General features: G+C 39.8%; 13 protein-coding genes and 3 long non-coding RNA genes across 30 annotated transcripts; 12 read left to right on the top strand and 4 right to left on the bottom strand.

The window, feature by feature from the left end:
- Nucleotides 1-4,996: 4,996 nt before the first annotated feature.
- On the top strand, nucleotides 4,997-50,680 carry LOC108032718 (uncharacterized). 2 transcript variants are annotated; one of them, XM_017106699.3, is made up of 8 exons: nucleotides 4,997-5,659; nucleotides 19,137-19,473; nucleotides 41,302-41,513; nucleotides 43,150-43,285; nucleotides 43,505-43,638; nucleotides 46,139-46,261; nucleotides 46,346-46,535; nucleotides 48,043-50,680. In XM_017106699.3, the coding sequence occupies exons 2-8, from the start codon at nucleotides 19,320-19,322 to the stop codon at nucleotides 48,690-48,692; spliced, it is 1,599 nt and encodes a 532-aa protein (XP_016962188.1). In that variant the 5' UTR covers nucleotides 4,997-5,659; nucleotides 19,137-19,319; the 3' UTR covers nucleotides 48,693-50,680. The 2 variants fall into 2 exon arrangements, with proteins under 2 accessions (XP_016962188.1, XP_050741084.1); XM_050885127.1 differs by lacking the exons at nucleotides 4,997-5,659; nucleotides 19,137-19,473; nucleotides 41,302-41,513; nucleotides 43,150-43,285 and having other exon boundaries at nucleotides 43,543-43,630.
- Nucleotides 7,490-8,201, bottom strand: LOC108032719 (small cysteine and glycine repeat-containing protein 2). Its single transcript, XM_017106700.3, has one exon. It carries the CDS (start codon nucleotides 7,950-7,952, stop codon nucleotides 7,563-7,565), a length of 390 nt encoding a protein of 129 aa, XP_016962189.1. The 5' UTR covers nucleotides 7,953-8,201; the 3' UTR covers nucleotides 7,490-7,562.
- On the top strand, nucleotides 9,136-9,466 carry LOC108032722 (male-specific sperm protein Mst87F). Its single transcript, XM_017106703.3, has one exon. The coding sequence runs from the start codon at nucleotides 9,305-9,307 to the stop codon at nucleotides 9,461-9,463; it is 159 nt and encodes a 52-aa protein (XP_016962192.1). The 5' UTR covers nucleotides 9,136-9,304; the 3' UTR covers nucleotides 9,464-9,466.
- On the top strand, nucleotides 9,468-10,171 carry LOC108032720 (uncharacterized). Its single transcript, XM_017106701.3, has 2 exons — nucleotides 9,468-9,630; nucleotides 9,788-10,171. Exon 2 carries the CDS (start codon nucleotides 9,810-9,812, stop codon nucleotides 10,053-10,055), a length of 246 nt encoding a protein of 81 aa, XP_016962190.2. The 5' UTR covers nucleotides 9,468-9,630; nucleotides 9,788-9,809; the 3' UTR covers nucleotides 10,056-10,171.
- LOC108032721 (male-specific sperm protein Mst84Dc) lies at nucleotides 10,446-11,003 on the bottom strand. Its single transcript, XM_017106702.3, has 2 exons — nucleotides 10,837-11,003; nucleotides 10,446-10,785 (listed from the first exon to the last, which is right to left on the bottom strand). The coding sequence occupies exon 2, from the start codon at nucleotides 10,770-10,772 to the stop codon at nucleotides 10,584-10,586; it is 189 nt and encodes a 62-aa protein (XP_016962191.1). The 5' UTR covers nucleotides 10,773-10,785; nucleotides 10,837-11,003; the 3' UTR covers nucleotides 10,446-10,583.
- A 547-nt stretch (nucleotides 50,681-51,227) lies between the features above and the next one.
- On the top strand, nucleotides 51,228-53,307 carry LOC108032700 (uncharacterized). The gene is made up of 3 exons (XM_017106679.3): nucleotides 51,228-51,698; nucleotides 52,226-52,395; nucleotides 53,159-53,307. The coding sequence occupies exon 2, from the start codon at nucleotides 52,237-52,239 to the stop codon at nucleotides 52,369-52,371; it is 135 nt and encodes a 44-aa protein (XP_016962168.1). The 5' UTR covers nucleotides 51,228-51,698; nucleotides 52,226-52,236; the 3' UTR covers nucleotides 52,372-52,395; nucleotides 53,159-53,307.
- Nucleotides 53,308-53,371: 64 nt separating this feature from the next.
- Nucleotides 53,372-58,811, top strand: LOC108032699 (protein bicaudal C). The gene is made up of 9 exons (XM_017106678.3): nucleotides 53,372-53,689; nucleotides 53,747-53,796; nucleotides 54,365-54,434; nucleotides 54,498-54,577; nucleotides 54,644-54,970; nucleotides 55,510-55,635; nucleotides 55,698-56,079; nucleotides 56,171-57,334; nucleotides 58,047-58,811. The coding sequence occupies exons 1-9, from the start codon at nucleotides 53,383-53,385 to the stop codon at nucleotides 58,292-58,294; spliced, it is 2,754 nt and encodes a 917-aa protein (XP_016962167.1). The 5' UTR covers nucleotides 53,372-53,382; the 3' UTR covers nucleotides 58,295-58,811.
- A 1,559-nt stretch (nucleotides 58,812-60,370) lies between these two features.
- On the top strand, nucleotides 60,371-93,136 carry LOC108032798 (uncharacterized). 2 transcript variants are annotated; one of them, XR_007763501.1, is made up of 9 exons: nucleotides 60,371-61,022; nucleotides 66,744-66,830; nucleotides 86,341-86,549; nucleotides 87,826-87,961; nucleotides 89,320-89,453; nucleotides 90,961-91,083; nucleotides 91,148-91,343; nucleotides 91,888-92,560; nucleotides 92,641-93,136. XR_007763501.1 is itself a non-coding variant. In XM_017106805.2 (8 exons), the coding sequence occupies exons 2-8, from the start codon at nucleotides 66,767-66,769 to the stop codon at nucleotides 92,313-92,315; spliced, it is 1,290 nt and encodes a 429-aa protein (XP_016962294.1). In that variant the 5' UTR covers nucleotides 60,371-61,022; nucleotides 66,744-66,766; the 3' UTR covers nucleotides 92,316-93,136. The 2 variants fall into 2 exon arrangements, 1 of the variants encoding a protein (XP_016962294.1); XM_017106805.2 differs by having other exon boundaries at nucleotides 91,888-93,136.
- Nucleotides 93,137-107,334: 14,198 nt separating this feature from the next.
- LOC108032338 (uncharacterized) lies at nucleotides 107,335-108,337 on the top strand. The gene has a single exon (XM_017106148.3). The coding sequence runs from the start codon at nucleotides 107,420-107,422 to the stop codon at nucleotides 108,320-108,322; it is 903 nt and encodes a 300-aa protein (XP_016961637.2). The 5' UTR covers nucleotides 107,335-107,419; the 3' UTR covers nucleotides 108,323-108,337.
- Nucleotides 108,338-110,023: 1,686 nt separating this feature from the next.
- Nucleotides 110,024-112,117, top strand: LOC122818843 (uncharacterized). 2 transcript variants are annotated; one of them, XM_050884934.1, is made up of 7 exons: nucleotides 110,024-110,385; nucleotides 110,544-110,645; nucleotides 110,930-110,999; nucleotides 111,120-111,223; nucleotides 111,416-111,481; nucleotides 111,552-111,726; nucleotides 111,796-112,117. In XM_050884934.1, the coding sequence occupies exons 1-7, from the start codon at nucleotides 110,086-110,088 to the stop codon at nucleotides 111,945-111,947; spliced, it is 969 nt and encodes a 322-aa protein (XP_050740891.1). In that variant the 5' UTR covers nucleotides 110,024-110,085; the 3' UTR covers nucleotides 111,948-112,117. The 2 variants fall into 2 exon arrangements, with proteins under 2 accessions (XP_050740891.1, XP_043950287.2); XM_044094352.2 differs by having other exon boundaries at nucleotides 111,087-111,223.
- Nucleotide 112,118: 1 nt separating this feature from the next.
- Nucleotides 112,119-112,759, bottom strand: LOC127010634 (uncharacterized). The gene is made up of 2 exons (XR_007763360.1): nucleotides 112,432-112,759; nucleotides 112,119-112,365 (listed from the first exon to the last, which is right to left on the bottom strand). It is a non-coding gene; the product is annotated as an uncharacterized LOC127010634 (long non-coding RNA).
- Nucleotides 112,760-156,135: 43,376 nt separating this feature from the next.
- On the top strand, nucleotides 156,136-157,038 carry LOC108032462 (protein CDV3 homolog). Its single transcript, XM_017106288.3, is given in 2 exon segments — nucleotides 156,136-156,262; nucleotides 156,265-157,038. Coding segments are annotated over 2 exon segments (720 nt in total). The 5' UTR covers nucleotides 156,136-156,210; the 3' UTR covers nucleotides 156,933-157,038.
- A 774-nt stretch (nucleotides 157,039-157,812) lies between these two features.
- On the bottom strand, nucleotides 157,813-159,113 carry LOC108032480 (uncharacterized). Its single transcript, XR_001768618.3, has 2 exons — nucleotides 158,296-159,113; nucleotides 157,813-158,241 (listed from the first exon to the last, which is right to left on the bottom strand). It is a non-coding gene; the product is annotated as an uncharacterized LOC108032480 (long non-coding RNA).
- A 21,441-nt stretch (nucleotides 159,114-180,554) lies between these two features.
- On the top strand, nucleotides 180,555-203,696 carry LOC108032544 (voltage-dependent calcium channel type D subunit alpha-1). 12 transcript variants are annotated; one of them, XM_017106422.3, is made up of 34 exons: nucleotides 180,555-180,662; nucleotides 181,696-182,074; nucleotides 182,724-183,489; nucleotides 184,443-185,743; nucleotides 185,805-186,030; nucleotides 186,216-186,321; nucleotides 186,571-186,710; nucleotides 186,934-187,040; nucleotides 187,434-187,586; nucleotides 188,024-188,205; nucleotides 188,278-188,797; nucleotides 188,971-189,196; nucleotides 189,255-189,465; nucleotides 189,525-189,734; nucleotides 189,793-189,911; nucleotides 190,008-190,066; nucleotides 191,011-191,128; nucleotides 191,543-191,672; nucleotides 191,822-191,988; nucleotides 192,080-192,167; nucleotides 192,765-192,872; nucleotides 194,618-194,725; nucleotides 195,565-195,617; nucleotides 195,672-195,818; nucleotides 195,885-196,356; nucleotides 196,420-196,503; nucleotides 196,561-196,626; nucleotides 196,684-196,872; nucleotides 196,940-197,188; nucleotides 197,249-197,908; nucleotides 198,303-198,727; nucleotides 199,233-199,273; nucleotides 202,119-202,249; nucleotides 202,412-203,696. In XM_017106422.3, exons 2-34 carry the CDS (start codon nucleotides 182,065-182,067, stop codon nucleotides 202,934-202,936), a joined length of 8,097 nt encoding a protein of 2,698 aa, XP_016961911.1. In that variant the 5' UTR covers nucleotides 180,555-180,662; nucleotides 181,696-182,064; the 3' UTR covers nucleotides 202,937-203,696. The 12 variants fall into 12 exon arrangements, 10 of the variants coding, with proteins under 10 accessions (XP_016961911.1, XP_050740777.1, XP_043950494.1 ...); XM_050884820.1 differs by lacking the exon at nucleotides 192,765-192,872; XM_044094559.2 differs by lacking the exon at nucleotides 194,618-194,725.
- A 21,101-nt stretch (nucleotides 203,697-224,797) lies between these two features.
- On the top strand, nucleotides 224,798-225,584 carry LOC127010706 (uncharacterized). The gene is made up of 3 exons (XR_007763470.1): nucleotides 224,798-224,933; nucleotides 224,997-225,258; nucleotides 225,323-225,584. It is a non-coding gene; the product is annotated as an uncharacterized LOC127010706 (long non-coding RNA).
- A 1,421-nt stretch (nucleotides 225,585-227,005) lies between these two features.
- LOC108032429 (uncharacterized) lies at nucleotides 227,006-229,058 on the top strand. The gene is made up of 3 exons (XM_017106251.3): nucleotides 227,006-227,555; nucleotides 227,614-228,546; nucleotides 228,873-229,058. Exons 1-3 carry the CDS (start codon nucleotides 227,097-227,099, stop codon nucleotides 228,990-228,992), a joined length of 1,512 nt encoding a protein of 503 aa, XP_016961740.1. The 5' UTR covers nucleotides 227,006-227,096; the 3' UTR covers nucleotides 228,993-229,058.
- Nucleotides 229,059-243,793: the final 14,735 nt, after the last annotated feature.

Genomic DNA, 243,793 nt, shown 5'->3' with positions numbered 1-243,793 from the left:
TAAGTCCGTTTTGTGTTTTGCTCGTCCTGGGTCCTGCGTCCTTCGCCCCAACAGCACATTATGCAAGTTATTTTCGCAACCTTGTGGAAAATATGAAATCAGCGAAATATATTTATGACTTATTTTGTCCACAGGACAAAGGACCCGCCCACAAGAAAAACACAGAAACCACGAGAAGGCCAGAACACAAGTAAATGAATGTTGGTGGAGTATAGCTAAGTAAAACCAGAAGTGAAATAAATAACAGAAAATACATTGGGCTAATAAGACCAAGTGGTAAATATTAAAATAAAAAAATGTTATTTTTCTTATTTATTTTATAAAAACTATTTTTAATTTTCACAAATAGTTTTGGCTTATATTTTTCTTATATAAAATTGTATTTTCATTTTTCACACTTACTTTTTATTGTAAGCTCAGCGAGTATTACTGGAATTAAAAAAGCCCTAGATCATCTTCAGCGTCCACTTGAAAATTGTGTCAGTTGATAATGGTTTCCCCTTATAAACTTTTTGGCAAACTAGACGATATCTGCCCATGTTTACATACGACCATTTTACAATAGGTTTTGATACCCTTATCTAATTGACTTCCATTGTTTGTACATAAAAGAAAATATATATTTAATTTTTTTAAAAAAGGAACACTTATTTCTACTTTATAATTGCATATTTGATACTTAAAAATTTGACTTGTAAGAAATATAGTTTTAAATTATATTATATCCCCATTTTTTGAAAGGGAATCGGGCTGTTTTATTTCAGTTTTTGATTGTTTATTTAGTCTCTCTATGAGTGGGGTGCCTGGATATACATTTTTTTCCATCATTTACTGATAGACATTTGTTTTTGCCCCCTCGGCTGTGGTGGTTTTTCGCTGCTTCAGAGGCTGCCATATAGTTTAAAGTGTTGTAAATATTTGTGTTACAACAATGTTTGCAATTGGTTTGAAATTCGCAACCATTTTTTATGAAGCTTACGCCACTTTTTTCCGCCCTTCGTAGATGGAATGATTTAGGTTTTTTCCCTCGGTTTATTTATTATTTTATAGCTGGATTGTGACGTGGATTTAGTGGGCGATATTTTGTTTAGCCCGTTAAACAAATATTTGACGAAAAGCGCGACTGAATCGTACAAAAGTAATTGCTCACAATGGCACATGGAATATTTACGAATCGAGATGTCAAGCTTAAAGTTAGAGCACTCGTAGTTTAATTTCATTGGACGCTGTGCAGCAGAAGGAGACTCCTTGGCCCGGCCTAATTGAATTTGGACTAATCCAATAGATTAAGAAGCAGCAGCAGCAGCCAGAGCTGCTCCGCAGTTGCTTGTAATGCAATGCAGGAACAATAACAAAATTATGCCGGCCAACAGAAGGAGCCGCTGACAGGGCCGGGAACATCCTAAGAGATTCGCAGGATGACCTCAAAAGTGCAAGGCGAGTTGGGAAAACAGCCGACACTTTGTCCCCGAGAAGTGGCTTAGTTTCCCCATCTTGTTTGCTGTATTTTTTCATTACACGAATTTAATTAGCTGCGAAAGAGACTCGCTTTGCCATGGCGAATTTAAATCATGCATAAATTAGCAAATTCTCCACTCTTCCGTTCACATCCGCATTTGCTTAGCCGCACTCCAGGCGCCATAACTAATTATATGTTGACATGACATTTATTTGACTTGCATAAATTAGTCAATTAGTTGATGAACGTTAATTAAGTTCTTGCGAAAGCACCAGGAAAGGTGTTAGGCGGCGGGCTAGAGGCAAACTCGGCTTATTGAAGCCAGGAAATACAATTCCTAGAACACATTAATTAGTATTAGAAAGGCACAACGCGCTACAAATTATTTTTAAAGTTTAACAAGGCATTTTGCGTTCACAAAGAAGTGTTATAACTTCTCTAAATTAATATTTAAGTCATTAAACTGAATTCTTTGAACTTGTCGCTCATAATATTTCAACAGGAAACGAATTCACCTTTTCCACTTTATTCACAGTCAAGTCAAGCCTCCCACTTGACCATTTGGCAGGGGCTGCTGCTGCTCCTTGGCCCGATTCCTGTCAGCAGCTGGACGAATCCTTGAAGCGCAAAAAAGTGAGTAGGAGGTCCTGGGAAGAACTTGATGGCAGTAGATGTGCTCACCGTACATTTTATCGCCTGCACTCAACGAAAAGGTGAATGACGATGGACGCACCAAATTTTCGACACATTGTGGCTTCCATCTTTGTATGTGAGCCAGTGTGGGATGGACTGTGTCGAGGGCGAGTTGCACATGGCGTATACGCAATAAAAGAGCGACACTCAACGCCGTGGTCGAATGAGGGGCTTCCCCCGACCCGATGCTTGTCATCATTAGATTAGAGTGCAGCAAGCCCAGCGGAAGAGAGAATGAGAGATGGACGAGAGACTGGGAGCAGTGTGCACTTGGAAAAATTCGTTGTAAGTAAATCATTTTAATTATAATAATCAATAAATCATAAACTTATATATAAGGAGCGTTGAAATTGATACAACAAATTTAATGTTTTATATTTGTTTATCAGTTTTCAATAGTTATTTTAATACTTTCAATGCATCAGTACCAATATTCACATAAATATTTTTTTTCACTTTTTAAGATTTAATATATTAAAAAACTAAAAATTTAAATTGATAAATTTCATGTTTTTATATTTGTTTATAAGTTATTAACATTTATTTACTTACATATAATATTTCATTTTTAAATATAACGAATTAATCAAACTTTTGAAGATATATATAAACCCGCTTAAAAATACATGTTGAAAGTAGACATAAGAAATAAAACACGTTGTTTTTTCTTTCGTGAATGATCTTAAAAAATCTATACTTTAAGTTTATTACTTTTGATCTTGAAACACCACTCTGGATGATACTCTTAAGCCAAACCTTTTGTTCTTAAGTTTGGATTCCAGAATAATTGATTTATGTTAATTGCAAAAACATTTTACTCCCAAGCTGTTTCTTTCAGTGTGCTCAATTCATGCACACATCGAGGCGGAGAGACAAAAATTAAACTATGGGGCGTTGCCTTGTTAGGATGTGCGTTAAATTGTAAAACACGAGAGGGGGCATGCGGTGGGAAGTTTTTCAGGGCAGGGCAGGGGTCGCGGGGCTGGGGTCCTGCCAAAGGACTGCGCCCAGCTGGCCAGTGCTATCCTGCCAGTCATGCTGTGGCCAGTTCTCGTTTATTTTGCGTATTAGACGCTGCTATTTTGTGCTTATTGTCGCCATGCCCCTCTGTCTCTCCCTCTTTCTAGCCCTCTCTATCCGCCCCTCTCTGTCTGGCATCCATGTCCTGGCGTGTCCTGTTATTTTTCGCTTGTTTGGTTTCTTCGGTGTGCCATTGTCAGCTCATTTGTAATTTTTGGCACAACGATTTCAAATTAAGCAACCGGAAATGAGCTGACATTTTGTATTCTGTTTCGCTCGCATTCGCTGGCTGGCAGCTTAACGGCACTTTTGCGGTTGTTCGTCAGGATCTGTATCTGTATCTGTATCTATATTTGGATCGGGATCGGAATTGCAATCGGGATCAGGAGACATAGGGGCTTCGTCCTGGCCGTCCTCGTTATCCTTTCCGGACACCGAGCTCGCCCACTTCTGCCTCTCCACTAGTCTTGTCTATTATGACAATATTAATATTTACATTTTATAGTTATTGTCTAGCCGGAGCATTTCCCACACAGTATATACACGTCGTGTGTATATCAATCCATGTTCTCATGCATCCTTTCTGTTTTGTTTGCCACCACTACTGCTTGTCATGTTTGCTGCCTCGTATGCATTTGGTATTTTCTTGTTTATTGCTTTATGTTTCAACCGCTGCTGTTCCCCAGCTTGCTCCCCGTCCCACAGATATATCTCCATGGATACTGCATCTTGTCAATATGGTTTCCCGTCTGCATGTTGTGCATTAGTTCCGTTCGTTGTTGACCACTTTGGTCGCTGTCTCCTAAGGTTCACGCTTTAGTCTTCGCTGCTCCGGAATGCTGAACTCCAAGTTAAAGCTATGTTTATTTATTACAGAACTTATGATATATAAATGCATGACCACTTTTAAGATTTCTCTGTTCTTGAAACGAAATAAAATTGTATATTTTAGGCGGTGACTAGATAATTTACTTTTAATAGAACATCTCTTAATTCAATAAAATTTAAGAAAATTAATTAAAACTACTTAAACAATTATAGATTATAACTCAGAGCTTATGATTTATAAATGTACGATAATTTTAAGGCTTTTCCTGTTCTTGAAACTAAATAATGGGGTATTTGATAGGCTGCGATAAGATAATTTACCCAAAATTGAAGCTCTCCAATTTAAGATTTTCTATTTAAGTTAAGCAAAATGTGTTTAATTTACTTAAAGCATCAAATTATATTATAAGTATTAAAAGCTTGAATGTGAATTTAACTATTATTATTTTAAGTTTAAGCTATTGTTTTAATACATTATGGTATAAGTAGATTTAATCCCAAAAAAACAGCTGTGTTTAATATAAATTACTAAAAATAATAAAACAAACAAAACTTTTCAAATAATTTCTGTAATGTTAAATGTTCTTATAATCCTGACACAATCCTTCAACTTCTCTGTTAGGGATAAAAATCCCTTGCCATCTCTGTTAAACGAAAACAACCCGCTTTTCGAATTTGAAAGCTTTCTCGTCAACAGGAAATTTAAGCCAGTTCTCTCATCCGCTCTTGGCGGTATTTTTTGCGCTGCTCTCTGGGAATTCCCTGGCCAAAACAAGGACTTCGGCTCGGCTTTCGTCAAGTGCTCTGCTCCACAGCCTTGTTCTCACTGGCAGGACACGATTACATCCGAATCCCTGCGATTCCAGCTCCTGGCTAACAGCATCGGCATCGGGTCCTTCAGCAGCAGCTGCTGTTGTTGGGATTCCGATTCCGAATCCGTCGAGGGCCGACAGCTTCCTGCCGCTGATGCTTCAGTTACGTTGATAATGTCAAATCGTTTGGTTCGCTCTGCTGTCGCCAAATTCCACTGCCCCCGAGTACAAGCACAACAAAGCTGCCAAATACGAGGGCCAGCGAGGCAATAAATTCAAATAAAATCCCCATCACAACAAAGCATAAACAACAGCTTAACAAGACATCCAATAATAAAAATATCATCCAAGTGCAAAGGAAATAGCAACTCGGTGGACAAACAAATGCCGGCTAAAAAAGTGTCAGAATGTGTGAAAATTAATATTTCACCAGAGATTTGAGGGCTGCCAAAACAAGAAAAAAACTGAAAACAGGACAAACTTTTCGCAAACTTTTATTTGTACGCGAGAATTATGAAAAATATGTGAGAAATGTGCAAAACCCACGGAAAAATACTCTAGTAGGGGCGAAGAGCATAGGTCAAGCCCTATCCTCCAGTGCGAGATATTTTCCACTCGGTCTTGAAATCCCCTGACGTTGCGCTTTCTGCAAACCCGGTGAACCACCCACCGCCCACCGAGTGCCATGTGTATGTGCGGAGGAAAAAGCCATGTGAATCTGTGAGAGAAGCCGTGTAACGTGCTAAAATAAGTTAATTTATTGCCGGCACAACAACAATCACAACACACACAAGGACAACAACTGCCGGCAGTCATAACATTTGCCCTGTTCACCGGTTACCCAAAGGTGAGTTACTTTCGGTTGAGAGTTCCGACTAGGTGATGACGATATCTATATCTATATCTGTGCCTGTGATTCTACCTCGCATTTTACTGGGGCCCTTAAAACGTAATATACGGTCTTGGAGTCGATGGTTGTTAGGGAATTTGTGCACATGCGGCAGGATTTTTGAATAAACTACTTTGTTTGTGTCTATCGATGTTATCTGTATTAAGAATTAGGAAAAGTAGAAGTGTGATTTGAACTACTTATCTGGGCTACCATTTTTGTTTATATCGGATTTTTTCTTAGTCTTTTTAATAAGTTTCCAAAAATCTACTAAGTATTATTTACTGGATTTCTTAAAAATACTTATTTAAATGTCTTAAATTCTTATAATATAATTTAAATTTTCATAACTAGCCAATTATAGTGTTTCGATTAATAAAAAAAAACAATAATTTGTTTGCTAAAAACTAAAATTTTGTTTAATGCAAGGACGATATATTTGGCTACATTGACTTAGATAGATTTTTCAACTTTTTACTACGAATTTTGGGTTTAGTAGGAGTGTAGGTGTAATAGGGAAATTGGTTTTATTTATTGGTTATCCGCAAAATTGTAAATTTAAATTTTTACGTTAAAAAAAAAACATTTAAATGCTTTCATCACATGATTAAAAAACTTTTTCCTTTGTTTAAAAAGTTTTCAGGCTAAATTTATATTCAAATTTCAATGTCTTTCAAAATGTTTTTAAGTGATGTAAGACTGAAGTTAATCTTCCGTAATGCAATATTTTGGATAAGCTATAATTCAAATTTTGATAAACTATAGATTGAACGATATTAAACTATCATATAGGATTGTTATTTTTATTTTAATCAAACTATAGACTTTTTCAATTCCGTCGGAATGTCTTTCTAAAATGAATCGAAACCGAAAATCAAATATATCGAAAACGCTCCTTTAGCTTTTAGTTTATTTTCCAATCTAAGCGGAATTTACGCAATTAAAAATATTTTCTGCCAGCAGTGAAAATCTGTTTGAACCAGTTAGAACAGCTTTTGTGAGCTCCAGCTCGTATACAAAACTGAATGGAAAGTCTTTTAAATGTTTTTTTTCGTTTAGTGTAAAACATATTAGTTTGTTTCCTTAGTTTATATTAAACAATATTTGATGGTTATGATTCCAAATATAAACACATTCCGGTTAGGCTTAGACCATAAATCTGTGCGGTTTTCGTGCGATATCCTAAACATTTTCACACCTGGCCAATTTATTAGTTTGCGAACCAAATAAAATGGAGGTTTAATTAAAAATCTAATTTATGGTGAGAAGTGGCTCAATTTATTTCCAACTACGCCAGGTTCCAAGCGAAAATATTTTGTTGGCTCTTCCCCGCGAAACGTTGTCAAAAAGTTGTTTCAATTGACCTGTCTTCGCTATTCAAGCGTGGCTAAAAAATACAACCGAATGGCTGAACAAAAACTGTCAGATCCATGACCTACATAAGTATGTCGTGTAACCAAATAGATTGGAAGGTTTTCGCACGCATATTTTGTTTTTCCCTGGCATTTTTTTTGGCCACCGCCACTGCCCCCGCATTTTCATCGTATGCAAAACCAAAACAAGCAGCTTTCAGATTTTACCCATTTTTCCATTGTTTTTCTAGCCTCTCCAATGGCAACTTTTCCCTGCCCATTTCCTTTTTTCGATTTTTTTGCGGGCCAGCTAACAAAAGTTCGAATGTTAAATGATTTTCATGGCGCAAACTTTGGCAACCCTGAAACTGGACCTCGGTCATTTGTTAGCCTGTCAGAAAGGCAAAAAAAAAGAAGCAGAAAATGCACAAATAACTCTGGCTGACGCGTGAATTTATTGCATTCACAAGTATGAAAAGTTCCATCAAAAGTGCAACAACAGGGTACTGCTAGTACAGGGGTCCGAAACAGCCCCACTCCCAGCAGTTTTGGCATTTGTTCGGCACATAATAGAAGGGCGGGGCGCAGGAGCCGCTGCATCCGCAGTTGCAGGTGCACTTCATGCAGGGCAGCAGGGGACCCACGGGTCCGCAGGTCAGGCGGTACGAGACCACGGCACAGGGCGGCGGGCCACAGCATCCGCCGCAGGATGGGCCGCAGGATCCTCCGCAGGATCCACTGCAGCATCCACCTCCGCAGCCAGATCCGCAGCCACCGCCACATCCTCCTCCACAACCACCTCCGCAGCCAGATCCGCAGCAACCTCCTCCGCCGCAGGGCTTAAGACCGGACCCGCAGGGTCCACACGGCGTCCGACATCGTGGCGCCGCACAACTCATCCCAAAAAGTACTAAGTCCTCTGCCACCTGTTGCTAAGTACTTGCCGTTAAAAAAAGTGCTAAATACTCCGGGGCAATGATGGTTGACCGCTCACAGCTCCAGGCGCCTATTTAGCACCTTTTTTCTCCGCCAATAGTTGCAAAACCACTTGGAAAATTTTGCAATTGTTGAATAAAAATTCTTGCAGTTTCGTTGAGTATTTCTAAAAAAAAAATGGCATGTAGGGCATGGATATCGGTATAGTTTTAATGAACATGTTTGGTAAATTGTGCTTTCAATACTTTAGAAATCCCGTACTGTGCAATGCAGGCCAGTTTTATTTTAATCTAAAACTTTTTCCAACTAAATCTAGAAAGTTTTCTTCAACTGTTATCCCAGCTCCTCTAATACCCCACCTAATTTCCGTTGAAACAATTGCATTAGTCATAAAATTATATTTGTCTTGTGGTCCCATTTTAAATGCCACATATGCCACTAAGAATACCCAACCGGAACCTCCACTCGCAGTCGCTTCTGCTCTCCTCCGAGTGCTATTTGCACAGTTGACCATGCGTGGGTTTGTCTATTGGATCCTCTCATCCAGGCAAGCCCCCTTGCAGACCCTCTGGTCCGTCGGGGGCTAATGTAATTGATTGTCTCCGCCTGGTTGATTTGGAGGTGGAATGGACTGTCGTGGTGGCTATCGTGGAGCGACAAAAAGTTTCATCACGGTTCGTTATCCGCGGAATAGATATTTGCATGTCCAACAGTGCAGTTGCAAATGTGTTGTAGAATTAATGGAATTGAGAAATAATATCTCTAACAGGCACTGTTTGACAAAAAAAAGTAGTTAAGTTTAGTTAATAAAATATAATCAGATCTAAATGTTTTAAGGCATCATTAAAAAAAATAAATCATGGGGATCAGATACAAAATTCAAGCGTCTAGCAAAATTGGAGATATCTAAGATTATAATCTAATCTAAAGTAACATTATTTTAATAAATTTCATCTTTTAAATCGAAATTAAAAATAGTGAGTGCTTTAAGGACCCATAGTTATGTCCAGTTATTTCCCCCTTGCGTTCCATGGTGCCACCCCTTTTTCCGATTCCGATTTAGCCAGCTTCCTTTTTGGGCCAGATTTTCGAAGCGTAGAAAGCCCCGAGGGCGGCGTCGATGAGATTGTCAACAGCTGCCAGAGCGAAAAATCGCCTCTGGTCCCCGTACAGGCAGTCAACTTCAGTTCGCTTTCCACTTCAGTACCAAACACTCGGTTTTGTGTCCGCTCCATCGGCAATAACTAACCCGAAAAAAACTGAAAATAGTAGACAAAAAGGAGTAGAAATTTGAAAGAACCCCGAGCAACTCAAGATGTGTGGTGGCTGGGCCTGTTGTTCCTATAACCTCGCCTGTTGCAATCCGCGGCTGTCGACCCTGCGATTCACCGGGCGCTGTTTCACACCCACGGCCTGCGGTCCATGTGACGACTGCTCCGTCTACGGCTGCTGCGGCGGCTGCTGCGGATGCTAGGTCAGCGCCTCCGATCTGGAGTGGTCACAGAATCGAGTGGAGAGCCCCACTGTTCATGGGTCCCACTTTCACAGAGTGGGCCTTGAAAACTTCAGACTGTCAGCCGAGAGCAAGCCCCATTCAGTCCTTGTCCAATCGTTGTCGGAACAACATCTACTTCCAGCGGGGTAAGTTTTTTTTTTTTAATTATTTTTACTAGTTACTTCTCTTACATTTCTTCAAAATTACCATTAAATTCCATTAATATAAATATGTGTTATTAAGACATTTGTGGACTTGCAACACTTTAAAGGAGTTTCATTATATTAACACTACACCCCATAGTTCCTCCTGTCATATCCTAACCATGTGCGGTGGCTGGGCCTGTGCCTCCTATGATCTGGCCTGCAACAATCCACCTCTGTCCACAGTGCGTTTCACCGGCCGAGACTTTATACCCACGCCCTGCGGTCCCTGCGATAAGTGTTATGTCCTTGATACCAGCCGCAAGAAGAACTCCAACAACTGCTACGTACCACACATCCTGTCCCCACTTGAGGCACAACTTTGTACGCAGGATGGTAGCCAGAAAAAAAAGGAAGATGAGAAGTAACATGGGGATAGCTAAATCAAAAGTGTTTATTGGCAATGCAGAATTAAATCCAAATAGTGAAGTTGAAATCAGTAGGACACAATAAAATTGGAAAATCGGACTGATTGAACTATAAATCGAGACCAACTTTTATTCGGGAGTGAAAGATGTTTTTAAAAAGCTTTATGTAGTTTATTTTTGGGGAATATTTTTGTGCAGGAAATCTGACGTTTCCTTTCGAGATTTTTGGGGCGATTTACAAAAATGTTTAATTTTTAATGGCTGGAAGATATAGATTGGAAACCCTCGATAAAGCATTTCTGAAGCTAAAAGAATCACCGCTAGCCGATATTCTCCAAATATACTCCAAAATAGTGTATAGTTTTTGTAACCCACAAGAGCCCCAATGAATTTTTACTTTAAAGACACTAATTTATTGATTTGCTTAGACCTTTGTACATAAGGTAGCAAGGCTCAAACCAAAAGAACAAAAAAATTCCACGTCCTTCTACGTGGTTTTTTATAGACTCCTCCGCATCCCAGGGGTCTTCAGTAGAAGGGTCCGAAGCAGCCCCACTCGCCGGCGCAACAGCACCTGTTCGGTGGGCAAGTCCAGGGACCACAGGGCGGATTGGGGCCGCAGCAGCAGTTTTGGTAGTTCATGGCAGGCAGAGCGGGTCCAACGGGTCCGTAGGCCAAGGCATAGGATACCGATCCACAGGCTCCTTGGCAACACATCTTAATGGGCTAACTACGCGGGAAATAAAATAGAAATGGATCACTCAAAGTAAACAAAACTCACAGTTCGGTTTCGTAGAGATACGCGTAAGAAAAGATTTCCAATTTCCAATTTTATTTTAAACACGGAATTTTTTTGAACTTTTGGCAGTACTGGTGGAAGCGTACGAGCTGTTTACAAAACAAGTGACTAGACTGGAATGGGCTGACTTCGGAAAAGGGAGCACGAGCCCAGGGAATTCCTTCTCAGGGCCCACTTGATGTGGAGAAATTTAAAACCAGTCAGAAAGGCAGAAGGGAAATCAAAGTGGGCTAGAGAAACGGCCTTAAAAATCGATCAAAGTCAAGTTGTTGTGGATGCTGCGCTCCTCCTGGCGAGGCTCACAAATTTCACACATCAATGATTTAACATCGGAGCGACAAATAAAAAAAAATTGAATTTCTCTAACGACAAAACAGCAGCGCAACAGATTCGCCCCTCTGGCAAAAATAAGAAATCATTGAAACATGTCTAAAAAAAATATAAAAAAAACGACAACTCTGGGGAGAATAACACCAGCAAAATGTCGGTGATGGGTGAAGAAATGCCGAAAGGATTTTCCACAGGACCCGCTCTAAACTGGGGCAACGGCGATGTCGAGGCAGACACGAAAGTCTATTAGACTCAACGAAGCAACCTTAACGTTATTTTCCAGCTTCCTTCGCCATTTTCGGGGGGTTAATGCTGGGGCATGTGTGTGCGGGACAGGATATAGGATATACAGACTGTGCAGGACCTCGTGTGCGTCTGCGGGCGTTGTGATTCACAAAAGCTGACAAGCTCATCGATCCCTGAACATTAGCTAAACATAAATTACACAGATGACTGCACAACAATTGAGGCGTTTATTATAATGTGTGTTCACACTTGAGGCTTTCAAAAGATGCACTCACAGCACACAGATGGAGGAGGCCGGGGCGAGAGTGGATCGGAAAGTGGAGGAAGATTTAAATTTGTTTAAATGGAGTAGTAAATCGATTATCCAATGTATTGAAAAATGTCTAGAGGCTATTGTTTTAGCTGATTTAATAGGGGTTCCCATAGAAAAGGATTAGAAAATATTTAAGAGCTTGTAAAATATATAAAACCTTAGCTATTCTAAAATATTGTATAAATAAAATACTCGTAGCTCGCATTTAACTGGTTCTGAACCTTTTTTCTTAGAAATACCTTTCCTCCAAAAGTCCGTTCTGTTTTTATTGACAATGAATCTTCTGCTGTTTGGCTTTCTATTTGCGCCCATAATTTATTCATTCAACTTCTTTAAAAAGCAATTTACATCGATTTACCTAACAACCCGCTGTTGGAGTAAAATAAAACCACAGACCTCCCAGAAAGTTGAAAACTATTGCGCAGCTCATTTCTATGTAGGGAAAAAAGGGAGACCCTGCTTCGAGACTGCAATTGAGGTTCTCCAACTTCGCCGAATCGAAACCCAACACCCCACTTAAGATAATCTCATTGGTAGGATGCCAAAAACTTGTCCCCCACTCACAAGCACACAGCGTATAAAAATGTCACCACAAGGGAAAAAAAGGAAACACCAAGAAAAGAAAAACAGCAGGGTAAACAAGAGAGGCTTCAACTAAAAAGGTATTTCCTTTTAAATCAAATACAAAAATTTCTGCTGGGATTCCAATGCCACTGCCTCTGGGCCTCCCCGTCTTTTTTCTCTTCCTTTTTTGTCCAAGTGGACACGATGGGCACTTCATTTCACTCCAAAAACATATTGAGCCGGGCCACTTGAGTGTGCGCCAAGAGATAAGCGCAATTATATGGCTTCCACTCCCTGAATCCGGACATAAATGGGGGACCGCAGAGACCTCAGGACATCGGACATCGGACTTCGGTCTCCGGACCTCGGACAACCGCCCAGGGTAAACTGTATAAATTAGGTAAAAAGAGAACTTAACGTTACTTATGTGACACGGCCTTCATTGAGACAAATGTGGGGTCTTTGAGTGCATGGTGTTTTTGCCTTTCGAGCGCTTTAAATTTATTTGCCACGGATACTGGGGTGCTGGGATGCAAGGTATACAAAAGATGATGTGAATTTCCCCTGAACTCTGGCATCTCACATTCTCTCCCTGGTCTAGTGCTCGTTATGGGCAATTTCTGCTCAAACTGCTTTCTGGGTGCTTTTGTTTTACTTTCTTGCTTTTGGCTTTTTTGCTGACCGCATGCTGAGTGCGGCTCTTCTATTTTGTGTGGGCCTCCATCTGAAGTGCCTTTGTGGGCGATCTCAAAAGAGCCAACTTGTCAAGCATCGGTTTTCGGGGAAACGCTCACAAGTGACCATTGAAAAGTTTACACTACGAAGTTGTCAATATGTAGGAAATATCCTTGAGTGCTGCTTATTACAAGTTGGCTGAAGTTTCTCATTGGGGAATTCATTCCGCTTTGCGGGTACAGAAGGCAGTATTATTGGATTTCAAGAATGTTAAGTGGACTTTGTTTTTCGACTTAGAAATAAGGATGTAATTGATTCCCAAAATTTATAAAAAATATCTTTGTGTGCTTCAACAAAAAGGCATTTATTTATTTTAAGACAGCAGAAAAAGATGGCATTACCTATGCCAAATTTGGAAAAGCCAAAAGTCAGTCTGATTGGACTACTTTGCTAGACAAAGCAATCCATTTTTTGATCTTGTTGAATATGATGTTCTGCTATATTTTTACCCATCTCGCATAACGGCTTTCGATTCCGTTCTTTATAAGAATTAAATATACTCTACCTTTGGTAATATATTATGTTAATATATGGTATATTTAACATTACATTAATATCATCACAGCTGTTACATGATATTAAATAAAAAAAAAACTTGTTTATAATATGAATGAATTTATTTTTTTCTGGTATGGCTCCACCAAATAAACCTTTTGGGATTTTCTTCACCTAATAAAATATATATTAATATTTTAAATATGCATCACAGCTGTTATATGATATTAAATATGGTTTATAATAATATATATAATATGGTTTATAATATATACTAAGTGCTAGTACAGAGCATTCAGGACTCAAGCAGTCGCTCAAGCTCTCGAGTTTTTTTAGCTTTTCGCTTTCCATTTGAAGTACAAAATATTTTCGTTTATTTACCCAACGCCGCCTGCTCCTCCGCCGGTCGTCTCTTTGGCACCGTTGTCGTCTGCAGGATACTCCCGGCTCCACTCCTTCGACCGGCTGCCTTTTGGTAAGTTCTGCTGGGTCTGGGAGCCAGTATTCAGTGCTTTTTGTGTGCTATGCGCTATTTCTTTTCTAAGCGCCTTGCCATGCGGCGTCAAACGTCGGGCGCCAATCCTCATGTGCGTGGGTGCGTATGAGTGATTCTTTTTCTTTTCGCCCCCAGAAAACCTCGCCACCCCTCCTGGTTCATTCGGTTTTTCTTCGTTTTTCGTTTGGTAAATGCTGCGAAACATAAAACATCAAATGTAAATTGAAAGTCGTTCGTGTGTGAAACTGAATGTGTCATCAGTTGAAGCGTTTATCATTTTTTTTTTTACTGCTTTTCGTATTCGTTTTTAGCTTCATCGACCCCTCAGTGCGTTGTCGGGGGGGGAAAAGATGAGGGTTTTCTTTAAGAAGTTTAGATTTTATTTGCCGGCGTGTCAAGTTGCCTTTAAACGTTCTCCCGGCTAAGTTGTTTGCCTGCCAGGAAATGTGCGGAAAATCCCAAGGGAGTGGAAAATCTTTTATTTCCGTCCCCAAGACATGACATCGAATTTCCCATACTGCAAGTTAAAAATATGAATATCAATGGAAGCAAGGTATGTGAATTGAAACCAATGGAAAGGTATTATAATTCACATTTACAATTGAGTAATTGAAGTTTAATATTTCTGGCCATTTTGCAGAAAACACAAAGCATCTTTTAGTTCCATTATTCAAAATTTTTCTTTGTTTTTAATGGGATGAATTGAGTTTTTCTTCCAGTTGGCTGTTTAAATGTTTTAATGGTGACCTAAATTCAGCATCATGCGATTTTAATAGCCAAGTTTTTCAGATTTAATCGTCTGATTTTCCAATTTATATGCATCAAGTATCAAGAGAGAAAACTAATTTGGCAAAATGCACCCTTAGAGAAAAAGCATCCAAACAATTATGGCTCTTTTCGAAACTAGAGCCTTTATTGTTATTTATTTTTTGTTGTTCGCTTGTCTGCTTATTTGCAAATTATTTGGAAATTAATTGAAAGCCATGAAACGTAGAACACATTTTATTTGTAACTCGAACTTGGCCCTCTTTCCTTGCCATTTTTCGTATTTGCCATGCAAATGTCAAGCTCAAATAACACAATGGATGGGAAAATGGTGGTGCAACAACGACAGCTGCCAACTGGAGCTGTGGTTGCCCTTAGTCAAGTTGTCGCCTTTTCCCCTTTTTGTTGCGACTACTGGGTTGGTTGGCTGGTGGCACTAACTTCATGTCAATCCTTTTGTGGCTTTGCCGGTCGTTTAATTTGAATTTAAAATGTTATCCCGCCAAATGCAATAGACACACAGCCCACAGCCGACGCCCCCTGAAAACCCGGCACTCATTTTCCACTTATTTACAATTACCACATTTTATTATATCCCTACTCCCCCTGCCAGCCAGCTAGCACTTAACCATTTTATTTATACCCCTGTTTATATTTGTCACACTTTTGTCTTGCCCCAGCCACCCACTTTTCGCCCCCCATGGACCGCTTTTAACTGCATTTTTGTGTGTGTCTGTCAAATCCCGCTGCCATCTTCTCCCCAAACCCCAAGCCCCGAACCAAAATCCCCTCCGCTCGCCAGACCTTGCAGATTTCGATTGTATTTTTGTTTATTTTGTTGCAATTTTAATTACTTTAATGAAAGTTTTAATTGCGAAATAGCAAAAACGCACCGAGCTACAGAGACAGCAAGTGAAAAGAAGCACACAAAGGCAGGGACATGGGCGAAGGGGGTCGTAATGAGTTTTTGCGGTCTAAGAAAGGTTGGCAGCTGCACGGCAACGATGACGTGAGCACAGGCAACCAGGTAAATTTCTATGCAAGGTGAAATTCGGGGGAAAGGGTTACGAAAACAATGAATGCTGCGCTTAATTAACCCATTGGGATCAAGGCCTGAGCTATAATCATCGGAGATTTTCTACATCAGCGGTGTTTTACTTTAATCCATGCCATTGTATGGTTTCATAATCACAAACTATCAATTTATTAGTCAAGCAGGAAAAAAAGGAAAATTTGTATTAATTATTATGCGGTATTGGCATCATTTTTCAGTGCTGCCCATTTTGTACTATCCGCAATATTTTAAGAGTATTTTACTTAACTTTTTCTATGAACATTTCAATAGAGACATAAAAAATCAAATAAACATATGTATTATATATTATTGTAAAACAATGTATACTTTAAAGAAAAATCATCTATTATCTAAGCAGGAAAAACAGAAAAATTTGTATTTATTATTATGCGGTATTGGATGCATTTTCCAGTGCTGCCCGTAATATGTTTTTCACGTTTTTACTATCACCAATGTTTTATTATAGAAGTATATTTTAACTTTTTTCTATGATCATTTTAATATAGATGTGAAAAACGAAATAAAAATAACAGTAAAAAAAACTCTTTTAGCCGTATGACTTGAAATCATCCTGTTTCGATAAACATTGCTCTATTAAATAAATCAGAGATTTAGCTACTTGATCAGCAGTCAACATTTTCTGCTTGGCGCATATTGCCACAACGGTAATCTGATGGAAACACTTTGATCTGCCCGTAATTGCAGTTGGTGGTTTTATTCATTCAAACACAGAGTGGGTGGCATTTGCATACTATATGGATGCACATGCATGCTCCACTTGACCCACAAAACTAGACTGGCAAATCGGCACAAAAATGTTTGTCATACCGAGTCTCTCGTTTGCAACTTCACTTCCTCGCCCGAGCCGAAGTTGAAATAAATTGTGCAAACAATTCGAATACCACAAGGTATCAAGGCAAATGAAATAAGTGAGCCGTAACAAGGGAGTAGGGATACAAAAAATAAAGGAAAATGAAAATAGAATGGAAATCAGCAGGGCCAATGAACTGCATGAGATGCAAAAACTGAAAAGATAGAATAGGAAAGCAATATGGAAGACTTTTTATTTACAATACATTACACATTGCATAATGGAATCGGTGACTTACAAAGAAAATCCAAGAAACGGATTCGTTTTGCATGTTTGCTAAGATGGGAAATCAGGGATTACTCACGCAGTAAAATCGTAGGATGTCTACCTTATCCTAGGATATTTAATATTTAAGTATGATCTACATAGAAAAAGCAAACAATTCAACATATTTAAATATATTATTTAAATTAGTAAATTTAAAAGAAGTGTTTTAAATTAGAATTATAAGTATCATTTCACTTAGAATAATACCCCTACATATTTGGTATATAATTTATTTATAAATAAAACAATTGTGCAAGCTAAGATACAAAATTTGAATGACTAGGTTGGAAAGCATATCCTACAGAAAGTTTTTTACTTTTTACGAAATAATAGTTTAAAACAAATTTTTAGTTCAGTTGCTTTCACGTTTGGTTTTTCAGTTTTTCCTTACTTTTCCCGTAGCATCGTTAAAAGCATTCGCTGTCGGTTGGGGCCCATAAAATGCATTAATGCTTTGCATGCTGTGCCCAAACTGGCGAGTCCAAGCTTAAAAATATACATACACAATTATGTACGTATGCTTTTATGTGTTTTCAGAAGGGAGCAAAGAAAAAGATACGCAAAATTGCATTTTTGGCAACAAGCTTTTAATTGCATTTTGTATGTGCTCATTACCTTAAATGCAGCGTCTCTACCCTAAAAATGTTTTTTCGAATGTTTTGGCATTGGAAGCATTTTAAAAGCCCAACTTGGCAACTCAATTCTAAAAGGAAAGCTAAATAAAGGAAAAGGCAATGTCAGTTACTGACTTATAGGAGTATCTTTACAAGGAACTTTCCAAAGAAATTTAGTAAACTATTCTTTTTTTCAAACTCATAGGTCTAATTATTATTTTATTCTTATCAATAGATAAAATACACTTATATATTTTAAATCCCTCATTTAAGGGTATTAAGAAAAGGCTAAATTTATTGAAAGGGCCAACATGGGTGTGAGTGTATTTGTGTCACTTTTGTTTCAAAAGAGTGTAAAACTGGCAGAACTAAAGGAAAATGGCCAAAAGCAAAGCCGCTGACGAAAAAAGCCGAAAAGGGAAAAGAAGTTTTTACGACGTATACAGGCAAATGGAATGGAGCTCATGTGGGTGTATTTAAATGGCAGTGGGTATGTGAGTGTGTGGGTTTTATTTAAATGGAAAATAATTAAAATGCGGATTGAAGTTTCGCTTGGTTTTCTTTTTTGGCAAAGTGGAAAGACAATTAGGAAATGCTCGTTTAAGCAGAGGAAGAGAGCATCACAATTGTATAAATAAAAGTCCTATAAGTACAGGACAAATAAAAACAAGTTGTTAAACCAAGTTTATATACCTATTATTTCAAATTGAAGACATTACCATCAAATTAGAAATATATCTTTTAACTTTAATCAATATGTATTGATTTATGGTTTGAAAAAACATGTTAAGGCCAACACCATTTCTCTAACTATATCCTCCTTTTTTTACGATGCGATTCAAGCTATTTAACGAATTTTCCATCTGGCCACTTTTTCTCTCACTTTCTTTCCTTATATTTTTTCTGCGAATTAAGTTTTTGCCCCTGCTCTTAATGCTATTATTTTTTCATTTGCTCAGTGCAACACACCCACGGATTAGTGTTCAAATGAAATCGATTTCAGAGTGTGTGTTTGTTCTGCGTGTCTGTTTGAGGCGATTTTTAATTAAAGTACTGCAGTTAATTGCATTAATCACTGTATTTGCCAAGAGCGTTGGGGCATATACGTGGTGCTGAATGCCATCGAATAGAACTGGTTTCAAACGCAACGCTTAATGAATTATTTAAATGAATTTTGCTGAATTATTCAATGGGCAATCAAAAAGCAATGAAATTTAGCCATGTTTTTGTTTTGCCATTCAAACTGCTGTAATTCAATATTAATGGGAATTCTTTTCCTAAAAAGGTGAATTTTGCAATTTAATATTTATATCGAAAATGACAATAATTATTAATATTAAGCAGAAATAGTAAAAACGATAGAGTTACATTTACAAAATACGTATGCTTATGTAGAGATTTAAGAAATAGTTCTTAAATTCGTGTTTAGTTGGGATTTCAATTTTGCCATTTTAATTTTATTGCCCATAAATCCATACTTATCTTAAACTCAAACTTCCTTATTCTTGCAGCTGGGTATTTGCCTCTGAGTAAACCATATCCACAAAACTCAGAAATAGGTCAAATTCAATTGACATTTATTGGCCAATATATATTTACAAGGCCCTAACGGAAGCGACGGAAGATCGAGAAAGGAAAAAAAGCAAAGAAGGACGCACATCCCCTACAGAAAAATAGTTAAAATATCTATTTCAATGCCGACGACGACGACTATGGCGACCCATCACATGCAAATGGCCAACAAGTGGAGGGCGAAGAAGGACTGCGGATTCCAGGGGCATGGATCCTTCAGTGGGCGTGGCTGCGTTTGTTGGATATCTCTGGTGCTGCTCCTCGTCCTGGTGCCTGGTAAGTGAATTATAAAGTGAGCGAGTCCAAATCACAGCTAAGTCAAGTGACACAAAGTCGAGGGACGACAAAAACTTTGATGAGATATTTCAAAAAGTTGGGCAAAGCCTGCCAAATATAAATGACAGTCGTCGAGGCTGACAGACGAGAGTCCTAGATGAGTGCCCGACTTTGGCGATAATTAATTTTTAAGCCGCGCAAAATGAAGCGAGGACAAGTGGCCGAAGTGGGTGGGAAAAATGTGGGTGGTGGGCCCGGGAAGGCAGGCTTAATGGAGCGGCAAGGACAGCGGAAGACGAAATCAATCGTTCGTAAAATAAACAAATCTTATTTTTCCGCAAACATTATTTCTCATCAGCCGGGGCGGAGGCGAAAGCACATTCAGCAAACGGCAATAAAAACAACAAATCCGCGATGACAACAACGTTTTTCATAAATACGCGCATTCATCTGCATGAAACGATGGCCAGAAAAAGAAGAGCCCAGGAAGCAGTTAAACAATTCGAGGGTGGCTTATAGTTTTCCAAAAAAGAGAAGAGACTTCCAAAAAAACAGTATATTTTTATAGCCATAAAGAATGGAAATATTGAATAAATACATTAAAATAATAAGCTTTCATTTTTCAAAAATATGTACAATTGTTTATGCATTTTATGAGCTACAAAAACTTTATTCTTTAAATTCTAAGCAAAACAATTTAAGTCGTTACTTAGCATTTTTTAAATTTTAAAAATCTAGCATAAACAATCTCCGATTGAATTTAAATAGGCTTTCCCAAAATGAAAAATGAAGATAGGTTGCCAGGCTACCAATTCCATAAGCCACCCAATTTTTGTACTCAGCGGATTCAACTCATTGAGCTTTCTTTTCCTCTCAAATGCTGCCACCCAACCGCAACAAGACCAAAATGATGATATTGCAAAAGGAACTACGATACTAAATATCCAACCAATGCTTCTGACTGCCATTTTGCCTGGCCTTATTTATGTATTCTTTTTGTCTGGCCAAAAGGCGCGAGCAGGACAATGTGTAAACAAGCAAAACAAAAAGGCAACTTAGGGCCAAGAGCAGCGGAAAAGGATATATAAATAGAGATATATACAGGGGGCGAAAGCAATTGCTGCCTAGAGACGGGGAATATATATATTTCATAATTTTTTGCGTGATGAAGTCGTATTTGTTGGGATTAAATGAGATTTTCTTGCAATTACCGAATGCGTGGTTAGGGCCAAGTTTTATTTATTTTCCCCTCATTTTCCTTTTCCAGTACTCTGCGGAATTACAATTTCAGTTGGCCAGCAGCTTAGCCGAAAAACATTGCCTGGTCCTGGTTATTGATTCGAAACTTTTTCCGATTGCGGCAAAGTTGCCTTTTCAATTTCGGCACAGATCGATCGATACTTTCTAATTTATGCTAAACGCACACACAAAAGGGGCTGTCGAAGGGAAAGTGCTTACCGTGACCATCCTTTTGAGGGCCAAACAATAAACAATGCACTGCATCGTCGTATGTGGGGATTAAGTGGAAAACTCATCGACCCCCCGCAGCGCCCAACCCCCAAAAAAGGGAAACTATTCCATTCAAGTTTGGTCCAGCGATGAGAAAAACATGCAACATGTTGAGGGGCCCTCCTTGCAGAACAATGCCCGAAATTGGCTATATCCCCCAATAGGTTTGGCTGGAAAAAGTTTCTTCTCTGCGGCCAGCTCCAATCACAATGGAAGGGCAAGAGCGGCGGAGCCTGGGCTGTAGATACGTTTTCAATTTTCCGCAATGCACAAAGTCAGTTAACATTCTTCAACGGCATCATCATTACCGACATCCTCGCATATCACACATACGCCCTGGTGTGCCTGAACTTTATCAGCCTTTCGCTGGCAGGCCTTCTGTTTAGCATCTCAGCTGCACTGGCAAAAAACCATCTAAATTTGTATCCCTTATAAAAATATTAATAGAATAAAAACTTAGCTAGGAAAGTGTTTTGATCAGCAGAGAAAATATTATATCATTTCCATATTTTTGGTGATCATTATAACCATTTTCTTTGAGTGCACCAACCCTGCATGTGAGCCCGCACAGGAACTCCCTCCTACACTCCACTTTGCATATCACATGAACTTGCACTTTGAATTTTTTGTTTGTGCTATTTCGGCAGCAGGTGGATGTAGGAATTAAGGCTCCGGGAGAGGATGGCTGGCAGGAGGAGGATATGGAGGACCAAAGTTGAGGGGCTCTGGCGCTGAGTCGTCTTTGTCTAGCAGACATTTGCCGTTTACTGTCCTGACATTCCAGCTTGGCTGCAATGCAGGCAGGCGACTGACGTGCCTTTTGTCAGCATCCTGCAGTTGCGTGAAAAGTGCGGCCCATGTCAGCCAGTTTGTCAGTCCGCCGAGCAGCAGAAGGTAAAAATATTTTCGTAATCCGATGGCTAATGCGGTGTGACTACGCCAAAATATGGAATTACCAAGAGTTCTCTCCTTAGTTGGTATTTACATTACATTATTTTCGATTTTTACTGGCAGGCCTTTTGTTTAAAAACATTAAAAAACTGCATGAACAATTTGATTATAAATTTAAACAAATGAATACTAATTTCCCTAGCTTAAACATCATTTTAAAAAACTGTAATTTAATTACTCAGTAATTTATTTTCCTTACCAGCTGCTGATTAAATCAATGAAAACATAAATCGATTGTCCAGCATCTCAAATTATCATACATTAAACAGCTCTATAAATACATTTCATTTTCGCTTCTCTCCTAAAATTGGAAACAATGGAAATGTATCTCATTTTCATTGCCCATTACATCCGTGCAAATTAAATACGCTTGCACGTCACAATGGAATCCAACCGAATGGTATATTGCAATTGAAAATTAATATGCCGGATCTGTTTTGTAATCCCATAATGTATATCAACTTGAAAGTGGCCTACGCACGTTAAAGCCGGCTGAGCTGCACTTAAAAGTGTGTTATTATAAAAAAAATTGCATATAAATTGCACAAAAAATAAAAAAATACTCATAAAATTGCCTTAAAATGCAATTTAATACATACTATTTGTACGACGGGGACGGTGTGGCATAAAAGATTATGAAATATCATCAGAACGATGTGAAAAACTGGCTTAAAATGCCATATATGCGATGTATGTATCGCATACAAGTGCAACAAATTTGTTGACAAAAACCGGACGGGCAACAACAATGAGGCCCCAACAAGATGGTCAATGTACCCGTAGAATTTTATTCTTTTCTGTTTTTTTTTCCATGTTTTTTTGGGTATGAAATATGAGTCAAGTTTTCAATGCATGCCGGATGCATTCATTATGCCGTTGACGAGAGGCTTCCAGAGTGGGCGGAAGTGAGATGGGCGGCTGGAGTGATCGAGAGCGACAAACGCACATGTATGCCATTATGAAGTTCCTTTGGTTTTTTTTTACATTTATGACAAATGCATTGCACTCACAAAGCTCACACACACTCGGGCCCAGACGCAATCTTTATGATCTCATGCATATGTATGCGTTTATAAATGCCACGATACTGTCGACGAGAGAGAGAGGGCAGTATGTTATAAAGCGGAAGCTCTATTTTCGACAAAATGGCGGTCGTTTTCTGACAGCACGGACTGTCAAAAATGGGTCCATAATTATGTTTCTGAAAGCCTATCATAACTATGAGGGTACTTGCAACAAAGACCGGCAAATTGTAATTTATTCTGCCAACACCTTGTTTATATTGGTTAAAATATTAAATAACATAAAACCATGTTGTGCTTGGATAAATAAAAAAGGGTTTAGCCAACTTTGATCATTTTTAACAGCTTTAAATCAATTTTAATGAACAGATGCCAATATACTAGCCCGTTCATAAAAATTCGCCCATAAAAAATGCATTGCATTCATCAGGCTTCGGGGGAAAAGGCCTGGGAAAAAAGGGTGATTGAGAAAAAATGCGGAGTGGAAAATGAAAAAATGAAAGAAAAGGTGTTGGGCATGCCAAGTCACGGGGTGCGGCGCTTGGCAGAATGGCGTTTGCTAATTTTCTAAGACATCGATTCGAAAAGAGCGATGAAAGTACGTGTGACAATGCTGACCCCCCTTTCTTCTTCACTTTCATCATTTGCCACCCGGCCACGCAGCGTTTTTTGCGCTGATTTTTGGCACGCACACATTTTGCATACTGATCAGCAATCAGTGGCAACAATTCTTCGAACTTTCTTGAGGGCCCGGGGCCAACTAGGAAGTGTCGGGCGCAAATTAAAATTCCACTTTGGCATTTGGGGAATTCAATTATTTTTCCTCGCCCCCAGGGAAGCCGCCACTCCCACTGCCGCACCCACCCACTGGGCATGCAAGTTGACAGTTTGTCTTGTTGTTCGGCTCCTCCATTTTGACCACCAATAACTGGGTGGATGGGGCCATCGGAGTATCCGGCAAATAAATACCGAGGCATCGCTTACACATGCCCAGATTTATTGCCTCCCACTCTCTCACTCTGATGCCAATTGTCAGGCAATGCAATCAGCGTGTTTATTGATTTGGAAAATTAAATATTTTCCTTGATTTCCCCAGTGCGGCGCTGGTGAATGCAAAAGAGGAAAAGTCGCGACCCTCCCTCTCCTATATTGCCATAAATAACGCAATCCGATCTGCCGCTGTGCCTTGCTTATTTTATGAATGTTCCGGATGCCCTTAGAAAGCATTTTAATTAGTTTAAATTCTGTGAAAAAACTACATGGGATCACAACTTTCGGGGCATAGACGAGCTGTTCTGTGAGCCAGCTGGATGTGTGTGGCATGGTAGCATTCACCGCATTGTTGTCGCTTCCGTGTGGCATTCCGCTAAAAGCAAAAACATGTCGGCACTCGGCGGAGGAGAGGCGAAAAAATATTGTTGGAATTTCGCTTGCTTAACGGAAATGTATAAATTGCATTTTGCGCCATCGCAAAAGCGCCTTAATGCGTAAAACGGCGGCAGGAGTTGAGTGTGCCGGTCGGGCTGAAACTAAAGCAGATGCATCTGGAAGAATGTTGTGCTAAATTTTAACACACGCACTCATACTCGAAAATAAATAGTGCACCTGCAGGATACACGAACGGGCGACAAAAGTGTCGTCTTCAGTTACAGAAGCGAATAATAGTTATACCTAAGTGCAGATAATATATCTTGTTGTGTTCCTACTAACATTTTGAATTAAAGACCAAAAAAATAAAATATTTCAAATAGTAGATTGTTCAGAAGAAAAGTACTAAGGATAAAAAAAAATATAACATAATATAATATATATTAATATAATCTAAATAAATAAAATAGTGTCAGAAAACAATGTTTATGAAGGTCCTAAAACGGGAAGCTGAATTTCTAGTCTCCCGCCTCGTTGGCTTAAATTCATTATGGACATAACTTCTCACCCAATGAGCTTTCCATTTTAATATCGGTTGTCAGGTGGTTAACTCCGCACACCCGCAAGCACACACACTCTGTGCCACCACAGAAAGGGCAAAAATGGTGGAAATAAAAGAAGGAAAAAAAAGATTGAAAGTGTTAAGAGCATTTTAGCTCTTCGTCTCGCCTGGCACACAATTCACAGACATTTTTCACCACCATTCTCTGGCGTCTTTTTCGGCGAGGAAAAAGCACTTTACACTAATGCACCTGAAAATTTAAAACATGTCATAACATAAACATTTATCATCGCGACAGGAACCGGAAGTTGAATTTCGCACTTAACTTGCTGATATATTTAAGTGCTTCTAACACAAACTAGATTTCTTCCAAGGTATAAATCTAAGTTAGTTAAGAACTTTGCTCATCCGTTTAGTTTAATGTAACTCAAGAAAGTTCCATAAACAATGAAGTCCCTTGGCAGCATTTAAATTAATAAAATGGTCTTTTCCCGTTTGATAAGTTTACCTAATGAATCAAATATATTTTCCAGAATCAAGTCTCAACAATGTAAAATAGAAGTGTAAATAAATCATTCATTTACCTAATGCCAAGAAGAGAGTCTCGCAAAATGCTTTCAATTTTAAGCTAATTGATTTTGTTAGCAAATAATAAACACTTCACCCCACCCCCAGTTGCTACTTAATTAATTAGAAAAAAGTAGTCTAAGTGGCCCCCTAAAACGCTCTTGTCTGGGCCTTCTTCGGCTGGCAAATGTGTGTGTGTAGGGAAATTTTTAATTTATTTCAATTTCACTTTTAATTGAGGCACTAATCTAGGCAATTTGTACTCTTACACGCCATTAGGCAGGGCATGAAACGAGAAATTAGCCGAGATCCCGAAACCAAGGCGATAATTAAAATACACTTCCCGGAAAATACTTTAAAGTATATTAAATCAGTTTGTTTTACTAAATTGATAGTAACTAACATTTTTTATAAATCATAATGCAATAAAAATAAATCCCAAAGGACAATATTTTTTGTGAAACAAAACAAACAAAGCTTTAATCCAGCTGAGTAACCTTAGGCCGGTAAAAGCTTTACTTTCTCGAGATCACAAGGATGATAAAAAACGGGCAACGCCTTGCTCCATCGCCTTCCTGAGCTGCCGGGGTGTTCTGAGCCATAAAATGCCCACGGAATATTTATTTGCTTTCATTTATTTTCAATAATTTCGAAACGAAATTTCCATTACATTAGTTTCGGTTGTTGTTTTTTCCCTGCTGCCTCCCTTATGATGTTCTTTATGCCTTTGCACGAAAACAAACAAATTTTTGGGGCGATTTCGAAGGCCAGGCCGCCGCCCCATCGACAAATTCTTGCTTTGATTACTAAACTAAATTTCAACCCCCTGGAAAAGTTGCTACAAATATAAAATAAATGCCATCGGTCTGTGGAGCCGAAAACTTTTCTCATTTCTACTTTCGATACACAGCATTCAGCCACGGATGCTGGCTGTTGGATTCTCTTCGAGATATTTTCCTTGGGGTTTGCGGATACTTTTCGATACTTTTCTCTGCTAGCCACCACAAATCCATGTGACATTTGGCACTTGCCCTTCGTCCTGTCTCTGGCGAACAAATTTACACATCTTTTGAGTTGTTTTCGGGTTTCTTTCTGGGTCTCCTGTTTTTTTTCTTTCGCGACTGCTCCACTCTGAGCTGCTTTTGTCGTACAGCTTCCGTTTCCTGTTCATTTGTTCACATTTGGCATGTCAGATGCGAAAATTTTTTTAATAAAACTGTCAACAGTTGATGTAGATTAAGAAATTATGGCAGTTCGCAGAAAGTTTTCCTTGGCAATGTTCGGTTTTGTATTTGGGTGGGGCGGAAAATCAATCAGCAACAAAGTTCTTGGGGCAACGAACTAATGATGTGAGTGCACTGGGGGAAATATCGGAATAGATATCTATAATTAATTTTATAAATATAACAGAACTTCATACAAGTTTTTTCACTACAAAAATAATTTTTCATGATTTAATAAATTATTAATATTTAATTTTGGGACCACACATTTAAAACTGTTATCATACCAATTATCCTTCCCTAACGCTTACAATGACATACATTCCGACAATGTTTTCAACCTTCTGTTGGTCTTTTCTTCTAGGGCGCCCATTTGGGCTCGAATATGACCAATCCATAGGCCACTTATTGCATTTTGATGGGAATCCGATTTGGATTTCCCCCAGCTCAGAGCAGACCATCTTTATTGCCTCTATTCAGCTGCCAAGACTCAGGATATGCCTTGACCAGTTTCAGTTGCCATTCCAGAAATCCAGCTGCCAGTCGACACTGGTCTTCCTCCACTCCCATTTTGCAGGCGATTGCATCAGGATCTTGCATAACTGCATTTTAAAATCACTATGAATGGCCCATTGGCCCGGAACACTTTGCTTAGCCTTCGTTATGGCCCTTTCTGGCCTGTAAAGGGAAGTTTATAAGGTAAACGCTGCAGGTAGGGGATTCGTTTTGCGGCTAACACGGCCAGTAGGAGTAATATTCATTTCCAATTAGGCTACTTTGCAGCAGCTTCATTAGGGTTCTCCGTTTGAGATGCTCAACCGTAAATTACTTAAATATTTATCGCTATGAAATGTTAACGTCGTCTGAAGGCATTAAATTAAAACGTACATTGCTATCAGTAAAATTCTCTTTAGCTTCTGAAAGCCTATCGATGTACTAATCCCGTGGAGTATGACATCTCTGAGTATTGAAATTTTCCGTTTCATTCTGCTACTGATGATTTCCCCTACTAATCAACCCAATGAGATACGTCCAACAATGTTCCTAATGCGAAAATAAAGTCTCGTTTCGAGGGCTTCGCTACTCGCAGATAATAGATAACCGCTAGACGAATCAGTTAAAGCAGGGGATTCTGGCCCTTATCAAAACCGAATTACAAATCCCCGGCGAGAAAAAATGGATGAGAGGATGGAGGGGGCCAAAACCCCAGGGGATAAGCCCCGGAACAACAATGGGATGATTGAAGGGGGCAGAGTCTTTTATCAACTGAATGTGCCATAATAAATGCGAACAAGACAAATGTGTGGAGACCAAGACGTCGACTTCTTGTCTTGTTCTCCGCGTTGACTTTAAGTTGGACAAGACACTGGAAATCTCAGTCACTCGAAAATAATCGGGGGGCCAGCAAATAAAACAAGCCCAGCTAACCAAAACCAACTAATCGGGGAAAGGACCGTCTTACTGCTGTTGTTGCTCGGCTATTGATAAGCATCGAATTCATTAATTTATATGTTCGATGAGTATCAGGCGGGGAATCGCACAAGCAGAAAGGAGTTCGCCTCCTTCGTCAGGATGGCTTTGTAATGTGAAACTAAGTGATTTGAGCCGGACATGTGTGCGATTGTATCCCGTATCCCGTGCGTGTTTGTATCTCAGAACGTGTCTGTATATCTTCATTACAAATCCTAGCTGGCTTTCGCATTGTGGATCTCGAATGAAATGTTCTGCCTGTCCTCTAAAGCTATGAGCCGAAGCCCCTGCCCAGAATCGCACAGTAGGTCAGGAGCGGCTTAAACATTAGCCAAAGTTAATGCTATTTTAATAAGCCATGCAGTTAATTTAAGAGGTTGTTTTCCCAAGACTTGTCACCTTATACAAAAATCTAATGGATGTTTTATTTATTAAGCACGCGACAATCGAGTTCTTCCAAAACGAGAATTCTTTAGAACTCTCTTTTAGGAACTAACAAGCTACAATAGACTATTTTAAAACCACAAATTCTTTCGGCCTTTTTTTTACTAACTTAATTCGAATTCTTCAGAACTTGCTTTTATTTATTTTTTGAAATATATAATTTTAGTTTTTACTGTGTCTTTTTCGATACTCAACCCACTGTGCCACCTCCGCATAGCAAGAACTGCCGTTGCCAGTTGGCTTTCCTTTGGGGGACTTGTAGCTTGACTTAAGTAGTAATTTCAATCAATTTGGCCAGGGCACCGCACAGAGACACACACTCAGCCACGCAAACAAAGAAAGAAGGAAAGCTCATGCCCAGGCACAGAGAACAATAAAATCTCAACTTAAATATGTCACAGCAATTAATACAAAAGCAGACCGAAAGCCAAAACCCAAGCCAAATACAGACACCAGTCAGAAATGCCAGATACAAACATGGGACAATAACTGGGACTTGTGTCGAAAGGTCTTCGCAAACGAAAGTGAACCCCCACACAGAAGGCTCTGTGGCCAATTTCAACTTACATGTGGTTCTGGCTTTGCAACCGGTCGAATGCTTAATGCAAAGCAGGACCAGGCCAATTCCTCATCTTCAAAAGGTGGAATTCAGGACTATTTTGCATTTGACAGCTCATTTGCGGACTGTTTCTTTGAAATTTACGATTTGGGCTTTTGATCAATGCGAAAATTGTCAACTCAGCCCCGGGGTCGGATGATATATGGCCAATCGATGATCCAAGTCAAACAAAACCAAAAACATTTACACAATTAGAAACAACCCTGGCTAGCTGGCGAATAAATCACCAAATATTTGCATATATCAACGAGAGAGAGAATGAGACCGGGCTTGTTATAAATCAAATCGTTACAATCAATTAAAATGCTAGAAACAAGGACATTCAAGTTTTTGTGGCTGCTGCTGTAAATGTTCGAGCATCCTTTGAAGGAGGCAAGTTTGACATGACCTAGAACTGTTTTTGGGGTATCACAATACAAAATTAAAGTGGATTTGTTGCAGGCCGCAAAGCAAACTGCATCATAAAATATTATAACGATTTTCTAAAAGTCGGTTATAAGCAGAAAGATACGTTTATTTATATGGTGTAGAGGAATAAATAGTAAACAATTATATGGAATCAGTTTTGTTCATGTCTTTTGTTTCAACATTTTCTTAGAAAATCGTTTGCGAATAGTATATGATATTTTTAAGCAAGTATTTTTGCCATTTCCACTGCTAATGTCAAACAATCAGACCGACCCCAGACCAATCAATACTCCCAAAAGCTCCATTTGAGTGGCATAAACAAAATGTACGGAATGCGAGACCTTCGGGTTTTCAATTCCCATTCACTTTCCCTTTCCAGTTGGCTTTCACATAAATTTCCTTAGATTATAGTGCCCACAGATCCGAAGATGCCAGCATGTCAAGCAGCAACGATGATGCTAAGGTGCTGGAAAATGGCAGCCGGCAACTGGAATTGCACACGGAAAACTTGGGAACCTGGCATTGGGTGGGCGGAGGTGGGGGCGTGGCTGCCCGGCAACATTGTTTTGTAATTTATTTTGTTTCAGACAGTTTTTCCACAGCGAGTTGCATGGGGGCCCGGACCGAAATCAACTTGCTACTTATGCGTCGTCATTGCATAAACAAGGCACTCTACGGCAGCAGGTTTTCCGGTCTGGTTTTCTCTGGGTTTTTCCCTCACTGAGAAATTGCAACATTACGTGCCCCAGGAGCCACGTCCACTTCTCATGCAAAGCATGCACAATTCTCCTGAGCTCTGGACTAAAGATAAATTGATATTTTGGGGCTCTCTCTGGTATCCCGATATTTACCTAGGCTCCCCCTCCGAACTCCTTTTTTCTTTTGGTTAGGCAATACGCAAATGGTAAAACTGTCCATTACCAGAAAAGAAATAAAAATGAAGGGAGAAGCGGGGGGAAACAATAAGGTGAACGGGATGCAGCAAAAAGTTGAAATCCTTTATTGTCCATTGTCGGCCATGGAGTTCTCTATCAGAATGCCTTAATTAAGAACGCTCGGAGTCTGGCCAAAGAGTCAGACTTCATTTCGATTTTTAACAGCGCAGCTGTTACCAAAAACCCAACGATTCCATTCGCCTGAAAAACCCCAACCCAGCCAACCCACCTCGTCCTGTCGGGGGATAAAAAAAATGGAAACCAACAATTTGCAGTTTACATTTAACAGCAGATCGAGGGGCGGTGGGGGCGGTTCATGGGACACGTTATTGGAAAAGCAGTGAAAATTGGTTTGTTTGACGGCCCGATGTCTGGCGAAACAACACACCTATATATACACACTCCCAGCGAAACGTATTTTGTATATATATCGCATATAGTTACCATCATTGTCGAAAACTCTCAGATAGCAGAAGAAATTACTTCGCTACGGAACAAAAACTTTTCCGTCCGGGAAAAAATATACACAAAATGATAAGGGCCCAGCAACCGATAGACAGTCAATCAGGACCTTTATATTGAGTTTGATACACGTTTTTTGCTGCTCATAATAATTTCTGGTGATTTAAGATATCCCATCCATAACACTGTCACTGGAAGGGTAAACAAAAATCTAAAAATAAAAAAATTAATAAGTACCTTGGCAACATTTTACTTGTTATTTATAAAGTGTTATGGGTGAACTTTGAAAGAGTTTTAAATATTTTAGCGCCTTGAGCATAAAAAATACAATATATTCAGTCACTTTGTCTAAAGCTGTTAAAAATGGCGTTGTAATCATATTTTTTTAGGCTTAAACTCCATATCGCTAGCTTACCTAAATAATATACTAATCTCTCAAAAGTACTGTGCTCATGTTACAACAGCATTTACAAACATTTTGAATCATTGAAGCATTCATGGAAAACCACTCGAAATGTAAACTCACTATGCACATACGGAGGAAATCGTTTTTCGCAGCAAATATTTACAAGAAATACGAATTTTAATTTATGCAACAATCGACGAGACGAATCGGTCTGGATGGAATTCCGAGGGGGTTCAGAGGGCCAAACAAATCGATCCATCAACTGCAGTTGCAGCTGGCCATAGAAGATTGCTGTCGAAAACAAAAAGTGTGTTTGTATCTATGCATTTTGCATGCGGGCTTTCAGCAACTGTTGTCCACCAGGTAGTTGACACATCCCACTCACACTCGGCCATTGTACCACAGATACTCGGGAGCCCAGCAAACCATTTATGTTTATATTTGGCACATTGCACACTTGTCATCCGCCTCTCCAAAATTCCCACACGCAAATAAATCCAAAGGGGAGAGCCAACAATCCTTTTTTTGGATGACAACAAATAGTGTTGGGACATCCGGGAAGGACCAAACATCTGCCAAAAATTAGTAGTAGGCACCATGCAGAGTCTTTCGAAAGGCTATTAGATATTGGATCCCGAATAAGAAGTAAGATACCTCTATGAGTTTATATTTAATCTGTCTAAAACTCTTCATCAAACGTTTCCTTTTTGGGGAGGGTCAAAATTTTAATTTATTTAATCTTTCCTTTTCTTGTGGGTTTAAGAACGGGGACCCAAAACTTCAGTTCCAAATTTCATAACTTGTTTTATTAAAATGCAATTTGGACGTTGAATTTGTGATAAAAGTCTCTAAAACCTGCATTTAACATTTTTATTTAAGCGACAGTCATAAAATGGACTAACCATTTTCATGTTTGATTTCTTCGTAATGCACATGGATTTCAGAATGAGAACCCAAATCTGCACTTTTGTAGTCCATAACTTGAGTTGCGTATATTCTGCATTTGCACTTTATTCAAAGCTAGAGTCAAATTTTTAGCCCATTTTCATGTTTGATTTTTCGGTAATTCCAATGGATTTCGGAATGGTGACCCAATTATGCACTTCCATAATCCATAACTTGAGTTGTTGTAGTCCGATTTGAACGTGGGATACCTTGTTTAATTTGTGGTAAAATTCTCTTAAATTCTGCGTTTAACATTTTCTTCTAATCGAGAGTCAAATTTTTGGCCCATTTTCATGTTTGATTTTTCGGTAATTCCAATGGATTTCGGAATGGTGACCCAATTATGCAATTCCATAATCCATAACTTGAGTTGTTGTAGTCCGATTTGCACGTGGGATACCTTGTTTAATTTGTGGTAAAATTCTCTTAAATTCTGCGTTTAACATTTTCTTCTAAACGAGAGTCAAATTTTTGGCCCATTTTCATGTTTGATTTTTCGGTAATTCCAATGGATTTCGGAACGGGAACCCAAATCTGCACTTCCATATTCCATTACTTGAGTTGTTGTAGTCCGATTTGCACGTGGGATACCTTTTTTAATTTGTGGTAAAATTCTCTTAAATTCTGTACTTAACATTTTCTTCTAAACGAGAGTCAAATTTTTAGCCCATTTTCATGTTTGATTTTTCGGTACTTCCTTTGGATTTCGGAACGGGAACCCAAATCTGCACTTCCATATTCCATAACTTGAGTTGTTGTAGTCCGATTTACACGTGGGATCCCTTGTTTAATTTGTGGTAAAATTCTCTTAAATTCTGCGTTTAACATTTTCTTCTAAACGAGAGTCAAATTTTTGGCCCATTTTCATGTTTGATTTTTCGGTAATTCCAATGGATTTCGGAATGGTGACCCAATTATGCAATTCCATAATCCATAACTTGAGTTGTTGTAGTCCGATTTGCACGTGGGATACCTTGTTTAATTTGTGGTAAAATTCTCTTAAATTCTGCGTTTAACATTTTCTTCTAAACGAGAGTCAAATTTTTGGCCCATTTTCATGTTTGATTTTTCGGTAATTCCAATGGATTTCGGAACGGGAACCCAAATCTGCACTTCCATATTCCATTACTTGAGTTGTTGTAGTCCGATTTGAACGTGGGATACCTTGTTTAATTTGTGGTAAAATTCTCTTAAATTCTGCGTTTAACATTTTCTTCTAATCGAGAGTCAAATTTTTGGCCCATTTTCATGTTTGATTTTTCGGTAATTCCAATGGATTTCGGAATGGTGACCCAATTATGCAATTCCATAATCCATAACTTGAGTTGTTGTAGTCCGATTTGCACGTGGGATACCTTGTTTAATTTGTGGTAAAATTCTCTTAAATTCTGCGTTTAACATTTTCTTCTAAACGAGAGTCAAATTTTTGGCCCATTTTCATGTTTGATTTTTCGGTAATTCCAATGGATTTCGGAACGGGAACCCAAATCTGCACTTCCATATTCCATTACTTGAGTTGTTGTAGTCCGATTTGCACGTGGGATACCTTTTTTAATTTGTGGTAAAATTCTCTTAAATTCTGTACTTAACATTTTCTTCTAAACGAGAGTCAAATTTTTAGCCCATTTTCATGTTTGATTTTTCGGTACTTCCTTTGGATTTCGGAACGGGAACCCAAATCTGCACTTCCATATTCCATAACTTGAGTTGTTGTAGTCCGATTTACACGTGGGATCCCTTGTTTAATTTGTGGTAAAATTCTCTTAAATTCTGCGTTTAACATTTTCTTCTAAACGAGAGTCAAATTTTTGGCCCATTTTCATGTTTGATTTTTCGGTAATTCCAATGGATTTCGGAATGGTGACCCAATTATGCAATTCCATAATCCATAACTTGAGTTGTTGTAGTCCGATTTGCACGTGGGATACCTTGTTTAATTTGTGGTAAAATTCTCTTAAATTCTGCGTTTAACATTTTCTTCTAAACGAGAGTCAAATTTTTGGCCCATTTTCATGTTTGATTTTTCGGTAATTCCAATGGATTTCGGAACGGGAACCCAAATCTGCACTTCCATATTCCATTACTTGAGTTGTTGTAGTCCGATTTGCACGTGGGATACCTTTTTTAATTTGTGGTAAAATTCTCTTAAATTCTGTACTTAACATTTTCTTCTAAACGAGAGTCAAATTTTTAGCCCATTTTCATGTTTGATTTTTCGGTACTTCCTTTGGATTTCGGAACGGGAACCCAAATCTGCACTTCCATATTCCATAACTTGAGTTGTTGTAGTCCGATTTACACGTGGGATCCCTTGTTTAATTTGTGGTAAAATTCTCTTAAATTCTGCGTTTAACATTTTCTTCTAAACGAGAGTCAAATTTTTGGCCCATTTTCATGTTTGATTTTTCGGTAATTCCAATGGATTTCGGAACGGGAACCCAAATCTGCACTTCCATATTCCATAACTTGAGTTGTTGTAGTCCGATTTGCACGTGGGATACCTTGTTTACTTTGTGGTAAAATTCTCTTAAATTCTGCATTTAACATTTTCTTTTAATCGAGAGTCAAATTTTTAGCCTATTTTCATGTTTGATTTTTCGGTAATTCCAATGGATTTCGGAACGGGAACCCAAATCTGCACTTCCATATTCCATGACTTGAGTTGTTGTAGTCCGATTTGCACGTGGGATACCTTGTTTACTTTGTGGTAAAATTCTCTTAAATTCTGCACTTAACATTTTCTTCTAAACAAGAGTCAAATTTTTAGCCCATTTTTATGTTTGATTTTTCGGTAATTTCAATGGATTTCAGAATGGGAACCCGAATCTGCACTTCTATAGTCCATAACTTGAGTTGTTGGAGTCCTATTTACACGTGGGATACCTCGATGAGCTTATGACAAATGAGGCTAAAACTTTTAAACCGTTTTCATGTTCGATTATTGCAAAATCCTTACAGTTTTCAGAATAGGAACCGAAAACTTCACTTCTAAATTTCATAACATGAGTAATTGTATCCCGATTTTGGAAACTTCTACGGACTTGTGTTTGAATACCCTAAAATCCTAGACTGAAACTTTACTTTTTGAAAAAGGTCAAAATCAGTGGCTTTCAAAATGGGAACCCAAAACCGTTTTCTAGGTTTTATAACTTGAATTATTGTATTTCGATTTTGACGATTTGAATACCTCTATAAGTTGGTGGTTGAATTCTCTAATAATCTTCAATAAAATCTTTTAAAAAAAGTTAATAAAGCGCTGATGATTGTGGATGTGAAAGCCAGCTTAAATCGTAAAATACCTATAGATTAGGTAAAAAGAAACATCTAAGCCCATTAACAGCTACGTATCTTGTGCTCAGAAAGCCAAGAACTGTTCTGGGCAAAATCAGAGCAACCTAAAGCTAAAAGCAAACGTTTGCGATGGTATTGAAAGCGAAGGAAAGCCGCCCATTTCTAGCCATCCCGCCCTCTGTCATCTCATTGCATATCAATGGAAGTGAGTTTTTACGAAAAGTTCTTTTTGACCGAAGAAGCGCCGTTTGACGAGCGGGGTCAAACGAGGGCTTTGTTCGTTTCCATGTGCGATGATGCTTTTGGCGGCGCTTTGGCGGTTGCCTCTGAGTACACACTCGGCCCTGTGCGGACACTCATGCAAAACTCCAGTGAAAGCATCGCCTTGCTGTGCCTAACCTTTGTGAGGGCCCAACCTCCACATCCTCGTCAGGACCGCTAGGAATGACTTGTCAAAAGGGGAAGACCCAATGGGCTATCAGTTTTCCTTGTGCTGTTCATTTTTGGAATAAATATTTAAAACATATTTTATTCGTAATTTTTCATTTAAATAAACAAGTGAGTATTATAGAGGTGCTATAAGCTGTAACTTAGATAAAATTAATTGTATGGCTTTATAATTAAAGTTCTTTTTTATTTTTAAAATAATTATGCGTGAAAAATATAAGGAATAAGATAATATATATATAAATACTTAGCAACAACAGTTGCTAACCAAACTGAACACACAATAGAGAAAGATAAGCTGAGCTCTGAATTATTATGAAATATATGCATGTATTTTTTAAATTATCCCAATTAAGTCTTTATTTTGAATCTTGTGACGAAGTCTTTATCAAATATTTAAGCCTGTATTTTCAATGGCAATTCGATATATTCAATTTGAAGTGGGGCACAATGCACGACGAAAAAACATGACATCGAACAAGTGTCATGCTAAAAATTGCACAGATTTTCATTTAACATAATTCCCGAAAAGCGCAAAAAAACTCGCCAAACCAGAGTGGCGAAACACCAAACAAAACACATACAAAAGTGGGAGTCTGCCGCCATTGTCGCGGCTCCCATTCAATACAATAATAATAAAATTTGTATGCAAAATAGGCGTTGAGTGTTGAATGCATGCAAAGATTGCAGGCGAAAACCACGGGCGAATTGTGGTGCTCAGTGGTGCAGGGTGGTGCAGGGTGGAGGCATCGGGGAGTGGCTCGATTTACATATACAAATATGCAGGAGGAGTGGCTATTGTTGTTGCCCCCTACGATGGCTGGCTCGTGTTGAAAAATCGTAATCAAAAATTGCGCAATAATTTGCATGTTTATTTAATAGCCCCAGCGCATAGAGCGCCCAAATGACCCTCCGCCGGGCCAAACCCGCCCTGCAAAAAAACCACACACACACACAGGACAGGACGGAGGGTCCTTTGCCCATGAGAGGAGCAGGCATTGCAGTGACAAACATTTTGGTAAATGCCCAAAACTGCGAAACTCTGCATTTGGTTTTCGCTTTTTACTGCTTGTGGCCACCCTCATTTCTAGGCTTTTGGCCCCCTTTTTGCGCTGCCATTGAGTATCTCATAATGTGAGTAATTTTTTTTAACTTCCATCCTAATGAAATTGTCTGCGGGCCGAGCTTTGTTCGCGCTCTTTGCGTTTGTTTTTGTCACAGGCCGCAAAATTTTATGACACTCCGAAAACAAAACACAACCCGAAACCAAAACAGAAAACCAACCAAAGAGAAAACCCAAATTAGCGGACAATTTTAGAGATAGAGGTTTTTGTTTGGGTGTTTCCAATTCGAGTTTTAAATAAATGCTGAACAAGCAACACTCATTTCGTGTGTGTGCCCAAATGAATGGAAAGCCATATAAAATACATGAATCAGAATTATTAAATTTAAACTCACTGCTGGAACTGAATGGAAAAATATTTTGTGCAATAAATATATTATATTAAATGCAAGTACGGCATTACTTAGGCAAAACAAGTTTACTGGCATTTATAATACAACTTCCTTGTCTGAGCTTTAATTTTAAGCCAGCCTGAAGCCGAAAATAAAGCTTAGCCAATATTGAAGCAGATTTATACCTTCATTCCTACAAAAACGATGGCCCAGTAGGCAAACATAGGAGTATATGACTTCGCACATAAACACATTCACATTGGCAACACAAACAGGGCACAATATTTTGACTGTTTCGTAATTTATTTGACATATTTATGGGGTTCATAAATACAGATACATATAGAAATGCGTTTATTTCTATTTGGCGATTTTTTAGTTTTTATGGCAAGCAATGAAGCTGCAAACAACAAACAACGCGAGCAACAAAGTCGGCATCAAAAATGTATTTATACGTGCAAGTTTGGACTACTTCCAAAGCCAGGGAGCGTGTTACACAACAAAAACAAATAGTTTCATCCCTTTTCGCTGCAGTTGCTGCCCTGCCTGGTCAAAGTTGCAATAGCAGAGCATAAAACATTTTTTATGTAATGATTTCTTCTTTTTTAGCCCCCCGTTTTCTGGCTTATTTTTCGTTTTGGTTGCTCCTTTCGGTGGGTCAGCTGCCTGAACTATTGACAGCTGATGATAAAAAATTGTTTGAAAAATAAACCAAGAGCCTGGAAAAACAGAGAACGGGAAAACTGTGGGGGAAAGCAGGGACTAGAAAGGATTTTGGAGCTGGCAGGAAAAATGGCCAGTTAGATGTGGCTTATAAAAAAGAAACTAAAACGCATTACTTTTGGGACTTGACTTTGGCAAGTGGGGGGTGCCAAATGATATAGTAGCTGGAGTTGGAGAGGACTGCAATTTTTAAAATGAATTCGTGAACAACCTCCGACAATCGGTTTCTATTAAAGTTGTAATTAGGTATAGAAATCACCCTTCGTTTTGACGTATTTTGAGTTAAAACTCAATAAGAAAACTCAGAGAAATTGTATATTACTTTAGAAATACCAGGTGTTACATTAAAGCCCCTAACATCATATTCCTCACTAGACCACATCTTATACCATACTGGCTTGGGTCTATGAAGGTGAAAGTCTTACCACCTCGTCGCTTAAGTCCTTCAGCCCATCCATTCCATTTGGGTGCACCCCCCACGCTTCCATTCGCGAATTAAACATTTTTCGCCTTTACACTTTTAATTTATGTATTTACTTTTCTGGTTTATTTGCCTTTCTTTATGCCAGCCGGCAACTTGGTTTCCCAACGACCCGGGCCCTGTGTGCCTACCACCTGCGGCATTTTCACTCGCCGAGACTCTTATTGAAATTCCAAAGTTGAAATGACTGCAAAGTGAGGAGATGGATGTAGCAGGACGAGGTCCTTTCCCGGCAATGGCTACAGTGTTGACAGCCATGTCAGCTACAATGCCCATCGTCGTCATCGGTTGCCGTTTTCCCGCTTTCCCGCTTACCCGCCAAGCTTTTCCTTTTTTCTGGCCGAGTTCTGTGGTCGCGTCTCGGTCTGGAGTCTGCTTTGAGTCTGCCCGCCATATCGCCATATATATGTAGAATAATACATTTTCGGGGGCTTCGCCTAAGTGTGAGAAGCACTTACAAGCCAACTTAGAGGAGACCTTACTTCGCCAGGGTGCTTTCCCTTTCCCAGTTGTTTGTTTTGTCTGGCACTTTGTTTTGCTGCTTAACTTTTGATCAGCTTTTAATATAACTTAATGTGCCCAAATTAAATGCATTTCGTCTGTAAAGTTTTATTGCAAATAATGTGCATAAAAATTGCGGTCAATGGCTGGATGAACAGAATACGCGAACATAAATTTGTAAACATTTTTGCAATAAGCCGCTGTAAGCCAGCACAACTAAAACTACTTATTGTGGCTGCAGCTGGGCTTAGCGATTTATTTAGCCAAATTAATGTAGTGTTTTTTAATGCTAAGTAATATCAATGCGGATTAATAATGGCATAGAGGAAATTGAGAAATTATTAAACAAACGCGTTTCATAATTTTAGTGAATTTAAATACTTTCGGGGAGAAAACAACTTGTTACTACCGAATGGTTGAATAAGCGGCTTAGAGGAGTCAGAACAGCAATACAGACAAAAGAAAGAAAACAAAATAAGGCGAAGTATATGCTAAAGTATAAAAAGGCACACAATGGAACATAACAATATGTATGATAAAGCATGTCAAGCTGTAGCATCCCAGGACGCCCAACTTTTGTTGGCGTCCCTCCAGTTAAATGGTGAACCATTAAAAGTGGACATTTGTAAACATAAACTGACAGATAAACACCCAGAGCAGACGCAGAACTTTCTCCCACCCAGGGGAGAAGGGAGCAGGGAAAGTGAATGATACGAAGAGTTGCCCCTGCAATTTTCATTGGTTTATACGGCACAGCCACACGAATATATCAGGGGAAAGGTAGGAACCCGACCCACACACACCCAGGCATCCCAACCAGGGAAAGCAGTTAAAATACTTAACAAACGTAGATTGTAAAAGTTTTTTATAACAAAATAAACTGGCGGGGAAAGCTGTTGTTCTTGCTGTCGTTCTTGGGGGCGGAGATTGAGTGGATTGGGCATCTCTGGGTATCGGGGAATCTGGGGATCTGGGAATCGGGCGGTGGTCAGTGCTAAACAACAATGTGCAGCTGAAGGACAATTTTGTGCGCCCTGCGATAAATGCAGCCACATCAAGTGCGGGTCGAAAGGTCGGAGGGCTGGCCGGTCGAAGGGCGCAACAAAATGCTCGCTCGTTATGTGGGTCAATATGGGAAACAAAAGCATTGTGCACCGGTGGAAGCAGAAAAAACAAACCGGAGGCAACGGAACAAAGAACCACATGCACTGCTAAAAGTTTTTAATTAATGTTGCAAACAGCTTCTTGATTACTATTTAATAAACAATAACTACTATTTAATAACTAATTAAATAGTAACTTTTATTTTTATTAAAATCTTTGAAAATTAGAATTTAATATACAGGAAATACAAAGCAGATCTTATGGCAATTTTAATAGAATAGTACGAATTTTGTTATATATTTTTTTACTTTCTTTTTAAGATATATTTATTAATTTCCCTCCAAGTTTGACAGTTTTGAGCTAACATAATTTATATTTAATTTTTTGTTCCCTATATTTAAATCAAAAAAAGTTTAGGACCGAATTCTTTTCAGTTATTTTATTTTTCACCCAACCCTTAACCAGAGTAGCCAAATGATAGGGACGAGGAAAAAAGAAAGCAAATCGGGAAATCGGTGGTTGGATGGGGTTCCACTTTGTTTGCAACATTTTGTGTTGTCATTCGAAACATCGAACGGAAAGCAGTGGTCGGGTCAGCTGGTCACTCGCTTATCAAAGGAAGGGTTGGCATAGTAGTTAGCATCCAATCGGAGACCTAAGGACGGGGGAACGGTCAGCTTTCCACTAACCTTTCTGGTTTGTCTATCCCCCTTTTAGTTGTGCTTAAAAATGGCTTTTGTCGATGACAAATGTCCATAAAAGGGCAATGGCATGGACAGGTTACAAATAAAGTGTTTATTACTTACAATTCTAAAATTCATAAGGAGTAAGGCCAATTAAGCATTTTATCGTACGTAAAAAAAAGCACTTTATATTTATGAGCCCCCTTGGATTCACGCACATTTCACTAACCCCCAAACTCATTTTATTTGCAGATTTTATTGTGGCACTCAAGGATGTGTCGGTAATGATACCACAGGCGGTGAAACGTGGCAGCAACGCGCTGTTCACGTGTAATTACGATATGGAAAACGATACTCTATATTCGGTGAAATGGTATAAGGGCAAGCGTGAGTTTTATCGCTACACGCCCAAGGAGAACCCGGCGATGAAGGTCTTTGCCATGACAAGTGGTCTCAATGTCGAGGTAAGTACAAGTACGGCGGTGCCCAGACTTGTATATGCATGTGGATGTGGATGTGGATGTGGATATGGATAATTCCCTTAACTCCATTTCCATGTCCCCATAACGCGCACATGTTACTGCAGTTGCGTGTAAATTATATCCATAATGGCTGATTGCGAGGACCCCGAACCCGGCAGAATTCGTTCTCATAACGACATTTGCCGGCTTATTTGCCCCACTGCCCATGGTAATTATGCCAGTCCATCCGGAGACGGATCCGGATCCGTTAAGAGTTGTTGGGCGTGGCCAATTAGTCGCTCCTGCGATTGACTTGCGGCTCATTAAAAAACAATATATACAGATTGCATAAGGCCGTTGGGAAAAACTGACACCTGCCAACACAACACGAAGTTCTAAATACTCTTCAGAAATTCTTGTATTCAAATATATAATTTTATTTCAAAATATTAAAAAGGGGAAATAATGTGAATATATATATATATACCAGAAAAAAAAGTTATAGTAATTCTTAACATATTTACATTTTCAAATGAATCTTTTTAAAAAATAAAATATTTAAAAAACATTTCGAAACTATTTTATTCTCACACTTAATGTTTAAAAGTATATGGTTGTACCCAGGGTATTATGGCCACCTTTAATTATTACGGCGGAATACACAAGGGCCAATTAGGTATCAGTGGCAACAAATTGGGTTAAACACTCGCACGAACTTCAGCCATTGATCCTCTGGAAGTACCAATGACCTTTTCGCCGCACACCACTGTCATTTAATTTTGTCCTCTTCACTGCTCTTATGCGACATTTATTTATGCTGCAAATTATGCACAGTATTAAATGCAATTTATTAAATTTGATTTTTATTAACTGAATTGCTTTATGAGGTTTTCTCGTTTTCCCTCCAAGAGATTACTTTTCAGCAGCGTTGTAATCAAAATAAAACACCCATTTTCATTCCAAGGGCTTAAGCGCGCACAAATTGTGGGTTAATTCGAGACTCAAGTTTTGTGGATCAAGTTTAATATAATAATGTAATAAGGCTCAGCGAAGGTCTATTACCTAAATTGGCAAATTGATCAGGTTAAAATAATAACCTTTAAGTTTAAATATTACTATTGGAACTTCTGCTTTCGTCTTCCTTCAAGTGTTAGCTTTATCCAAAATGAGTCAAGTTGCCAATGAAGGAGCCCTTCAGGTGGTTCAAGCGATGCTTCTTGCTCTCGTATTTTTAGAGGCTTAAGGGTCCACGAAAAAGATGGAAACAAGGATTACACTTGTGATTAAAAAGAAAGCAGCTACCTCAAAGTGCAGTTGCTTTGAGTCAAAGAAAACCCTAATCAAATGAAGATGACCCCTTCAGCTTTAAAATCAACCCTTCACCTTTGTGCCCTCAATTTGCAGTCGCTTTCCATCGGGCAATCTGCCATCGCCAACTGCTGCGCATTTCGTCGTTATGCAGAAGAACGAAGACAACATTTTTATATTTTTCCCCAGCTCATTTTTCACCTTCCACTCCCGGCCATATTCAATTTCTATGCACCGCGTCCAGCCAATTTTGTACCAACTAATTTTTATTACGTTTTTCATTTCCCCGCCGGTCTGCTGACTTTCTCCGTTCGCTTTCTCCGCTCTGCAGCGCAACCTTTCGAATCAGAGCCACGTAGTCCTGCAGTCGGTGCCGCTGAATATTTCGGGAAAATTTACATGCGAAATATCCGTGGAGGCGCCCACTTTCCAAACGGCCATGGTGTCCGGCGAAATGGAGGTGGTCGGTAAGTAAAAAAGAAAGGAAAATCCAGAAATCAAAAAAATATATACCTTATACAGCGTTGAGAACTGCAATGGGCTAATGGAAGGGCGAGCCGGCGGTCGAGGCTGGCAAATTAATTAGAACAAATCTATTTGAGCCGGCCGCCGACTTGGTCCTTTTCGGCTAATTTTACATTTCCCTGCCGTGGCTAACGACCCACTTTTTGGCCCACTTTTTGCAGAGCTGCCGGAAGAGCACACTGTGGTTACCGGGATACAGGCACGTTATCGCATCGGCGATTTGGTCGACGGCAATTGCTCAATTAAATACTCGAAACCGGCTGCTAATTTGACATGGACTATTAATGGTATTGTGGTAAGTTTTGGTTTCGTTTACCACTGTTATCGGCACCCGGACACACCCTCCCACTCCGCCCTTCAATTAGCAGGCATTCGGAGGTCTTTGATCGCCTTCTATGGATGGGCGCCAGTTTTTCAATTAGTCATTGGTTAGGAGGGGCTCGAACTTCGTTCCGGGTCTGAATGCACTTTGAGTGGCGAGCAGCGGCTGGCTAATGCAAGTTTATTGGGTACATTTCCTAATTAAATAGCGTTTTCAAAGCTCTTAGAATTTTTAATGATTAATCATTGTGATTTGGAATAGATTTTTTCAGTAAAAAAATATTGCCTTTTAAAAAATTATTATTGATTTGTAGATTTTAAATTAAATTTCGCTTATATTTGGATTAATAATAATCTTATACAACCTAATCAAAATTCCGGTACTTCCAAAATCTAACGTAGTTCGGAAAACTTTTATTTGCTGTTGATTGTCTTAAAAAGTAATTCCTGCTTTTCTTCTGAAACCAAAAGACAATGCAATTTCATTGGTACATTTAAATTGCATTTTCAACCAGTTTTAATAGTCCGAAAATGGATTGCATAGAAGAACACAGAGATTTTCCAGCAAATCGCTCGAAAACATTTGCTTTTATTCGAACAGTTTCAAATTGAACAACATTAAATAGTCAACTCTTTAATTGCCTCCTCGCGTTTGATCAATCGAGTTGTTTAAAAAAAAAGGGAAACACAAGGTAAAACGTGGCCATTGGTTTTGCAATTTTTTGCGTTTAGTGTGCGATTTTTCATCGCTCGTCTGTTGCATACTTTTTGGCACCTGTGCGTGCGGCGTTTCCATTTCGCAGGCCCATCTTTTGGCATTTATATTTGCCTAGAATCCGCTTTTTCTCTCGCTCCTTCGGTTATATACATTTTTTGATATGCCGTCAGTTTTTATGCCATTTCGCTTTTGGCCAGGAAGGCGGCAGCAGGATGGGCTGGCCCGGGCTGAGCTGGGCTGGTCTGGATGTTTTATGGCCGCAACCACAGCAGTCGACTGTCGACTCCAACAGAAGGTCATACTGGCACAGTGCCTCCTGCCAGTTTGCGCCCAGCTGCTGTCATGGCTCCCCTCTCCGCATGATTGCACAGGTGTGATGCGGGGCGGCAAGGACGAGGCAGCCTGACAGGTCCTGGCATTTTGCGTTCGGTTCGGTTTTTCAAGAAACGTTTAGGTTGTCAGCTAGTTTTTCTCTGCGGCGTTTTTATGGCGGCCCAGAACATTACGGCCTTTCTTCTGCCAGACTTTCGGCTGGTGCTATTGTTATTGTTTCCCCAATCCAGACAGAGGGTTACCTGGTGGCAGCTGGAGTATAGTAAATGGGTTGTCAAAGTCACGGGGGCCCCTACAAGTCATATTTCAAAACTGCGCCCCTAGAAAGTGTGTTTTTCTATGTTAGAGATCAAGTTGTAAGTTGGCTGCGCTTAGTCAGTGCTTAGCTCTAAAGTAAATGAAGTCGGTTTCATGAGACGACAGATATAAATCTTGGTAATGTAAGTTTAATTGTATCACAGCATTTTAAGCCTTAAAGACTTCTACATTGAGTGCCATGAAAACTAGCAAAATATATATATCCGGTGAATAGTCAGCTGGTTTGGATTTTATCGAAGCCATAAATGAAATATATAAAAAACAAAAGCACCCACTTACACAAAGTTATTTAATCAAAATGTATGTGCTCGCCAATTAAAAAGCTTTAGTAATTCCATCCTTATATTAGTTAAAATCAATATAGAAATATTTTCGAATATTTTCTGCTTTAATCCGGGCAGAGAATAAATAAAATGCAATGTGAATAGGTAAAGTTTCGGATTTAATCGCCATCAAAACAAGCAATTCAACAAAAAACATATTTATAAATATACCAAAATAAAGCAGAAAGAAACTAACACAAACAGCACTTGAGTGTTGCCTACAGTGAGTGTGGCTGTGGGTCCTGGTGTGGGTGTGGTGCCACTTGATCTTTTAGCTAACGAGCGCATTTCAACAGGAGCACCACTCACCCACGCCGCCCCCCACCTCCCACAGCCATCATGTGTGCTGTCAGCTGTGGGTGGTTGGGTGGTTTTGGGTGGGGCGGGCCAGGGCAACGTATCTGCCAGGCACTTCAAACTAAACTCACCGCAAACAAAGTGGCCTCGTCTTCTCGACACAGCTCACCCATGTCCTTTGGATCCTGCCCCTGCCCCCGCTCCTGCGGCCCACTCTGGCCATCATCATCGCCATCATCTGCTCTAGTTAATCACTCAAGCGTAAATCTATTCATCATTCATAAGTTATAAATTTGCCTCGGCCGCTCTGGCGTGGTCGCCTTTATTTTTGGGGTGCAAAAGTGTCAGAGCCTGGGGGGAATAGTTTTCGCTTTCATATTGCAGGCCCACTTCATCGAGAGGAAAGGATTGCTGGATATTTACAAATTGATTTCGCTGCAAATTCGAGTTGCCACTTGACATCGTCCCCAATTCGTTTCTTGTAGGTGCCTCCGCATCACATAAAGACCTATCAGACGGAGAGGCGGGAGAACAGCACACTGGAGTCGGTGACGAGTGCCATACATTTCATGGTCACCAATCAGCACTTCCTCAAGAGCCAGATGAGGGTAAGCACACCATACCAAAAACCATCCGCACCAGTTGAGATTCTAATAAAGCCCCCGTCTGTTTCGCCCATTTCCCGTTGTTAGCTCAAGTGCACGGCCAATATCTTTGACATCTTCAAGGAGGAAATGGAGAACATCATCGAGGAGGACCGGCCCAGGATAATGGCCTCGGGCAGATCGTATGACATCAACAACTATCCCCTGGAGGAGCACACGAATGGCGAGCGGGGCGGCTACGAGGATCACAACGAGTCCTATTTGACTTACTACTCGGGTGAGTACCTTCTTTGGGTGGAACACAAATCTTAATCTCAACCACTCCACTTGCATATTACAGTAGGTGGACTTCCACAAAAGGGGTTTTGCCAATTTGATGAATATAATATCATTTATAATTCATTTTATAAATTTTCGTATTATTTATCAAGAAACTTTAAGGTTACTTCCCTTATATAAATTAAACCTTTTTATTGCTTTCCTAAGGCCAATCTAACAATTACTCTTTTGTTATCTTAGAGATAGATATTCAGTTCAGTAGCTTAACGAATCAGAAAGATCTAACTGCCATTCGATTCGTTTTAAGTGATTCCATCTGAGGAAATGGCAAAGCCTTCGACAAACAACCCAGATGGTCGGAATCCCACTCAGTTCGGCCCACTGCATCCTGTCGATGTCCCGGGCACACAATGTAAATTATGTAAATAAAATTGTGCAGCATAAACACTCCTCCAGTCTGCTAACAACCAGGAGCAAGTAGCAAGGAGCAGGCTTATCGAATCAGATGGCGGGCAAATCAAATTGCTATAAACTAAGTTTAGACATGAAAGATTGTCGCGGAATTGCGGCAGACTGTGCAGGACGGAATCGTGATTGGGGCCTCTGGCAAAACTGTGGGGGAACCGTTCTATATCCTTTTTTTTGCCCCATGTTCCTTTTGCGGTTTTTTTCCCTTTTGCCACTTACTAGCGACAACATTTACTTAACACCGAGTAACGACAACACCAGGAATAACAAGTGTGTAAACGCATTGAGCTGAAAATTGTATTTAAAATTGAGTTCACTGGCTTACCGATGGAAGGAGCTGGGGAACGGCAACATTAAGCCAGCGAAATATCCACGTATGCAACAATATTTTGGCCACAGCGCCCAGGGGAGACCCTCGGAACGGAAGTTTGCAAGCCACCCTCGTTATTAAGTTGAAGGAACGAGAAGATTGCATATTCCGATTCCTTGCTTGCATTCCGCGCTGAACTTTATGCAAATGCCCTGTTGACACACCCACTCACATAGGAAAACCAGTCTGGATGCATATCTTTTCTATTTTTTGGCTGGAAAACTGAATTCCTCAGCTGCTTTCATAGTTCGTTAAAATATCTATAATGGAATAGGAAAGGGTTAAGAGAAAAGTACATTTTTAGTAAATGCTTTTAAGCCAGTTTAGTTTGAATCTGTCAAAATATATTATAACATAATTTTAAAACATTTTATTTTGAACAAATTACAATATGTTTCTAGTAAATATATATTAAATATATTTCTCTAAATTAACAGAAAAATATTTCCACAAATTTTAAGTTACTTAAAGTTTTTAAAAATGACAGAATTAAAGAGTTCCAAGAGTTTTTCTTTAAAAAATCTTTATGTACGTTTAGGGCACCTTTAGGTATCTGTTAACTCTTTAATTTTCACATTGACACCAATGGCGAAACATGGGCGCCCCTTAATGGCATTGTACCTCTTTCACCTACCCAAGCTCACCTGTCTAATCTTTCCATTTCCAGCGGATAACGCGGCATCGGGAGCCTCGACAGCTGCACCTGAAATCTTCTGGCAATTCTGGCCATCGCAGCTGGCAAAGCCGCCCATCAACAGGCAGTTGGCGGGGGCGTGGCACTGGCTCTGCGGGGGCGGAGGGGCGGCGGCCCTTCTGCTTGTGCCGCTGCTCCTGGGGCCGCTAACCCATCAAATTATCAACTGTCAATACACAAAGCCGGCGACTGGCAAGGTGCAGCAGCAGCAGCAACAGCAGCAGCAACATCGCAGCAGCAACATCGATGTGACGCGTTCAAAAGCGGCAGCATCCGCCTCCGCGCCCAGCGTCAAATGCTTTTATAATTGTCAAATGGCTACGGCGGTGCCAACTCAGAGCCGCGACGGTGATGATGATGGTGATGCGAATATTGGCAGCACAACTGCAGTAGCAACAGCCACTGCTGATGTCGCAGATGTTGCTGGAGGAGTTGCTGCCAGTGCGAGTTGCAGCATTAAGCGGCTGTCAGCGACACTTGTGGACGGCCAGGGTGCAGGGGGCGTGGCCAGTTGGCCGGATCAACGATTATTGATGACTCGGCGGCGGCAAAAGCGGCAAAAGTGCCAAAAGAAATCGCAGGCGATGGATGCCATGATGCAGTCGCCCTGCTGCGCGTGCTGATGCCGAATTGATGATGAAATCCATTTCCGAAAGTAGCTTAAGGTGCTCGCCACCGTGCAGAAATGAAGGAGAAACGAGGCCCCTTTCCCTTTCCCCTCCGAACTGTTGAAGGGCATAATTAATATGCATGCGAACTCGTATTGATTGCATGAGCCAGCTGCATAAATCGATCTGGTCGTAGGTCTTAAGTGTTATTCGCATAAGGTCAGGGAAGTGCTGAAATGTGGCGTATTTAATTATTGAGAGAAAAGCCGGCGGGCAGATACGAAGTCGATGAGTAAAAACAGGAAATAATTTAGTGTTAAGTCGGGGAAAATAAAACATATGGTGAAACCAATAAAATAGCGGATACCCTGTACGTTGCAATCACAGAACCATATTGCTTACTTACGTCTTCTTTTTCATGAGCACACTTTACGCTTAAAATATTACATATTATTAAAATGTAATAAAATCTTTATTAAATAATCAAATTTTCTTTTTTTTCCACCGAATAAAAATAACACAAATTAACTGACAATAATAACCCCTACCCTAAGTTTATTTCAAGACTCTCTTATTTTCTCATCGATATTTCTGTGCAAACTTTTACTGTTAATTAAAGGAGATTACAAAAACCTTTCATTAAGAGCAACCTAAATAATCGCTGAAAGAGATACACAAAATGCACAGTTAATCCTTGGATTTGCGTACAGGGTGAAAAAATGCATGTACTTAGTCAGTGAAATGCGAAAAGTACTCAGAATGCTTGCCATGTTCGTTCAACTCCTTATGTTGTATCTAAGCATTATACATACTCACAAGCAAAAAGAAATCAAAAGATATACACAAATGTGAACAGTGTACAGCAAGCTGAACTTTAGACTGCACTTGAGCTTAGCTTTCGGGTACCGTAGTGCATTTTAAAGTGGGTTTTTCAAAGCTAAACATTGTAAACAACTCAAGCTAGAGCAAAAGAAATAAATGATTTGTCTTATTCTTGGCACAAAGACAATGCGTTAACTCAATGTGTAAATATAAAAAACTCAATAGAAAATAAAACTTCATATAAAATAACACCCACTGTACAGAAAGGAACTTTTTACGGTTGTGGAAATGAAAAGCAAAATTAATTATTATAGCAATCGTTTATTTGTAGAAAACACAGAATACATAGATCAAGCAAAAACGAAAATGAACATTTAATTTGAACTCTAATTTTGGCAATATAAAATCTCGAAAAAAAACAATCGATTATTTAACAATTTTTGGCCAACAAAAATCCAGCGGTAAATAGTTCCTTTACCTTAAAACTAAATCATTGTAATCCAGGTAATCTTAACCGAAAAGGAAAAGAAAAATGTAAATGAGAAAAATTATAAGAAATTGTGTTTCGGATATAAACTTAATGAATGTTGAATAATTTATTAATCTAACTAAATTAAAAATATGTCTTAAAATATGTAAATAGAAAATAAAGAACATAAATTGGTGTAAATGTTGAAAACAAAAATAAAAACCTAAACTAATTAATGCATGCGCCAAGATTTCTGTAATCAAATCGTGTTGTGAAAGTTGTCTTCCCTAATTTATGCCCATTACATAATTAGACATTGGAAGAAAGTTTTAATTTTAATTTTCTTTTCAGTATGGTTTCAATTAAGGCCGTTACGTAATAAGAGATGAAAAAGAATGTAAAAAACTAGTTTTATGTATATAGAAGAGAGACAAAAACCATTTTGATGTTACTGAATAATATTACAAATATTAACCAAGGGATATGAGAATAGATTAAGGAACAGAGCATGTTTCTAGCTGCTAGGGACGAAGATAAGTCATAGAATTGTAATGAGAATCAAAAACGCAAGCGAATGCATTTTGCATTTAATATAATATATTCATATCCACAATAAATAATCGAAAGTGTGTAAAGCCAGAATAAATGTAATAATAAGCTCTAAGAAAACAAAATAGTGATGTAAAAACACGCAGCAAGGAAATAAAGTAACCCTCTAATCAATAAAGAATTAAAACGTGTTTTAATGATCTTAAAGGGGTGATATTTGGATACAACATTTTGAAGTTAGAATCAGCAACTTTTTAAATATTTATTTTTATTTAAGGAAGTTTTATTTCAAAAATCTTAAAGGAATAGAAAATATTAAAACCTTCTGTAATAATAAAGAGAGGATGATATGGCTAGTAACATCTTAATTATAGTTATACGTATTTCTTTCCTGGAAAATTGTATCCCTTATTATTTCTAGGAAAATTAACCTCAGGAGTGAACTTATGACGCTCACTGTATCTACATTTTTCTGAAGCGCCACCTGGAGAGCTTGGAAGGTTTTCAAAGCTCTACTTTAGGTAAAGGCGCCACAGATAAAAAGCTGACGTAGGACCCCCATTGTTCAGCTGACTGGGAGCTTTCCAAGGTTGTTTATGCACTGGATGGATGTGCAGATAAATTCTCCGTAGAACCCATAGCTTTCGGATCTGAAGGTCAGTTGGGACTTGGACCCACAGGCCGAGCTTAGTTTGATAGTCAGCGCGCTTTAACGACGACAACTGCACGGCGCGCCTTCATTAATAATACATATTTTTCTGAACTAAAATAAAAAATAAAAAAACTTAATTAAAATAATATTACCATCGAACGCGCAGTGCACGATTTTCTGACAACAATTCAGTTTCGCTTTTCATTCGATTTCCATTGCATTTTCCCTTTGTGTTTTCCACACACGTGGTGTTTTCTGTTGCTCGCACCTCGGTAGTGGTTATTTTTTTTGGGTTACATTGAAAAAAGTACATCGACTGCCAGCCGAATCCCCATTCGAACCTTAATTTGACCAATTGACGGAAAATTAATTGCGCACAAAATTAACTAGCAAGCGAATTTATATTTTTTTTTACGTGAAACGAGCGATTGTTATTTGTCAAAACGATTTTACAACTGATTGTGTTTAAGTAAATTAACCCGAGATATATCTATGTGTTTGTGCTACGATCCGAAATTCCGATATTGCGGTAAGTGGTGTGATTTTTGGCGGGCATAAAGTAGGTTTCCGCTTCTGCCGTATTTCTCTCCCGATTTTTCTGGCGCCAAAATGAATGAAAACGGTTGGCAACATTTTCGACCTAACATGGCAACATTTCCATCCAAACCTCTGTTAGGGGGTCTCCACATGGAACACGTTGGAAATTCTGGAACACCTCTCCGACTTTGTTTTGTTTTTGCGCTCTCTGCGCTTTGGGGGATCTCTTAGTCCGGGACGGGAGCGGTTCATTGACCCAGCAACAACAATATTCGCCAGATCTTCCCCTCCGCAGCGATGTGCGGAGTTCATCCGCTCTACAGTTAGGAATAATTCTGGTGGGACAGCCGGCAAAGTCGAGCGGCGAGATGGGGCGCCGCGTTCAGTTGCCTTCGAGCCGTACTTAGAAGTGGTAGAGCCCCAGGAATCCCGAAACTCGACACTCTGACGAAACCCCCCAGACAGACCCCTCGCAATCCCTCCCAGCTATATACTGATATATAGGTCTATATTGCGCAGATCACCCTTAAATGCCTTTCGTCCAGAGATTCCAACAAATACGTAACTTTGTTATGAACGTCTGCCTCGTCGAGGCCATCCAATTCGTCCAGGACCTCACGCATGCCCTCTGCCTGGATCTGCACGGCCTGTTCAACCTCAAGTAGAGACTCCCGAGCCACATCCCAGCGGTAAGTAGCGCCATTGGCCGTGGGCCAGAGAAAGTGAAAGTGCGGGAGAAATTACGGTTATCGGGCTTGCGGGAGAAAGGGGAAAGTGCAAACCTCATGGCAGCAGCACTCCATTTTGAGAGGTTATGTCAAGGGAAAGGAAAAGAAAGGAAGTTTTAAAATTAAATAAAATATTATAAATGGCAATGTTGCCAGCATATTGATTTCCAATTAATAAAAACATTTTAATTTTTCGTTTCATATAACCACTAACACAAACCAACTTTATTTGTTTTTATATCAATAGTTAAAGAATTAAAATGCTAGGTATCAAAATCAGTTTAAAGTTAAAACTTTGTGCAGTTATGTTTTTTGGGTTTCTAGATAATGTTCCTTCAATTCTAAACAGCTTATTTTACAAAATAAAAAATACTGAAAAAGGATTTCGTTCAGTTCAAAGAAAAATAGATCTTTGGCTTATTTATATCATTAGAAAATTATGAAATCTTCAATTTTTTTCTCTTTCTTCACTGGTAGGCTAATAAAAAAAATAAGAAGAGCAAAAACGAGTAACTAAAAAAATAATTTATTTTAAAACACGAAGCTTAGGTCTAAAATAAAAGAGTTAAAACTAAGATTCAACTCATAAGGTTATAATATCAGAGCGTTAAGAAACATTACATAACATGCTTGCCTACTTAGTTTCATTGCTAAACTGCACTTTCATACTAAGCTCAACTTGCACCGCAACGATTCCTTCATCTATATCATATTTCATCGGCAGCTCATCCCATCAATCACCAAGATACACTACCACCTCCACCAATACACCACAAGCATCTCACTACGCTGACCAATAAACGCCTCGACAACCCCTAACTGAGACGGACGTTTTGCTTGGTTTTTAAAACTAAACGACCCTTCGGTACCCGCACCTGTTGACCTTTCACCCTGCCACATTCCTCGACCCCCAAGCCGACCCACTGACCCATTCACTCACCTCCCACCATGCTGTCCTGCGCCTCTTTCAACAAACTTATGTATCCAACGGCCGCAGATGTGGCCAAGTCGCCGATGGCGGGCTTGGAGGTGGATGCCGGGTCCATGGGATCGCTGGCCAGTCTCCAGGCCCTGCCCTCGACCACGTCGGCGGGCAGTGGAGCCCCCAGCGAGACCCAGAGCGAGATCTCCTCGGTGGACAGCGATTGGAGTGACATACGCGCCATCGCCATGAAGTTGGGCGTTCAAAACCCTGACGATCTGCACACCGAGCGTTTCAAGGTTGATCGCCAGAAGCTGGAGCAGCTGATAAAGGGTAAGGCTCGTCCTTGGGTATTTTTTCGACCTTTAACCTCTTGTATACTTCCCACAGCGGACAGCTCCATCGAGGGAATGAATGGAGCCGAGTATTTCTTTCATGACGTAAGTAGTTTAACATCGAATTATAACTTATAAATTTGACCTTTTACATGATAAAAAATAAGATACTTATTTTCAACTTATAATTATTTAAAAAATGTAAAAAAACAATTTAACAAAATACTCAAGCAGAAAATATAAAATTATTATTCATTTAAATGAGATCTTAATCTCTTACCACCATTCATTATATATAAATAATCTAATAAGGTTAAAGAAATTATATTTAATATTATATTTTATTTATTTTTAATTCTCTTATTAATTTCTTAGTCATAGGAAGCGAATATAATATATAATATGCTCCTGCTATCACTTATTTTAAGGCCTAGATTGCCATGCCTTATACATTTTAAGCAGAAAATAATATGTTTTCGATTCACTAGGGTCTTAAGTTATTTACTCTTTGAGCAAAATTTTTAAGTTAAATGATCCATGTCTTTGTTTGGCAACCTACCATTAAATTTAAGTGCACCACGCAGCTAGTTTTAAGAGACTGTTAGACCGCCGAAAGCCCTGCTGACTTGGTATATAAATATCGCCATACATCCAATACATATTATTTTACTAGATCATGAACACGACGGATACGTATGTGAGCTGGCCTTGCAGACTCAAAATTGGTGCCAAGAGCAAGAAGGGTGAGGTTTTCCTTGTCCCTACCATATCATATATTACTTGAATAATATACATTTCAATTAAAGATCCGCATGTGCGAATTGTGGGCAAGGTGGAGCAAGTGCAGCGGGCCAAGGAGCGCATCCTGAGCAGTCTTGACTCGAGGGTGGGTTCTACTTTTTCGTTGTTCATGTTCGGATCCGATCTGATACCATATCCTTTTCTCGAGCAGGGCACCCGGGTGATCATGAAAATGGACGTCAGCTACACGGACCACTCGTACATCATCGGACGAGGTGGCAACAACATTAAGCGCATCATGGACGACACCCACACCCACATCCACTTCCCCGACTCGAACCGCTCCAATCCCACGGAGAAGTCCAACCAGGTGTCGCTGTGCGGCAGCCTGGAGGGCGTGGAGCGGGCCCGGGCCCTCGTCCGGCTCTCCACCCCGCTGCTCATCTCCTTCGAGATGCCCGTGATGGGACCCAGCAAGCCGCAGCCCGACCACGAGACACCCTACATCAAGATGATCGAGACCAAGTTCAATGTGCAGGTGAGTGATGCTGCAACTGATCTTGATTTAATATTATTTCCAAATTAAGCTGTTGGGAAAAATAAACTGCATAATGATTTAAAAGTAAAATCGTTCTTATAATCTGTGGTGATTTTGAGGATATGTATTCTAGTGTTTTGGAGAGTTTGCATTTTGGGTTTCTATATTTTAAGGATCCTACATTTTGTGGACTACCAATATTCAAATTTTTTTTTGAACGAATGATTTGCTTACTTTATATCAAATTAAGGTTCAATAGAAATAAAATCGGATGAATAATTATTAAAAGTTGATATTTTATTTTTTTTAACTAATTTTGTAAATTATAGTTAGGTTTAAATATTCTGGTACAGTGTACCAACAGCAAAAAAAAAATGGTAAGGGTGCAGCTATCTTATTTTAAAACTATTTTATATTCGTTTTATTTATTTTCAATTTATTTTCTTATCTTGATTGCACCACATTGATAAAAATACCTTGTATACCTTCCAAACTATATTGAAATTATTCCATATCTCCCCTTTTTTCGACCCATCCAGGTTATATTCTCCACGCGTCCCAAGCTGCACACCTCCTTGGTGTTGGTCAAAGGATCCGAGAAGGAGTCGGCTCAGGTGCGAGATGCCACCCAGCTGCTGATCAACTTCGCCTGCGAAAGCATTGCCGTAAGTTCAGGGGGAAAACTCTTTATATAGCGATCAGATCACCGATTCCCCTGCCCTCGCAGAGCCAAATCCTGGTGAACGTGCAGATGGAGATCTCGCCGCAGCACCACGAGATCGTGAAGGGCAAGAACAACGTGAACCTGCTCAGCATCATGGAGCGCACCCAGACCAAGATCATCTTCCCCGACCTGAGCGACATGAACGTGAAGCCGCTGAAGAAGTCGCAGGTCACGATTAGCGGACGCATCGACGACGTCTACTTGGCGCGACAACAATTGCTTGGCAATTTGCCCGTAGCATTGATTTTTGACTTTCCGGACAACCAGAACGATGCCTCCGAGATAATGAGCCTCAACACCAAGTACGGCGTCTACATCACCCTGCGCCAGAAGCAGCGGCAGAGCACGCTGGCCATTGTGGTCAAGGGAGTGGAGAAGTTTATAGGTGAGATTGGCCAAAAACCCCTTGAAAAAGATATAATGTACATTTTGAAACAACATTTACTTCGTTTATCGTTTACCTCACCCATCCGTAGACAAAATCTACGAGGCCCGCCAGGAGATCCTGCGCCTGGCCACGCCGTTCGTGAAGCCCGAGCTGCCCGACTTCTACTTCATGCCCAAGGACAAGGACCTCAACCTGGCCTACCGCACCCAGTTGACCGCCCTGCTGGCGGGCTACGTGGACAGCCCGAAGACTCCGTCCCTGCTGCCGCCCGCTCTCTCTGGCCAGCTGACGCCCTATGCCAACAACAACCACCTGCTGCTGAACGCCAATGGCCTGGCCACGCCCACCGGGATATGTGCGCCCACGCAGAAGTACATGCAGTTGCACAACAGCTTCCAGCAGAGTCAAGGTCGCACGGTGGTGGGTGGCACTGGCCAGAACAACAACTATCTACAGGTTCCCGGGGCAGTGGCGCCTCTGAAGCCGCCCACTGTTTCGCCGCGGAACAGCTGCAGCCAGAACACGAGTGGCTACCAGAGCTTCAGCAGCAGCACCACCTCGCTGGAGCAGTCGTATCCGCCGTACGCCCAGCTGCCGGGCGCCGTGTCCTCCACGTCCTCCTCGACGGCAGGAGGTGCCAATAGGGCGCACTACTCGCCGGACTCCACCTACGGCAGTGAGGGTGGAGGTGGGTGCGGCGGTGGCGGTGGTGCTGGGGCCCGGCTGGGTCGCCGCCTCAGCGATGGAGTGCTCCTGGGACTGGGCAACTCCAGCGGTGGCGCAGGGTCGTCCTCGGGCGGCGGAGCCCACCTCCTGCCCGGCAGTGCCGAGAGCTACCGCAGCCTGCACTACGACCTTGGAGGCGGCGGCAACAAGCACTCCAGCGGCCACCGCGCCTTCGACTTCGACATGAAACGGGCCCTGGGCTACAAGGCCATGGAGCGCACTCCGGTGGCGGGGGAGTTGCGCACACCCACGCCCGCCTGGATGGGCATGGGCCTGAGCAGCACCTCGCCCGCCCCAGCCCCCACCCCGCTGGACAACGGGGATGGAAATGGGGGCGGCGGTGGTGTGGGTGGTGGCGGTGGAGCCGCTGGCGGCTGGCGACTCCCGCCAGGACTGGGCTCGCCCTACGGGCTGAGTGCCACCACAGGTCTCCTGGACGCCACGCCGGTCAACCGTCGGCTGCAGCTCGCCCAGCACAAGGACATCCAGACTCTGCTCACCAGCTTGGGCCTGGAGCATTACATCAGTGAGTAGTTCCCGCCGATTGCCCATGTTTTTACCAACTGTACGAAGTCCTATAAGTTTTTTATAAAGCCATCTTATATATGTTTCCTTGGAAGGAGAGTTTTTTATTCCACACACTTGGAAGACACAAATTTTGTATCTTTTTAAATGAAAGTTCATTTGCATAGTAAGTAGCGTAGTAGTAGTGTGAGGGAAGATCGTGATATGTTTTTTAAATCTTATTTATGAAAGGGGTTTTTGTGTTTTCATCAACCTAAGTCGGAACTTACATTTCATTCTTAGTTAAATATATGTTTAAATGAAGGTTTCCTACATACTTAATCTATAATCTATCTATCTATCTACAATCACCTTATATTTATGATGCTGGTTATAGAATTTCCGTATAAAAAATATCTTGATATTTTAATAAATCGTATTAGTTTTTTTAAGGTCATTCTTTAGCCTTGCATTTAGGAATTGTGTTGTTGACAAGTTGGAAATTAAAAAGATGAAATGTAGAATAGAAGATACTTTTAGCCTATTTAAATTAAATTAACTCGTGAATTTTCCGCAACAACAAAACAGAATAATTAATACTATAAATTAACTTTTCTTTTCTTGTATGCATCCTCTTTTATATTATAGTGGGAAATGTAATACTTAACTATTTATGTATAATCTTAATTCATCTTTTGCGCCACTGAATCTGTATCTTGTACTTATCCTTGCAGAAATTTTCGTGCTGAACGAAATCGACCTGGAGGTGTTCACCACGCTGACCGAGGACAACCTGATGGAGCTGGGTATCGCGGCGTTTGGAGCTCGCAAGAAGCTGCTGACGGCCATTCACACGCTGCTGGCCAACGAGGCGGCCTGCAGCACAATGCCCAGCAGCAGCTCCTCGCAGAACTCCTCGTCGCCGCGATTCTCCGGCAGCGCGGCCCCGGGCGCTGAGCGCCGTCCCTCCAACCAGTGGTGATCCGCCCCTGAGGTCCCACATCCTCATTTTTCTTTCTTTTTTCTGCATGCCCCCACTTATTTGGTAGTCGTTAGAGATCGGGAGCGTCGGAACGGAAACAGTATAGGAAGAACAGGAACCGGAAGAGAGCGGCAAACTCGCAGGGCCGAAGAAAAGCAGCTTTTCCCGAAAACCCACAGCCTTGACCTTGACTTATACTCGCATTTGTACTCAAATTCCAAGTAGCAGAGCTGCGCACGGGAAAGTTTTCGCCCAGTTTGCCCCTAGATCGTAGTAGCCCTCGTTTTAAGCGATTAATTTATTTCGAAATTATTTATATAGAAAAGAGAGAAAGCCCCCGCCTAGCAAAAATATTGTGAATTATTTATGAAATCTAACCAAAACGAAATCACGTATTGTAAGAAATGAATTTATGTCAATTAACTGAAAAAAGGAAACCACAGCATGTATACAGTGATAAGCTAAACAGTCACGCCACACATTTGATATGAATAAATAGATGTCTATGAAAAACTAAGTGATCTTGGAGGGTCTTATTAATTAGGGCGATGATTTGTATGATATTTTAATACATATGAAATATTTTCTATCACATTTCTATCAGTTTTTTATCTCAAACAAGATTTTTATTGGCTGAACCACCACACTGAACTCCAGTTTTAGACCTCCCAGAATGGAGGCTAATGGCTTTATTGTCTCCAGTTGTCTGCATAATTTGTATTGCATTATTCTTGGCCTCAAAGGCGTGCCAAGGAAAACTTGCAGGACAATAAAATCGAATGTGTATCCTCCTCACACGGAGTAAAGGCATGGCCAGGGGGGGCGTGGTCGGGCTAATGAACTGGAAATGTTGTGCTCCAGTTGCCGGTTGTTGCTGCCGTGTTGCGGTCATCAGCATAATTGCAAATTTTTATGATTATGGCATTTTGGGCGCAGAGTGCTTCTGCCAATGGCAACTAATTTCTCGGTCTCCGTCTGGGTGTCATTTTCGCTGGGGATATGTTCCACTTAGCAGCTTCGAGTGGGCTTTTGTCGGAAGAACTTTTGGCAAGCGATTTGATTTACAATTATGCTGGATTTGAATCGGGATCAGGATTTGGAGTCGCTGACCAGTCGGAGAGGCGCCAGTTGTGGCGACTGCTGGCCGTTTTCGCTATTTAGGTCTCATTTGAGAGTACCAAGTACTATATATATAAACAGGTCTTGGGATAATCATATTTTGCATGTGAAAATAATACTCTGTAATACATTACTTTAAAATATTAATTAAATAATATTGTGTTAAATTGCAGGACCTAGGCTACCCCAAAAGTTTTACCAATGTATTTGCGCAACGTCTGGTTTTTATAGTAAATTTCAAAATTAGAGGGGAAATAGTGGTGAGTTGGTCAAGCAGTGTGTCAAGCAGTATTCAAGCAGTTTAAGGGGAGTAAACTGATGTGCAATTAAAGCAGTGTTAAATTTAAACCCACCACTCTACACAATGTCCACCATCCACTTTGTGGAATCCATTGTTCTCCATGGATTTTGATGCAAAAAGTATAAAAAAAAGTATTTAATTTCCAGAATTTCATATTAATAATTAATTCATTCTATTTCTAATGTAATATTAACACTATGCAGACGCAGTTTTTCATCGAATTAAGTTGGCAGTTTATGATTAAGTTTTCCGGCAGAAATGCTATATTATAGATTATGGAGTGGTTAAACTGTGATATTTTCCTAATTTTTCGTTTCTTATGGTGTTTTTGCAAAACAACAGCCGCTCTCGATCGACTACTCAAGAAATACAGAAGTCAAGCAGTTCTAGCCAAAAACCTACCACCCGGAAATCCACCACGCTTTTCCCTCCCCTCACTGTGCCATTCGCGATTTTCCGCCGACGAACCTCGGATTTTCCGAACAGCCCTCGTGTGCCGAGGAAAATCGGCGGAAATCACGAATCGAGAAGCGACTGGGAGAGGAAAGCGTGGTGGGTTTTCCGGGCTAGAAATCTGTGCACAGGACTCGGAGTGACGCGAGTCCTGCGACTCCTGCTGCAGTTTACATTGCGTTGTCCTTGCGTGAGGACGTGCGTAGATCACCACTCAATTCTCGCAGTAACACGAACTCCGGGCGCTTTAAACAGCGAAATAAAAACAACAAAATTGACAAAAAAAAATGCTGAATTGAACTCAAACCGCAGGATTGAACTCTTTTTGGCTGTGGCGTGTGTGCGATGCCGTTTTTGTGCTCCTGACATAGCGTTTACCAAAACAGAAGGCGGAAAATAGGGAAAAGGATCTGCCAAAGGATCTGTGTGTGTGCGGCTGTTGCTTCTGCCACCCGAGTGTGTGTGTGTGTGTGCTTGTGCAGTCACGTGTTCTAAGGTGATTTTAACGAGTTCCGTGATACGCGAAATAAGATAAGGACGAGAAAGGAGCAGAGTCGAGGGGAGCAAGCGGCTTAGGAGGACAGCAAAAGGAGCAACAACCAAATCCCCGTCCGCCAGGACACACAGGATACTCTCTGCTCAGTGCGCCTTAAAGGATTTCGCAGATAAATCAACCGAAAATTGCATAAAATAAAATTGTTTGCCAAATTGTGCGCAGCAAGAGAAACAAAGAGGGGATACAAAACACAACAAAAAAACGTACGCAAATACACATGTGAAATATGACTAGCGCGTTACATTGAAATTATTGTACAAAAATATTTAACAAAAAATACTGCTCCAAATAACCTGAAGGTAGGAAAACCATTTACTTTACTAGGATATAAGTCGACATTTTGGGAAGTTAGTTGACTGTCTTTTAGTAAACATGTATATATCTTTAGGATCGTGTATCTTGAGTGAGTGCTAGAAAATGTGGTCATGGTTAATTTGTTTTTAAAAATATAATTATATTTGTATTTTTTATAATTTATATATTTTACTATATAAACTGTTAGTAAAATTGCTTACTACTTATTGAAGTTGTTTGAAAATATCTTATTATATAAATTTGTTTTCTGTGGCAGCGAGCAGAAATGGAGTTTGAAAAAGGCTGACAGACAAGATCTCCCAAATTGCACCAATCATCTGCATGCTTTGAAGAACCCTCTGTGCCTCTGTAATTACATATATCGCAATTTTCGACATTTAAAATGTGATGCACAAGCTCCCTGCGCTTGGCAAGCCAATTTGAGGACTCCGGGGGCAACCTTTCACATTCGCATCCCAGCCGGCGGAAGATAAGCCGGAAGATAGACAGAAGGGCGTGCCCGGATCCATCCAGCCATCCAGCCATCCAGCAGGCAAACAAAACTTGTCAATTGCCAAGGAGCGTGTCTCCGGGACCCCGGGCTCCTCCTTTTGGCAAACACTTCCCATAGTTGCCCTGGAACTAGGCAACAATGTCTTGAGCCCTGCTCTGCGCCTTCAATTTCCCCATTTTTTGTTGATGGAAAATGTCAACTGCCTGGCAGAATTTCTCCTACTCACTTTCGGGGCAACCCACTGACTAGGCAAAAATTGTATTTAGTGGGACAATCAATATCGGATGAGGGGCGCCAGGGGCAGCCAGTTGGGCGGCAGTCAAACATTTATTTGATTGACTGATTGATATGTGAAATGATTTATTGCCCCTGGAGGAGGAGGCCAAGGAGACAGAGGAGGAAGAAAGGCGCAGGCAAGTGTCCACAAACAGCTGAGTCAAAAAAGTTTCGAAACAAAACGAGCGAACCTTTAACCAGTCGAGCTGGGGCATTTATTTCCCCACTCCAGCTCAGCCATTTTCCATGTCCCACTCTGCTGCTTTTTTGCTGCTGAAAGTTGCCAGCTCTGTAAAAATGGCTTGGACCGAACTTTTTCGCACGCTTTATGCGAGAATAAAGTAAATAATGAAAGCTATTTAGCACAGCCAAGGGGCGCATTAAGTCGACGCCAGCCTTTTCGGATTATCCTGCGACCGGCTTAAAAATAACAACAGGACCGGGCAAACAGATCCACACTGGGAGGAAACCATAGCAGGTTTAAATATTATTTAAGAATTTGATCCTATGAAATTTTGGATAAAAGTTCCGAACAAATAGTGTCAGACATTCCAGTAAGAGAAGGTTTTTACGCAACGGAAAAAAACAAACTACAAACTGACGAAAGAAAGAAATCTAAAGATAAAAAAGTTTTTTAATCCTCAAAAAGTTTCTCAGATATATTCTTTTATTTTATAATCATGCTAGCGATTCACTAGTTAGTTTTAACTAATATAAAATGCTTTGCTCCCATCAAAAAAAAACCTTTAAGGTTTATCTTCGGTGCGCTTTCTAAGATGCCTATTAAAAGTTAAAAAAACATATCAGACTATTTCAAAATTATTACCGAATTGATTTAACTACATAAAAGACAAACCATCAATAACTCTTAAAATTAAGTAAGGAAAAAAAGTTAGCATCTTATTAAGTCCCAAAGACAGGACATTATTGACTTAGATAAATGGTGTGTGGTGCTCCTCTGACAGGCCTCCTTAGTATATTTTGTCCGTGTAAGGGAGCTCCGAGAGAGGCAAACTATGACCGGCATTTAATGAGCCGTGTTCTGATCCGAGCTGCGGATGACCCGGGGCTCGCGTCCGGCAATCCTCCAGTTCGCTGTTCAGCTGGAGAAATTTAAGCCATTTTTTACTGCCACCTGCAACGGTGTCGCATTCTTCTTTTGGCCAGGCATTCTCCTTATAGCCCTGGTCTTTTATTTCCCCGTTTTTGTTTTGCTTTGGTGTGGCTGCGACTGCTGTGGTTTATGAAAATGAAAGAAATTCAGCCAGAAATGCAAAAGTGAAGCTCAACCAGGCGTGGGTGCTAATTAGTTTTTGCACTCCTGGTGCGAATATTTATTAGAAAATCCCGGAAAAGTTCTTTAGTGGCCGGCAATTATGCTTTCGTATTAATACTCATCTATTTATCGGAACAGGTTTGTAGTTGTTTTTGTTTAGTTAATCATATCGGCTTTCCTTGAGGTATTTGTTTGCAATTTCTTCCTTCGTTATGTCACCTAAACCTTGATTTACCAAGGCTGCTGACCGAAGCAAACGATTGATTAAATTAGTTGTGGTATAACTGAGTGTGTCTTGTTTCATGCCAGGCATTTAATATTTATTGCATAATTAAATGATTACCAATTAAATAATCACATGACGTTTATGAACATGCAACATATGCAATTAACAACTTTATTTTCTGTTTGCCTTTGAATTTGGACTTGTAGATTAAATTGAATAATTAAATAAATTGTTATCAAATATATTTTACACATGACAGCCAGTTAACAAATAAGGTGTTGCTAATTCAAGGAAATTATTCAGATGAGTACGACCATTATTTTAATTTTAGGCTTCAACGATTTTTCGATTTTTTTTAACATTATGTTTGCTCCTTATATTGGCCAACTTCGTGAAATCGAACTTCAAAGCGATTCTAGATTTTCCATAAATTTTTAAGCGCAAAATGCCTTCCCGCGGATAACTTTTGCCCATCTCCCAGTTCTTATTCTTATCTTTTGTGATATAGGAAAGAAACTTTACAAATTTTGCACCGTCGGGATGCACAACTTTTTTTATGCCGACTCAAACTTCGCCCCAACAAACACGAAAACATGGCGCTACAAAGGACCTTGGGGCGATTGAAAAATATCTCATATGCAAATCCATTGTTGTTATTGGCATGGCCAGTGGTTCTCCTGTTCCAGGGATCAAGGGTCTGGAGTAGCTTCGCTGACTGCGGCAGTGTGTGTGCACTTCCGTTGCCTACTTTTTGGCGCTAAAGGCGCATCTCAAGTGCAAAACCCTCGACGAGCCCTGTATCTGTACCTAGCATTCTTGTTGTTCGTTTGCGGCTGCGAAAATGTTGTGGCATGTGGAAATTTATTTCATAATCTCTGCAACAAAAATCCCATGCTGCAAAGCAGCAAAAAAAAATTGGGGGAAACTTTTGCATATGAGCGAGCGGATCTGGCAGCGGAACTACGAGTAGCTAAGCATGTAATTTATATCCTTGAATGGCCCCTCTCTTGGCCCCTTGCAAACTCACTTTGGTTTTCGGTTTTCTCCTGGATTTCTGGTATCATCTATGCAGTTATTGCCGATGCCCAGGGGCGCGGGTGGCGGAATTTGAAGGGGGATAGTGGTAGGGACTCTACTATTGGGCTTTTCTACATTAGTATGGAACAATAAAAATGTTATCTTTTTTAATAATATCCCTAGTTTTTATCATTTGTGTGCTGTTCTCTTAATTATTGTTAATAATACCGAAAGCGGGGTATTTTTTTAGTACATTTAATATAATTTGTAAAATACATAAATACGTTCCGAGTTTTTCATAAAAATATATGCATTTAATATCATTTTAATTTCGAATTTCGCCATGAATAAATGCAGTGAAATATAGGAGCTTTACTGATATCTGCCCACTGCGCCCCTGTTCATATTGCAAAATATTTCTTTTCTGTGGCGGAAGTTTTTGCGAATTTTCTGGTATTGGACTGAGCGGTCATAAATTTGTTTCTGCTCCTGTTGTGGTGTCTGGCTTTTCTGCTGCTGCTGCTGCTGCATTGCCATTGCTCCACTTCGGTGCAATTTTATTTGACCACATAAATTGTTTACCAATTTTCACAAGTCCTGTGCAACTCCATCGCCATCTGTGTGTGTGCATGCCTTTTGCCTTTGAAGGCTAAAAGCGGTTTAATCGGTCTCCTCCTCTCGGCAAACCTATTTTGATTTAGCTCCCAGTGCCCGGCAATCTATCTTGGTGGGCTTAAAAATGTATTTCCTTGCCATTGTACGGCCGGAGCCCAGTAGTTGTTTTGTAATCGAGCAATCTGTGAAATGCTACAGTCTCAACAGCAGCAGATGTCATTGGCAATTGGTAGGGATGACTGGACATATTTATTGCAATGATAGTCTTGCAAATTGCTCTGGTTGAAGGGAGCAGGGTTATTTTGGTTGGATGACTGTTAAAGGATTTATGAACTTGATTTTTCAGATTAGAAATGCAAATTTTCCGCATGAAATTGGAGCAAATTTGTAGAATGTCGTCATAATGCCAGCCTCTATTATGTCGTAATGCTTTTAACAAACAAGAGATGGAAAGTAAAATATTTAACTTTAGATTTTAAGCTTTGACTTTTTGCATCTGCCTAGCAACTTAAGTTAAGACCGAGAGGTAGAACTCCTGTTTACAAGACCGGAAAATGGCCATGCACATTCGGACAGCAGATTGCAATGGTCTTTCGAGGGAAAAAGGGGGATTTAAGAATCTGTTTCTTTCACTTCCTTACTTAACTCTGCTCCAGATGCAATTAGGAGAAGGAACACGGGTTTAAGGACAACGGATTTTTATTATATCCTTTCCTTTTTTGGCTGCCTTGTCTGCAAAGAGGAGCGTCTGGAAGTGCAGTTTGTGGCTTATCGCATTGGGAACAGACTTGGCCCTTTTGTTTGTCGCACTTCGTCGTTTAAGTTTGTCAATGCATAAATTAAAAAGTTGAAAGTTTTTGCCCCATGCTCCGCCTTTGTGGGCTAGTTTTGTGCTGACCTTAATGAAGCCAAAGCAATTAAGCCAGGGCCCTGCAAAGTTAATGGAGTGTACACAGAATAGCCATTGAGCGGGGTCTTTGGGCCATGTGAGCAGCCCGGGGAATTCGCATACGAGATCTTCTTGGCCCGGCTTTTTGGCCCCGATGCTGCAATACAATTTGCTGCCATAGAAGATTACAACTTGTTAAAGTTCCTCCATCGAATCTTTCGACTGACTCCTTCAAGTCGACCAGGGGATTATTATAATTCGATTTTCAACTTTAAATGTGCCCGAGGAAAAAAACCGAAGAGTTTATGGAAAAATGTTATGCTCAAAGTCGATGGGAAGAGGTTGGCCAAGCATTTGATGTGCAGTTAGGAAACAATGTGTTTTTCGGCCACATCCCCATGCCCGTTAATGGCAAACTTTTCACTCAGACGAGGAAAATCGCTGCAGTTTTCTTTATAGTTATTACTTTATACAGTTTCAGTTTCCCCTTGTTCTTTTCCGGCTGATTACGAAATTGCTTTCAATACTTTGGGCCAAAGTAGTGACTATAAGAAACTCACTTTGCAACACCTGCAACACCCGGGGAAACCAGTCGGCCCAGTCGACCAGGTTGCAGTCGCTAAGGAGAGTTACGTGTTGCAGCCAAAGTTTAACGCATTAAGAACCGATGTTGTTGTCTGCCACAGTTTTGGCATTTTGCGGTTGGCTGGGGCTGTTTTCGGGACGAGCACTTTCAGGGCCTGACTTGGGATAAATTTTGACTGCCCAAGAGCTTTACATTTCAAAGAAACGAGAGTCTAAGAAAAGTTTACTTACTACAAAGATAAAATACTAAAATATTTTAAAATATATTTTTAAATTCTATAACTTTCCTTGGCCTTCAATAATTAAACAGAAACTTATTTCATTACAGCAAAACATATACATCTTAGCAACATGCGGTTTCCACAAATAGTCTACCAAACAGCGTTGACCACAATTCTTCTGGCAATCACATTAGGTAAGTGAATTTAACATTTAAAAAAAAAAGACAAGGTTTTTCAAATGTTGGCTTAACAAATTAAAATCCATTAATGGATAATTGCTCATTAATGTCGAACTATGGTTTGATAACCAGCGGCATATTTATTATTTTATTTAATAACTTCGAAGTAAAATGCATAAAGTCACGAAAAAATTAGCTAGGGCTGAACAAAATATGAAATTGATGGGAAACATTGAAATGCAATTATTTGAAGGCAAAACTAAAAAAGCAATATTTATAGTAGTTTTTTTTTCTTCGGCTTACACCCTAAATGTTAATTAGTTGTGATTAAAATTGATATCATAGTAAAGTGCTTGCAAATGAATTTATATTACTCCCAAATGTATTTTATGTTAATCAATACGAATAATTAGTTGAAAATATTCGTTGTCCTAACTAAATAAATATCAGATTTGTGGTTGCAAAGAAGACCCTTAAAGGGGGCTTTTAAAATTGAATTGGTTTTTAAGTTATTAAAATGGAACGAAATTTAATTATAAAAAAATGTTAATCCTTTCCGCATTTAAGTCCCATGTGCTTGGAAGGCACTCACTTTAACGATGTTTCATGCATAAATTATGCTAATAACTTCTAGTTAGTTTTGAACCGCATTATTCTAAAATGTGATTTAAAGCGTGGCCACATTCAAATCACAATTCTTTTAGCCAATAACTCATGCTGTCGGCATCTTCTGGCAAAAGAACAAACACACCATACAGGATTATATCTGACCGAGCTTTACACACACTCCAAATTTTTATTGCCTCGACTTTGTGGCTTGCGCCGCCGTTGGAAGTCTCATTTTATTTACCATCGCACATAAATTTCAAAAACCGCACGCACAGTCGAACGTACGTACACATAAATATTTCAGCATCTTCGGGTGGGAGACTGCCAAACTGATTTATTCAATAAATCACACAAGTTGCCGCCGCCACCGCCATTCACCTGGCCTCAACCCTTGAACGTGCGCCGCAGATTCCAGTTTTATCTGCATCTTCGGCGTAGTCAATCGGCTCCAGGAGCAGGCTGCCAGGACACATGTCAATAAAGTGGGGAATCTATCACACAAATGCATTTGCCTTTGGCCCCGGGTCCTAGGCTCTCCTCCATGGGCATCTGACAGTTGATTTTTCTCCTACAGATAGGTATATATCCAACCACTCCATCACAACACAAACTTAAATGACGGCGAATACATCAAACGACATTTAAGCCCTTCGCGTGACTGAAATTTTCGACTCTTTGTCACTGGGAGCGATCTGGATTTGGGCCTGTTATCCCTTTCCTCAGCTCCATCCCTGCCCCATCTCCACAGCTCCTAGTTTCTGCCACACGACATCTGTAGGAGGACTCTTGATAAATGCCTCCAACGTGCCTGGCATTTGTTTCGTGTAGCATACCTTTTCGGGCTTTATTTAGTCGTGCGGCCCACTACTTTTGTGTAGGCTGTGGAGGCTGTGACAAGTGACTGTCGGGCTTAGCTTTCTCTATTTCTCCCGCAAGCTGGAGACAAAATAACACCAGCTTAAAGTGGTGTAGAAATGGGATTACTATATGTGAGGGTATGAGCACCAAAGTAAAATGGTTAGTCTATGCAGGTAAAATATACAGAAAACAGTACTTATTTATGATATAATTCGCATGTAAAAAATTTGTATGCTTCAAAAAAAGGTGTTTTTTTGAGATTGCAAATGAAAAATGCAATGAACCAGTAATACAAAATATTACTTCTTAATTTTACTTCTTCAATATTTTAAGATTTTAAAAAGTTCAAAAAAGGTGATACAAAATATTACTGTTTCAAAACAAATATTTTAAAGTACAATATTTAATTTCCTAAATAATTAAAAATATTGAGAAGCGGACTTAAGGATTATTGATTCCTTTAAAGGATTTTAGGAAAGGCTTACTAAGGCCTTGAATTTATTCAGATCCCAGGTCCCGGTTAGTGACCATTTGATTGCGCTTTGCTTTTAATTGGCCGAATACCTTCTTTGTATTTTCCGAATATAAGCCCCATTGAACCGTGATTTAGTGCGCTATGCACACAGCCGTGCATCGAAAGGTCAGCCCACCCACACGGTTTTGGTGAGCCTTTAACGGGCGGGTCGGACATTAGCCATGCAAAAAGGACGAAGGACGACAATCCGCCCACACCTGGGCGTCTGCGTCTCGCCATACGTTCAATGTCGCACAAAAACGTTTATTAACCTGCCATTATCGAGCCGGGTGCCCAAGTGCACTCCATGTAGACGGCGACATTGTGCTAGACTCCGGAGACCTTCGCTTTGCCCAAAAACACCCGCCCGCCCATCCAAACACCCACAGAACAGAGCTCCCACAATTTACAGGGCCCGATAAAAATCTCCAACACGCACAACAATCGGGGAACAGCAAAATGTTTTTGTATGGCGATTCGGTTCGCTTTTGTGGCTGAGTACCTGGCTCAGTACACACAAGTGGCTAATTAGTCTGGGCTACGTAAATCGGTCGTGCACTTGATTTACTTTTAATAACCACATGCGGGGGGTGCTTGCAAATTTGTGACAATATTATTTCCATTCGAGTTTGTTTCAAAACTTGCGTTAATGTCTTAATGTTGCCGGGGAAATTGTCATTTATTTGGGGCTTGGTGGGGCCTTGAGGTTTGTCGGCTTGCCGGTGGGTGAAATTAGTGGATATCGAGTACAATAGGCTGTAATTTGTATTAGCCGCAAATGTGATTTAAATTGCAAGGGAGCGGAAGGTTAGCTTAGTGGAAAGGTGTGGCTTTCCCAGAGTTTATTGATTTTATTCCACTGGGCTCAATCAGGAGGCTAAGTGCTTTGGCCATTTGTCAGGGGAAAAACGATATTTCGATTGAGTTTTATGGAAAATAATATTTTAAATTCCAATTAGGCGCCGCCCAGTAACATATCAAATTGCACAAGATCGTAAAAATGTCATTACCTCAATGAATCAGGGCAAGCAATTATTAATGTCCTTTGATAGCTTTATTTTGCTCAAAGGCCAAAGACAACAAACAGGTCACAAATTGTCACCTCGAGTGGCGGCTCCTCGAACCCGTCTTTAATTAAAGCTCAGCCGAGGCAGCCACTCTGGTGGGAAAATCAATTCCTGTATATATTATCGAACCAATTACAGTGCATTCCGTGGCGCTGGATTCCCGATCCGATGTCATCTCGCCAACCACTTTTCCACTCGAGACAGGCCACCGCACAGTTCCGTTTCCCCCTTTTAAGGATGCTTGACTTGGCTTCGCCTTTCGCTTGGCATACTTAAAACTAACAGGCAAATCAATGGACGGGGGATCGCATCGGGATTGGCATGGCAAAAATATGAATAAGCTCAGCTCTGCCAGAGTGTTGGGGATTTCGAATTTGAGTCGTTTGCTCGTTTACTAAAAAATCATAGCCAAACGCGAACGACAGGCGCCAAACCAAACCAAAACCAGAGAGCACAGAAAAACAAGAGTGAAAACTTCTAGCAAGAGGTAAGAGGGGTTTAAGTCTGAACTGGAACTTTAAAATTTGAAAAAATCAGACAGGACTAAAAATGTTAAATTGCAAATTATGGAATGCCGTAAAAACATTTTCAGACAAATACATTATTTTAAAACATTTTACTTGGCTATAACAAATGAAGTTGGAATTCCTATTTTAGGAGATGGTATTTATGATGTACATTGTATTGTCTATGAGTTAAATTAAATTGTTATTGCATACTATTAGGAAAATAAATAATCTTAATTTTAAACTCTTTTATTAAGATTTAGATCGTATCTTTTCCGCCAGTGCACCGATGGGCACCACCAAACAACTATTATTGATGCAGAGACCTGTGTGGGTGGCGTGGCGGGTAGGTGGTCGGGTCGTTACATAAAATGCATGAAAATCTCGATTCGGCTAAGAGCAAAAAAGCGGGCCAAAACCAGGCGGAGGTGGGGCAGAAGAAGGATAAGGGGCAGCAGAAGGGAAACAAATTGAAGCTTTAGCCACGACTGACAAACTGCAGCTGTAACGGCCAAATGTTTTTGGCCATTTTATTCTTCATTTTCGCTTCGTTCTCGTTGTCGTTGTCGTTGTCAAGCGGATGGGATGAAGCTTAACAATTTTTATGGATGGGGCTGCGAAATATGGCTGCAGCCATGGGTTAAGCGGCTTAATTGCTCTGGTAAGGTCAATTCGGGGATGCAAAGCCCTCGAAAAGGAAAACTATTTCCATGGCATGTGCCTGCGGGTGAGCCATGAAGAAATTTGCATAATAACAGGAAACAATTTCGCCTGTGTGCGAGTGCGTGCCCTATGGGCTCCCATTAGGGTTCCCATCTGACCCCGGACATTGGCATCGCTCTGGGTCGGGCGCAGGGCGGCCCCAAAAACTATGCACCGGAAAACGATGTGTTAGTTTGACAAAATGCAGCAGGAGCGCCAAACGGAGCAGTTGGGGATGGACTAAAAATAATACAGGGATTTATTGGGAGATTTCAGCAATCCGATTTTACAAAACCTCTGCACCCTAGATGTTTCTATATTATGGTATTTAAAGTACATCTTCAATCGGTGTTTAACCACACTACCCATTATCTTAAGGATCATATCTGAGATATAGATTTATTAGTAGTTGTTATCAAACCTTATATTATTTTATAATATCATCATAGGGAGCAAGGGACTTTGGCTATAATAGCATGAAATCGAAAAGCAAATACCCAAGTACAAAAAACGAATAACGAGTCCTTGAATTTACCCTCGCCACACCACTTAAAATCGAGTTACAAAGGCGGAGTTCATTAAGGACCTAATATATTATATTAAAGTCCCCTGCGGCGCGTTATTGTTTTTAAAACACACTAATTATCCAGCCCGCACTCGGGTTCGCGACAGATTTACAAGCTCAAGAATTTTAATATACGCATGTATACCAACGTTCGTATATGATGTGCATGCCATTATCCTCTGGTGTTGTTCGTGTTGTATTTGTTGCCCGATCCTGCTCCTTGCCACGCTTGCAAATAGTTAATAATCGTTATTAATATCTACGTGGGCAAATGCCTGGCGCATAGCACCAAAGCGCCGCACATGAGCACAAACTGGGGCGCGGAGACAACAATTTTCACCTCCATTATGCAGCAAACCGCTAAGCCGCCCCTGCCACGTGCCACGCCCCCCAGTGGCCGCCCATTTAAGCTCCACTAAAATGCACTATAAAGTAAAGTGACTACATATATGTGCGGCAGTTTTTAATTAAATAATTAACATCTATTTTTTCGCTCTGTGAGAAGCGGGTATTTTGGAAAATTATGGCTGCAGCCTTTGATGGCAAAACATCATCAAAATGTTTCAGTAAAACTACAAAATGAGCTAATGAAAGTATTTAAAGAAATTGAAAAACATTTATTCCCTCCATAAATAGTTTAATAGAATTAAAAAATGTGTGTTGGCAATTTTGGCAGTAATCAAATTGGGAAACACACAACTACCTTTCAATATTTAAATTATCATCCTATGACCCTTATGTTTTACAACTATTTTTCAACTTGAAATATTTAATATTCTGAAACTATTTTATCATTGTGTATGCTTTACGGAATTCAATAAATAATTTTCTCATGCGTGGATTTTGCGGAATTCAGTAATTGATCGATTTATATTAAACACTTGTAAATTGGGTCAAGGGTTCAGTGTGTTTTGACCCAGGAATGGTTCAAGCAGGTTTAATTTGATTTGCAATAAATATTAAGCCCTTTTACATAATTTTCCACCGGGCTTTCTTGGGAAAACAATGGTATTTTTCACTCACTTCATTGCCCAGGGCCTGTGGCATTGGAGGTAAATTCCCTTTCAAGCTGCCCTTTCGGACTGCCACTACGAAATGCATTGCAATTCATAACCCAGCGAGAGTGGAAAAGGGTCTCAATCGGGGGGCAAGGAGTTGGGAGCTGCATATTTAATGGCCATATCGCCTCACATGTGCAACTGAAAGTCGGGGCAATCAACAAACGGCGCAAAACGTGACCAACGCCCCAGCCTTTCCGATTTACCTTTCACCTTCGCCGACGACGCAGCAATAAAAGCTTAATGAAAGCATTTCCCATGAATATGCTGCCATTAAAAAATTTACGAGACACTGCACTACGCTCGAGTGGCAAATTAATAAACTTGACAGACCTCCCTGCCCCACTGCTGCGCTCTCAAAACACCTGGTAATTGCTGCGACAACAAGGAAAGTAATCAAAGTTATTGATTAAAAATTCCCCATGTCGTTACGTCGCACTGTGTCGGCCCCGCATTCGTTGCTAACAAAAGTTTGCCGGCTAAAAATTATTGCACATTTCGCCGTGGCGGATGCTTTCACTATTGTTGTGACCTCAAATAATGAACGTGCAACCGGGTTTCCAATAAACACGTACGTATCGAATGGCACTGGCGGGTCACGGGGAAACTTTCCCGGCCCGGAGTTGGCATTCGCCAATTGCGATTGACATTCGCCGGGTGGTGGGGACCCCCCCGATTTATCGGGAAATGTGGCAAGTAAGCTCCAAGAATTACTGTCAATTTAATTGAAACCGTCCTTAAGTGTTATTGGCAGAGGGTGTTTCAAGTTGTGCGCACTTTCAAAGGATTGGCAAAGGCATTACTTAATTAAAGGGAGAGCAGGCTTGAGCAGCCACATTTGGTTTTTTAATTTTAAAAATGCATATTCGGAAGAGTCTACCGATTTTTCTGATACTTTTTAATACTTAATTAAGCCCTTGATTGATTCTATATGTTCTGTAACTTTTAGTCCCATATTCAAAGGGCTATTAAGGGCCCCCTGCGTCACGCAGTTCCTGTAACCACACATCCCCGGCTTACGCATACTTTGCCTGCCATAAAACTCCACCAAGAAACCGCATCCTGCCAAGCACCCGCAAATCAATGAATAAAACTTCACGCAAAACTCAATTTTCAACAAGTTTTCCGCATTCTAAACACATTTTTCTTGAGCCCCGCCCGGCAAACAATTCGAAACGACACAATGTGGCCAACACCAGAAACCCCGAAAGCCGAGACTGAAACTCGAAATTAAGGCCAAGACGTCATGATAAAAACTTTTGTCCCTTTCAGATGCTTGCTTCGCTCTGGTTTATTTTTTTATTTGCCCTGACGAAGGCGGTTTCTTGCCTTTCACACGCCAACTTGAACTTGACGCATGTTTGTTGGCAAACAATCCGACTTCTCACGCCCCCAGAAAACTCAAGCGGGCTGTGTTTTTGACTCATTAAAATGCGCGGCATCGGGTCGGTGCCATCAAGGAAAGTTAAAGCCCGGCCAGAGGGCGAGGGATGTGGCAGTGGGTTGGCGAAGACATCCTGCGGGTGGCCAAAAGGACCTGACCTGACCCGACTCGACCTGAACCGAGCTGAACTGCCGTTCGGCATCGGCGTCTCTGAAAGGCGGCCAAACAAATCTTATTTAATTTGGATTTGGCGCCTTGGCACGTCAAGTTCCATTCGATTCAGCAGAGATGGCATCGTGCGGGAGGAACCAAAAGTGGGTCAAAGAAAAAGGTTTTAAATCTGCTCTTAAATCCCCACGAGCTAGTATTGATAAAAAAAGTATGCAAAATGTATTAAAACATTTTACAAAGGCTTTTAAATTATTAGTAGGAGGATAAATAATATTTTGTATATAAAATTCATTATTTTTGGGCACAGACTCACGCTTTCCAAACACGTTTCTTGGCATTGGTTCACCATTATTAATCAATTCGCTGTAGCTTTTCGAAATAGCTTCCAAACTATTTCCCGCCGACAGTTGGCCTTGCCAATCTCGTCACGTTGTCATCGCTGACGGGAGTCCTGCCACCCGGTCCTCGGAAGGACGCAGCTGTTGCTCCAGGAATCTCAAGTGCATTTGAATGGCTTGCTAACTTGCCGCCTCACCGAATCGCCGGGCTGCTGCTGCTGTTTGCCAAAGTGTTAAATGTCATGAAGGGAATGCGCAGCTGGGCCTTTGAATTTATGGAATTTCCACTGCGCATTTACATTTACTACATGCCATATTTATTATTTATGCTCACTGCCGAAGGGGCGTCGAATGGCGGGGGGAAATCAGCCAATAGACGGGCTGACAAGACGCATTTTCCACTGATGTCTAAGTCAAAGTGGAACCCCCTCTGCCATCCGGTTTGCGCGGCATTTCCGCTTTTTATTAGTTGCAAAAGTTTTTCCTTCGCTTGTCAAATATTTTATAGCTGTTGCACACATTTTCCCAGGAATTTCGGCTTTTCTATACAGTTTTATAATTATTTTTTTTATTATAAAAACGGTCACTGGGCGTCCGTGGACGGGCTGAACTTCCGCAACGCTTTTGAAAAGTGTAAATTGAATTAACGCCGAAAAATTATGCAGCTCCAGTTGGCCATTTTATTATTCTCGGCACTCAGTAAAATGAGTGCTGCCAGCACATGCATGTCTGGCATATTAATTAAAGTTAAATTGATTTGCCGAAGCTCGACAGGAGCATGGCTCAAAGTCTGACTGAATTAGCCATCAATTAGCAGTCATGACAGACGTTAATTTTAGGGAGGGAAAAAGAGTGCCAGTTCAGTGAATAAAGGGTAGTTCAACGCCACTCATTCGTAATAATATATGTTTTATGAACAACTAGTTTGAGCTGCTTTTAAAGCATTAACGTCAGAACAAGCTTATAAAATAATCAATTAAATATATTTTAAGTCCAACTAAATGTAGGACAGCTTTTCTAGTCCTATCTAACTCATCTTCCGAAGAATGCCAACTATTTAATTCCATTTTATTTTCGAAAGATTCTTAGACCTCTAATGTCCCGAATTCTTGCTCCTTCCTTGGCACAAAATACCCAACAAAGTATTTCGAAGCAGGCGGCCAGAAATACAAGTCCTTGAATAACATTTCAACAACATTAATAAATTAGTTCAAGTAATTGAAACTTTGCGGTCGTTCGGGAAAGAGAATGGAAAAGTTTTTTGTTGTCCGCTATCAAAAGGACAAATGGAATTATTGTGAAAATAAGCAGAAATCGCTTTGTGACAAATCGTTGAATGGTCCCCAGGACCGGCCTCAATGTTGTTGACAATGCCTGGGGGAATTGATAAAAGATTATTTAATTCTTCAGTCTGGCAGTCAGCGAAGCGAGTCTAGGGACCGAAAACGATTTTTCCAAATGGAAATTCACCAAGTAACTTTCGGTCTTGAGGACTCTTTCAGGTGTCGAGTGACAAGTGACCAATTAGACTAATTCGCGCAGTCAATAAAGTCTAGTTAATTAAGCGACAGCTTGGCCCGCCCTCCTGCCCTTATCAATTTCCCCGAAAAACAATTAATCATTTACACGCTCATTATACTTTAAACCTGGCTAATTTGAACCTAATTCGACTTGGCCAACGGAATGCCCGAACGAAATTTCGGGCGGAAAATAGTCGACAGGATTTGCCCCTTCCTTTCGCCTCCCTTTCATGGCAGTGGGTTTAATTGAGCTGGCTTCAATTGTGCTTGAAATTTGCACGATTAGCGGAACGTTCCGACAGATAAGCGTTCTGGAATTGAATCCGGGCCAAAAGGAATTCGACTAGATTGTTGGCTGGGCCACAGAATCCGCCAACGGCACTGTGCAATGAATCATAGCTCTTTATCGCCCAAGTTTTAATTAATGGCATAAGAATCGGAATAAATTTCACAAAAATTTCAAAGTCTTATATAACATAAATATGAATAATTAATTTATTTTTTAAATATTATTCTCGGTCCATCTTTCAATTCCAAGAAACATTGCCACTTCTGTTTGCCCCTCGCATCTACCACAATTAACATTAATGCGGCTGGCCTCAACGGGTTAAAAAGTCCGGCACCTACTCAAAAAACCCGTTAGGTAATTAAGTAGAAAATTGTTAAAATTAACAAAAAAGAAAAAGAGAAGAAAGCACTAAATCGAGAGCTTCAATGAGCCCGCCCTAAACTGCAGGAGATTTTCGGCTGCTCGGCGGTGGCAAAGTCTCAGACTGCTTAGGGAAAATTAATTAAAAATAAACATGGCACACGCTTGTACTTAAGGAATGCCAACCAAAATAGACCGCAGGCGGCTGAGGGAAAAAAATAAAAGAAAAGAGAGGAAAAACAAAGGAGGCGAGGAGGAAAAACCCATATCCAGACAAATAAGAAAAATGAAAGCCGGGCTAGCCAAATTCCAAACAAAAGCTCACGAAACACTTTGCGGCCACAAATCCGAGACGATAAGAAAATAAGTAACAAGGAACCGGAGAAAAGAGAGTGCAGGAAGAAAGGACCTGGCCAGGATGGGGAAAGCACCAAGGGTATTTAGTAATTACGTCAAGGGAGCGATGGGAGCAGGATGGGCGATTAGGAGCAGAAAGGAGATCCCTGGCCAGGTGAAAATTGCATTAAAAATGTTCTAGTAGGGGCACCATGTTCCCCTGCACTGTCAATTAATATCACAAAATTGGGTATTCCCTTCTATAACTTTAACATTTTTTTACTTACAATAATATATTTAAATTTAAATTAGTTTGATATTTTTTTATTTATTTGGGACATATTTTTTAGATATGGTTTCAGATTTTACTTAAACGCTTTAAAAAATATTTACAACTTTTTATTTATATTTATTTATTGCTTGCTTATTAATTTTTTCTGTGTAATAACCTAGGCATGCGAGCTGCCAAAACGAGGCTCGATTTACCCCACATGCAGCAAACATATCTGGGGTTGTCCAGTGGGCTGTGGGTGGTAAATTACGAAGGTGGATCCGGCAAGGTGGTGCTCCATGGGTCAGACATATGAAAACTTTAGCACTCAGGAAACAGGAAACTATTGTTCTGCGGTGTCTGCCTCCTGGCCTCAGCGGTAATTGTCCGGCCCCCAAAAGCATTCCCGACCACCAAGCCACCCAATCCGCCCACCCACTAGGTCACCCCCTTCCATTGTTGTTGCGGTAGGCCAGGCAATGTCAAACTGCCTGATGTTTGATGCATGCCATATCTATGCAGCTAAGCATATATATAGAAGTTGGATGTTATTGTGTTCCTGGCAGGTAATTTGCGTTTAATTTGCTGGTAACTTTGACCCCCTTTTCATAGGGGGAACAGTGCATTTGACATCGGCCATTCAGGTCAAGGCAATAAACCCTCTTTTTATGCAGTTTGAAAATAAAACTTAACCATTTTAACTTATCTATTAGATTAGGATAGCCTTTGGTGTTGATTCTCAGCAAGTTTTTTAGAGCACAAAAAGGGTCAGGGGTTTCTTCTTTGTTTACTTGCTAAATTAAATTTGCTTAGAACATTCAGCCTCTGATATGAGCCAAGTTATTTACTCAAAAATCCACAGCAAAATGCAAAGATCCGAAAATTACTTTAACATTGCAACCAATAAACCACAAGGAAAAATTCATGTAAAATTGATTTCAATCCAAGCAATATTTATCTACAAGCCAGAATAAATAAAAGAAAAATAGAATTTTCATGTGGATGGCTAAACTTTGTTAAGAGAAATATGAAGGAATATTAGAACGCCAAAAGAACAGTAAGGGAAAAATCGCAAATGCATTCTGCATCAAACGAGAAGTATAATAAAATATTAAAATAAATCAAGAGGAAAAAACATGCTATAGAACGAACATATGTACGAGGAATATTCGAAGCAAAAAATATTTATATCCGTAAAAGATAAGCATATTTCTAAGGGAATATTGCTCAAGGAAAAGGACTCAGTGGAGTGGGTGATTTTGAGAGCAACAATGAGAGCCGATTATCAGCTTAGTTTCCTAGTTATTTCGTATTTACAAGTTTACTTTGTGTCTGTAGAGCACGCCAATAAAATGGCCAAGATGGATAATACGAGAATGAATACCTTTTAAAGGTTGCTGTATTTACCATAAATTAATTGAAATTCCTTAAAAGTTAATTTATAGATAGTTAATTAAAGTTGTTTGAATCCGGTATATAGGTTTGTACTATAATTAGACTTTTGAATACTAATGAGGAACACAAAGTTTCTACGCTAATACGAAGCAATTAATTACTCATTTCCAAAGAAAATGGCAATATTTTGAGCTCACTTTGCCTGGCAAAACTCGTTTTCATTCATCGGAAATCTCTGTTCCTCTTTGAATGACGAACTTTTATTGAACATTTTGTTTCCCCGCCAGGCTGAGCAAATCAAAGCGAATTAAGGCTGTCAGCTCAAAGCCAGAAATTCGTCTTTCAATAAATTGCTAGCTGCCACTCCCCTCTGAAAAGCGAAGAAAACTCAGTTTCGGATTTTTCCACTCCGCTTTTATGTGTCATTGAACTGCAGCAGGCAAGTGGAAATTAACGCAGGCCGCTTTAATTTGCAATTTCAATTCATTTGGATTTATCGCAGTGCCCGTCTCCTGCCTTGCCTGCTGATTTCTAGACAATAAAGCCCGTTTCGGAGTGCATGTCGGGCAATAATATATTAACAGGGGCAGCTCCCCCTCTCGTCGCACAAAAACTCCACCCGAATCTATTCACCCTCGTCCACAAGTCTCCGACCACCCCTCCGGTCGCGTGTCCTGGCCAAATTTCGGCTGGCAATCAAAACGCATTGCCAATCAATTGATTTACACAAAGCCTCCCACCCGCTAACATGTCTGATTTGGCAAATAGCTGTCATTGGGTTATCATAATGTCACTCGCAGGGCTCTGGGCAGACATGTCTATTCTGGGGAAAGGCTCTGACCGAGGCTTTGTTTTCCCTCTGACAGGATTTTTCCTCAGCCAGAGAAAATAAATACGTCCCACTTAATAATTCCCATTTGGAATTTTTAATCCAAAAGTAGTTGCTTATAAAACAAAATAAATAATTGCCTCCGTTTAGCCTTTATATTATGTATCTGTTAAGTAATGAAGAAGTTATTTGCATTTCCCAATTTCTTAGCCAATAAGTTTCCAAGTTGCATTAAGAATTTAGGCAAGGTGACAAACTCTATGGCTTCGCTTCTAAGCCAGGCCAAACAAATTGACCGCATCTATCTTGGCTGCCGTCACCTCTGTTCACCTAATTAAACTAATGCAATCCTCGGCCGAAAATCAACAGCCAGAGTGTTAAGTCAAGCCAGGATATAAGCTCGTATGTGGGATCTGCAGGACTCTGGTCCTCGGACCGGACTTGTTTTCAGCCCGGACAAATAGGATAACAAAACATGGCAAAACAACAAAGCCACTGAGGCGGCTGGCGAAGAAGTTCCGCAGAAGACTAAGTTAAATTTATAGGCATTGAGGGCAGGAATTGCAACTTCCGGCTAAAACACACACACACACACACACACACACATGCATGGACGTTCGGGGAATTCCCCAGATTCTGAGGACTGGCAACTTCATTTCACAGTGGCCGGGAACTTTAGAGAAGTTCGCCCTGCACGAAACGACGACAAGGACGAGATAAAATATAAATGGTTTCGGTTTACTTGCGAGTGGGCGGACACACTCGTACATACTGCTCATATATCGATGTATGTATATACACAACATCCTGGGGAAGCGGAAGTGCCACTGATAGCCGTCACATGCTGGAGATTTACTTATTAATGCCCGAGTCCTGAGTCCTGAGTCCTGAGTCCTGAGTCCTGAGTCCTCTGTTCCTGGGCCGACATCCTGTTCGGCGGCGAGAGGCGTCCCTTGCTTTGTTTTGAAGTCGCTCCATTGGCCCCTCTACCTTTTTTCGGCTGCTCCTCTGTTGACTCTCGACACCCTTCTGTGTGTTTGGAACGTAATTTGTGCCCCCGAGGAGGTCGCAGGACAAAGGACACTGCAGTCAGCCGGGAGGACAGGCTGTTGCTTCGTGCTTTTAGTGACTTTGACAGTTTTATACGATTTATGTCATGGTAAATTAAAAATTACGCGTGCTCCCACTTTCTTACAAGTAAACCGAGTTCCGTTCCGCCAGCGGAGGGTTAATCCCAGGGGTGGATGAGAGTGGGTGTGCGTGGGGGTGGGTTAAGTCCATTGAGTGGGTGAGATTAGAAAATAAAGATATAGAAAATGGCATAGGGGTTGCTCGGTAATGTTTCTATCTCAGATCGGATATATGAAATAGTTTTTATGGAGAAAAACTTTTGATATATGGTTAGAATTTACATAATGGTTTATATGACTTGACAAGAAATGAAAACTTCTAAGGGGGTTGAACAACAAGAGATTCGTAGTTGCAGAAAGCATTTGCGATTTTTTTAAGAAGTCCAATTCAATGAGCAAATGACTTGATAAGAGCGAGCTTTTCATCATCAATCTAAATTTGCTGGCGAAATCTAAAGCTTCATCAGTTCTATTCAGCATTACGTGGATTCCCTTCACACATTTTTCCCATTTACAAGCCCAAGCATTTTTTATTTCCCCCCGTGAAATGGGAGCTCACAAAAAATGTATAAAATTTCGCCGGCGAATCTGGAACGTTAATCTCTTCGTTAAACTCAAGTTATTTACAGGTCAACAAGTCAGCAGCTCTTTTCGCGATAGAAAAGGTAAAAGTGCAGAAAGTACAAAAAGGAAACCTTGAACCCGCCCAGTCCACGAGTACAAATAGAGTTCCCCTCGGCCTAAACGACCATTTAACAGACACTTGTGTGGCCCATTTTGTTCGTCGTGCCACGACAAATTGTGTAAAAAATAAAATAGGTTGGTATGGTGGACAAAAAATGCAGAGAAAGCCGGGGAAATTTAACAAATCCTCAAATAATTTGAACGTCTGGGCGCAACACCCCCTCTCTATGGCTTTTTGGGGGCGTGGCAACACGGTAACAGTATAAATTTCCACCTGTGCTCCGTGCGAGGAAAAACACGCTGCCACTGCAATTTTCGCCTTTCGCGTCGGAAAAGTGAATGCAAAAGCGAGCAAGAATCGCCAAAAAAAGGAGAGGGAACCTAGTATTTCACACACACACCGAAAGGGAGATCGAAAAAGGATAATAAAAAGCTCATTGCTACAAATTCCTGCACAATTTCCAGTGTTAGATTAGAAACGAGAGTCGAGGGGCCAAGGCGGGAGTAGGTTCCAAAAGGCGACCAGACACCGCATGAAAAGCGGGTCCCTTCGTTTTTCGACTCATTCCAGAGGCCAGCACTTTTGCCACCCTGTCCCCCTGCCACTTTCTTTTATTATTTAGCCCAGCTATGCGAGTTTGCCGCCCACTCAGCTGTTTGATCCTTGCACTTTTTCATAGCTTTTCACCCCACAGCCGCCCTGCTTTTCCGCCCAACTATCTATTCTGGTTTCGTTCTTTTTTTCTCGTACTTGAACATTTCCCACGTTGCTTTACACTCGGGCACTTGTTCGTGGGATTTTATGAGCTTAGTTGGCGATTTAGCGATGCTTGTCTTATTTAGTTTTTAAATAAATGGCCAAGGATGTTAAGTTGGCTTTGGGTTTTTCACTCCTGGGCAGAAGTGCCTAAAACTTGTTGGCTATCTGATTCTAGGATTTGGGTATTAAATATCTTTAAGGTTGGTTCCACATTGGCCGTGCCATTCCACGAGTCTGTGCACAATTACAGAGCGGAAGCCATTAAATTGTAATGTAGCATCCCCCCAAAAGGCAAGCGAAAAGTGGAAAATGTGCCATTAAAAGCCAAACACCAAGGAGACAACTCTTTAAGGGTAAACAAAAATGGGGGGCGGACAGACTGGCACGGGTTTTTGTGCTTAAATTTCATAATCAACACAAAGGACAGACTCAGACATGGAATCAGACTGCGCTGAATGGCTGTGCGGCTTCAGCGATCCTGCGAAAAGGACGAGGCGACTTGGTCAGAATCGGTGGTCGTGGTCCTTTGAATGCAAGGACTACAGCTCATGTGTTTGTGACTGACGGAGTGGGTCTGTGTCGGTGTCTGTGTCTCTGTTTGTGTTTGTGCAGGACAAACAACAACAGCGGGAGCATTCATTTTCGCTAAACCAGAAGAAGCGACATCAAAATGCATTAAGCTGAAATTGTCAACAATTTTTCAAGCCACCCCCAAGGGACGAGGGAGCATCGGCGTCAGCATCCCCGACGCGTTGGCGTCAGGTCCGCCTGAATAAACCTCCCTCTGTTTCGGGAAACGCAGGCTGATAACCCCAGATGGCAGTCAAATCTGGCTGAATAATGACTGCACAATGTCGAGGCACTAATAGTGCTCGATGGGGTCTGAAAAGGGGAGTTTGGTCTGGCAATCGTGTTGGGTTACAGACCGAAACGGGAATTTACATCTTCAGCGTCATCACAAATTATGATGAATTTGGCGCCAGATATCCCCGGGTACTTCGGAGGTTGTGGGCTAAGTGCTGAGCACGAGCCACCCCAAGTTTCCTGCTAATAGAAAATTAAAATGCCTGCTCGCAGTCTCGGCCCATCTGTTGCATAAGTGTAGGTGTAACTCAAAAGCCAAGCTCCATAAACTTGCACTTTGCAAAGTTTCCACTTGGCCAAGAATAAACTCATAGTTGCTAGCCAGTTTCTTCCATACCATGTGGTCAGCCGGGCAAATGCCGCTCTTGGCCAGGAGTTCATGTGGAAGGGAAATTATGTGCCAGTTCGGGTCATGGTCCTGGCCAAACTTTTCAGTTGGCTCCTTCATAGTTTTACTCTTTTCAATTAGCCGGCCCTAAGTTTCCGAAATATGCTTTGACAGAAAGTGTCATAATTTCAGCAGCTGGGAAGAGGTATCCTGGGGTCAAAGTTAAATTTATTCACAACATGGGTTAACTTAGCAGCCCAAGAATGTCACCGGGCAAAGAAAGAGAAGGGAAGTTTGAAGTGGTACTTAGAAACTATGTTGCCAATTCATCTGACCGATAATGGGAAACTAAGTACGATACATTTTAACCCTTAAAAAAAATAATTCTGTTAAGTAAGTTTATAAGCCAAAAAAATATAAAGCAGTTTTATTTCAATTATAGAACATTTCTTCAAGAACACAACCATTTGTAAAGCCGGCGAATTTTTTGGTTGGATCTCCATAGCCGTTTCTAACAGAAAGATTCCAGAACATGTCTTTATTTACTTCCTATACAACACTGATCATTTAAAAAACATATAAAATATTTTGTTATATTGTTGAGTGCTTAGCCATAGAGTAAGTTCACACATGGAATGTTATAAATATAGGAATATATTTGTATAAGAATTATGATTACTCATTTTTGTATTCTTACATTGGAAATGACCTTCTAAAAGGAGGTGTACTAAACCCGATGAGCCCCATGACCACCGTCCAATTCGATTATACTGCAGGGCTGGCCTAATCCAACTAAACTCTCTGGCCCGCACAGAACTAACCAACACGCAGAGCAATCTGTTAACCGAACCGACACTCGGAGCACCCCATCTGCTCCTCCGGTGGCCGGGTGTAAGTCAGAGCGCTGCTGGACATTTGCTCGACAGTCGAGCATGGCCGGCACTTCTTAATATATGCCATGCATGTTGCATAAACAAGATTTAAACAAAAGGCGGCGGCTGAGGCAAATATTTGCCGCCGCGTGTCGCCAACAATGAGGTTGGATGCTCTCCAAGGATTTGGAGTTGGATGGCTACGGGTGGGTTGCCAGGACTCGGCAGGAGCTGGCCTGCTGAATCTGCCTTTTCACTGCCACTGCGATGTCGAGTGCGGTCTCGTTTTTACTTTGTGTGCCACTCACGTTGTGCTCGTTATTCATATTTATTGCACACGTTGTGGGGACGTAGGACGTAGTTGTTCCACCTCCTCTGGAGGAGTCCTGCGGGACCCGGCCCCCCTGCTCCCCCCCGGCAAATGTCCGGGTTGCATGTGCATTGTCCTTGCCAGTTGGTGGGCAGAAGATCGGGTTACGGGGCCTGGGGCTTGTGGATCTGGGATGGGGGGCTGGGGGACTGGGGGACTGGGGCTGGGGGTCTTCATAGGCGTGCTCCTCGTGTCTGGCTGTAAAAACTTTGCAATTACAGTTATTTGATGGGATTTGGAGAGCACCTCCCACAGTCGTGCTGGCTTGTTTGGACATTCATTTGTTGCCGGATTGTTGCAACCTTGTCTATTTAGTGTGGCATGAAATGGAAGCCGCAGCCGGCAGAAGGCGCTAAATGACAGAGGCACAACCGGAAAGTCTAACCTAATGAAATGGAATTGAGTTGCAGTGGGGGGAAATCGCCTTTTAATGGCAACATAGCTAGAGTGCTTCTCAAGGGCATGGCAATTGGATTAAAATAACCCCCTTGGGTAATGACAGGTTTTAGAGAGCTCTTTGTTAAGATAATACCTTACAATTTATAAAAAATAATTAACGCAGTCAAAAATGTACATACTTCTTAAATAAAGCCTAACAACAATTTTAAAATTCACCCCACAATATAATCCCTTAAGACTTTAGTATAAAATATTTAATCCCCATCAAATGCTTACGTAGCAATAAAAGAACAAATATTTCCTGGCGAATTCATAAATGGGCGAAAAATGTTTGATGGCCCTTCAGCAGCGTTACATTTTTTACGACAAGCGGATAAAATCATTTTTAATTTCATCTCACATAATCAGCCTACAATTTATTCATATTTTATTGGGGAAAAACAATAAATGCAAACAGGTGGAAGGGAGAGGGTTGATTTCGCCTGGGACACTTTTGCCCTTCGCCGGTTATAAGCTGATTTATAATGCCAAGCTGGGACGAGAAAAAAATGCATGGCTGTAAAACAGGAAATCAGCCATACGTACAAATGTCAGGAATATCCTGAAAATAAATGTATATATTTATAAATATGTATGAAAGTGCGAGCATATGGGTGTGTGAGTGCTCAGTCAGTTAGAGATTTGTGGCATATAACGATGCCGAAAGCCATGTCAATACGTGATCAGAATAGATATTAAAATGGCCAAATTTCAATAGGGGAAAGTCGGTATCGAATTACTCTTTCCTTGAAAATCAATTTAGAATTTAATTCTGTTATTTGATTGTATTCTTATAGCAAGCCTTTTTATATAGTTTTTAAGTTTCAGTATAAAGTTGTTGTTTGATTACATTAAATCGTATGTTTTCTAAGAGTTATTAACTTCCTAATAGAAAGATTTTGAAAATTAAATATAACCATTCACTGGAAAGGGTAAAAGGCCATCTAAAATACCATGGGAATTGTCAAGTCAATAAAAACCGTTTGGGATTTATTTAATAAAAATTCCAAATAATAAAACATAAAATGACCGTAATAAATTATGCACAACGGCCGTAAACCAAAAAGGAAGAAACAGAACGCCATCGACGAAATACAAAAATTAAATGATAATAAAATAAAAGCAAACAGTGAATTAAAAATGCGATGATTTCTTATCGCCTGCAGTTGATTTCTATTTGGCACGGCCCCGGGGATTTGTTTGTTCAGTCCCTTTTCGCTGAAAGCATGGCAGCTTTAAATAATTAAATATAATTGTTAGTGGACTGTTTTCTGATTTGCCATGTTATTGTTATTGTTTCATTTCAGAGCTGGCCGAGGCTTTAAGAGATGTCCGGGTTCGAGTGCCGCACGCGGTGAGGCGCAGCGAGAAGGCCATACTGAAGTGCTTCTACGACATCGAGGATGACAGCCTGTACTCCGTGAAATGGTATAAGGGCAGGCGGGAGTTCTACCGATACACTCCCAAGGAAACGCCGCCCATGAAGGTCTTTCACTTCCCAGGCGTCAAAGTGAAAGTAAGTTGGAAGCCATTCCCTGGGACTAAGTCATTATTATTTTTATATTACTCGAACCAATTAGTAAAAAATCCATCAACAGGCTAATATCTTATAATGAAAAATCTAATTTAAATATTTGTTTTTAAACTTAAATTTCACCTATTTACATTTTTACACCTCGTCGATTACCATATCACACCTTTCGTTTGTTAACCAACACAGAGCTGCTGTTCCAATAAATCTGGCTCGGGAAACTATGTTATTGCCAGCGAATTTTCATTCTAGTTTTCCCATGCCATTTGAAAAGCCAATAAAGGAGGGAACAGAACAAATGCAAAAGTCAAAGCCAAATAAATTAAACTAAACTAAACGGGTTGCGGCTTTAACAATGTGAAACATTTGCATTTCCAGGGCATTCGAATCCAGCGAAACGCTACAGTTAACAAGAAGGGGCAGGCACATGTGAAATTTCGATGCGCAATCAAATCAAAACACGGTTTTTAACTTCCGCTTCATGGCAGTTGGGAGCCGGAAAAACAGAATGCGGCACACGTGTGCCGAACTTTTCGATTCCCATTTGGAGACTTGGCTTCGTTTTTTAGTTTCAAAATGCGTTCAACGTAGCCGGCAATATTTTTCAATAAATATTGGCATTTTTAAATTGGTTTGAAAATTATTCAGGCGCATAGAAAAAACACGCTGGCATTTTATTTATTTGCTTACTGCTTTTGTGTGTACTTCGTATTTTTCATTCAAATTTCTGTTTCCAACTCATGTGACAAAAAATACGATAAAACGCATTCTTTTCATTTGAAGAGTTGCCATTTATAGAAAATTCCGAAAATAGCGCCCGAATAGAATTGTTTGCCTGCAATAGGGAAAGAAAGCAGAAAAAGAAGGGAAATGCACAGTGTTCTGCCGAGAATTTTATACAAATATTGAAAACGAGTTTGAGTGGTTACTTCTAAGGCAATAATTACTCAACCGAAACAACTGGTAAAATAAGCTTTAAATAATTGTTTATTAACAAACGACAGTAAAAATAAAAAATATGACTTACCCGAAATGAAAAATACCTCAATTATTGAAAGCCCCCATTAAATATGTGTAAAAAGAATATAAGTTTATGATACCCGGAAGTAATCCAACGAGATACAGCTACGTTTGTTGAAGTTTTTCATCTGGCCGGCCAGAGCGATATGTATAAATAAATATGGGTGTATGTAAGCTCTGGACGGCTATAAAAACAGTCCTTTTATTTCACTCACCTGGACTTTTATTAACTTTTTTGCAGCGCATGTCCTCGAACGAGAGCCAAGTGGTGCTCGATGCGGTGACAATGGCTACATCCGGTAAATACAGTTGCGAAGTATCGGCGGATGCGCCCTCATTTCATACATTAATAGCGGCAGCAGAACTGGAAGTTATTGGTAAGTAAAAAATGCACTCGCGTAAAAATAATTCACAGCAAAAACACATCGGAAGGGCTACTATTTATGTGAATCTGAATCTGCTGAATTTCTTTAAAGCATCGAACTGAAACTGAGCAAGTGAGGGCAAATATTAAACTAATTTGGATCTCCAAAAATATATAAATTCCAACAAAATTAATTTTAAGTTCGAGTATATCTCTCGACCGAGAGCAAGGCCAGGCCAGAAAAGTTAAGCTTCCCCGAGGCGAGGAGTCAAAGACAGAGACAAACTTGCCAACTTGACCGAACTGTCTTATTCAATTGGCCAGGCCAAATGGAAGTGCTGCTCCTAGACAGACTCAAAATACTTGTGTGGGGATTGTGGACATAAAACTTAAAAATAAACTCCGGGTTCGAATGTTTTGGCAGTTAAGCAGACAAAATACAAACAAATTTAGGGGTAAACGAGATAAAGATGAAGACATTTAAGCCGGCAAACAAAGTGAAAGCCTTGAGAGCAAACATTTGGCCAATGCCAATGGAGACGGTCAATAAACTGCCAAACGGGCTGTGTGGGTTGTGGATGTTGACGTAGGTGAGCTCAAATTGGCTTGACAAACTTTTGAAAGTGTCTATTTCATGTTTATATGTCACAAGTATGGGGATATGTGACTGCTAGTTTGCATTCTGACTTTCAGGGATATCGGTCAGCAGGAGAAACGAGGTTTTTCGAAAATGGGCCTCGAAAGGATGCACTTGGAAAAAAGAGTATATATCTTTTATAGTTATAAGTAAAAACAAATAAGTAGAGCTCGTTCAACATATTTTACATCAAAACTTCTACCTGAAAAATGCCAATTATTCTTTGAAGAATCTCTTCTTGGAATCATCTAATCAGATGTAATTCCAATTAGTTTATCATATTTTTTTCTATTCAAATAATAATCTTGACAAGCTTGATTGAATTTTATGAACTATAAGTTATATTTATCTTTATTTAAATTGACAATTAATTTTTCAAAGTGTTGGGGCAAAAATCCGATTGCAATATTTTGATGTTTGCCTTGGGTCCCTCGCAGCCCGAAATTAAAATTCCAACTCTGCCGACCTGGAGAGTTCGTAATTATTTCAATTATGAAATGGACCTCACTCACACAGCTGTCGCTTATTGATTGCGCCACACACAGATACGCGCACACACGTGACGCACACCCACTTGGCAATGACAATTGACAGGACGACAGGTTGGGTCCGGATTTTGGTTTACGGAATGCCGCAGAGTATCAAAAATATAGTGACAATCGATCCGGTTTACCTCCGAGCTGATGCCGTTGATGCCAACTCATTTCCCCTCTTTTTCTCCATTTTCCTTGCAGAAACGCCGCACAATGCGCCATTCATATCGGGCATTCGTCCTCGGTACCGGGTCGGCGACATATTGCGAGGTAATTGCACATCGCGACACTCGCGGCCGGCGGCCAATCTCACATGGACAGTGAATAATGAAGAGGTGAGTACCGCCCCCCTTTGGGGCATCCAGCCCCCATCCGACACCCCGAACCCCTCTCAAACAGAACCACTGGATGCGCCCGAAATTATGCAAACACAATTTTCTTGTTTTCAAGCGTTGGTATCTGCCGGGAATTTATGCGTCTGCTTTCCGGAGGGGGGGTTGGCCAGGGGGATCGAAAGGGGTGGAGGCCCCCGCCCTGTAATTACCAGAAAAACACACGCATTCGCGGAGATCAACGAAATGGCGACACGCCCCTTGCACCAGTCCACATTATTATTCCCGCCCCCTTTTTGGGCAACGTCAAATTTTAGGTGTAATTTTTTGTGCAAACTAACCATATCCATAACGCGGCGATTGGTAGAAAAACGAAAATGATTCTGGCAATGTGCGGAATGAAGAGGCAGTTAAAAGTCCTCTAGGGTCGGGGACCATTGCCAGCCATTTGCATATTACATTTCTCAATTATTTTGGGAACTTTTGGGTGCCTACTCAGTTACTAACGAGGTCGGCAGGCAAAATATGACTGGCATAGTCATTAAATTATGTTAAAGCTGAAATCGTAAAGGTCAGAACATTTCCGACGACTGTGGTTAAACAAGGAAAATTATATTGCTATTGCTAATCACTATGTGATTACTCAAATGTCTAATTAAAATGTTGCCGAAATCAAGCCATATAATAAATAAAAAACTCACATATCCTGAACAATCGGAAGAGGGGCTAGACGGAGATGGGGCACGCCGCGAAAGAGAGAGTGATGGGTTCATCATCAGCCAACGGCGAGCAATGCTTATTGATGCTGCATAATAGGTGCCACAGCGGAAACGGGGAAAATGGATAGCAGGCGGCTGGGAAAACAAGCCCAACACATACACGCACAACGAGATACGTACGAGCGCTCTTTAAGCCCCACACCTACACAGGCCGCAACATGGCTGCCTGGATGGTTGAATGGAAAAGCGAGTAACGCCGAACTGGTTGTCGAATTGAGTTGAGTTGGCCACGCTCGGTTGATTGGATGTGCGGGGCAAAAGCCCTCGCTATTTCCCACACCCCGCCGCTTTTGTTGGCCACAAAATGCGCTTAAACAATAAGCCAACAAAGACATACCGCCAAAACCAGGCAACAAATCAGCTAAATATACGCGAAACAACTGCAACATGCTAGAGTTCTATACAAAAAAGAAGTTTCTCCCATGTCGGGCCGATTTTAAAGTGAAAACGGGCCATATAGGGTAACTAATTGGCAGACAGTCAATCAAAGTGTCCAATCACAGTGTCCATGGGTAAAACACGTCGAGGATAATGGCTTTCAAATGCCAGAGCTAGGAACCAATAAGGGAAAGCCATTTCCATTTCACACATTATTTCAAGAAACCTTTTAAAAAAGTAATATCTGTCTTGCCAAATTTTCTAAAATCATTTTTCATGCATTACAGACCCTTAGAATTTTATTATCATCATATTATGCACCTTATAATCCCCATTCATACCACAATTTTCAGGTTAATCCCTCTCTGGTGCGTCATCATAAAATACTCCGAGACTCCCGCAATGACATGGAAACCGCCATTGTGGGAATTCATTTTGTGGTCACAGATCAGCACTTTGACAATGGCAAACTCAAGGTAAGTTTGATTTTCCACTTCTTGAACTTAATACCAATTATAAAGTAAATATCTTACCTAACAGCTGCGCTGCAGTGCCCAGCTGCACGATATCTACTGGAAAACCACAGAGAAGATTGTCCTCGAGGCGGATCTGTTTCCCAAACATGGCGGTGGAAACAGTGGGAATCATGTCAATCCCGACGATTTCTATGATCAGTATGCCCTGCACGAGGACCATTTGCAAAACAAGAAGAACAGCTATCTGACGCAGCTACAGGGTGAGTTCAGCAGCCAATTATTTCCCAAAACTCACACTACACAAGCACCATCAAAAGAAGAAAAATCTAACATGGGACTACAGGCGAACTTTGAGAGCTTCATTGATGCATTGGATGCATTGATTGAAATGAAAACAAATGTTTAACAACCCTTAAGAATTGAGTCCTAAATTAACATTGTTATAAAAGTTGCCAAAAATAATTATCCGAAAGTAAGAAGGCTTTAAAATAGAAATTCACACTTTAAAATAGAAATTCACACGTGAATAAAAAATTATATCCTACTAAAATTTTTGTATTTCGGATTTGGATTTTTTGTTTTATTGTCCTGTTTTGAATTTTTGAATTTTATAAAATTATTTTTATAGTTTAAGAATAGTAATTCTAACATGGAAACACTGGAATTTATGGTTGAAGCTACACAAGTTCGCCTGTAGTCAGATGGAGAAAGTACCGGAATACATCGAATACATGGCCTGCATTTCTGTCTGCATTTCTCTCTATTTCCCGCTAGACTTTCTTTTCTCTCCTTTTGTACCCTCAGGCGAAGAAGACGACGGCACCGAGGGTGGGCTGGGGGACGGAGGAGCCGCCTGGCGAGGAGCCGGTTCGTCCAGCTCCAGGAGCGCAAGTCAATCCCGGTGGATGGTCGGTGGATCGCTGATGGCGGTGCTCAGTTGGACGCTGGCCAGGCAATTAATGTCGCCGTTGCAGGCGGCGATGACAAAGGCCGGCGGTGCAATGTGCAACACGAGCGGAAGGTGCACAATCCGGCGGACAGGACCCGGACCCGGACAAGGACACGGACCCCTTGGAATGCGGGTCAGCGTGACAAAGCAAAGGCAGCGGCAAAGGCAAAAGCAGCGGGAGAGGGAGTCCTGCCTGCGGGTGTCGAAGTCCAGCTGGCAAGGATGCGGATGTGGATGCGACATCGGCAGGAGCAACAGCAGATGCATCAGGCAGTTAACATGATTCAATTGTCACACAACTCCAGTGCCACACTTCAGGGGTAGAAATTAAAGTGGAGTCCAGCTATAGCTATAGTTAGAGGATGCTCGATGTACGCTGTGCGATGTGGGGAGGAGTTCAGCCCAAGGCCAAGACCCAGAAGCGACTGCAGGATGTATCTAAAATACTTACACTAACACACCAGACACTCGTTTCAGCTAGCTCAAAGTAACTTCAAATGCATTTAAGAAGGGAATACCAAAACCAATGTAAGCCAGATACGCGAAATACAAGCAAAACGCCAGTTCATCATTAATGCAACGATATCTGTTTGTTCAACTTTTCCTAGGGCGGAGGTGGTCGGCAGGCTTACACTTTTAGCAGCTTTCCAATATTGCGATTCCAAGCCATTTTCCCATATTTTTGAATCAATTTTGAAGCCAATTCCGCCTGCTCCAGAGTTCATTTTACAAGGCAAATGAAAATTGTTGTGCTAAGCTTTTAACTTTAGGTTCTCTATACATTTATATATCGAAGTCAAGATTATTTATAAATCGTATAAATGATATTTATATATATGTATATGTTCTATATGAAAACCAAAGGATATATATATAAACGTACTACGCCTAAATGTAATTGCCCCCAAAAAAAAGAACCCCTAAGACACAAGATGTAAGGCAAAAGTAAGCAATTAGATCTTAAGTCTAAATATTGCCTATATATGTAAAAGTATATATGTATTGTACTTGTATATATTATATAAAAGGAACGAAAACCAAAAGGATCGAGATATGTATAATATAAGAATTTACGGTAGATAATCAAAATAAAAACAAAACAAAAGCGAGGAAAATAAACGGGCTCTTTTATTGGCAGGGGAAATTATTCTTTCAGACAATTAGTTCACAGATCTCAAGATCTCATCCACCCCTTAATTGCTACCTAACAGGAGGTGTGCCCAAAACCTTCATCATCTCTCTTTTTCCGCACAATAACTTGATAAATTGGCTCGCATTTGTCAGACCCTCGTGGAAGAAAAGGAAAAACAGTCCAAGATGTGCTCGAAAAGCAGGCCAGTAGCCCCGGGCTTTAATGATCTCGGGGCTTGCACTTATAACAAATGGCCAACAATAAAAGTGAGCCGGAATTGGGGACTCGAGAGGACATCTCGCCGGGGGACATTAGCCCGTGTTTTTGTGTTGTCCTTGTTGCTGGCAAACAATTAGCATAACTAAAACGCTCAATTAGGCGCCTAAAATGCTGCTGCACAAAAGACCCCCGATCCTTTGTCTTTATCTCTCGCTCCTTTGGACTAATGCAATTTTCACCTGGCTCCTGCTTTCATTTTATTACACATTTCTTCGCCTTTTTTGGCCGACCTCCTTTCGGTTTGTGAGTTTTCCTTGGTTTTTCCCTCCATTGTCTGTCGCCGCGTAATGTTTATTTTTAATTATATTTTTTCGCCCATTGCTGTTTTTGCCGTGGGGTTCCCATTCAGGGGGTCTTATTTTTGTGCATGTGCTCTTTGGTTTTTGCCGGCACTTGGCGGGTGTAATAAACGTTAATGGCGGTTGACCACAATAAGAGAAATGGTCGCACTTCGTTCTTGGCCGCATTTTATCGGCCCAAAGACAACTCGCCGCCTTAGAGGCATTAAAATTAATTGTCCTCGGCTTAATTGGGGATTTGTTATCAGCTGTTTAGCGACTTAATTATTTCCAAAATCCCTATCACAAAATCAGCCGAAATTAAATCATATTTTGGCAAAGTAAGAAAATCGTTCGCCATTTCGGGCGTAACTTTTGGCCAAAAGTTCCCGACAAAAAGCGGCTAAAAGCATTTAACAAGAAGTGCAAGAAGACGAAAGCCAGAGAACTTTCCATTCTATTTTGGATAGTTTTTTTTTTATTCTGATGTTGGCTGCAGCTAAAGAAAGTTTTCGCCGGCCTGGGCAAAAAACCAAAAGAAATCAGAACAAAATTTAATAAAGTTGCCGTCTTAGAGGGAAAGTAAAGCGGCTTTTAAAAATGTTGCAGGCGCAACTCGGCTTTTGCTTTTCACTTAGCCAACAACGCGAACAACAGGCAGATACATTTAAGAAGATGTAGCTACATATTCATAATGCCGACTTCCCCCCTGCCCGCCGTCGCCTCGTCGTTGTCCTGGGGATTGAAAATTTATTCAAAAGTCTGTCGAGTTTTGTCAAGTCTGGCACGAGGGCGGGGCGGCGGCGGGGGCGTGGCCGAGTCCTGCAAGTGGCTCCGCCCCAAGGATAATAACTTTAACTTGAAAAGTAGCCGGGCAAGCGGCTTTCCGTTGTTAGTTTCTCGCATTACCAGGACCCCGCGTGTAACTGAAATTTACATTCGGGTCTATGTCTAAGAACGGGAAAGTAAAAGCTGCCTGTTGTCATAATTGTGCAGAAACTCGGAGGCATCAAGATGTTTGCCATGAATATTATGTGTGATTAGGAGCACTTAAGAGGTCATCAGCGACGACGCAGCTGGGAAGGGTGGCCCATTGTAGATGGGCATTCTGTAGAATTTCGCATTATACTCTGGGGTTTTCCTCTTTTTCAGTGGAAATAAGTCAACTGAGAGCAGTAACACGTATAGAAGAACAATTTAAATTTAAGCTATGATTATTTTGTTTGCTGTAGATACAGTTGGGATACACAAATGATTGTCAAATAGAAGACTTTTGTATTTACGGGGAACATCAGAGGGAGACAGATTTCAAAATGATGTAAATGTTAAGATTATTTAAGATTTTCGCGGGTAGTTTTTCCATTCTAGATCTTAGTTCAAATACCTAAATGATTTTCTAAGTCTGAATACTTAACATTTCCCAAGCATACCCAAGCTTTCTGGCTATCACACCCCTTTTAAGTCACCCTTTAAGCGGGTGCAAGTGCAAATAAAGTCACGCATGTCGTCACCCTCTCAACTCGGGAACTTGTGAACTGGGGAATGGGAACTGGAACTCAAACTCCTCGCCGGTGATAAACCATGACTTGGGTTTTCCACCGCACTCCAGTAACCACATGGCACACAAACAAACAAACCGACTCACGCACAAACACATTTTAAGTCATAAATTTTTATTTATATGATGATGACTTAAGTTCTACGTGCGTTACCTCAGCACCTCACAAACATCCTGCCCCTGCCCCTGCCCCTATGCCCGCTCCCCAAACATCCTTTACAACATCCTTTGGCCGGGCTTTAGTTAAGTGCATGATTATGCTTTTAGTGGCACGTTGAGGTTTTGTCAGTCAGTTTGCGTTGCTGGCTTTTCGCCCCGAAACGCAACCCTCCTGCCAATGCCAATGCCAACTCCGACTGAGATTCCCAAACCGAGCTTCAAATTCTTTTTGTTGCAATGTGGCAAGCTGAACCGCTCCTGGTCTTCGGCACCGGCACACGTGCGTTAATGGAAAATTCTCTTTAGATTACCCCACATTTTCTTTTCCAAGCTGCTGGTTATGGTTATTCTTCGGTGGTTTTTAGTTTTCAGTTTTCAGTTGCATGATTTGTGCCTTGGCAATTTCAGGGGGAATAAAGCTCTTAAGCTGACCTCTTGTTGGGGGGATTCTTCTGAGTTGTTTATAATGCAATTAGTTATTTGGGATGGCAGTTGGTAAATATTTTTAGCTGCTTTCTGGCATGGTACTCTATTCAGTCTCGATCTTTAAAAATGCCTTCATTTTGGGGAGCTACCCATTGTTTTCTCTTATCTTTCATATAAAATTCGGCTTTATTAAAAAATACTGAATAGAAAGCCATAGAACTTATGCCCACAATGAAAATGGTGTTGGCTTCATAAAACTAACTAACGCATAAAAGCGCGAAGTTATGATCTTGAAATATTGATAAATAATAAAAAATATTGTCACAGCGGGATAGAACATTTTACTACGTGCTCTGCGGCAGCCAAAAAGTGAGCAATCAATTTTGATGGGCATATGTTAAAGCCAGGAGAAGGAATAAAAAGCATCGCAGACACGCCAGCCAACAAATAACAAGACAACAAAAATGAACGCCGTGAATTATTATGGCTGAGCAACAAACTAACGAATTGTCATATAAATTTTAATGGGGATGCCGCTGACTGCATAAAATGTGCAAACATAATTATTGGCCGGAATGCAAGTCAAACAAGGATTTAATGGCCGAGCAGCCGGCACAAGTGTGTAAATTATTGTGCCCGGGCGAAGGAATTAAAACATTTCTGGAACAAATGCCAGACGAGCCAACCAGACACTGTCTGCCGTTGCTGGGGGCTTGCCAAAAAAAGCAGTGGAGTAAAAAGAAACATCACCATAAATTCGAGTCAAACAAAGCGTTACGCGTCTTATTGCCCAAAAGCTTCGGGTCGGGCTAAAAGCAAGTTTGTCGCCTTGCCAACTGCCAGGCCGGGCTGGATTCTAATGCTGCCTTCGCCGAAAATGTTGCACTTTATAAAGCGTAAACACTCAGAGTGCGACTGCCAAGATGACTCACCCTAGGATGTTCCCGAAAGCTGGAAATAAGTGGACACGAACAGGCGCATTTTTAAGCATATTTTAGGCATAAGTATTTATTTAGAATTTTATCAATTTTATTATCTTATTTTTAAATAAATTTAAAAAGGTTGGAAAATCATAGAATACATTGCTGAAAATATAATCAAAAAAATATTTTATAATCAAATAATATTATTTTTTTAAGATCAAATGAAAAATGTTTAGCGAATTTGTATTTTCTTTTTATTTGTAATTGTATGCTTAAGACATCGGATAATTATCATTAATCTCCAATCTAATTTTTATTTATTATTTAATTGTTCTCCAAAATTTCTAATTCAAGCAAACTATTTAAGTAAATAAATTAGGATTTTTTAACGATTGTATCTCATCAACATTTTTCATAGGCTCACGGGTTTCTTGTAAGCATTCCGATGTTTAGTAACTATGTCCCAAATTTTCCTTTCAAAAAATCAGTATTTATGGTGAATTATTGAGGACTGAAATATGGAGACAGCTGAAAGCAAGAACAACGGCTGACTTTCCCGTTGCCTTTTTTGCACTGCCACCGCCACCACAATTATGTGAGAAGCTTTCGAGGGATGGCAAACATTTGGCCTGTCGCCTGAGAGAATACCGCGGAAAAACAACCAAGCAGCCGAACAACCCTACCCGGGACAAAAAATCACAACCTCCGTGCGTTGGCATGCGTTGTCTAACTGAGATTCAGTGGGGCTGAGGATGTTCTGCCTGCCATGGTGGTTCCGGTTCCAGTGGGTCAGGGGTTACGCTTAGGCACAAGATATGGTGGTGCCGGCAGGGAGTGTCGTCTATGGTGAAATGATGCGACAAAGTAAGTAGCAAATGAGGTTGCCATTTCTTCGCTTCCTCAGCCCTTCTTGGGCTGACTGTGTTTACTGCAACATAAATCAAAATCAAAGCCAGTGCAGAAGAACAACACGCCTGAGGCGAGCCAAGGATTGGCATACATATTTCGCCATTTTCGGTTTCGAATTCGCTCGAGGTCGTCTGTGGAGTGGAAAGGAGTTGGGTTGAGTGGAGGGCAGGAAATGCAGCCTTGTAGCCTAACATAGTTAGATACGTTGAGATAAACAAATATTTCACAGTCCCCCTTCCTTTTTTTGTGGAGAGATACGCTAAAAAAGTAGCTGATGCTGTGTGTAAAGTGAAAGGTAAGGGAAATGTGGCCGCATTTCTAAGAAAATTTTGAGTCAAAGATTGTATTTTTTAAGTATACACAAAGACAGCATAAAGATAAATATATTATAATAAAATTTTAAATAATAATGAATCTTAAAGTGATATACAATTTTAAAAAGGATTTTTTAAATATTTTTGTGTAATGAAAAAAAATTTCGTGTTGCCCTAAACAATTTAAAAATATTCTATAGTAAAAAAGGGATTTTAAATTTGTAAATTTCATAGTATTGGTTAAAATATACAACTATTTTGAACTTTTTTATTCTACTACCCAAGGGCAAAATACATTACGATCGCCCATAATTGATTTAAAAAACGCATTCTCAGTTTTCATCAGCAGATTATCCGTTTGTGTAAAGTTTTCCAACAATTTCAAACTGCCAGAACAGTAAGAGCATTTTCCAATTAGTTCAAAAACTAATTTCAGATGGAACAAAAAACGAGGAGTGTATAAATATGCAGATATCCATTCAATTAAATGTTCGCTACACTTGTTTCACGCCTCGGGCCAACCAGGCGTCACTTTTGAAAAGCAGAAAATTTAATAATGAACAAAACACAAATATGCAGCGGACAAAAAGATACAAATAAAAGTGGCGAAATCCGCGCACGTTTTAGTCGATAAGCACGCACATATCCTTATTTCCCCCCTCATTACGCGGCTGATTGTTAATGAAGTGCACACTCGAAATCATTTCCGACCTATGAGCGCAAATTGAACGAAATGAAACGAAAGGGAAACAAATTTCATTTCGGTTACGCAGCCCAGAAATAATACGCAAAAAAGCATGGGACGATTTTCGCAGCTCCCCACTCGGAATGTATAAGTAAATAAAATTACATTACATTACGAAAACAGGAGAGTGTAAAAAGCAAATGCATGCATTTAAAATTTCGCACCTGTTTGGGGCGGCGAATAAATATTTTATTAGGCTTGCCGTTGCGCCGAAATGAGTTTCAGTCGTCGCAGGCACGTAGCACATATGGAAAAAGTACACCCACATTCACATATTCCCGCCCAGAAACGCGCCTCTGGGAGCCGAAATGAAACCGAATGCGGCGATGATTTCAAATCTAACAGCCAGCCGCCTTCTGTTTGCCGTCGAAAATATGCAGCGACATTGACTGCGTCGCGAATGCGAAGTCCTCTAATGAATGGACACAGGACCTCCGCAAACGGAAGTGCCGAAAATACCCTATTTCTGCGGGTTCCAATACAGGAATTTGTCAGGAAGTCTCGGGTATATTTGATTTGGCGAAAATTAGACCAAGCAATTGGTACATTTTACATTCGGAGAAATTATCAATGATCAATGGCTTCATAAAAACTTGTACTGATATTTCCATATTATGTACATTTTGAATTTGTAGTTTTTATTTATTTCTTCACAAATCCCAAATTTTTCATAGATATTTCTTTAATATTATTTATTGTATGCCTAAATAAATTTATTAAAAAAAATTCCTTGAACTTATAACTATTTTTTCCATTTCGTAAAAACTCAGTAGTTTTTGACAGAAAATCTTTGATTTTCGGGTAGTTATCTTTAATATTTCTGTGACTTTTCCAGGATAATTAAATGTTGAGAGTGCTCATCTTGAAGTTGCAACTGTTTTTTGAGCTCTCAGTGTGTTTTCAATTCCATTTCACATGCATCTGAAATAGGCAGACCAAAAGCAACACTTTTTCCCCATTTCACTCCCTTTTTCCGCATTCTCAGTTTGTCTCTTTGCTATTTTGTCTATTATTAGGGAGTGTGCAAGACACAGATTGCGTTTTTTAGTTTTTTTCGCAGGCGATTCAATTTCATTGACTGTTCGCCAGTGCCCACAGTGGTCTCGAGTGCGTCTAATATTTCCAGGGTTCAGACTCGGTTTAACTGAAAATTTAAGGATTGCCAAACGTATTTATTCAGTGTTTTTTTCCGAAGCGACCTTAGGAAGGTTTTTTAAATAGCTCTATAACATTGTTTTGGGGAATCATAACGATTTTTTTTGAAATTTCATAACGAGTAAAGTTTTGGTTAGACAATATAGCCCCCTAGGACCGCCCCTGCGTTCTCTTTGTCAACTTTGTTGTCCTCCTCAAAACAATTTGATATTTAATAATTCTTAATTGAAAGCAGGGACCTTTCCTTGAACTCGGACAGCATGTTTGCTATGCAAATCGAATGACAGGAGCCAAAGGGGCAATATCAGGAATACCAGAATGGAAAACAAAAAAAGGAAGTGGCTGCAACGCACTGTGAAAAATCGGGGAGCGGAAGGGAGGGTTGGGATAACCAAAAGCATTAATTAATATGCAAGTGGTCTGCTTTGCGGCACCCACACCCTCCGTGCTGCCCATGTTCGAACCCCCGGAGCTGTTATTTAATTTCCCGCAGACAACAATGGAGGGGTGCGGTTGGGGGAGGATTCCGGTGGATTGCCCGAGGGGAACTTATCAGTGTCAACGCTGTGCCAATAAAAACTATACTGGCATGCAAATGTTTCCACAATCAAACAAATAGCAGGGAGCTGGAGGAGCCAGCACAATACAAACAAGGATGCGCAAACAAAGGATGGGGCGAGTCGGGGGATCCCCAAGGACGAGGTGCCATGTGAAGCATGCAGAAATAATGGCAGAAGCTGGGCCAAAAGGAAAATCTTCAGAGGACGGGAGGAGGCTGGCGGGACTGGTGGGAGCGTGGTAAGTGCTGGAGCAGCTGGCGCACGTTTTCCTTTTCCCGGACGACGCAACAGGACATCACAGGAGTGGATTCTCCGGCTGCCGCCGGTTTCCTTAGCCGCTTTCGGCTTTGATTTGCCAAAGAAGAAGTAGCGCTAGCACCAGCACAGAGCAACTACAATAACAAGAAAATTTGCATAGCTTACTGCAATTCGCTGGTTTTTTCTACCCCCTCCTCACGCCCCCTGGACAACAAGCACTTCAATTCCCCGGGTCCCAGGTCCTTTTGGAATTCTTTTTATTTCACTTTTTACTTTAGCGGTGGCCGAAGATGAAAAAACACACGAACAAGTTGCCAACTTTCATACGCCATGTGGGACGCACTTTTCCGTTGCCCGGCTAAGAATGAAACAGAACAGCACAAAAAGCAGAAATGGCCAGGAAAGTTGTTTTTAAACTGATAGAATTTCGGAATCCCTTAGCTGACCTTCATTGTTATTCTCCCGCAGCTAGTTAACTTTTATTTCAGTAAGCAAAAGTTTACATTTTTAACTGCTGGCGTATGTAAGCTGTAGACAACGATCAAAACATCGGGGCTTAAATTGTTATTTAAAAACAAAAAATATATATATTTTTTTTTCTTGTCCTACGAGGAAATACCCATGAAGTAATACATGAAGTATACAAAAATTCGATTTTTACCTTCATTGCGAACTTAACTTAAATATTATATTAAATGTTATTATAAGGAAATCATATTTCTGGTAGTTACACTTTATGATTAAGCATTATAAGAGTTGAATTTCAAGCAAGGAATTCAAACTATTAAACTTAACGATTCGTATTGTAAAGATATCCGTTGTCTGTCTTAACTTTTTGGGCTCTCAATTTCCTCAGTTAACCCCCATTCTCAATGCATCTTGTTTCACCCGTCTGCCATGTTGGTGTTCAACAATTTATCATCCTAATCGAAGTACACAACAGCAATACAACTTTTTAATTGGCCCCACCCGCCCCTCCTACCAACTTCTCCTGGCGTTAAACGCATTTGTGCCAGCTTGAAACCCGTAAAAGCCACTAGAATAGAAACTCTCTGCGGGAGAAAGAAGCAGCTTTCTCCGTCCATCCGTTGCAACCATTTCCCCCGGCAAGAGAAAACCAACCATTTACGCATTTTATGCAACTTACGCATTTCGCAATGCCTGATGGATTGCGGGTGCGGGCGGGGAACTTAGCCGTAATACGAGTGGGGCGGGGCGGTGCAGCTCGGCTTGATAAACTATAAGCCACAAATTTGCATGAAGCCGTCGCCTTCGACTACAAATTGCCATTAAATGCAGGCAACAAGGGGCGTTTGCCGGCTGCCGGGCGTGGCCGTTAACGAATCCTCCAGCAAGGCCCAGGCCCACCCGCCTCACCTGGCTGTCCCAACAATAACTGACACCAGTTGCTCGACTCTTTCCACTTTCCACTTTGTTGCAACAATTTGCGCGCCCGAGGCGCCGGCTGAGGATGTGGGATGTTCGGGCGATGATGCACTTGAAAAAACTGTATACCTTTGAAAGAGGATGAAATATATGTTTGAAAAATGTTACAATTATTAAACTTTAAAATAAAATTAAATTAATTCAGCAAAGTAATTAAAAGGAAGTAATTAATGTTGTGATTAAATGTATTTTAGTTATATATATTATTCTATTTTATATTATAATAGTTAATTTTATAATATTTTAATGGGGTACAAAATAATTGCAAATACTCCAAATAAGAGTAGAAACAATCAGAAAAGTAGATCAATGAAGGGTATTTTTTATTCGACTAAGAAAGTTTTCACTATCAAATGAAAAAAAATTTAAGAATTACAATTTTTTTTAAATATGTTACTATGTAGTCTAATGAACTCAAGGCGTATATATTTACAAAAAATTCCAACAGATACAGATACTGATTGAAATAATAAATAACGTTGGTATTTTAATGTATATATATATAAATTTCTTCAAGTTAATTTTTCTTAAATATAATTTTTTTGTTTTTCTGCTCTGAAATAGATCTAGCAGCTTATTTTTCCCAGTGCAGGCTGCTGCTTCATTGCATTTAATTCATTTTTATTGCAAAAGCTTACAGACAGATAGAGGGAAAAGCTATAGGTGTGGAGGCGGCGCTGCCAGGACGAAGGAGTAGTAAAGGCCACTTGGGTGTGCTCTTTAAATTATATTGGGCAGAATTTTATGCAGTTGGAGATGCTAAGCAAGGCGATCCAAGGGATGCGGCTGCCCGTCGCTTCGTCCTTCACTCCGCCGCCTTCGTCCTTCAGGATGCGGATGCGGATCCCTCTGGCGCTGCATGCCATACAAAAGTTTTTACAAAGTAGCTGCGGCAGCTGCTGCAAGTTTGAACAGCATCCATGATGGGAAAAGGAGCGGCACGGGAAAGGGGCGAAAGGGGTGAAAGTGCGGGGACAGACAGGCATTTTGATGAAGCTGCCTTATATATTGGGTGCGGGCTTTCGCTGGGTGGCCCTGCTCCTTGCAGCAGCCGCTCCTTGCAGCAGCATAATTTAAATAGCATGTAAATTAGACGGAAGTCTAAAATGAGTGCATAATGTCTGCTAAAAGTGTTCTAAGTGATTGTAATTTAGGTAAAAGTTGCAGCGAAGGCGCGCTTAAGGACTTTCGTGGCCGATAAACTCTGGACGGGGGCAATTTCGCGGCATGCTAATGCCCGATTAGCGACTCCCTCGTAATGGAATAATAACGCAAAGCACCAACGTAAATTTAATGAAGCTATAAAAAGCCAAAATGCTTGTCAGACTGCTTGTTATTAAATTACAATTTGATTAAATATGATTTGTGATACAATTTTAGAATTATTAAAATTATTTGGTATAACTTAATTATTTTGTTATAAGTTTTGCTAAACAATTTAATATTGGAAATAATTTATACTTCAATTACATGACTATCAATTAATTAATAATTAATCTCTTAAATTAATTAACATCTGATTTAAGTAACTGTTTGAAACAAACGTATTTTAAACAGTTGTATTTGCAGCTTATGTTAAACACAAGTATAATTACTTCACTCTCTTTTTAAGCATAGCGCTTAACTTAAACAAAAACTCTATTTATGAAAAACTATTTTCTAAGAACATTGTTAATTAATGGAAAAATGCAACACCAAGCTTTCCATTCCTAAAAAAAAATACTACAAATTGACAGAAAAAATATCAGAAACGAAAAGCACTTTCCACTTCAAGACTATTGTGCCTTCCATTGTTCTTGCGTTTCCTTTAACAACACTTCTCCTCAACGGCTTCTCTTAGCCTTCTTTTCGCCGCTTTTTTCCTGAAAGACAATTGAAGCGAATAACCAAAACGAAATTCGGGGATTGGGAAGCAAAGCAGCATGACCCAGCTAAGACTTGGCTCAAAGTCCACGAGGATTTTCTGGGGTCTTAACACCTTCCGCTTCTGCATTTGCTTTGCCACTTTTCATACGGCCTATTTCAGCCCTGGAGAAAAGGTCTAAAGAAGCGGCATCAGTTTTCGATTTGAAGTAACGCTTCTTCTGTCTGTTGCCAATTTGTGGGTGCGCTTTAAGTTAAGGCTTCAAAGGGTACTGTTTTTCGCAAGGCTATGCAGACTTAGAGGTCAAGCGCTCAAATAACCCTTTAAATAATTATGTTATATTGGTTTTAGTTTAACAATTATTTTATAAAAAGACAAGTATATAAATTAACATGAAGGAAAATAAACAACATTTTGTCAGGCAGGTTAACGAGAACCTGAATTACTTGCAACTTTGATAAAACATTCTAAAATCATCCCTTGACAGACTCGTGTGCAGTATTGGCTTTATAGAACTTTTACATATTCGCATTTCTGAGCTAGGAAATTAATTAGCTGGGACTATACCATTTTCTGCCGCTCTTCATAAACGCTCCAACAAATGTCTAAACCACTTTTACCTTTGGCATGACAGCCACTCGGGAAACTGCAGTGCAAACAGACTTTCGGATCCACTTTGTTAACTTCGGCATTAAAATACTTAACCCCGTTCCGGGGCACCGCCACCCCAAGCCAACCCACCCATCATCAAAAACAAACCCACTTGAGGCGCACCGTAATCTATCAATAATATTATTACTTGAAGCAAGTTAGTTAGTTAGTTAGTTAGGTTCTCTTCAGCTGGCTGCACTATCCGCACTCAGAAGTTTTAACCAAACTCACCTCGGCTGCGCTCCTTTTGGACGGCCACTCGACGGGGGGCAGGTAATTCCCTAGGTAAATTTATAATTACTGGAAGCGACTTGAACTAGTTATGCCGGCAGTTGGAGTCCCGAAGTCCTGAATTCCCCCTTTGGGTCAGGGACGGGGCTCCACGGGGACCCAAAAGTTGTATCAACTTGTTGTCTGGCGGGTGACCAAGGCGCCAGGCAATCTAATTTCCATTTACCAGTGCGCCACCCCCTCCAAAATGCCCCTACTTTGTTGGCTTTTTCATTAGGTTTCCATTTGGTAGTAGTCGCACCTGGAAGCTGGCTAAAAAGTTCATTCTGGGAGAAATTAAGTGTCATTTTTATTCGATTTTGTTTTCGCAGGAATCCTTTTTTTTTGGTGTGGGGAGTATGAAAAAGAGTGCACTCGGTAGTTAAGCAGAGTTTTGGGAGAGTTTTTTACAACCCCCAAGTCACTGGCCTTTATATTGATTTTAATGGCAATGGAAAAGCAATTAAAAATTTAGCAGAGCTCCTGGCGTAAGTGCATTAACATTAACGGAAAAATGATTTATGCCGTGTTTGACATTTTAATTATGCTCGCCGACGCGGCAGCAAACAAACAATCATGCAGACATCTCCATGTGCCGGCGTGTGAGTGACTTTCATTAAGTTCTTTTTTATGCTCTTAAATTTCCGGCCATTTGTTTTAATTTTTGTTGTTTAACGTTCAATTTTTAATGTTCAATTAATTGCATTAAATTATGTGCAAAATTATGCACTTAAATAGCATCAAGCTTCCGCTCATAGACAAATGGATCGCCAGATCATGGGTTGATTTTTACATTTTGTCAATTGAATAATGCACATTGTTGGGAGGCAAATATATAATAAATTAAATTGAAATTTTTTAAAATATTTTTACCAGTTAGTAAACCAAGAGGAAGTGGTGTTCTCAATCAATAGTCAGATGCTGGAGGTTATTCAATAGCGCTGACCTTCGGTTAAAGCCACAACCTTCTGAATTTCTGTACACTCACTTGCGGTTTTTGCTCCACAAGCAATCACTTTAATTATGCTTCATCTTTCTGCCCTTCATCTCATTTCCCTGGCCAGCACATCAAAAACCAATTAATTTTTATACGTTGCGTTGGTTGCTTTATTCTGTATTTTTTTTTCTGTGGCGCACAACAATTTGCCAAAAGCATCCTGGACAGGACATACGCATACAGAAGCAATTAGTCGGAAAATTTAACACAGTTCATTGGGCAAATTTGAACACGGCTGAAGCTAATGACATAATTTCGCCATTGACTGGATTAGATAATGCCCAGGACACACTCACTCCCCCCACCCTGGCCCTCGGCCAGTTAATTGTTGTTCGTAGGTCCTGGCCAGGACACATTACAATCTGTTATAAGCCCGAAGCCAAAGATTAATGATCGGCAAGGCCTAATGAAGTTACTCCGGCCAGGATGGGGTCGGAATCCGATTCCCTGGGCCCTGGATGAAGACAATGTAAGTGTGATGAAGTGCTGAATCCTGGGGAATACCCAGCTCCCTTTTTTTATTTATGATGCGCTTAAATTGTTGCTCTTTGCATATTTACCTTGTTATTTTATTACGTGACGGAAATGAACAGAAATATAAAATGCAATAAAATAAAAAGAGAAGCGCCGGCAAGGCAGCGTCCACATAAACAGCGCGAAAACATTGTCACAGCATGAAGTCGAATGGTTTTTACATGCAAAAATATTTCATTTCCTCCAGCAGCGAAATGCTTAATAATAAAAAAAAAGGCAAAAAGAAAGCAAAGGCAGGCGAAATGAGCGACAAAGAACATTTCATAGTGAGTGGGGAAGCCAGGGCCGGGCAAATAAAAAACTGCAATAAAAATCTGTTTAACATGAAGTGCGGCAAACGCACAAAAGTCTGAGGCAGTAGTGAAGGGAGATCCTCGGAAATCATCTTCTTCTGTCTCCGCTCGCCCTCTGCCCATACACTTTACAACTTATGAGTGCTAATAAAATCCACTCGGCACAGAACAGACACATATACCCCGCAAGTTCCTCGAAAAAAGTGGTAGAGAGTCCTCAAGGTGTGCGCTTTGATAAAGAATTCCCCTCGGAGCCAGTCCGTTTCGGATGCGGGGACTAAGTGGTGCCGAGATCCCAGTGGACAGAATAAAAGGCAAGGATTTCATTTTAAATGTAACAATTTATTGTGTCAGCTCTGCGTAGAAAAAGAGCTGTTGGTCGCCTTCTGCAATTTCCGTGATAATTTCGCAAAGAATGAAGCGGTTGTCGAATGAGGGGAGAACCTTGATGAAATCTCCGATGCATGAGCTTATTGGACATTATTAGAGGTGCTTTTGCGATTATGATTCTCAGAGATTTTCAGCTACTGTTATAAAGCGCTATAAATGCTCTGGACTTAAAATAGCTTCCAAATGCCACCCAAGTTCCCTTAGCCAAATCTCAAACTCCCTCAAAAATAAAACAAATAATCAAGAATGATGCCGGAAAAGTGGACGGCTGTGCTGCTATTGCTGCAGCTGCTCGGAAATTTGGAGACGGGCGAGGCGATATGGTTTCCCTGGTACTTCCAGCGGTATGGATTGGCCCCGCACTCGACGCGTCATGGCGGAGGTCACAAGAACAAGACTGACGCGACCTGTCCACCTGGCTACGAGCCGAAGTCCTCGGCGGCAGGACTAACCGGAGCATTGGGCGGCTGTGAACGGGTGGCGGGTTCGAAACAACCAGGAAAACGACTTTGCGATGACAATCCCGTCCTAATGCAGCTGGCCCGTCTCTATGTGGTCAGTCCCGAGCGGATTGTCCTGCTGCTGGCCCAGCCCTCGCTCACCGATTCCTGCGCAGAGATCACCGAGGTGCTGGCCAACATCAGGAAGTCCATGCGCAACTGCATCCTGACACCGGACAATATCTATGGTAGATTGACGGACGGTCTCAGCTACTTCCAGTCGGAGGTCTGTGAGGGAGGCGATGGCAGCAACCGGAAGAGATGCACGGGACTCCAGGAGTCGCACAACTGCCTGCGGGAACTGCGTACGGACATGATCGAGTGCGAGGCTCCGGCGGATTGGTACGAGCGGAGGAATGCCTCCAAGGTGTGCCACATCTTCAACGACGTCCTGGACTGCTATTACACGAGGGCTGCCCTGCTGTGCGGCGTGGAGGTCGCCAAGCAGCTGAGATCCTTCGCCGGGGACAGCATGGGCCGGGCCATGGTCCACAGGTGCGAGGTCAACAAGAGGTTGCCCCGCGTGGACAATGCCATGCCCATCAGCGCAAACAGCGGGGTGGGCAAGGGGCTCTCGTGGTTTAATTTATTTAATTTTTTGCACATTTTATTTTGGTTTTCAGGCCTTGAATATATTTTTCGGTTATAAAAGGTGTTGATTTGCTAGAAGAAGAAAGATTTTGTGTTTACCTCAAAGTTCTACTTTACAAAAATGTTAGAAAATTAAATTTAATTTATATTTTAAAATCATTTTTTAGATTAGTTATATTTAAAAAAATATTAAAATAATGTTACATAAAACTTTAGCAAACTTTTTTTTTCGGCTTTAAGCTATATAATCTCCTTTATTCCGTTTTTTTCAAATCTTATGTTCTTATATGAAAGGAATAACCAGACTATATTTATATTTTATAGACTTTTATTTTACGAATTAACGCATTTATTTTATTACATTTTAGCACTACAGCTTAGACCTAATTGTAGAACTTGTAAGCTCCTATTATGTAGATCACTCATCCAATTTGGGAATTTTGTTGGTGAAATTAGGTGACTATAGCTATTTAAAACTGTCACCTGTCTCCACGACGTACCCCCAATAAAGTTTAAGACGTCTGAGAAAGGAGCTGAGAAAACGGATGCACAGCCATCATTTATCTTCCGATGGGCCCGAAATGCCAACTTAAGTGTTTAGCTATTTTCAACTAAATTTCAATAAACACCCGAGGGACTTGGGCTGTCGACAAAGTAAGCCAATTTACCAGCAACGGCGCACACCCGCATAGTTCGGAGGTGTGCGTGGGTATCTGTGTGAGTGTCCGTGTGAGTATCTGTGTGAGAGGTGACCGCAAACATACAAACACTGCTCACGGGAAACCGATGTCGACATTCGCCTCTAGCTTAGAGCGAAACTCATCAATTATGTTGACGCGGCTGGAAAATAGCTGGGTGGCTTGGGATGTGGGCGGTGGATAGTGGGTGGTCCGATGGCTGCGGGTGGTGCGGTGGTTCGCCGAGGTGGCCTTTGTTAATGACACCTTTCCCAATCGCTTGAGCCGGCCACGAAGAGCGAGATCGGAAAGCTTTGGGGGATGGCTTTTACATTTGCATCACAGGCGACGAGCTTGGCCGCAGGAAATCTGGCCTGCGAACTGCACAGCGGCCTTCCATTTAAGAGCATAGTAGTGGCTTGGCAGAGTTGAAGTGCATCTGCAATTTCAGCTTGGGCATACAGGAATATATGGGTTTTAAAAAGCAAATATCAGGTCTCTTTTTTAAATACAAGCTGTAAACAGTGCCTTGATTTAAATTTGCACTCGCTAAAATTGAAAAAAATGCAATAACAACGCAATTATATGTGCTAACTGAAACATATAAAAAACAATCGGTGATACAGGCCTCTTAATATACTTTTTAAGTTGCTTAACTTTAGATTTATTATAGCTAAAACCCTAATCACTCCCATGCTCGGAGTGGGGCGTGAAGACAAAAAAGAATATAAATATCTGAAATATTATATATTAGGTAAAATCAATATAAGTAAATTATTCGGAATCTGTTATTTCTTCTCCGCCAATTTTTGTTATACCTTTTTTTTTGGATCCGCCACTGACTTACTATACCAAGAAAAGATTAAGCCATCAGAAATTAAAGATTTGAATTGGCGATTAAGAGTGGCTCACCGCTTTTTTCAGTGGTGACGTAAAAGCCCTTATCGTTCGTTTGTGAGACTCCACATACCCTCAATCCAGTCCATATACATATATATAAATAAAAAAGAACATACAAATTATATTATTCTTCGAGATAATTGGGTTGTCGTTAATAAAAATGGGAACAGAAGCCTAATGAAATCTTTCGCGTTCGCACGCAAACATTTCTTAAACGCAAAGTGCAAAAATATACAAATCGGTAATGCTGTCGAAAATACAAGTTGTTGTGGTTCTCTACGCTCTTATAATACCACAAAATGTTAATATGACTGCTATTTATATAGAACTAAAGGACTATACTGATAGTCAAGAAGTGCAAATAAAATTACCAAATAAAGATACATTGAGCATTACGTTTAATTTACAAATGTTTAGGCCAAGTGAAACTTTAAATGTGAATAATTTAACGTTATTAACAACAGCCCCAAATTCCGAAACTTTTACACCAGCAATTGATTCAATAATGACAACAGAGGCACCAATACTACAATCAAATACGGAGGTAATATACACGAAATTGAGAAGAGCTGTACGAGTTTTTTATTTTTAATTTAAAAAATTTTCATTTTACTGAGTATTTTTAAAGTCAACATTATTAAAGGTTTTCGTTTAAAAGTTTTGGTTAAAAAAAGCTTTAAATTTGTTGTTTTTTTCCTACAGATATTTAATAATACTAAAGTAGCAATAGAAGAAATAGCAACTGAAGGACCACTGATAAAAACTCAAGATACTCTATTTACAAGACATCCGACGCCCCCCGAGGTAAGTCCACTTCTGTAAAACGTCCCAAGTCTCATATTTTTTAAAGAAACTGTTTTATATATATACAAACTCAATTAAGAATACGTAAGGGAATGCAGCAATTGTATACGTTTGTTAATTTTTCAAAAAGAAGGCCATCCTTACTCATTAAGCTTATTTAAAGATACTAATTATCTTTTGTCTATCTCTCAACAAAATGGCACAAAAGTACTTGCGATTTCATTTTTTTAAAATAATTTTAATTTAATTTTCGTTGACCCTTACTCTAAAAATATATATTTCAGGACCTTGAAGACAGTGGAGAAGTTGAAGGTAGTGGCAGTGGTTATGGTGTATACGATCCACAAATTCAAGGTAGATAAAAGTAAATTTAATTTAATTTAGTTAAGAAATAAAGAAAAACCTGATGACGAAATTCTTCAAATTATTAATTATTAAAAGATGATAACGCCATGTTATCGACCTCAAGCACAGCTTCAACGCCAGTTGCGCCAACAACAACTACAACGACCAGTTCTTTGGAAGTCCGAACCACTTCAACGGAAAGCGTTTCGATGACTCATCATCCTAATCAGGAGGTAATATACATATGTACACAAGTTTCCGCACATTATGTTTTCTTTAAATAGTGTCAGACTCTGCTTTAATCACAAACACATTTAATTGCTTTTAGTAGTATGGTTTTCATTTTCATGTTCTGTTAAATCGTATTTCATTTATAATATTTCACTTATATTAAAGATCCTAAGCTTGTATTTCTTATTTTACAGATTTTAAACAAAAGTGAAGTTTTAAAAATAGATGCTCCACCGAACAGAGTTTTAACGCCCCCTGAGGTAAGGACTTTTCTTATAGATTTTAACCTCCTAAGTTAGCTTTTGTTTCATGAAGAAATTTATTTTTCAGGACCTCGAATGGAGTGAAGAAGATGAGTACAGTGGAAATCATCAAGGTAGCGGCGATCACCACGGAAGTGGAGATCACCATCACCATGGAAGTGGGGACCATCATGGTCATGATCATCATGGTAGTGGCCATCATCAAGGCAGTGGTGATGGCATTTTCCACGAACCAATTGAAGGTTACTAAAAGTTAAAACCTATTATGCGCATAGTAATAATATAGAGGATTTTTTGTTTAATATTTCCAGATGCCGCAAATACCAATGCTCACGTTATTACCAAACGCAGCACAACTTCCGAGACCCAAAGAGAAGATTTCTATTTTCAAAGCAATGATTTTTACAGTATTTTACATAAAAAGCTAAAAATTATTCGTCAATACTTAAACAAGGCAAATTAAATATTTTGCTCATAAAATTGCGCCATAAAATAATATTATAGCTACATTATGTTAAATTTAATTTTTAAACTAGACGTTAATGGCTGGTAGCCGCCCAATCATTGTCCAATTTACGACATATTTTCGATTGCAACCACAAATTGCCAACAATAAAACGAAGGTGGCTGAAAGTTATGACTGCTAATACTAAAATTTAATGCCACAATTAAGCAAGAGGGTCGTGACGCCCACACTATTTGGATAGAAGGGCGCACTCAGTGTGGCAAAAAGGGGCGTGGCCTCGCAGGATCCACGCAGGACCAACCAGAAGGCAGAGTGGCGCCCGTTTTGTGTCGCCATGGCCGACGTTGTCTACTCCATTAAAATGAAGTTGTGCTGCCTTTGTGCTGCCCTTTTTTCCCACTTGGCGCCGCCGAGACTGCGAAAACAAAAAGCAGATTGTTCCCAAACAAAACACGGGGCCACATTTCAATGGGGTTTTTACCTGTAAATACGGCCAACCGACCGAAGGGGCCAACACAACAGTCCATCTGCCCGACAATCGCCACGCAGCAGTCCTCGAAACGGATAAAGTATCTTTTCACTGCGAGTCGAGTCTCGGTAGATTGCCATACCCTAGCTCGGGCTATGAATAACTCTTTAAGTTGTGTGAAGGTCTGGAAAATCTGAAAAATATATTATTAATAGCTTCAAAAATTACATTGTTACTTCAAATAATTTTTTGAGTATTTATAAAAACGTGTGATACATTTGTTACTAAGCTGAAAAATTTGTTCATACATTAAGGCTATCAAAACATGCTAAAGTCTTGAGTGATCAGTAATTAAGAAAGGTTATAATTTATACAAATAAAATTTTACCTGGAAAATAAATACATGTATCATATAAGTTCGCTAAGTGTATATCGACATCGGTGGACGGAAATGCGAACTCACTTTTATTCCACCTTGTTTTTCCTTGGCTAAATAAAAATAAGTGCTGGGGAACAGAGAGCTTTGCCTGCTGCCTGCAATTGACAATAAACATGGGAGTTGAATGGTAAGGCAAGGCGGACAGGACTCTAAAATGTTGGTCATTCCCTCAGATGAATGTCCTGTGGCCATATGTGTGACTCGGTTGATGATTATTTTATTCTCCCCAGGCAAACTGAATAGCGGTTGAGGCTGTGGTGGTAAATTGAAAATTGTTTTTTCTTTCGTATCATTTTGTTTAAAAATATATTTTATTTTTATCATAAGACTCATTCAATTATTCACCCTTATATAATTAACCGAATGCGCTGGATGCCTGCGTTTATTAACGGCGAAATTCACAAAACTTTTCAAGTACTTAATTTAAATAAAGCAATTCCTGTAATATCTTCCGCACTCTAACTGGTTTATCGGGGTTACATGGCAAGTCAATATAGTCAATGCCCAAAAGCGGTCTGAATAATGAGGCCCATAAAATTGACATTACTTTGCAGTTTTGCACGGCAAACCCAAAATACCTCCCGGCCGGAAAATATTTAGATGACACAACTCCTATGCTGTACTTCATCAATGTTTCAGCAAATATTTTGCTGATATAATTCATTTCAATTCCACGCCAATAGAGCTCAATCACGCCCGCGGCCCCACACCCCGTACCTTGTAATTTCATCAACATCAATTCAGCCACATAAGACCCGGGGCCACCCGATCCAGGTCCGGATTCGGATCCCACCAGCCAGACCGCATTTGTTTGTGCCATTCCGACCATTCAAATGCCCCGGCACGTATTGAAAGCCGCAACGGAAAAAGGGCAGACAAAACAAATTCCCCCGAAAAAAGGGCAGGGATATGGAAGTGAGCATATTTAATAAGTTGACAAAACATATTTCACACGCACAAATGCGCCGGCTTTCGGTTGGCTTCCACTTTTGTTTGCCCTCGACTTACGGCCAACTGCCTACATATGTCAAGCATCATTATTAACAGATTTTCGGCTGCGACACGCACCAGGCCCCGAAAAATGTCTCTGGGCCCTCCATTTATCCCGGGGCTAGCTGGTCGAGGGGCGAAAAGGTGAGGGTTCGGGGCCGCACAGCGTGTGAAAATGTTATTGACATCTATTTCAATATTTATCAACGCACCCCGAACGTACTGCCATGTGCGTCAAGTGCAGATTGAGGGATTTCGGTTTCATTAAATATGCTGGCGATGAAAGGAAACTGAAAAGCGCAATGGAAAGCACAATACAATCCGGCCGCAGACATGAAAAACTCTCCAAACTCCTAGACTCATTCTGAAACCATCAAAATCAATTTATCGACAACTCCACTAAGTGTGATGAAAGGTTTTTAAGCAGCTTTTTGTATAAGAGTGTCCAAAATAATAACAGGTTTTGTGTGCTCTTAAAAACACAATTAAAAGGGGTGTAAATTAAAAAAAAAGGTTATGATGACCAAAATAAGGAACCATTATATTTTAATAAATTTTAGTATGTATTTATTAAATTGTATCATGTTTTTAGAAAATATTTTTTTTGCTTGTTTATATATTCTAAACAGTAATATTTAAAATAAATACCATTATTATTAAATTTATTTAACATGTATACTCTTATTTGTAAGCCCTCAAAACCAAATTAAAACTTGTTCCCTGTATACTTTTTGACTGACTTTCCCTGTGCAGCTTTGAGTACAACCAACAACTCCCATGAAATATGCATCATTTCCGAGAGGGATTTCTGGAGGAAGCCCGTCGTGCAAGTGACAGGGGAATTGGCGGCGGTTCCGGTTGCGCCATTAGCTTCTGGTCCGGACTTCTGGACTCCTCGACCCCTGGACTCCTCAACCGACTGGCCGCAACATAAATGCCATGGCATTGGACCTGACACTAATACGCAAAGCTTGGCTGGGCAACTAATAAGCCTGTGCCGAGGTGTGTCCCACTTTCCACTGCCGTAGAAGTTATAACTTTCCAGCTGGCCAAGAGGACAACGCAGCCCCAGTGGCTGTCAGGAGCAAGCCGTACTTGTGGCTCCCGTGGGAATCCCAGGAGTAAGCAATACGACGGGGTCTGGAAATGCAACAAGCAAATTAAACCCATATCAAACTGGAAGCATTGAACTGTAATAAGCCGGACTAGACATCTTGGCTCCGAATGGCCCGACTAGGCAGCCCAAGACGTGCCCAGCCCCGAAAAAGGCGTCCCAAAGTCCTAAAGCACAGTGGATAAAATGGTTAGGTTATGTGGCCAGCTATTCCCAATTAAATCTTATGAGGAGGTAATCATTGCGCAAAAATTAAGAGGATATCCTTATTATATGCCTAGCTTTTTTGGAAATTAATTTTTTTATGTGAGAAGCCAGAGTTTCTTTAATTAAGGTCTACTCCACTTCCACAGTGCACTTTCGTCTGACCTTTTAGGAATTTAAATCAGCGCAGCACTAAAGACACGTCCCAGACATGCAAAAATGGCGAAAAAGCAGGAGGACGAATCGAATCGAATCGAACTGAAAGGAAAATACTCGAACGGCAACCATATCGTTGGCATATTTATGCGCCATGACCGGAGGATTGTGGCAGATTCTTCCAAGGATGCGGCCGAGTTCAATGCATTGATTATATTGCCATTACCCATACGCCGCGTTGTCCGTCGCATAGCAGGGCAAACACACAGCAGACTCAATATTAAATTAATACCTGCTCCAGTGGCTCGAGACGAATTCGGTAATTTATTGATTGACCCCGCCAATCGAAACCTAAGCCAATTTGCGGCAGTGCAAAGACGAACAGCCAACAGACAACCTTCAAAATGCAAAAAGGACTGGGCAAATTATTCGCATTGCCCTGGCACTTGTTAAATTTATAATCAAAACCAGGACCCAAGTAAGTCAATAAAAGTCAGAGCCGAACTTGTGGCATTTTGTGCTTATTAACGGGCATTCAAGTGGCCTCAAGCGTGAATTATGTGCCACCAGCGAATCAAATTTGGCGAAAATTCACGCACTGTTTTGCAGGCCATTGAAAGTCGTCGAATTGAATGCAAATAAGCGTAAAGATTCGCTTACTGACTTTGACCCTAAGTGCCTGGCATTGTTTGTTGATAAGTTAATTGAACTTTTGTTTGGTTCCTGGAGGAGCGAAAACTCAAAGTTGAGGTCGCGCAAATAGTTGAATCGACTTTTATTGCGGCTCCCAAGTAATGTACATTAACCGAGATGAGTGAGCAAGGTAACTTGGGCAATCTGGAGGGAAATTTCACGGAGAAAAACGTATTCCGAAAATTAGCCCATTGGCGGAAGTAAATTGGACAATTCGTTACGCTACTGGAGTTCCTCAAGGGACTGTTGTAGTAAAAAAAAGGTAAACATTTGTTGGCTTCAGAGTAGGATAAAAGTTTAAATAATATATTAGGTAACCTTTATCTTGTAAATTTGAACATGTATTGCGTTAATTTCTTAATAATGGCTCATAGTCCTCACGTCATCTATCCCTCATTCATTTAGATTGGGGTTAGTTAAATCCAATATTGAAATGCTTTGACTGTCTGTGCCCGTTTGCTCATTAAAAAACCGACGCCCCACAAGACCTCAAAGGAGACAAGTCGACTCAACAAGTAGACTCGAGTCTGCCAAACACCTTTACCCGAAGATGAAGCCCCCCAAGAGGAGCCGCGTCGTCCTTGAGGACTTTCCTTACTCTCCTCTCTAATGACATGCAATTTAAGGGATTTTAAATAGTGGCAGGCAAAAGTATGCCAACAGCATGCGGCATGTCAATGTCATTATGCAAGAAATGGCAGAGTGACGTCGCGACGGCAATGCGGTGGCGGATATTTGTAGCTGCATTTTCACACCGCTTGCATTTTTCATTTACCACAAACACACAGGGAGGAGCGCCAGATGAAAATCACACTGGAAAACAGGAAAACGCATACGAGTGCCCGGCTGTACGAGTATATAACAATAAATGCATTTTTAACGCAAAATATAAATGTATGATGTACATGCATCCATTTGCCTGGCTGCATCTTGCATAAGAACTGGTCGCCGAGTGGGTTTGTAAAACATTTTTATGCTCCAATTTACAATCAAGCCACGCACCAAAAATTCATTGCCACCTGAAGCATGTGCGAGAATAAAGCCGAGAGCGAACAGCTCTGGCCATTCCGAATCCTTTGATTTAAGGACTCTATTGTGGACACTCGAAGACCTTGGCTAACCCATCCTTGAATCGTCCGAAGAGCTTTCCATTTAAGCTTAATAAAAATCGGAATCAATAGAGGCTAGGAGAAGCTCAATCGTTGTTTAACTAAATTGTTTTTGATTGCCAAAAGCACTCGAAGAGATTTAAGACAGGAAATAATACAACAAATTAGAAATAAAATCCTAAATAAAATCCAAGATTATCTTTATCTTTTCTTCAACCAAAATATTATTGTTATTATTAAAAGGAAGAAATTTTCTTAATAAATCGAGTATAAAATGTGCGTAATATTTATTGAAATATTTCTGGCGATTTTCTTAGTTTTAGTCTTTGCATGTAAAGGTGAAATGAGTGCAATTATAAACCAGACCTTCAAGGGCACTATTCGGCTCGCCTATTTAATTTCCGGCTCGAGGCAAATTAATTAAAAATAAACGCAATGCGATAAGCAATACATAAAACCCCGCACTTGGCACACAAATCGAAAAGACGAGCAACTCGAATTGTTTTGCGGGGCGAGGGAAGGGGAAAAATAATTACATGGCACGCAACAGACAATGCAAGGTGAAAATTGCATTTTCCAGAGCGGAAAGCGGAAAGGCGGAAAAGCGGCGACGGGGGGAGCGACTCGCATTACATGCTTCTTAAGTATCGTAAGACTCATACGTGCCACGCGCTGGGCTAAGGATATTTATACAAACTTGTTGTGTGCGCGGAGCAGGATGCTGCAAACTGCAAGCAAAATGGTTGAGGGAAAATGCATTTAACAAAAACTCGAGCGAAATTTCAATGTAAAGAAAAGGAAATTATACAACGTGTTGTTGCTGCTGCTTCCTGAAACTGAGCAAGTCAAGAAGCTCCCGCTTCCGTTATCCTTCGTCCGCCTCGTTTTTCTATCAAGGTACACACACATATTTTATTCGTTTTTTTTTTTTTTAAGGGCGAAAGTGAAGTCCTGGCACCTTTATTTAAGACACCGCCTCGAGGAGCTGCAGCATGAGTTTTTGGGCGGGCTTCGGGCTGGCATCTGAAGCGACATATGTTATGTCTCCTCCGCGCCAAGTGTTTCCCGCAGTCTGCCAGCATAAAGTCATTAAGTGGGGGAAGTGAAAATAAATTTACGCTCGGTAAATAAATCTTTTCGATTCTCTCCGCTCGCCCGCCCCGTCTTCTTCTGCCGAACTACTCGAAAATACTTTAATTAAATTTGTTTAAGATTCGCAGCAGGGGTGAGCGGGTAATGAACGAAATCTTTACGAGCTTCGTTCTATCTATTGTCTTGAGTTACTTAATTAAGGTTTCTTTAATTCGTGTTTATACGAATATGTGTTAAAAAAAATCAAAATAGATCAAGAGATGTCTTAAACTATACATTTCAAGAACCTTGCAAATATTTATTCTTAAAAATTTATACAAAATATTATATATTATATAAAATTGCGTAAACCTTAGATCAACGAGAATAAAATTAAATTCATTTTTCAAAATTAATTATTGTCTTAAGCATAGCTTAGGATATCTTGATCAATTAAGCAAATAATGAAACGCATTTCAGGTTCATTATCAAATAATCCTTATCCCTCTTATATCTTGAGATCCACTCATTTCCCATTTCTCTTCATTCCCACTACATCATACTTCACCCTCACATGTTGGCGTAAACTTTCGGTTTAATGCGGCGCAACATGCCTCGAACTTCTTCGCCAGAAGCTCGCCCATTTGAGCCATTTCAGCAAATGCGTAAACATTTCACGTAATCGCTCAACACCTAATCAGCATTCGGCTTCAACCCTTTCGCCGCTGCTCTTGGCATTGTGATGCAACAAAGTTTCCAGGGACCCCGATCCACCCTTTCCCCTTCTGACAACTCAGTATGCAGTCGAAAAAGCCACAAAAGTTGATGCACTGAGAACTGGAGGAGGGGAGAAAGGAAACGATCTGAGCCACGTTTATCGCATATTCTTGTTGCTCCCAGATACTGCGGCCTGAAGTTACTGGCAAGCATATGAGCATAAAGGATATACGCTGTAAATTTTCATTTTTATGAAGTTACACAAAGTACACAAATGTGGTTACATTTTGGATTAAACTAAGGTAAGTATGCAAAATACTACACTATGCGCTCCCTTGTATGCACATATTTTTCGACCAAGACCGGAAAACTACAAAAAGTAGGAGGTGGTCGGGGGTTGAAATACTCTACAAAAATGCCCAAATAACGCAAGTTCCTGAAGTTCTTGTAGTGAAAGAAGGATTCAAGTATTTGTGTTCTTTTTTATATTATAATTAATGTATGATAAGTATTTTATAAATGTTAAATAAATTGCCACCAGATTTAATGTTGCAATAATAATATTTTATAAAATATCCTTCCTATGGAAAGAGTATAAAGAGGTGAACATAAAGACTGCTTGCCGATCAAAAAATACCCGACATTCAGTTCGTAAAAAGTATTTTTCTCTTACGGCTGTTCAGTACACAAAATATTATGGGCATCAGCTAAAAGTCACTAGATGGTCTTTAAAATTCGGCCAATCGATATTAAATAAGAAAAGTGTACAAAAATGTAAATTTAAAATAATGCGTTTTAAAGTGGAAAAGTGTTGAAACCACACACCAAAATGTACTTGACTGGAAAAAAAAAAAAATGTAAAATGCATCCACAGAGAGCGAGAAATCAAACTTACAGATTAAGTACAATTGAAAGACATTTAGAATTAGCTATCAATTAAGGTTTTATGTCTCCGAAATTCATTAAAACTTGACAACTGACAAATAATGTTAGTATGAACGAGAAGACGAAAAAGACCACATTTAAATGTCTGTCACTATCTATTAAATCAACGAACAAACCGAAAATTAACCGAAGATTCAAGTATGTACAATAGAGTTCTTACGTGCTCCAAATACTTTTTGCCAAGTCATTCTTCAGCGGTCTCATCTGCTGCTGTAGCAAAAATCCTTAACCACTTTCACTTCATTCCCTGGGTTTGTTTTTTCGGTACCGAGGAAAAGAAAGCACAGGAGGGGAGGATGTCCTATGCTTGATTTATTTTACATGTCACGACATAAGCGCACTTCCAAGTGCCAATCGGAGGTCCCTGCTGCATAGACGACCGACTTGGAGGGGGCTGTCTGCAAATGTGACACGTTTGTGTGTTTTCGTGCGTGTAATAAATTTTTTATATGCATTGCGGACGAGCAGAAATAATGCTAAATTCTTAATCGACACCTGTCAATAGGGCTTTCTTTTCCCTTCTTCTCCTGCGAAGCTATGCTGCGGGATTGATGTGTGTGCCCCTGTCCTGTCAGCGCCGGAAGACTTCCGACTCGTTTTTAATATGCCTCCCATGTGCTTAAGCATAATGCTTTGCATTCGTATTTCCCAACCCCGACTTGCTCTGATTAATATCTGGAAAGTATTGACAGCTGAGATTTTCTCTCTGGGTTTCGAGTGCTGGGGGGGGCTTAGAGTCGAGTTAATAAAACATCGAGTGACATGTTTTGGGATGGGTACGTGCGTAAATTTTGAAAAATTGAGTTCATATTCTTTGTGGTTCATGTCCTTTCATTAAGCTTGCCATTGTGCCGGGCTTAGCTCTTAAATTGTTGTCCGTATTTTTATGAAATATTCTGCATTGTGTGCAAGTTTCATACAAACCGTAAGCAAGCATAACTCATACGCCGTGTATGCCGCAGCAACCGCAAGCCGGGCGGCGAATGGGTGGGTTTACGTTCAGGTTGGGTCGGGTTCATCTCGGAACTTAGGCTGACCCCCAGCTCTCCAGCTCCAGCGGCCTGCTACGTAAGCTCCAATGGCTGCGGCCCAGCAAACATGGTCTAATGACAGAGATTTATGCTGTAATTGCATTTAGTGGGTCGACGGGAATAAAGAAACAAGCTGGGCATAAATTAACGGAGAATTGTAAATGCCCTTGCTGAAAGTCGATTCAGGTGCACAGAATTATAAAACAAAATGGTTTCAAGACGCTATTATATTAAGTAATATTCAGTATATTTCTCTGTATTACATTATATATGAAATTTAAAATAAATGGAATGTAAAGTAAAGTAATGTTACATAAACGTTTTAATCAATTATTACCTAAATTTATTTCTAGTTTTCTTTGTTCTTGTAAACTATCGTTTATACTCTAAGGTTTTTGGTTCTATCGATAATATCGATAGTGGTCATTATCGATAGGCTAAACTATCGGTGGTATAGTATTCTGTAAAAAAATTTATTTAAAATACCAAAAAAATAAGTATAGGTAATGGAAAAATATTAAGTATGTATTGGTTCCGTTCAAGCTTTGATGCATCCGAGTTAGTCCAGGAGTTTTGTTCACTTCATCGAAGTTTATTGGAGTTTCGGAAATCCGTCATCTAGCACTCTTACTCCCCCTTGGATGAGGGTATTCGTTTTGAAAGAAATGCGGCATAAATAAGCACTGAAACCAATTATAAGTTTTGTTTTGCCGCTCGCAATCGCACATTTCTCCTTGCTTAGTGCACGGTGACATCGAGCAAATGGCCGAGCAGCGCAAAGTTTAATGAAATTGAAAATAAATGAGAAAACATTTTACACGGCGCCATTTGCCACTCGCCATTCCTCATTCCCCATTCGAGTATTTTAATTGCAAAACGGCAAAGTAAAGTTAAGCGTTTGCGTAATCTGCGGATCGCTGGGGGACAAAGCAAGTGGCCTTTGGGTCCCCGAAGAGATGGCCAGAATGCAGCCCGAGGTGGCTAGCATCATCATCATCGTCGCCGCCGCCGTCACCCGAAAGCGGGCCAAAACAAATGGCCAAATTAGCATAGAACGAGCCCTCCTCGTTCCGCTCACACGTGCGCACTTCACTTGGACTTCATTGCACTCGGGGAGCGTGGAGTGGAGCACATACTTGCGAATTTTATGGGTCAAGTGTTTATTACGCCCACGGGCGTGGCCTGCGATGAGTACCGAGTACTGAGCAGTGAGTAGTGAGTACTGAGTACCGAGCACCCAGTTCTGAATACGTAGCTCAAAGGCGCTGCTAAATTGTAGCACATTGTTCCGAGGACCCGGGCTCTTGAAGAACGTTTGTTTACTTATGTAATTGTGACGCTTCCACGTTTCCGTTTCCCCTCTCGCGGCACTCGGCCCTCACTGAAGTGGGTGCAAAACTTTTGTCCGAACTGTAGGCAACTTTAATTGAAACTTAATTGCGCGAAACACGACTCTTTTAATTGCAAGTCCGCATTGTTTTCGTTTCACCCCGAGAGCCCCGAGTCCAATCAGCAATCTGTCATTGGAGGAGCAAAACTATTTATTGAATATCACAGCATAGAACTGAACGGAACAGGACAGTTTGCCAACGGACTAATTAAGTGCAGCCAAATGTCCAGTTCTATGCCTTGTAATTGCAGTTAATTGGGGCAAATTGCTGTTTGGCCAATATGCCAAGGGAATATTTCTAGTTTGACTCATACGTCCGAGACGGTAAGAAAAATATTTGCAATGAATTGACTGCCAAGCAATTATGGCTACGAAGGCCTCGTAATTTTGCTGTAATTGGATATTTTGTAAGGCCGACAGGTTAAAACACAGGAACAGAGCCTGGACATAAAGTCATTTAATAGGTAAAAGTACACATTGTGCAATTTAAGTTCGAACGATGCGTAGAACATGTTAATTGGCAAATAATTTTAACAATAGATTAATCATAAAATAATGCAGTAAAACAGCATATCCTTTAAATAAAAATACGTAAACTTTAATGAGTAAGCTTTAATTTACTTATTTCCTCTGGAATGTTAACCCAATTTTGTAATTAATATACATAAACTCTTTTAATCCGCATTTACTTCGCTGACAAACCGCTTGTAAGTTCGCTCCCATCAAATCCCATTTAATCTTTTATTTCATTACTGCGTATTAACACATTTATATATGTAGAGGAAGCGTTCTGTTATTTTAATGCCCTCGAACTACGGCGACATAATTTAAGCTACAAACACAATTTACCAATTAATTAACGGAGTGATTAACGTTCTGAGCCCGAGGCTTGAGGCCACAGAAGCGTGCAAATCAAATTTTAACGCCTTTTTGGTCTTTTTATAGGAGCAAATTGAAATTAAACTGTGCGTAAGAGAGTGACATAGAAGTAGAAAGGTAGTTACTTTTGAGTTCATAAATCCATGAAATGACAGGAACCTCTGCATCCTGATGTTTGTCGATCCAGTGGATAATCGCGAAATTGTTTGTGAAGAAAGCTTATTACCGAATTTCTAATAATACAAGAGCTGATTAGCTTTAGAGTTTGAATAGGAATAGAAGGCCAATTAATTAATAATAATGTCTTAAAATTCTTAAAATTAACAGATAGAAACTACCCAAACTAGCCAAACCGGTTCATTCATTAAAGCCCCATAAAAGTCGATACAGAAATCACCTCCTACACGAGTGGTTTATTCTCGACATTAGCCCAAAAACTTTTGCCCCTCACAAGTAAAACAGATATTGGCCGAAAACAGAGGCAGAGATCCAAGCCAAATGGCCTAATTAACTAGCAAATACCAGACCGAACAGGAAGCAGACCGCCCTTTCGCCTCGGGCCATTCTGACCCAACAAGCTCATCTCAATCCCAGACATATGCATGTGCTATCTTTGGGAAGGACGTGGGCGGGGCGCATGTCTCATTCGGAGAACTAATGACAATAATTTGGCAAACTCTCATCACCAGTTTGCCGGCTTCTGGTGTACAATAAAATAAATATACTCGGGTCTATTTCGCCACTTACATGTCATTGAAGTAACTTTTGAGACTGTTATTGTCTTGATGGGGATTATGGGATGGAAACTTTTGTGGGGCCAAAGGCGGAAGTGGATGTAGGGCTTCCTTATGGCGGATGGATACGTGATGCATTATTCCCCGAAATCAACTCTTTCCGGTTTCACGATTTAAATGACATGCGGAATGGAAATTTGTGCATTATTTGTCACGTTCGAAGTAGGCAAATAAATAGTTTGCATTGGCTGCACAGCCCCGCGTATACGTGATGTTATTTCGTTTGACATCGCCGGCATCACCATCATCATTATTGGCCATCAGCTCTCATTGAGCTTTATTGTTCCACAAATCGAATTCATTTGTATTACGCGCGCTCTGATAGTTTTTGTGTTTGGCTGGCCATTTGGGCAAAAAGTGTATTTAAGTTTGAAGTAGCACAAAAACACAAAGGCGCAAAAAGTAGATTTTTCAACGAACTTTTAAATCAGACTTTTCGTCGGATAAACTTCCCGATTCAAAGCAAATAATTTGGAAACCTAATTAATAAAAACAATTAATAAAATAACAGTAATAAAGAGGTAAAGAGGTTTAGCTTTAAATATATTAAAATTGTGGTTTATGGCATTTTTATCCAGGAAATAAGTAAAAAATAAGTAAAAAACATATGGTAACGTTACCAACAACATTATCCTCAAAAAACAACAACTTCTTTAATTTTTGGCATTTTTCCATTGGTATTGCCATAATAAGTTCCATCGAATTCATGTAACCGAAGCCGCAAAAAGCCAACCATATGCTTAGCCCCATTAAAATCGTTTCTTGATTGATTAACCCACGAAAAGCGGCCTATTAGATGCCTAGTTTGGCAGCTGAAGAGGGGAAAAAGGAAAAATATCCCGAAAATATGCTAGCCGGAAGTTAATATCCCATAACATGGCCATTATGTCAAAGAAGGGACCGAAATGAGTTCAAGTTACGCTTAAAAAAAAATGAAAGCGGAAAGCACGGACAAAAAATGTGGAGAGAAAATTTTCGCAACCTTTTAGAAAATGTTTCAGCTGCCGTAATTGTCTGACCGTCCATTGTCCATCGGGTGGTGGCCTTTGTCCATACTATTTTCTGACTTTCTCCCGCCGAAGGACTTTGTTCTTCTAGCAGCTTGAATGGAATATTAAATTACGTCTAATGGGCAGCTTCACATGAGCATATACTTACCCAAGGGCCTTGACTAATAGCTAAGCACGAGAAAAACACACATTTTTTAATAAATTTAATGAAATTTTTAAAATATTTGTCATCTTTAAATATTTGATGGCGCGCACATTCTACAAGTTATAAAAGAAACCTTCGACCAACTGCGAGCTAGACCACTCGTCCAAATCCCCTCGAAATGGATTCACTTGTCTGAAGGGCCTAGAGATTTCCCCCAAGGAATGATATACAATTATTGAATACCCTTTAAAAAATATTTAAAAAGTTTTTAAGTTTTCAATTAAGTTTTGGGAAACTGATTGAGTTTTTCTGTATATAGAATACAATGTATTTATATTTATATATAGTTCTTCAAAGCTCTAATGAGTTAGATAGTATCTGACGTAATTGAGAAGTGAAAGGCAGATAAAGACGATGACAATCGCATTGAAGAAGTCCTGGAAAGTCACAATTTATGCTTAAAGGATGCAGTGGAATCCTTTGTGCGCAGCTCTTTGAGTGGATCGCATGCCTTTTGTGTGATGGCATAATAAATATCTCGTCTGTCCTCGGTAAATAGTGCCAACAATGGAGACCTCTAGTCCATTTCAATCTGAAGCGCAAACCTTAAGTAAAGCCCAATGTCCGAAGCGTCCACACAAGCGGAAGTTCAATATGTTTGCATAGGCCAAAGGACCAAAGGATCCTGGACAAAGGTGGTCGAAGGATGGGGCGCGCTGACTGCTGTCTTTTGTCAACGATGGCCCAAAGACAAGCGCCTTTAAATCGCTTTTTTATATGCCATTGAATAAACGCTCCTTGGTGGTTTGTTTGCCTATCTGACCTCTTTTTTTTTCATCCAACTATTTTTGTTCAATACAAACAGTCCTGAGAGGCTGTGAAACAGAATCAACCGCCTAATGGCAATCAATTAGCAAAGATTGAGCCGTTTCTCCAGTGTATGACTGTGGGCAAAGAAACCAGGTTCTTTCCATTTTGAAGTGTTTACCCTGAAAAGGCGTTTATGCTGCATCCGTTTGCCTTTTTCCCGCCGTAAATAACCCGGACGTAAAGGAGCACTAGGTGCCAAAGCTAAATAACAAACTTGTTTCGCTTGATTCTTCTCTGTGGCTCCCCTTCGTTATTTTCCTCGTTTTTCCACCTCACCCCAAACAAAACACAAAGTTTCAATGACAATGGCACGAAGAAAGCAGGAAGGAAAAGGCTACGCACACGGAAGTTGCCTTTCATTGAGGTTTTAGGTTTTCGCCTTTTCTTTTCTTTATTTACTTTACATTTTTTGTGTTCTTGTTGAAAAGTAAATGAAGCCGTGTTTGTTGAGGGTCTTAGGTCATAATAAAGATAAATGATAAGAAAGTGATAAGACGTTTCTTAAATAACCAACAAAAATGGCGCAAAAGGTTGCAGTAGGGAGTGGGGCTTGTAAAATAAACAGTGGGTCAGGGATAAGAAAAATTTGAAAAATATGTAATTCCAGAGCTTGAAAATTAAGTAGATAGAATACAACAGAAAACTTTATAAATCTACATATTTTTTTTAATTATTTATACTTAACATTTTTATTCAGAGACTACTAAATCTTAGTAAAATTAAGAAACCTAAACCACTGTCAAAAATTTTTCTTCCCTATCATTTAGCGTGCATAGGAGGAAGAACATCCCGCAAATATTTGGTAAACAAGCACTAATCCTTTGGGAATCTTCGGGACGCTTTTGAAACGACTTGCCAGCCATAAACCGGGCTCAACTTTTGCCTGAGCCGCGGAAAGCGGCTTAGGCCAAACAAAAATTCGATTATAAAATAAAAGAGCAATCATAAAAGCCTGGGGTAAGAGCAGTGAGAAATTTCCGATGTAAACAACAAATTGAAATAAACGACGAGAGCGTTAAAAAATATCTTAAAGTTAACTGCCGCGGGCAATTAAGTAGAGGAAGTTCAATCGGACTAAGCCAATATCCGGGTCATGAAACAATGTCCTTTTGGCAGGGGACGCCAGCCACACCAAATATTTGGCAAATAAATATCAAAGACTCCCCGGTCCGCCCACAGACTTGTATAAATCAATTGATTGCCGACGCCGTTGCGATTTAACTTTCTTGAGCCAATGCGTTAAGACCGCCGCCCTGGGGGGTGAGTTTGGGCGGGGGAAATGGAAGCATTGGGTGCGGGAAATGGCAGTTTCCACCCCAGTTTTCCGGCACGCGCTGGAAATACTTTGCCTCGAATTATGTGCAACGTTCGATCTCGTCATGCCCGCAATTCGCTCTTCGGGGTTAGTCGCACATCGAGCTCGAGGGGGCTTAAATGTCTAATGTATTAATTCCGTTCCTTGGGGTGAGCGATAGGCATTCCGTCTTCTCATAAAATTGCAAATTTTCGCTCTGCCCCGCTTTAATCCCAAAAGAAAAAAAAATTCGCAAAGTCGTTGGACAAATGTCAAATTTGTGGCTATTGATTTGACTTCCTTTCGCTGACATTGGGGTTGGAATCCCTTGATTAAGGAGACTAGGAAATGACGTCTATTCATATAAAGACATAAATAGACAAATTGCCAGCGGGGGGAGATCCAAAGTGATATCATGTTGGGTGCGAGTGCATAAAATGCATTTTAATTTCGGGGGTGGCTTTGGGAGGGTGCATTTTAATTTGGGGTAAGGCTGCTAATGGTTTGAAGACCATTAGGAATTCTAAAATTAAATTGCGCGAAAGTAAAGTTAAGGTTATGGCAACATAAGTGGGTGGGCTGTCATACATATAGGAAGTGAGTGCTGAAAAACTAATACGATTATTTTCTATTCTTGACCCATTCCATTTGAATCGTTTTCTATAAAGACTAGACACGCTCTCATACCAACGAATTGCACCAACTGGGTCGATTGAGTTCACTGCGAACTACTCCGCCTCGCGATGGAGACGGCGTGTCTAGGTAATCCTATTGCCACCAATCAATTTAACATCAACATGTTGCCGCTGCCCAAAGCCCACCCCAAACCGTTCGCACCCCGGAAAAACCTGTCAACCATCTCACGGCTCTAATCCAATTGCTAGCTGCCAAACAAGTTCTATATAAATCGCCAGAGCTGGAAAAAAACGGAAGAACTTGGCTCGAAACAAAAAATGCATTGCATTTCTGGTGAGCATATAAATTCCGAAACTCTATACGGCTTAGGAATTTCCGGGCCGGGGTATTTGGCCGTAGAAAATCAGTAAGCATCAAAAAACATCTGAAAAACTTCAGCGTCCTTTGGCCGTATTGAAAAAAATCATTTAAAATTCTTATGCAGGTTATTGTCAACGGAAGTATTGGAAAGGTTATATTACCATAATTTAGGAATCATCACCTAAATCAGTGTTTAGTCCCTTTTATTTAAGTAAACGTTTACCAAAACTAACTGGTATGAGATATTATATGATTCTATTTTTAATGTAATTATTTCGAAATATTAGAGCTAAGAAATTTTTATGGAATAATTTTTAACTTATTTGCAATGGAATTATTATTATTATTCTATGCTATGAACTACCTAGCAACAAACTCTCACTTTTAGCCCTATTCACGACTTCTTTTTATTTCTGCCCTGCCAGCTTACAACCAAATTCTTGTATGTTTTACAGCAAGATAAATTTTTTGCAGAGTGAGAAGCTCCTGAATTTCTTCTCAGGCTCGTTCCATTGCCAAAAACCCCGATATTGGCCCGGCAAAGCACCTGGAGCAATGTCACCAATGCGATTTACGACCATTATTCAATCAGTATGACTGTTTGTCATTTTGTGCGAGCTCTTTTTCGAGGACTCCTCCGCAGCTCTTCCCTATCCTTCCGTGTTCGAGAAGCGGTGGGATGGGCCGGGGACCACGGATGTCTCCTGCGAGGGAGTTGAGGTTGTGATGTGGAAGTCAACTTGACGCCGTCTCGTCTGTTGCATTGTTGGAAAAGCATTTTCTCGCAGTTTCTGGCTGTGTTGTTCCTGTCTCGTTCTGTCGCTGTTCCTCTGTCTCTGTCCACCGCCCCCGTACCACCCTGTTGCCGTCTCTTTCGCTGCTCCCGCATGCCGTCTCTTTCGCCCAGTCAGAGCCATCGGAGTCAGTCAACGTTGACGCGCGCTTTTAATGCATTCTTATGTCATTTTTTGCACTGCACTGCACTCGAATGTCATTTCTTTTGTATGGCTGGAGCACCGAAAACCCCAGCCCACCCATCGAAAACCCTAACCAACCTTTAACCACTCTTCGTTGGCCGTGTTGTTATTGTGCTTTTCGCTTTTCATTCATTTTATACTTTTAGAGTCGCTGGGGGGAAGGGGCCAGAGAGACGGCGTCGCCAAACTTGAAATTGTGGGCGCATTTCATTTATGTTGACAAAAGGGTTTTCCCCGCCTGCTGGCCCTTTTTTTTGCTACCCAATTTGGCGACTCCTCAGCGATCGCCCACTTCCCCAAGAGTATCCTTGTTTGTGGAGTCCCCTTTTTTATTCCCGGTTGACATAAAGCGAGAGGGTATGCCAGATTTGTTGCAATACATGTGACATCATCAGCTAAATTGCTTTCTTGGGAGCAAACTGTTAAAAAGTAAAAAATCAGGGGTAAAGTAACCAAGAAAAGAAAGTTTTTAGGATTGAATTTAATAAAATTAAATATCTTCAAACTTTTATTTTACAAACCAACTGCATTATCATAATTTTCTTGGGGCAAATAAAACCTAAAGAATTTGCGCTTCTGGACTTTCTTAGCATATCGATTTATAAAGGGTATCTTAGCTTCAGTATTTGGAGCTCCTTTATTGTTTATTTACTTTTTTTGTGTTTTGTGTAGCCTTCTGGCTTCATTTGGAGGAGTTGATGCCGGGCGCTTTTGTTGCCTGCCATTGTCGTTGCCCAGGGTAACATACGACAAGCTATATAGGAAGGGGTTAGGCGGCGGGCAGTCGGGTGTTAAGGGACTGTGCTATCTGTATGTCTGAGGGGAAATGAAATGGCAACAATCGGTAGCTTAACGTTCGGGCGTTAATTGATTTTGATTGAGATGTCGAGCCATAATGGACGCACTCTAAAGGCAAATGGAGAGAAAGCTTGCGATCCATGTTTCGCATGCTTGCTTCACATCATTACTTTAAAATGGAATGTCAATATTAAAATTGTTAAATAATAATTTATAATTCCGCACGAATCTAAGTCAATCGATTCATGAGAAATAAGTTTAAAAAGCGTTTTGCTGTTTGTATACACAAGGTTCCATATTCCAAAACTCTACATTTGGTAAGGCTAAGAAATCTACATTGAGTGGTTATCTTTCTCTGCAGAAACTGTAGCAATTTCTACTGCCAAATCCTTGACAAATTTTGAGTTTCCTCAACCAAACCAGAAGCCAACGTGGTCTGAATAAATTGGGGTCAATAAGAGACATCAACTCGGGTAAAGCTTCTCTCAAATTAATACGAAAACTTTCTTGATTATTTGCGAATCACCTGAAGAAGCCGAGCCGCACGAAGGCAACAAATGTTATCCATGCTCGCCGTCAGCGTCACATGAGACAAAGTCTACCCAGTCTCCCGGGGGAAAACTTTGATTCAAAGTGAAGACTCATGGGGGAGTTGGATGCTGGCTGCTGGCTGCCGGATTTTGGATGGTGTTGTCAAGTAGTTAACTAATCCGCTGCTCAGAAAACACGGCTGGTTAGTCAAACAGAGGAGATAAAGAAAAATCTTAACTCGGTTTGATTTTGCTCGGTGGCGAAAATTTGTTGTGCGCGTGCCATTTAAAATTGTGCAACCGTGCGTATGCGTAATGTTTTTCATATGAACTCCGGCCTTTTCGGGGTGACAGGACAGGCCAGCGAAATTGAAATTCAACAGACACACCGACCAGAGACTGAGTTGAGATGAGTTGACTTGACTTCACTCGACTCGAGTAGACTTGACTTTTTGGCTGAGTGCACCAAATGATGATGTTTTAATTTTTCGGTTAACGAAAAGTTAAATAAAATAAAAAAAAACGTTGAAGTGAATTTTTTCTTTACTCTACATTTCCTACGTTCAGTCGGCGGGAAAAAAAACCTAATTTGTATGCCAGGCAGCAGAAGTCGTTAAGTCGTTTCAACCAGGCGAAGAACCAACCGTCTTGGCTTGTCTTTGAAGTCGCAAAAAATAAAAGAAATAATATGAAAACGCAGCCAAATTTCGTGTTAGAGGTTCTTCCTCTCCTTGTGCTTCTGCTTGCCAAGTGCAAATTGAATTAGTTTTGCTTGGGAAGGAGAGCTAATTAAAATGCCGCACATCATTTACTAGAAAATGCATTTTAAATAACACTTTAAAATTATGTGACAATTTGCCATAAGAAAATACAGAGGGGAAACTTGGAAAAATTGGGTTGCACATTTTAATTAAAATTTGCAGTAGCTGAAACGAGGGCGTTTTCCCTAATGAAACTACTGAAACTCCGAAAGTTCGTAAGTTGTTGATTTAGTTAATGGGTTTGTTTAACCAAGAAGTGACAAGTAACATTTGCCCAGAACCAGTGTGTGGCATTTCGAAAAGAAACTGAGAACTTATTCATGCGAAAAACGCAAAGTTAGTTAAGCATTAAGCTATGAATAAATATGCAAGATAAATATTTTCCAACTCGGCTACATTTTAAACTCAATCAAATTTTTGAGATTATTCAAGCATCCCCAGCACTTTGTTTGCCTTAAGTCAATATGCAAATCACTCAATAATATGTCGAAATTGAACATGTGTAATATGATAACGAAATGCCCGAGATTATGCAACAAATTCGGCATCGACTTCTGTTTCTCAGCCTCTGCCGGCAGCAATTAGTTATGCAAAGTAGCGAAATAAAAGACATTGGAAATTGGCAAATGCTCAAAGTACCTGTTCGACGGTAAGCCCATAAAATTGCCAAGGCAGTCCAAATTTTATTACTGCTGGTCCCTGTGCCTGGTGCCCGAAATCAAAATCAAAATCAAAGCTCATTTTGTTCGGATTCACAGCCCCCGCCACTCAAAGGAATTTCACTTCGCCCCTGACAACCTATTCCCTTCCATCCGAATCAGAATCCCCATTCGAAGTTCTCAATTTGCCAACCGTCCTCAATCACTCAGCTCGGCAATACAAAATGCTTTGCGTGTCCTTTGCAATTTTCTCATACATCAATTTTCATATTCATACGCTCGTACGTATTGACTTTTGTTTTTCTCCTTTTTTACAATAATATTCGCTCCAATATGGTACGACAAACGGGTTCCTTTTGTTCGCATTTTACGCACGATTTCATTTATGTGCTCGGCTTATGGTTCACATTGTTTCGGCAACTTTGGCATCATTGGGGCTTCTCCCATGCAAAGGGAGCTTAGCTTTCATAAAGTAAATTAAGTCTCAGTTTCTAAAAGATTTGTGCCTTTCCCTGGCGCATAGTGTCAATATATAGTTTTATCTTATCTTGGCTACATTTTTAAGTTTATGATTTTTACTCTTAAACAAAAATACACCACAACAAATCTAAGCGCAAGCTTACCCCAATACTTTTAATATAAAAATATGTATTATTTATTGTTATTAATACTTGTTTATTTATTTCACAAAGTATTCTATAAAACTTTAGCCAAATTCCATTCGAAACTTTTCAACATCTAAATTGGCTTAGCGAGGATCAAACCGGATGAATATTAATTTAGCTTCCATAAAATATGTAGTTTTTTTTTTTTAATATATGGTAGTGGAAATAAATGTTGCTATAATTTTATTTGCATTCATTTGGTTTGCTTGCGCCCATTTCTGGCATTTTCGATTAATTTATTTGGCGGGGGAAGCATTTTAAAATTATTGAAAATATTATTCCGTCATTGACAGCTGCGGTGTGGCATATCAAAATTGCATTTATCGCTCAATGACTGGCCGTGGATATATTTATGTATATTGGCCAAACAACAAACAATCGGCCGTATTTGATTACACAGGGTGGACAGGGAACGCATCATCGGAAGTGAAGTGGCTATCCGTGGATGATTCAGTTTCGGATCTCTAATTTAGATGTGCGGTAAATACCCAGTGCATTTAGCATTTGTTTATTGCGCTTAAATGCATAATGAATATGAAACTCAATAGTTGTGTGCGGAGGGATTGGTTTTCAAAATAATCATGGCGTAAATAAAGAGCGGCTTATTGGGGATAATTGTGGTTAAGGATAGGACTGATTATGTTTGAATAAAGCCCTGTGACTTTTGATTTAACTTCAATTAATGTAACGCTTTTAAATAGAATTTACTGAAATTTTCTATGGTGCCGCCGAAATTATGACTCTTAAATAGCTTAGATGGTGCCTAAAAGTGTGCAAGAATATATTTATAATCTGTTTTCCTTGAAAAGTATCGTAATAATTTTTTGCTGCATACTTTTGGACTGGTTTGTGATTTTAAAAACTATAAATGACCATCCTTTTTGATCAATGCTGAAAAATATTAAATTATAATCACTATTTCCATAATAAGTAGGTTTAACAAACTCCTCGAACTCTACAGCCAAGCAAACTAATTTATAAAGTCTATAATCTTTTTGGTGAAAAACTTAACTAATCTCGCAATGGGAGCCGGCGTTGCTCCGTCTCATTCTTCGGCGACAGCGGCGGAATGGGAAATCGCGATAAGCGACTCTGACAAACATTTATCTATGGCGCATGCAAATTTCTACCCTCAACTTTGCTCCCACACACCGAAAACTTTTGACGCTGCAGCGTCGAAAGGCGAAAAGCGCCAAAAAGTATGCCACATAGATAAGCGAACCGCACCGAAACCAGCTAAATGAAATGGGTAAAGTGCGACAGGAGGCGCAGGCAAAGGGGCGTGCCGGCAAATGTCATTGTCATTGTTTGCGATACAATTGAAAAGTATAATTAATTAGACAGACGCAGTGCGGGGTGCAAAGAATAGAGTCGAGCACACTCGCTCGTACAGAAAGAAAAATTTCACTTTAATTAAAGGAGCATATAGCACATATGTACAAGGAAGAGATGGGTAATTGCGCGATTATCAAATCGCACTTAGGGTAAGCACCTAATGAAGTAGATACATTTGAAAGGACCATAGAACGGGAAAAGTAATTATGTTATCCACCAGTGTTTATACTGTAAAGGTGATTTATTTTAGATGTATCCCAAGACAATAAAACCATTTTGTTTTAACTAAATCTATTATCCACCAGTAATATTATTTTTGGTATACATATAAATGGTATAAGTTTCCTATGATATCTCTCTTTGAATTTTTGGAATACAGCTTATCATTTTACTAAGAGTAAATACCTTAAAAAAATGTTTAAGCTCATCATGGGTAATCCTTTCCATACATATTTTCCTCAATGAGATTTAAACATTTGCTACCGCGTAGAAAGCAGCAAATTTGTTTCTCCCGGTACACATACTTCTATAGAGGGCACTTCACCAAAGCGGCTTAGTCCCAGACAGAGAAGCCGGAACGAGAAAGGACCTGGTGCAGACGGGGAGAGACTCTGTATGCCCTATATGTCCTTCAATCTGCTCAAATCCCGAACCAAATGAACGACCAAAACGCATTGCAGTCACAGGCACTGACGGCGAAGGGGGGCAGTGGATGGTGGAGCCCACTCAGCATTGTTGCCTGCAGTGTAATTAGCATATTAGACAGTTTCAGTCAAGGGTCTTCGACCACCGGTGCGACGGAGGGAGCTGCAGATGCAGTTGCAGAGGCAAAAGGGACCTGCCGCCTGCCCTCCGCCCTCCGAAACGAAGGCGTCCAACCTGTCCCAATTCAATGCAATTAACGTAAGGCGCCATGAGCCGGGCCAGAAGGGGGGCGAGCAATCTCAGCTCCGCTCGGAGCTCGGTTCCATCTGTTGATATGACAATTCAGATTTCGCAAATTAGTCTGCATGCGTGTGCTGGGGACTGCAAATGTTTCACACATACCTGGCCACCAACAATTGGCAATGCATTTACAATATAGAAAGGGCGACATGGGTGGCGGTGTAATGGGCTAAAGGGGATTGAAAGATCGTATGCGCGAAGAGTTATGTATTAGGGAAAATTTGCCAAATGGATCTAAAGAATTCACGTCTCAAAAATAGTTATTTGTGTACGTAGAACTATGTGAAGGGGATAGGAAATTTCTTAATGGAAAAACTTACACAGTATTTAAATGAGATACAAATTCAAATTCCAAAAAATCTTCACCACAATAAATATAAGTGGTCGGACAGGTACAATCAATTATAAATTCAATTATAAAGTCTTCAAGAAAACACCATGTGACATTTAAAATTCCTGAAGAATTTTGGCGCAACACCCCTCTGAGTCTACTTCACTGACTTTCGTATAATTTATAGCCAAGTCAATTTGGCCCACACACTTGGGAGGGAGGGAGCAATGCAATTGTGGCACTGTCCCACTGTCACGTTATAGTCCTAAATTGAATTGTAACCCCCTGCACCGTTGCACCGTGGAAAAAACCCGGCAGATAGGAGGCACCGAGCAAGCATAATGCTGGTGTTAAATTTATAGACATTTATGCATAGTTGCCCACCACCACTGGCCACAGTGAAATTAAGACAGGACCGTAACAACCGCGCACAATCAGCCGAAAAACAAAGCCGGCAATAAAGGCGAATGAAAACAACGTAGTCAAAGGATAAGCTAAATAAAACAATAAAAAGCCACAACTATGTGCAGGCAGACAGTCAGGGGAGGAGGAAAACTGGTGGCAGGATCTGCAGCTGGAGGACAATGTCCAAGCCAGGATAAAGCGACCAGGATTGCGATGCGCGACACTTGCAGCGAATGTCCTTTTCAAGCGCTGCGTTTGTTTCAATAGTCGAAAGGGGTGGCGTCCTTTTTTGTTCCATTTTCCAGAGGGGACAACACAGGCAAATGTTGCAAAAAGTATGCATTTTATTTCTATTGGGGTCATCAAGCTGAACGCGTCTGGTTATTGCTCGGCTGTCTGGTCAAAGGTCGCCCCACCCCGCGGCAATTCGCTAGATTGCGTTCTGTGTTTTGGCTCTTGTTCTATTCATTTCCCTCCCGCCAGCCGATTATGATTGTCTTTTGTTATGACTGTTGTTCGGGGAACAACATAATTGATGGTATCGCAATCCGAAAACTGTTGTATAACAGGTAACCGATATGGTTCTTCAGTCTGAAGAGCTAATTTTTACTTTTGCGTACGAGTTGGGCGACAAAATTAAAGGTAAACAAACTGTTTATTACCGTGAGATACTAAATAAAGTTCAAAAAGTATAAAATGTTTATAATTTCAGGTAAATACTGGGCATTGAAAGTGAAACTAGAAAGTGAAACCCCCATTTGTACATAGTAGAAAAAGAAGGAAATAAATTTATATTTTCATCGACACAGATTTCATGTATCAATTTAATTAAGTTCTCTGCAAAGCCTACATACCGACTAACATAAATCCTTTATTTTCATCACAAGCTTCGCTTATCTCTATCAAAGAAGCAAACTCACAAGCAAGAAACAGAAAATCGCCGGAGGTCACTAAATAATCCCCTTCCGACAAGCAGGATCAACGATAAAACGCCTGCTCTAATTACACACAATGGGCAATAAATAAAATATTGACAAATCAAGATGTTTTTGTGTCTGCTTGAGGTCACTCCCCTGGCCAAAGAATACAACAAGCATGACGAGGCGAACCGCCCACTCACAATATAAGTCCTCAAGCCAAATAAAACGAGGGGCCCAACAAAAGGGAAACCCAAATCACTTGATTATGTGGAATATTTTGCTATCATTAATCTTCGAGTGGGAGCCATGTGTTTATACGCTTATAATAAATGGGCCAAGCACATCTATATTAATAACTAATAGATGACAGCATAATTGTGATTTACAAGAGCGAAATAAATAAATTTTTATTAGCCCGCAAAGAGAGCGTGACTTGAGGAATTGCCGGAAAGGAAGGGAAACGAAGTACAAACAATAACGAAATTTTTAAGCACTAAACCACAAAATTACTAAACAAAATCTTGTAAAAATAAAGGCTCTTTGTTTTATATCAAGAAATGTAATTGTTAAAAATTGCATTCAAAATTTGCATTTAAAATCTACTTCATCTAGACTTTTTTGCTCCCATTAAGCCTACTTTCCCTCACCTAGAAAATATTTAAGTGGCCGCGAACCACTCTTCAAAGCCAACTCCAAGTTACTCCTTTCGGCCTTCGTCAAGTGAACCTGTTGGCAGTTTAGAATGCGAAAAGTGCATTTCAGCAGGTTTCCTCGAAAAGCTTAATGGACATTTTATAGCACTCTCCCTTTGCACACACAGGAAAAGTATAAAAAAAAATGGTAAATGGGCGGGGGAAGGAGTTTTAGTCTGGCCCGGGTGCCATACATCATTTTAGCATTTCAAATACGTAGGCACATAAAAATCTCTTAACACCAAGTCGACGGCAAAAATGAAGCAAACAAAGTGCGAGGGAGAAAAAATTGCAATTGTAATTCAACTTTAGTGTTTTCAAACTGTCGGAATGGAGCTGCTGGCAGGCCGAGGGCACGAGGGCACGGCAATCTGACTGCTCTCAAAATGAAAAATTGAATTTGTTGCCAGTGCTGCTCACCCCCTCAGCCATTCGAAAAAAGCAGGAAAAAAGACACAAAATTTTAGGAAGAAAACGAAAAAGAAAAATGAAAGTCTAGCTCTTAAATTGAAACGCTCGTTACGCACACTTTGCACTGTTTATATGCGTAAAACTCGCCTTGATTTATGCAACAATTGCACTGGCAAATAAAAAACAGAGGGAGCGGCTGGCAGGATAACAGGATGGCGGGGTCAGGGTGCAGGAAACCTAATAGGAATAAATGTGCACCTCAAGGAATTTATGCGGCAAGTGCATATAATTGAATTTTATGAGTGGAAAATGCAGGTGAACATAAAACGAGAGGTGGTAAACGAGGGAGATGTGATAGTGATGACTTGAAATATGGCTTGATTTTAGTGCCACTGAAATTGTTTGAAAACAATTTTGATAAGAAATATAGCTGCAATAATTATTATTATCTTATATATTTTTATAGAAACAAGCAAGGAAAACATATTTAAAAGCTCTCCAAGGCCTAGCATTTAATTTAAGCCAGATGTAACTACTGAGAAAAGTCAAAACTGGACTTAATTGAACTCTGGAAACAATCACAAACAGCCAGGCAAATCGGGTCCAACTTTTTGCAATGATTTAATCCAAACTTAATTTCGTTTCATCATTGCCGGAAAGTTTGGCCGGCAAATTAATCCACTTCTAGGGCCAATAGTTTCCGTTATGCCCCTTTGCGCCAACAAGCAGCCAAGTGAGGCCAGAAGCAATAGCGAAGCTATTAAAAATTATTCATTAAATACGGAACACAATAAGGCGAGCAACAACAATAGGGGGAGAGTGCAGTCGGAGGAACAAGGAAATGAAAAACTTACTGGAAAAGCCCCCGAACCTTTTCTTTTTATCCCTCTGCATCCTGGCGAACAATTGCGAGGTGCCGCCTTTTCAGAGTTTTTATGCTCGCCAAAGTATGCAACGAAATTACAAATGTACGTTGCAGTGTGTTGGTGAGGTGGAAAAGTAGGCGGCATCAAGGGGGCGTTGGGCGTTGGGCGGTGGGCGTGACGAGGCCATAGCCCGAACCAGAGTTTTCCGCCAGGAAGCCGCCGTCGAGTAGTGAGCTGAAAAACGCCAAACTAACTAGACTTTCACTTTATTATTCATGAAAAGTGAAAAGCGTGCAGTGCAACAGCCACCAGAAGATGATGGCGCTGGAAAATTGGGGGCGGGGCGGAATGGGGGCGGGGCAGGGCGCCGGGATCAGTGGTGGATTGCCAAAATGACTAGCAAGAAGTGATGTTATGTGGGGCGTGGCTGAAAATTAAATGAAATTAAATGCAGCAACAGAATGAAAGGCAAAACTAGACGCCCAGCCTGGAGAAAATATATTTAAATTAAAATGCACGGAGAAAAATTATAAATTACTTCTAACTTATCAACATGGCTCTATAATAATTTTATCAATATTTTTCTTCGAAATCAAAGAAATTAAAACAATATTAAAATCTAGAAGCATTTAACTTATTTATAAATTAATAATATTATTATTAATAATATTTATATTTACAGTATCTCCTTTTATTCTTTAGTTGTATAAGTAAAAATTGTGTCTTCTACTGCAGCAGAAACTTACTAAAAATAATTTATCTTATTTATAAACTATTTTTGTATCGTGTACTAAATTCAAGCGTGCCTTTCATTTGCCTGGAACCCAATTGAAAAACGCACAAAGTGCACACGCGCGCACACCTTCAATCAATTTTAATTAATTTGCCAGCAACTGTAGGGAGAATAATTTTTATAAATAAGCAACACTAATCGTCGCACCCTCGTGCCGCCCCCTCCATTTCGCCACCTGGCTGCACTAAAGGCCGGCAATTTGTTTCTATTAACAAAGCTGCGCCTACAAATGGTGCATCATTTATCAAGCCGAGCTGAAAGCCACAATATGGAGTGGGTGTGTGAATTCCAGGTGGGTGCGATCAGGCCATCCCGGGTGTTCTGGGTGTCAAATGGTCAGGCACGGAACACACCTGAGAAATTGGTAATGGTGCGGAATTCATGAATAACAGGGAGATAGCTTGAATTAACGAAGGGAAAACGACCAGTGACATGCTCTGCCATCAATTAGAGTTCCCTCGAAAGTTAAGTACAATGGAATGATTGCAATTGGTCAATAACAAAATAAGATATTCTCTTTCAACAGAAAGTAACACGGCTGTAACTGTGGCAGCAAATAACAAATCATATTACATTTTTTAAAAATATAAATAATAAATATTTTGTTTGTTAGAATTCAATTACTTTTAATTTTGTATACCAACTTAGAATGTTATATTTCAAACCTAAACAGAATTTTCTTAAAATTGGATTAAGAACTACTCATCTTTTGTATATCTTCGTCATAATCAGCAATCACGCCACAGAAATGGCTACGAAAATGAGAAACTTCCTTCGCGCTTAGCCAAATTCAGACATTCGCACATGTGTTTCGACATGCAAACGGGCCATCGAATACAAAGGACTACACGTATATGCCGTCATCATCAGAGATGGCCAATTTGAAGTCATCACTCAGCACGGACAAACAACAGCCGGCAGTTGGCGGTCGAGGCGGAACCGGAAACGCTCTAAGCACCCGTCGCACTGATAACACCAGCAAGCACACTGTTACACTGAACAAAAATGAGCACTGTCTTGCAAAAAACCTTTGGAAAATCATAAGGCAAAAGATAATAACCTCGTTTGCATACAATGCTCATTAATTTTAATGTTTTGATAATTATTGTTTATAATATAAATGGAGGTAGTTCGAATGAGTTTTTAACTCTTTTTGTATATTCTATAGGAACGCTGAAATTTCCTGACAATTCCATCATTTTGGCTCACTGATTTCTCCAAGTATCCACGTAGGCCAACAGGCCATGGGTGAAGAGGTCAGGACTAGGACGCCCAGAAAGTTGGCAAGTCAGCAGTGAGCCGGGTCGACGAGCTCAGACATAACTCACAAAAACACATCAATTATGCGGAGTCTCCGCACATGAGGATATGGATGTGGGCTCGGGGGTGTGCGAGTGTGCCGCTGCCTGGTGCTCTTTATTAATGACAGTTAAACTGTCAGTATGTGTCTGTGCGTGCCCTTGCAGGTGGCAAGAGCTTCGTCCCGAAAGGACCCTCGATTTTCCCCATTTTGTGGCTGCACCCCGTAGAGCGCGTTTTGAGTAATGTGCGCTTGTCAAATTTCAACCGAACTGGACAGCCATAAGTCAAGCATTGCTCGGTGGGGGCTAGAGCCGAGGCCATAAAGTTGCTGCTCAACAAAGGTTGAAGTGCGCCTTAAATATGGGGTTAGTTAGTTCTCCTTTAATTTCACAAAAGATCAAAAAGGGCTCAAGAATTCGTGTTGAACAGCATATGGAATATATAAACCTTCCTTTGTTATAATTGCCATTGTAATTTCAGCTTCATTGTTAGAGAAAGAAAAGGTTTACAAACATAATATCACTGCCATATAACAAAAGCTAGTAAATTAATCAATAATTCCCAACATCAATGCAGTTCTCTTCCCATCAGCTCACCACCATCCATCAGCTGGGCCAAGAAAACATCTCAATCCTGCCTGGCCGAGCTATTAAAACCTAAATCGACTTGCTTCGGCCGAACAACAAAATCCCATTCACTTTAATTGCTGAAGGAAGAACAACAGACCCCGTCACTCGCACATCCGTAGAATCTATTGTGCAACGCCTAAAAGTATGCAATAAATTCCATGCCTACCACGCGACCTGCAGGAAAACCCATCAACCAAAAAACAAGGAGAAAAAATATAGATCGCAGGAAAACGAGAGCAGGGAAAGGAAATGGAAAACAGGAAAACCGAACATATGAATGACTTTCATTACTATTTTGATGTGAAATGCTTTAGCATCCAGCTGAGGCCTCCGCCGTTGTTCATCGCTCATTGTGTGTGTTTGCCTGCTCAATGGGCATAGAATGTTTATCCATTGTTATGTAATCAATGAAGGGCCGGGACCGGGGATTGAGGCTGCTGGAGAGGATTGAGTGGAAATCCGGAGCTGAGCCACCGGTTCCCATCGTGAATTCTGCATGTCTGCCTGCAATTCGCAGTGAAAGTGGCGTTAAAGTTCATTGAAAATAAATGATGGCATTACTTTGATTTGATGTTTGCTCTGATTGCTCTACCACACAGAGATCCCAAACATGGAGAGTGAGGGAAGTTCGCTACAAATGATGTTGAGGCAGTACGCAAAATAGTTGCAAATGGCCCACACACACGCCACACACACGCCACACACACCGACACAGCCGCCCACACTTCTGCACGCGTCCTTCGTGTCCTGTGAGTGTGGTATTTTATTTCGTTGCTTGACTGATTTAGCTTGTCATTCAATTTCATGGTCAGTGGCTTTCACTTCCAGCACAAAAGTCTCCGGGAAATGTTAAATAAAAAAGCAGCTAAAAACACATGAAAACAAAGGAATAACAAAAACAAAGTCATTTGCATTGTCCAGGAAAAGACAACAAATTGATTTGAAAGTGAGCCAAACGCAGCTGAGACAGGGCAACAATGGGAGTGGGTTAAAAAACAACCATGTTACATTTATTGCCCTGAACATTCGTGAAGGTCGTAGATACTTCGCTCTACCAAAATAAGCCAAGGATAACCAAAAGGGACATTTTGGTTGGTCTGTAAACAAATACCAGAAATAGAGGATGCAGTTTAAGCACTAACGATGTCAACGACTAAAGCGCAGTCACCACCCTTTAAAATTGCTCAGCATTAGCTGGCTTTCTTGGATATTAATGTCATAAAAAATAAAAAAAAAAAAATATTAAACAGGAAAATGAAAAAACAAATGTAGGAATGTTCTTAGTAATCTAAAACTAACATAAAAACTTATAAAATCATATTTAACTAACATTTTTATATGATTCCTTTAGCATTCCAGTTAAATCTCAAGTTCGGATGGTATTATTTATCTGTTTAATTCTGCCTCGTTGACTGACAATACCCTCTGCTGAGCCACAGATGTGTAAACCTATAGGCCACAAGCTACCATAACAACAACAAACTCCGAAAGTGGCAACAATTACGCGCCAGCTGAGTGACTAACGCCAAAAGGCCAGCGCAAAAGCTGCGGGCGCCAAACAACAACCAACGACCAACTTCAAACCAAATAACAACTTGTCGGAGAGCAACAAACAAACAGTTTGAACATACGCACGGAGGCATGAAAAGTAGTTGTGCATTTCAATTTTAATAAACACATTAAGCACTTAAATGTGTATAGCGAGCGTAGTGTGCTTGAAATGCGAGGGCCTTGAAAACCTGAGGATGTGGCATTGAGGTGGAGTATTCCCACATAAGGGGGGCAGATTAAAAATTAGTAAGAATAATATGGTCGAGGGGAAGGATTATGAAGTTACCTTTACAGTAGTTTCGAAATATATGCTCGATGTATTTTATTTTTTAGATTTTCAATAGAATTGAACATTAACATTCAATATAAAATAGATAATAAAAAACAAATCGTATTATTACAGTGAGAAACCAACAAATATCACCGTGGTGCATATAAGTATGCAATAAAAAAGGAATAACTTGCAAAATTATTTGTACGGACTTCTGTATTTAAAAAATGTTGCATACTTTTAAACACATTTTTAGAAAGTTTCCATGCCCTAGCATTTCCTAAGGTACCCGCACTAAATATAGTTTTCTGCAATAAATATCATGATAATATAATACTTATATTTTATATATAATGAAATGCAATAAAACCTATATATTTACTCGTCGAAAACACGGTTTAAAGCAGTTGCAGAAGTTGTCAATTGCCATTTTCCCTTGAAATACTGAAATATCCACGCAGATACTTCACTTCTGTCATCGTTGCACTATAATTGTTTTACGTAGCTACATACATCCGTACATACAACGGCTCACGGCGTTGCGTGCCCATATAAATTTGTATCTGCGAGCGCAAACAATGGAAATTACACTTGAGTTGGCACCGACGAGTGCTGTCTCACTTGAGTCCTGTCTGCGTTGCGTGCGCTTAAATGTTTCAATATTTACCGTTTATTAGCTGCCACATAGTCGTCGGGGCGGGGACCACTGGGCGGGGCCGCAGACAATGGCCGAAGAGGGGCGTTAAGGTGTGGCAAGTGTTTAAACGCTGAATGTGTCTGGTGTGAAGTGTACTGCCATTAAAAGTGAGCTTTTAAATTACCAGATGGCAATCTAAATGGAAATCCGCTTAAAATCCGATTAAAAGGTATAACAATTTTGTACTTCTCGCGTTTTTATTCTCTTTTAAGATTAGATTGCATGACCATTTTTACGTTTAAATCGAATATAAAATAAAATCTAACCCTTTTTACATGAAAATCTGAAACTTAAAACTGCACTTTTAGATGCCATAACTTGAGATATTGCAATCCGATTTAGATGTGAGATACATCGTTGAATTTGTGGTAAGATTCTCCAAAAATCTGAATTTAACAATTTCTTTTAAGCGAGGGTCACATTTTAAACCCATTTTCATGCTTGACTTTCTTTAGTATTTCAATGGTTTCCCTAATCGGACCCCAAAACTGCACTTCTAGATTCCATAACTTGAGTTATTGGAATCCGATTTAGATGTGGGATACCTCCTTAAAATTGTGGTAAAATTCTCTAATAATCGGCATTCAACAATTTCTTTTAAGCGAGGGTCACATTTTAAACCCACTTTCATGCTTGACTTTTTTTAGTATTTCAATGGTTTCCCTAATGGGACCCCAAAACTGCACTTTTAGATTCCATAACTTGAGTTATTGGAATCCGATTTAGATGTGGGATACCTCCTTAAAATTGTGGTAAAATTCTCTAATAATCTGCATTCAACAATTTCTTTTAAGCGAGGGTCACATTTTAAACCCATTTTCATGCTTGACTTTTTTTTTAGTATTTCAATGGTTTCCCAAATGGGACCCCAAAACTGCACTTCTAGATTCCATAACTTGAGTTATTGAAATCCGATTTAGGTGTGGGATACCTCGTTGAATTTGTGGTAAAATTCTCTTTATTTTCGAAGCTGTCCAAATGGGAACTCAAAGCTGCACTTCCAGATACCAAACCTTGAGTTTGTAGGGTTAATATCTTTCAAGCCACTGCATTTTTTTGGTTTTTCAAAAGGAGACAAAAAATTTAATGAAAAGTTTTAGCTTCGGATCATGTCTTTGTCGCTTCCACACCCATTTTTCAAGATATTAACACCACGTGCATATATGTATGTATGCAAAGTGTGCATTGGAGGCTTGGAGTTCCCTTTTTTTGTTACACTTGATGGCAAAACTGTGGCACTCATATTTCGCAAACAAGTGTTGCAAAAAGCGGGAAACGACAAAAAGTTGAACTTTCTTACACACACAGAGATAAATGTATTTTATAACTGCATTTAATGCTATTACATCCACATGCGAACTTTGGTCTCTGAGGAAATGCCTTCGTCGGCGTTTTGCAGCTACAGTTAAACTCCCACATAATAGAGCAAGGAAACATTTTCAACTTTTGTTACAGGACAAGTGCCACAAAGATATAGTTCCCTCAAATATTTATTTGTGATGTGCCGAGTTTTGTTCAGTTGCTATTGTATTCCTCTTGACATTGCACAAGTTACTCGAGGATACAGAAAATATGTTGTGCACTTTTGAGGCCTTTGCCCTGATAAAACTAGAAAGTAAAATATGAAACGTAAAATTTGCCAATAAGATTCCAAGGTTAACTATACCCTTTTTTTTCTTTTGCATAACTTATAAAACGCTGCAACTTAATATCTAATCCAAAAGGAATATGACTGCGCCAAATACAATTGGTAATGTTATAAGCAATGAAATTAAATTCAATATATTTCATAAACTTGAAAATCTGAATTTTTTGCTTTTCGGGTGTTCATAAGCTTATTTTAAACAACAACGATCCTCAAAAAAATAAGCTCATGTTCATATTTTATAAAGGCCAGAAATGTGCAGTTTATTTCTATTTCTAGTTCAGACAAAGCTAAACCCCAATCAAAAAGCCAATCCCGTGGCCACCCCACAAGGGCGTCTGTAAACTTTTGTGAAAGTCAAAGCCACAGACAGTGGCAGCAAATCGAGGCAGTCAAAAATATTAATAAACCGCAAACGCTGTCTCAGAGCCCCTGGATCCCGCTGCCCCGCCCGTTGTGTGTGCGGCTCCAACTCCCCTTGTCGTTTTTGCGAATGATATAAACCACAGGATAAAAACTCAAATATGCAGGATCGACAATTTTCCACAGCCCCATGTCGGTTGGGGGGGGCGGAAAAGGAAAAACTATGAAAACATCATAAATTTTCCACAGTCAGAAAAGTTTTAGAGAGCTGCTGACTCACCCACATCCACGTATGCGCCAACGAGGACTCACAGCGAAGATAGCTGATTATCCAAATGAACTTTTGCAGCCGGAACCAGTGAAAATTGCAAAAGGCCTTCCACTCACAATTAATGCCTCGATTGGAAGAGGGTTGAGCATGTTGCAGATGAAAGTGCAGCAAGTCGGGAGCTCGGATCACAAAGGTTACCAAATTACGGCACTCATTTGGGCTTGTCGGCAAATTCGGATGACGAAGGGAGATGAGGGTATATATGTGTAGAAGGGCCACTGCACATTTTAGGGGGCCGGCTCTGGGGTTACGAGGTTCAATTTCCGTAAGTCAAGTGGACCTCCTAATTGTCCTTTAATTGACCGAACCGCAAGACGGCCGAGATTGTCCGGGCCCACAATGCATACGTGACATCACATGATGTGTGAAAGGCGGGGTCAGATGCCATTAAAAATTACGAGAGTTTTGAAATCACTTTTTAATTTAATTTTGGGTGTCGAAAAGTGTGCAGTAAATAAGGTAAATTCCTTTTTCTTCTTTATTTGGTTGTCAGTAGGCCATCAACTCTTTGACAAGTTGTGTCGTGGGAAAAAAAAAAAAAAAAAACAAAACAAAGTGCGTGCTTACGCGTTATTATTTTGTTATCTATTCTTCGTGTGCTAATAATAGCACAGATCATAAAAATTCGGACGCTGTCTAGCGCAGTGTCGGCAGTGGGACAACAACAACAACATAAGTGTAGTGCGACAAGACTGCATTTGTGCCCGCTAGGGCATCGCTGTTCCCCTCACACTGCGCGCAGCCGTACAAGAGGGGCAATAAAAGCAGTGATTGACTTACATTCGACTTTGCATAAAATCGAGAGAAATGGCAAATACCAGAGAAACAATGCTTCTGGGCGAAGCTCTGAGAAAAGCCGTCATGGACGAGGTGATTCCAGGAGAGTTAACCCTGGCAAAAAATCTGGCCACTAGCGGCAAGCTTAACTCATATGGTATAGCAGTATCAAGCAGTAATGCAGCCTGTATCACCAGTACTCTGACAACAACTCACAGTCCAATATATACCTACACTACATCATCACCCAGCATATGCAGTGGCATGCGCTCAACGCCTATGCCTCCTAAAGCATTAAGCACTTCTATAGACTTCCCCCCTCTACCGGACCTCAATGAATCTGATTCACCCAGATGGCAAAAAATCCAGAGCCAGAAGAGGAAGGGGTCATCGAACTCACCAATAAGTCAACGAAAACGTGCCGATATTAGAAATTTAGAACCCAGTGACCCTGTGTCAGCAAACAGGTTCGAAACACTATCAGTTGATGACGATGAGATGGACTGCAATAGTGTGGACGAACCATCGACTAGCGCTGCAGCAGCGGCTTACCGTTCTCACACCGCTTCTAAGGCTAAAGACAGCAATGCACATAACAAGAACGCAAACGTACAAAGTAAAACTGATTCATCTACGGTAAAATCTGCTTCTACTGGTAGTCCAAAACCACCACCAATCGTTCTTATGGACGTGACAAACGTGAACGAACTTCTTATCGCTATCGAGGAAGTTACAAATCTTGAAAATGTTGAAATCAAATCCTCTGTGGGCTCCACTCACAGAATCTACACCAAAGACGCAAACACCTACAGGGCTGTAGTACGACAACTAAATTCCCTGAAAATTGAATTCCATTGCTATCAATTGAAAGACGAGAAACCATTCAGAGTTGTTGTGCGAGGATTACACCATTCACAGCTCCATCATAAAATCAAAGAGGAATTACTCAGACAGGGGCATAAAGTTCTATCAATATATAACCCAAAAAGCAACAAGAGCGGTGAACAGATGAACCTCTTCTTCATTAATGTAGAAAAGAATCTAAATAACAAAGATATACTCCAACTACGATCTCTATGTCGCCAACGCGTCCGTTTTGAAGTAGCCAGAAAAGCACAAGACATAGTGCAATGTAGGAGATGCCAATCGTTTGGTCATACTGCAAGATATTGCTACAGACCTTTTATCTGTGTCTCTTGCGGTGACTACCATAAATCATCAGATTGTCCCAGAAGCAAAGAAGCACCAGCAACTTGCACTCACTGTGGTGAAAATCACCCAGCTAACTTCCGTGGCTGCAAATCCTATCAAAAATTGCTCAAAATGAACGAAAATGTACAGAAAACCCCAAAAGTGAGCATAAACAATAACTCTACACCCAAACATTATGAAAATGGAGTTTCTTATGCTCAAATAGCCAGAAATGCAAATCCAATCACGGAAAAACAAAACAAACGACCAGGAAACCTAACAAATAGGCTACAGGACGCCATTCAACAGCAACATCACTACGGTGCAAAAAATCATGCGCACTTTTTCCCAGATGTGTCACAACAGCAAAATGCACAAGAATCTAAACTAGAAATGGCAGTTGCATCGCTCTCAAAAGCTATCGAGGGTCTATACGCCATGCAAGCCCAGATGCTGAAGATGCTGGTTGCAATTAACGCGCAACTTACACAATGTCCCAAATAAAAATTCTCACCTGGAACACGCGAGGTGCTGCCGGCAAAATGACGGAAATCGGCCACCTTGCGGAGAGAGAGAATATTGACATTCTCCTTCTCACTGAAACGAAGACATCCAACCTTCAACTATTTGGATATGAAGTCTACACTTCAAATCTACCTGACGGCAGCCACAGGGGTGGAGCTGCAATCCTGGTTAACAAAAAGATCAATCACTTTCCCATCGAGCCAATCGTCCATGCTAAAGTCCAAATCGTGGGTGCCAGAATCCAAACATGTATAGGACAAATATTCATCGGATCAATCTATTGCCCTCCGAACTTCAGCTGGACTCAATCAGAATTTGATGACATATTCGCTAACTTCAACTTCCCAAGATCATTTATCAGCGGAGACTGGAACGCCAAACATCCATGGTGGGGTTCTGCGATCACCTGTCACCGAGGTAACTTACTTGCCGCAAGCGCCATCTCAATTAACGCCAACATCCTGGCGACTGGAGCACCAACATACTATCCAAGCGCAGTAAATCGAAGACCATCCTGTTTAGACTTTGCAATTTATCGCAACATTCCACACGACAAGCTAAGCATCAGAGACAGCTGGGACCTTGAATCGGACCACCTATCTCTCATCACTACATTAAAAACAGAAGCCATACAATGCACTCAACGTAGACAACTTCTTAGCAAACACACAAATGTAGCTGTTTTCAAGGAAGAACTATGTAGATCGATACGCCTTAACATTGAGCTCAACTCTGCTGCTGAGATTGACGACGCTGTAGACCTCTTCACTACCAACGTGACAAATGCGGCGAGGAGTGCAAACGTGTACACTGCAAACAATCATGGCAGAGCCCTCATACGCCACTCGAATAGAATTGACCCAAACATTGCAGAGATTCTAGTCCGTAAGAGAGCACTGAGAAGACGTTATATTCGAACGCACAGTCCTGAGGATAAAGCTCAATGGCATAGATGCGCCAGAGAGCTTCACGTTGCCATGGCTGAATTGAAAAATGCGCAATTCGAACATATGCTGACCAATATGGACTATTCTAATGATTCCATTTTTAATATGTGGTCCTTTACCAAAAAAGTAAAAAGAATGCCACAGAAAGTTACGCCTCTGAAGAACAGCAATGGTAACTGGTGTCGCTCCTTAGAAGAGCAAGTACAAACATTTGCGGAACACCTTGGCGACAGATTCACTGCGTTTAATTTCGCATCCGAGGAGGATATCAACAGAATAAACGAAATACTACAGCGCCCTTTCCAGATGTCACCTCCAATAAGACATATCCGTCTGGAAGAAGTCTCAAACATGATACGTACCCTCAAAAGTCGAAAGGCGCCAGGTCATGACCTAGTAAGCAACGCAGTACTTAAAATCCTTCCCAAGAGAGCACTATTATTTATCACATTGATATTCAATGCGATACTTAGAGTGCAATACTTTCCCAAAAAATGGAAGAGTGCTAGAATCAGTATGATTCTAAAGCCAGGGAAACCGGAACAGGATCCATGCTCCTACCGGCCTATCAGCCTCCTGCCCTCTTTATCGAAGGTAATGGAAAGGCTGATAGCTTCCCGACTTATAATACACCTAGAAGACAATGATACTATCCCAATGCACCAATTCGGATTCAGAGCCGGCCACAGTACGATTGAGCAATTGCACCGTGTAGTCAATCACATCCTGAAGGCCTACGACAATAAAGAATACTGCAACGGCATCTTTCTTGACATACAACAGGCATTTGATAGAGTTTGGATCCCGGGACTACTAGCCAAAGTCAAAACAGCGCTGCCAGCCAACCTGTTTAAGCTCATCAGATCGTTTCTCACAAACAGAGATTTTTGCGTCCAGTCCAGAGACGCAATCTCTGCAAATGTTGCCATTACAGCTGGCGTTCCCCAAGGAAGCGTCTTAGGACCGCTACTGTACTCCATCTTTACAGCAGACATCCCCAAGCCAAGCTATGAAGAAATGACCTACGACAACAGCAAAATGCTGCTGGCCAGCTTCGCTGACGACGTCTGCTTTCTCAGCTCCTCGAACAGTGAGACCGAGTCTTCACAAACGCTGCAAACCTACCTCAACGAATTCGAGAAATGGGCCACGGCGAACAATATCAAAATCAACGAAAGCAAATGCGTAAACGTTTGCTTTACGTTACGCCGAAAAACAACTCCGGTGGTCCACATTAATAATGTGGACATAGAGCAAGCGACTAAGGCGAAATACCTAGGCCTCACACTGGACAAACGCCTAACCTTCCGAGAACATATTGCCAGAGTCGTCAAAATGTGCAACCTAAAGCGGAACCAATTATTCTGGATGCTAAACAAGAAAAGCAAACTATCTCTAAGATGCAAGCGGCACATTTATCAACAAATCATCGCACCAACTTGGAGATATGGAATCCAAATTTGGGGAGTGGCGGCTGCGTCCCACCGAAAACGTTTCCAAACCGTCCAGAACAAAACATTAAGACAAATCACTGGCTGTGAGTGGTTCGTTAGCGGCCAAACGCTTCACAATGACCTAAACCTGAGTCTTGTTGAAGACCAAATATCGTTCTTCTCAAGCAGGTACAACGACCGTCTAACTGCCCACCGTAATCGTCTAGCCCGGAGATTACAGGGGGCTATCCCAATTCGCAGGCTCAAAAGAAGACATTTTGGGCTGCTCCTAAGAGACTAATATGAATATATTATTTACTTGAAACTAGTCGTAATTTGATCTACTCCTATATACCAAGTTGAAAACTAATTATAATTTATAATTAAGAGATTATTTACTTAAGAAAACATTTAGGTTAAAGGCTTTAATTAGATCTGTTCCTGGATTATATTAAATAAAGATGTTAATTAAAAAAAAAAAAAAAAAAAAAAAAAAAAAAATTTGGTTGTATCTTTGAAATAAAAAATATATTGTTGCATACTTTTAGGCACCTTACGTTAAATTTTATAAATCCTAGTTATTGAAATTATTTAAAATTTGTATTTAACTATTGTATTCTTTATTAAATATTTCTTAATCCTTTGGTAAGGAAGCTCATCTATTTATAGTATTTCGCTTCCTTTGACTTTTACCCTAATTATATTCTGACTTACCTATAACCCTTCTTGATTGTTAAACATTTCAATACGTACAATTCAAGGGGCTCTTTTCAAAGGGTTCACTATTGCCAGATCCACACGCGGAATACCCACCTAATTATCATTCAAAGAGGCGAAACGCTAACAGCAAGAAAGCACATAGAGAAAATTATTGTGCAGAGTGCTGCGAAAACATTATTAGCGTATGTGGGTCACAATCGCACTAGTACAAAAGCCAGAAAAAGCACATAGACATATCCTTTTGCATTTCGCAGAAATCTTGCCAACTTGTAGGGAGCATTGTTTTTCTAGCGTATTTTCCACCGCACACAAGTTTGCGCCATAAATACAAATTTTCTCCATGAGGGGTTGTAGTTTTCTCTCTGGCCTTTGTTTATTTGTTTTATTATTATAATCTGTGCCTCCACTCCCAAAGGCAACACTTGTAAGCGGAAGTGCAAGTGACTGCCAACTTTCCAACTCACTTTTGGTTTGGATAAAATATTTTTGTTATTTCTGCATATGTATATATTAGCCTACATGTTCTTGTACGTATTTTGAGAGCCTGATTATTTCTGCAATTATTTTGGATTGCAGAATTTGTATTTTATGGTTGAAAACCACTAGAGAAACCATAGAGTATCGTTTCACTTCGGATATTTTTTTAAATCGGTTTCAGAGATATTTTTTCCAATATTTAACCACAGAGTATGTTATATATTGAAATGGTTGTCTTACTTTTCGAAGGGTAATCTCTACTCCTGGATGAGCCTGCCATTTATCCCGACTTCTTATTGAATGAGTCAGTCAACAACTTCATCGTCCTTGCTAAAAATCATTGAAGCTTACACTCATCAACAAAATGGAGGTGGAGTGTGGATAGAAGGAAAAAAGAATACATCTCCGTACAAATATTATGGTAGTGGCAATATTTACACTTTTCACGCTTTTTACGTTCCGACTGGCTTTGGCTTTTCTTTTGCCCATTTTCGGCACTTTGCTATCTGGTTCTGGTTCTATCAGAATCCATCTATATATCCATCCAGCCAACCGTCGAACTTGTCTGTGCACTTTGCCATCTTCAACGCTTCGTTTGCGGCACTGGGTTTGCCAAAATAATATTCGTAAATAATTTTTGCACCTTGATGTGATTTGTGCGCAAAAATGTTTTCCAAATGATTTGTTTGCCCAGGTATTTGCTTTTATCTGTTTTCCCTCCTGTTGGCCAATAGTGAGTTCGAGGGGGGTGAGGCTGGTGGAAATCCGGAGCAGGAGCACTCAGTGTAATTGTATTTACCTTTCGAGCTTCCTTCGCGTCATTTTACGCCCACGCGGCGAAAGTCAAATACAAACAAATAAAGCGTTAAAGAGGAAGCGGAACGCCAAAGAAAATGGGAAAGTGGGGCCGAAAGGAAAGTGTGTGCCGGAAAATGGCAATGCACATTGATTAAATCAAATAAAACGAAGGCAAATAGGAAGATTGGATAAAGGCAATACAACAATTTTAGTTCGTCAATGCGAAGATGTTTTTGCATTTCGCAAATTGAAGTGATTGTTAAGGTTTAGTCTATAAGTTTAAATTAGTAGCATAGAGGGTAGCATAGAAGGTAAATAATTATTAAGTTTAGTATAGGATTCTTACCAGAAATTCAAAAAATTGCATTAAAAGTGTAATAACAAATTTATCGCTTAATGAAAATGTTTAACCTGTACTTTGAATGCCATTATGAATATTAAAAGCAAAATAATGTAAAATAATTAATTATATTACAAAATATAAGATGAAAATTATTTCCTTTTCAAGTTCCTGAGGTAAGGAGTTGCATTACATAGTTGCAACCTAACTCTTTGAAGAAACCCAAAATAGCCTAAAAACTAAATAAATTCCTTAGTTTTTCCCATCCGATTGCCTGGTATCACTAGTAATAGTTAGCCTTTACCCGTATCTTTTGTGTACGTTTCGGGAAGCGTGATGCCAAGTTTCCCAAAGGAACTTTGCAATTTCCCAAACAATTTTCATGGCACGCAGGCAGGCGAGCGGTGCGAAAAGCGCGAGCATGTGTAAGAGGCGGCGGGTCGTGCGTGATGCGGAAAAGTCTGTAATTTAAATATGTGTTGTAACACTTTGCTTTAATGGGTGTAAGTTGTGCGGCTACTACAAATTGCCGGTCTGTGGCCGCCAGTTACGGACTCATTGTCAGCAAAAAAATATATTTAAAAAAAATGTTAACTCCTCTGCGGCTGCGGGCGATAAACAGCTTTAAAGTAATCGAGTCGCATAATAAGCATAAAAATATAATGCCCATATAAGCTTACAAAGTACTGAAATATCAGGGCGAGGGTGGTGGCGGCATGAAATACAATAAAACTGGATGGAAAAGTTGGGAACTGAAAACTGCCACTGATGGCCCCACCGCCACCAGTGATGATGATGTCATCAACGCCAGCACGCAAGGAAGTACCCGAATTATGCATCCTGGTGGATGAAAACGCCCGGTCGAGGGCACAAAACTCCGGCCAAAATCAATAACAATAACAGGAGAGCTGCGAGATCTGAAGCAGACGTCGCCAACTCTCCGGCCAGACGTCCCGGCAAAGTGGCGCCAATATTTTTAGCAGTCTCGCTTCCGGATCCGGGTTGATTACCTCCCCCGTCCACAGCCCGGGAGGAACCACCCCCACCACCACCTCTGCGTCTCCATCCCCCTGTGCTGTTTGTCCTGTTCCGTCTGACTTGTCATGGCTTTTTGATGGCTTTGGTTGGGGGCTTTCCTCCGATAGTTTTCACAGTTTCCACAGCCCCGCCACTTTTATGCAGTATGTGTTTTTTGTTTGGCCCCTGTGACTCATGTGCCAGGGAATATTTAACTCAGATGTGCATAAATTCATCTGCCCTAAATGAAAACAGGAGTGTTTCCTTGAACCCCACAGCTGCCTCAATCTGAATTTTTACTCGCCCCGAGGGCAATCGAAATTTTTAATTGAAAACTGAGAAAGTGTAGGTACAATAAAGAAAGCGTTTCTCCTTTACACTGTTCTGTTACTTCATTTTTTTAGACCTGCGGTTGCGGCCAAGTTTTAACTTTACTTTGAAGTTGAAATTGGCCTCTGGTGTTAATTGAATATTAATTAATTAAGAACTGACAACTGCAGGTGCGATTTGGCACCCTTGCACTTGATTGGCTATGATCATACGCTAATTTAATGTCCGCAGGACTAGAAGAAGACTTATTTGGAGCTTTTATGTGGAAAAAAACCTTTTGTTATCTAATTTTCAGGTTTTAATATTAATTTATATAAAAGATTGAACAAAAAAAATGCCAATTTCAGAAAAGTATCCGTAATGCTTTACTCACAAAAAACCTAATAACCTTTTTGCTCTAGAAATATTAATATTTTTCAATTTCCTTCACTTCAAATTATACATAAATATTTGACAAAGACCGCACTCTTGCCAATAATTTAAACACATTAAATAAACTCAGAGTTTTACGATCTCCTTATATTTGATACGCAGAGCAGCCACACGCCACCCACTTTTCTGGTCGCACTAATTAAATAATAAATTTAAGTAGAGACATGCTCTGTATGTGTACGCCCGCTGTCTTTTGACCAGCGCATTTGTTTTATGTCATCGTCATTTCATAAAAAGCTTTTGCCATGGCGACAAGGACGACCTGCAGTTGCATCCCGCCGCAGCATTCACGTTGCGTTCCTGATTCTGTTTCTGGTAATTACTCAAGCAGACGTCGAGGGTTCGAGGAGGAGCACCCTGCTCGGGCGCCACTCCACTTGGCGGCTGGCAAACATAATGAACATATGTGACTACTCGGCGCACGGCACACTGGCGCAAAAAGGCTCTTGCCGCACAGACACACACACCCACTGGGACAAGTGTGGGCGTGTGCACTGGCTGCACAAAAGGGGCGTGGCCGGGGGCATTACGCGCACATAATTCTAATTAGTGGCATATGCCAGCAGATAGCAAATACCATTGCCCACAGTAACCAGTACCCATGTCTCAAATTATGTTATTACGCCTTTTCAGCGACCAGATTATATTGCCATGGCAGCGGTGTAAAAATAAAGGACTCGAGGACTCAACGAAAAAATCTATAGCACACACTGCTGCAGCTGAATGTGGCCTTAGTTTCGGCTACTTGGTTATTTCCTACTGAAATAATAACCTAATTTAATATCTACCAATTTAAAAGAACTGTTTTTATCATCAATATCTACTCAAAAAGATCGTTCATATTTTCAGATTGTTAATATTATTTAAGGACTGTAGGTTTTTTTCTAAGTTTTTTAGAATATTTACTTATTTCCAATACCAACTAATTTTGGTTTAAAGTAGACCTTGATTTTACTGGCACAGGCCTTGTCAAATGTTTAATAAGTTCAGTGTCACTCTCAAACAAAGTTTGGTATCGTAAGGATCAACACCAAATTGTGATTATATCCCGAAACACAAGCTGAATATAACCTATTCACCATGTCCAGTCTTGATGATTTCTTTGCCAAAAAGGACAAAAAGGTTAAAAAAAAAACTCAAATTACTTGGCCACCGATGAGCTGTACAAAACACTGGAGGAATCGGCCAAGCTGGCCACCGAGGTCGACACCGACGCTCTTGGCGAGGGTCCATCAGGATCGGGATCGGGAACTGGAACTGGGAATCTGAAGCCCTTGGAGTTCGGCATTCGCTTCTCAGGCGATTCTGCAGAAGACGAGGATGAATGGTGCGATTTCACGGAGGAAATGCGAATGCAGTATACCAGCGATCGTCGTGGCATCCAAACGAGTCTTAGTTCCATGGTTTTGGGTCCATTTTCCGGTGGCGGCGAGCACAAAGGTCCGGACTCCGAGCAGCGTGACACTGGCGGCGATGGCATAGACGTGGGTCAGGCAGATGGTTCGTCGAATCCGTTTTGTCCTTGGCAAAAGTTGGAGATGCAACCTCAGGAGGTAGTGAAGGTCGAACAGAAGACTGTGGAGCAGCCGCAGAGGGAAGAACCTCCCGAGGTGAAAAGCCAAATCTACATTCCCCCGGCTCTGCGCCAGAGCCAAGGTGACTTCAATCAACGCCACCAGGTGGAGAGCCGCCTGCCCAAAACTCACTCGAAGATGCGGGGAAAGCCCCAAGCCCCCGATCTCAACAGCCCCGAATATTTTCCCACTCTAAGTGGCTCCAAGGCTGGCAAGCGCACCAAGTAGTGGAGATGCAATGCTTCCAGTTATCGTTGCTGTTCAAATTTAATTGAGATCGTTTGTTCAGAAACCAAACCTCGCCCCAAATAAAAACGAAAGCAGACCCCCTCTATTTTCGGTGGTGCTTTACTCGTAAACAAATTTGCACTCAACAGGCCCATTAGCATTACACGACTTTTTGGCTGGTCCCCGATGTGTCGTTAGCCGCAAACGAGCCAAATATTTACAATCAAATCGGTTTTAGCCTTAAATGCACCCGGCGGACAGTAAGCAAAGCAAAAAACAGACTAAGCCGGCCGCTTTAATTTGGTAGATGTGGAGTTTCGACCACAATTTGTTGTAAAAGATTTCGGAGGATGTTTTTAAATATCTTTTTTTATTTAGGTACATTAAAAGGAACAAATTATACATTGGGGTGTTCTAAAAATGGTATAATTTTTGTGCAAGAAATTTATTTGAAAACAAAAAACTATATTTCAAGCTAAAGGCGTTGCGCGAAGCTTCTAAAAAATAACTTACATAAAATTATCCGAGTAAAAGTTGATTTAGAAGGTGGCACTTCGTTGACATATTTAAAAAGAATTCATGAATAAAGGCAACAGTACGTATGAGTGATAGAAATTGAAACCGTGCAATCCTATTTCAAATCTAAAATATGGAACCATTTTTTGTGCAAACAAATTTGGAAACAGAAAAATTATATTTCAGGCTGTTGGCATAATTAAAAGAAAGTCATAAAGCCACGTATTCTTAAATAAACTTTCAAAGGCAACAGTACGTATGAGTGATGCAAGATAACCCAGGTCAACCTTAAAAATATTTATATTTATTTACTTTTATTTTATTTTTATTTTTTTATTAACTCTTAAATTAAAACAGCAACCTCTTTAATAGTACGCAAAATTTATTAACATCTATTGCTGTAGGATTAAACTGGGAGCCCCCTGGCTAGATATCCAAGAGATATATCCCAACAATTTTCGTCAAACACAAATTTTTGGATCCACTAGGCTGGCATGCTTCTTCAGATGGCACATCCTTATCGATGAGGCATAATTGCTGCACTGTTTAGAGTTCCTTTTTCAGTGGTGTGGATGAGCAAATCCTACTTTCCTTCTAAGCAGGCTAACAATGTCCGCCGTAGGGCCCGTAGCACGAGCAGCAGCCGTAGGGTCCGCAGGGACCGCAGCAGTGGTTGATCGACCGGAACCACTGGCCATTGTAGGGGCCGCACAGCATACAGGGTCCCAGGCCGCCCGTCGGTCCACAGCAGGTGCCGGGCATCGAACACATTCCGGGGTTGCACATTTCGCTTCTGGAAACTCAAATCTAATATTTCTCTAAAAAAATTATAAATTTTCACACTCACATTAGCCTGTTTACGGAAGTAGGATTTTTAGTCCAAGAAATTTGATAGTCGTCCGAAAAGATGTTTGCTGTTAGAGAAGCCAAACGAGAATAAGGCTCAACCCCTGTGTCGGCAAAGCAAGTTCTACCATTTTAACTTTGATTTCAAGGCCTTCTTAGTTGGATTTTCATAGCCTACTAGTGCGGCATTTCATCATTAAGTGCTCATGATTGTTATGGGTATATTGTTTTTTTTAGATTTTAAGCTATTTTATATTATTTTTTCTTCATGACTTTCTGTGTGTCCAATAGCATTCCACTTCACTGCTCCTCCTAAAATACTTCAGTGCGTCTCCAAGGTCTTCTTGTTACCTCGAACTCGCGATGTCATAATTCAGCCAAAGGCGCAACAAGTTGGAATAGCCCACGACTGATTTTTCCTCTCTGCCTTTCCTTTATTGTTTTACCGAGATCAGAGTTTTCTTAAGCATTTTCTGAGGGGACGATGCACACAAACCTATTTTTCTTCTCAGCCGGGATTCCGTCTTCTTGTTTACGGACAACAGAGCCGGGATTCGGAGTCAAAGTGAAGTGAAGTCACTTGACAAGTTTTGTCACGTGCGTCACATGTTGGAATGCCTTCCCCTGGCCGGGCGTACACCCACTTTTCCGACCGCCTGCCATCCACCATTTTCCCCTCTGGCTTCTGAGCATTTCGAGCAATTTTCCAGGCATGCCTTGCCGCTTCTGTCGTTGTCGTCATTTCATTGTTTCAAAATTGTTGCTCATGTTGTTCCTGTTGTTGACCCGGTTTTCCCTCTTTTTTTTTTTGTTTTTGCTGTTTCACCCAGCCACGTTTCTTGGTCGGCAGTTGGCTTTCCACTGAAAAGAGCTCTTGTTGGCGCAAATGTGTTTGTGATTATTTAGTTATGGCATCTAATTGAGTTTTGTGTTTGTTTGTTTAGCGCGGGAGTGTGGAAAGTGCTTATTCAACGGCTAATTGAGTCGATTGCTTGTATATTTCTCACTTCACAGCAAGCAGCAGGGTAACAAGGAATGTATTATAAGTTACTAAAAAGGTAAAATATGAAATCAAATATTAATTTCCGACGAATGAGATAAATTATTTTACTCATATTGACAACTCTTAAAATATATTTTGTAAACTTTCTAGAAGAGTTTGGAAAATATTACCTAATGTAATGTTTTGTACCTATTTTTCTATAATATTCAGACACCATTAGCAAGCATGGGAATGTGAAAGCAGCCCAGCCTATCCGCTAATCGAATTAAATATAAAAACGCCAGGTAACCTTCGATCAGATTAGCTGCTTATCTTCTACCAACATTAAATTAAAGCACTTCCGCTCTTCGTAAAGAACCCACTGCCCGGGTGGCCTCCGGCCCCTGGGCTTACTCTCCGCTCCGAATCAAGAGCCCCAATACCCGTAAAGTAAACCTATCCACAGCCGTATCCCCACATCATCTCCATCGCGTGCTGGTCTCGAATTACGGCATTGCATACTTGCAGGCGCGTGCGCTCCCATTCGATTTGAGCTCTGCGGCGACTTTAAAGAAATAGCATCAGCCAGCCGAATATGTTGTGACTGTGAAGCTTAATGTTTCGTGTTGATGTGGCTTTTTTATACATTTTTTTGTAATTTTTTCCGGCTTCTTTGCTGTTATTTTCACAGTTTTTGAGCAATGCCTTTGCCCGTGCGCTGAGAAGTTCAATGTCCCCCATTTTATAAGCGTCCGTGCAGCGGAAGTTTTCGGGGCGATAAGTTTTTTGTTCCGTTGCTTAAGTTTTTGATTTATTTATTTATACGACACAGCTTAGGAGAGGAAGAAAAGTCCATTAAAATAGGCAATTATAACTAATACTGCATAATAATATAATAAATTAAGGCTGAAACTTTTATGAATTGTGCAACATTGCATGCATTTTATTTTGAGAGCAACAAGTGCTTTTGCGTGGATACTCAATCAGGCACATACTAAATACAATTAAAGAATGCTCTAAATTTCATTATTTATATTACAAAAATATTTTTATTATGCATATTCTGTGAAATGCGAATTTTCTAGTGTGTTGTTCAAATAAATATCATCGACTTGGGTTGGCTTGCGGTCACTTGACTGCCTGAATAATTCAGCCAGACATAATGGATGCTGTCTGAATCAGTCAGTGGATCAGGATGGGGTAGATATCTGTGCAGCAGCATCGACAACATGATTATCGTTGTGGGGGAATTAGAGCGAGTCAAGTGAACTCCGCCTTTCACTCTCCATCTCGATGGGGATTTCTGCAGCAGGGCATAACTTATGCCCATTGTAGTTATGCATTGAATGTATTGCTGAAGTGTACAACCAAACAACTGCTCAATCATTCACCGAATCAATCAGTCAGTGCACAAAAACCCCGGCGATGTGGAGACGTTTGTGGACTTATAAAGCCCCGCCGGCAATTATCCGCCCAAATGGCGTTTGTCTAAAGGCAATCAGCCATTTTCAGGGTACTGAGCCCTTGTGTGTGCTGACTCTGCATTGTGTATTGTTCAGGTTTCGACAGCCAAGAGAACGCGATTATATTTGCACCATATTTGGATGGAACCCGAACTAAGCCTGACATCCCTACAAGTGCTTTAACAATGCTTATTAGCCTAATTATCCATTTCCATATAAGCGTAGGGTTATCGAAGATTCCTTGATTGCACAAACTAGATTTAAAAATATAAAAACAGTAAAAAGGTTTATTACTAATTAAAAGTAAAGCCTGAAATGCTTTCCATGCTTCGACGACTTTTTTCATTCGTTCCCCATTTAGTTTGCACTCAGCAAATGACCCTTGATATTCCATATTTGATCTGATTTGCACTCTTCTCCATCGATATAAACACACATGGGAATCAAATTAATTCCTTTTTTTGCCCATCAGCAAATGGAATTGATTTTCTCCATTGCCCAGAAATTTTGCAATTATACAAAAAGGTTTTGCCATGCAATATGTAAACAAAAAGTGATTCAAGTGTTTGCACTCAGTGAATTTAAATTTTTGGCTATTGACCGGTTATAGAGGCAGTTGAAAAACGTGCGCATAAATCATGCAATTAATCTTAATTTGAGTTACTAGACCAGATGTCGGCACCTATACCAATAAATCTGCTAAATTGCCTCTTTAAAGTGTCGTTAAATTCCATTTTGGCAAGAACTTTTGCAAGAGTGGTCCAGTCGCCTTAAAGGAGTGGCAGAAAAAGTTTATAATTAAAACTTTACGCACGTTTTGGCCAAGTAAATAGCACAGACGGCCAACACAAACACAATGCCACCACCAGCGCAAACGAGCAGTCTTGGTTTTGGTCCTTTTGGTACGCATCCAGCGTACGAGAATTTTGTGTTGCATACTTAAGTGGGCAAAGTCTTCGGACGAGGAACATATGCTGGGGTTAAAGGATATGCCTGGTTTCGGGCCTTAAGATTGACACTAATTATGGGGCCAGATCTAGCTGGCTCGCTCAGGCATTTAAATACTGCCCACAGTGTACCAACGATTGCAAGCCACAACTTTTCAACTGAGTAACCATCTCGTAACTAGTAAACATATTATTCATGAGCAACAGCAAATCAACAACTGCAACGAAAATTGTAAGTCAAATGAAAGTTCATATGTAAATATTTTCAACATGCTTTGTTTGTTTTAAAATTTGGCCAACCAGTTTGAATTTGGTCAGTTGATTGTTGGCTACTGCATAAATAAATGAAAATGCCACCGCTAGGAAAGGCCCATAATTTAAAACATGGTTGGCATCCCATTCAACTTTATACATGGAACAAAATGATTTTCGTTTGACAACTATTATTAAATGTGTTCAGTTAACATACCGTAAATGCTTGTGAAAAGATCGTGCACTTTTCAGCGAGCGAATTAAAAGAGCAAGAGTCATTTCGAGTTAATTGTCTGAGAATGGTTCGTTGCCCGTCGGCGGTTTCGTTTTATTTTCCTTTTTTAATTGTATGCAAATTATTGTAAACTGTTGCGGCTTTGTCTTCTGTGCAGCAAAAACAGTTCATGCATCGAAAACACCCTGAGGAAGGGGTATAATGAGTTTAAAAAGGATGCGGGAAAAAATTTACTTAATTTTTAGCAATGTAAAACGTTGCTTGTTTGCAATTCTTTTTAATAAGAAGCTGGTAATCGAGTAAAATGAATAAAAGTAAATACAATGTTCATTTAAAAACTTAACTTAATAGAAACAGATAACTGTTTTTTGTATCTTTAAGTATTTTATTACTTATGCCACAACCAAATCATCTCTTGACCGTAATTCATTTAAAATTATCTTCAGGCCAGTCTGTTGTTTTTAGTGTCTGCTTCTTGTTAAAGCTTTCTTTTTTTATTATTTCAGAGAATATTTTTATTACACAATCGCCCCTACCTACCCTTCAGGCTCCACAAAATTGTTAATTTCGTATGAAAAGTGCATTTATTTGCATTTATCAATGCGGAAAGGCGTCCTGCTAGCAAGTCCAAAAAATTATTGCATTTAATTACATAGCATGTGTTTTCATTATTGTTATTTCATGTATGAAGGGGGTCCATAGTTGAAAATGTTCCTGAATTTTCAAACACAAAAAAGAACAAATCGATTGTAAGCGATGGAAAACAGAAATAAATAAATTGGAAAATGTTTTATTTTAATTTAATTGAAAATATGTTTGGTATGCAAAATTTAATTTGCCTACTGCATTGCCTTTTGAAATCGATTGTGTAGCTTAAACATTTCCTGTATGGCAACGGCTATGGTGGATGTGACTTTTGGTGAACTCGTCCAACGTGTTTCGTGTGTGACTTATTTTTACAAATAATGAAAAACTTTTTTAGTCCTTGCAGTCCTGATAATATTATTATTCAACTGTCATCAGCATGCGGCGTGCCCGACGTCTGCGACATTGAAAAAACGCTCGAATGCTGCTGGGAAAAGATAGAAAAAGTCCTTAAACTGCTTTTGCCTTAATATCTGGAACACCATTATTCACATGGCACAGGGCTGGATTATCACATCGGGCAGGGAAGGGACGAAGTGAAAGCCAGACAAAGAGACAGGCTCAAGTGAAAGTCATGCAGCCACAGCATAAAAAAAACAATACCAAGCAAAGAAAATTGTAAAAATTATTGGTATATAGTCACAACAGGCACAGAAAAACTGAACAAGGGCATCTAATACTGATGGACAAGCTTGTCCTGCGACGAGAAGGATAACTTTTTTGCACCACTCCGAAAGGATGTCCATTACTTGTCCTTCGCTTTTGCGGTTCAAAAAACCTACTAGCCTTGGCACAGAGGGTTTGAAAGACTAACTCGGCTCTTATCGCTTGATAAATGTTTGCTAAGGTATTTCAGTTTTTGCCTTTTGGCTTTGATAAATTAAAAATGTAAATTACTTTGTCTCAGGTATTTCGATAAGGGTTTTGTTTGGTACTTACTTTTCAATACTATGACAATTTGTTTGTAAAAAGCTGTCTGTTACAATGAAGGGGGAATGCATTGGTATCAGGGTGTTTCTTACAATGTTTTACCAATAAAATAGTTAGGTTTCATTTACATCTCTATAAAGAGATGAATGAGTTAGTGGATTAATGATAGAACAAAGAAGTGCCCGACCCTGAATGCATCGAGATAAACCACTTGATTTCCCCACCGGACTTGATCAAGCTTTAAGTCTCCCACCGCACCACCTAATGGCCAACGAGCCACCGCAATCTTTAAGCCCCGACCAGGTCGAGCCCCCATTTTCGTGCTGCGGCTGGGCGGGGATTATGGTGGAGGGTGTGGCAAATATTATCAGTGTAATGTTGCATGGCGTGCCGTCCCATGCCGTCCACAGCAATCTATCAACAGGAAGGCAGATAGGCCATTGTGCAGGTGGTGCCGACCTGGCCGAAAGGGTCGTCGTCGTCGGCCTTCGTGGCCCGGATAATGGGGGGCCGATAGGGTTGCCAAATGCAGCTCCATTCGAGACTACCAATCTGCAATCATCTCCGGCTGCCTGCCGTTGATGATGCCAATAAAGTGCTTTTTGTTGTTTATGCCGATAATGATGTGTCATCCAGTTCCACTGGCAAATGGGCTTTAAGCCCTGTCCTGTGTCCCCCTCCTTGGCTTTAAGCGATTTCTTTATTTGACATCCTCCGGAGGAGGTGTTGCTTTCCCTTACTCGACCCCGTCCGTTGGCCAAGTTAATGACTTTCCCATGCAAATCCATTTGACCCTTGACAGCCCCAAATATTGACCTTTTTTAATGTGTCCCGAGCAGACTATTGGATAAATTATGAGCTGCGACGGAATTCTGTAAAGTAAAATAACGCAGTATAAACATTCCATTGAAGAGGCATTTTACGACAATTATGCACTTTCTTTATTGCACAACTTTACAATTTTTATTTAATTTGCCTTTATTTATTCATACGTTTATTGCATTGCTGTGACAACACATAAATGAAGAAACTCACCGCGAAATGGAGCATGTGGTATGGGCGATTGAGTTGGATCGTATATTATGAAAATAAGTGCAGTGCCAGGAGCGAGATTAAAGATATGTGGGGCAATTCGGGGTAATAAATTAAGCGTAGTATTAAGCTGCGTAAGGAAGTTAACAAATAAATAAAAGTTAAAATCATTTGTTGCTTTATGATTTAAGACTTTGGTAGGGGTTTTACATAGGGAAAGAGTGTAATTTTCATTCGAAATAAAAAAATATATGTTTTATTGATAATTTTTCTTTACACAAACAAGTTAATAGTTAATATTTAAGTTTTTTCATAGTATGGTTTTAAATTTGTGTTTATTTCGACTGCTCCTCATTAAGCGTATTTACCACACCTTGATGTCAGGTGTAAAATATTTGCATGCTTTTTGTTAACTACATATCTGTTAATGTAACAGAGAACAACAGATTCAGCAGCATTCGGCAGCCGGTGGACACAAAAAGGAAAATAAATAAAAATAAAATCTTTAATGCGAAAACAGGCGGGCGACATAATAAAAACGCGCATATGCATACATACAGCACTACTCTACATTGTATATGGGTAAAATGTATATTATGTGTGGCTTTCCTCGAACGTACAGTGCGTTGTTGCAATTTTTACATTTCTGCGGCCACGCACAAAAGCCAGAGCCGCCCACTCGATCACGGCCCCGTCCATCCATCCGCTTGTCCTGGACACCAAGTGAAGGACCAACAAAAACCCAGCCCATAGTTTCCTCGGCTCATGCAAATGAAGTTATCCTGCGGTTATTTGTGGCTGTCGCTATGATGTCGGGACACAGAGAATGAGCACGAGTGCAGGCATATCCGGTTGCTGTAGCCGTTGCCTGGCAATTGATTAAAGCTTAATTGAATTTAAAGTCAAGTCGTGGGCTTTAAGGATTAATTACAATGTCCCGGCACGACGGGCATATCACTGGAATTGATGAGACCCTGGCCGGCCTCCATCGTCTTAACCGATAAGGACACGACACCCGGCTGTATATGCACCGGGTCCGTGTACCTTCTTCTTCGGTCCAGTGTTTCGCTTAAACCTAATTAATTATGGCAATTAATTGCAAATGCATCGCCCGGGCAAAAGCCAACACTCCACACCCCGGCCGACCGCAAAAGCCATCTGACAACTGACCGACTTTCGCCGCAAGGCCGGCGCCCCAGCTCAGCCGGGCTTATTCCGCCCGACCTGGCTTCCTTTCCTTTCGGACTCCCCGGCCATCTGACATGTGAGAAGGCCGCCATTCCACCGGCGTGATTAGACAATGAAATGCGAAACTGATAATTGGCTAAGCAGCTGAAGAGAACGACGATAAATGCTTTCGCCTTTCCATTGTTTGTCTTGGCATTAGTCGCAATGGCAAATGTGTCAGCTGGAAGGATTTAATGCTCAACTATGTTTAAATTTTAAATCCCCAGCAGGGGCCAAAGATGGGGATATATAACCATAAACCTAATATGATTCAAATTAAACACGAATACATTTTCCACAAACGCTGACATGCCTTTGTGATGATACATCTAAGCCGAACAACACTGGCTTCTATGTCAGGTGGTTTTATTGGAGTATTTATGTGCATTCAATATGAGGTAATTTAATTAAAATGTTCATTTTAATACCTCAGTTTTGTGAACACCTAGGGATTTTTTGTTTTTTTTTACAAAAGGAGTCAATACAATTTCTTTGTCCCTAAATTCATATTTTATAAATGGGTTTTTAATGATATTTCATTTAAAAAATTCTACAATTTTCGACAACCGTTTTAAAATGTTGCCGCATAATTTTATTCAAGAGTTTTCTTACTATCAATTTATTAAATATTTGTAGTAGTTTAACTCTTAACAAGTAAAATCTTTAGATTCCTCTTAAAAAGCTTAAGTGTAATTAATTTTTTAATTTGTAATAAATTTACAAGTAATTTAGACAATATTTGCCAATATTGTCGAACAGAAAACACAGCTTGGTAGCAGATCAACCATCACCTTGACATCCCTATACATCCCAAACGTGTTTATACATCCTGACTGCTGTCTCTGGTCGGAAATTAATACACTTCCGCTTTTGGGTCTCCCATCGCATTACTCAAAATGTGTTTTTGCCGCCTAGCCCCTCCGCACAAAGAGACATAAAAATTAATTTGCTTTTGCCGTCGTCAGGCTGCCGGAAGCTCGCTGTAATCAACCGACAAATAAATTAACACTGCATGATGAAGGGCACAGGGTTGATGGGGATAAGGTCTGGGCACCGCGATTCGGATTTTTATGAGCGCCTGGCAAATTGCGAGTCCGCGCATTTTTGACCTTTTCACTTGATTTCCGTTTATGACTAACCTTAAATACATTTTCCAATATTTTAGCCATATTTTTTCAGCCGGTTTCGCTGCTCTGGCGTTTAATTTTTATGCTCCCGACATGGTTCAAAGCTTGCTCGTTTTTATTGACAAAATAAGAAGGAAAATAAATGTTTTTTAATATGCACAGCACGTCACGTTTGGCGGCATTATTCAATAAGCAATTTAAGAGGAAGAGGCGAGAATTTTGCCGTGTTAAAAAGTAAATATTAAATAGGTCCAAGGCAAATAAAACGAATAAATAAATCCGCTTTGCAAAAATTAAAAGGGTTTCGTGGAAAGAAGTTAAAGTATGACACACATTCACTAAATTCACATAAAATATATGAATATATGTATAAAGCAAATGCAGATAAATCGGGGTTAATAAAATAATTCTGATGCGATTGAAAATTAACAAAATTTCTGGTTGTAAAATATGTTTACTTTTATAAAAGGCGAAAGCCATTGCTTACAGGGCTTGTAAAATATTTAAATATATATTTAGGTCCTCATTTAATATAAAAACTTTTTTTATACATACTATGCCTTATCTTACTCTCAGTGTTCTATGTACCTAATCTACATCGTTAGGGTTTCAAATGCTAATTAAACTATTTCGCTGTTTGCACTGGCCGTAACGTATTAATCATGCTACTGCAATGAATTTATTCTGCGTAAAAAGTTTGTTGGTTCAACAAAAGCTTTAAACTTGGCCGCGATAATTGTTCGGAGGAAATGGACCCCATGCCACAGCTAAATCCTGGGAAAATAGTGGGATTCCCACGCCGCCGTTGCCAATTACTAGGCAAAAACCAGCCACAACAATGTTAGATGCTTAAAATGTCGACGAAGCGCACATTAGGCTTAATTATAAGCAAGCAGACACAAACGAAGCGCTCGAACATTACCCAAAACCAGAACAACACGTATACGCCCCCGTTGCCCGGTATAGGACATTGTTGCTGCCGAAATAGTTGTTGTTATTACAGTCCTTTGTGGTGGCCAGAAAACTTCACTTGCATAACTCACGGACGAACTGAAATGACCGAGGGACATGGCAAAGTTTTGGCCTTTAATTTCCAGCGCTGCAACGGTCACACTGGTCAGCATGCAACCGCGTGAAGGCCAGTGTGGTCAACTCTGTCTTTTTTTTTTTAATAAAAATGGGTTAAACTAATTTAATTACTGCGCGAAAGTAATTGCATTATTGTGGCTTTAGATTACAAAAAAATTAAATAAAAAAACATATTTCGGCCCACTATGGCTTAAAGCTTTCGAATGCTAGCCATAGCTAGCTCGGACAACACTTGCGCATATGTGTGGGGCAGACGTGCGTTTGGCACTTGTTGTTATTGCTGGAAAACTTTGGCAGAATTTCCCACCACCTGCACTGCATCTGCATCCTGTGCGGTTTGCCTGCCGCTGTCGTTGTTGTCCAAACAACTTTCCACTTGCCTCTAATTCCCCATACGCCCACCATTCTTTCCTCGCCCTCGTTGTTTGTGGCTCATTAAAGCATTAATCATAAGATGGCGGAACGATATTTGGTTTGGCTGTATACACAGCTATGTGGTCCCGGTCACGATTGTACAGCTTTAATGGCATCACGTCGACCATCTCAATTTCTTTCACTTGGTTGGCTCAAATATGAGAGCAAACTTCACACGCATACACTGCGATATGTGTATACTTATGGGAAGGGAAAAATAAATTAAGATAAGAAGTAAGAAGTAAAAATTTAAGAGAACTTGAGAATTAAAAAATAAAATGTAAAACGTATGTATAAACAAATATACGTTTCAGATAACTGTCGAAGTTATTTCTTATAGAGTGTTTTAATGTGATATAATTACAATAACTAAATTTGGTACATCAGCTTTATCCTGAATCTAAAAAAAAGGGTTCCGATCATTGGCTTAGGATGTTGGTATTATATCATCTGAAAGGACCTCTCTGATCATTTGCTTGGGGAAAGAGTAGGAGGTATTCGTTTTGACTCTTCCAAAAGGACCGGATTCCTTTGTGTGGCCGCCAAGCTAATTGTTTCGTAGCTTGTTGCTCGCCAGGCCCATAATTCTTAAATGCTTTATTACTCAAACACAAACCCCCACTTGGCCACACCCCAGCTCACACACAATCTCGCAAATTGGCCCAGAGCAACGTCGACGGTAATAAAAATTAAATAAAACGCATTCGCTTCCTACAAATTTCTTAATGTCTGTTTGTCCTGGGCACATATGTGTGGGTTTGTCATTCCGTTGTTGCGCTCTTTTTTTCATTTTGTTTGTTATATTTTGTTTGTCGCTTTATGCAATGCTGTGGTTTGTTTTTCTTTTTTCGCCCTCCCTTTGTCATTTCCTTTCGGTGGCGGTGGGCGGAGGTCGGAGGTCGGAGGGCGTGTCGCCCCCACGGGACTTGACATTTATAGCTGGGGCATTAAAAGTCAAGAGTGGCAAATGGGGGAGGAGTTTCAGGCGGTATTGAGGTCACACGTCGGGGTTCATGTGGCTCTATGTTTTAAGGCACACTCACTTACGGCTCGTTTAGGGTAAGTAGCACGAAGAGAGACACGGGAAATTATAAATATTGTTCATCTTCAAGGGCAATTAATTATAATTAAGTCATTTTTCATTTTTGATGTTCCAAGATAAATTGGAGATGGGAACTGTAGGTTTACACTCAAAGCCTCAGGATAAGAGTGCTTAAAAATATTTAGGAAAATGTTTTTACTATGACTAAATATTTATTCACTTTAAAATGTATTTTATAACCAGAATGTATAGTAAAATGTTAGTGATTATAAGAGACATTTTTGAAGCTCGAAGCTATTTCAAGTTTAACTTGAAAATGCAATCCCCAAGATGCCATTCAGAGAGAGTAAATCTTCTATTGCAGATGTGCTCTGATTATTTCTTGTGACATAATTAGCTTTGGCGATATAAATCTTCATATGCGCCTGTTCGTGTATCGTGTTAATTAATACACAAATGCAACTTTTAATTGAAATTAACCTGAGTGGAAATTGAAATCGGCCATGTCCGCTTGCACAGACACACATCCGTACAGGGTTCAAATTGAAATGCATAAATCACAAAATAATCAGACATTTACGGTCTGAGTTTGGTGCATTATATATGGGACTGGGGGGCGATGTCAATCTCGCAAGCCAATTGTCAATTGAATGCATTACAATTACCGAAATCCCGCAAATATTTCCTTCAACGGTGGATGGAGCAAAAATCCTACCCGAACGCAAAACTTTCCCGCTCGATTGCATAAATACTTAAAATTGCATATGAACAGGGCAGAGCCAGCCCGTTGGCCGCCCCCTCAAAATTGCACAGAATTACAGAATCGTTGTGTGGGTTTGTGCAATGAAAATTGATTTATCACGCACACAGCATTTACGGTCACGCATCCAACATAAATTTTCATTCACTGCCTTTTCGGAAGCAACGGCTGCCGCATTGTTTTTCCTGGTCTATATCTGAGGCGCTGGGAAATTGTTTTGTACCCAGCATAAATTGCAATTTCATACAGAAACAACTGGGCTTTAGCCGATCCGAACACCCATCTGCGCATAGGTAGTAGGCGACGTCGCGTTGTACAGTACAAAAAATATGTAACTGGCTTTTATTGTAAATAACAATAAAATTGACATTGCAGGGGAGGGAAAAGGCCACAGTATGGGTATTTACAAGTACTTTGCGGTTACGCGTGCTTGTTAAAAACATAAATAATTGGCTTGCCTTTAGATGCTATATGGACTTTGGCTCCTACAGAAATATTTGTGATTTTTCTGTTCAAAGAAATATTCAGCCAATTCAGTTTGAATGTATTTACGAGCTAATCATTACAGCAATTAGCAGCTAAATTGTTCTTTCTTTTAACACGATATATTCAGAAATGATTTTATACATTTCAATTTTTGATTTGTGGTTTAATGTTTTAAAATTAATTAGCTTAATATGTAGCTTTTAAAAATTTCCCAAGTAACTTCATTACTTCTTAACATATATCTATTAAATAAGTCAAAAATAAAGCAAGTATATAAAAATTAAATGACTTTAAAACATAAATAGGTGCATTCATCGACTTTCAAATATTTTTTGTATCTTTTTTAGTTTTAAAAATTTATCTGTCTGCACAAATTAAAAACCCACTTATTGCTGAACGAACCATAATAAATTGCAAAATGAGGAATGGAATGTCGCACAGTTGACCCAGTGACAGAAAATGAGCACCTACAATGGGTTTTGTAATGGCACACAGAACGGAACAGATTTGCATGCCGAAAATTCATTAGCACTTTAACAATGACAATTTATGTTATACACATTATGGCCAGTGCCACGCCCAACTTCCACCTATTACCGCCCCCAAATTCAGTTTGCCACACACCCAAATACCCACATACGGATATTAGATTACAGAGCCGACGTAATTATTGCTTCCTGAGGTAACAATGTGCATTGCCAAACACATTTCAGATTGATATTCGGCTGCGAGTGAATCAATTGGCAATTACAATTCACTCAAATGATTCATTCATAAGCGCTGTTTAAATGGAAATTCAGGCCAAACTTTGCCGGGGTGTAAATCACAGAGTTGGCCAGAATGTACAGGCCACTCCATGATACCCCCTCAATGGGCACTTTTCAACGGACCTTTCTGGGCAAAATGTCTCCCAAGACACCACTAAACAAATTAGCGTTAATTTAATGACAGACATTACCGCCCCTTTCTCGCCGTCTGGCAGGATTTATAGGTTTCTATAATAGATGACAGAAGGTTCTGTGCTCCTTTTCCACTCTGCCACTGCCACTGGCCTTGCCACTGTCTCTGCCTCAAGAAGTGTCCAAGTCGAGGCAATGTGCAGACCATAAATTCCATTTGATTTTCTCCAAAAACTCCAACCTGCAATGTCAGCACCAACTGTTGCGTGGGCGTGGCATGCTGTTGAATGGCAATGATGGTGACGATAATAAACTTGTCGCAAGGAATTTCCGATGCGACGGTAAAACAGCCGGTGGAATTTTCCATTTAAAGGCGCCCACTGAGCGGCGTTGAATTGAGAACTCAAATGGACTGATTCGGAGCTTAAAAAATATTCCCCGCAATTTAAATTAAAATAATCGCTTTCGTGAATTTTTTATAAAAAAAAGAAGACTCCCACTTTTTTGTTTGACGCAAGATATTGACAACAGATACTGCGTTTGACAAAAAAATAAACACGCCATCAAAATTTTGGGACTGTTGGCTTTGGTGGCTTGTTACTTAAATATTGACAGCTGAAAATATTCCCCCTTACAAAAAAATATTTGAAATTTAAAGTGTATTTTCATTTTATTATTGCATTTATTATTATTATTGCCATGTCAACATAACAAACAGAAAAAAAGCTAACTCATCAGCTAACACTTTCTGAGTTTGTTAAGACTCATTTTTGCTACAAATATCCTATCTTCTATTTGATTCCACATACCTTAGATACAATGTACACTAAAGCCTAGAGTACCTCTGCTAAGCTCTTGTTGCTTACACACTTTGCCGTAAGTCAATAATTTCAGACTGGTGGCCATATTCATATAGATTTCATTCACTTTGCAGGTTGTTTGTAAATACATGAGGGGGCTTTCTGCCTGCCACCAAGAAGTGGCATCAAAAGCCCCACCCCTCTCGACTTGTAAATAATAAATCTGTTGCAACTCTTCGGACAGACAAGCGCGCGGGGCAACATTCCTAGACAGGATGGCTGCATTTTAGATGCTCCCGCTGCTCCCGGATGCTTTGCCTGATGTTCTACTTAAAAATCGTGACTGGGCTACCGTATTCATATATTTGACATGCATATATTAAACTCTGCTCGGCAGTTAGCAAATTTAATAACCAAGGGGAAAGAAGTAGAGAGCTACGAAAATTGAAATTTCAGCTAACTTTGAGTGTCGAATATTATTTTTTTAAAATAACATGTACTTATACAGGGGAGAAATATGGAAGTTTTTGAAAGCATTTTTTGCCCAGGTGTGCACAAAAATTGTTCGCACCTTTTCAGTTGCTTTGGCAGTTCCTTAGTTGGGCAGAGAGTTTTCTGCTCAGCTGACAGGGCAAAACCATCCACAAATTCCTATTTGCTTGCCAGCGCTGTTCTGTTGTACATAAGTTGTGCTTCCCCTTTTACAGAAAACTTTTTGCATACAACTAATGTGCACTTCCGCTTTTTGCGCGCGCCATTTTCTTTTCGGCATCAACTTCTCCACTTCCGTATCCTCACCACTCACCTCGGACAGGAAGAAGGGAAAAGTCCTTGCAGCAGGACCGAAAAATATGCGTTGTGTACGATATTATTTTGTGCTTCGAACTTTTGTTCGCCAAGAAAGGTAACGCGGTGAGTGTGGATCTGAAAGTCCCGGATGAGTGCAGGGATGCATGTATTTATTGGCAAAGTTTTTGAGGTCCTCGAGGGACTCCACTCGGCTGGCCACAGAGTTTAATCGGCATTGTGCAGCTAAAAAGTGTAAGTTTTTCATGCAATTTTCAAGAATGTACTATTTTACTAATGTGGTAATGTGTAAGATAAGACAAAAGAAGTAACCAAGATTCTCTAACCTTCTAAAAATTATTTAAATTCTGGTTTCATTCCTATATGGTTCACAAATTTACTTGTAAATATTTTTGAAATAGTATGAATGTATTTCCTTGTTTTATTATAAATTATTTTAATAAATCTGGCATATAATCGGAGTAAGAGCCAGGCGATTGCTTGCATAAAGACCACATTTAAAGTCAGTGGGAAGTAATTGCTTGCTGCAAAACAAATCTACCCCATGGGTGCGTTAAACAAAGTGTTTTTCCTGCCGCCTGGCCAGAAGTGCAGTTGATGGCCCAAGGACCGTATAAATGAATCCCGTAAAGGGACCATCTCTATATCTGTGCCTTCGTGCCCATGTGCGGGTGTATATCTCGGCACCCGGTCTGTTGGACATGTTAAACAAAACAATCAAGACACTCGCTCAATGGGGAATGGACTCCTCTGTGTGGTTAGTCAATAAAAATACTGCCCAAATGGAATTAACACGCACTCGACCAGATCACCAGCTGCTGCAAACGAATCTCAGGTTTGCATTCCGCTGCCACGCCCCCGCCGCCCACAGAATATCCAGACTATATCCTACTGCAAGTCCTCTCTGCATTGTCGCAAAACACTTTGTCTCACTTAATTTTTTGCTCGTCCATTTTTGCTTTCTTTCGTTTTATTTTTTGCTCCGATTTTCCCTGGCACTGGTTTTTTCCTTTGGTCGTTTTTTGGTTTTACTGCCTGCTGTTGCGATGCGGCAAACAATTTCAATTTAAATTGCCAGCTTTGCTTACCTTTTTGCCATGCTCTGGGCACACTTATCAGTGTCAATAAAAGTCCGAGGGGAGAACTCTGGCCAAAAGGAACTGGCCGAAACGAGTAGCCAAAGAAGCACCAGGCAGCGGCAAAGACAGATGTGACGCATCCAGCGGCCCCAGAAAAAAAGTGCAAGTCGCAGCAGATAGAGGCGTGCCATGGATGCTGGTGAGGCTACCAATATTTAGCCCCTGACTGCCACATGAATTTTGGGTCAACTGGGATTTAAAGTGACCAAAGCGCATTGTAAAGCAGGCGTCTTTAAAAAGAATACAGTTACGGTCTAAGGGTCAAAAACAGAATCAGTGTTTTTTAACACTTTTAAACGCTCACGAGAAACATAACTTTTAAAATTTAATAACGTCTTTCAAATAAATGTTTTAAAAAAATAAATGTTTTAAAGAAATTTTAAAACAAATGTTCGAACAGCCCATAACCTAGTCCCACATGGATTGAGGGAGTTCATCTATATTAAAACAGAAAGCGTGGGAATAAAGCCATTCTCTTTTTGTATGGCCGTTACTGAGCCAAGAAATATATTTTTGCTCTTGTGTTAATATCTGCCTTTCTTCCCCTCCGCTGCCACTGAAACAAAAACCATTATTGTAGTGGGTGGTACTGGTAGGAATTTGTGTGGGTAATCCGGGTGGATGTGTTCGTAGGAGCTTATTTTACTGACACCGCATGGCGTCTCTTAATTAAGCAAAAAATGACTGGGCCAATGGAGGCATGAATGCCAAATATAAACTTATGATTTATGTGTCGGGAAAGTAAATTAGGTAACGTTAAGCATATGGTTTAACTAAAATACAAAATGAATGCCTAACGAAATATAACAATTCTAAAAAAAAAAATCGTAGCATTAATGAAAACTATTTAAAATTATAAATACATATCTTCCAGGCATTTTTCTTTATTTTATTTGAACTTATCTACTCTTGCTTTAAAGTAAACGTTGAGGGAATTTTTCCTTTCAGATATCCATCTTTTTATTGATCTGCAAGGCTGGACTTTCTCCTCTTTAATCAATTTTTGCTCTTTCATATTTCACTTTCGAAAAAACGAATGCAGCGACTTGAACTGTGGACAAGTTGTTCCTGTGTTGTACTTTTCTTAATTCCTTCTTGCTTTTTTGTTTCCATAAAAGCAATATTAAAGGACAAGAGTGCAAATATTCCGAGTGTAAATATGAAAAGCGAGGGAGTGAAGGCAATACGAAAACTGGTACAATAAATAAAAGTCAGCTCAGAATGATTCAAATGGACACCAAAGGAGGTAAAAAAGATAACAAAATATTGAAGAAAAAGTCTTTAAAAAACAAGTATTTATGAGATGTGTACAAAATAAAGTTATTAAAATCGGTAAATGAATATTAAATAATAAAAAATAGACTTGGTTAATATTTGGTTCGGTTTAAATGTACTTCGCTTTTTTATTAACTGTCTTAAAAAAGATAAACTTTCTGTGCAACTTTCGCAGTACCAAACGCTCTTAAAAACTGCACTAACCGAGAGTTCTGTTCGAGCTGTGAGTCGTTCTGCATTAATTCGAAGAAAACCCCGTAAAAATCTCATTTGCAGCACAATTTTCACATTGCAACACAAATTAATTTCCTTTGAGATTTGACTTCTGCGCAACTTTATCGAGTGGCCTGTGAGTTGGCGAGTGGCGTCCTTGCTGCAGTAACGTTTATGTATATTGTTCCCCCAACTGCCCTAAACGATGACCCCCGAAAAGCAGAGAGGTCGCAAAAGTATGAAATGTCACTTTCCAGTTAAAATGTCCAGAAAATTATCAACTTTAACATTTTGTTGCCTTTCTGGCTGCTCCTGCAGTAAGAGATAGGAAATATAGTTGCCCAGTTTACTTGCTTGGCTGGGTTTTTGCTGCCACAGACGACGGCAACTTATAATGAAGTCCTCGAGGACGAGGCACTCCGAGAATCTCTCTCAGTTATTTTAATGCAATTATCTTACCAATTGCCAGTGTGAGAGTGTCTGTGGTTCAACGAAAGGCAATGGAAAATTTTTGAATATGTTTCTGCTTGTAAAAAAACCTGATAACAAGCTGCAAAAAAACTTTTAATTAGCCATACAAGTTAATAACGAGCATACGCAACGTTGAGCCAGTGAGTATCGCGCGTAAACTCAAAAATATGTTTTAATTTTGTTCATTGATATTTTTGTAAGAATCTTGCAAGGGCAACAGTACTTTAAAAAATATTTTTAAACTCTGTTCCGGAACCTTTTTTGTGAATGATTTCATAGTAATATTATGCTGTGTTGATTTTCAATTAAAAAATTATTATGTGTTATTTTATAAATAATATTTAAGTATTTTAAACCGGAAGGGTACAAATTATCACAATAATATTAAATTCGTTGTACCACCCCTGGAAAGCATTTTTGACAAAATAAAGTTTAAATTTCTGTCAGTTTGCCCTTAATTATACGCGTTAAAACATGTACATGTGTTCATGCCGGCAGTAGCCAAGAGGAATGTGTGTTCCACATCCTCCCAACCATATCCATAGCACAAAGACAATCTGAGCGGATCTTCCTGTTCCTGTTGGCGCAGTTTTGCCTCCAAGTTGGACTCCTGTAAATATGCTACGTGCGCCGAGCGAACACACAAGCAAAAGTTGCTCTTGCCTCCGGTATTCCACCGACATAATCACATATATAAATATTATTTTTTTGTTCATGTGTGTTTGGGTTTGTAAGCCTGTTTATGATTCTTGTAATTTAGGTTTTGCATTGTTGTTTTTGCTTTAATGTGTAAATATGAAAACTTTTCTACCCCAGCGACAAAGAAGTTGTTTAATGGCATTTAGCCTTTCAAAGAGTAATTACAATAGTGGCACTCATTCAGTCTCAAAATTTACACTTTAGATAACTTGATTGCCATATTTTGAATAAAATCTGATTTTAAAAACAAGCTTTGCAGGTTTAATTTGGTGAATTGTAGCCCAAATTCAGAATATTCTTTTAATTAATACCTGAATAATAGTTTTTTTTAACTTTTTTTCACATTTTTATTAAATTTGAGAAATCTGAAAAATCAGTTAAATGTGTTTTTAAACATAATCAGTATGTAGTTACATTTAACAATTAACTGTATACTGAAGTATTTCGACTACGTTAAATAAATATTCTTCAAAAACGTCCTAGTTTTGACCAAAGAGATTTTTGAAAAAATACCAAAAAATTCACCAACTAGCACGGAAGGCGGTGGAGATCTCACCAATCTGACAGTTCTCGGCTGTTCGTTGGCGTGAATTGGTTTGGTTCGGCTCCTCGCGCCAACGACCGTGTGTGTTCAGATTTATTTTTAAGTTGCACGCAGAAAATACTTTTCTGTACGGGTAAAGAAAATCTTCAATTTTCAGTGCCTTTACCGCTGTTTTTCTTCTCCGCCACACCTTAATATAAATATTTTTAATTGAAAAATGTATTTTCTTTAACGGCTAAAAGTGCAGAAGAGTTTAAAGTGCAAATATATATGGAAAATATATGTATAATGTGCGAGATAAATCTATATTATGTATTGAACTGGCACACTTTGAGCAGCTATATATAAAAATACATATAACAAATGGGTGCATATAGTGAATAACGTGTTTCTAATTCAACAGGAGTGCCAGAGCAGCAACCATTCAATATTTTAAAGCATTAAATCGGTGGGGAATTGAAGATTCCCCAGTCAATTGAAAAATATGTACTAAGCGAAAAAAAGTTTAAAAATATCAACGCCACGTATGCTGCTTTTGGCTTTTTGGCTCGGATTTTGGGTACGCACGACTGCCCCTCAACTCAACAAATAAAAATCTCAGCGTGCTTTTATTGTTGCCACGCGAGGGAAGCGGCGAGGGATCAGCATGTAAGTGAAATGTTCAACAAGCAGGCCCGCAATTAACTAGATCAAGTATGTATTATATATGCATCGATTTAGCCTCTTAAAAATAGCCTCTTAAAGTGTTCCATTTTCCGTGCCTTAAGAGTGTAGCATCGCATATTTCAATAAGCCATTTAAATTGAATTAAGAAAAGGGAATACAATTAGGTATAATTTTATCTCGTTGCCTGCGGATCGGTTTTGTTGTTCTCTTTCAAATTTTGGGGGCTATAATAGGAGCACTAACAACATTGCCGCATCGACAGATCCAACTACGTGTGCTTGGTCTAATTTTAGACCGGCAAAATAATCTTCTGGCCCATAGAAAACACCCGACGAAACGCCGATCCTACACTATACCCCCCAATCCCACACGCCCCCAAACTCTTCACTCTCTCTGACGTTTTTCTGTTGTTTCAAAAAATATTTTCCCGCACATATCTCATTGTGCATGATGAAAACTAATTTCTGGTTGGCGCGGCATACTTCTGTTTTATAGTCAAAAACAAAAATAATTGAAACAATTGTACAAAGAAGAAACTTGAAAATAATATTACAGTTTAACCTTCGCAAGGAAACACAAAAATTAAGAGCGAAATAAAAATTATATCGATTTAGATTGCTTTTATTCTAAAAAGGCATTTAAAGAATTTTAGAGCATTTAATTGTTTTTGTTTTCTTTTTATTGTTTATAAAACCGAGAGAAAATCACAGACAAACTCATGAAAATAGCGTGCAAGAATAAACAAATCATTAAATGGTGATCACCAAATGTATATACACATATAAATTTATAAGAAAATCTATAAAGCAAAGTTGCCAGTACAAATTAGTTAGCTGACATTTTTTAAAATCAAATGACAATTTGCGAACATTTATTTCCATACTTCTAAGAAGCCAACAAATCACCAAGCCCCTTCAGGCCGGAAATATATCATTAGCAAAATTGTATAGCTCATCGAAGAACACGCCCATGGAAAAACCGAATTTATATTATAAGTTATGATATATGGCCGGGCGTCAGAAAGTATTCGGGGATGACTCAGCCAACCCGCTGCGTAAGTGAGGTTCACTCAAGAAAAGAAAAGCATTGCGGGGAAAATGGGTACTTTCAATATTTGACATTCGCTCTTCTGGTATATTTCTCAAGATTTCGATGGTCTCTCCCCAACTGTCAAACATTTTCTTCTGCGCCTGCGTTCAACAACATCAGCTGTTTGACAACAAATGTGAGTTCGAGCGGGATAGAGATACCCAGTATTGTAAACTCTCCCGATCTATTCATAAAAGTTGTTTTAGCTTCCGATAAAAATATCTACAGCAAAACTGAAACAAAAACAAAATGTATAAATGTTTGGTTCCCGCTTTCATACGTCGGCACATTTATGATTTCGATTTCGATTTGTTTGTAAACACAGAGGTTCGAATTTTAGGCTCAAACAATAACTCTGGGATTCCCCTCTTTATAGACGATTTATTAAATATTTTTTTTTTATAACAAACAAACAAACTATTCGTTAGGTTCTAATTTTATATAATATCATAAAAACCATTCATTAGTTTTCTTATTTTATTGTATAAAACCTAGTAATTCTGATATTAAAATGGACTATCGTCCAATTCTCAATTCGTCTAAATTTGGCAGTTCGAGTCCGAAGAAGTTTAAACAATTAAGTAGTTGTTTTTTTAATACTTCACTTGTTTGCGTGTTTAGATATAATAGAAAATTGCGTGAAAATGTTCTTTCAGGTTGCAAGTTTTTCTAGGAACAGCAAATAAGTAAATCCTGATTGTAAATTATAAACCTCAACCTATAAACCTATACAAGTCAAACTAAATGTTTGGTCAACATCTGGTTTCTCGAAAATTGGTTCTACTTATGCGAATTTCTAATTTTGAAAACAATTTTTCTTCGAGTAAGTATTTTTAATTTGAAACTTTCTCTGCTTCTTTGGAATTACTAGTTTTGTACACCAACACCAAGCTTCCCGATTTCACAACCTTTCACCAGTCGACAAGCAAGCTCCACATCCTAAGCTTTTCTTGGGGCTATCATCAAATTTGCACGGCTGGCGCTGCGAAAAGCTGAATTTTCATGCACAGTGTGCTTTTGTGGCTGATTCCTTAAACTCGTTCGCGTTGCTGATGGTCGCGTGTGAAAAATACAATAAAATACAACACTGAAAAGCCAGGAAAATCAAACAAATTTAGGCCATAACACGGAAATTGTAAAGTGCAGTGTTCATATTCACAAAGGGTAGATGTGAAACAGTTAAGAGGGGCATAGAAAGAAGCTGCTTTCACTTTCTTCGCAGTGGGTCCTTAGAAATTTTTCACACACTCCCATGTGTTGGTGCGGTGGCGCGTTGGTGTGTGTGTGCTATTACATATGCGTGGGTAGGTCAATCGGTCAGCTTGAACCTCTTGACGGCTAGGAACCCCAGCCAAAACATGAAATACTTAGTGTAATTAATAAGCCAGCCAGGCACAAATGTATCCATACATCATTTCCCAGGCGGGCCATCAAAAGACCATGAGCAAATTAGTTTTTACTGCCAAAAGCGCGCTCTTGACCCCATTTCTTGTCCACAGAGCTCTGCCACATCTCCCGGGAAATAACCAGCTCAATTTCAGCCGCTTTCATATTTGTTTCTAATTTTTTCGGGAAATTAACCTATGAATTCTCCCCATGCAAACCTATTTTTGCAACTAAAGATAGCCCAAAAAGGTATTTTAAGGCTTTCATATTTTGGTAATTTAATGAAAGTTGAATTTTGTTTGCTGCAAAGGCCGAAAGCTCGGCTGCAGAAGGAGCTTGCCAGCGAGAGAGGTTGCGAGAGAAAGTCGCTTTCTCTCAGTCAAAGTTGATTGCCCATTTGACAGTTGGGTCACAAAAAAGTCGTTGCGACAACAAAGGAAAATGTAAACATTGCGCGTGTTTTTGTTTTGGTGCTCTCTCCCTCTCACACCCACCACCCACTCAGCCACGTAAGTGGGTTATGTATATATAGGTTGTTTTGGGCCAGGAAACGCCGATAAGCTATCACCTATCACCGCCGATGAAAATTCGTTGTCTGTTCACTCAAATGGAATTAAGTAAAATCCAATAAAGTGCTTTGATAGCAGGAGTTAACCGAAAATGTGCTCTGAAAACTAATTGAACCCTCATGGAAATTTCTAGAGATTTCCAAGAGGTTCTATAAATATCCCGAAAGGTTTTTCCCTGCTTTTCAGTCTTGAATAAGTCTGTCTTTCTCGTAGGTCTACAATCTTTAAACGACTCTTAACTGCAGACTAGCAAACAAATGCCAAATTTTTACAAACCGTCGCTACTTAATCGTCCAAACTATAGACCATAAAAAAAAACAAAACTATTTGTCACCACCGTCGAATTTCTACAACTAAAAAACCCATTTTCTAAACAAAACCAAAAGCTTTCACCGCATTTAAGTGAGTCTGAATACAAAGTGAGCATGTCTGTGCGGCGACTGAGACCAAACACACCTGTTGCTGCGATGTTTTGACCGCATTCCGCTATTTGGCTTTTGGCAAGCACCATTCCCCAAGGATCTAAGCCGCATTTTAAACAAAAGGCAAATCAATATTGTGCGTCCGAATGAAACTTCAAATATGAATACAGGTACAAGGACTTTTAATCAGTATGATAAGTATTTATAGGGGTTATGAGTGGGTCAATCGATTGAGTTCTATGATGGGTGTAACTGAATTTTGTTATTATTATTTTACATATAAAGTAAAAAAAAATATTATTATTGGTCCTTATTGTTTATAGAATTAAATAAAAAAAAAATATTATTATTGGTCCTTATTGTTTATAGAATTAATTTTTAAGGAATTGAATAAAATTAATAAATCATAAACAACGTTTAGGATTTTTTTTTTAATGTTTTACTTTTTTCACTTCCAAGAAGAATATTATTTAACATACTTGCTTTGGGATATACCAAAATGATTGTTATTCTAAATGCCTATTTCTCTTTTTTTTTTTGTAACGGAAGCAGCTCCTATTTCAAAATTCAAATATTAATTACTTATCAGACTAGGTAATTAGTATTCTTCTTATAAGTTCTGAGAGTAACCAGTATTAGTATATTATTATTTGAATGGACTTCTCTTTCGAAATTTAGGAGACCTTCAGCGGGCGGAATAGCTTAACTTATTATGCCAATCAATATCCCCCAAACACTCCACATTTTACTAACTTTAATAACTTTGTGTACCACCACCCCCGTGCCGCCCATTAACCCCCCCACTGATAACACCCCAAGGAGACCGTAAGGAACAAGCCTCGTTAACACCGCAACAGCAACAATCGCCGCAGCAGCCAGAGCCACAGCCACCAATTACCCGACACGATGCCTTGGATAGTTCTAGTGCTAACAATAGACTAAATCATAAACAGAATAACGATAAGGATAGGGATACAACTAGCGATAAGAGCTGGGAGGCGGCGGGCAGAGATTTATTGCCGGCCAGTGTTGTCATCGTCGATGAATCATGTGCCTCCAAAAGTCAGAAGCAAGCCATAGAGTCGAGAAGTGGGACCACCACCTCCTCATCGCAGCGTCGCCGGCAATTGCAATTCCAGAGACAAAAGGAGGCCAAACTTTATGACCGCGGCGATGGGGAACGGGAACCCTCGACCTCGACCTCCGCGTCAACCTCCAGCACCGTCCCAACCACTGTGATGGGTGGCGGGGAGCTGGTGAATTGTATAGCCTACGATGACAACACCCTGGTCATCGAGAGGAAGCCCTCGCCCACCTCCCCGTCCACCTCGCGGCGCTATCTGAAGGCCGAAACGCCGACGCGTGGCAGCCGAAAGTACAATCGCAAGTCATCGTCAACGGTCAAAAGCGATTTGGAAGTGGTCGTTGGCAAGCCGGAGCAGCATCATCAGCATCGCTCCCCGACCGTAACGCTACCAGTTCCCGCCAACCCACTAACCACATCGGCATCTGCGGGCACCTCGCCCACGGGCGCGGTACTGGGATCAGGACTGGGAACCGCCTCGGGAACGGTGCTGCAACAAAGGTACATAGAACTCCAGCTGGAGCACGAAAAGAAATACATTTTCCATGCAATCCAAGAGTTTGATTACATGGAGCAAACTAGGCGCTCTAGGGCATAGTAAGTCGGAACCAGACCCCACAATTAACTACTAACTATCGTACTCGTACTCCTATCGTGACTCGATGTTGTCCCTTGTGCTCGTCGTCTTACTGTGTGTCTCGTGTGTCTGAAATCGCATGCCAAGTATTGAATGTGCCATTCGAAGCCCCCATGGATGATATAGTAACCGACTTTAAAGCTTAAAGGGATTGTTAATAGGTTTAAAAGTGAGTTTCGTGCTGAGTTGTAAAGCAATATTCGGATTTATTGATACCGCTAGACATCTACAAAAATTGAGGGTCAAGATCTCGGCCCACCCACTCATAAGTTGATTTACGATGGTTTTAAATTATCCTGCCAAGTTCGGTCATAATCGGATAAACATATGTGCCATAACAACCCAGGAAAATGAGTTTGTTTATTGACGAAATTCCATAAACTATTGCAGTTTATCTTGACTTTTCGCAACTCAACACAGAACATCTGTCAGAGCAATGATTTGCCTTCTGTTAATGATTTTTCATCCAAGAGTATGAAAGAATAGTGTCTGTTGAATGCAGCATTTACATTTTTACTTAAATTTGTTTTCCTTTTTAAGTGGAAGTGCGAGGATGGAAATCTATAATGCCCTTTGTAATAATTCTGAAATTCCAAGAAATCCTAAAAGACCCCTGAATATGTTAGGAATTTTCAACAATGGAACACTTTAAGGCTTTAGTTTTTCTATTTTAAAACTAAATTAAGGTAAACGAACTATATTTAAGATTAGTAATGTACACTATATGGCCGCACCCCACCCTGTAGAATAAATGGTTGATGGCAGGTGCAAGACGAATATTTCATTTTCATTGAATTAATATTCTTCCATGCGACAGCTGCAGTGCCCTCGATCCGCCCGAGGATCCGAACCAACCCAGCGGGACCACCAGGAGGCGACCCACCAGCACCGAGCTCGCCCTCAGCAACGTCACCAGCCAGATTGTGAACAACGCCACCTACAAGTTAGACTTCAAGCAGCGCCGGCGCAAAAGCAACAACGGAGGCAGTGGTGGAGGTGGTGAGCCAGCGAAAGCAGGATCCAGATCGGGATCTCTGACGGGACTAACCTCAGGATCGGCGATCAGTCCAGGAGCGGGACCCGGACCAGGACCCTCTACCTCCAGCGGCAAGCGCCGCAAGTCGAGTTGCACCTCCTGCGGAGGTGGTGGCATCAGTGCCCCGCCCACGAGACTTACGCCCGAGGAGGCGTGGCAGCTGCAGCCGCAGAACAGCGTGACCAGTGCGGGCAGCACAAACAGCAGCTTCAGCGGCGGATGCGACGAGGAGAGTAGTTACAGTGCCATCGGCGGCGACAGCAGCAGCAGCAACAGTTGCAACTGCGATATCACCGGTGACAATAGTACGCTACATGGTTTTGGCGTCGGCGACGTCAGCAGCTTCATCGCCGACTGTGACGAGGGCGAATTCGAGGACGGCGACGACGATCGCACCAATAAGGATCTCAGTTCGCAGACCCTGCGCACGGCTGCCATTGTAGCCGCACTTGCAGCCGGAGCCAAGGAACAGGCCCAGGAGCACTCGCTAGCCGACTGCGAGAGCTTCAGCGATCGGCGGCAGGATGCCGATGAGGGTGTCCGCATCATCCAGGACAGCGGCGGCAACAACGACTCACTCGAGGACGTCGGCGAGGTGGACGACAACGCCGACGTTGTCGTGAGGAAGAACTCGAGGAATCGCCCCTCCATCAGAAGGACATGCAGGATCACCGAGGAGGACGACGACGAGGAGGACGACGGTGACCAGGAGTTAGACGACGAGGAGCCCGAGGGCACCACCATAGACATTGATGAGCAGGAACAGCAGCAGCTGGAACAAGGGGAATCCGCTGAAGAGGACGACGAGGAGGAGGACGACGACGACGAGGACGTCGACGAGTATTTCGAGGAGGAGGAGGACGACACCCAGGCCTTTTCGCCATTCTACTCCAGTTCGGCGGAGCTAATAGACAACTTCGGTGGCGGAGCGGGCAAGTTCTTCAACATCATGGACTTCGAGCGCGGAGCCTCCGGCGGAGGTGGCTTCTCGCCAAACGGCGGACCCGGCAGCGGCGATGCCTCCCGAGCTGCGAGATACGACTCCGGCGAGGGAGATCTGGGCGGCGGCAGTAATATCATGGGTGAGTCCCCAGGCCCTAAGGATTTCTGCTTACTAACGCAACCCATTTCCCTTGCTCCAAGGCATCGATTCTATGGCCATCGCAAACATTCCGGAAACCATGAACGGCACCACAATTGGACCAAGTGGAGCTGGTGGCCAAAAGGGTGGTGCAGCCGCAGGAGCCGCTGGCCAAAAGAGACAACAGCGGCGGGGCAAGCCGCAACCAGATAGACCACAACGGGTCCTATTTTGCCTGAGCCTCAAGAATCCCTTGCGAGCCTTGTGCATTCGCATTGTGGAGTGGAAGTATCCTTTTCATATCCAAGAAAGAAAAACATGACATCGAACTAGTTCAACAGCCTAAGATCTTATATCAAGTTGAAAAATTAATTACAGTTGCCTATGTTGCTTTACAAAATGCTTTTGAACTAGTTCGTCGAGGCACAGAAATAACCCCGATTTGGCATTCCTTAGCACTCATACCATTCTAGACCATTTGAGTTCCTTATTTTGTTAACCATTTTTGCCAATTGTATTGCCTTGGCCGTGTACACGCCTTATCCGGGCAGCGATTCGAACGTAACGAATCTAACTTTGGTAAGTTCTGCCCATGTAAGGGGTTTTAAAAGAAAAAAAAATATTTAATGGCTGACTAATATATTTGAATTTCTTTCATAAATCTCTTACGTTCACCTCATCGTCTGCATCCGAATCACACATCCAAATTACTCAAAAATGCACCAACGTTACGATCCTGAAACCAACACTGAACCCAAATTCCTGATACAAAAAAACAAACAAATGCACTAAAAACAAAAATAAAACAAAACCCCACACCGAAAACAGGAAAAAGTTGAATATATATTCCTAGTAATATTCACATCGGAATGTGTTATGAAAATTTTAGCATATGGTTTTGTGTTACATAATGGTGCATATCTAAGAAATGGATGGAATTTATTAGATTTTACAATTGTAGTTATAGGGTAAGCATATAAAATATACCAGTTAAAAGCGCTTAGCGCCCAGGCCCACTGCGGCCTCGTTTTAACCATTTTCTATGTTACCTTATATCCAATTCAATCGAAATTGATCAAATCAACAAGTCAGAAAATCGTAAAACGAAAAATAATTGAAATCAAATTTTTGAAATGATGTAATGCCTAGACTGAGACACGTATGAACTTTGTATGCCGCCCATTTTTCCAGAGCGATAAGTACTGGACTATCCCAACTGACGAAGGACGGCTTCGATGTGAAGGCCCTACGTGCCTTTCGAGTGCTACGTCCACTGCGACTTGTATCGGGTGTACCAAGTAAGAGCCCCATAGCATCGACGAACAAGAGTCTATACCCAATAACGAGATCATCAGACCCGATAGAGCGAATTTCTAGCAACTACAGACCGACTCGTAGCTAAAGCACTGCACTGTTAAAACAATGGAAATGTACTATTACCAGTATTATAACAAATGTATAAAACGTTATCCTAACTTTCCACCTCGATAACAAAATGTCCGATAGATTTTTAAAATTTCCCTTACTAACACTCTTATCTAGTTTAGACATAACAATGTATCTAAAAAACAACCTGTGCAGTGTTTTCTGCTAACCTTCGACTGTAGGCACTAGAAATTCAGCCGGCATCCAAGCTAATGACCACCCAGTTACCCAATCGAATATTGGCAACTCATAATGCTATCCTACAGGTCTACAGGTTGTGCTGAATTCAATTTTAAAGGCCATGGTGCCACTGTTTCACATTGCACTCCTGGTCATATTCGTAATCATAATCTATGCGATCATTGGCCTAGAGCTCTTCTCTGGCAAATTGCACAAGGCGTGTCGCAATGAGATCACAGGTAAGCGGAGACACTCCCATCATCATCGAATCGTACAATATTTATACGTTGTGCGAATATCATTCAATTGTCTTGAATGCCACCAGATATGTCGCATTACAAAATCAGCGTCCAAAAAGGTTCTATCACTAGGAGATTAGTGCACAGGGAAATCGATGGCTGACATAATGCCGACCAGAATGCGTCAAGAGAATGCCTCGATTTCCGGCTAATCTGCTAGTCAATAAAACTGTTAGAACTATCAATTGTTTGGGACAAGTCAAATGTGTCTAAGATATGACATATTCCGGAAATGACACTCCACTACAAGAAAACCCAAAAATGGCACTCCTCCACGAACACAAGAATATCTCATACTTATATCACCTCACCCCATTCCATTCCATTTCACTACATCACTAATGCATGAATCCTAAACCAAACGAATCGGAATCTAGGTGAATACGAGGATGAAATTCGCCCCTGTGGAGTAGGCTATACATGTCCAGAGGGCTTCAAGTGCTATGGCGGCTGGGATGGACCAAACAGCGGGATTACCAACTTCGACAACTTTGGCCTGGCCATGTTGACGGTCTTCCAGTGCGTCACCCTCGAGGGGTGGACCGATGTCCTCTATAGCGTAAGTCAAGATTAGAAGCATATGGGTTTTCTTTTAATTGAACCTATTTATTGACAATTCCATATTCTTCAGATCCAAGACTCAATGGGCAGCGACTGGCAGTGGATGTACTTCATTTCCATGGTCATCCTGGGCGCCTTCTTCGTGATGAACCTGATTCTCGGTGTGTTGTCCGGTGAGTTCTCCAAGGAGCGTAACAAGGCCAAGAATCGCGGTGACTTCCAGAAGCTGAGAGAGAAGCAGCAAATCGAGGAGGATCTTCGGGGCTATCTGGATTGGATTACCCAAGCCGAGGACATCGAACCGGATGCCGTGGGTGGCCTGATATCCGATGGCAAGGGCAAGCAGCCCAACGAAACGGACTCCGCTGAGAACCTGGGCGAGGAAATGCCCGAGGTCCAGTTCACCGAATCGCGTTGGCGCAAAATGAAAAAGGACTTCGACCGGGCCAACAGACGAATGCGACGAGCCTGTCGCAAGGCGGTTAAATCCCAGGCATTCTACTGGCTCATTATTGTTCTGGTGTTTCTCAACACTGGCGTCCTGGCCACAGAGCACTATGGGCAAGAGGATTGGCTGGATAGATTCCAGGGTGAGTATTACTGTGTGTTACTCAAGTCTTTCAAGTAATTAAACACAAAAATTTCCTAAAGAATTCGCGTTCTGTCTTGATTTAATTCATATAATTGTGTTTTTAATGTGTGGCATAAAACGTAAACCAACACTTCTTTAGTAATTAATTAATATATACTTTTTGTTTTACAGAATACACCAATATGTTTTTTATCGGTCTCTTTACCTGCGAAATGTTGTTGAAGATGTACAGTCTGGGCTTTCAAGGCTACTTCGTCTCACTGTTCAATCGGTTCGATTGCTTTGTGGTGATTGGCAGTATAACAGAAACCTTGTTGACCAACACTGGAATGATGCCTCCTTTGGGTGTCTCCGTGTTGCGATGTGTGCGTCTCCTGAGAGTCTTCAAAGTAACCAAGTGCGTAGCATGTTAAAAAAAGTTTTCAGAACAAGTATAGTAATACTTTAATTTTTAGGTACTGGCGATCCCTTTCAAATCTCGTTGCTTCCCTACTGAACTCTATACAATCGATTGCTTCGCTTCTGTTACTGCTCTTCCTGTTTATTGTGATATTTGCTCTGTTGGGTATGCAAGTCTTTGGTGGCAGGTTTAATTCTACGCCCAATGAGGAAAAGTATCGGATGAATTTCGACTGCTTCTGGCAAGCTCTGCTCACAGTCTTTCAGGTAAGTGATTATGCCGATTTGTGTTCTAAAATGGTATGCAATGATAAACCTTTTTTTAGATAATGACTGGTGAAGATTGGAATGCTGTGATGTACGAGGGCATCAAAGCCTATGGCGGCGTGTCCTCTTATGGTGCCTTGGCCTGTATTTACTTTATAATTTTATTCATATGCGGTAACTATATCCTGCTGAACGTGTTCTTGGCCATTGCTGTGGATAATTTGGCCGATGCCGACTCGCTGTCCGATGTGGAAAAGGAAGAGGAGCCTGTAAGTTGGATATCTGATGGTACAAATATCTACTAAGTATTCGCTTCCATTGTTCAAGCATGATGAATCAGCCCAGAAAAGGTCCCACAGTCCCACTCCAACAATTGATGGCATGGATGATCATCTTAGCATAGATATCGACATGGAGAATCAGGAACTGGATGACGAAGAGAAAATGTAGGGAAAGCAAGAATCTAAAGTGTTTAAGTTCAAGATATTTTTGTTTAAATAAGATATATTCAATTCTGAAACCGAATGACCTTCTTTTTTCAGGGACCACGAGACCTTATCCGATGAGGAAGTCCGGGAAATGTGCGAGGAGGAAGAAGAAGGTATGTCAGGTCAAATTTTATTAACCAACCCACCGACTAAGGTCGTTGTAAGAATTATAATTAATATAAGAACTATAAATTAAGTATATTAGCTTATGCCTAGAATATCTCAAAAAACTAACACATATCAAAACCAAACCATAAATATTTCCTAAAACAATGCCGCCGACGCCTACATCAACTGCTGCTATTTTTCGGAAACCACGCACCCAAAAAAAACCTTAAAAATTAAAAACACACGAAAACACTTGCAAATATTAATCGAAAGACTCCAATTCCGAAGTATCAGCACGTGTCACTGCACGACCCAGACGACTGTCCGAAGTCAGCATGAAGAAGACTAAAAAGCCCATCCCGCGAGGCAGTGCCTTTTTCATTTTCAGTTACACGAACAGGTAATTCAATCAACCAATTCATCGATCCATCGCCGATCGACATCCTACAAAAGACACACACTCGCACACTCTTTAAATATGGTTCATGTATCTTGTGATTGGAGTTACTTACTTTATTTTACACTGGTTTTTATGCCGTTTGTTGTTCGCATGTGACAAACAATCGATTTTGATTCCCTATCGAGCTGTATCTAATGCGTATTGCGAATGTACATAACTTGTATCCTTTTTGGTTTAAAGAAAACAAGAAAACCACCAACACGACACCAATAATATTTTTGATTTATTTATTTTTCGTTTGGTTTTTTGCATTTTGCCGTTAAGGTTGGCCAATTTTAAGTATATTCTTTTTATATATTTATTTTTAATGAAGATATAGTATTAAATGAAACATTTTCAATAAGAACCTAAGTGTATTTTTAAGATATCTGTAGTCTTATTGTATAAATGATTTTTGGACAAATTCTTATAAATGTGTTTATTATTTTTTCCAAATTGGCAACTTACATATATATACGTAATATATGAATAAATTTGTATTGCATATAGTGGATGAAGAAGGCATGATTACAGCACGACCCCGACGTATGTCCGAGGTTAATACGGCAACGAAAATTCTACCCATACCGCCGGGCACATCATTTTTTCTTTTCTCGCAAACGAACAGGTTTTTATGTTTGAGTTTTATTTTCCCCCGAGTATCGAAAGTCTCAGAAAATACTATATATATTTTGCATATGTGTGTGCAATTCGTGTGTGTGTATGCGTAAATTGTGTTTTTTACAAACACAATTTCAATAATCCTGTATTTGTCCTTTCGTTTAACCTTATATTGTATCTTGTCAAAAGTCCTCGAAGTCCCGAATTAATTTTTTAGTTCGATTAGATCATAGAAATTGATTTTGGTAGACCAAATTTGTATAGATTCTTAGCTGCTTTTTATATCATGATTTTGTTTTTTAACTTGTTTTGTGAAAACTCTAATTGCATGATATAAATATTTCTTTGTGACTTAATTTTTGTGATGAGGAATATTTCTGTAACTGGTTTGTTAAAGGTGATCTTAACTATATTTCAACAGATTCCGCGTCTTCTGCCATTGGCTTTGCAACCACGGCAATTTCGGCAACATCATCTTGTGTTGCATTATGTTTTCGTCGGCCATGTTGGCAGCAGAGAATCCTCTGAGAGCCAACGATGAACTGAATAAAGTAAGTAGCTCCTGTTCCAAGCCGATAAAACATCGTCAAATGATTTTAGAAACTTGTAAGTGACGATTGAAGCTTCAGAACAGCTTTTTCCTTATACTAGAACCACTTTTCATTCGATGTCCTTCACCACTGTTCATTTGTTTTTGCAGGTGCTCAATAAATTTGATTATTTTTTCACGGCAGTTTTCACAATAGAACTGATTCTGAAATTGATTTCATACGGCTTCGTATTACACGACGGAGCCTTTTGCAGGTCCGCATTTAATCTGTTAGATTTACTTGTGGTCTGCGTGTCATTGATATCTCTAGTGTCCAGGTAAACGATAATCTAAATAACTACTCTAACCCAGTAGTTGTGATACTAATTACTTCTGGAACATAAACTATAACGTCGATTTCAACTGCAGTTCGAATGCGATTTCAGTCGTGAAAATTCTACGTGTGCTCCGTGTTTTAAGGCCACTCAGAGCCATCAATCGTGCCAAGGGTCTCAAGGTAAGAATTCATTCAAATCCAAGTCCTGACTCGCTACTTAATTTTCTGCCACTCAAATAAATGCTTCAATTAAAAATGGTTACACTTTTTCTTTTGAGTTTAAGTTTTATTGTTTTGATTTTTATTTATCTACGAAAAGCACAAAATGTTTTCAACAATTTTCTTTCAAACTAATAAGCAACTTAAAAATGTTTAATAATGATAACCTCAAGAAGTGGTCTTGGGCCTTCAGTTAACTTTGAGTATGCCAAACGAAAAACCTTGAAATGCTGGGTGTAGGGTGCACCACAATAAAGTTATACAAAAAATATATATAAATAAATGAAGCAACACAAGGAACATTCCTTAACTATACTGTTTTTTTAATTTTGAGCTTTACTCGTAACACCTTAACGAAAATGGGAGTGGAATAGAAATGTATGGGCGTGGCTTGGGCATAGTGAAATCTATGTAATAACCCCAAATACTAAACACATGACCAGCAAACTGTTCGCGCATAAAAAGAAAGTCAGAAACCAAAAACATGCCTTTTCTATGATAAGTTTTACATATTAAATAGAGAATTACTATAACCATATATCGTCGTATCACATACAGCATGTTGTTCAGTGTGTCATAGTCGCTGTTAAGACTATCGGAAATATTGTGCTCGTCACATGCCTACTGCAGTTCATGTTTGCCGTGATAGGAGTCCAGTTGTTTAAGGTATGATTTTATTTTTAAGTTTCCACCTCGTTTGTTTCCGTTTTAATTAGGCCTAAGAGTAGGGAAAACCAAAAATAAATTAGAAATACATTGAAAAATACCCTATAGCAAAGGTGTTAATTAGTTATACTTAGTGTTTAAGGATCTGTAAAAATTTCAATATCGAATGAACCTAAAAGTAATGTACAAAAAATAGGACTTAAAAACACCGCATGAATCCTGTATAAGAATAAAAACCTTCAACGAAAAGCATAAGTCATTTAGCTACTATTTAAAAATTAAAGTTTTATTTTTCAACATCAAAGTTTAAGTTAATATTTAAGAAAGAAATTAATTTTGGTGTACAATAAACTTTTGAATACCCCTAATATGTTGTTGTTTAAACCAAATGTTTTCGTTTGAATTTGCACAATTACTAATAATGTTCAAAAGCTTTTTAATTTAATTTGGTTACAAATTTTGTTAACTAATTTCTGTGTAGCTTTATTGGTTTTACTTACATGTCAATCAATTAAAATTAACTGGTAAATAAATTTAAATCGTTCAATTGTAAATGTACATAAAACCAATTTTTTGCTGGCTAGTATTGCTTATTAATGCTCAGCATAATATATTTAAGAAGAAGTCGATATCAAAGATATATCAACAAATAGTCATTCACAGGAAATGGACCACATACCAGCTAAAAACATGCGAGTGGGGATTAATAGATAACCCTTTAAAATTACTTTTAAGGATTATTAACCGCCCTTGATCGCGGGTCCACCGATTCTAACACAACTCACACTACCTTAAACACATTATACCATATATTGTAATATCAACTCTTATATATTCCACACCCATTTTCTGCGATTGTACACGTCTAAATGCAACTATAGATATCGATGAGCAATCATGAGCACACCTAAACATGCAGTATATATACGCTATAAACCTATAGCTCACACATCAGCACATGAATTTTGGGTCTTATTTTTTAGCAACAAACCAGCAACCAACCTTGCACCCTAGCATCAAGGCCTATCCGTCCTCTAGTAAATAAACCTCCCAGGTGTATAGAACCCCAAGAATCGCGGACCATCAGTAACAACAACTCACTAAAGCATTGACGTAGAATTACAGCCTAATACATCCACAGTAAAGTCATCTCCTTGAATATAGAAAATATATTGTTTCCCAAGCCTTAAAGCTTTCTATAAAATCATCTTATGTTTAAAAGATGACTTTCACTATGGATTATAAATTAAAATGTTTTTGATTTTATTATTTTTTTTTATTTGTTTTCCTTACCTTCAGCCCTTTAAGTTTTATTTTATTATTTACATATACGTTCTGTTTTTATTATTATACTTCCAATTGTAAAAACATAACCAAAATTCTACTTCTAGAATATTAAAAATTAAACACAACAACTTCTTACAAAGGATTTTCCAATTTTTAAACGTATTTTCTTCCCTTTTTCTCTCCTCGAACGTGTTTCGGTTGTTTTCAATTGAATTTTGCCAACCCCAACAAAACAAATGTCGTATTATTAATACTGATATAATGCCAAAAACCATTTGATTTCATCATATAAAAATGTGGCCACCAAATACAAAAAATAACCCCATTAATTGATGCTGACGAACCACACAAACTTTAATCGAAAATCAAAAATACACATTTTAATTGTCATTAATTTGCAATAAATTCGAACTACCAACCAATTGGCCTACACTGATAAAAACATTTAACTTCTGCAGTATGTGGTCAAGTGCGTTGTAGTCGCAATCAAAACCATTGGTAATATCATGTTGGTGACATATTTGTTACAATTCATGTTCGCTGTTATTGGAGTACAACTCTTTAAGGTAATTTCTTTTGAATTATATATGAAAAGTCATTGGTGAAGGGTATCTTCAGACGGCTTTAAGTGTGCGCTTCTATTTTTCGAAAGGAAGAAATATAAATAAATTTTAAATCGCGGCTTAATCTGTGTGTGCTTTCATTTTTGTAGTTTCCTTTCATCTTGGTATTTGTGTGTAGGGTAATTTTTAAAGGTAACTATTATCGATGTTATATCTTTGAATTTGACTAAGCATAAGTCTCTTTCCAAAGTAAAGGCTATTCGCTTTGCTATAGCTTGGTAAATCGAATAACGAATACTCCCAAGTTTTACCATCCAGCTCAGTTCCGTTTTTCCAGCTTTTAAGAACTAACCTCAAAGGCAAAGTTAGCTCGCTCCCTCGCTAACCCAATGTAATATATTTCTATATTTTTTCCATGTACGTAACTCTGTGTTTTTACACCCAGTAACCCTTGTTGGTGTCCAGTCTGTAAATAATGTTCTGTCCAAAAAAAAAGAAACTAAAACCGTTGTCGTCCACCCAACAATTTCGAGCAGAGTATGTGTAAATGTGTTTGCATATGAAACACCCTGTAAATGTGTGCATACATTTAAGAAAATATGTAGTACTAGTCTATCGTATTCTGCTCACAGCTATTTTTGAACTAGGTATTAGTAAATAGTCCGTATAGTAAAGCAGTTATAATGTTTGTGATCCCCGGGACAGCAAACTCGATCGAAGATTACTTAGCTTTGAGATTGCTACCCTTAACAAATCATCCCTACCACTTCATATGCTAATGTATTGTTATCTTTTCATTCCCTGACGTCCCTTAAAAAATGTTTAACCCATCATATGAATAGGGGAAATTCTTCAAGTGCTCTGATGGTTCCAAAATGAAGGAAGAGGATTGCTTGTAAGTGGTGTTCTAGTAAGAAAATGGGCTAGCTTTAATCGAAATGTTTTTCAGCGGCACTTATCTGGTCTATGAGGAGGGTGATGTTCACAAGCCGCGACTCAGGGAACGGGAATGGAAGAACAATCGATTCCACTTCGACGATGTGGCCAAGGGCATGTTGACCCTCTTCACGGTATCCACCTTTGAGGGTTGGCCAGGGTGAGTGTGAATCAAGATATTTTTCCAATAACTCTCCTAAATATTTTATAAATTTAAAACCTTTAGATTGCTGTACGTTTCAATCGATTCGAATGAGGAAAATGGCGGTCCAATACACAACTTCCGTCCGATCGTAGCTGCCTACTATATAATCTACATTATTATTATTGCCTTCTTCATGGTGAACATATTCGTCGGTTTCGTTATTGTGACCTTCCAAAACGAGGGTGAACAGGAATACAAAAATTGTGATCTGGATAAGAACCAGCGTAATTGCATAGAGTTCGCTTTGAAAGCGAAGCCTGTCAGGCGCTATATACCGAAGCATGGTATACAATACAAGGTCTGGTGGTTCGTCACATCGTCGTCCTTTGAGTACACCATATTCATACTGATCATGATAAATACTGTAACGCTGGCCATGAAGTTCTATAATCAGCCCATGTGGTACACGGAACTTTTGGATGCCTTGAACATGATATTTACGGCGGTCTTTGCCCTGGAGTTTGTTTTCAAACTAGCCGCGTTTCGATTTAAGGTAGAAATACCCACTTACCTGATTTGAAAACCAATAGTAACTTATGTATCTATTACTTTTCAGAACTACTTTGGTGATGCCTGGAACGTTTTCGATTTTATCATTGTTTTGGGCAGTTTCATAGACATTGTCTACTCTGAAATTAAGGTGCTTATATCTGATATATAGATTTATTTTGAATTGATTAATTTCAAATACTTGCAGAGCAAGGATACTTCTCAGAAACCCGAATGCGACATTGCGGAAAACTGTAAAACTGCAAAGAAATCTGTGAGTTTATATATAATTTTCTTTCTATATAAAGTTGTGAAACCCATTTTCTTGCAGGCTGGTTCAAATCTAATTTCAATTAATTTCTTCCGGCTGTTTCGAGTCATGCGACTTGTGAAGCTTCTGAGCAAAGGCGAAGGCATTCGAACCTTACTTTGGACCTTTATCAAATCTTTTCAGGCTCTGCCCTATGTAGCCCTACTAATTGTACTTCTATTCTTCATCTACGCAGTGGTGGGGATGCAAGTAAGTGCTTTTTGTAAAAAATTTGCTTGGGCACTTCAGAGTTAATGTGGTGTTTTTTATTTTCCAGGTTTTTGGCAAAATAGCTCTGGATGGTGGTAACTCCATAACGAAAAATAACAACTTCCAGACTTTCCAGCAGGCTGTTCTCGTTCTATTCCGATCGGCGACCGGAGAAGCTTGGCAGGAGATTATGATGTCCTGCTCGGCCCAACCGGATGTAAGGTGCGATATGAAATCGGATACGCCTGGCGAGCCGTGCGGCTCCTCAATAGCCTATCCCTACTTCATTTCCTTCTACGTTCTCTGCTCGTTTTTGGTAAGAGCCATTACAATGAATGCCATTTTTTACTTTAATAATGTAACAATATATTTTAAGATCATTAATCTTTTTGTGGCCGTCATCATGGACAACTTTGACTATTTGACGCGCGATTGGTCCATTTTGGGACCACATCACCTGGACGAGTTTATTCGTCTTTGGAGCGAATACGACCCGGATGCCAAGGGACGCATCAAGCACTTGGATGTGGTCACACTGCTTAGGAAGATCTCTCCGCCACTCGGCTTCGGCAAGCTGTGTCCCCACCGAATGGCCTGCAAGCGACTGGTCTCCATGAACATGCCCCTCAACTCCGATGGAACTGTTCTGTTCAATGCCACACTTTTTGCCGTGGTCCGCACATCGCTGAGCATTAAGACCGATGGCAACATCGATGATGCCAACTCCGAGCTGCGGGCTACGATCAAACAGATCTGGAAGCGAACCAATCCAAAGCTCCTCGATCAGGTGGTGCCGCCGCCGGGCAACGATGACGAGGTGACCGTTGGCAAGTTCTATGCCACATATCTGATTCAGGACTACTTCCGGCGGTTCAAGAAGCGCAAGGAGCAGGAGGGCAAGGAGGGCCATCCGGACAGCAATACGGTCACTCTGCAGGCCGGTCTGCGCACCCTGCACGAGGTGTCCCCGGCTCTCAAGAGGGCCATCTCCGGTAATCTCGATGAGCTGGACCAGGAGCCGGAGCCGATGCATCGAGTAAGTGTCCACGAAAGGGCTTAAATAAACTAGCTCTTGAAAATGAAAAAAATATTTCATCACAAATAGAACCTCCTTTTGGGACCCTTCAAAATTACCAATATCTTGAGTAGGTTACACCCGGTAAACAATTAGAAAATGTTCGAATCCCATTTTTGCGCACAAAGATATATAAAATTAAAATTGAAGATTAAAAAATAATTAAATAAAAGATTTGTGTCGAATTTAGATGACCCTTTTTAAATTTAATCTTGAAAACTTTAATCCGAAATTTGATGAAAATGATTGGCAAAATACTCGACAGGGAAAAAACAAACAGACCTAAATTTAAAAGTGACTGCCAATTCATAAAATATAGTTATTAATTTGAAAAAAATTCTCATTTATCCCGTAGCGCCACCACACGCTTTTCGGCAGTGTGTGGTCATCGATCCGGCGGCACGGGAACGGAACCTTCCGGCGGAGCGCCAAGGCGACGGCCTCGCAGAGCAACGGAGCTCTGGCGATCGGCGGATCCGCTTCGGCGGCAATGGGTGGTAGTACTATGGTCCTGGGGAGCGGGGATCCTGCTGGGGACTATCTGTACGACACCCTGAACCGCAGTGTAGCCGACGGGGTGAACAATATCACGCGGAACATAATGCAGGCCCGGCTGGCGGCGGCCGGAAAGCTGCAGGATGAACTGCAGGCCACCGGAAGTGGCGGGGAGCTAAGGACGTTCGGCGAGAGCATCTCCATGCGACCGCTGGCCAAAAACGGAGGCGGTGCGGCCACTGTGGCCGGAACCCTGCCGCCCGAGGCCAATGCCATTAACTATGAGTGAGTATGCGGGGGCAGACAGTTCTGCAGGTGGAGCTGACAGTAGGACGTTTTTAAAGTTCTCACCTAGATAAAAGTAAAAGAAAAACGAAAAAAAAAAGATATCTAAACACACGAAGCTCCATTACCATACTACCTGTTACTATGGCTTGCTGTTTAGTGAGTTGATCCATATTTCTTACTGCCAGCAATTATCGTTTTCTGTTTTGTGGCATTTTGTTTGGTCACCTAGTGAAGAGCGCCCTAAAGTTTGTAATGGACAAAAGGAGCCGAGCCAAGCTCAGCAACTGACTTGGCACCACCATACCAAAACAAATACGAGTTTTAAATTAGTTGACTTAGCAAAAACCTAGTTGCAATCACAAAATACCTTTAATTGCATACTTGTTGCCACCATAAACTAGTGGATATTAAACCAACCGATACGAAAAGAAGAACATACTTATTGAGAAAAAAAGAAAATCATAAACCAAACTTTTACTCAATCCCCGAACATTAATTTCAGCAACCGCAATCGTGGTATTTTATTGCATCCATATAACAATGGTAAGCCTAAAATGCTGCAAATTGCAATAATAAAATTTAAACAAATAAACCAACATAACAAAACCAAGTACAGCAGTAATTGCAACAGCAAGAACATAATGCACTACAATTTATTAACATTATTTAATGTGTTTTATATTTTATTCCTTTTTAACCGGACAAAATTCTAAAAAAAATAATTCCGATCAAATTGGTTCGTTTGTTGTTTTCACACACACAAAATTCGACCCTAACAAAAACGCAACAAAATTTCATTACAACACCAATCTAATTGTTTACCAAATGATTTGTGTTTTTGTTTTATCTCCGATTATGTAGCTGCTGCATTTCTATTAATCATATTGCAAACAAAATTATGTACAGATTCTCGCCCACTGCGTTTGAAGATTTGTTTTATTGCCTGCGGCATGTAAAAATGTTGAAAACGACTTTTCAAGTCAAATTGCAAAATCGTTAACTAATCAAATGAGGCGGCCAAATGTTTTTTGTTCCCATTGTGTTTTCCTGGCTGTTCATTAATCGGGCCAAAATTATTATAACGGAATCGAATTAAAATTGTAATTATGTTTCACAACATTGTAGTACACATCCATTAGATCTTATTTCCGAACTTAACATAAAATAGACTAGTTATCGTAGAACAAACTCGTAGTTTAGTTATATTTGAGTGCAGCTTATTATACAGCTAAAAATTAGAAACGCTTTCGCTGCATTATAGTTAAAATCAAGCCAAACACACAAAAACATATTTTAATCCATAAAGCATATATTTGAGAATATTTTAATTTCAGAACAGCATACATACAGGTAAAGGTTATAGTTTTATGATAAGAGTGGAAAAAAAATAAAATAAATTCCTCAAAACCAAAGAAAGTCGATATGCGACGTTTTGAAACTGAATAGGGTATATTCATATAATTTATTTTAAAATATTATTTACACGTTTTTTTAGAATTAGTTTCATTGTTTGTACTACGAAGCGGAAAGTCGATAAATTCGGTATAACAATTGGCTGATCTATCTAAGAACTATCGATACTACCTTCTTCTCCAAAACTTCTTCCCTATAACTATTGTGCTAACCACACTATAACCTGACATAAAACCCTTCAAAAATATATATTTCCCATATAAACTAAATAATACGATTAACCATCAGCATCTGTGGCTCCTTTTGTTAATTACAAACTAATCAACGGATGTAACCAACCCATCAATAATCATCAATTTTGAGGAAGAACTAATTCGTCAAAATATAAAGATTATTTAAAAAATCAGTCAATAGCGTCTGTTAAAGTAATTTGTTTTTCTAACTCTTTCTTACAAAAATCTTTATTATAGCTTAAGTGATTCGAGTTTAAAAACCACCGAGTGCTGAGTCTCGAACCCTGACAAAATTCTTGAGTGTCCAAAGAGTCTCCAAAGAGTTCGAATCAAGACTGGTTTACCTTTCCATACGGGGACTCTTCCCAAATGTTAACTTAATTTTTTTATTATTTGGTTGTTAAGTTTAAAATGCAAAGAAAAATGAACCAATTGAAACATTCCGTTGTCGGTAAAGAATATGCTAATTCGAGTATCTGATATGAGAGTTCCCTGATAACAATGTGGATTTAATGACATAACACCTACAACCAGAACAACAAACTACAACAAGTACCAGAAACAACTTTAACAACAACAATCGTTTAACACGCAACAACAGCAACAAGAGAGAACGAACGTAATTAAAAGCAAACCCAAAGCAAAACCGATATCGATGTCTATCTATTCTATATATATAAAAATTCTTATATATATACTTATAAGAGCCGTGATGTTGTGCCCATCCACTCATGAAGCCTTGGCCTTGGCTTTACTGAGCCGTATCCCTTACCAAAGTGTGTGCCTTGCGACCATATAAACCACATCTTATACATATGATACTAACCAAAACCAAATACTCAATTGTTATACCCAAGCTGAGAATCTGAACGTTGTCTTCGTTGTTGTGGTTACAAATATACGTATATTTTATCCTATGCTATGCCAAAAAATCAGCCAGAAAATGTATTCCAAATTCACTATTGTCTTTCAGTGTTGTACTATCGTCGCTTCCTCTTTTCTTTTGTGTGGGATTTATTGTCACATGGATTGGGGCCTTCGGGTTTTCACATCCACTTCACAAACATTACACATTCAAAACACTGTGAATACAAACACATCTCCGAAAAAACACCTACTTTAGATGCTTAGATGCAACGCCTGCATTGTTCATAGAACGCCTAGCATTAAAATCCGTATAAGTGTTGCCTAGCATTCCTGCTTGCTACATTTAGAAAAACTTATCATTTCATTTGTGCTTATGATACTAACATTTATTTTAACGGTTACGACCCAGGTTGTAACAATGTTTGAAAATCGTGTTTGAGAAGCTTGTAATATCGAATGCTTATCTAACAATTAACTGTAATCATATATTATGAATCAAAGCTATAAACTTGATGATCCATCAGAAGCAGAAAAAAAAGTATCTTAAAATTAAAAATTATTAGTTTGTAAATAAACAGTTCTTTTTAATTTTATATTTATTTCTGGAAAAATAATGTCCACTCCTAATCTAAAGCTTTTATTTATGTTTTGTAAATAAGACTGGTACTTAACAACCAGTGTAAAATAGTTTGAATACTTAAATCTTTTTAGATGAAGGGAGATAAAAGAGTAGAGTAATTTGTATAAAATGTAGGAAAATAAGCTTCTGGATCACCAAGTTCTAATAAAACGTGTATAAAAAATATGCGTATGTCAAAATTATATTAAATTTTTAATAAAAATCTTTAAAACATTCTTATTTTATGCAAACATAGTCTACGCACCCAATGGTGCTATTCCTGGCCACGAACGCATGATCCAATCGACACCAGCTAGTCCCTACGATCAGCGTCGTTTACCAACTTCATCTGATATGAACGGCCTAGCCGAGTCATTGATTGGAGGGGTAAGTACCTAACTAAAACGTAAAAAATATATAAACTAAACTAAACTAAAAATCCTAATTTTATTTTCTGAAGAATTCCCGTTTGAAAACGTATTTGAACAATAGGGTAGCACAGGCGGGGTATCTTTAATATTTAATGCGATATAAATTCTTAAATTTCAGGTACTCGCCGCTGAGGGATTGGGTAAATACTGTGACTCCGAATTTGTGGGGACTGCTGCGCGGGAGATGCGCGAGGCGCTGGACATGACGCCCGAGGAAATGAACCTGGCCGCCCACCAGATCCTCTCGAACGAGCACTCGCTGAGCCTGATTGGCAGCAGCAACGGCAGCATCTTCGGCGGATCCGCCAGCGGGCTTGGCGGGGGCGGGGGCGGCAGCAGCATCCGCAACGCCTTCGGCGGAAGCGGAAGTGGCCCGTCCTCGCTGTCGCCGCAGCATCAGCCATATTCGGGCACTCTGAACTCACCACCGATTCCGGATAATCGTCTGAGACGTGTTGCCACAGTCACGACCACGAACAATAACCATAAGTCCCAACTGAGCCAAAACAACTCGAGTAGCTTAAATAGTAGAGCTAATGCCAATAGCCAAATGAATCAAAGGAACCAAATGTCACCGAGTGCACAGCAAGTGCAGCAACAATCGCCCCAGAGAGGTCAGGGTAACCAGACCTTCTCCTCCTAGCACCCACATTGTAAGCTACACATACAGAATGTCTTCTTGATGGAATTTTAAGTGTGCATCTAGCGATGGGCAATTTATTTATAATTTTTAGCGAAGAAAAAAACACATTAGTCTTAGCCTTGAGAATTGTTATATTTGAATTGTTCGCAAGCGAGAACCAAACCAAAAAAAAATTGTATAACTTGTATAAAGGAAGTCACCTAATTATAAATGTATAAAAATAATAATGTTTTGCCTTTTTGAGAAATCTATCGTTGGTCTTCGTCCTCTAACGAGCCACAACCCAAAAACCAAAAAAACTAAGCTTATCAAATTAAGAAAAATGTATATTTTTGGAAAAACAAAGAGGAAACCCAACTAAACTGATAATGTTTAATATGTAATTAGAAATAAAAAGCAAAACCAAAATTAAACAAAGTGAAAAACACACCAATATAATTGATTAGATATTAATCACCAAAACTTAAAACAAATAATTATATATTAACATTGAACATTTAAACATTATTGAGCGGCAGTGTAATAACCTATTTCGATTTAGACGCATTTTATTTTTTAAGTATTTAATAAACGAACAATTAAATAATAAATGGAATTGTTTAGAATATACGCAGCAGACATACATCTATGTATAAAATTCATAAATGTAATAGCATAATTTCAAACTGAGAGACCGAAGCCCTAAAGATAAATGTAAACTGAATTTTAATTGTTATGATTGAATTTTTACAATAAAAACCAGAAAAATGTGAGCAAATTAGAGGCTTGGCTTTTTTCTTGAAGCTCTTATTTTTTTAATAATTTTTAAATCAGTGAGGAATTATTTTTATTATTAAAACGGGGAAATGTTGCTTTTTAATGCAAAAAATAACTTGCACAATACAATGATGTCATTTTCCTGCAGTTCTTAATATTTGACTTTTTTGCGGCAAAAAAAGAAATAAAATGTTCGACCAAAGTGGTTGTCATGCTAAAGAAAAAACGAGGGGAGGAGAAAACACAAGTTTAATTAAAAAAGTGCAAATTGATTTCCCTGGAATATTTTTTAATCGATTTGAATAGCTGGGTGGAGGGGACAAAGCATTTATTTCTGTGCAAATACATACAGAATTTAATATATTTGTGGATATGCAAGCAACTTGAAAGTGACCTTCCGACATTTCTTTTTTTATGCCTCTGAGCTCCGAGAGCGGCACGTGTTAATCTGCCACACAAAGGATTTAGAGTGCCTCCCCCACACGGAACAATAAAAAATAAACAAATAAAGCCAGCAGAAGCGGGAGCAAAAAGTAGCTAACATTTTGCAATCGATTTTCTGTCTGGTGCATTTTCTTAACAACACTGGCCCAGGCCCCATTTTCCCGCTTTTCCCACTTTTCCGCTCCTTTTCTTGCACTCCGATGGCTTCTGCACGTTGCAATTTGGCGCTGCTCTTCGGTTTGCCAATGCCATTGTTTGACTTGGGCTAATACGAGTATGACTGAGCCTCAGCTGCAATCGAAGGAGGGAAAACCGAGAAAAGAAAGTGGGTGGAATCCAACTGAGATTTCCCGAGACAGGACAGGACAGGGCGGCACTGGACAGGACACTGGACACGCCACGCTGTGGCCCACGTCCCACGTCCCATGGTCGGGGATAACGCAAGAAAATGTTCTTAAATTAAATATTTGCCTGGTCAAAATCGGGCACAGAGCCTCGCCGGCTTGGCTCCCAGCTCCATTGGCATTGGTGGGTTAAGAGAATATGCAACTAATCATCATGACATCCACAATGCCCCTCCATAAATATTTCACATGGTCTCTGGCGATTTCCGTGCAAATATCTGCCAAATGCATTGTCACTGTATGTGCGGAAATCTTTTATCACGTAAGTGGGGGCATGCTGAGGACCAAGACTAACTTTAAGGCGATTCAGCTCGATTTAATACTCAAGATGGCGAGGAGACAAAGGTGGATCTGCATACAGTTAGCTTAAGTGATTTATAAGTCAATTCAAGAATCTTTAAAGTGATATGCAGTTACTGCAATTTTAACATTTGGGCTCAGAAGTCTTAATTTGGTTAATAATAACATTAAATATTATTAGTAAAAAAAATAGTTAAGGGTTCATATAAAGGATTATTTTAATTGGCTTCTTATAGTTTTGAGTATCCCCTTATAAGCTTCTAAAAAACCTACATTAAAAGTAGTAGTAAAACATTATAAAAAATCTCCGAACTTCAATGCAAATAAATACCATTATTACCACAATAAGAAACGCAAGCCAAATTACTAGCTTAATAAAGACCAGTCTCAAAATAAGTTTGGCCCAAGACAAGTCATAAAGCGTAAAAGAACTTGGGGCAAAGTTGCAATGCAAATGGTGCCATAAAATGATGCAGTTTCAATTGCAGTTGCAAATGTCGCCGGAAAGTCTGCAAAACATCAGCATAATCCTAGATTCGAATGACTGACAAGGAGGAACTTAAAGCTGCCAGATGCCAGGATATTGCCAGGATATTGCAGAAGATATAAAGCCGTTTGCCCATCCGTAATTGGGCGCCAGAGTGGGAGTACATCCGTAGACCCATGGACCCCCACTTCGCATAGTTAGGCGGCCCATTACACAAACTGCACACGGCATTTAGTTTTTGCCTCAAGCCTAATTGGCCTCATTATGGTAACAAGGAATAGCGCTGCTCATTTGCGATTAACCGCACGTAGAACATAACTACAAACAAAGCGTGGGTTAAATCCAAACAAAAACAGGAAAAAAGCGCCTCAAAGGGGGAAATTGTGCTCCAAAATCAACGGTGAGTTATGTATGATATGTGGGAGTGTATGAGGTGTGGGTCGCAAAAATTGCCCCTGGCCTTATCTTTTGTGCTTTTATCAGTGCAGACAGACCCAAAGCAAAGAGCACACACACCCACAGTGAACCCAAACGAATCCTTGTCTTTAGAAAACGGCTAATTTGGTTCTGGGCTTCCACCTATTCACCTGCTGGATGTTCAGCGAAAAAATCAAGCAGAATTTCATCGGAGGGATGGGCAAACAAAAAAAAAGGCAGCCAACCTTCGCACAGAAATATAAATTACATTTGCCTGAGGGCCGCAAAAAGTGTTGATAAATGTATGAAAATTAGTTAGACGCCGCCAAAGGAATGTCAATTAGAGGAACTTCTTAACGAAGAATGTGTACACGTGTGGCTTTTGGTTGAATAAATACGGAATGCATAATATGTAGTAAATATGTGTATATCTATATTTAAAAAAATGTAAACACTTATTAGTAAAGCTCATACACAAATTTATTTGTTTCTGAGCCAATTAATATAGATAAGATACATTGTTTTGCCGCAGGATAAAGGTTTAGAAAATATCTTTAGTTATGAACACAATTTTCTTAACTTTCATTAATGCAAACTGCATCTTATACTCTTAATAATAGCCATAGCCATCCCCTGCAGAAATACATTATTTTCTCGCAAAATTCGTTATGGGTATTTTGCATTTTACACACAACACTCCCATAACTTTCACATATTAAAGAATGTAAATTCCGAAAAACTTACAATTTAACATATTAAAACAATAAAGTGCTTCTGATGATATATGCAACAATTTGTGGCATGAGCACACGCTGACATTGTTTATAAGATTAAAACAAAAAATTCAACAAAATGTGTCTGTCTGGCTGGTTGAAACTTATCTCGCAGCAGGGCAGAGAGTGGGGAAATTGCCATAGAAATATGTCACAGCAGGCGAAAGTGAAAGACAGCGCCAAAATCCGAGGTGTAATATCCTGCTTGACAGCAGAACAGCAAAAAAAAAAGTGAATATACCAGCAAGTAAAGAACAACGAGGTGAAGTTCGCGTTCCATCAGAATGGGGACTGCAAAAAAATTCTCTCAAAATGACGACACAACGACGGGTGGCAAACCGCCCAGGAGACTCCACAAGAGGCGGCTTAAGCTTATAGCTGTGCGTCCTTTATTAAATGTGATATCCTGCCCATCCTCCAATTTTCAGCAAAAAACCCCCTGCAGCCTCATCTGTTGCCGCCTGAGTTATACTAGTGGCAAGAATACATGGACCATATTCTTTCAACAATTTTTAGCTCTGTGACTCGAAAAAATTTAAGTACAAAATAATCATTTCATATAGTTCATATCATTTTATTGATTATGGTGTTAAATTTTGTTAGGATATTCCTCTATTTCAGTGTTTTATTCAAGCAACGATTTAAAAATCGGTGCTTAGCAAATGTTTAAAACTCCTGATTGCAATATCAAACGACTTAAAAACATTAAAGCGGATTGGAATATCTAATGGTTGTTTTGGGGGAAAACAGGAAGTGGAAGCTACCGAATCGCCAATAATTGCGAATGTCCCAAAGGTTCCTGACAAGCTGGCACTGCATGGGATTTCAGCTAATCATAGCCAGCAGTATTGGAAGTGAGCTTCTATTTCCGCTCAAGGACCCTCGGCAAAATACCTGTGCTAGACATTGCTATTTTGCATTCAACGCAATTGAAACAAAAAGTTGCTTTAGAAAGTCAGTTATTTGTAGTAAATAAATTCCTAACAAGTTTAAATATGAATTTCAATAAATTCACAACATGCTCGAAAACAATTACGGAATAAGATTGCCTCATACAAACAATCCAGCTAACTTGCAGTACAGGCAAATCATGTTCAACTTTTGAATAAAAGCGAAACCTTAAGCAAAAATCAATAGTAAGCGAAATGCAAAACGACATTCTATAAATACTTGATCTATCATCATTCCGGCTCTCAGTCCCCCCGTCCACAAAACCAAGTGCCATGCCAGACTGGAAGCAGATGAAAAATAAAACAAAATAAATAATGTAAGCTGTTGACGCCACCGGGGCCGACCATTCCGTCCGCCTGCAGTGTCCTGAAACCAGAAAAAATCGGGGGCAGAACGAGGGACTCACTAGGGGGCAGAATGCATGGAATCGGAGCCAAGAGTAGCACAAATCCGCTTTAACAGGCCGCCAACTGACTGCTTGACTGCTTGGGCTCGGCTCGGCTCCATCCAGACCAGGCCAGAGCCAGGACCTCCTCGACCAGGAGCAGGAAGCACGAGCTGGAGGCAGGCACTCAGCCAACGACAGAAGCCGGCACAACAATCCATTCATTTCATTCATCTATGTACTCATGCGAAATGAAAAAGAATGATGCAAAGTTGTAAGCCGGCGGTGGCTGGGAGCGTAACTAAAAAGCCAATACTCGCAGGAAAGTTTGTTTTACGGCCATTAGATACCCGGTACTCATACTTACTCCTTGATGAACTGTCTAAGGGGGAAATGATTGCATGTAAATAAAAGTGTGCATGCAGTTTGCAAGCAATTTTGCATGATATGAATAGATAAATGTATTTAAAAGTTAAAGTTGAAATACATATAACTATAAAAGGTTCCAAAATAATAACACTAAATATTTGAAATAGACAATAGTCTTCATTACATTTGTTTGCCTGTAATAACAATATCCCTATTCTTAAGCCAGGAAATTAAAACTATGCAAATGGATCGGCATCAAAGAGTCCTTACTGTCCCGTTAAAAGTCAAGATGCGGAGTTCTACTCCACAGACTGTTTATACCATTCCGAGCATTTGCTGCTGATTGACTGCCTCCGCTGATAAATCAATTTCCCCTGCTGGAGTAAATTTGATTTCTTGTAAAATGCAGATAATCAAGCTTCTGCCCTTCGATAGCGAACCTCAGTCGCATTTAATGCACTCTTGTCTGCTATATGTTCATTCCACTGCCTTGGCATTGAATTAATGTGAGATTTTTAAAGGGAGAAGTAGTCACCTGTTGACTGCATTAAAATAAACTCCTTTTGAAATTTTCTCAGAAGGTCTCCACTTTTTTTACTCGTTTGCAAATTCATTTTGCCTCGGCACGTGAGTTGACTTGAAAGATGCAGGCAAAGAGATTCTTGCCAGTCAACTTAAAATTATTTGACGGCTTGATGCGAAATCAAAGGTAAAGACAAATTCAATTTATTCACAGCAGCATTTTTGATAGCCAAGTGATGTAATCTCTCCGAATGGAGGTAATAAAGTTAAAGCAACATTGTGAAGCAAGAATAATTTGTTCGAAAAACTCTGCAAAGAATATTTTAACTTCAAAGCTGTGATGAGGCAAACATATTTGGTAATACGTTGTATAAATATTATACCAAATGCAAAACTTGTTAATAATGATGTTCAGTAACACGAATCTGCCTTTGATTTGGGTAACCTTTTTAGTATTTAACTAAGCTTATCTTAACACTCTTCTAACTTTCGAACTTAAGCCGGATGTTGATAAATTAAATCAATCTCATACAGAAACCATAACATTGCCTTCCTCACGAGCTAATACTCGGTCACGCTGCAATAATGTAGCCCTACTTTGTGATTTACATTCGCTCGATTTTAATTGGTGTAACTCAGTTTTCCGGCTTTTGACAGGAATGTGCGAAATTTGGAACTAATTTGGGTGTTTTTGCCTCGCCACTGCAGCTAGTCGGCCCAAATATTTCGCCTGCCGGCCGTAAAAGACGGACGGAGTCGAACTGACTTCAAATTTCAAATGACCGGAGGACAGAGGACCGAGGACCGAGGACATTCCATCAGTGGTGAAGTACTAATTACAAACATGTCGCCGGTCCATTTTAGTTTGGGTTCGGGTCGACATCCTCGATGTCCACTTCCATTGCCACGGCTCATCAGCAACATCTCTTTTTCCCCGCAACTAAATTTGTATGTTGGGTTTCTGCGCACTTTGATTTGTGATTTGATTCGCACTCGACCGGCAGCAACTGCAGTAGTGGCATTTGGGTAATTATGATGTACGGCTGCAGATATCGTGTAAGGTTCGACCAACTCGGCTGGCCCGGAGGGACCATTGACCCCCGGCTTTATCTGAGCACTCAGACACAAACAATGATGATGGCTGTGCTGCCTTTTGTTCGCCTCCCGACCAAGACGCCAACAATTGTTTGGAATTTATGAAGTGCTTCCTGAGCCCGGAATTCTGACCTGACAGATGTGCAAGTAAGTACAATTGTTGGCACTTAGGATGCACTTACAACTGTTTTAAGTTGAAGTCTCACATATCATGCAATTTGGGTTCAGAGTTCATCCTCTTCCTGGACCCCACCCCATCCCTTTTCATCCGTTGAAATAAGCACTTAATGGATATGCCAAGTGAAATGCTAATATTATGACGGAAGCTGATTTTCTGGCCGACTTTTAACTTAATTGGACAATATGCTCGATAAGAAAGAAGACCGTTTGGAGCTACACATTATGAATCTAATGTGAATTTAATTAACGAATTAGTCAAGTCTTCCGAGCGTACACACATATAATTTATTGCCCAATTACCTTTGTCGTAGCCTAATTATTTATAAATATTTATTTAGTAAGGCAATAGCCAGGTTTTATTGGGAGTATGAACGTCAATTAACTCAGGTACCAAAGCATAAATATTTACTCAACAAGAAAGCAATGATAATGCGCACGATTTGAGATGTTTCCCTTGCATTTTGCCAATATTTGTGTGGCAATGAAAACCACACACACTCGCATTACCTTCCGAAATGTTCCTGTGGGCCTGAGTTTGCTAATTATTTGCCATTTTGGCTGCACACTTTTGGGTTCATTGATCATATTTGGTCAGGTTTCGGCATGGCCTGCTATATATTGCGGCCTTGTGTGTTTGAACATTTATGGTCAGCCACTATGTATATGATGACAAAAGTTTCTGGGCAGGGTTTGTGTTTCCGTTCAGTTAGTTTCCAGTTCTGTTTTCCTTCTGTTTTGCATACATTTCAGGACGAAAGCCCGTGGGTCGAGGCAGGCAACATTTTGGGGCGGGCTGTTTTAAATTAGTTTAGAAATTGTTGTCACTATAAATATGTAGATTTGCATGTCTCTTCCGCCCGACCATGGTCATATGTCTGGAGTAAAATGAATATAAACAATATGCTTGTTGTCGCTGTTGTGCTTTTGCAGCACTGAATTACATTTTAGTGTTATGCTTTATTTTGGGGGGAACAAAGATTCATTTATTTTTGAGTCATCTAGTTTGATTAGAAGTGGAATAATTAAAAGGATTTCCACTGCCCTTAAACTATTTTTTCAAGCTCATATTTTGTTATATAAGATCTAGAAGCATCGCAAAATGGCTTTCGCTTGGGATCGTTTCAATGTTTTCCTTTTGCAGCGCTTAATAAACAGTCATAGCTCACAGAACGTCAATTTTCTATTCCCAAACCCACAAAGACTACACACATATAGCCTCACAAAGTTGACACGCAATCAGAAAGCCACAAACGTCTTGCAGTATGCAACAAGTTTTCCGCTTTCGTGCTCATCTTACGCAATTATATGCGCTACATTTCGCAAAACTTTCGCAGCAACTTTAACTCCTGACTTTGTGGCACTTCACAAAGGGCTTCGCATTTCTCCTTTTGCCATTTATTTTCACGTGACTTGGGACGAAGAGGTTACGTCTTATTCACGTGACCGGCGTTGGAATTGTTTATAGATTTTAGAAGGGAATTTAATGGATAAAGTATCCGATAACTACTTGTAGAACTTGAAGAACAACTCGTTGGAATGGCAATGGTACAGTTGTATAAAAATAAAGGAAGTCAAGGCAAGCTTTTTATAATTATATTACCCACAAATTAATTCGAATTCAGAAAAGAATTGAACTCAGTAAACTAAAATACACACATTGTGCCTTGTTACTTTGAATATATACATATGAATACATAAATATATATTATATTATATTATGAATATTATAAATATATTATATTCTATTATGAATATTATAAATTTTTCCATTATGAATATTATAAATATATTTTACTCTATTATTAATATTATATATATATATTATGTTTTATTATGAATATTTATGTTTTATTTTTTGAACATACTTATTTTTTGTTTAATTTTCTATTTTTTACTACTACCTACTACCTACGGGATGGATTTTACATCCCGTAAATATATTTTAGGTTTAACCGAAAAATTACGAAACTCAGCTATACATTTTTTTTTTTTTAAATTAAAAATTACTCAACAAATGGAAAAATACATTTTATTATCCCACCCTGAGACAAAAACTGCTTGCTGAAAATCGTTTTCCCCCATTTTTGGCTAGTTGGGGAAATCTATGGTAAAATCTAAATCAAAAAGTCATTTCAACACTTTTTCAACTCAAGCATTTCCCCTTCAGCAAGCAAGCAGTTCTACCAAGAGAACCCCAACATTTCCCCATTGGCCCCCTAAGATTTTCCCGTCAGCCGGCAACCACTTGTTGATCTTCTGTGGTGAATTGCAGTTTTCCTCTCGTGCTCTACTTTTCGGAACCCCCATATTGCGCATGCCCCCGAGAGGGCATTCTCGAGAGAATGAGCCATCCAATTCGTGTCAAACATTTTTGTTGGCCAACAAAATTTATTTGCTCAATGCGTTTGTCACTTCGTGGCCGGAATTCGGTTACCATCGTCATCATGGTTAGCGTTGCAGTTCCCCCAAAAAAGGAATTAGAATGGATAGAAGTAAAATCAAAGCCAAAGCCAAACAAGCGAATCAGACGAACCAAAATTATGCAAAGGTTTGCTCAAAATTTTGTGCGGGTTGAGTTCTAAAATGAAACTACTTTTTGATGTCACCATGGGGTCATGCATGATCCGCTTTCTTCTTTGATGTATTACGGTAACTGTGAAAAATTTTTATTGTATTTTTCCATTCGTATATTACACCATAATTAAATATTTTGTCCTTTGAAATTTAAACTATTTTAAACCGCCCATATTTTTGGTGTGTTAGTTTTGCAAATCATTTAATTGGTAAACAACTAATTCAATAACCTGATATCACTCAGCTCTAATTGATTTCAAATGTGGTATGGGGCCTTTGATTAAAGCATACAGAGGTAACCACAAAAAAAGATGAACCCAATCCGAGATCAAAGGGGATAATGCAATTGTTATGCCATAGTGTCACTTAGTAAAAAGTTTTCGCTCGACTGTCATTTTCCACATTCTCAGCGTTTCCTTTTCACATTTCCTGCTGTTGTTTTTCTTTTATTTTTTATTTTTTGCCGACAAACTAATGCAATAACATTCAATGGCGAAATGCAGTTATTATTGCCCAAGTTTTTGTTGGCCAAATTTGATTGCAGTTGGCTTAATTTTTCCATGTATGTGTGCTATTTCGTTTGTTTACTTTTGTGGGTTGTTTTTGCAACAAGATTTTCATATAGTACATAAAAGCTTTCGGTTTGGACTTTGCCTTTCTGATAATTCCCATTTGGGTTTTTCATAGGTTTTTTTTATAGCAAATGCTTTACGCATTCCAATTTAATATGGCAGTCAATGATTTCGCATTTTCTTTTGTGTTGATTTTTGGCATCGTTTTTATTTGCCAATTAATAAATATATTGTTTGCGAAATTGTTTTAAATAAAAGGTTTTTGCAATTGGTAGTTGTTAAATTTTTTTGGGTTTTTAAGCCTGTCCCCCTGAAACAAGTTTTTAAGAGTCATTTCAGTAAATGCTTCGAAAGAGGTTTTTATAATAAATTAAGTAACTTTTGCAATTAATAGTTGTTAAATTTCTTTTGGTTTTTCATTTAGTAAATGCTTCCAAAGAGGTTCTTATAATAAATTAGGTAGATAACAGGAGTGCTGAAAGTCGATTGTATGTAATAGGTTGGACTTTTCCTTGAATACTCGAATATAACTTGTGAAATTAATCAAATTATATAGACCAAGCCCGTTGTTTTCCTTTTTTCGGTACCTTATACAATAATTAAAAACGCCATAAATCATGAATTAACATTAAATGGAGTTTTTGCCATCGAACGTCAATCTAATGAAATGGAAGTCAGGCTAAGAAAAAAACCTTTATGGAAAACTATTGAGCAGCACAAAAAATACTCAGACAAATGTTCGATAATATGCTCGGCTGTAATCGTAATCATAATACTCCTAATAATAATAATGGCCATTAGGCAGGAACGGCACAAGCCGGCAAAGCCATTTGGCTATTGAATTCAATTCGTGCGGAAATTATTCATTATGAATGAGGAGCAGAAGACAAGGCAAAGGCCAAAAGGGGTGACCTGTGACCCCCGCCGAACTTCGCCGCAAAAACGCTCGCAAATCAATTCACGAAAACGTGAGCAACGTTTTTCCTTCAGTTGCATAAGCCCAACGGGAGGAAACCCGCAAAGGGGTGACGAAGGAAATGCCGGAAGGAAGAGCCAAAGTATTTCTGGAATTTAAGCAACTGGCATTCGTGGCCCCGAAATGTCAGCAGTGGGGGCCAATGCGTGTCTATACCATGTTAGATGGAAATAAATAATACGTAAAGAGAACGATGTTTACCAAGAATTTCGGAACTATACAAAATATAAGACAGCCGGGTCTACAGAAACAAGCCCATTAATTATTATTTTTCATTCAAATTCCAAGGGATGAATATTGTAAATGAGAAAATTTTAGTAGAGCATTTAAAGTATTTTTTTGAAGTTTACTCAATACATTTCATCGTTATATTTTTATAAATATTATAAATTACAAAACTAATGGGAAAATAAAATGAAAAATATAGGAATTAGGAATCTATCTGTAGAAAAAAGGACAACCACAAAATTACTTTTAGTATCTATAACACTTTATGAGTATCTTTGGGTTACCAATGCTATCTGCCTTTCTACTTATGCAACTGATACTGATTTTTCCAATTTATTTTTTTTAGTTTATGAGACTTTGTAAGACTTAAATAGTATTTTTTATGTACTTTCAAAAACCCATTCCCATTATTATATCATAGTGAAATAAAAGAACAGACTTTTGGCGTGGCTTTAAGTGGGGGAAAGTGGGTAGGAAAGTTAAAGTGAAAGTGCAGTCAACAGTTTAGCAACATTATTCGCAGCATAAGTCAGGATTATCACTTAAACGCGCCCCGCCCCCTGGCACTCGGGTGAAAGTCGCGGGAAAAACTTCAAAGAAGTGGGAAAGCTAAAAAAAGGAGGAGTAGAATAGGAAAATGCACACTAAATTGTTGAACGCGAAGTTGCAGGAGGAATGGCCAGGCTCGGCATTCCTTCAACGTGTCGAAAGACAACGAAGGGAAATGGCGCAGGAACAAGGACCGGCGAAAAGAACCAAGAAGAAATGGGACCCTTACAGCTTGACAACTAATGTTCAAGGACGGCGTTCTGGGCCAGGCCGTTACCGAAACCCCCCTTTTTCCCCCATCGACCATGTCGTCAGCTGCAAAAGACGGCAACAGCTTTGGCTTCTTCACTTCATTTAAAGGCCACTTGTCAATGATGGAATGGAAATGGGGTTAGCAAAGGGAGCTGGCTCCCCATTGCGATATCCAGCCAGTAACCCTCCGATTATGCTGCTTGTGTCCCCTAAATGTTTTCTTTTCCAGTAGCTCTTTTTGCCTCGCGATTATGTTTTCCTGTCCTATTTGTCCTGAATTAAGCAGTTTATGTAAATGGTTATTTAATTTTTAAAGGAGTGAATATTAAAAGGGCGTAGAGATATTTTTTCCAAATTATTACCTAGCAGCTTGTTATTACAAGCGAGTCAATATTATATTTTCAAATTTATTTAAATTTAGTAATTATTGAAATAAAAATATTATGGTGTTTTTTTTTATTTATTCTCATCTATAGAATTAACTTGGCCTCATTATTGAACTTTTGATGCTTGAAATTGTTTTAATTAATATTTTAAAATTATTACAATATATTTTTCTCAAGTATCTTAGCTTATATTGGTGACTTGGCCTCATTTGCGCATTGTTGAAAGGCCAAAGGCAAGACATTGTGAATCGAAACTCCAACCGGGGACAAATGCAACTTTGTGGCCAAGGTGCAAACACAGCCACAACGCAAAGTTTTCAGACCACTCCTGGCTTAAAGTGCGCCTGGCCACACGCCTGCAGAGACCCTCCTGACTAACTAACTAACAAACAGCGACGCACAGCCAACAACACACACACACAATTGAATTGAAGTGTTTTTGCACTTAAAAGTTTAAACTTTAATCCTTCAATAATATTTTTGCCAGAGTGCAAAGTTAGACCCACCTGGTTACAGCACCTGTGCCCACCCATTTCCCCCCGATTTCAATTATCCAACAGGTGGGGCAGGGTGAAAATGGAAAATCACGATGCAGCTCATTGGCCAAATTATTTGCCCGGCAAAAGAGTGGGCAAATTTGCATAATAGAAGCGGCGCTTTTCGCCGAAAATACTTGCTGAGCCGCATTAACCAGTGAACCTTTAACCTTCAAGTGGCAGGCTTTTGGCCATGGCCAAGGCTTAGTCTAAGCCCAGATATTCAATGCGGAAATTCAACATCAGCTTTAAAATCAGCGCCCACCAGCCCACCAGCCCACCACCCACTTTCGAATTGCGGTTGCAATGCACCATAATTAGCTAATTGATTTCAATTTGCATTTCGCGGCTTTCTGGGACAACGTCGAGTGGCTTTTTGCAGATATCAAAATGTGGTCAGCTGAGCGGGTAAGCTTTAAGAATGACTTTTTGCGGGCTTGCCCAGGTGCGTCAATGCAATTATAAAAACGTATTTGTTTTAATAAACTGGCATGCATTTATTTTAATTTAATTCAATTTGAGTTATGTTTTTTTCCGCTTCTATGACACTTTTTTTATCTCTATCTTTAAGCTTATTAATCAAGCATAGATTAGCTTAATTTTATGTTAACATAAATTAAACCAAAATTTATTGAACTGATTGGGTCTTTTTTTAAAATAAATTTGAGATTGATTGCATTTTTAAGAACACCTCTTCCATTATTTAAAGTATTTTTAATATTAAAGTAAACATTATACAACTGCTTAATAACAAATTGTGAAGGAATATTTTTTAAAAATTTAAACATCCTTTAAACCCTAAAATGCATTTTAATAACTTTATAATAATAGTTTCCAGAAAAATGTATTGATTGTAAATGGATCTATACAATCAATACATTTTTCTGGAAACTGTTTTTAAAAAAAATTTGAAAAAAAAGCTGAAGACAATGTTTTCGATAGGGGCAATTAGAAAAGTACAGAAACAAAGACAGAACTTTCTGTTCTGTTGACCGGCTATCTAGTATCCTGGCGTTTACTTTGAGACTTTCCGGGCCAGCTTTGTTTCGCCACAGTTTCCAATGTGAGCTGTTAGGGCAGCCAATGCAGTGTGTTGCAGGATGCAGGATGCTGGATCCTGGGAGCCTTCAATTGGGAAAATCACATCAAACGCCTTGCTTTGTGGCTACTGTTTACGGTTGGGGCTTACAGTTACAGCTACCTGAACTTTGCTAAAATTTCACTTTGGCCCAAAAGCAGGCCTACTCCATCGACTTTCCCATCCTTGCAAGGCTTCCCAAGCCACTGCAGCAGTGGCAGCAGTAGTAGTTGTTGGCGGAGCTGTGAAGGCTAATCAAAAAGCAAAAATGCGAAAATCGTCTTTGTCATCATATGTCTAACACTCGTCTCACTCGTCGGCCCGCCCTTTGGGTTTATCCATCCAACCCGCTATCACTCTCCTCTCACCTTGGTCCTGTTCCTCGGCAAATTTGCATAGGCGTTGATTTCGGTAGCTGGGACTGCAGCACCGCAGTAGCAAGGACCAAACACCAAGGACGATGGGCGCAGAGGTTTTGTGTTTTCTGTGTACGGTGCTTTGACGTTGCGAGCATCAATCAAAGGATTACATATCGAAAGTTGAAAGGCTCTTTAACGCACATAAAAAAGTGACTGTGCAGGATGGGAAGGTAAACTCCTATGCTGGCACGCCATTTGAATGTAAAGTAGGAGGACTTTCCGGAGGACTTTCGATCCATCCATCCAACCAATCCACTCAGCCCCGCTCACAGAATATCGAAAATTGTATGTTTTCATCTGCATGGAGTTTAAAGCTCTCTTGTCGTGTTTTTCGTGTGTCACATATTTGAATAACAAACCCATCAATCATCAACAAAAAATACAGTAACCATAATAATACCAACAAAAACAGCACGGAAACGCAGCGCTGAGCTAATGAGTGTTGACATATGTCAGTTAAAATGGAGCCCCCGATGGGAGGAAGTGCGGGGAGACCGTAAAAGTGGCAGTCCCTATCTGGATGATTGTTAACAAGCCGACTGACAAAACCGCAATGAAATTGAGCATTCCAGGGGATTAAGTAAAATGTTGACATCTACCGAAAAAGGCAATTGAGAGGCTGTAAATAAAGGACACAGGGCGATACATAATAGTACAAATTACGAATCAATCTGGAATTGATTCCATTGATTTCCAGCAGGACTTTTGATTCGGAGGCATTTAAACGTAGTAAATTTTAAAGGGGTATTTATTTGTTAATTAAAAGTTAAGTTAAGATTTTGCTTTTACTTTTTTTTAAGTTCATTTTATAATTACTTTGGATTATCTAAAATTTGTATACAAAAATAAAATTATAATCCAGAAAACGTTTGAAAATGTAGAGTTTATAGCATTATTGTGGCTAAAAGCTTGAGTGCGAGAAATCGGCCTTAGACCTCCATGATCACTGGCCAAATGTATTAATTTATTCATTCCCTTTTGATCACCTTGGCACACTAATTTCCCGCGTACTTCTTCCCCCCATAAACATTTATGCGAACACATTCCTCGGCTTCTCGCAGGCACTTAACCCACACCGCAGCCGCATCGTTAATGACAAATGTGTGGGGTGTGAATGTAATTACTGGCCCGATGTTGTGCAGTATGAACTCATCTACGACGGCGTCACACGCAGTTGGCCAAAACGTCCAAATGTCCGAGGGACCCACCTCCGACGATATATGGTTGGCAATTGCCTCGACCAGACGCACAACCACTCACACACACCGTGTGCAGTCACATTAATCTCGTAATTAATTAAACCAAAGTCCGGGCATAAGCACAAAAAGTGACTACTTAAGCCATTTTGTCTCGGAAGCCAGCACATGGCCCACAACGCATACAAAGGCAGCCTCTAACTGACACATGGACAAGCATGTTGGACATTAACTTGGCCCACACCCACACTCCTAAACACACTCAAACCCACACTCACACCCACGCACACACTCGTGTTGAGTGACAGGCGGCGGTTCTTGGTTTTGGCCAGTAACAGCAACAGCAACAAAATGAAACATTAAGTGAGCGGAAACGGAAACGGCGGCCTAAGTGCGTGCGTGTGTGGGTGAGAGCCGGCCATAAAGTGTTAACCGAAAAGCTAACATCCGCTGCCGGCCGCCAGTGGGCTTAGACTCGGGAATTTGTTGCCTTTTTAGCCCTTCATTTACAGCCCAGTTACCTGTTGATCTTAAGCAATCAGCACATAGACGAAAATTTCACAAGGAAAATAAAGTATTTAGGGAAAAAACTTGGGAAAATTAATTACATATTTTATGGATTATAATTTGAAAAACAAATTATTAATGGTTAGCTGAACCACTTCAAAATTAACAAAGAAGTTTTACATGATTTAAGAAAAATAGTTTATTTATTGACATGTTTTTTAAATATCTGTAGTCTGAAGAGTAATCATTTTTATTTTCAAAAATCTATTAGCTTCCAATCTATTTTAATCAAAATATTAATAAATCAAAAATAAAGTAATTGTTGTACTTTTTGAGTAGGTTCTATTTAAGTGTACACAACCAACTAATTTAAATAAAATGAAATAAATACAAGGAACATTTTAAAATACGTGCCATGTAGCTACACATTTTTTGCTCAGATTTTCAATTATCGCCCACAAACTCAGCTTGAATGCATTTTACATGTTTCATGCAAGGAAACCTGAACAGAGGTGGGAAAAATGATAAACAGAAATGGACGTGTGAATACAAAAGACCTGCGGTGGTCAGGCCCCGGTGTGGAGGAAAAATGTTTGCGAAAAAGGGCACAGGGTGAATGTAGGCCGGAAAAACTGCTGAACAAGGCCCAACATATGCAAATGTAGCCGGCCCGCGGACATTTAAGGTGTTGAAGCCGGGTCGGGGCTGTGCAGTTCAACATTAAGATCATTTTTAACCGAATAACGAGGGATAACTATTTAATGTTATATTTAACATAAAACTTTATAACTGAGCAAGAAATGCTGCCTGAAGCTTGAAAGGTAGATATATAAAGTCGATTAACTTAGACGAAATAATCTCCCATTTAACAATTTAACTTTAAGCAATCACCTTCAGAAACCATTTCTATCGCATATAACTTTCGAATAATTAGACACAAATGTCTTAATAACATACATATATAAGTACATAATTTGTTAAAGTATTGTATTTTTTTTTTTTTTTTATAATTTAAAAGAAAGGGTATAAAACTTGTGGTACGTGTTTCTTAACTTCGCCATAAATCCTTTGTCACAGCCGTGAGTGAATGTATGAAAGATGCGTGGCCCAGGATGCCCTTGTTGCCAATAAATCGGACAATGATGGCTCTACATGATATGGGCGTCTGGATAATGCGAAAGCATTTTAATAAAATATTTTACGTCGTTAAGGGGTGAAGGGAAAAGGAGGAATTTTAATGCTTGAATTAATATCGAATGAATAATAAATGAGGTGGCTCATGAGGAAGAGAGACTGCATTCTTATTAAGTTTAACATCAATGAAAGCTCAGTAAAGTACTTAAGTAATTATGCTTTAAGTAGTTTCGGGACATATAACTTTGTAATAATATAAGCTGATCCAAACTAAATAAAGCCAATCAATAAACCTATATTTTAGGTAAAGGCAACCATGATTTAACATTTTAAATTATTTCGCACACAATCAATTGCTTTATTCACATTTCGTTTCCTTTACAAAATATCCATGCTTTAATATTAATAAACAAAAATATTGTGTGTGCCCTTTTCATGCCATGGAAATGAACAGTTTTTACACCTCTGAGCGACCTCCACTTATTCAACAAGAGCCACTTTTTTCGTTATTCTGTCGTCCCATTGAAATCAATTGCAGCTCACGACCATCAGAAGCGTAAACATTTTGCTGTCGGAAATTAACACACTTTCCGTTTCCGCCCAAAGAGATGGAAAACCCCGCTTCAAACGCCCACATGTAGCCATAATTTATTCATATTCTCCCGAATCTCGCTGTCCTTGCGCCATTTTTCTTACCTGGGAAACAGCGATTTTTCCCGTTTCCCGTTCCCCGCTCTCTTTTCGGGCAGTCCGAAAATGTGCTAAATAAAAATTAATGACTGGCGGAAGGGAATTGTAATCAAGGGGCCAAAGGTCGATGAAGGAATCAAGCATTAATTACAAAAATCAACGGCAATAGCCGAAACACAACCATTATGTATAATTCATACAACCCATCACTTCCATTTGCCATATTTTTTGCTCATTTCCGGTGGAGAGGCAGGCCTTTATTTTTTATGTTCGCGTCAATCAATTTATATTGCCAGATATTTACAAACTTTTGCAAATATTGATTGCGTCAGATTAAAAGGGACTTTTTTTTGCCACAAACACCATAAAAATACACGCAAACCACTAATCGGTTTATATAAATAATAATAATCGATCAAAAATGTACCACAAATAGCATCGTTTGAAGTCGCTCCGGCTGGTTGAATGGATATGGATGGGTAAATGCAAATGACGTCCAGCAGAAGGAAGTGAAGCATCTGCTGTCGACATCAATTTTACTTGGCCATTTGTTGTTATGGCCTTGAAGGTTGAATGGGGAGTGGGGAGTGGGAGTCCTTATGGCCCCGCAAATCCAATTGCACAGCAGCCTGGCAGGCAACCTCAACTTCCACCAACCGCCAGTCAAGTGTCCTGCCAGTGACTTCGGCAGGGGAACGGGGTTAATCCAACCTGCCAGCTATCCTTGGCCATCTCGGTGTCACGCCTGCCTGCAAGACCGCCCCTTTCAGCCTCCTCCTTGGCATCCTGTCACTCAAGGAGTGCTGCTCGCCACCAGTCCCGTTGATGTGCCAAGCCATTGTTATCGGGGCTATTACAAAATTCTAGAAGGCCAGTTTATGGCATTGCGTTGGACAAATTGCTTTTGAGGCCACCACTCGCACAAGTGGAAGGCAAGGAATACGATACCACTAAAACCTAATTGAATGATCGGTACACCGTGTGTTTTATTTAATATTTAACTATTTTTCTCCTTTAATATAAGCTAATTAGTAGCTTAAATAGCATATTTCTCTTCTTTATTTTCAGAACTATTTTAAACTTAATCTTTAAGCACCTTATCCTCACAGTCATCTGCTCAAAGCACCCGTGCTTTCTATTATGCACATCCAAGATACACAAAAGAATTTTCCTTTAAAGGAAATCAGTGGTTCAGCATCATCGCAATCCCACGCAGCTGGCAAAGAAAACATTTGCAAATGTCTCCGTTTATTTTTATAAGAGGAAGAAATGCAAAACAAAAGTGTTTTGATTGAATAGAGTTTTCCGCTAATGGCACAGTGAGTGTAAAGGGTTTATCCAGATAAGTGAATGAACAAATAGAGAGATGTGTAAATGCTTGAAGCTAAAGAAAAGTTCTTTAAAATAAGTTTTTTAAAAATTTTTATTCTGGCTTTTTTTAATTAAAAGGTAGTTAAAGTAGAAGACTGCTTAATGACAAAATAAAAAAAAATGTTTATAAGGTAAATAAAAATATTCAAGAAGCGTATTAGCGTACAAGTTAAAAATATTTATATTCAATCATTTAAACTCTTATTAATTATCAAAAGCAACAAATAAATAAGATCACTGTACTATTTAGCTTAGCTTCGTAAATTTCTCTATGCAAAATCCTACTTCTATAAACTCGTCAACTGTAAAAAGACAATTAAACAATTATTCATACTTTAGCTCTCGACCGAACGAAATCAAAATGCAAATAGATTTGTTTCTCCCCGGCCGACCATGCCCACTTCATCAGCATGCCCACTCGAACGCCCACAATCAGAGCCGAAAAAGCAATCAACAAATATCAAAAACTTCGTTCATTCGTGTCATAAACAAAAAAGAGCAAAAAGTGCAAACGGGCGACGTTACCAATTCAAGTACAAAGGCCAGTTGGCAGTGCGACCTTATGACCCAACACCCTCCGCCCACCGCCCACCACCCACTGATGGGGTGTCGACTCGCCAGGCCATGAATATTTTAGTAAATGCCGCGCAAGGCTTTGACTTTCCCACTTGGTCACCCGTGGTTCCTCACTATTTACCCAAAAAAAATAACAAAAAGGGTTCTGTTTCTGGGGATCCGACAATTTACGCCATTTTTGGAAAACTTTTCCTCCGCTTGTGCGTTCAGTTTTCCTCGTAGAACCCCCTTGTATTTTTTGTTGGGGGGGTGAAGGGGCTGGAGATGGGTGAAAAAAATGTGGAAAGTTTGTTGGTGTCGTCGTCTACGGGGCATTTGAATTACGTTATTGCCTAGAAGTATGCTTTAGTATTTTGCGGTTGAAAAAGTTTCAATTGCTTGGGTCGTCGACATTGCGTTTTTTATTAAATAAATTGCAGTGCCACTTCCCTGCCGCGCCGCCACCACGCCTCCATCTGCTTCCCCGCTTTGTTATGCAAAAGTGTTCGAGTCAAAAGGGTTGAGTCTATCTCTCCCCGGGGCCACCGAAAACTCACCCAAGTGTCGAAGTGAAAAAGTCGGCATTGGGTAAACAAGTTGCGGGCCTTCCATGCATGGGCAAAAGTGAAAGAAGCGCTTTTTAACTGGGGCAAGGGTGTCAAACGGGGAGACCCGCGAAAGTTCATTAATTAATGAAGCCAAGCCAGCCATTTGGGTTCCTCAAATATCACTTCCTTACAGAAACCATCCCGAGTTCTGATTTCGGGTACCACTCTGAGCAACAATAAAATATAGTTACCATAGTATTTGGATCAGATTTTTTAATAATTAATTTATAATATAATGAGTTTCTTATAACAACGTTATACCTCCACTATTCAGGAATATAAAACAAGAATTTTTAAAAATATTTTTGTATTCATAAATTTTATAATTTTTTTGTAAATCAATTTTTATTTAAATTTTTATTTTCAATTTTTATTCAATTTCATTTAAATATTTAGAATATATTACATTTTTTAGTCTGAAGAATACACTGTGTATTTTATAATTTAACACCATTTTTAAAATCGGCTTTCTTAAACCAAAACAAAAAATGGTGAACGCTACAGCTAACAAAGGCAGCAACCCAAACTCAAACCGGAACATTATTATTTAACCGAAGTACAACCAATGATACCTTTTAACCTTTTTACAGTAGGTATGGTAGATATAACATATTGTTTCTTTATTATTCACCAAAGCCATAATTATTGTTTCAGACATGAAGGCAAACTCGTGTCGGAAGCCATGCAAAGCCATTAACACCGTAATGCATAAGAACCCGGGCGGCGAACTTTATATATCAATTCGGTAATCCCCTGCTCTTAGCCCATATCCCGAGTCCGAGCCCGAGCCCGGGACCTCCGTGTACATAGGCGTTCTTTGCGTGCCCAGAGGTCCTGCGGCTGCCGCTGTTGTGTTATCCTTGCAGCAGTTGGATGGCTTGCACAGACTTTTGCCCAAACTCCAGTTGTTAGTCCTAATTAATTATCGCAATTAGTTAAATGCAGCCAAGGAAGTACTGAACTCGGGGACTTCGAGGGGGTTTTCCGGGCGAGGAAAGATAACGTCAGCTGACTGCGGCAAAAAATGAATTTTCTGCTTTCGTTTGCACGAAATGCCCAGATAATTCCCAGTTTTCTGTCTGCGTGTCTAGTTTTCATTTTCATTTCATTTAGTTTTTCCTGCAGTTTCCGGAAACTTTTCTCCCACTATTATTTTGCTTGTTTATTTGTTGTTTATACCCCTAATTGAATTGTTTAGAAAGGCCGAGCCAAGATCCTTTGTTTTCATGCGACTTGGAGAGGAGTTTTTGAGAGGATGCCAAAAATAACGCAGTGGAATAAATGTGAGGGTTGCTCGTTCGATTTGTTTGTCGATGAACTGCAAACATGTTCATCTATTTACTTAGTTACCTTGGCTCATCCATCAACATTTTCCCCAGCCGACAACATCGGAGAAATTCTCATTGGAAATTCGAGACACTGCAAGAAGCCATTGAAAATAGCATCCTAACATCAGTAAACAATCTGCATTTTCAGTTACAAGACAATGCATATAGCCAGGCCAGCCAAAGGATATAAGCATTGCCTGCAGGACCTGCGTGTGTGCCTTCCAAGGAATCTTATGCTGCACACATGACTGAACTCGAGGATGGGGAAAAATTGGTCTGGGTAAGGGGCAACAAAGTAGTTGCACAATCTGCACTGATAAATAATAAATCTTCCACATCGGCAGGGAGTTTCGAGGAGTCGGTGTGGAGGAGAGGAGTCTCCGCAGTCTGGCGTCCTGGCGACGATTCAACTAAAGCTCAGACAGCCTTAAATTTTGATATATTTGCATGCTGCATCAAAATGGCCAAGCACACAATGCGGGAAATCTTCGGTAATGAACTTTAATGGTGTCGCCATAAAATATTCGACATATGCAGAATGCTTCCACAAGAAATGGTCCATACTAAGAGCATAAAATAAGTTTATAATTATTGCGATTAAAATTATATTGTGTCCAAAGTCAAAGTGGAAAACTTCATGGTCTGGCAGATTGCTTAGGAGTTTGCTGTTAAATATATATGTACATATAATATGAGTGACTTGAGTGACTTCTATCATTCTAACTTTTGGTATCAATCAATTTTTTAATACATCTGATGATGTGTTTTATTAGTGACATTTATGAAAATATATTAAAAGACTTAAAACAAATTGTATCTAGTAAGCATATAACAAGTATTAAAAAATAAGTCAATACTATAAATAGATTTATAGAATTTCAAACTAATGATTTTAATTACAAAAAAATTTGTATTTCAAAGACATATATTTTAATGGATAGAGTGGTTCTATACCTAACATTCAGAAAAAATGGAAGCGCCCGAAATGAAATAATAGTAATGATAATCACAAGTATTTAAAAATAAGGCATAACAATAAATAATTTGAAGACTGTCAACCTGGTGATGTAAGTCCCATTGTAGGACTCGCAGCTCCGAGTTAGATATCTGCAAAGTGTAGTTTGTATCCTGCAAGTAATCGACAAGCAAACATTAATGGCATTTCGGTGTTTGCTTGGCGGGTGTGCTGCCGCACAGATAAGAAGGCGAAGGATGCGGCTTCGTAACCAAGCCGCAAAACTTCGGGCGACTGTGACTGTGTCGAAAGACACGGCCCGAGTCCTGCTGGTGGCGCCTTTTCGCTTTGACACAAAGCTGCAAGGCAAGCGCAAAGTTTTCGGTGCGCCAAACTTTTGGTCAATGCAGCTACACACTACAGGGCCCATCGGCCCCAATGTGCTCCTATGGTTGTATGTTTTCCTTGTTTTTCTGGGCCAGACTGGCGTGTAATATGAGCTAAGCGAGGTCGGCCAGGACAGGCAGGACTGCCAGGCCAGCCACTCTGCCGGCGCATATATACGCTTATAATTAAGCATAATATGAGCCAGATCCCGAACCAACCAGCCAACCAGCCATACAGCCTCCGTTCTACGCGGTGGGCACTAAGTGTTGGCATGTGGTTTCTACTGTTGCCAGGATTGCCCCGTCCCTCTTGTTGCGATGTTCTGCATTTTGTTATTCTCCTTTGTTTAGGGCTTGTTGCGGCGAACATGTTTGTATCTGTGGGTCCGTCTGTGTTTGCGTGTTTGCTAGCTTCTTTTTGCAGCATAATTTGCACAATTAACATTGCAATAAAGTTTTTACGCCAACAATTAAGCGCCGGCAAAGGAAAGTTTAATTGGTTCATTTTCATTTAAACAATTATAATAACCAATTAAAAGAATTGCTGGAAGTTTTGGTTGGAAAACATGAATACTGGGCACATACATCGCGCGATGTGTAAAAATAAAAACTAGATCTTTTCAATACCTTTTTATTTACAAAATGCAAGACGAAAAACTACCTTCAAAAGGGAGACTGAGATCTACAATTCAACTAAATTTCATTTAACAGAAACCACTACACCGTAGGAAAATTAAAAGGTGTTTTTTATTACTCCCTTTTTTATACATATCGTGTATGGGTTTAGTTGGTAAGGCAATGTCGAGCCAAAGCCTCGAGTTGACCAAGAATAAGGGAAAACAAAAGAGGCAGGTGAAGTTCGAAATGGGAGACGAGTTGGTCCGAAGTGACGACCAAATCGGAGACGGATTGGTGGCCAAAAAAAGCTATCTTTCGAAGCCCCGAGACCCCGATCCTTTCCACAAAGTCTCGCCTGCAAAGGGAACAGAAAAGGATGTCGAGAATTACAGGGAGCTCCATAAGGTCTTCCAGAAGCTGGACATGGCCGACCAGATCATACTCTACCGAGCCTACTCCCTCCTGCCTGCTGCCTGCATGGCCCTCTGGCGGAGCACACGAAAACGACTGGACTTCCGCACACTCCACAAGGAACTCGACTTGGAGGCTCGGAACCACCTGCTCATCCACATGATGGGCCACTTTAAGTACGTCTACTTTGTCGCCGACGAACTGCAGGTAATAATTGGCTTTTATAGTCTATAATAACCTAATACATATAATGGACTATTTTCAGGAAAACCTCAATACCCTAGAGCGAGCGGGAGTCAAGTCGCTGAATTCCGTGCAACGCTGCGAACTGCTGGTTAGGGACGAAAAGGCCGGAGTGAGGGACAGGACCAGTGACCACTCCGCAGGAGGAGATTCCGCTGGAGGGAAGGCAATGGCCCAGTGGCCTCTGCACGCTCTCCCCAAACTAATGCGAAATGTGCGCCGTTTAAAGGTCCACTGCGACATCCAGGTGCACTTCGTCGAGCTCTTCCAGCACTTGGAGCTCCTTGTGCTATATGGTTCCATCTCACAGACTGCTCTCACAGGGATCCTTGAGCGGTGCGAAAAACTGTCCAGGTTGTTTCTCAAATTCGATTACGACTCACTGAGCCTAAAGTCCATCGAAAAGTGCAGCAAGCTGAGGGACTTCTCACTGCCCACTAGGTTGTTTGCCCGTCAAAAGGATCTTGTAATGAAACTAACCGATCTTCGCCTGTTGGAGTTGACCCACTGCCAAAATGACAGCCAGCAAACACTAGAGTGCCTCGAGTGTGTTCTAGGGCAACGGCCCGAGTCTGTGGACCTCATCCAGCTGGAGTGCAAGGGCTTCGAGGATCCCAAATGGATAGAGCAGGTGGGTCTGGATCGATGTACCCGCTTACGAGGGCTGGTCCTGGCCAACTGTAACCTCTGCGATCGCGAGGTCAGTCAGCTGTCCTTTCCAAGAGTTCAGAAATACATCGCTCTCAGCAGCTGTCATGACATCAAGGAGTACCAGGTGTTGGATATGGTGCGACAGTGTCCTGGTCTCAACGAACTCTATCTGATAGACTGTCCGCAGCTGAGCTGGAAGGTCCTGCAGGGGATCTACCGAATCCGAAAGAGCGAAAATCTCAACTATCCCATCACCGTTGTCCTCGGCCAGTGCACGGAACTCCTGGAGGTCTATCAGACCATGGTGGGTACTTGAGATTCCTTCTAAGATGTATTGCTTGTATTGTTATTGATTGTTATTGTATATGTTTTGCTTTATGTGTATATGCTTAATAGATTTCATCTAATCTTTCGTTGGTAAATAGTTGACAATCAAAGGACTATTAAGTAGAATTTAAATCCATATATTGTTTGAAAACTATACGTAAAATGTTTTCTCACTTCAACATTGTCTCATCTAGTAAAAGCTTAAAAAATGTACATAAACGTCTTCCAATTTCCGCTACTATGAACTATTTTAAAAGACATGATTTTTAATTTTTTATGAATTTATTTATTATTATTTTATAGTACTCCAACTACTGGTGCTTCAAGCTGCCCTACCTCAAGATCGAACGCGTTCAAAAGCAAAGTAGACCCATAGAGGATGTACAGGTTTTTTTCAACATTAACAAACAGGATTCGTCATAGTAAGATAATGCTATAGAATATATATATTGTTAAGTTTTCGGAAAAATAAAATGCAAACTAACAAAATTTTATTTGTTTTCAATCAGCTAGGTTATTTTTTATCACTCAGTTTGCTGTTACTGAATGCATCTTGGGAGTTTAATAAACAATCAGTTCAGAGTCAATGAGTTGCTTTAAAATCCTTTAAAAAAGGGCAAAAGCTATATAAACGGGTATCGTAATTTACTACTCAAGTTGACAAAGTTAATTTCCGTTAACCTCATAATAAGCCACACAAAGCAAATTTCTCATCCTCACCAGGACGCCACCACTGAAACCATAAGGCATTTTCAGCTTATTACGGCTCATTTCACAAACATTTTTGTCCCACCCACGTGGCTGCAAGGAGAAGGCGGAGGAAAAGCAGAGGAAATGCTGGGAAATGCGGGGAAAAAGCTGGCAAAAGCGGCAAAAAATTCCGGACAAAGGAAGCCGAAAAGAATGGTTGCGAAACGGCAGTAAACGAGGCATGTGGCAACCAGTAATGGACAATGGCTCAACAAAGACATGTGAATTATGTCATCTATTGTTTCTAGATTATACTCCTCGAGAACCAGGAACCAGAAACCATAAGGCACATGGCCACATTTACTCTACTTTTCGATTAATTAAATTGTGTTTTGCTTTCGCTCACTTATTGGATCTGCTGCGAAGCCAATTAAATCGGCAATGAACCACGAAGAGCGTTAAATGAGATTTTAAGCTTTTGACAGATTGAGTTTTGATTGGAATTGGTAGCGGGAAGTGGAATTGGAATTGCAGTTATCGTTTGGCGACCGTGGGTATTAATAAATTCCCAAGCACTGCTCTTCCTTCCGGTGTACGCCTTATTTTATGGCCCAAGTGTGCGAAGTGGTGTGGGCGATGGGGTAAGGAAGTGTTTGGGCCAAGATATTGTCCTGCTCCTGCCGTGCGTGAGGCCATAAAATACTCGAGAGTTATGGTCCTGGTCGATGGCTAAATGCATTGGTATGCGTAGCGGAACGAAAAACAATTAGCTGCGGCCAAATAAAAGTGGCCCACATGCTGCACAAGCACACGTCCATTGTGATTGCACTCAAAGAAATTTTGGGGTTCATTATAGAAAATAAAACGAGAAAAAATGTATCCAAAGCTCTAAAAATTCAAATTTTTTATTTTTTACAGAAAAGTTTTTAGTTTATTTTTTTAGTTTTTTTTAGTACATAAAAAAGTATGTTAGGTACAAATTTGGGATTTGGCAAGCAGATTCATGAGATACTTTCGCAGCACAAGTTTTAACGTCCACAATGGCCCATAGAGCTGTCTAATTTGAAAAAGTGTAAATTGCATTTTGTTGTGACAATAAATACTCATCATATGACAAATAGATTTTATAAATCGGATAATAAAATAAACTGTGTCATCTCGGAAACAACTGATTTTCTGCAAGTATATCTCCATCTCCCTCGTACTAGTTCTCTCTTATAATAATACACATAAAATACCCCTGTAAATTCAGATAATAAAATTGTTTCTTTGTAGTGATTCGATTTCTATTTGATTTCCCTTTATTTTTAGATATTTTTAAAAAATCATAAAGATTATCGACTCTAAACATTCTTCTTAATTTAAAGTTCCCAAATAATATGAATAATAAATGCCATTCAAAGGAAAGTGGATACATTTATAAAAGCATTTATTTTGAGTGTCGCTGTTGGTACCCATCATTGTTGTGCCGCCAGAAACTTTTATATGGCTTGTTTCCTGCCACGCCCCCCTTTGCTTCCCCGGGGGTCTTATCACTTTATTCACTGTCTGGAGCGGATTGCCGGCAAAGTCATGTCCTGAATGACGAATCCCAACCGGCTATTATGTTCACGACTCACTCGTCCGAAAGTCGCTGGCAACTGAAATTGTTTGGCCGGAATCGTGTGCATTTCACTTTCTGATATTCAATTAATTGAAGTTTTATTTGTCTGATTGGCGATGGGTGAGCCACAGTTAAGTGGGTAACGATAAACAATTAAAGTGTGGAAATTGATTGATTGTTGTGGAAGTTCGAAGAGATTAACAGACAACTCTGTTTGAACATAATTGGCCCAACAAAGTTAAGATGTTTCGATGGAAGCAATGAACGTGGTGAAACAATAGCACGCCTTTAATTAAGTTGCAACTACAGCCTTACCTTGTAGCCCCTGTGGAATTTAATATATATAATTTGATAAGAACTGCAAGCATTCGGAATTCTCCTTGTCCTTTATCTGCATCGTTTTTAATTTCCTTTTGCGGATCAATACCTTATAAATTCCGCACTGCAGCCAGGGGGGAATTTAGATAGCAGTTTTCCAATGTCCCCATTATAGTAAATTCCAAACAACGTAATCCTTTAATGCCTTTTTAGCCACTGCTCCGGCTACGGGTACTTTAGCAGGGGCTTTAGCTGCTTTCAGAGAAGGCTGCATCTCGAATTCCTTATTTACTTTATAGGTGCAGGCAAAGTAAACCAATACCAAAGCTATTTTAGTCGCTTACCGTGTTTCCTCATTTTTTTGTGCTTCTTTGAGCTGCTTTCCCCGACGACTGACTTTAATCAGTGGCATTCTAGGATGCTCCCCCGTCCTCGAATTCCGGCTCTCCCCCCCCATTTTTGCCCACCAAGCTGCCGTTGTCCTGCACTCAATTCGTTTTCTTTATTTTCCATCAGACGGAAGTCATGTATGCCGGCTGCACATCCTTTATGCCATGGAAGGTGGCTCCTGCAGCTCGGCGCCATCCACCAGGATGAAGGAGTCCGTCCGCCAGCAGCAGCGGAGTCCTTGCTGCCACCGGACACACACAAATACAGGCACATATATTTAAGCCATTCCCCCATATAGGGCAGATAATCGCTTTACAATCAGGCAGGAAACTATTGCAAGCATGATTGTTTCCGCGAAACGTGTTTGCACCCGAGCAGTTTCCACCAAATGCCAGGGAATAAGGAAAACAACCTTTACCCAAGCAAGTCGACTTGGGCTGCAGTCCTCGAGAGCATCCATAAATAATAATAAATGTGTAGTTTCCTGAAAAAGAGCTTAACAATGCATCAGGTTGCAAGTACCTTGTTGAAACCATTAAAACTTTATAGATGCAATTTATTAATAAGCATTTTAACTTTTCATATAGGATTTAAATGAGTTGATTTTTTCCATCTTAAATTGTGTGTATTTTAGTCTGCATCTTAAATATTAAACAGTTTTTAATATATTTCAAGTAATTTATAATATAAATGATTGATTTTTCTAGTTGCAATGCCATTATTTATTTCTTTTACAAATTCCTCTTTATAGATTATTTATTTACCACATTTGACCAACTACTTATAGGCTTACAGGTAAACTAAAACGTATTACACCTAGCCTAGCCAACTTGAGTTGCCTTTGCCACCTGCGCTATAAACTATAATTACCGGACTTACAAATCAGACCTTCTGACCTCACTAACCGCAGACCGAAACTCAATTTCAGATGTCAGTCAAATAAGAAAAAGGGCCGCTGGTGAAAATTTGCCTCACGAACGAACGGCCGACCGACCGGGCCGTAACCGCAAATAAATTACTGGGCCACGTTAAAGATTTGTTAATAAAGATAAATTTACTTATCGTTTATCTTGATTATGCAAAAAGCCTAAGTGAAAACTCAAAGACCCCAGGGTGGAGGGGCCCCTCCGCCACCATCGTCGAAGGAGCACAAAAGCCAGATTCGCCAGTGGCAATTGAATGCGGGGGAGTGGAGGCCAAGCAGTGGAGGAGCAGTAGATGGGCCTAAAACTTTTTCATTTCCTTCGGGCCAGGCCAACAGAATGGCCAACAAGAGTGATGAGGACGAGAGGATGAGTACGGCTGGCTTGGGTATATATGGGCCATGAATAAACATAATACATATTGCACTGTTTTATACTAAATTAAATAACTTGCCGCTCGATCTCGGAGAGGCTGAGCAGCCGCCCTGGACTTAGCATATTTGCCCGAGGCCAAGGATTCTTTTCTGGGAAAGCCAGACCTGGCTGTGTCAACAGCTCCTGATTAAGTTCTTAACGGGTGGGTCCTTGAGCCAAGGAGTTTTCTATGGCAGGAATTCAGCTCTTTTCGGCCGGGTTTTTGTGTCTGCAAAGCCTTGGTAGGGCGGCTCACAAAGAATGTTTACACTTCGGCACAAAATTAATGGGGTGGACAAATGATGCAGGAAATTGCTTATATATTATGGCTTATTCTTTGCTGATCGCATGGTAATTTCGTTTAATATGAAAGTGTATGGCAAAGTATCATTGCACTAGAAAAGAGGAAAAGAAACATTAAAATAAAGGAAATATTTTTCATTTTATTATTAGTTCAATAACAATCTCAATACCTTAAGCCAAAGATAAGACTTTGCCAATTTTAAAATAAATCTCTATCAAAACGATTTGCTGTAAAAAAGTGCTTTGGTATTTCATGGATATCAAATAGTTTTCCACTTCAGAGTGCCAAACTCAACAGCCAATCTAGCCCTCTTGTCTGAAATGGATAAAATACAAGTTTTCAGCATTCAAATCTCCAGCGCCGGCAGCAACAAATTTTAAAAATAATCTGCAGCCAAGAGCAGGAATTTGAGATACATTTATTATGCAATTTAATAGCCAAAACCAAGTGCAAATAGTTTGCTGACAAGGCGGTGGGCATGGGGTGGGCCTGGTTGGCTGAATACCCCTAAAACCCCCTTAAACCCCTAAAAACCTACTAAGCCAACGACTCAATCAAGAGGGAACTTGGCCCAGGCAGAGTTCAACAACTAACAATTTGTTTGCCCGAGTGTGGGTCATTTGGAGATGACCAGGCTGCTTGATTGGTGGGGTCCCTTTGGTTACAGTTTGGTGAACACCGAAACGGACACACTTTAAAATGTGTTGTTTCGGTTAGAGGCAAAGGCAGCATCAAGGGCAAAGGTTTTTATTTATTGGCATATAAACCACAAATAGCAAACATGCCAAGATGGCAACGCACCCACAAAACTTCTGGGGAAACCCACAATACATAAATATTTCATGTCTTGACTTTCAATTTCAGAGTTCTTTTTTTTTTGCTGCTCATCTACTAAGGTTTTGTCCTTTCCCGTTTCTCACTGGTTTGTTTATTTGTTTCGTTTCGAATGCGAGGGGATTTTCGAGGGGGTGGATGGGGCTTCGACCACTTGATTTCGAAATGTTTTATTTATGCGCACGATTATTATTTTGGGTTCTTCGAATATCCTTCGTGGTCCTCGGCACCGGAATCTCCCCACTTTTGCATGCTGTGGTCACCTAAAGGCATTTTATCATAATCGAATAGAGAAGCCGGGCTTCCAGTGGTTTCGGTTTTTTGGGAGGCGGAATGCAGTAACTGTGGTCAGGGACTGTTCCACCGCCTGATTGCTTCAATGGTTTCCTTTCCTTGATGCGGGTCCATTGTGCACATACTCACATATATGTCCACATATCTGCACGCATATATAAATATCCTTTTCCTTTCCCGGGGGAGCTTTTTGTGCCATAGTTGTGTTTTCCTGAAAACACACATTTTATTATCGTATTTATTGACCATCATATTTACGACCGTTTTATGGCATGTTAAATCGCTTAAAAAGCTTGCCAAATTTTCAATTCCTTTATTGATCTGTCCCACATAGGTTTGTGAATGTCCGTAAACGGTCACAATTAAAGTAAGAATATTGCCATTTAACATTTCGCCTTTGGTTAATTAAAAGTTTCCAACTGAGCAGAGGCCGAGCCTAAATAGAAAATCATCAATTGCATTGCGAAGTGGCCACATTCCTGATTATCAAATTAAATGAACTGCTTTTTGAACTTGCATAAATTCCATAACAAATATTTACATATTCTCTATGCTATTTGGAGTGGATTAAGTTCACCCAGGTAGATTTTCAACATTAATTGGTCACCAAAGTACTTAATGCAATAATTCAGCTTACTTCAGGACTAACGCGCTTCAATTGAGGAATATTTTGTTTAATTGAAATACAGGGACTTCGTTAATAATTAGTTTCGTAATTAATATTGCTTTCCATGTAACAACCTAATTCAGAAATGGGTTTGCTTAAAATGGTAGAAATTATTATTTATTTTAAATGGTTTTTATATTTATTTACTAAAATTCTAAAGCTCCAAGGCAAGCTCACATTTAAATCTATACTGTGATAAGCTGAAAAAAAAAAATTTGATAAAACAAAAATAATTACGCTTTAATGCCTTTAAAGCCTTGGGCAAACCAATTGAGCTTGATAAAAATAACAAAACCAATTTTTCAAATCCTTTAAGTGTCACATAAAATTATTTAAATACTGTTCAGACAATGGCACTTCGTGTGAGGCAAAAAACAATTTCAAAGCCATTAAAATTAGGTCAATTGATTTTTACAGCACAATGGACGACAAACAAATGCCAACAGAGCCGTACAAATATAAAAGCAATTTAAAATAAAATAGATAACTGAATCCGGTTTTCACGTGAATATGGCAAGTGTCAAATTCGATTGTTCAACAGTTGGAGAGACTTACCAAGAACTCAATTTTTTTCGCCTGACAGTCTCATTAAAACTAATAACTCTTTTATGGCTCTTTGGACTGAACGTGGAATGTGTGGAGTTCTGTTGGCCAGGGGCCGACATATGGCCAAGTTTAGCAGGGCCAAGAGGAGTGGGTAGATAAGACCCGGCATTACCGACCAGCACATGCGCGAGGGCCATTAAACCTAATGACTTTGGCTAGACAAACCTAATGGGTTGACTTTAGCCTTTAATTATGCAGTTTATATATTTTTGTTATTTTTCAGAAATCAAATCCTTGATTTCTTGTTTATACAATTTCAATTAAAAAGTTAGGCCAAACCTTTCATTTTTGACTTTCCGTTTGATCAGATTTTAGTTTGAATAATTCATATCCCAACAAACATCAAGCGCTTATTTGTTTAAATTGTATTTGATTTTGCTCGTTGCTCTTGTGATGTAATCTGTGCAATGCTGGATTATTTATGAATTTACTGAGCAACAGCCATGCATTTAACTTTAATTATGCAAATTGAATTCCATTCATGCATAAATAGACTGAACGACTGGTGTCCTGACAGTTTGACTTTGTTCTCTCCGACTGCCGCTCATGATTTGCATTTACTTTTGAATTTTTATTACGGAATTAGCACTTATGCTAATTTTTTCAAACATTTTATGTGCTGCACGCCAAACCAAGACAGTGAGAGATGAATATTAGAAAGGATAAGTTTTGCTGCAGAAGTAAAATGTTTGGTGCTTTTTTTTGCCATGCATCAAAGCATATGAATGTAAATGAGTAAATTTGAAATTTAAGAAGGGGAATGAGTTTTTTACTTTAAATGGGATTTCCATTAAAGTTTTGTAATGAGAACAGCCAAATCGTTGATTTGGTCGACGTTGAAATTATATTGTTATCCAATTATCAAATTATGGCCTACATTTTATGGTTATTAAATCGCTTAAAATGCAATGGTGCATTTAAATACCATTATCGCAATTCGAATGGCGTGCAGAAAATTCGTTAATTAAAGTTTAGCAATTTTTGGCTTGTTTATTTACTGGCATTACAGGTATTTATATTCATTTGTGTTTATTTCGTTATCGATTTTATCACAGCCCATTGACCAAATTAACATTGCGGAGTGTTCAAGTGCACTTGTGTGTGTTTGTATTGTTTTTTTTTTTGTTCAGTTAGAAATTTAGTGGCTCTAATTCAATGGAATAACCGGAGCCTATGCTCCTTGATTAATGATGCAGATTAAATGACTCGCTTAGTTTTGTATTGTTTAGTTTTCGTTTATCGCTTTTTATATTAGCTTAATTGCCATTGGGCTTTGCAATGACTAAACATGATTTGCATGAATTAATAATAAATTGGGCATAACTCTTGCTTGAATTATGGTACATTTATTAAATACGTATGAATAAATTCAATAGTGATACAAAATTGGTAGTATGAAAAATCACTGATCAATTCTAATTTTGCCTAATGAGTGTGCTTATTATTTTATTTATAAATGGCGTCACAGCTGCTGGTTAATGCCAGCCTAAATGGCGATGGCAACAAATGTGGCCTAAACACATCGAGCTCGGCAATAAATGGCCAATACACAAGAGCATAGCCACCACTTGGCTTAACTTTTGATCAAATTAGCCTGGCCTATTCAATTTATCCACTAAATTTCTTGGGTTAAACTTAGCCAAATGCAATTAGTCTTTGTGCTAAGAGGTGGCCGGGATGGTTTTAGGCTGATTCGGCTTGGCTTTTGGTGTGGCCGTGCATAAATCATGAAACCAAAAACAGAAATTTACAAACGGACAGCGGAGACGTGGCAGTGGTGCATATATAATGGCTTAGAAATTGCTTGACACAGCGCACAAAACGCTCATTGTGTGTGCGTGCGGCTGGTGAAACTGCAACGCATAAATCTCGGAGATTTGAAATCTCATTGACAATTGGAAATGTGACCAAAATCATGCATTTCCGTAGCCATCTCTTGACCACAGTTCCACCCAAACCATCTCTGTCTGCGCTGGCCTTTCCCCGGCCCGGCCCGGCCTCGGCCAATTGAAAATACATTTTACACAATTACAAATTGCAATGAAATTGATTTATCACGCACAACTGCACGAAGGTCACGCAATCCTCATAAATTTTGACACACCAGAGGAGATGGTCGCTGGTCGCTGGTCGAGTTGGCTTTGGGCTTTGGGCCCGGCCGGCAATTTGCCACAGTTTTTGGCCCTCTCAGTCCACAATTTACATACATATTAGGCTTATTACTGAGGGGCCCATATCAGGCCCCGATTTTCCCCTTGCTCTGGCATTCTATTTAACGCTTTTAAGTACATGAATTATGCGCATTGCACTTTGGCACAAACATCACTCTGCGTCGTGGGTGGGTTCGTGTGCCCCGCTCGGTGCACATTTTATTATCAGCAGCATTAAATTTCATAAAATATGTATGTGCTGTGCAGAAAGTTTTCATCTCCGTAGACTACTGGTTGATGCCCATAAAGTATGTGGAGTAATTGGGGAGCGCCCAGCCTACGTGATGCCCCGGCGATAGGGACCAAAGATACGAGTAAAAAAGCGAAAATTCGAGAGGCTGACCACTGAAGAATTCCAGTTTAAATTCCTGTCTAGCATGGGTGACACAAAAACTAAATTTTTGGCCTTGCCAGCTCCAAGTTAATTTCTCTGAAAATGTACTTATTAAATTATATAGGATGTGTTACAGAAATTGGAGTATCATATTACTCAAATGACATTTTTAAATAACTTAAAGTATATGTTTTTCGACCAATTAAAAAATACACCCCAGAAACATAAAAATCAATATTGTTTAATTACAGAGATTTATTTTTACCGTCTTGAATTAAATCCTTTATTAAATATATAGATATTACCCAAAATTAAAGTAGTTATCAGCCTTTAGGGTGCTAAAATTAGGTAGCAGCTGTATTAATAAAAACCTCAATCCCTTCTAATGAATAAAATATAGTTTCTCATTCCCTAAGTTAAGTTTAAATAAATTTGTAAACCAATCTGGTATTTTTTTTAATTGAAACCACTCTTGCCATTTGAAATTAGTGCTCTAACTCATCTTAATTTCACCCCAAAAATTAGTTATTTTCTCACCATTCAAAAAATCACACAATGTTAATTACAGAAGCACTTCCTTAATTAAATCCCCGTTTTTAATGCCTCTCCTTAATTTAATAAAATATAGTTTCCCGTCCACCCAAACCCGCAAGTTGAGTTTGTCCAGCTGCCACTTTCCGGATTTCTTGCCAAGTCGCTCACCCCTGGGGAAAACTCGAGCGAATGAGCAGCGGCATGTGAGTGAGTGAGTGAGTGTTTGGTGTGAATAAATGATAATACCGGTATTTGTCCGCTCCCATGAATTGCATGCATTCAGGGACTCAGCCTGACTTTCTGTCAGTTCCCCGACTCCTGAACTACTTTGGCGGATCCGAGAACGGATGGACACCACTGGTAATGTCCTCTGACCTCCTCATCAGTGTCCCCATCCTCATTGTTGTGCCGTCTTATTTCACTGTGTGTTGCTGCATTCTTGCAGAAATATGCTATTTATTATAGTAAAACATTTTGTAAGGTTCTCCAGGAATTTATGATGAATATGAAGGGGGTTTCTTTTGCGTTGATGATGATGTTGGCCAAAGACTTAATTACGGCATTTTAAAAATAGATTTTTATTATATACGAAATATATGTAGTTTAGAATAACAGTATTTTCTGAATTAAAATAATATCTTTTCATGAACTAACCGAGGAAATCATATTTTGAAAGGTGCTGATCTATACGTATGATGTTGATTGCCAAGAAACAGTCAGCTAAAATGTGAAAAACTTCTATATTTTGGATGTTTTTTACATTTTTGTCTATAGATGAAGTCGAATGATCTGCAAGTTTAATTAAACTTCAACCTACTTTATGTAAATCTCAACAATAAAGATTCAATAGTAATCTGTATCTAAACAATAGGATGGTGTAATTTGTGCACGAGATGGATTATAAAATCTTTAAATTTTCCATATCTGATCGATTGGACCCTGCTTGTGTATCCTCTTCATTCTTTTTCACATACCGGGGGGTTAACAAAAATTGTTTCGTTTAATTTTGCTGCAGAACTTATCAAATGCAATTTAATTACGCATGCCAGAATTGCATTTATATCAATGATGCTGCTTTAATGGAAAATAATTGAATATTTGTCATGCATTTCACCTGCCAACACATGGCCTTCAACACATGCAATCGTGCACTTACACACGCCTCGCTGAACTTCCTGAAAACAATCAAATTGAGGTCATTTTTGTAAATTGTTGTTCCTGCTAGTGATTGTGTTGTTTTTGGATCTGCTGCCGCTTTTGTGTTGCTGTTTTCGTTCAACCTTTCGGAATATGCTCGATTGGTTTTCATTAAGCTTTCCGTGGTGATAATAACTAGCATTTCGCTTTTGTGCTATTTAATTGTAATTAATCGAATTATTTAAAGTCATTTTCGGCTGTCGATCAGTGAAAATCGCAAAAAAAATTAATCATTGGCAAGTCACAGAAAGTTTTATCAATATTAAGTACTCACAATAACAAATATTTTTTTCATACGTAATAATTGTTAACAACCTTCTCTTCGTTTTCTTTTAAGAATTTGTATATTATCCATTCTCGTACTTCTCTGCTCCTATAATTTTATAAAGCTGAAAAATGCAACATTTTTAAATCAAGGCGCCAAGTATTCTTTTTCTTCTATAAATATATATTCTCCCTCTGGTTCCCCATTTTATCTAGTACACTCCCTCTATTGTTTTATTTTAGCACTTACTTTCTTTAAGCTTTTGAAAGGCTTTTTAGATCAGGTATCCTGGTTTTGGGAACTGTATAAAAGTTATGAAAGCTTTTATCCTTGACTCCTTGAACAGAGCTTTTAGGAGAAAGTGTGACCAGTAGGCGGCTTTTGGTAAATTCCAGCAATAAGTGTTATTAAATTGTGCGCAACATTTAAAAAAAATTGTATTTCATTAGCAATTATTTTGTGCACCCCCAATTTATTTTAAATAACTAGTTTTGTTTAAAACATCCTTTTTTTATGCTTTCAAATAATTGTAGTAATTGTCAAAATCTCACTTTTTTAAACACAAACATAAAAGACAACAAAGATTTTATATTTGTCTTTATGTGTTTATTTATCTTAAAAAATGCATATATATATTTGCATACATATAACTTAAATTTATTTAACAATATGTTTTTTTTTTGAAAGTTCTTAATTGTTAAAAGAGGAATCCAATAACATTTTGTCTTACAATCCTTGCACTAGACTAACAATGCATACATTCATGCAATGCAATTTATTGTTTACTCTTTACGAGGAAAACCTTTTACGCTTCTTTTACTTTATTGCCCGTTTCAATATTCAATTATGCCTGAAATCGATTCAACGCAGGCACCCACTCTTTTGCACCAAAGACTCACTTTCAGTGCCATTTCGAAATTGCAATCCCAACTTTTTTTCCCATTTACTTCTGTGCTAGTTAAACCCGTCAAAGCCAGCACCATTGGCATTGTTGTCCCTGCTGCCATTGAGATGATGATGACGATGCCTGCGATTGCATAATGCATGAGTGACGAGATTCCGACTAGCACATTGGCGGCCCATGAATATTCAGTCCGGAATTCGCATACCGACAGGGCAAACAGTTTGGTCAAGTGTTGACAATGGTGCCAATCTTCGCCACAAAAGCGGATGTCTTTATGAGCACTTAGTCCCCGCCTCGTGCGGATTGCCCGTCGATATGGATAACACAAGACAAGTACACAAAACGAATAGTTTACCCAACGGATTTGGTGCAAGGTATTCGAAAGCATTTTGGTTTTATCCTAACGGATAAACTAGGTGTCATATGAAGACTAACTGCAAGGTTATATACTACATATATATAAGCTACTTCTTTTCTTCTTATATTTGCCAATAAGATATGGCAATAATCCTCTTCTCATTTTTATTTAACCATTAAGGATATTTAAGGTAAAGAAAAGCCACATTTTATTACAAATTCCTGTTAGCTTGGATAAAATATTATTAACCATTCTTCTTTTACTTCAAATGACTTTATAAAATTGTTTCCCAAGTGTTAAAAGTATTTTCAACCATTTAAAATATAACTTTAAGCAATCTAAAATGTATTCCTGTGTATGTGCAGGACAATCCAGGCCGAGTTCTGACCGCAAATTTAATTGGACCCAACCGAGCAGTGCTGATGAAAGGAGACCCCGCCGTGCAATGTCACTTGCAACTAAAGGATGCATGTCCTTTGCCCACCTCGGCTGCATCCTTTCATTGTCTGCTCTTTAATTAGGCGCACAATGACAAGGGAATTTTGACACTTGTCAACTGTCGGCTTTTCCCCCGCTCTTTTGTCCTTATCGGAACGATGTGCAAATGTCAGGTGTCCTATATCTATCGGCTTTTCTTGTCCGTCATTAGTGCACCCAGGTGATGACAGTGGCACTATCAAATGTGCTTTCAGGTGTTTAGTTGGGAAACAATGGAAAAACTTTGCTTAGCCTTAGCTAGTTTAGCTGTGAGTTTTTAAAATCCCCTTCTTAAAATCCCCTTTTAACTAGGACCACATTAGGCCTTTATTTTTTAAGTATTGTCTGTCTTCACTGAAACCCAACAATCCTGAGCCAACATTACATAAGTTTCAGCACGGCAAAGATAGTTTTAAGGTCATGGGTGACCCAAATGGGAAAAATAGATCCTATTTTCCTCACCCCTTATAAGCCAATTGCAGTTAACGTTTTTTCGATGTCAACGAAAAAATTGGGACAAAAAATGGATTCTTCGCATGTCGTGTTGGAACGAAGAGCCTGAGGCCCATAAATCATACTCCGCCCATCATCAGTCAGCGGGACAATGTACGTGAGTTCCTCGAAAACGTGGCCAAGTTGTAGTGCCACGCCCCCCGATGCGAGGAGTATGCGGGCGTAGGGCGGTGGTTCCTCAGAGCCTGTCCATCAACGTTACGAGCAACAAGGTTAAACGATGCTCGGAATTCCTCCAGGAGATGTCAACTTCTCTCGTCGCCTGGATGTCTGCTGTTGTGTCACAGAAAATTAATTAAAGACATTGCGAAACCGGCTGACAATGACGAAGTTTCGTGTCAGTCTCCACATATATTAAAAAATTCTATGATCAAAAAGGACAGTTTAATTTAATAACAATATTCACGAATTATTTCGTTATAAATTTGTTCGTTTCATAAAAAAAATCTATTAACAATTTTTTAAACTGCTTTATTAGTAAAAAGATACTTTCGAAAACATTTGTCTTTAGCACATATCAATAAAGATAGCACATAAAAGAAAAATATTATAAATGTCATTTTATAATTATGTCATATCATATATCATTTTCTATACATTTTCTAACGGTGCACTAGGCCCCAAGGCAACATTTAAGATCGAGCTCAGCATAGAATTGGGCGACTAATGTGCGGTTCATTGAATTTAATTTACCCGTAATTGAGCTTGTGAATCTCTGGTTTAACCAAAGCAATTATCGATTTGCCTTGAAAGGCGCATCTATTCATAGTCCCGAGGCGTTGAAGCGAACTGCCATAAAGTTCCCTGAAACATGAAGCCGAAAACAATTTCCATTAATCGTGCGATTTTCAAAGTGGGTGGTAGGTGTATTTGAGGTCACAAGCTTTCTCATTTTCACGTTTTTTGTTCCTTGAAAATGGGTCAAATTAATTGAACAGGACCGAGCAAAGGGACCCCATTGAAAAGATAAATTAGGTAAAGTGCTTGGCCGAGGGACTTAAAAGAAAATCTGCCCAAAAGCTCTCTCGCCTAATTAAAACGGAAGTCCTAAAAACACGCCTAGAGTACGGCGCATTTCCGGCAAAAATAAATCAGACAAAGTAGGCTTGAGATGCGACAACAACAATGTCACAAAGAACTTTTCGTGCTTATCCGGATTAATCTACTGAACGTCGATAGATCAAGCTTTTGTAGATAAGCATTTTATCTCATTGTTCTTAAATTTTAGTTTGAGACTATACATTTTATTATAGTATTGAAATATGTATAATATTGGCAGTTAACAGTAAAACCTTAAACTTTGTGAATTGTTAATTTTGAAATCTTTTTATATACATTTTCAATAGTACAATATAGCCTACCAAATTTAAACATTGAACTCAAAAATGA

The sequence above is a fragment of the Drosophila biarmipes genome, chromosome 2L (assembly GCF_025231255.1).
Source record: "Drosophila biarmipes strain raj3 chromosome 2L, RU_DBia_V1.1, whole genome shotgun sequence".
Lineage (NCBI taxonomy): Eukaryota > Metazoa > Arthropoda > Insecta > Diptera > Drosophilidae > Drosophila > Drosophila biarmipes.
This window is presented reverse-complemented; position numbering and strand designations above follow the sequence as displayed.

What these genes read in the sequence shown, in the direction of transcription:
- LOC108032719 (XM_017106700.3), bottom strand. Translation starts at nt 7,952, where the DNA reads ATGAGTTGTGCGGCGCCACGATGTCGGACGCCGTGTGGACCCTGCGGG.
- LOC108032722 (XM_017106703.3), top strand. Translation starts at nt 9,305, where the DNA reads ATGTGTGGTGGCTGGGCCTGTTGTTCCTATAACCTCGCCTGTTGCAAT.
- LOC108032720 (XM_017106701.3), top strand. Translation starts at nt 9,810, where the DNA reads ATGTGCGGTGGCTGGGCCTGTGCCTCCTATGATCTGGCCTGCAACAAT.
- LOC108032721 (XM_017106702.3), bottom strand. Translation starts at nt 10,772, where the DNA reads ATGTGTTGCCAAGGAGCCTGTGGATCGGTATCCTATGCCTTGGCCTAC.
- LOC108032718 (XM_017106699.3), top strand. Translation starts at nt 19,320, where the DNA reads ATGCCGACGACGACGACTATGGCGACCCATCACATGCAAATGGCCAAC. An exon ending in GCTCCTCGTCCTGGTGCCTG is followed by an intron (nt 19,474 to 41,301) that starts GTAAGTGAATTA and finishes TTTTATTTGCAG; the next exon opens with ATTTTATTGTGGCACTCAAG. An exon ending in CAAGTGGTCTCAATGTCGAG is followed by an intron (nt 41,514 to 43,149) that starts GTAAGTACAAGT and finishes TCCGCTCTGCAG; the next exon opens with CGCAACCTTTCGAATCAGAG.
- LOC108032700 (XM_017106679.3), top strand. Translation starts at nt 52,237, where the DNA reads ATGCCTTTCGTCCAGAGATTCCAACAAATACGTAACTTTGTTATGAAC.
- LOC108032699 (XM_017106678.3), top strand. Translation starts at nt 53,383, where the DNA reads ATGCTGTCCTGCGCCTCTTTCAACAAACTTATGTATCCAACGGCCGCA. An exon ending in GCTGGAGCAGCTGATAAAGG is followed by an intron (nt 53,690 to 53,746) that starts GTAAGGCTCGTC and finishes TACTTCCCACAG; the next exon opens with CGGACAGCTCCATCGAGGGA. An exon ending in GGGAGTGGAGAAGTTTATAG is followed by an intron (nt 56,080 to 56,170) that starts GTGAGATTGGCC and finishes ACCCATCCGTAG; the next exon opens with ACAAAATCTACGAGGCCCGC.
- LOC108032798 (XM_017106805.2), top strand. Translation starts at nt 66,767, where the DNA reads ATGCGGTTTCCACAAATAGTCTACCAAACAGCGTTGACCACAATTCTT. An exon ending in TCCCAGGCGTCAAAGTGAAA is followed by an intron (nt 86,550 to 87,825) that starts GTAAGTTGGAAG and finishes ACTTTTTTGCAG; the next exon opens with CGCATGTCCTCGAACGAGAG. An exon ending in GGACAGTGAATAATGAAGAG is followed by an intron (nt 89,454 to 90,960) that starts GTGAGTACCGCC and finishes CACAATTTTCAG; the next exon opens with GTTAATCCCTCTCTGGTGCG.
- LOC108032338 (XM_017106148.3), top strand. Translation starts at nt 107,420, where the DNA reads ATGATGCCGGAAAAGTGGACGGCTGTGCTGCTATTGCTGCAGCTGCTC.
- LOC122818843 (XM_044094352.2), top strand. Translation starts at nt 110,086, where the DNA reads ATGCTGTCGAAAATACAAGTTGTTGTGGTTCTCTACGCTCTTATAATA. An exon ending in GACATCCGACGCCCCCCGAG is followed by an intron (nt 110,646 to 110,929) that starts GTAAGTCCACTT and finishes TATATATTTCAG; the next exon opens with GACCTTGAAGACAGTGGAGA. An exon ending in GAGTTTTAACGCCCCCTGAG is followed by an intron (nt 111,482 to 111,551) that starts GTAAGGACTTTT and finishes TTTATTTTTCAG; the next exon opens with GACCTCGAATGGAGTGAAGA.
- LOC108032544 (XM_017106422.3), top strand. An exon ending in CGGCGGCAGTAATATCATGG is followed by an intron (nt 185,744 to 185,804) that starts GTGAGTCCCCAG and finishes CCTTGCTCCAAG; the next exon opens with GCATCGATTCTATGGCCATC. An exon ending in TTGTCTACTCTGAAATTAAG is followed by an intron (nt 196,504 to 196,560) that starts GTGCTTATATCT and finishes AAATACTTGCAG; the next exon opens with AGCAAGGATACTTCTCAGAA.
- LOC108032429 (XM_017106251.3), top strand. Translation starts at nt 227,097, where the DNA reads ATGGGTTTAGTTGGTAAGGCAATGTCGAGCCAAAGCCTCGAGTTGACC. An exon ending in TTGTCGCCGACGAACTGCAG is followed by an intron (nt 227,556 to 227,613) that starts GTAATAATTGGC and finishes GACTATTTTCAG; the next exon opens with GAAAACCTCAATACCCTAGA. An exon ending in TGGAGGTCTATCAGACCATG is followed by an intron (nt 228,547 to 228,872) that starts GTGGGTACTTGA and finishes ATTATTTTATAG; the next exon opens with TACTCCAACTACTGGTGCTT.